The 288,358-nt window shown below is 41.2% G+C and overlaps 11 protein-coding genes across 11 annotated transcripts; 5 read left to right on the forward strand and 6 right to left on the reverse strand.

Annotated features, from left to right (window-relative positions):
* Positions 1 to 9,257: 9,257 nt before the first annotated feature.
* LOC149273213 (coiled-coil domain-containing protein 174-like) lies at positions 9,258 to 26,932 on the reverse strand. Its single transcript, XM_089506576.1, has 11 exons — positions 26,891 to 26,932; positions 22,402 to 22,506; positions 13,518 to 13,618; positions 13,363 to 13,421; positions 12,349 to 12,508; positions 11,983 to 12,078; positions 11,587 to 11,723; positions 11,109 to 11,203; positions 10,549 to 10,681; positions 10,033 to 10,173; positions 9,258 to 9,535 (listed from the first exon to the last, which is right to left on the reverse strand). Exons 1-11 carry the CDS (start codon positions 26,930 to 26,932, stop codon positions 9,258 to 9,260), a joined length of 1,347 nt encoding a protein of 448 aa, XP_089362702.1.
* A 5,370-nt stretch (positions 26,933 to 32,302) lies between these two features.
* Positions 32,303 to 154,821, forward strand: LOC149273214 (glutamate receptor-interacting protein 2). Its single transcript, XM_089506577.1, has 26 exons — positions 32,303 to 32,351; positions 33,872 to 33,977; positions 83,249 to 83,499; positions 130,837 to 130,917; positions 134,746 to 134,881; positions 135,104 to 135,249; positions 135,567 to 135,653; positions 136,145 to 136,220; positions 138,536 to 138,681; positions 140,497 to 140,644; positions 141,417 to 141,586; positions 142,376 to 142,501; positions 142,659 to 142,814; positions 143,531 to 143,717; positions 145,312 to 145,457; positions 146,421 to 146,501; positions 148,205 to 148,268; positions 148,703 to 148,848; positions 149,315 to 149,459; positions 150,144 to 150,283; positions 150,816 to 150,995; positions 151,399 to 151,552; positions 152,733 to 152,853; positions 153,155 to 153,346; positions 153,836 to 153,982; positions 154,651 to 154,821. Exons 1-26 carry the CDS (start codon positions 32,303 to 32,305, stop codon positions 154,819 to 154,821), a joined length of 3,552 nt encoding a protein of 1,183 aa, XP_089362703.1.
* Positions 154,822 to 160,993: 6,172 nt separating this feature from the next.
* LOC149273215 (sodium- and chloride-dependent taurine transporter-like) lies at positions 160,994 to 170,400 on the reverse strand. The gene is made up of 13 exons (XM_089506588.1): positions 170,172 to 170,400; positions 169,904 to 170,038; positions 169,004 to 169,238; positions 168,319 to 168,451; positions 167,629 to 167,763; positions 166,795 to 166,898; positions 166,585 to 166,709; positions 164,700 to 164,812; positions 163,882 to 164,019; positions 163,433 to 163,535; positions 162,705 to 162,805; positions 161,871 to 162,041; positions 160,994 to 161,122 (listed from the first exon to the last, which is right to left on the reverse strand). The coding sequence occupies exons 1-13, from the start codon at positions 170,398 to 170,400 to the stop codon at positions 160,994 to 160,996; spliced, it is 1,851 nt and encodes a 616-aa protein (XP_089362714.1).
* A 28,686-nt stretch (positions 170,401 to 199,086) lies between these two features.
* On the reverse strand, positions 199,087 to 201,374 carry LOC149273216 (U6 snRNA-associated Sm-like protein LSm3). The gene is made up of 4 exons (XM_089506586.1): positions 201,354 to 201,374; positions 200,052 to 200,162; positions 199,869 to 199,964; positions 199,087 to 199,167 (listed from the first exon to the last, which is right to left on the reverse strand). The coding sequence occupies exons 1-4, from the start codon at positions 201,372 to 201,374 to the stop codon at positions 199,087 to 199,089; spliced, it is 309 nt and encodes a 102-aa protein (XP_089362712.1).
* A 1,596-nt stretch (positions 201,375 to 202,970) lies between these two features.
* LOC149273217 (DNA repair protein complementing XP-C cells homolog) lies at positions 202,971 to 209,897 on the forward strand. The gene is made up of 14 exons (XM_089506578.1): positions 202,971 to 203,013; positions 203,293 to 203,413; positions 203,665 to 203,749; positions 204,385 to 204,536; positions 204,767 to 204,887; positions 204,988 to 205,077; positions 205,316 to 206,203; positions 206,407 to 206,567; positions 207,007 to 207,088; positions 207,705 to 207,839; positions 208,104 to 208,273; positions 208,640 to 208,733; positions 209,231 to 209,320; positions 209,697 to 209,897. The coding sequence occupies exons 3-14, from the start codon at positions 203,705 to 203,707 to the stop codon at positions 209,895 to 209,897; spliced, it is 2,229 nt and encodes a 742-aa protein (XP_089362704.1). The 5' UTR covers positions 202,971 to 203,013; positions 203,293 to 203,413; positions 203,665 to 203,704.
* Positions 209,898 to 210,961: 1,064 nt separating this feature from the next.
* On the reverse strand, positions 210,962 to 217,423 carry LOC149273218 (transmembrane protein 43-like). Its single transcript, XM_089506579.1, has 12 exons — positions 217,196 to 217,423; positions 216,279 to 216,422; positions 215,308 to 215,442; positions 214,739 to 214,833; positions 213,719 to 213,768; positions 213,304 to 213,373; positions 212,751 to 212,821; positions 212,481 to 212,602; positions 212,321 to 212,395; positions 212,081 to 212,191; positions 211,288 to 211,405; positions 210,962 to 211,164 (listed from the first exon to the last, which is right to left on the reverse strand). The coding sequence occupies exons 1-12, from the start codon at positions 217,421 to 217,423 to the stop codon at positions 210,962 to 210,964; spliced, it is 1,422 nt and encodes a 473-aa protein (XP_089362705.1).
* A 288-nt stretch (positions 217,424 to 217,711) lies between these two features.
* On the forward strand, positions 217,712 to 221,236 carry LOC149273219 (mitochondrial intermembrane space import and assembly protein 40-B). Its single transcript, XM_089506587.1, has 3 exons — positions 217,712 to 217,733; positions 218,303 to 218,401; positions 220,944 to 221,236. The coding sequence occupies exons 1-3, from the start codon at positions 217,712 to 217,714 to the stop codon at positions 221,234 to 221,236; spliced, it is 414 nt and encodes a 137-aa protein (XP_089362713.1).
* A 1,282-nt stretch (positions 221,237 to 222,518) lies between these two features.
* Positions 222,519 to 240,274, reverse strand: LOC149273220 (netrin-4-like). Its single transcript, XM_089506580.1, has 11 exons — positions 240,208 to 240,274; positions 236,928 to 237,469; positions 236,323 to 236,583; positions 233,127 to 233,253; positions 232,660 to 232,848; positions 229,419 to 229,632; positions 228,662 to 228,795; positions 228,368 to 228,436; positions 225,856 to 226,026; positions 224,208 to 224,341; positions 222,519 to 222,602 (listed from the first exon to the last, which is right to left on the reverse strand). The coding sequence occupies exons 1-11, from the start codon at positions 240,272 to 240,274 to the stop codon at positions 222,519 to 222,521; spliced, it is 1,992 nt and encodes a 663-aa protein (XP_089362706.1).
* A 2,645-nt stretch (positions 240,275 to 242,919) lies between these two features.
* Positions 242,920 to 255,427, forward strand: LOC149273221 (urocanate hydratase-like). Its single transcript, XM_089506581.1, has 20 exons — positions 242,920 to 243,048; positions 244,592 to 244,722; positions 245,065 to 245,158; positions 246,702 to 246,761; positions 247,875 to 248,003; positions 248,245 to 248,306; positions 248,823 to 248,889; positions 249,214 to 249,357; positions 249,704 to 249,792; positions 250,151 to 250,213; positions 250,718 to 250,897; positions 251,491 to 251,588; positions 251,706 to 251,778; positions 252,013 to 252,137; positions 252,552 to 252,622; positions 252,967 to 253,065; positions 253,143 to 253,242; positions 253,672 to 253,753; positions 254,489 to 254,588; positions 255,275 to 255,427. The coding sequence occupies exons 1-20, from the start codon at positions 242,920 to 242,922 to the stop codon at positions 255,425 to 255,427; spliced, it is 2,049 nt and encodes a 682-aa protein (XP_089362707.1).
* Positions 255,428 to 258,106: 2,679 nt separating this feature from the next.
* Positions 258,107 to 264,814, forward strand: LOC149273222 (zinc finger protein ZXDC-like). The gene is made up of 10 exons (XM_089506582.1): positions 258,107 to 259,067; positions 259,458 to 259,610; positions 260,357 to 260,435; positions 261,412 to 261,542; positions 261,973 to 262,143; positions 262,750 to 263,426; positions 263,988 to 264,069; positions 264,220 to 264,362; positions 264,465 to 264,566; positions 264,728 to 264,814. The coding sequence occupies exons 1-10, from the start codon at positions 258,107 to 258,109 to the stop codon at positions 264,812 to 264,814; spliced, it is 2,586 nt and encodes an 861-aa protein (XP_089362708.1).
* A 1,517-nt stretch (positions 264,815 to 266,331) lies between these two features.
* LOC149273223 (cilia- and flagella-associated protein 100-like) lies at positions 266,332 to 273,284 on the reverse strand. Its single transcript, XM_089506583.1, has 14 exons — positions 273,218 to 273,284; positions 272,258 to 272,361; positions 271,717 to 271,900; positions 271,500 to 271,567; positions 270,574 to 270,737; positions 270,217 to 270,297; positions 269,675 to 269,868; positions 269,282 to 269,387; positions 268,987 to 269,053; positions 268,543 to 268,694; positions 267,945 to 268,080; positions 267,285 to 267,487; positions 266,887 to 266,980; positions 266,332 to 266,445 (listed from the first exon to the last, which is right to left on the reverse strand). The coding sequence occupies exons 1-14, from the start codon at positions 273,282 to 273,284 to the stop codon at positions 266,332 to 266,334; spliced, it is 1,734 nt and encodes a 577-aa protein (XP_089362709.1).
* Between the last annotated feature and the right edge of the window lie 15,074 nt (positions 273,285 to 288,358).

The following is a 288,358-nucleotide window of genomic DNA, read 5'->3' on the forward strand; positions in this document are numbered from 1 at the left end:
AGTATCCCTTGGTTAAATCAAGTGTGGTAAGGTAACGGGCTTTCCCCAGTCTTTCTACTAGCTCGTCAACTCTGGGCATGGGATATGAATCAAATTTTGAGATGGCATTCAATTTACGGTAATCATTACAAAATCTTATTGTACCATCCGGTTTTGGTACAAGTACAATAGGGCTACTCCAATCACTGCATGACTCTTCAATTACCCCAAGGTGTAGCATTTTTTTAACTTCTGCCCTAACTGCCTCCCTGCGAGCTTCAGGTATTCTATAAGGTTTGAGGTAGATCCTTTTACCTGGTTCTGTTATAATATCATGTTTTATAACATTTGTTCTGCCTGGGTTTAGAGAAAACACATCTTTATTTAATCGAATAAATTCCTTCACCTCACGTGTCTGGTGTACTGACAGGGTTACTGGTATGTTAACCTCTGGTTCAACATTATCCTCTAGGGGAAAGGTAGTGGCTTCCACTGCAACTAAGACTTCCCTGTCCTTCCATGGCTTAAGCAGATTTACGTGATATATTTGTTCAGGCCTTCTTCTGCCTGGCTGTCTCACCCTGTAGTTTACTTCTCCTACCCTTCCAATAATTTCATATGGTCCATGCCAGGTTGCTAGGAATTTATTTTCTACGGTGGGGACCAGGACTAGGACTCTATCACCAGGCTGAAACACCCGAACCCTGGCGTTCCTGTTATAACTATTCTTCTGATCCTGTTGGGCCTTTTCCATATGCTCTCGTACTATGGGCATAATAGCCTCCATACGTTCCTGCATTTGGCTTATGTGGGAAATGACGCTACGATATGCAGTACCTTCTTGTTCCCAAGTTTCCTTAGCTATGTCAAGTAGCCCCCGGGGATGCCTACCATACAATAATTCAAATGGTGAAAATCCCGTAGAGGCTTGGGGCACTTCCCTAATGGCAAACATTAAATAGGGTAACAGAAAATCCCAATTTTTCCCGTCTTTATCAATTACTCTCCTTAGCATTGCCTTTAAGGTTTTGTTAAACCGCTCTACAAGGCCATCTGTTTGTGGGTGATACACAGATGTTTTCAGGTGCTTTATGTTAAGGAGCTTGCATAACTCTTTAGTGACATTAGACATGAATGGTGTTCCCTGGTCTGTCAAAATTTCTTTTGGGATCCCAACCCTGCTAAACATCATCCACAACTCTTTGGCAATAGACTTTGCAGAGGTTGTACGCATAGGTATCGCCTCGGGATATCGGGTGGCGTAATCCAATATTACTAATATATATTGGTGTCCTCTCGCAGATTTCACCAACGGGCCAACAAAATCCATTGCAATACGTTCAAATGGGGTTTCAATGATGGGCAAGGGCACCAATGGACTACGGAATGCTTTAAATGGGGCGGTGCGCTGACAATCAGGACAGGATGCACAGTAATTTGTTATGTCTGCAATCACCCCTGGCCAATAAAATCTTCTGAGTATCCTTTCTCTTGTTTTGTCCACTCCTAGATGACCCCCTAAGACATGGCTATGTGCAAGATTTAACACTGTGCGCCTATAACTTCGTGGCACCAACAACTGTTTTGTTGCCTCTTTTTTACCAATTCTATATATTAAGTCATTATCAACTTCAAAATACGGATAGGTAAGTGGTTTTCCTGGGTCAGTAGGCGATCCGTTGCTTACTGCAATAGTGCTTCTAGCCACTGATAAAGTAGGATCTGACCACTGTGCACTATGGAAGTTACCTGGGCTAACTTCTAAATCAATTAACCCCATGTCTTGTTCCGGACTATTCAAGGTGTCAGTTTGTTCTGGATTGTCGCCAACTAGTGTTTTAATAGGACATAACAACTTAGCTTCAGGCTTCTCATCATTATTCAGCTCGTCTACCAGCATCTCTGCAAAAGGAAAATCATCCGACAACCTAGATGCATTATTCTCAGAGGAATTCCACAACCCTAAAAAATGTGGGAAATCTCTACCGATTATCATGTCGTGTGCTAATTTTGGTACCAGGCCAACTTGACAGTTTACTGTGCCACAATGTGTCTCAACTCGTACTATAGTAGTAGGATAATTGTGTATGTCCCCATGTATGCATGCGATATCTACCTTATTACAATTATCAATACAAATGTCGGGAACCAAAGACTTGTCAAGCAGAGTCACCATACTTCCAGAGTCCAGTAAGGCCTGTACTGTTTTCCCTTCCACAGTCACCGAACACCATGGATGATTTTTTTCACAACCACTTTTGTTTGCAGAACACACGGATCGGGAATATAATGAATAACCATCCCTATTATTACCCAAGTTACACTCCATTGGTTCAATATTATCAGGGCAGTCTTTTGCTATATGTCCAAATGCCCGACATTTAAAACATTTTATCATTCTAGTGTCCCTTGTAGGTTCTTCCTGCATGAAAAAACCTCTCTCTCTTGGCGTTATGTCCCTGGAATTATAAGAGCCTACTTGCTCTTCAAAAGTTCCCCTTTTCCCAGGAGCAGTCTTACCATATTTGCTGGGGCTTTTTAGGTTTCGAGGTCGCTCCGTTGCAGGATGTTGGATTACTTCTTCGGCTGCAATGTACCGCTCTACTAAAGCAACCAACTGGTCAGCTGTCTGGGGTTCGCTCTGACTGACCCACCGGCGGAGAGTAACTGGTAAACCTCTCAAAAATCGGTCCATCACTAGTTGCTCCACTATGTAGCTTGATGAGTTAACCTCCGGCTGTAACCACTTCCTGGCGAGATGTATCAAGTCAAACATCTGTGACCGAACGGCTTTTCCTGGGCTGTACATCCAGGCGTGAAATCTCTGTGCGCGGATAGCGGCTGTAACTCCCAAACGTGCCAGGATCTCCAATTTTAGCTTGTTATAATCCCTTGCTTGGTCTGGTTCCAGATCGTAGTATGCTTTTTGGGGTTCTCCACTTAGAAACGGTGCTATTAAGCTTGCCCATTCAGCCACAGGCCAGCCTTCTCTTTCCGCTGTTCGCTCAAATGCCATAAGGTAGGCCTCAACATCATCTGTAGGCACCATCTTTTGCAGATAGTTACTTGCTCTGATTACCTTGGGACCTTGCAGTCCTTCTGCGGTGTCCCTGGTAAGCCTTTCAGATAGGACCTGGATCTCTTGCTGCATGGCACGAGTGGCATTTTGCTGCTCCTCTCTGAGCATTTGATGAGCTTCAGCTTGAGCTAATGCGGCTTGCCTGATCATAGCTTCTGTGTTTTCTTTTTGGGCTAGCACCAGTTGCTGTAGTGCAGCGATATTCTCTTGCTGTATAGTATTAGTCTCAGCTGCCCTTTTGTTAGTTTCTTGCTGCACTGTGGTGCACTGGATAAGTGCTTTAATGACATCCTCCATTTTCTTTAGTCTCTTTTACACCTTACCGACTTGTTCGTGTGTTGCCTGCATTCTCCACCATATGTGACAGAATACCCCTTCACTTTGGTACTCTGTCCGGGAATCTTTGCTTACACACAGTCTTCCAGGCTGCAGAGACGGCTCAGACACGAGGAGGGTAAAATAAAAGGCTGGGCCTGTTTTTATTTTTCGCCACAGGCGTAACAGAAAATAAATAAATCAAAACAAAAAGCCTCGCTCTTGTGAGCACTAACTAATACAAATTTCTCCAACCTAACTGCAGTTGGACGGCTTATCCGTTCCAACAAAACAAAATAACACAATATATGCAATAATTGCAGCAGTCAGTGTTTTTTGGCAGCTCTCTCTCCCTCTCTCTCAGGGAGCCAAATGATCTCTCCTGCACTGAGACCAGGAGGCTACTTAACTGCCTCTCCCATTCATTAGTGGAACCAGGTGAGTAGTAGGAGAGTATCTGATAATCTCCGGACTGGATTCCCACCTGCTGGTCTTCGGCTGCTCATAAACTGTGGAGTGGAGCACTGGCCCGCCCTACTCTCCAAATGCTCCACCCCAGGGACCCAAAACACAGAAATAACAACAGACGTTAGTCATTCCAATATTGACAGTACATCTCCCTGGGGCTAGAAAACCTATTGTGGGTAACCACCCTGCAAAATATAAGGGGATATATACACTCCCTCCATTATCATCCCCTGCTTTCTGTCACAATATATATATATATATATATATATATACAAAAGTATCTTTGCAGCTATAACAGCTTCCACTCTTCTGGGACGGCTTTCCACAAGATGTTGGAGAGTTTCTGTGGGAATTTTTGCCCATTCATCTAGTAGAGCGTTTGTGAGGTCAGGCGCTGATGTTGGATGAGAAGGCCCGGCTCGCAATGTCTTGGTATGCTGAAGGGAACATACCAAGACATTTTGGACAATGCTCTGCTTCTAACTAGAAACAGTTTGGGGGAGACCCTTTTCTATTCCAGCATGACTGCCCCGGAGCACAAAGCAAGATCCATAAAGACACAGTTGGATGAGTTTGGTGTGGAAGAACTTGACCGGCCACACAGAGCCCTGACCTCAACCCCATCCAACACCTTTGGGATGAGCTGGAACAGAGATTGAGAGCTCAGCGTCTCTTCCAACATCAGAGCCCGACCTCACAAATCTTAATGTAAGCTAATGTGCGCTTACAAGCATTTATATTCAGATGTCAAAGGTCTAAGTTGGTGGTCAAAATGAGGACATTACAGTCCTCTGCTCCAAACGTTTTATCAAAAATTATATATATATATATATATAATTCTATCCTATATATAATATCAATATACTGTTTAATCCACGCAGCACTGAAAGGATAAAAAAGCAAAGTATCCAATCAATCCTCGATCAATTTACTGTAAGAAAATGGTCTTGGATCTCAGGAATGGTTTGCCGGTGCCCCCTACTGTTAAGACTACTACTTGACCCGTTGGGTGCGATGTAGGCAATGAGCTTCATGCAAACTGTATGATAAATAATTGTTAGAACAGCTTGCTGTCAAACCTGCTTCGTGTTGCAGTTTTTCTTTATGACAGTTTAGTGGTTCAACACCCAAAAGGAAACCAATTATGAAAGAAAGTTCTACTTTATTTTTGTCATTGTTCTATACTTTGAAAACGTTTTAAAGGGTTTTTTTTAAAGAAGTTACAACCAGAGAAGCAGGATGTATGCAATATATTTAGTGAAATGAAAAAGTATCTGTAAAAACAAAAGTGTGATCAGAAATAAGCGTGTTAATCGGGGATATAAACATACCTTAAAAATGTATGTTTAATATCATGGAAGTCATATTTAAAGGTAGTATGCAGTAAAATAAGTTGGCTGGTTGTTATTTATAAATACATGTGGCTCTGGCAAATACTTTGGCATTTAAAGCAAAAGAAAGTATTTTCTTTAATAATAATTACTAAATTATGGAGATTTTTTGGAACAATTCTGATGAGAAATACTCGGGGCTGGTGCAGGGATTTTTTCCACCCCTTTGTGCCCTGCCTTTGGAGACGGGTCAGGTAAGCAGATCATACAGATGACATGCCCCCCCCTGCATTGATGACACCCTTTGTATTTTCCTCCCCTGTGCTATACCACCCTCCCCCCATGTAGTTCAGGTACGGATCAAATAAACACATCATTGCAGCTATAGAGCAAATGAAACATCAAAAAGGAAACTCGGCACTGAAGGTATAGATCAATAATGTATGGAAACCCTAAACTTCAGGTGTAGATCACAGGTTGCATATCCCAGAGGCCAGCCCTGGCATCCATACTGCATTTATAGGACTTGCTTAGCACCCAGATTGCACACATAAGGACTCTCCCCAGCAATTAGTTTGCACCCACAGTTGCCTCCTCTTAAAGTTTCGGGTCTCCTCTCAGTCTGGCTCACATGCACCCTTTGTTCATTCTATACACTTTAGGCCCCAAAACAGGAACAGTAATGGATATACTGTCAGAATACACACATATACACTACCCTTACAAATACCTGCCCATAAACACACGCACACTTACTCTTGCACTTACACATAAACATCCTGCCTTATACTTGCCCTTGCATCCACACAATTGGTTGCCTTTAGACATACTTGCCCATCACATACAAACACTTTAAAAACACAAACACACTCTTTCTCTCCACTTTCTCATAATTCCCTTATCTCATTATCTATCCCCTTTCTGCCTATCTCTCCCATTTCTCATTACCCTCCGTTTCTCTTTATCTCTCCCCTTCTTTTTGTTCCTTTACTTTAGCTTTTCTCCAATTTATATGTATCTCCGCCTTTTTCCCTTTCTCTTTCCCTCATTCTCTCCTCCTCTTCTTTTCTCCCCACCCTTTTCCCTTTTTCTATATCTCATCTCTAATCCTATTTCACTTCATCTATCCTCTTTCTCTTCATTTTTTTTTCAACCCATCTCTCATTATCTCTCTCTTTTTTCTTTATCTTTTCTGTCCTTTTTTCTCAATATCACTCCCCTTTCTCCCTCTCTCCCCTTATTTATTTGCAATCCCTTTTTTATTGTTCCCTCTTTTTCTATATTTCCCCTTTCTCCTCTTCTACCTCCCCCTTTTTTCTCTATCTAGTCTATACAATCTCTCCCCATCAGTTACCTTTCTTCTTCTTGCAGGCTTCCATCATGGTGCATGTGACCTCACTGCAGAGCACTGGGATATGATGTCATGCGTTTCATTGCTCCCTGCGATGCTGTGAGCAAGCAACGAGGTTGGGCACACTGCTGGTGTAAGGGAGATCAGCGAGACCTGTTCCTCCAGCAGCAGGAGCACCAGCCCACCGCAGAGGAGCCGCTCCCAAACTATCTGCGCCCTATAAGTAGTGTCGACCCTGCCAAGTACGAATTAGGGATTGGAGTCTCACTTATGGCGCTGGCCCCTGAAAATGGAAACATTTTCTCATTCTTATACTCAAGAATAGAGGAGGCACATATCTGAAATGTACGTATACCACTGCGATAAAATCATAGGTCAACTCCAAGTAATGAAGGGACACCACTTCCCTGTGTCATCATATGACTATAACTATGGATCACAAGAGAGATCTTGTGCTCCCTTCACAAGAATCCAAGGAATTGAGTCTTGGGTTATGGAGTAGGTCCTCCTAAAATACCGCACAACTTCGCTCTCTACAGTTACAGGCATTGACATGGGCAATGTCATGTCATGTAGGAATCATTAGGAACAAAAGGGTTAATGCTTTTGCTTACAATATAAAATCTGTAAAAGCAGTGAGATGTGATATTGTTTTGGTTAAAAGGTGTCAGGTGGATGAAAAACGGACCAATTAGCACCCTGCGTTTAAGGAATTTGCAGCTTGGTTTGCTACCAAATAGGGTCTTCAGGGTAATAAAGTATTTTAATTGAGCCGTTCCCTGTTTGCTAAATGTGCATTTGTAGTATAAATATTTTGGGAGAGGCATAGACGATGAGCTGAATGCTGGCAGGGGATCAGTATGTTATTATACGGTTACTTTATTGAGGTTGCAGTGAAAAGGTCAATATGGCCTTTGGGAAGATCTGAAAGGTGAATGAGAAAAGGTAAGGCCTGGCAAAAATGAACAGGGGGCCCCCCTCTAAAGGTATATTATACACTATTTTCTTGCACATCAACAAATACAACCAACATATGTTGCTAAGATAAGACTTAACTATCTTTGGTTATCGCCCTCCACGCACTAACCCTCTATCCCAAACGTCCAGACTATTTCACTCCATACCCTCTCCCAATTTACCCTACTCTCTTGCATTCCCTCTGTCTGCCGTTGCCCCCATCAAACTTCATTTAACACAAATATTATTATTGATTTTTGAAGATACTGTAGATTACTAAGATATATTTTCTTAAAAACAGCAAATGAACAAGATGTTTTATTTGCGTTTGAGTTGGAAGATGTCTCAGAGATTCTTTTATTACTGATAACGGCTTCAATGAAACCCAGTTTTGCCGTAAACTTCAGTTACAGATTGTCCAATTGGCAATATCTGATTGGGATACCCCGGCCTTGGTGTTAAAATTTAACGTAATTCAGCTAGGCGAGTTACTCCAAGAGTGAGGCACTGAATTAGTGAGTTTTATTCTTCAATCTGATGGATGAATGGAGCCAAAATGTAATAATTTTTAGCGTTAATAAAATCTTCAGGAATTCATCAGTTCAAATTCACTTGAGCAATGTCTTGTACAGCGCTACGGAATTTGATGGCGCTATATAAAACAATAAATAATAATAATGTCTTGCTACAGCCCACTTGGGCAGTATCAACATCTGGCAGCTGAAGTTGGTTACTCGAAGTACCACCACCAAGATTAGCTCTTTACACGCTGTCTTAATCCGCTGTTTAAATTAGGATCTTAATCTGTAACTCTATGCAATTACTCTCTAGATCAAGAGATGTTCTGTTGAATCAAAGAGTAAATGTTGTAATAAGAATTAATTTCCTGTTTTTGTTATATGACATCACTGTGAGTTCATATGTAAAACCACCCAATCCAATAAATAGTGTCAAAGTTCATGATAAGTAATAAAGCAAACTATTTTCTTTTGCAAGGTTAGCTTACAGGAACTATTAAAATAGGAACGTTAGAAATGCTGCTTTTCTAGCCCATTATCAGTAGAGATTTGCTGCCATCTTCTGGACGAGATATTACATGCAAAGAGTCTGCCCTCCGTTTAGATTGTAAGCTCGACTGAGTGGGGCCCTTGTCCACCTTTTATTCACTACTTGTTAGGTCCTGTTTTCCCATTGTACATCACAAAAGAAAATGATGTCATTTAATTCAATAAAAAATAATAGTGATGGCTGCAAAAGTCAAAACGGCACTAAGTGATTCCTTGTGATGGGACATTCCAGGTGGAATAGACCAAGTTAAACTCCATTGAATTAAGTCAGAAGTAGGTAACACATAAAAAAGTAACTATTTATTATCACTTTATAGATACCCAGTTCACAAGTCAGTCTTTTTAATTTAATGAGCATTTGCGTAGTTCTGGGTCAGCTTGTCTTCTCCTGAAGGGTTGAGTTGACTTTCGTTACAGCACTTTGACTTCCCTACTGAGCCGTCACAAGATAGTTTGTAAATCTCGGAGTTTCTATGCTTTCCATCGCAACTCAGCAGGTTGAGTCAAACTCTGCAAGTTCCCGGCTCATTAAAAATGAATGATGAATAGAAAGAAATATAAAAATTTGATAACACAAACATATTACTTTGGGAAAAGTATTTCTTTTTTTTCCCTTTAATATTAAATGACAGAGACAAACTATACTAAATCGAATCGCAATTTGCGTTGTGAAAGCTCCTTGTTCATTGGTTGCGACCACGCTGGATCGGTCAGGTCACCCGCCTATAGTAAGACAGTAAGTCATCCAGACTCTTTTCATCTGAAGCTGCACCTCTGACTGCGTCGGGCTGCTGGGGAGGATACAGAGTTTCTGTGGAATCCGGGCCGACAAATCTTTCTTTGGAAGAAGCCGGAGGATTCCTTTTCTTGTTCTGGAAACTTTCTGATTTCTTCTGCTCTGAAGCATAAAATGTTGGTGGCGCAAACTCGGGATCCCGCTCGTCTCGAGGGTCAGACCGCGGTTTAGACCAATGCCCAAACGTGAACTCTGAGGATGACAGTGGTTGTGTTACATGTTAATGTTAGTACAATTTAACATGAAAAGTCTGCAAGAACACCTAAAAAAAGGTTTCAGGTAACGCTGTGGTACAATTTTCAGGATGTCATAACATACAAAAAGTCTTGTAGGTTATGCGTTCGTGAAATGTTAAAAGACGTGGCTTCCCGAGACATTGTCTCCTTAGCTGGCCCGGCTGAGCAGCGAGTGCTGAGCCCATCTGATTTGTGTGTAGATGGAGAACATGATTTACAGAGAGATTGTAAAGTAAACATAAGACAAGCTCCCTCCTTGTTTGTTTTCCAGGACTTTCTATCAGTTTCGTGCTATAGGCTTAGCAGAAACATTAAACGGATTAGTCTGTGGAAACCATACAAACCAGCAAGCCGTACACAATCACATGGTTCCAGTGGCAGTCACTGCATTGTCCAAATAAATATGTTTAATGGTTAAGAATCTGTTTAGGATTATAGAATTCCCACACCCACCTTTGCCTCTGTCCCACTCTCGGACATGGGGTGCGCCCGGCTTACTGTCCTTCCTCTCCTCAACAATAACCTCTACTTTAGGCTCCGGCACAGTCACCTTCTCCGGCTCCAAAGGTTCGGGTCCAATCAGGTCATTATCCTCTTCACCTAAAAACACAAATAGCATTAAAGACAAATCTAAAGAAACACAAGGTGATTTATTAAAATGTACCAAAAATATACTAGTACCCAGCAATATAGAGAATGGTAGGCACAAAAAGGCGACCAATAAACCGCCTCTAATAAACAGTATTTGGGGTGCGGTGTAAGACTAGCTGTCCAGAAAACAAAAACAGATCACCTACTATGAAGCTGTGGTTGTGGGTGCGTTAGTATGTGTGTGTGTGTGTGAGTGTGATAGTGTGAGTGTCTGCATGCTATAGAGAATGCCCTTCCTGAGATTAGTCTCTGGATCCGCCACCGAGCCCTCTGTCTCTTTGTCAATGTGTCTAGGAACCTTAGATGATGTACACTCACCCTCTACTGCTGCCTCTTCTGCCCCCTCTCCCTTCGCTCGCTTCTTTCTCTGCCGTAATTTGGAGAGCCGCGTCTGTAGCATGGCTTTCCTCTTTGCCTTCAGATGCTCGCGCTTCAGCCTCTGATCTTCAGTCTAGCAAAGAAAAGATGAGACGTGCATCTCAATCCACTGTGTAGGTCTCCTGAGCAGCGCTAATCAAAGGCCCAAAATTGAAAAAGCTCAATATAAACCTGTCAAAAGCGCACTTTTTTCAGGTAAGATTTTCTGCGATATGGTTTTGCTCTCTTATCTCAGCATCCACAATAATTTATATTGCTTCGGCAATGCCCTGTGTGATTTATACTAAAGATACACAGTTAGAAAAAAAAAAAGGTAAAAAAAATCACATCCAGTCACAAAAGGTTCAATTATTGTTGCGTTGCCCATTGCAAGCGTCCTGTACAGTTGATTCTTTAGTTGGTGATCAAGTTGAACATTCTGCTTGCTTGCCCTCAATCCTCTTTGCCTGGGCCTTCTTCTCCTGGCAGTGGATCACCAAGAATGTCAGAGGGTGACTTACCTGATCACGCAGCATATTTAGAGTGTCCATTTGCTTCCGACGAGCCTCTTCGTCACGAGCAAAAGCAAAATAACCAACGCCGAGCTGCCTGGCCTCTGCAAAAACACCCAAAATAAATTCAGAGACTTGTACAAGCTGATTGAGTCAACAACACAACACATTTCTGATATATATATATATATATATCTATATCTATATATATATACACATCAGCTTATGAGAATGCTTGATAAAGCTAAATTTTATGAGGCCATCTTATATAAGAACCATCTGTTTTGTTATAGTTTACTATCTTTATGGGGCCAAAAGCACAGAATTTAATGCCAAGACTACCAAATCTAACAAAGCTATTTTTTAAGATAAAAACAAAACAAAACAGTATTCAATTTATAAAAGAATGCCATTCCTAGATTTTTGCCAAAACAACAAAATATATAAAGTTTGACGGGGAATGAACGGATAATGTACCATAATGTACCATTTTCCTGAATATCTTGATAATGCATGGGGCCCATTGGCCTTTTCATGGCTTCCTCTTCTTCCTTTTCCCATTGCTTTCTCTGCATCTCTCGCCTCATGTCTTCCGACAAGAGAGTCTTCTCCTCTGCCGGTGGTCTACAAGAGGTACAAGATTTTGACGGCCATTCTAAAGAACCTGTAGGTTTCACCAACTGTTCGGCAAAATGTCCAGAGCTAAAAAGCCAATTAGATAGCTATACTGTGCCGAGGAGAAGACAGAATGTGCTGCATTACACATGAATCTGCATCAGAGGAGGACACTATCTGATTTTTGAATCCCTCCTTACTAAACATTAGTATCTGAAAATATTGTAAATGTGTAATTGTGTAAAAAACATTTCAGATGAGGTTTCACCTCTTCCCCTGCAGTTCCTTGTCCATTTTCAAAAGAGCAGGTAGATCTTTCTTCATGCAGCGTCTTGATCGGCCCAACAAATCAACGTAATCCACCCTAATAGCAAAATAGAAATTATTTTTTTTCCAAAAAATATTTTGCCATAACAAAAGGAAAGTGCTGAGGAATTTTATAAAAAAAAAATAATGGGTTTTTAAAAGAACAACAACAACCAAAAAAAACTATATGTGATTTTTTACAATAAATATGTAGCAGTTCTTTTTGGATATTGTTTTCCATTAAGTAGAATATATATATATATATATATATATATATATATATATATAATATTATATAGTTTTGGGACAATGCCATTTTTTGACAAACCATTCTTCGCTGGGATCCTGGGGAGCTGGGATCGGCAGATCAGAAACCGCATCCTCGTCTTTATTCTTCTTAGCCTCTACACACAAAGCTTGGACCTCCTTCCTCTTCTCTATAATCTTCTGAGCAAAATCCACCAGGTACAGCTCCTCTGTCTCCTCGTCTGTCAGGTGTTTATCGACGCGAGAGGAAGAAATGAAGAGATAGTAATGAGCTGCATTCCCACTTCAGTGATGGAAACAAATAAAGGGGCTGTGATTCGGGGCTTTGATGCTTTTGCTTCAAAACACAAGAAGGGAAAGTTAAAAGGACGATGCATGAAGTACGGCAAATGAGATGCCGTCTTCAGAAACATGAAAAGGGACAGCTGTGTCTAGAAGAAGCCGCAGCAATTTCTATCAACACGCTATAGTAGTTCTAGTAGGGCTCAGGCAACGGATGTAACAAAATGGCTAATTGAACTTCAGAGACTCTTACAAGAGAACGTAACAAAAATAAAAATGTTACCGAATGCCCCAATTTTAGTGGTGGTATTTTGATTATTAAGGATCAGAAAATATTAAATGCAAACAAGGTTTTTGTCATTTCAATAGCTTTCACCCTGGAAATACACGACTTAACGCCGACAGTAGTGCCAGGCTTCAATAAGGTATGAAGCTTTTTAAAGACATAATAAAGAGCTCTATTTCCTGGGCAACTTGTTGGCTTGTAAATATTTAGAACAACCAGACGGAGCTCATCTAACATGGCGGACCTGAAGAACGCACTAATTACCAAGCTGATCAAAGGCCGATAGAAGTCACATTAAACTCTACAGGATCCCTGCCGCTTACGACGGGTTCAGCTAAAATGTACCCTCAGCTACTTGATGGTTCACTTTAGAAAATACTTGAAAGGCATGGTTGTTGGGTTTTTCTGTGACTGGATAGGGGCCAGCACACATTTTATAAACAGACCTGTGAAAACCAGCATTCAATCATATTCCAAAACCATTGCTGGTAGATTTGATGGTCTTACCAGGAAAATCCCCCTTGGTCATTTTCTCATACAGCTGGGCTTTCTCCTCCAGCTTCTGCCTAGAAGAAGAGGGTATATTTAGGGTTTCGATGCATTTGCAAACACATAAGGTCAAAGATATATTAAAAATAGCAGCTCTTAAAATCTGCTCTCACTTGGATTTTTCCAAAGTGTTCTCCTCTTCGATCTTTTCTTCCACATCTTTCTCTGCTCGTCCAGTAACTCCCGCGTTTTGCTTGCTCCAAATATTAGGTTTCTGAAAGAGAAGGTCTTGTGTTTGAGTCACACCTTACAGCGGGCCAATCGCATTTCTCAAATCTTTGTTTTATATTTAATAGAACTTATAAAATATATAAGTTCTACAGCCATAAATGCATCTTTACTATGAGCAATGTATTGTAATGATCACATCTATCAGGAACGCTGAATGTACTTCCTGGACTCCACGTTATTAAAAGTCCATTCCAGACCAACTTTCAGGTTAAATCAGAGGCTGACAATTTTGGTTTGAATCTATGAGCCAGATTTTTTTCCCAATCAAATTTTTATTTTTATATATATATTTATATATATATACATACATACACATTTCTACCTAGAACCGAGCTCACTGGGCCTGTCGCTGGTGCATCTTTCGTGCTTGCACGAGTCACGTGATGCTTAATGACCCCGTGCACAAATCCATCAAATCCTGCTCCTCTTTTCTATCTCCTAAGTGCCACTAACACCAGATACTAACATTCATGCTTACATTATACCGTAACAGACACACACTAACATACGCTAATACCATAAGCTCATGTACATGCCATACCAATACATACACAACACCATACACACTAACACCACACTCATACACATGAATGCACTATCCAAGAACAAACACTCCCACACAATATACAGATATAAAATACACTCACTATACACACTGAACCTGGCACTACAATACAGTAGACATACTGTTTCTGGCACTATACATACACACAGACTGACAATCACTATACATATACACACATACACACTGACACTACAATACAGTAGACATACCAACTCTGGCACTACACACTTACACACACACACTGACTGACATTACAGTATACACAGCCTCCAGCACTATACATACATACTAAATCTGATACGACACATACAGACACATTAGACTTTAATTCTACACATTCAGTCCCTCGCCAGATCCTGCCGCTTGCACCTAAAAAACATCTCTCGTATCCGCCCATTCCTCACCCAAGAATCCACAAAAACCCTCGTTCATTCCCTTATCATTTCCCCGTCTTGACTACTGCAACACTCTTCTGGTTGGCACTTCACTGTCTCGACTCTGTCCTCTACAGTCTATCCTTAATGCGGCTGCTAGGCTCATCTTCCTTGCATGTCGCTCCTCTTCTGCTTCCCCCCTCTGTGAAACCCTCCACTGGCTCCCAATTACCTTTAGAATTAAATTTAAGATCCTGGTACTGACATATAAGGCCATCCATAATACTGTTCCTCCGTACATTTCTGACCTCATTAGCAAATACTCTCCTACTCGATCCCTACGTTCCTCCCATGGGCTAAGGCTCTCCTCCTCACTCATCACCTCTTCCTTTTCCCGTCTGCAAGATTTCACTCGAGCTGCCCCATATCTCTGGAATCTTCTCCCAAGGAACCTTCAGCATTCTCCCTCCCTCCCAACATTCAAGAAACATCTAAAAACCCACTTCTTCAGAGAAGCCGCACCATCTTAGCTGCTAGAACTTCCTTGTCATCGATACAACCCCCACAATACCTCTCACCCTTTCTCTGTGCCTTATGTTTGTCACCCCATTTCCCTCTAGATTGTAAGCTTGCGAGCAGGGCTCTCTCCACCAAATGTATCGGTTTGTCTTAGTCTGTCAATTCTTGTCTTGTCATATCCCTTGAATTTATGTATTGTATTAAGCGCTGCGTAAACTGTTGGCGCTATATAAATAAAGGATAATAATAATAATAATAATAATTCTACTGAAAGCCTTCATACGCTCACCGGCAACCACACTGCAAATCAGCGGAAATATCAGCAGCTAATCACAGGTATGGTAGATGAACACTGATGTTTTATGAGCATAAAGGCGATTGGTTGCTGCGTAGTCGCTTTCCCAATCTCCAATGAAGCCATTGGAGCAAGCACAGCTTAGCGGAGGAGGCCCTGACAGTGCTAGGAGGTGGGCCTTAGAGGTTTTGGTTTAATTTTATTGGTCAGTTAGGTTAGGGGTTGGGTGTTATAAATAGGTAGCATCCATTTTGTTATCGCACTTTTAATCTGCTTGTCAGACTGGATTGTTGTCTTTTGGCATTTTCTGGTCTGGGGAGCGTGTTTTTTCTTTTTCAGGGTCATGGATCGTGATGTGGAGGCGTTGCTGGAGGGAATCCGGGCTGCTGCGAGGGACCGAGGGGCTGCGTGGCTTCGGGACCAGTTGGGCCCGTTGCTGGAAGGTGCCGGGCCCGCGTCGCTGGAATCACGTCGTCCGGTGCGGAGGACGAGGCCGCCGCAACGCTTGAGTCCGGAGGAGACCGGGCGGCGGCGGCGGCGGGAGCGGAGCCCGTCTGCGGAGGCAGGGCGCGGTCGTCAGCGGGACATGGAGCGGTGTGTGAGCCCAGCGGCAGGACGTCCGGGACCGGAGGAGCGGGGACGGAGGCCCCGGGGCTTGTCGGTGCCTGCGGGAGGACGGCGGGGAGCCGGAGCGGTTCTGCGGGGATCCGGAGGTGCGGCTGATCTGCTTACCGGTGAGGAGCGGGCGGCAGGCCTCGGATGCGGGGGGGGCGCTGCTGGGACGGCGGGAAGCGACGGGGAAGGCCGCGGAGGACACGTGGTCGGCGATGTGTGTGGCGCAGCCGAGGAGGGTGAGGCGGCGGGGCCCTGCGGCGCTGGGGGTGCTGTTAGGAGTCCTAGGATCGGTCAGGCGAGTGGCAGCAGTGATTGCGGCGATCGCGGGATGGCTGAGCGTGATAGGGATGGGCGTGGCCGGCGCTTTGTACAAGGTGAATCTGCATCAGGCCCCAGGGAGGCACGGGGTGCTGTTTTCAGTGGCAGGAGGAGTGAGGATGGCTCTAGGGGGGAACGCACGGTCCCAGTTGGGGTTGGTGCGCAGCGGGGCAGGCACGCTAGTCGGGTTGGCGGTGTTTTTTCACGCAGGAGTCGGTCGCCTTCACGGCCTGTTCAGCGGACTGGCCACGGGCGCTGCTCACGGACCAGGGATCGGAGGTCGCCTAGTGTTACCGGGAGGGCCGGTGACGGTCGGTGGCGCAGGCGTGCAGCAGATGGCGGTGCTGAAAGAGGATGGCGTTCCCGTTCTGGCTCTAGGGGTTCGGTTCCCAGGGATGTTCGGCGGTCTAGTCGGGAGTCCACGTGTAGGGTATTGCCGCGGTCTTCTTCTCGTTCCAGGTCGGAGCAGCGCCAGGCGGATGTACTGGGCGTTCAGCGGTCGAGTGTGGAGTTGCTCGGGACGGCGACCAGACCAGCGGAGTCGTCTGTTGGTGGCGGTCAGGACGCAACCCCGAGGCTTTCAGCAGCCGGGGGTTCTGGTGGTGAGTCGGGCTTGGGTTTTCAGGAGGGTAAATTATTAGCAGGTCTGAAGGCGTTAGTGGAGTCTTTGGGTAGGTCCGGGTCCGGTGCGGATTGTAGCCAGGTTTGGGTTTCCAGGTCTGAACAACAGGTGCAGGCAGGGCCGATTTCTGGTGAGGCAGCAGTAGGTTTGGCGGTCGGTGAGGGTGGTCAGTCGGCTGAGGATGTTGTGCCTGTTGGTGAGCGGGCGGAGTTGGCGGGTGAAATTGCGGATTCAGCTAGGCAGAATGCTTATGTGTCCTTTTCTGGTCCGTTGGGAGTTCACTTGAAGCGCGAGGTTAAGGAGAAGCTGTGGAAAGGGGAATTTGTTGAGATTTTTTCGCTTCTTCCGCTGGAAGAGTTTGTGGAGGTTAAGGAGGAGGATAAAAAAGATGCCAAAAAGGAGGAAGAGGAGAAGCGGCGTCGGTATCGGAAGATACCTAAATCTTTTGGTAATTGGTTAAGGGCTTTTTGCATTTTGGCGAGTGTGTTAGGGGAGAAGTCACCTAATTTGTGTTCGTCTTTATTCTGCTACGTGGATGGGATATGGGAGGCTTATCGTACGTATGGGGGGTTGGCTTGGTGGAAGTATGATGAGCAGTTTAGGCAGCGTTTAGCAGCTAATCCGGGCATGCGGTGGGACCATATGGACCTACCGCTGTGGATGAAGTTGATGATGGCTCAGCGGGCTTCGCCCTTTCAGCAGGGGGCCGGCGCGGGAACCTCCGGTTCCTCGTCGGCCGTTAATAAAAAAGGTTTCTGTTGGCTCTTTAATGAGGGTCAGTGCAAGTGGGGCGCCAGCTGTAAATTTAAGCATGAGTGCTCTGGATGTGGGGGGCGCATGGTCTCAACCGGTGTTTCAAGAGGGGTAAGTCAGGGGCCGTCGGTGGCGGTGGGTCAACCCCTGCAGCGGCTCCCGCTGGGGCGGTCTCCAGTGAGGTTAAGCGCGATGTTACCGTGGCTAAGCCGCTACGGTAGGCGTGCGGATGCGGAGTTGTTAAAGGAGGGTTTCCTGCATGGGTTTTTCATTCCGTTTCAGCCTAGGGAGGCGGGGCGTGAGTGTAGGAATCTTAAGTCGGTTGCGGACTTTCCTGACGTGGTTAAGGATAAGTTGATGAAGGAAGTGCAGTTGGGTAGGATGGCGGGGCCGTTTTCGGCTCCTCCGTTGGAGAATTTGAGGATTTCGCCTTTGGGGGTAGTCCCGAAGAAGGAGCCGGGGAAGTATCGGCTGATACACCATTTGTCTTACCCCACAGGTTTGTCGGTTAATGATGACATCGATAGGGAGCTGTGTTCGGTCTCCTATGCATCATTCGACCAGGCGGTTGAGTTGGTCAGGAGGGCCGGGCCTAATGCCCTTATGGCTAAGGCTGATGTTGAGGCTGCTTTTCGTTTGTTGCCGATTCATCCGGGGTGTCATCATTTATTAGGTTGTGTTTTTGATCGTGAGTATTTTGTTGATTTGTGTTTGCCGATGGGCTGTTCCATTTCTTGTTCCTATTTTGAAAAGTTTAGTTCTTTTTTGGAGTGGGTGGTTAAAGAGGAGGCTGGGAGCCGGTCGGTGGTTCACTATCTGGACGATTTTTTGTGCGTAGGGGCGGCTGATTCGGCTGATTGTTTTTATTTGCTGCGGACGTTGGAATGGGTTACGGATTTGTTTGGGGTTCCCTTGGCCGCCGATAAGACGGAGGGCCCCACGACTTGTTTAAGTTTTTTGGGATTGGAGATTGATTCCAGTAAGGGGGAGTGCAGGCTCCCTCAGGATAAGCTGATGGCGTTGCGGCAGTGTGTTGGCGTGGTGAAGTCTGCTAGGAAAGTTACCCTTTGGCAGTTACAATCGTTGATCGGTCGCTTGAATTTTGCTTGCAGGGTTATCCCTATGGGCAGGATATTTAGTAGGAGTCTGTCTACAGCAACGTCAGGGGTGCGGTCTGCCCATCACTTTATCAGGGTGTCCGTGAATATGAGGGCGGATTTGGAGGTTTGGGGGACCTTTTTGGCCCATTTTAACGGTACGGTGATTTTTAGGAAGGAGTCTGCTACGGCAGAGGAGTTGGACCTGTTTACGGATGCGTCTGGTAGTGTTGGTTTTGGGGCCTATTTCGGGGGCCGCTGGTGTGCGGAAAGGTGGCCGGTTCAATGGTTGGAGAGTTCCTTGATTCGGAATTTGGCCTTTTTGGAATTGTTCCCTTTGGTTGTTTCTTTGGCTTTGTGGGGGGATCTGTTACGGGATCGGAAGGTTGTTTTCTTTTCCGACAATATGTCAGTGGTGCAGGCGGTGAATCATTTGTCGGCAGCTTCGGGTCCAGTTGTTAGGTTGTTGCGCAGGTTCGTGTTGCTGTGCATGTCATTGAATGTTGTTTTTCGTGCTCGGCATGTTCCTGGATTTCTGAATGTAGTTGCGGATTCTCTGTCTCGTTTCCAGTGGCAGCGGTTTCGGGACGCGGCACCGGGAGCGTGTGCGGAGGGTCAGGCGTGCCCGGAGGAGATCTGGCTGCTCGGGACCGAATGTTTGGAGGTTGCATAAGAGCTTCGTTGGCACCTAAGACGTGGGCGGCTTACAGTAGGGTGTGGGATGCTTGGGATCGGCAGGTGTCTGTGATTGGGGATTTGGGTTCCAGTTCGAATCAGTTGGATGCTTTGCTTTGGTTTATATTTCATTTGTTTTCCTCGGGGGTTTCGGCGTCTGTGATTGATAAGAATATGGCTGCACTGGCCTTTTTGTTTAAACTTCGTGGTTGGGTGGATCACACCAAAAATTTTGTGGTTCGGCAGGCTTTGAAGGGGTTCAGGAGGAATCGTAGGAGAGTGGATTCGAGGCGGCCTGTCTCGGTGCAGGTTCTATCTCGGTTGCTTGGAGTATTACCTGGCATTTGTTTTTCCTTTTATGAGGCCCGGTTGTTTCAAGTTGCGTTTTTGTTTGCGTTTTTTGGGGCGTTTCGGATTGGCGAGCTGGTGAGTGGCAATACGAAGGGTCAAGGCGGGTTGCGTTTTGAGGATGTGGTGGTGAGTAGGGACATGGTCTCGATATGGTTACGGAGATCGAAAACGGATGTTTTGGGGAAGGGTTGTGTGGTGGTTCTGTACCCGTTTGAGGGGTCTTTGTTGTGTCCGGTGAAGGGTGCGATGGAATTTTTGGACGGTCGCCCTCGGGTGTCTGGGGCTTTCTTTGTTCATGCTGATGGTACTGCGTTGTCCCGTTTTCAGTTTTTACAGGTTTTTCGCAAAGGGCTGCTGGGTCTTGGTTTGGACCCTCGGCATTTTGGAACCCATTCGTTCCGGATTGGGGCGGCTACGGAGGCGGCACGCTTAGGTTTGGGCGATGCCTTGGTTAAGAGGATCGGGAGATGGGAGTCCGATTGTTTTCGTACGTATGTGCGGCCTGGGGATGTGGTCTGAGGGTGCGATGTTCTTGTGTTCATTTGGTTTGTTTTTCTTTTCTTTGTAGGTTTGGTGGCTTGGATCGTGGGCCACTCGCATGTTTTCTGGGCCAGACGGAGAGCTGCAGTTCGGGTTAACGGTCAGCAACTGGGCTTTCCTGAGGACCGGATCAAGATTTGGTGGTTTGGTTTTCGGGGTTTCAGCTGGATGGATGTGTGTTCTGAGGTGTGGGGGAGGTTGCATTCTGGGTTGCGACCGGATTTTGTGCTATTTCATGCTGGGGGTAATGAGTTGGGTCTGGTGCCGCAGAAGGAATTGGTTCGGAGGATGAAGCAGGATTTGGATCGGTTGAGGGAGTTGGTGCCGGGGGTTATGGTGGTATGGTCAGAGATGGTGCCTCGCTTAAGTTGGAGGCATGCTCGTGATCCTGTGGCTGTTGCTAGATGCCGGGGTAAGGTCAATCGGTTGATGGCCAGTTTTGTTCGGCGGTTTGGGGGTGTGGTGGTGCGGCATTTGGAATTGGAATTGCTGCTCCCAGGTTATTTTCGGGCTGACGGGGTGCATTTGACTGATGTTGGTCTGGATTTGTTGAACTTAGGTTTTCAAGATGGTTTGGTTCGGGCCCTGTTTTTTCGGGGTGGCGTGGCTCAGACGGCTTGAGGGGTCAAGGTCTGGCTGGTGGCGGGGTGGAGTGGCAAGTTTTGGAATTCTTGTATGGGGTTTTTTCGTGGAGAAGGTGAATGAAAGGTTGATGGTGGTGGTTTTTGTAGGTTTCGAGCTGGTCTGTGGCTCAGAACCTGGGGGTGTAGGGGTATCTGGGTATACCCCTATTTTGGAGTTGGAAATGTAAATTGTTGGCACTTTATTGTTATGTTTTTGGTCACTGTTAATTTATTGGGGGTCATTGTCATGGTGTGGGTGGTGTCGGGCTATTTGTATTCTAATGTTTTGTATGACAATGATTTTGGTTTTATGTTCTTTTCAAGCTGTGGACTTATAAATAATTTTCCACTACATTTCTGGTGTCTGTGTTTTATTTGGGGAATGGTATTTGGGTGGGGTCTCTTTTTTCAGGTGGGGCCCACATCTCGACTATGCGCCTGTCATGAAGCCATTGGAGCAAGCACAGCTTAGCGGAGGAGGCCCTGACAGTGCTAGGAGGTGGGCCTTAGAGGTTTTGGTTTAATTTTATTGGTCAGTTAGGTTAGGGGTTGGGTGTTATAAATAGGTAGCATCCATTTTGTTATCGCACTTTTAATCTGCTTGTCAGACTGGATTGTTGTCCCTCCCTCCCTCCCTAATTTTGAGTTGGGGTGGGGGGTTTTTTTCCCGTTTTGTCACAGCGGCGGGGTGGAGTGGCAAGTTTTGGAATTCTTGTATGGGGTTTTTTCGTGGAGAAGGTGAATGAAAGGTTGATGGTGGTGGTTTTTGTAGGTTTCGAGCTGGTCTGTGGCTCAGAACCTGGGGGTGTAGGGGTATCTGGGTATACCCCTATTTTGGAGTTGGAAATGTAAATTGTTGGCACTTTATTGTTATGTTTTTGGTCACTGTTAATTTATTGGGGGTCATTGTCATGGTGTGGGTGGTGTCGGGCTATTTGTATTCTAATGTTTTGTATGACAATGATTTTGGTTTTATGTTCTTTTCAAGCTGTGGACTTATAAATAATTTTCCACTACATTTCTGGTGTCTGTGTTTTATTTGGGGAATGGTATTTGGGTGGGGTCTCTTTTTTCAGGTGGGGCCCACATCTCGACTATGCGCCTGTCATAAGTATGGACCGCTAACCAGTCCGCATACAGTAAAAATGCATTAATAATTAACAATAATGTGTGGACTATGCCGTTCCTTAATTATTGTTAATTATCATTTGGTAATGCATTCATATTAGGGCAACATTGTAACTATTTGTGTTGTCACTAAGAACACGTGAAACATTTTCTACGCTGTGAGCATTTAGCATCTAAAATGTGAAGGGATTTAAAGTATTACGGCCAAATCTGTTGAAGATCTATTTACGCTTCCCAGTGTTTATTGTCTTGGAAATCACCCAAGCTGGATTGTTATTTCATGGCACCTACCTTGGGAGCTGCTCTAGGTTTTGGGAGACCCCCAGCATCTTTGGAAATTTTCTCTTGCTTGAATTCTTCTTGTTTTCTAAAAAGCTCAGCCTTGAGGTCTACCAACTAAAATAAATAAATAAAAAAAGACTCTGTTAAATGACAAAAAGCACATGTTTCACGCTAGGGCTGCAACGAACAATTATTTTCAATTTATTCGGATAAAAAAATAAATAATTTAATAAAGTAACGTAGGATGTTAAAAACAAACGGAAGAATAAAAAAAAACTGATAAAAATGCATTTCTTGTTTTTATTTCCTAACCTGCCCCCCAGTTATGAACATTTGAGCCCACAATGTCTCCCAGACATGCCACTCCACCCTCCCCACATATGCCTTATATACCCTATATGCCTTATACCCCCAGATATGTCACTCCGTCCTCCCCAGGTATGCCGTACACCCCCCCCCGATATGCCATAGTGCCCTCATAGATTTGCAGACTCGTTCACAGACACAATACATTTATAAATAAATACAGGGTTGATCTTCACTGCCCCCAGGATTTAGATTCCCCTCAGTTTGCCCCCCTTTACCTCTAACTGCACCTTAAGTTAAACTTATTAAATTAAATGAACCCTCAGTCCTCAGCATTAAATTAACCCTGTAGAGAAGACCCCATCAACCACAACTGCCCCTAAACTAACCCTGAAGACCTCATCAACCACAACTGCCCCTATATTAAGCCTAAAGACCCCATCAACCACAACTGCCCCTAAATTAACCCTAAACACCCCATCAACAACTGCCCCTAAATTAGCCCTGAAGACCCCAACTGCCCCTAAATTAACCCTAAACAACCCTTTAACCACAACTGCCCCTAAATTAACCCTGAAGACCCCCATCAACCACAACTGCCCCTAACTTTCAGCAGCCCAAATATAAATTTTATGCTCACAGTTAGATGACTTCTTGAGCCATGTGGACGCTATAGGATATGGGTGGGGCCAACCGGAAGTCTGGCCCCGCCTCTTTCTTTCTCCCTGTCCCTCCCTGTAGTCACCGACTATTTGCCCCTGTCCCTCCATGCAGCAAATCGGCAGTGACTGCAGAGAGGGACTGGTAAGTAGGAACTGCTGTGAGTCACACTGATAAAAATCGATTCAACTGATTGATAATGAAATTCGTTGACAACGATTTTCATTATCGATTATTATTGATTTATCGATTAGTTGTTGCAGCCCTAAAATAAATTTTTACAGACATAAAAAAGATTTTACGTGTTTTGGAATTAAGCATGTTTCCAAATTTACTTTACAGAGAGAGCCATAGATAAGTGGAACAGCCTCCCAGCAGAAGTGGTAGAGGGTAATACAGTGAGGGGATTAAACATGCATGGGATAGACATACCGCTCCTGAATCTAACACAAGATCAACGACTGATTAAGGTTTGAGTCTTTATAGGTTAGACGGGGGCCGGATGGGGCCGATCTGCCGGTACATTACAGGAATATGGATTGAACGTTAGCAGTAGTAGTTGGTAGTAACAGCTGTTTGGGTGATGTCATTCCAGTTTATGAATATGATGGCGCTATATAAATCAATAATAATAACACACATTGTACAGCGCTGCGGAGTAGGATGGCGCTATATAAATCATTACAATAGTAGCCGATTCCAATAAGACAAATCTGAAAAAGAGACCGCTGAGGCTTTAAAAGCTTACGAAAGGCTGCATCTTTTACGACGTTTGCCTAATAAAAGGTTTCCCCTTCTGCTAAAGACCTGCAGCGCTTACAGGTTTCACACATTTAACCCCAGTTCTGATTTCAAACATCAGAAAACCTTGTGTTTCTCTTCTGGGTGGAAATGTTTGGTGGGGACATTATACCGATACGCCGTCACTTTAATTCGGCCAAGTGACATTTTGTGTTGTATGACATCATGATGCCATTGTGATGTCACTGGTGGCAGGCTGCAGACTGATGAGTCGGCGTCACCGAAAGCCATTTCTCAGCGATAGAGATGAGAATGAGGATCGTTTTGCTTGTTTTTCTTGCAAGTTTTTTCACTGTTTGTGGAGTAGATGTTCTGCAGGTGAGTAACGTTACCGCGCCAAGCTTCATCACAACAACAACATGGGATTTGGATCATCTGCAGATTGGGCGTCACCCCCTGGGGTAAAATAACCTGAGCTGGGGACTTGTAACCAATCGCAGCTCAATTAGCAGTTTTCACCCTGTTGTCTTGGTTGACTGCACCGGGTCAAATCGCTGTATCTGAAATCTGTATCCTCTTTTCTCTTACAGGAAGTCATAATCTGCATTGATCATCTTCCAGATGATAGCGGCGTCCCACCAGAAACCACCTACGAGTGCAATTATGAGGTAAGAAGAAAGAAACTGATGGCTTTGGGTAAAATTTGGGTTAGGTTTGGATTTTGGATCTTAATGATACCTTAATGTATGACCGCTGCCTCTGTGATGACCAAATAGCTTCGTTCACCACCTTATGTCTCCCTCTGTTTAGGAAGATCCCGGGACGGAGAATGACTGCTTCTGCCATCAAGCAGCCGCTCTCGCATTTCTGATCCCAGCTGTGATTGCGGTAATCTGTGCTGTTCTTTTGGTAAGAACTGGAGAGCGAGATGCGGCCCCCGTGACTTCTCCACCAGGACCGCAGCAGGAAGGTTTAGTTGGTCCAGACGGCAGCACATCTTTCAGATGTACTTTGGTTACTCTGATTATTCCATCGCATAGCTGCCAGCTGACCCAAAACCTGGACCTGCAGCTAATCGAGGAGACCCTTCTGGAAGCTTACCGGAAGATGAAAGAGTCATCAAAGGCTTCCACCCACCAGAGAAAGAGGAGCGAGTAAACCACCGCAGATCTCATTGGGAAACCAAGAACGTTCCCAGCCCCTGCCCTATAACAACGTGGCATCTGCTGCCGGCGACTTCCAAACCAGCCGTGCCCTCGATGACACCGAACAGGGCCAAGAGATCTGTCACCCTCCTACACCTCACCATAGTGGCCCCCTCTCTACACCATCTGGAGAGTGCAGTGAGGAGCCAGTCAGAGCCAAGCCAAGCCACGCACCACAACCACCACCCTCAGCGACGTGACCGTCCATCCTACACCAGTTCCTCGCAAAGACGGAGGGAAGAACCGCTGGCGTCTCGCTTCCCGGCTGAGAGCAGCTTTTAAAACAATTGTTGATCTCTTTCTGTGCCGTCACTTTCCCAAAGAGTAGGAACTGTGAGGGATGGATCCGGACGTGACCCGTCTCTCCATCGGATCGCAGTCACCCGGATAACGGACTTCACCCTCTGCCCCAAAACCTTCTGCTTCCCTGTTAGGACTTTCCCTATAGTGCAAATAAAAAATTATAAAAAAACACAATACGGCGTCGTTATTGAATAAGACTCCCCCGTCTGGTATTTACAATATTTTTCAGCGTATTAAACCCAAATCTGCAACGGGTTCTCGCTCACAAAGTTACAGGTCTCTGTGACACCAATTGTCAGAAATGTGCATTGATAAAAACACCAAATCCTTGCATTTTGTGCAGATTTTCGCTGTTGGAGCCAAATGTATTTTTCTTAAAATGAGTGAAAACATTTTATTTTTAAAATCTTTGAGAACACAGATATACAGGAATAAGGGCGCTTCACAGTGAGAGCCGCATAGAGGTGGTGATCGCAGGTTCTGGGGGGCTTTTAAGACGTCATTCGTTATATTTTTGGAAAGATGCAGCATCACGCTTCCTGGACTCTTTCGCTGTTATTCATACACTGATCATGGAACCAAACCCCTATAATAACGCCCTTATGTTTAAAGGGACACTCCAGCCACCAAATACATACGATAGCAATATGGTCCCTTTAAAATTTTTGTGGTGCCCCCTTGCAACAGCATTTGTCCCGTCAGCACCTATTCTCCATGTATGTGATATACCTCCAGCGGTGGCTCGGGGGACGCTGGACGCGGGGGGGCTGTTTGTATCCAAAGTGCATCCGCTAATTTCAATGGGGGAGCTTACAGACTAAGACACAATTCCTCCCCATTTAGGTGACTCTTTCAATCGGAAACGCAAAGTAATACCCCCTTAAAAATAATATCAACGGCTGAAGGAAATAGAACATTATAAATGTATAACAGGTTATAAACGTGGCGCGTGTGAAGCCCCACAACACGTATTTAGCTTATTTTGTAAATAATAATAATAAACATAACAAAATAAAAATAAAAAATAATAAATAACAGCTAATAAAACCCTGTTAAGCTGAAGATATCATGGCAAAAAGTAGGTGTCACTGTGCTACAACTCCCATCATGCTCAGCAGATGGATGAGAGACATGGGAGTGTGCAGTTCCCACATCTGGGCAGCTTCCTGTTGGCCACCCTGTGTAATTATTACATTATTATTTATTATTATCTATTATTTTCACCCTTACTTGTTCACTCTGAGAGAACACTGAGCGCTATAACCGGGGCCAGCTCTACTCACCGAGGCCGCCGTCACATCCAGCACCTTCTTCCTTTTATCCATCGCCCCGTTTAATTTAACACCATGTCCTGTGAACGGAAATAATCTACGCTGGACTCCCTCCGCATTACAACCAGGCCACCGTGTTTACACCGAGGACAGTGACTCAAAAACGTCGCGAGATCTCCGTAGTGCCGCAAACCGCGACTTTGTCCAGCTGAGGGCGCCATATTGTGAAGGTCACGCTGATCAAGGTTTAGCGGGCCGCCTGGGTAATGCCCAGTAATTATGCGGCGTGCGGGTACCAATACACAGCCCTAGCTTATCAATCCACCCAGCAAACAAACCTTCCTCAGGCTAGACAGCACAGTGACCGGTAAAAGCAGTGCTGTGTGCAGTAAAGCAAAATAAATATCGAAAACCCCAAATATATGCATTTGTCAGAAAAAAAAGTATAGTTCAATGGTGGTCAATTTATAGAAACTTGTTGGCAGACAAGACCTATTTTTTTTACCCTGCAGACCGTTCCCTATTTTAGTTGCCCTTCTCTAAACTCTCTGCAGAACGTCAACATCCATTCCGGAGACGGGGTATCCATAACGGGGGCTCAACACGACTGACGGGGGTGCACTTTCCCAGTCTAGAAACCAGCGCCCAATCAAATTCTAAAAAAATATTTCGATAAAGTGCGGGGTCGTCAGATAATCCTAATAATCTCAATAAACTCTCATTATTATATAAATGGCGGACGGTCGATAAAGCGAGGTTAGGGCCATTATATAGCCGTAGACGTTCCAGCAAGGGTTAATAGCCCGCACTTGTTTGCCATTTGAACCGCGCAAGTATAATTGCATCTGAAACGTTGGAGATATCTCGGTGCCCGTTTACTGCGCAAATAACTGTATTCCCAAGACGGCCCCCGGAGCCCAGAATTCTTGTCCAATATCCAATGTCATTAAGTGAATCATGTTATCTGATGTCCCCGGGCGCAGCAGACTCCCTGGCTATTGTTACGAGCCTCGGAGCCTTGCCGGGGCATTTATGATCGAAAAGACCGCACGATATTATATTTGTTTTTCATCCGTATTTCCGAACGGTGCGAAGCTCGCCCAGACCTTAAAGGAAAGGAAATTAAAAAATACGTCCCTGATAATGCGAGGGAACGCGGAGGGCTTTGAGTTTACTTAGCGCTTGTGCTTAACCCTTGCGTTCCCAGAAGGACCAGCAAAAATTGAGTCGCATTACGGGATTTCTGGCAGAAAAAAAATATGAATAAACTGGTGCGCTCTTTAAAGGCTGAGGTTTTGAATAAAAATGTCATTATCCTAACTTATCATTTTAGTATTCTTTGAATGGGTGCTGTAGACACAAGTCATATCTCTCTATATACCGTATATATTATACGCTAATGTTCAAATGTTTGGGGTGCCTTTATCACTCCCATCACACCTGTGTTCCAATGGCCCTTTATCACTCCCATCACTCCTGTGTTCCAATGGCCCTTTATCACTCCCATCACTCCTGTGTTCCAATGGCCCTTTATCACTCCCATCACTCCTGTGTTCCAATGGCCCTTTATCACTCCCATCACTCCTGAGTTCTAATCTCCCTTTATCACTTCCATCACTTCTGTGTTCCAATCACCCTTTATCACTCTCATCACTCCTGTGTTCCAACAGCACGTTGTGTTCGCTGATCCAAGATTACGTTTAAAAGGCTAACTGATCGTCAGAAAACCCTTTTGTAATTATGTTACAACCAGAAATGTCCTTGTTTTCCACAAAAACAGCTAAGTGACCCCAAACTTTTGAATGGTAGTGTATATATACTGATATATATATACACCCCTTGGCAGCCGATGGTCTGCATCTCCTCTGACACCTAACACGCATCGGCTGTCTCGGATAATGTGATTTATAGACCTAAATTACATGAGTAGCCATTCCCTTCTGCAGCGTATAGCAGGGCTGATCATGTATTAATGCCACCCATTCCACTCAGCTGCTAAACACAAGTAAATTTCTACTTTCTATACATACTGTTGCTGGCTGAGGGTGATGTGATAGCTGTCATCAAGCCTTGCCGTGTTGTAAGTCCTGCGTACCAAGGGTAGTGTCGGGCAAACAGGGCAGATGCTTAAGGCAACATGCTAAGAAATCAAATTGTGATTAATAGGGGTAACATGCCTTTATCGGGGTGTACAAATAGGCAATGGTACATTAGAAGGGGCCCCTGTGACTGTTTACAAGGGCCACCCCAGGGCCAAATGTGTTCTGCCCCTGAGTAATCACATAGCCAGCTCCACCAAGATTCCCAATGAGACAGAAGCTATTATATCAATGTACAATGGCTGGCTGAAGGTGATGAGAGTCGTACTGTAGGGTGCCAATTTGCGAGCCCCGTGGCACCAGCTCGTTCTGTATTATAAGATTCTACCCCATCCCAGGAAGCGGCCAAATTAGGATCCCTCCTTCTCTATGCACAGCAGCATATCGCCGGCTCTTTAGGCACGCAAAGCTTTGAAGTAGACGTTTGTTTTAATCTTTAATAGCGAGAGTTAATTATGTTACGCACTCGCTGTGGCAATGCACATGCCATCTGCTACGGATATGGTTAAAACTCTAATTTCCATCAAAAATGCATTCGATCGGGAGAATCCACCACCTCCCAGCTGTAACGTCTAGCAGCCGATGCATAACTAAGCGGCGGAGAATGTATGATAGTATCAGGGGTGTCTTAATAATAGTCATATAACGCCAGGCAAAATTTAGACTTTTTTTTGTGAAAACGCTGATATTTCAACCAAAAGGTAATGTATAACCTGCAATATTGAGGACGGTGAGCTGGCCACAGCGAAACGCGTAGAGAACTTTTACATTATTTTTTCCATCTGGATGGTGAGCTTTGTATGATTATACAGCACTTTTGCACAAGCATACGCTGTGCCTTCTTGATTAACCCCATTCATGACAAAGCCCGCACGGGCTCACAATGCATTGTTTTAATGGGTTTAAGGGCAACCCATTGTCCTTAAGGGGTTAAAGATTTTTGTGCATTGCATGCTCGTATATATTGCATCGCGTCATATTGGTATGACACTATACTTTTTTATATTTTTCTGTCCCTTTATATATAAGCCACGTTTTGGTGGTTGCTGCAGTTACATTTGTAACATTTCACTTGTGTTGGCATACTGTGTTCAGTATATATATATATATATATATGCATTTTAGTCTGAAAACATGGTTTTACTTTAATCTTTAATTAAAATTTGGGGGAAATAGCAGATATATGTTAAAAGCAAAAGCTTAGTCCGATTAATGCTTACTATGCTTTGCCAATGACTGGATCTGCCAGACAAATCTCTTTACTGATCGGCAGAGAGACCAAAATTCTTTCACACAATGGGACCTACGATTTCTGCTACACTCCCCCTACCCCCCTACCTCTCTCAATATGAGCCCACTCCAGCAAACACATATATTAGGGACCCTTCTACATGCTGCACAGGTAGACAAGGTATCTATTTTAAGTCTTTAAAAAGCCAATTTTATACCCATTGATTATTCTACCCAAACAAATGTGTTGGCAAAAATAGGCTGCCCCTCCACACAAAGCCTCTCTGACCAAAGATGACAGACAAACTGTTTGGGGACAAAGATAGCACCGTTAAGCTGTTTAGGGACAAAGATTGCAGAGACAAGCTGTTTGGGAATAAAGATGGTACTGTGAAGCTCTTTGGGGATAAATACGGCACTGTTAAACTCTTTGGAGACACAAATGCCAGAGACATGTATGTAAGAGGTGGGTCTTCAATAATGTGGCCTGGGCAGGAAGGGGTGTGGGAAATGAATATTAGGTGGGTGCGTGAGTTTAGTCAGGCCCAGGGTAGCACAAAACCTAAATACACCATGAAACCATTGTCTGTATAATGACGCAAAAACAGTTTTGGGGGAAAAAAACCCATAAACAGTATTTTTTTTAAAAAAGCAAAAGCTTAATGTTATTTTGGTTCATTTTGATGAGTGAAGTCAGAGTGAAAATGTGAGGTCCTGTGCGGGGACCCCTTGTGGATTGGCTCGCTTCCGTCTGTATGTCGACTCCGCGTGTAACATGTTAACAAAGAAATGAGCTATGGCTTAAATAAACAGACTTATTATCATAGCCGGGTATTGTTAGAAGTGAATCGAGTGGGGATAATTGATTCAGTTGTACGGGGTTCATTAGTATTCTGTTCATTATAGCAGAAAAGATTAAATCGCCTTTGCTTCCACTGAGCCGGAGAAACACAAGCACGCGTTCCTTTCATTTATGTTTTCTATTTTGTTTTTTTCATAATGGGAGTATGAGAACGAGGGTCTCAGGTGGATTTTTTTTTACAATAATACTCATACTGAACTACAGTGTTGTAGACACATAGCTTAATGTAAATCATATCTATAGGTTTATTAACGTTTTTTGCCGTAATCTCATGCCGAAGGGGCAGATTCTCAGGGTCACACAGTCTCAAACTTTATGCACTATTTTACACCGATGTGACCTTATCTAAGACTCCCGATGTTATGGTTTATATCCCAGCTTGGATGCAGGTGACTCAGCTAAGTGTATCAATGAATAATGAGAAGTCATGGTTTCCATGAGGATCGGTATTAGAGCCATTTGGGTAATACATTTGGTGAATCACTGCATAGAATCTCCATGACGGTTCATATTTTTAAGAGTCTCCGGGTCAGCTCATTTAGAAAGTTCCCAGATATGCTTATTAGTGATAATAATGAAATTCAGGCCCCTTACAGCTTCCTCTCTTCTGGGAAGGATTTCCACAAGATTTTGGGGAGTTCCTGTGGGAATTGTTCCCATTCATCCAGTAGAGTATTCGTGAGGTCAGCACATGTTGGACGAGACGCCCGGCTCACAATCTCCGTTCCAATACATCCCAAAGGTGTTCGATGAGGTTGAGGTCAGGGCTCTGTTGGGCCGGTCAAGTTCTTCCACACCAAACTCATCCAACCATGTCTTTCTGAACTTTGCTTTGTGCGCTGGGCGCAGTGATGCTGGAATAGAAAAGGGTTCTCCCCAAACTCTTCCCACAAAGTTGGAAGCAGAGCATTGTCCAAAATGTCTTGGTATGCTTAGCCTTCGTTGGAACTAAGGGGCACGATATATTCTGGTAGGTAGCGTTCTCCTGGCATCTGCCAAAACCCAGATCTATCCCTCAGACTTCAAGATGGTGAATGATGGTCCAGTGGCGTCGTTCTCTACACCATTCCAGCCGACACCTGGCATTGTGCACAGTGATCTTTGGCTTGTGTGCAGCTGCTCAGCCATGAAAACCCATTTCATGAAGCCCCCGACGTGCAGGGCTTGTGCTGATGTTGCTTCCAGAGGCACTTTGTAACTCTGTAGGGAGTGATGCTGCAGAGGACAGGGACTATGGGCCCGCACTATGGGCTGCAGCATTCGGCAACCCCGCTCTGTGAATGTGCGTGGTCACGAATGCTTCCAATGCGCTTCCAATGCGCTATCTAGCAGGGCAGAAATTTCATGAACCGACTTTTTACAAAGGTGGCATCCTATGACAGCGCCATGTTTACAGTCACTGGACTCTTCAGTATGACCCAAGGTGAATAAGTGGAATAGCCTTCCAGCAGAAGTGGTAAAGGTTAATACAATGAGGGAATTTAAACATGCATGCAGGGAACTTTTTCTTGGATCTTGTTTTTCTGCTAATTAACATTACCATTGGTTTCTACTCACTCACTTAAATCCAATTCCTTCCATCACCTGCTTGCAATTTATAACCCAAATGTTTGGCTCTCTTGAGAATTCCGTGTCTTAGTAACTATTCTCCTTGTTAAGCATAATTCCACTGGTTTGAATATATAAATATTTATAGATACAATATTTATTAAGAAGGAAGTTGCGATAGCGCAGTATCGAGTCGCTGTTTCTTCTGTAGAAAACTTGACAACGTTAAACCGGAGAGAAGGCATACCTCCCAAAAGTCCCTCTTTAAGAGTTGCAGTCCCTCTTCCTCAACTGTAATGTAATTTTTTTAAGCGTTCAGAAAATGTTTTATCAATTAAATTGTGGACATGATATAGAGCGAGCGTTCTACCACCTCTTACCCCCATACACTCCAGTCTCAACTACCCCAAAATGCAGCTGATACATAATTATAAATTAAAGAACGTATAGTATATTTTTTTTTTTTTTTTTTGCACATTTTGGCTGTGTGTTGACCATCCCAGTGTTTTAACTCTTTGTGTGCCAGTTTACAGAACTACTCTGGCCCCGAAGGAGTTAATTTAATATGCGCGAAATGTTTACATTGCAATTTGGTCTTTGATTCTTTTGCAACTCATATGTTTATTGTAAATCAAATTGTAATCATTGCTCAAAAGATATTCCACGAACTAAATAAAATTATGCATTTCACTTTGTTAATTTTGCGTGTCATTAATATATATAATTATATACATAAACATATATGTATATATCTTAGTCATTTACAATATATATATATATATATATATATATATAACATTTAGTAAGTTATATATATATTATACATTTTATTTAGTAAACAATGCTTTTTGTACAGGTTACTTTTGATGGGAAAATTACAGAAATGGGTATAGGTCATCAGAGGGGGTCGTACAGCTTTAAAGGTCTTGATTTAAAGGGACATAGCAGCACAGAAATGCATATTAAGATCATTTGCATCTCATATATCCGTGTTTTAGAGAACATAACCCAGAGCCTTGTCATGCAGCATTAAGTCAGTGCACACGCAGGCCTGAGCAGGGCCATCTGTGTGCTCTCCCCCATGTATGTTCACTGCAGGGGAACATGTGGGGAGGCAGCGTGCGGGGAGCTTGGGTTCAGATGTGAGCCCCGGCGCTGTGCGGCAGCGAGTCTGGGCAGCCTGAGCAGGCAGGAGATGGGCTGCCCTCTGAAAGCTTAGCATCATCCATCCTCCTCTGTCCTCCTGTCTTCTAGCTGCACATCAGCACGGCTCCTCCAAGAGTCTCCCCGTCTACCGTCACTGCCATGCCAAGCTGGTGGAGGCATTTGATGCTCTGTCTGCGCAGGATAGAAGAAGCAGGTATGCAAATGGGTTTAACCTTTTGGGTACCAGAGAGACACGCAATGGATTCAAACTCCTGCCTCCCTACTTAGCGTCGCACGCTTATTAACTGCCGCTGCTGCATTGTCTGGGATAGGATCTTACGTACCTATGAAACCCTTATGCTGTAGTAGATGTGGGGGGAGGGGGTTTTAGTAGATGCTGTGTAGCATGGGATTTTTGAAGTGGCAGATAAAAGGAGCTTGAAAGTGAATCCTATGACATTTTCCATCTTATGATCAATAGATTTCAAGAACTGGAATTCCTATTCTAACTGGGAACATTCATTTGTGAAGACAGACATAGCGATTCGTTCCATACGTCACCCCCCACAGCCGCTAGGTTTAGATTTGGTGTTATAGAACTGGGTTTCTATTGGCATTACTGAGTTGGCCCAAGAGAATTTGATAACTTGTGTTGTTTTGATGGCTACATCCAAAACCACCATTACATCCCTTATATTGGCCTAGGAGCTCTGGGAGTTGGTGTCTTATGTCCTTCGACAGGATACATAGATGTTTAGGTATTGCTGACCAGCACAGGTGAAGTGCTGTCCTGCAGGATCTATAACTGAATAACTGAATTTATACATCCCTCTTACTGTAGGGGGCAGCACTTTACCTGTTCTGGTCAGCAAGATTAGAAAACGATATGGGTCTTGGAAAACATGGCCGACGTAGTCATGCTAAGTGATCTAAAGGAATGTAGACGTCCTCTAACTGAGTGAGGCATCTAGACGCAATGTAGGTGCTAACGAGGGACTGTCCCTCCGAAACAGAGACACTTGGCGGGAAAGCTTAAGAAATATTATAGTCTAAGGACAAGTGCTAGAAAACTGAGTTTTGTTTGGGTTAAACTCCATCCAATTTTTTAAGACCATGGTTTCATGCTTTAGGTATAAGACGATGAAGGTGCTTGTTCTGTTGAACGCCCGCAGAAGAACACCAGGTCCCCAATCATCTTCTGGGTCCGCACTCACCAAAGGGATATATAGCCCCTTCCTTCTCTCCCTCATAGAAACAACTCCTTGGTCCCAGTCAAGTAGGAGATGCAGTGTGAGGGATAACAAAAAAAAACAAAAAGTGCCATGATGGCCCCCAACCCATGGCTGATATTTTAAAAATAAAACCATCACCAACCAGCCATAGGCCAGTTAGGAAAAAAAGGTGCAAGGAAAAGGCCCACAAGCTCTTACCTACTCGGCTGAACCTCACTGAGCATCCAGGTAGCCCTAACCTGGGGGCTCCATAAGGACACATCAGGCATCCTTGCATCTTCAGCCTTCAAGCCAGAGGACCAAGCTTTCCCACTCACGGGTACTCACTTGATCTTAGCCCAAAGGCCAAGAAGTGATTCCTGTGAGGTACAAACGTGTACAGATTTCTTCCCTACATAGCACTCTGTGTCTTAATGAGGAGCGTAATTAAAGAGATACGTTTTAAATACCAGTTAGTCTCCCTCTCGGGGGTTAAAGACACCGAACCCCTGAAGGACAACTTTCAGACATAAGACAGGCCCACTATTTTCTAGCAAAGATCTTGAGACTTCACTGTTTCTTGAAATCATTTTGTAGCCATTGTGATAAGTTGTAGAAAGAATTATTCTCTCCCCACATAACCCCAGTAAGAAAGGCTAGAACACTGTAAACCAATAACTTATTCCATGCGATCTGACTAATCACGGCACGTAGCGGCCTTTGATGTTACAATGAACCGGGATACCAGAGGAGTTTCATTTAGTGCGCCTGCCGCATATCTCTGTGATAGCTCGGCTTTTAGCTGCGTAGGGGGAATTGATTTTGTCAAAGAGGGAGAGAGAGAGAGAGAAAAAGAAAATAGTATCGGGAACAATGCATAGCGGGAGGTATATTGTCAGTGAAAAAACGAGGAAAAAAAGGCAGGAAAAAGATCAATTATGAGATGTGCGAAAATGATACAGATTATGCTTGACTGTCTGTCCAGAGTAACTTTTTTTGCAAAAGAAATGTATTATTTAGCCTTCTGACAGTGAAAGGTGACATTATACCCCCTCCCAAGGACTTTCCGATAAGATATTTTGTGCAAAATGGCACAAAGAGGAAAAGCCATTAATGTTGCAAGTTCAGAATCTATACAAATGTGGCTTTAAGGGGCAATGGAAGCGCTTGGGTAAAGAAATTTCACAACCGACCCAATTTGCCTGTTATTTGTATGGCTAATTAAGCAAAGTATGTAAAAATAGTTAACTGCAATAAAGTACATTTAATTAAGGCTACTTAAGGGGAAGCTTTCACCTTCGCAGAATTTACAGGGAAAAAAAGGATTGTGTTGTTTTTTCCATGAAAAAGAGCTGTGGAGAGGGCAAAAGGGCAAATGCACATGGGGGATTCTGCGTATGCATGGGGACGCCATGGGAAGTTAAAGGGACCTCTTAGATGTCCTATGCATTAAAATGCACATGATGGAGTGTGCCTCTTATCACAGAATGGTGACAGATCCAACTGCTAAAGTCAATTTTAGTAGGAAAAAAAATAGTTTTGGTGTTGATGACCCACACGGTGTCAGAGCCTTCAGGATTAGAACCAACAACCCAGAGCATGGTGAGCGTTCTCCTGACCACGTCGCTCTGTGGTGGCAGATATTTCTGTCTCCTCATGTCCCCATGTTATGCTAGTTCAGGTTACTGGCCCACCTTTGGCCAATCTCATCATCAGTGGCTTGCATTGCTGAAGCATTGACCACTGCCTTGCTTTGGGGGTTATTTCACTGGTTCTGCACTCCTTGGTACCTCGTTTTGATCAGAGGATCTCTTTGGTAGCTCATTTTGATCAGAGGATCTCTTTGGTACCTCGTTTTGATCGGAGGATCTCTTTGGTAGCTCGTTTTGATCAGAGGATCTCTTTGGTACCTCGTTTTGATCAGAGGATCTCTTTGGTACCTCATTTTGATCAGAGGATCTCTTTGGTACCTCGTTTTTGATCAGAGGATCTCTTTGGTACCTCGTTTTGATCGCCACCGCCAGCAAAAGCAGGATAGTGCTTAAAAATTGTGACTGTCCCATAAAAACCAGGACTGTTAGGGGGTTTATATCCTATATCTGCCTGTCCTTGTCTTGTTCTCTTTCTTCTTGCTTCCTATCCTCCCAAACTTAATTTTCTTTTCTGAACCCTGTTTATTTTTCATGTCATATTAGGTGTGGCTGCGTGCGATATAATTAATAGCACTAATTACCAACGTAAGTGCTGTGCTGCGTATTGATATACAAATATTTTGAATAATTACATTACAGATGTTTATGGTTCTGTCGGGTAGTACATAGAATGAAACGACACCCAACATTGCTCAGTTGTGATTAATTATTTGCCATAAATGTCTCATGGTATTTATAACAGAGGAAGGGTGTATCAGACACGTCTTATTTAATCTTATTTAGTTAAACCAGATTAAATGTGCTGGTTCACTTAGATAAGACATTAATTGGGCTCTTAATGTGTTAAGCAAATATACTTCAGCGGACGTCTAATTTAATAATTTCTTCTAAACATCTAATAGCAGGAAAAACACACACTTAACAAGCTTTTTTCCGCCTCTATGGCAACAACCAATCAAAGCCTGTGTTTGTGTTGTATGAAAACGAACCACTCCTTGATTGAAATGCAGAAACATTTTCCATGATAGTACTAAGAATTATGATTCTAACGCTGCTTTTTAGTTAGAAATGGTTCGGTTCTTCCGAGTAGGTGGAACAGCATCTTTAATGTTAATTTCGCTATCATTGTCTTGTTTTGTTATGAAGTTGTGTAATCCTCCGGTACAGACCGAATGTAATTCCATAACAAGCAGTGTAGATAAAATCAGACGGCAGATGATAATATATGAAACCACAGGGACAGAATGCCCCAGGGGGGCTGTAATAAATTAATACAGTCAAAGACCGGGTGCAGCTTGTGCTTTTCAATGAAGTAGACTCCAGAGATAACGTGATTTTAGATATTATGAGTTTCTTGCTCTATTTAGTTTATACCAAAAACAAAATCCTTCCACATTAGCGACTCCAGAAAGTTACGCAATCTACGAGATGCTGCATGGAATTTCAGACTGTGGTCCAAACAAATTTAAAGGGGAACTCCCACCATTTATATTACTAGTATCAGATACATTTCATAAAATAATGTGCTATTTTTTGTATAAATTAGTGTGGGCTACTACGTATTAGCCATTTGTGCGTATTCTAGCTCTGTTATTTTAGCCTAATATACTAGAAAAACACATTGACTCCTTATCAGACTGCTTGTGGCAAACAATAGAATGGCTCAGTCTTGATCACCAACCTGGGCACTCTGACCAATGAACGTCTATGGAGGAATGGACTTTATTAGCATTACTGTTGTCAATTAGCTCAGTGTGGTGTTTGAACAGGAAAACCTGTTTTTTGTCAATGCTGACCTACATTACTGTATATGCTCATGGTCCTTTCACTTAAAAAAGCAACAGTTTATTTGTTTATTATTGCAAATATTGTTTTCCACTATGTACAGGACGTTGGGATATTGCTAGGATACTTAAAATGAGGAGAAAGGAGAAACTAGGGACTGTCCCTAAAGTTCCAGGACATTTATAATGTACGTTTGCACATTCTATTGCTGTTACATACAAGATGAAGTTAGCCAAGTTGTCCACTAGGGGGCAGTGAGAGACTGTTGGGATATTAGCACATTACTTGTTCTGTATTAATATTATTTTAACTACTGACATTTTTATGCTTATCAAAAGTCAACTAACTTTTCACCAAAATAGTACAACTGTTTGTTAGGGAGACTCATTAGTAAACTTAATGCGTTATGCAGGGTATGACCGGATGAGCCAGGGTGTTCATTAGACCTTGGCTCAATCTGTAGATGCTGATCGGCATGGATGGAGAGAGCTGTAGTCCATCCGGCTTAATCTTTTTCTATCATTTTGGTACTCTGGTCTTCATAAGTGTCGGTACAGGCTAGTTGCCCACCCTTAGTGCAGAACCTGTGCATTCCAGTATAGACCCTTCGTAATGCATGGTTGATTGACTGGGATAAAATGTGTCATCTACTCTTAGCTTTACACTTAACTTTAGTCTCAGGGCTAATGAGTACATAGCAAGCTAGAGGCACAGAGACATTTCCCAGGTTATGCAGAAAAATCCCATTGTGGGACCCAAAAATCACCATATAATAATGGTTTTATGATCCAGCTTCTGTCGATTACAACACCCAAGACACCTCTACGTCTGCCAAAGCCCTAATGTACGGCAGCCGGCATGCAAGCGGTTGCTTTGCTCCACTTGACTGTAACTTTGTTAGACTATCCGTCTTCTACAAAAACCTTCTTTTTTGTGCAAACGCATTTTATGTTGAAATCCATAATTTTTGTGCATTTTTTTCCTGTAATCAAAAAAAGGAGATGGCTGGTGGAAGGATAAAAATCATTGATCATTGATTTTCACAGCTCCCCATGAATCTTGATGTGTTTCTCCAGCGGAAATCTTGCTTAATTATTCTCTTGATGCAATTGAACTCCGTTTCCTCTTCATCTCAGTGTTTTATAGCCCTGCCGTTTTTATTGTTAGATTTCCAGGCATAAGTCTGCATGTCTAACAAGAGAAACTATGGATTAATCATTACAAGATAGGCTTTCAAAATACTCAACTCAAATTCTCTGTATACTATATTAACTTTTTTTTTTTGCTTTCACACTTCCAAATGTATATATTTGGGGGCAACAGCCGGTTTCCGGGGTGCTTAGAACTAACAAATGTAAAATTCTACCTATAACAAAACAGATTTAGCTATACATTAATATCTGGTACCACATTGGGCACACTTGTTCCTATAGAAATGTAATACTTCAGTATATTTAATAATTATTGGAACTGTAGAAAAGTTGGGTTTGTCCAACCATGTATGCCTTGTACGTTGGTATTCTACAACACTTGCATGGTAAAATGGCAAAAAAAGAAACAAGGGGCTGATATAAAGTCGGAGACATAGAAAAGTACATTGTCATAGGTTAGGTATTCTACCTCCAGTTGTACAACTGGATCCACCAACCGTGGTAGCCACACTGGCACTTTAAGTCCAGCTGCCGCCATAGGTGTAGTCGATGGCTGGATTTGCTTGGCCATGCGTTAAGGTTTTATGGTTATGTAGTGTGCGGCTGGGCACATCCAGCTAGATGGCTAGTTCGGTGTGCCACTTGGCTAGTCTGGGCCGGCACCAAACCATCTAGGGTTGGTGCCCAACACAACCAGCAGGAGTGGAGAAGTAGTACCTGAAGATCTAGTGTTTTTAATCTGCATATTCATGTATTTCTGCTGAGCAGCAGACATTACCTGAAACGGTTATGGACGGGCAGTGTTGGGATCCACACGTGATATATCTCAGTTTAGGAATCCATCAATCAGCAGGTGACAGAGACCACAGGGTGGCGACAAGCAGATGGCCATTACTGCCTTGAGATATCTTTAATGCGGACATATGGTAAGAGGTTGACACCAATTTAATTTTGTAATAACTCCACTGATGTGAAGCCAAGAAAAGTCAGAAGTATTTGGTGCTGGTAACTCGTGTCATCGTATCCTAGTTTCAGATCAGTTTACTATATCTGAATTCTGAATGTGGGTGATAACCCGCTAGAGACGGAGACACCAGCTTTGGGCAGCCACACAACAAAATTATTTGACGGGGGACCAAGCCAAGAGAAGAGCCAGCCAAGAGAAGACATTTCTGTTTCCAGATGGTCAGTGCTGAGAGGTCAAGCTGTAGTTGTCGGACGCAAAGATCAAACAAACTTCGTGGGAACCCATTCCTACAGAGAACTTTACCGACATGCAGGCATCACTTATAAGGAAACTCTTTAACCTTGTCATTTACCGACATTAAACTTGTTTTCTTTCGAGAAAATAATGAAGCAAACCTTATGTATATAAAAGGTAAGGTTTGCAGGTATAGCGAAAAAACCCCGGTTTACTTACCCGTCGGTGCTCGTTTCCCTCCTACCACCTATCCATCCACGCTGCCAGATCGTCGCTGTCACTCACAGGAGTGTAACGATCGTGTTTTTTCTTGGTCATCAGTCCGTATTGGGTTTATGACATAAGAACGGCCAGACGAGGACATGTAGTGCATCCCACAGAGGCTGGTGTAGTATCGCTATCCACAGCCACAATGTCACAGCCATCCTCAACCCCTCAGGGGAGCTTTTAACGAGTTCAGGGCATGTGTTTTCCATGCAGAAGTCGGAATGAGACAGTTTTAGTCGTTGGGCCGTGTGTCACCGCATGCTGACACTACAATACCTTAAATAAATCGACTGCTTCGCCAGAGGAACCAGAACGGACCCCCAAAAAACCCAAACATCCCGTATGGTATCAGGGGGTTTAACGCGGTTGTGCATTTAAAGGAAAAAGCTGGTCACGGCATGATTTAGAAATCTGGTGAGAAACCTAAGCTGCAGTGGTGTTTTCTGGCCTGGGGCGGCGTAGATGGGGTAGATGTAGTTCCTCTAATGCAACAACGAGGGGCAGATCGCCCTACTGGGTGGGTCTGCTGCCCTGGGTCAGGCCTTGGGTTGCAAAATTGTGGACAAAGCAAAGTCAGAGAAACTCTAGTAAATATCAGTGTTTAACGTTTCCTTTTTTCGGGGCGAGAACCCTGTGTCAGCGGCTGCGGGAAGAAGCTTGGTTCTGCAGAATAGTCAGATGCAGATATACAAGAGTTAATGCATAGGTGCTATGGGTATAGGGCCCCAATGGTTCTGACTTAGTCTATACAGTCCAGCACTTATGCTCAGCTTTCATTACTGTAAGCATTGCAGTGCAAGTGTATTGTAATGTAACAATGTTTAACTTCACTGAGTGGGTGGTGGATAAATGGAACAGCCTCCAAGCAGTGGTGGAGACTCATAGAGTGAGGGAATTTAAACATGCATGGGATAGGCATATGGCTCCTGAATCTAAGACGAGACCAGGCGAGACCTTGATTAAGGGTTCAGTCTTTACAGCAGCAAAAACAGGCAGACTAGATTGACCGAATGTGGATATACTATATGAACAATAAGTCATCTTTAAACCTTATTCTTCATCTCTTTTTTTTTTATTTCTGAAATATCAAGCCAAAAAGTTCCAGTCGGGTTTAAAATGACAAAACAGAAAATAATACGACAAATTCTGAAACGAACGAAGCAAAAATTATGAATTATTATCCTGAACACGTTATGTTGAGAGCAGAAAAGTCAGTTTTGGAAATGTTTCAATGTCCAAATTCCTTGAGCTCGTTATACAGACCCGTGAGGTCACAGAGCAAAGAGTATCCGGATGAAATGGGGAGCTAAGCACCGGCCTCGCGCACTACGGCTGTCAAATAGCGCTGAAAACACTTAGAAAAAAGGAAAATGATCCATTAAAAAATCTTTAGCTAACATAACTGCATTGTAATTATGTTCATTACCAGAGATGAGTATTTGACTTCCGCTGCCCTTTTGCTTTCAATAAACTTATTTTCTGAGAGCCAACAAACTTCCCCCAATGCGCATTTTATTCCCCGTAACCCTATACAGTGTAATGCATTGTACTAATAGGGTTTTACATAATCAAATCAAAATAGATCTGAAATCAGATATATATCCTATGATAGAAGAAAAAATTCAATCCAAAATGTAAACATTATGTTACGATACATCCCAACAGTCCCTGTTTTCATGGGACAGTCCTGCTGTGGTGGGGCATAAGCTGGTATGGGAGATCCTCTGTTCTCCTCTGACTGGCCCAGGGAGTTGGCATGGCTATGGTCAGGGCTTTACTAGAACTTTTTTATATGGCTTTGTGGCCATTTACACTATTAACGTGGCTAAGACATTTCAAAACAAATAATATTACAAAGTTTAATTTATAAACAGAACTCCTGCTGTTTATAAACATGCTACACGGCTGAAGAACACGATGATGCACTCATACTCAGCAAATATTCTGAGCGCCTAGATAAGAGGGGGCTTCAGGGTAGGAAAAAAGGGCATCATGGGAGGAAAGAAGGGTTGATAACCTTTTAATCCCAAAGAGGAATTTTCCATTCTAAAGTGGGACACTCGGGTGGAATGACTGCGCTTGAGGCTTTAAATTGCCTAAATGTGGACCTATTGCCAGACTACAACTCCCATAAACCTCTGCCAGACCTTTTTTTATAGAGATTTCAGTCTACTAATAGCTGAAGGTCCCAGTATTGATGGGCAGTCCATGCGCTGCTCATGCTCAGTTGGTTCATCAGATAAGTTGGGAATTGGTGCAATTAGTAACTAATAGAATGTTCCTGCTTTGCTTAACAAATGCCACAGCCTGACAGCAAGCTTTACGGAGGACATGGCACTAAGAGGTTTGACTGCTAAACTTTCAATCTCACTTCAGAAAGGTTAAACTTCTGAGCATCTCCTTCAAGATCGTCTCCTGTTTGACCCTGAATGGCGGGGTTCAAGCAGTGACACTTCTTAAAAGTCACTTCAATTGAACTATGCATGATGTAACATAAGGATATAAGGCACTAGCTAGTCCCACAAATCTTGGAAGGATACTGTTGAGATTTAACCCCCCCCACACACCGGTTAAAAATGTACAATAAGTGTTGTGGGTGAGCATATCCCGGGTCTGATAACAGCATGCAGAAGATATACTGAAAAGAGGGGCGCACAATCAGAACTTTTAATAGAAAGGCTTTTAATACGTAACGTCAGGCATGCAAATCCTGCCGTATCGAGAATCCTGCCGTGACGTTACTCAGTCTCCATCAAGTAATTTGCGAGTACCGCGAAACCAGATATAGTCACTCCAATCCTGGGAAGCTTCCAGATGCAGCGGATACTTAGTGTCAGGGAACGTGAGTACGCGCTGCATCGGGCGTAAGATGTGAACGCTGATAGAGACAAGTAGAGAGGAAAAAAGCTAGAAAAGAATAGTGTATTTTTCACAATTTTCCAGTGATCACGCCAAGGGGTGAGTAGGGTTCGTCGAGAGGCCTCTCTATCAGTATGAATGCATTGCTAGATGGAAACCATCCCAAGGTGTTTCTTTACGCCCCAACTGGCATTAAAGGGGTTAATGGCATTCCATATGTCACATTCCACCCTGTGCAGTATGGAGTGGGAGAAGAGACTCTCGCCTACTTTGCCACCGTCTGTTTGCGACTACCGTAATCGTTATTGTATGGCTGGGATTGATGGGAGTTGCAATACATCCATTACTGGCATGCATATAGTCGACCGCTGTTTGATATGCAGATACCATTTGCTCTTCTACATACATTTGCTTCCTTATGAGGCCCATGCAGTGTTTGATTGTAAGCTCTGCGGCTGAGCAGGCTTTGCGGCAATGGGTGCAGTGCAGGGGCTGCTGTGTACTGTACACACCGCCTATTAGAAGGGTAATAATAACGAGACTTAAAGCCCCTGACACTCACTGTATAATAGCAGAAATTCTATCTGTTCCTGGGAGTCGGACTGTACTATTGCTCTCAGAGGGGTATAAAGCCCCCTTACTCCTAGAAATACTTGTCCCCTCTTCTCCCTCCTAGTGTTTGTGGAAATAGCAATAGGTGCTGAGCTCCAGAGGTTTCAGGGTAAGACATAATTACTCAGCCCTGGGGACAAAACATTGGATATTTGTGAGCTGCTCCTGCCAGGCTCCCCTTAGATCCCGGCCCATATAGTACATTCCACACTGTCTGGGATGTGCATTTCAGGTGGCTATTGAAGAAGGCAGGGGGAGGAAGCGCACAGAGCCCAAGGTCCAGTGGGATGGAGGGTCTGTAAGCCTCACACAGACACTGTGCACACACTACACAGGGGGCCACTGCCAGCCCTGGAGACTCAGCCACCCCAGTCCATTGTTGGAGTTGCCAGTAAAACCAGTAAGAAGGGGGCACTAGAAATTCTGCACAAAGAACCACTGGTGAGGGGAGCTGACTGCACTTCACAAAGAGGGAGATGATGCATTAGAAAGACAAGCAGGAAGGAATAAGGAGAAGATGCTACCAGCCATATGACAGTTCATACCCCGAGCAGGGCACTAAAGGTGCACCTTGCATCCCCATGTTAAGTCACCCCCTAACTCATTCCTTCTACCTTCTGCACCTGCACAGTCTTGCTCCTCGGTGACAGTGATCAGGTCTTGGGTGCCCACCTTCAGCACATGTGCCAAGCGGTGCCAAGATGCCAGGCTGGAGGAGAAACCTCTCACTGTGTCTGCAGAGGATGCAGGATGATGGTAAGGTCTGAGGGTAATTTATTGGCCATTGGGGCTCAGCTGGGTGCCAGGTCTATACGATCAAAGGGGTGGGAGGGCGATAAGGGATTTGGGTGGGTGAACCCTTTAAATGCTGGAGGAATCATGGCCTTTGAAACATTTTTTTTTATGCTTCGCTAACAATACATTCCTAGAAAGAAAAGGCAGGAACACCGCACTCTAGAACCTTAACCCTTTCCAATGTTCCTCGTGCTATTTGTTTCCTCATTTGCTACATACATGCAATTATACACAAATATTTATAGTGAAATAGACATATTGGTCTGTTTATAAAATCATAAGCATGAGATATGAAATCTATATTAGCTAGTCTTCCTGTCATGCACGTTCCATTTCTAATACTTACATATTGTATATGTAGTCTTTGAATCCAGTTTAGCACATTTTCCCATAATCTCTTTTAATTCCGGTCTTAACTTCACCTGGAACAAATTTAGGCATTTTACGCTAAGCTTAACTGTCTATTCTAAAGCTACCCTTATGAGCCAAGATATGTCAGCTAATTATGGAGCTCACCTAGTTTTCTCTAATCCACTCAACTAATCTTACCAAAGACTTCATCTAGTACTCATTTTTAAGTCTTTCTATCTTATACTTAGTACAAACTGTCTTTACCGGACACACCCAGTTACACTAGTATTTCCATCACTTTTATCAATGTTTTTGATCATCTTTCATCCTGTGAATAAAGTTGATTAATCTTCCAGCCAACTCGCCTCCCACTTAGCAGACCTGATAAACATCTTGTTTTCTCCACTTATGCCCCCATCTACCAAGCATTTCAACCTTCACCTCTTGCTTAAATCATTTTATTCCATTAACTTCTGTTTTTCGAATGCATAGCACCCCACTCAGTCTTCCTATCACTGATCTTAGTTAATATTCTAGGTAATCTGTCCATCTAATCATACTCAACTAATTTACCCTTCATTGCAAACTAGCCAGCCCATTCATCTTTATTGTTCACCTGATCAACCAGTCCAGTTGGCCAATATAGTCATGCAGTTGGCCCATCTACTGTCTTTCTCATCATACCTTTGTATTAGCCATATTGTGTAGTCCAGCCACCTCCTATGATGTTCACCTTTCACCATGATCATCATGAGTAGGCAGCAAGAGGCTTTGTCACCAACATTTACCAAACTTACCATGAGCCGCCAATGACTTGGAAAAGCCTTACCACAGACACAGGAGTCCTCATATGGACTCCTGATGATCACCATATTGACATCTTATAGTCCAACATCATTAGATACATTTCCTAACATTTCAAATAGTCTGTTTTCATGGATTTCTCCCTTCTTTGCTTTTCCTTCCTACCTTTCCATCTCAGACAGACTGCTAATTAGCGTGAAAAATATTTATATATATCCCTCCTTGCCATTGGTCTCTTTATCACTTTATTACCTTCTACCCACATTCCAATTCCCACTCTCAACTAACTGAAATAGTTTGCTAATGTTCTGCTATATATTATTACTATCTCATACCCTGACCGAGCGTCTAGCCAATATCTCAGACTTGTTCCAAAAACAAACCTTCTGCGCTTAATGGATAAAAAGCTATATAATGTTCACCAGCCGAGATACAGTATTATGAATAACGCAGCTTCTACTCCATTCCATCAATTCATGGCTCAGGACCAGAGAATCCCAACCATTAAGTAAGACATTTCTGTCTATTTAGCTGTAACTAAACTATATTTCCTCTTGTCCTCCTATACTCAGCAATGTCTTGTCTCTCGAATGGTCTTGATGCATTTTCAGGTCTAACTATGCAGAAAATTGTTACGCAGGCTTCTCATTCCTTCTAGAGACTTTTAACACTCTTTTATACAGGTGTAAATGAATATACATCAATGAGAATTTTACAGAAGATTGATTACTGATATTTATTATTGGAAATATATTAATCAGTTGTGGAAAAATTCAGCCACTGATACCACAGAGTATTTTGGTGCACTATGAGAATTACTATCGAGCAAATGGCCCTCCATAGTTGTTTGCGCTTTATTTGGCTCTTACCACTGGGAAGTAGGAAACTGCGTTAAGATTTCAAATGCTGGTCTTTGTAGGCTAGGGAGTTTTTGTGCTTTAAGGAAGTTCAACTTTTTATAGTGTACTTTAAGTGTCCAAATTTGTGCCTAAGGATGCACCAAGCTCATGTTGTATCTCCAACAATTCAAAGCTTCAAACCTACCTGCTTGATGAGTCCCATGGGTCACCATTGTTCATTTTAAAATTAGTTATGCGTACCCTTTCACCTTTAGATTGAAAGATGCCATGAGCCGGACCCTCTGGATCCTAGATGTCTCTTCAGATGGAATTCCATCTGAAGAACTTTCTTGTGAGATTCCAAAAGCTTATCTGACTTTCCATCTTTTTCTTCTCTTGGACCATTGGCATCTTGGCATTTCCATTTTTCATCTAACTACTACAGATATTTGTTAAGCTCTAATGCGTACTGGCTGTGTCTAGAAGATATGTCTCCAGCTGTTGGTTGAACTTATTTCTCGATGGTTCTATAGAAACAATCATCAGGCTCTTTCTTAATTTATGCAGCTTGCCAGGCTTCATGAACTGTAGTCCCACAGGATGGTGGCTACCAACCTGGTAAATTCCAACCTACTAATCCTTTATACTGTATATTTAGTGCTGTGTTCGTATTGTGTTAAATTACAGATTATGGAGGACGTACAATTATTTTTTTATCCTCAACTTCGTTGTGTTACCGTAGTGTCTAATTTTTTTGAAATATGGAATTGCATAAAATGTCATGGAACATTTTGTCCTGAAAGCATGGACTTCTTTTAAAATAATGTTTGCCATGTTTTCAGTATTATTCCGTTGATGGGACTAAAGCAGGTTTACACGGAAACTAAAGTCTAATCTAAAGCCTATGCAAAGAATTCAAGAACTTGAATTTGTATTTGAACGAGAGGCTGGTATTTCAATGTTTGTCAGTAGGTGTCATTGGCACATTAGAAGTGCTAGCCGTTCAACTCATACAGTACACATAACTGTGTTAAATGCCCCTCCAGCAAGAAATGGGTCAGTGCGCTCATGTCTTCCTTCCCTCCATATATTAAAATTTCCCCTTTTTTCAGTGATATTTTTGTTTACTGTTTTAAAATTCTCCAAGGAAGTTACAGATGCAGAATGTATTAAAAAGGCAGAACGTCTTTGATTTGACGGAATGTAGCTAAATGTCAGATTGGGTAAACCTGATGCGTCTTACCTGCCATCCTATACAATATTTCTGTGTCAGAGTTTCCTGCTGGGACTGAGGTTCACAACCTTGAGAGATCAGCCTATTACATATCACCCAACACTTGACCGAAGAGGGACTCTTATAAGATAAGAATAACACATTTAAATTTTATTTTAATGCACATTCTAAACACATTTATGGTTATGCTGGGCTGGAGAATATTGTGATACACTCATAATCCTCAAACCCTAGAAAAGAGGGCTATCAAGGGAGGAAAAAGGGACAGAGGGCTTTGAGAAGGACGGTCTCTCCAACAGGTACAACTAATGGCATTATCACTTTAAGAGTTGGTAATGATCAGCAATCACCTGCCAGCCAAATAAAATACTGTGCATTAATCAGTGCTACATAATATATTTATATATATATATATATATATATATATATATATATATATATATATATATACAAGAATACATTTTACCATGACTTTGTTCCTGTCTAAAATGATGGGACTAGGAACTCTTTAGGTTCGACCCAGAGCCTCCGGGTGAAACCCTGCTTCTCCTGCTCAGTTTCTTCATTCTCCAGGTGGTGGAGCAGCAATTAACCACACCCACTCCCACTCCCTTTTCCCTCCCACTCTCCACCCATCAAAGGCTGTCTGTGTCCTTTCAGAAAGGCATTCCCCCAGAGGAGGCAGAGTTCCTAGAAGCCTACCGAGGGATGTTCCCAGGTATGCCTATGGGCCATATTCCACCCTCCTGATTTTGTAAGGCCAAATGTGTCTGAAGAACTCATAGGATGTATTGTATGACATCATCACAACATGTGCTTCAAAACTCTATGTGGCCCTATACATTTTAAAAAAAGATAGAGATCTAGCCTTTTTGAACTTTTTAAAATATTTATAACGTGATATACTGTACAGAATGCCCATGAGTGTAGTATATATATATATAATGTAATGCTTTATGAATTAATGTGAAGTTACACATGAGCTTCGGGAAGGTAGGGGGGTGAGGGGAGCGAGATAGAGAGAGAATAGGGAGTGAGATGTTTGTAGTACGAGTGTGTATGTGTGTGTTAGTATGAGAGTGTGTACTATGTGTTCCAATCTGAATGTTAGTATGAGGGGGGACAGTAATGGGCTAATGTATCCACTACCTGCCCCCTGGATCAAAAGGTTCCAGTCATCCCCTGCCAAAACAGATGCTCATTTAAATGCTGCTGGAATTTCACTCAGTCATGGAATTACTTTGCTAAGCTCTATATGTTGATCGCAGATATACGTTGATATGATGATGAGATGAATACAGAATTAAAAAAAAAGCACTGGTTTTATGGAAGACAGCTTCTTTTCAATTAACAGATACCCTACAGTATAATATACATTACAGTTATTTTTATAGCGCCAGCAGATTCCGTAGCGCTGTAACACCATTTCAAAGCAGTTGGACCAGTTCCATTAAATGATCGGTCAGGTATCAGTATAGATTAATGTTGTATCCATGGGTTTGGATAATACAGTTCTTTCTCTAAGGACTTGGATGGGGGGGTATGTTTGATGTATAAGTGGTTATGTGGGTGGGTTGATAATGCTACTTAATGCAGTCTCACAGCACAGAGCTCTCGTTATCCTCACATGTCCTATCTCGGTAGCCAATCATCCAGTCTCGTTGCTGGCTGTCTCGGACATCATATGAGCCCCTTGGGTTGGCCTTGAATGCAGCTCTTTCACATGTCATTCTAGGACAGCCACGAACAAAGCTTGCGTTAATAAAGGCTTGTGTCTTTCTGATTGGTTGTGGTTGTTGTCATGGTTACAGAGCTAGCCCACTTACCTGCATAGGCAACCCTTAAAAGCAGGATGCAGTCCTTATTACTACAAAGGGTGCCAAATTACCCAAAACATGGATAACTGCATTCTTTATTAAAGAACACTCAATATCCTGTATGTATAGGGCTTTATTATGTATGATGTCATTTCTAACATCCCAGTCATTCCTAAAGAACCTGCTCTACTACATGTGACGGCTTCTATTGTCTTTTTTCCCCCCTTTTGAATGAAACAATAAATCCTGGTAGTAAGGGGTTAATTCTTTGAATGCAACCTCTGGAGGATTGCGAAATATGGAAGCCAATGAATGTGTCGGCTGTGCTGTGGCATCGAAATAGTTAAATCGATAAGAACTGATTAGTTTCAGATGGGTTTAGGAAGAGAATAGGAGCAGATGGGCACGTGGCAGTTAATACAGGGTCGTTCTCTTTGTTTGAGAGATGTGCTCTGACCCATATGTACTCGGTATGTAAGATCCATTTTTCATTCAAAGACGAGAAAGAGAAAGTGGTCCACAGGCTGCCTGATGAATATTCATGATGTAATTTGCATATTATTAGCATTGGCACAGTACGACTTGCCTTAAAATCATTACTGTAATTATTTAGCTTGCTACACACGAGGTACGTCACCGGAACAGAGCTCAGCCAGACAAAAGCTTTTTTGGGGTTATTTATAGAAATTATCGGATACCCTGTGTTTAGGGGCTTTTTAGGTCTGCAGTCCAATTTTCTAGGCAGAGAAATGTAATAAATGAAAATAAATCTATTGTCTCTTTTTTTTATTGAATACAATTTTCTCTCTGTCCATAATGTCTCAAATGCTATTTAGAAGATCCATATATACTTTGGTATCAGGTTATATTATGTTGTGAAAAGTTGTGAAAAGATGGCTTGGAAGAGCTTGAATATAAATTGTAGCGCACAGGATTTAAACCCAAGCATGGTATGACCAGGGTATCTCCATTGGGTTGGCTGACAGTGGTCTCCCTTTTCACCAGCCCCAAAGAGGGTGTTTTGTAGCAGAAGGGCTGCTGCTCCCCCCCCCCAGACCTGCCCCTAGGCCTGGTCAGCATAGGCCAGAATACACTACTGGCCCCATGTTACATGGCTAGTACTTTGCTATCTTTACTGCAGTTGGACTAATCAATATTAACAGGGATGCCAAACACCAACTAAAGATCAGCCAAGCTGGCTTCTGACCACGTTCACCATGGACTCCATGATGAAGCCAACCTGGTGTAAGTTCCTCCAACGTTCAGTTGCAGAGAGGAACATTCATTGGACTTTCATTTTCTTTTGAAATCCTTTGATTTTGCAGGTACATTAATGACAAAAAATGGAAAAACAAAGCATAATATAACTTAAGCATCAAGTATCAGTGAAATCAGATTCATGTTTGGTTAGTTAGACTGCAACTGAACAGCATATTACTTGAGTTGGTTGCCTACAGTAACCACTTAAAATAGAGAGTGTCGTGTTTATTGAGTAGACTCCTTCGTTAAGTGCAGCAGAGCTGTCTTTCACTGCTCTGAATAATATTTCTGTCTTGCCCTTTCATTACAAAATTCCCCATGTAGGGCTCAAGTTTTGGCCAACTCAAAACGAGCAGATATTAAAAAAAAAGCTAATCTAATGCTTCATCTTGATAAGCCAAATTCTTCAGTACAGGAGTTCATCTGCGGCAGCCGAGATACGATGAACACATTCTGTTAAAACCATCTTCAGTGGTCTCTGATTATCGGAGCGCTCCGTAGGCTTCCATGTGCTGGCTTTGAAGATATATACCCGGAGCAATCTCTTCTCTAAATCAGGATCCTGCAATAATTCAGTCACTTTCATTAAGCCTGCCGGATGCCGCCAGTGTCAAGAGAAGCAGGAGGCCTCGTGTGACACATAGTCCTGGCATTTTGATCACCTTTTTTGTCTGGAAAGTACAAAAACATAGCTAAAGCCAGCAGCACAAGCATTTAACCTTCAAGTCCTTCAGCTTTTGCCGTGAACAATGAAAGACCCAGTGGCAGATGCCTCTAGGGCTTTCATAATTCTGCCGGTTGGGGGTTTGTAGAGTGATGATGCTGTGTTCTGTGGTCTCCAGGGAGTGCTTGTTTTATACGTTAGGGGAGTTTAAATGATGTCGGCTACCCAAGGATAAGAGAAATATATAAATTTATCAACTTTCAGCACTAATAAAACCTCTCCCCGAGATACAATGCAACTTCTAGCTCTCAAGTTCCTGTGGACCCACCCAATGATTTAGGTTCTAAACCGAGGAATTCTGTTATTTCCCAACATATCAGTCATTTTACAGTCCACCTATAGACTCAACATGTTCTTGAGTTCATTAGTTTGTTAGAAGAGAAAATGCCCAAGTAGGGAAGTCTTGAGCCTCAATCATTTAATCAAGTTTCGGTAGAGACATAAAATCATAAATAAACGTTATATCACATCAGAAGAGTGTTATTATTAGGCGCAATTAATTTATTTTTGTATATAGAGAGCAGGTCACCCATCATTCTACCTTTATTACCTAGGGGCTCAACTTTGATGACTAAAAAACGACTTGCAACAGCTCTCGATAAAGCTGTAAAGTATGGAACCCTTGTGCAGAAACCCAGTGTCTTGAGGTTGCACTGAAAATGTCCAGTCTTGTAACACATGATTTTTGTACTCATGGTATAGCCCTGCCTTTTGTATATATTAGAGCACAAAACAGCTTTATGTTTAGACGGCTAGGGTGATCGTGATGCCATAAAATCCATCTATGACTTTCAACATCGTTATAATAATATCTTGTACCATAACCGGCACTTTTGTTGAATATCCTAAAATGGGAAGTCCCATGGAAAGATAGATTTATTTGAGCATTACGTACAACACTGTATAGAATAGTGGAGTTTAACATTGATAAATGTGGTTTTTATTTCATTATATTCCAATAACCTTCTTTCATCTGCTGACCTTTGGTTGCTGTTGTAGGCAGTTATTTTATATTGTGAAGGACTTCCCTGCTCAAACATCATACTGAGCTGATTCTTCGTGGCAACGCTAATGAGGTTCTGTTTATGTAATAAACTAATTTACTACATAGACCATAGGGAAGCGTACAACCTGAATAACATAAAAGGCACAATCATTCTGATTCCTGGGTTGCTGGCAGAATAATTTTTTTTAGCTTGCAGCTACAGTACATTTAGAACAGACCCCATTCTGAATTCTGCCATTGATAGCCATATTGTTTTTGCATGTATTCTGTCTGCGCAAATTAATGCATTATTTTCCTTAAAACAATAAGTAAAAAAATAACAGTAATTAAAAATAAACATAGAGTTGGTAAATAAGTAATATCCAAATTAAATGCGAAGGTTCTACAGTGTGTGTATTGAGTGCCAAGACTACTGAGATGCCTAATTTACATAATGTTTTTTATTGACTTTAAAAGAGCAGTTTGTATGAATGTAACTTTTTCTTCAGGGTTCTTAATTGCTTGATTTCATACACAGTAGTGTTTTCTCTTTTGTATTGTGTGATCTCCATACACTTCTAGAGCTTTTCCGATAGACGCCTTTTTAAAAGTTTCCCGCCTAGGGTGACCACGTGTCCCGTGTTAGGGGACTTGTCCCCGGCACTCAGAGACAATGAATTGAAATTTCAATCCTCGCCTGCATGTGTTTCCTGGAGCGGATGTCACTTATCCATATGTATCTGTCAAATATGTGACATGTGCGTACCAGGGAGCTCTCCGGGTTGACCTGGAGTCTCTGGATGAAGTACTGCTTCTCTGGGTCTCCTGGTCACTTCTGAGTAGTGTTTAGCCACGCCCACTCCCCGCCTACATTCACTCCTACTCAACAGTGTTTGCGGCCAGCCCCATCCATATGCGTGACTAGCCCCACCCACAAGGATGGCTAGCCCAGCCCCTTAGCGAAGCCAGTTACCCAGGAGAGCTCCAGGTAGCCTGCCCTGGGAAGTATTGGGGGGGTAGGAAAAAACAATGATACAAAAACAGGATAGGGCAAAGTCTAACAGGGGAAATGGTGGACACAAAAAAAGAAAAGGCCAACCAGAATACAAAATGGGAGAGAGAGAAAGGAGTATCGATAAATAAACAAAAGAGGTGGAATAACTTGATGGGGAGGAATAATCATTCAAATGCTGTGAACGGGAAGTTAAGATGGCTGATCCCAGCAAAGAATTGCATAGGTTTCTTTAGCGTACTGAACTAAAAATTGTAATATTTGAAAGACGTGATAAATCTGTTTTAAGGGAGATGTCCTGGTACCTTAATCTCCTCTCATCATGTGACAGTAAAGGGAGGAGAAGCTCAATCGCAGCCATTCTCATGAATATGTAAATGCATCCCAGTAGCATCCGCAGTGACTCATGCTGGGTACTTTCATTATCCTATAAATGCAATAAATGACACAGCTTACGGCAACTGAAACAATTAAGATAAGCGTTAAGAAATCCCGGATAGAGATGCGATGATTGTACTGTTGTTCATTACTAAAGGAAAAATAAGTAGATAGATATGTTTGTTTAATATAAAAATTCAACCCCCACAAGAGGCATATTTTAATTTCCCAATTTCTGTGTTCTTGTAGATAAAGAGGCACAAGGATTTATCAAAGAAAAGCATGATTTCTTTAATAAAAAAGTACATTAAAAAAAGTGTAGAAAACTGTCCCCTAAACTGTTAAGTATATAAACATTTAATATGGCCTTTTAATTCCTCATTAATTGTATTAAAGAATTTCTTACAAACAGCGACTGATCTGCTGGAGGGATTTTTGGGAAATTATTACTTTATAGAAGTTATTGAAAGATTAACACTTTGGTGACTGCAGCACAAGCACGATTAAAGAAGTGAAAACTTCATGTGAACGTCTAGTATGGATGCTTTACTTTGTATACACTTTTTACTCCTTTTTTTCGGTGACCCAAATCTTTCCTCTCCTGATGTCGCTCTTTTTTTAGGGAAAAAAAAAATATGATGTATGATCCTGGATACTCAGGGCCAAAGCTTAACGGCACCCAGGTATGGAAGACAGTAATGTATCTATGGGAATTAATAATGGAACAGAGAGAATAAGCAGATGGAATCAATGGACTACAAGACATCACAAAGATACAGCTGAACTTGTTTTAATTATTAACATTTTTAAAGACTAACTCATTCATTAAAGAGCGCCGAGACAATAGCATGATATAAGTTCCTGTGCCTCTACGGATGAGCCTCAGCTGTCCAGAGGATAATGTTACTTGTCTGAATCTTCAGGACCAACATCCCACCTCTATACACACATCTCGGCTAATTTCTTCTACATGTGGCATAATGCGGTGTTAGAGGTGTTAGTCTTACCCCACCAAATATAGAAGCCAAGTAAATACCCAATCAGAAAGGCTACAGTGGGGTAAAGAACAGCTTAAAAGAACGCAACCAACAAATGGAGGGTTTCCACAGCGTCCAGAGGAATTACATGAAGAACAGAAAACTTGCTGTAAGTCAGCATATTGGCCGTTTCTGCATGGGATCCGTGTCTAAAAATATGATCCAACTACATATACAGAGATCACAAGTAGGTCCAGTGAACCCAAAAATTTCGTGATGAGGCAGCTGATGAAATATCGGAAGTTCTGATCTTCAATCCACTTGTTCCGCCAGGGGTTGTGGTGATTGTTGGTTTTCAGAATGTCCTCCTCTTTGACAGTCCTTGATTTCATCTTATTTGCCACAGGAAAAATGCACACAACAACAAGGAGAACTGCAAAACTGCTGGAAATCAAAATGGCCAGACATATAAAGCCGGCTTCTCTTTAATACATAGGAAGAGCTGGGACAAGGAAGACGAATCCTGTGGTGCAACCAAAGAAGTACAGAATCCAGATCACAGACACCGAATGTTATAAATCCTTTCACGTGCTACTTCATCTCACAAAGGAACATTGTCCTGTCATCAATCGAGATAAATGTTTAAAGAGGAAATTCCATCAGGTATGACATGATGATATCACAGTAGTTGCTGGAGGCAGGCAGGCTACATTTGTTACAATATCTGACAGGACTAATGGGGGACATTTGGCTCATATGGTGGATGTGGCTTCACGGTGAAACTTAGCGACCTTTTCATAGAAATTTCTGCTGTTTCTATAGACATTATTGTGGCTTTTATGGTTGTAGAACCCTGTGATACCCCCATACCCAGCAAACACTCTGATCTCCCAGAAAAAGGGCATCAGGTAAGGAAAGAGGGGCATCAGGGAAGGAAAGAGGGGCATCAGGGAAGGAAAGAGGGGCATCAGTGAAGGAAAGAGGGGCAGAGGAATTTGGGTCCTACAATAGGGAATATTGCTTAAAGTGCACGCAAAGTCAATTGTTACTCTACCACTGATCTGAAAAAAGAGCTGAGAGGCTATAGAGATTTTGCATGGAAAATTTACGACCGTTCTGCGTGTCTCAGGTCTGTATCCATGCAAACAACAACTCCCCTTCGGTATCTAAAGCACAGAGTAAATCTCTGACAGCGGGAACAGAGAGAAATAAGAGCCATGTAAGAAAGGATTCCCGCAGTGAGAGAGAATCGATAGGCCGGTCTCCCCTGTGACCGCAGGTCGGACGGCAATGAATTTGCTTGCTCTGAGTGCTACCAATTGCAATTCAGCTACATTTGTCAATCAATAAAACAATAGTATTACATTTATTCCAACATATTCTAGTTGCATTCATTTTTTTGAATCCATTGGCTGTTACCTAAATCTTTGTTATTTTTATTTTTCTTAGCTCTTTATCTTTAACTGAATATTTGCCATTTTGGCTGTTATGTCTAGTGGAGGACTCCGTTCTCCATCGAGGGGTTGAGACGGGATCAAGAAACCATTTTGGCCCAAGTGTTGGCTGGGATCGATTTAAGGCCCAGAACTCTTCATTTTTGGTGCATTTGGAAAAAAACGATATGATCTATTGTTAGTAAAATGCCAGGGCCGTCTGGTAATTGCCAGCCTGACCCTGGCAAACAGGAGACTGACTTTATTTTGATGTTGATTTTAAAGATCAGAATTCAGCTTTTTATTTCAAACCATTTATTTTTTTCCCTCTACCCTCTCATCTGCTTTCTGTTGTGTTTTTACAAAAATAAATAGCATAAAAGTATTTTAACTTTTACGAGAAACTCTTGGTTTGTACTATTCTATATAAAAAAATGTATTTGTATAAATGTATTACTGTCCCAGTGGCTCAAACATTCATTCTTCTCTGCAACACAAATAAAACATAAGTGAGCTTTAAACACTGTTCACCCAAACCCACCTGTGATCTATTCTGTTTATTATACGATGAGCATTCAAGACGGGATTTTGTTCCTGGAGATGATTTCATTACGGCCGTTGGGGGAGCTGCCTTTTTTTTTTACACAGCATTTTCGAAGCATCCGAGCGATTCATGCCGTCACCTTCCACCTTTTGGGGAGAAGCCTGGGAGAATATTGTAATACTGTGTCTCTACGGAGCAGCGCAAGGAGCAGTCCGCTGTGCCGATACAGTCTGACAGGTGGAGGCAGCCCAACAAAGCTAATTTTTTATACCTACCTATGGGAACACAGAAAAGACTGAGAATGTTACAATAATTAACAATAACATTATTAGAGACGGATTTCCGAAGCTCTTAATCTTCTGTGTATCAAATGGAATCTCAGAATACTGTTTTATGGTGAATAGTTTGGAACTCTCTGGCCGGAGATTCCGGAACAATCTGGGCCACCTGAGTGGCGGTTTGGGCTTGTGTTGGGTGGTGTGGCTATTGGCAGGAGTAGGAGGGGCCAAAAATGGGAGGGAGTGTGGCCAGAACCAAAAGTGGGTGTGGTCAAAATCACACGCCCACCATACTTGAAGAGCCACCGAACGCTCGGCTGCTGAGAGTTGTGAGATGGCCACATCGTGATTTTAGAAGTCCGTGGCCCATCGTCCTCACTGTCCGTAAACACGGGACAGCGCCTTTAAATTGGGATTGCCCCGTGAATACCAGGACACTTGGGGGTTATGATAAGAGAGGCTGGAGAGAAAATGCTTAGGAGTGAAGAACCTGAAATGGATACAGAGTGTACAGATGTATCATTGGGCCCAGGTCTCATTGCCTTTTGGAAGCACACCTAGCATCATGGCGATAAAGGAAGGAAGCAAGCTACAAATTAATAACTTTACTGAAAACAATAGGCACAGATTACAGCTCTTTTGGGACAGATCAAGCTGCATAAAGTACAGCTTAATCTCTATAAGTTAGCGACACTAAACAGATACAGAACAAGACGACGGTACTTTATTAGACGTTTCACAATAAATTGTGTCACTTATATAAGTTGAGCCACAAACCATCCTCCAGGCTGCAGACAAATCTCATGCAGAATATATAATGTAATGAATACATTGACTAGGAGAGCATCCGTATCTCACTGCTGGCAGCTAACCACGGAAATAGTTCACATGAGAAATAACACAAACAAAAATGAATGGTGGGTCGTAGTAACCCCATGAGTGTGCAAGAATGAAGCGCATGCGCTTCTAATGCTGGCAGTAGCGCATGAACCGACTATTGGGATATAGAAAAGCTGACTGTTGTATTTAACACTTTTGCGGCTTGTTAGACCGACCTCATTGTAAATGCAATAGTGAACAGGTGAAAGGAGATCAATGATTAAACCCCACCATCCATTCCACCCCCCCGCCATCTTTATAAACCTAATTAGTCGGCAATATCTTAAATTCAACCAAAGAACAACCTGGGTTCAAATACAAACCTGTGCTATTAAGTTATCCCCCAACGTAAAATGTATGAATAAAAATGTAGGGTTTAATTATGGTTTTTATTGATTTCACGATGATCCCCTTTTTATTTCGTGGCGCCCAATAGTACGATTGGCTCCCTTGGCCTAGACCAGAATACGCGGCTGCCGGAGGAAGTTATTATATATTTCTTTCTGGAAGTGTTCTCTGATTTATGTCACCCAAGGTTCCTGATTAGTATGTATGTTTGCTAAATGCTCTGGAATACATTTTTTTCGGGATGTCTGTTAAAGTACACAAGGTCACAATGTTGCTGCATTTTAAAAATGTTGGCAAAAGGAGCAGTAAACCAGCGGTAGCCGAGACATCTCCCCGCTATTAATCTTTCCACACCTGAAGTTTTTTGGGCTCAGTGAAATGATAATCAAAATGCTCTCACTGGCAGATGGAAGCCGCAGGCATAGCAGAGAATATTTCATCGGAATCAAAAACTGATATGTCTTCCCGGTTAGAAATACTAACAAATAGTAGTGTTCATAGAGCAAGGAGAATAATAGAGAGTTTTCCCCTTTTTTTAATATGTCAATCGCAAAATTATCCAAAAAGCTGATAAGTTCCCTTTTAGTCCGCTGGCCCTGCATTCTGCAAATAAGTAATGTGCTACTTTGAGTTATATCGCCTGCGCTGAATCCTGAACACCCAACACTGTATCTACAACTCTGACATAATGAATAGACATGAATAGATACATATATATATATGATGATCTAGATACTAACCGCTCTCCTTGTCCTTATATACAGACGCCAGGGCACATGCCTCCTACGGATACAAAGACATCAGTACACAGATCTCACTCTATCTCCTAATACACAGACATTAGGGCACCTACACCTCAACTCCTCCTAATACACAGACATCAGGACACCTACCTCTCACCCCTCCTAATACACAGACATCAGGACATAGACCTCTCCCATCCTTCTAATACACAGACATCAGGACACCTACCTCTCCCCTCCTCCTAATACACAGACATCAGGACACCTACCTCTCCCATCCTTCTAATACACAGACATCAGGACACCTACCTCTCCCATCCTTCTAATACACAGACATCAGGACACTCACCTCTCCTCTCCTCCTAATACACAGACATCATGGCATCTACCTCTCCTTGTAATACAGCTCTTTCTTTGCATCCTGATCGATGTTGAAAGCAAGTACTCATTTATGCATAACCAGTCTATACGACACAATATTTTCTAGAATGGCACCATTGCCGCAAACAGAAGACATACGACTCCTTAATTTATTAAAGAAGGAAAATGAATGTTCCCTAATGTTATTGTTAACACATTCACTGCTAGAATGGGGGATGCGCAGCCATGAATCCCTTCATCATGGGGGAGCCCACGTAAAGACAGTTTGTTCTCCCGTAATGTTATTCTGTGTCTGCTCTTGTTGGCGCGAGCCGAACGCCTGCGCTGATTTATTTTATAATGTGAGGCTCATCATCTCTGATATATTGTCTTTGCTTTGTCACAATGGATAGTTTTGCTCCTTTCAAAGTGTCACAATGGATTGTTCGGATTCCATAGCTCGTTACAAATTGCGATGTCTTTTTTTGGGGGGGTTATTTTGCTTGGCCGGTTACACAATGGCTTCTCTGCGCTGCTCCGGCTAATCCTCAGCTTCCCCCTGTAATGTTTTATCTCTTGTATTTATTGATGTGCCTTTTTAGAATCGAGCTGAGCTTAACTCCGCAAAGCTATTTAACATGCCTTGAATTATTAACAGAATTCCTTGACAAATAGTACAACATGAATTCTAAGCATAAACGCCTTTCGGTTGATTGATGATCGAGTTTACTTCTAAATGTCTCTTTTCACTGTCAATCACTGAAACAAAAAGAAAAAACAGAGCATTCATGGGTCCATCGAGTTTGTTTTGTATGCTTGAATGATCCATGTTTTGAAGACTTTTATCACTTCTCCAGGGAAGCATATCACCGAACAGATTGACTCTCCTTCTTCCACCTACCTCTGTTTCACCTTTCCTACCCCCATTCCTGCTGTCGGGTGTCTCCTACCACACCCTCTTAATCTTGGGTCAGCATATACGTATGTCTTGGAATATCATTTAAAAAAGGTATAGACTGGGAGACAGTAGGGTGAGTGTGAGATATATATATATATATATATACATTCAATTGTTTTATTATGACCAAATGTTGGATTTTTTTTTAAAGAAAGACAGGGTTGGTGGGATTTACTGCAAATAGTTAAATGGTCTACAGTGTCCCTGATGTTCTTGATGTATATCACAACATCTATTTATCACTCTTGAGGGGGAGGGTTGGACTCAAAAGGTTGACCATTTACATAAAAGCATTTTGTTGGAGAAACATGGTCCTGAAGGAGGTATTTGCTATTTTTGCCCCAGGGCCCAAGTGCAATAATCCTCTCTCCTTTATTTGGCTCCTGAACAGCATGGTTCAGAAGCGGATGGAACACACGAGATGAGGCTAGCAGTTTGCGGAGGCCCCTGACGGAGCTCCGCAAGACTTCTGTATTAAATGATGAATTGCTGCCTAGTGACCCTTGGCCGTGGTAGGATCTGAGCGTTCCTAGTGCTGTCGTTTACCCGCACTGCTTTAATGCAAATTTTTTTTGAACATATTATCCATATGTAAGCTTAGCCAGTAAAATATTGGAATTTTGGCATTTTTTGGTTAAAAAAGGTAACTTTTATAAAATCAGCTGTTTAATAGTCTAGAAACCTGGAACAGGGAAGGTACGAAGACTTGGAAACTGGAGGTCAATAAACATATACAGTAACATGTAATGAAATAATGCATTTTCCTCTAGCAACACCTAATCATAAGCTTGACATGATGCCCGGGTAAAAGCAGGAAGTGTACCTGTGTATGCTTCCTGTGTGTGCCCTGAACTCAACAAGAGTAGCAGCAGCCAATCACGTGTATGCTTACTCAGTGTCAATGTTTAAATAAGATATATGCTCGAGCGCATATGCGTTTAATTCGTTTCTCCATAATATCAATATCGGATTTTTCTGTAATTACTTGTATCAGACAGGTCACTTAAACTGCTAATCAGGTTGATGGTAATTGGAGGGCTTTTTCGCTGACTATTAAAAACCAAAATGGTTACTGAACTGAATGTAGCATTCGCTGTAACGTATTAACAATTTATAAACTGTTAAACAGGCTCAGTTAAACAACCCAGAGCTAATTTACTCATTAGTAATTACGTCTCTTAGAGCGGATTTTCTAAAACAAATAGTACCTTACCGCTTATCGATGAGACGGTTAAGGGCCCCTACTTATTAATGCCCCACACTCACAGGCCCGAAGCATGTCTGGTCTCTAGCTAAGGTGCAAGGGAAAATATTGGTCTCGTTTGACTACCACCCTTGGCCGGCGGTCCAATAAAGGGGCCATATTGGGTAAAACCCTGATATTAATGATAATGATTTGCTTCACGCTTCCCTAATCACTGCTGGTTGTCTGCCTCTGTAACATTTCACTAAATGATACACAGATTGCCCAGCCCTTAAGTCGGTGGTTTCAACGTTTTTAGCATTTTTAACTCGTTGAAGAACCGTGTAAATGTGGTAATGAGTTCAGTTCAATCATTATCTGCCTCCGTAATCCAGCTTTCCAAAACTAGTGTTCTTCTGGATTTTATAAGACTGTCTTTCAACTAAATGGAAAGAACAAACATTCTTTGATGGCCTTCGTGTGCTGCAGGCGGTGAGAAAAAAATAATGAGTAGGAGATTTATGAAGAGCAGTAAAAAGATTGAATTCCATGTTAACAGAGCGGTCTAAATTGAAAGCACGTCAGTAGCACTTCTGCCATTAACTCCCTCAACCTGCAAAGGAGGTTTTGATTGTGCAGATAATTAGAATGTTTAGAGCTACGATCATGACCAGGTTCATTGTTTGCATTTCACTTATAAACAACATCATTCTTTTTTTTGTATCTCTACAAATGTTGGTTCAGCTCTTCTTGGCTGGACATCCATGGCATGAATGGAGAAGAAGCAAGGTGATGGACCTCACCTTAGCGACCAAAGTCTTCATATTACTTGTATTTTACTGAGGACCATTTTCCTAAAAAAGAAGTTCCGAGAAGGTTAACTATCTCTTTATGTGTCCACGGGAGGATTGTCCATTCATGGAAGAGCTAGACTCGCCTCACTTTATAATGTCCTAACAATTTATAGGAAATGTCTGCAGCTTTCTAGACATAGTGGAAGCATTTTTTAATCTATTATTGAAAGCCAAACATAGCACAAGTCTTTTTTTTTGTTGAGATTTTAAGATATTGCAAGACTTAAAAGTCAAGGACTATTTTATCTCTGAAGAGCTTGAGTTTTCCACAAGTGCAACAACGCTATATAACTAATCCTTCGGAGACCTTTAGATCCAACTAATACCTAGAGGTATGGGACAATTAATGGGATCTGATAAGAATGTACATTTTTATGGCACCTAGATGTGAATTTGTAATATATCTAGATATGCCATTGAATATGTCAACAGCATTACATAAGTGTATTAAATATGTCTGTAGAATTTTGGATTCAGAAATATGATCCATTTTAAAATGTAAATATTCACTTCATTAAGTAGCATTACATCCCCTTAGCCCAACCTGCTGGAAACAAGCATAATTAACTAAGGAGGAAAATCAAATCGTTATTCTACTCTTTCCTACTGCAGTATATAAATTCAGGTTTAATAAATGTCTGCAAAATGTGAATAAACGGGACAGTTTTTGTTTTACAATATATTAGCGCAAAATAACAGAAAATAACAATGTGTACAATAAAAAGTAGACTTGCTTTTTGTGTAGAATGCATTTAATATAGTATAGCATTTTGTTTAAAATATTTTAACAGAAAAGTGAGCAAAAAAGTTCCACGAGAATTTTGCATTCTGAAAAAAATATAAATTTAGAATATTGGCAACACATGATTTACATGGTAGCATTATTGTTGCAGTTTAAGGAGAATTTATAATTTTTTGATTTGAAGTATCTTGGTGTATAAATAGAGATGTAATATATCTGTAGAAATGTTTATGCAATCATACAGATTAAAATTAAGAATGAAGGGGTGATATTTATTTTTTAGATTGCAGTGTTGATTTTTATTGAAAATTGTATTTTCTTGGTTTTTTTTTTGTTTCACTTCTGACACATAGATATCAGAAATGATTTTGTAGACATTTGCACAAAATTCTGGCTTTTGGTGCCCAGCTGCACAGAGAATTGAACGGTGTAACAGTTTATGCGTACATTCTACAGAGAAGAAGGTTAATCAGCACCCGTAACACAAAGTGGTAACACGATGGCGAATAACATCGCAACGTTACAAAGGTGTTACTAATTCTATTTTTACTGTGCATGTAAATAATAAAAGGTTTGAACAAGTAAAAGGCTAAATTATTCAACGCACACAAAAGGCTACAGAATCCAGCACTCACACATTGAGTTCACTGATTTAAAAGTTAGTTCAAGGAATAAAGACCTTATATTTTATTTGGTGTTCTAATACTGGGCATGATTCAGTAACTTGTCAGCAATTGCCCCCCAGGTCCCACCAAAACACTCAAAAAAAGGCCAGAAGAAGTGAGAGTATGGATAAGGGAGCGAGTGATGTGTGAGTTAGAGAGGGAGTTAGTATGTATGGTATGTATGCATGCATGTATGTTATGACAAATGTGCATGTCTTAGCATGTGTGTATTCATTTGTTAGCATGAATGTGAGCATGACTATGTGTAAGTGTGTGTCAGAATGAGTATATGAGTTAGGATGAGTGTGTATGTATAAGTATGTGTTAGCATGAGTGTGTGTGTTAGCATGAGTGTGTATGTGTGTGCTAGTTCATGTGTCAAAGTGTGTACTAGTATGAATATATCTGTGTTAGTATGAGTTTGTGTGTTAGCATGAGTGTGTAAATGTCTGTTGGAGTGTGTGTTAGTGTACGTGTGTTTGTGGCATGAATGTGTATGTGTGTGTTAGTCTGAGAGTGTGTAAAATGTGTGCCCCTGGGCCAAAATGTGACAGCCCTCCCCTGGCGGTCTAGACCCTCCTTGGTGTTAATTGTGGTTAACATCTTTCATGGTTTGCAATTCAAGCCCCTGACTAAAGTTATCATAAAATCTATACTGCGACTGCTACGTTGAAATCGATAGCAAACAACACATCGTAAACAGATACATTTTACCACCAAAAAATTATAGAATCCTCAAGACATGTCCAGAAAGATTAATTAGGGGCCCTGCACGTGCACAGACAGGGAAAAACACATAATGTAACCCTTTCAGCGAAAACACATGGAACATAACATAAAAATAAAGCCATTATGCTAGGAATTAAGTTTTTGTTAACGCATTCACAGTTAACTCTATATCAGGGGCGTCCAATGTGCGGCCCTCCAGCTGCTGCAGGACTAAATCTCCCATAATGCTCTTTCAGCTAAAGGGATGGCTGAGGAGGATGGGAGATGTAGTCCTGCAGCAGCTGGAGGGCCACACGTTGGACACCCCTGCTGTATATGGATGACGTCTTAAAACACAATATCTTTCCGGTATTTGACAAATTTTTACTAGGCCCTTTTGGACATGGTCTTGCTTTATTTACGCATAGATTTAGGTGCGGAGCTTAAATGGTTAGTAAAAATTGAATTTTCGTGGTTTTTATGTCTGTTGCCACTTGGCTACATTATAGAAGACGTTGAGGATCTATGATCACAGTGCTGAGCCATTAACATCTTTCCAGACCTGTATCTGAGGCTATTGCTATAACTCAGCGGCCGTGACTTACAGCTTCAGCGCGTGATGCATCTCACGGACAGAAGCCAAAGGATCCCGTCTTTAATCAGAGGCCGTAAAGGAAGAGGTGATTTGCTTTGGCGCGAACACAGCAGGCGTTGATTCATTAATCTGAGCTGCAGCAACCTGGGCATTTTGGCTGCGATGACTATTCGTCATTAGACGGAGCAAAGCACTTGTGAAGTGCGCGGGGACGCTGGGAGCTGGATTGATAACCAAGCTTATGACGGGGTCATCAGGAAAGATGTTCAGCTGTTCAGGTTGGGGTGGGATAGGGACAGAATGCGGAAGACTCTTGACAGTGACAGCTGCTTACTGGCTAATGGAAGAATGAATGATCTGTGATCAGCCCACAAAATCTATAACCCTTCAACTGGAACCTTTAGATACAAAATGTATCAAGGCAGAACTTTCAAGCATTCCTGTGGAACTTAATACTTGGTGACATTATTTCTTATGGATGCGGTTTGGAGGGTAGGGGGTTGCGCTTCCTCTGATTTGGCCATTAACTGGATCAGCGGTCCTGAACCCAGTTATATAATAACTCAGTTGGCATTGGGTTTAAAACAACAACAAGATTTAGGAAGGACAGGATGCGAAGTGATGTTCGATCGGTGACTGTCAGGTCATATCTGTATTTGCAACGTCAAAAAGATACACAGTGGAAACGTAGCGTTCAGAGGCACTCTTTCAGCACCGTGGACAGCGCCAGGCTATGGTCTGGGGATTACAGATTAAAATAAGCAATATGTAGGTATTAAAACTCTGTAACGTGGTGAAAGGTGCCGTAATCTAATCAGGATCTGCATGATTATTCGTCCCTATGAAGTTATTCCGCCTTATATCTGTGTACTTATATTATATATAGAGGGCAGACATTATGTTTGAAGGGTTATAGATGTAGGATTAGATATTGTGTGCATGGAAGTAGTGTAGTCAGAAGTGGTTCTAGGTTTTTTTTTGCAGTCCCCAAGTGAAAAGATTTATCAGAAGTAATCAAAAATAATTCTGCATAATCTGAAAAATGCATTTTTCAGAACCCACAAAATTATTAAAAGAAAAAATATATTCTAATAATATAACCCTGGCATCTGCTACATTGTAGCAACAAAATGAGTTATAAGTGCACAACCTATATAACGGTTCATTCTATTAATGTATTTTACATTTTGAAAGTCAAGGTTGCTTGAACTGGTTCTACACAATTAAAATATCCTTCTGTAACCGGCAGTGATCATTGCCTGCTCGCAGAATTCTATTGTGTTTTTGGAAAACCTATCTTGGGTTAGATATTAGAATTACAGGCATAAAAATCGGGTTGACGGTAATGGATTTAGAAGCTGTAACATGGGGGCTGAAGACTTAGGGGCTGAAGATTTAGGGGCTGAAGATGTGATGGTTTCCATCACAATTTGGGTAGTAGTTATGGATCTTCAACTAGGATTTAATGACTGTGGCCGTAGGGCTGCTTCCTGGGTCTATTAGGCACCAAATAAATGAAACCATCAATTAATGCTAAGATTTCACTAACCCATATATTTCTATTACTGAAATGGTAGTAGAACTATTATTAAACACTCATCTACAGACACCAGACAAGCCAGAAGGCTTGTTTTTCCCTCAGAAATCTCATGATGCTTTGACAACCACAAGGGATTCTGGGTAGGCGCATGCAAATAAGGTTAACAATTATCACCTTTGCCTCTATATCCACTTTATACATGGATCCCCGGAACTCGGGAAGAGGTACAATAGCCAGATCACCACTCATGGACAGCTGAGGCTACCCCAAGCCTCAACTATTAAGCCAGTATCACAACCTCATGCTGACGAGTCCCATGAAGGACGAAACAGCTGTCCATGAGCGGTGATCTGGCTATTGTACCTCTTCCCGAGTTTTGTCTAAAGGCTGTCTTGTACAGCGGGCAATTACTTTCAAGGGATCCATGTATAAAGTGGATATAGAGGCAAAGGTGATAATTGTTAACCTTATTTGCATGCGCCTACCCAGAATCCCTTGTGATTGTCAAAGCATCATGAGATTTCTGAGGGAAAAACAAGCCTTCTGGCTTGTCTGGTGTCTGTAGATGAGTGTTTAATAATGCTTCTACTACCCCTTCAATTTAAGTGGAAGGGTTTCCATCACCTTTTACCCACCATAACTTATGTAATGGTATTACTGAAATGGACACATTCAAGGCGAAAAATATATATATTAACTTCCCAGTGAGTATAATAGCCCTAGAATAACAATCCAGCCAACCTCTGGTATTGTATATATGGATTTATAATATAAAGCCATAGTCCCCAGCTAGTCAAAAGACGCATGAGCCGTAGTCCCCAGCAGTCCAAGTTATTTGTTCTTGGCTGAAACATGATTCTATCTAACTAGCCTTGTATCTGATTTATGGGTGCTAAAAAAACCTACAGCTCACATGGTACTTTATGATCTTGCTTCTGCAGTCAATTTACACAAAGGTCGATGAGTCAGAAGATGACTCATTTAAACAATGTATCATGAACGAGTTTTCGTTGATAACGTTCTGCAATCTTATTGTTTGCAACCAATAAAACTTGGAACAGAACAGCGAGAAAGATATAGAATAACCTAAACCCCACTGGTAATAACATGACTTTCATTATGTTATATTTTATGTTGTTTAGAATCTATATTGGTCTAAAATATTTTACTATGATCCATAGTAAAATTTTATTGGATTGTAATATAAAAAAAATGTTCCTTTAAGAAATATCTTGGATATGTTGGCTTTTTAGGGTCTACATTGTAGTGAGTTTGGAAAGGACAGAGTTTGGCGTGAAAGGGCAGTAATGTTGCATGTTTTTGGTCCTGAGTGCCCAATTTACTGCATAAAACCAAGTTGCAGACCTCCAAGTGCCCTGGTCTGGTGCATACACATAACCCATGCTCAAGCATATACTCACACTCCCATTTCTCCCCATTTCTCTTCTTTGTCATTATCTCCCAATTCTTTCATGAAAATTAATATTATTTTAAGAACAATTCCGTAAAATAATTCTATAAAGTAACAGCTCTTGCATTGCATTGACGAGCCAGCTACGCCGTAACTGTTTTCTGCCTGAACCTACTAATTAATTGTTAATTGTATCTTAAAACAACGCTTGCAGTGTTATTAATGTGTACATATTTTTTTTAATCTGCAGCAATTTTGGGCAATAAATGTTTTTTATGGATTACATTTGCAGTTTTAGGTTTCTCTGGAGTCTCATTACTTCAAAGGACATTAGAACATATATTTTATTTTGCATAAGTAAATATTTAATTAGGCAAAATATATATATTTGAACATTTTTTTTTACTTGCTTACCTCTGAACATTTGAAATGGCCAAATAAGGAAATTTTTGTTATATGGGGTGTGGTTGGAGGCGTGTCTAGGGCGTGGGGTTTCACCAATACTTTTTGATGTCACATTGTGATCTAAGACATTTAGAACATGGATGCTAATACCTCATTGGTTAATTAGTTTACAGTATGTCTGGTAACAAGAGCATGCAAATAATGTTTGATCATTTTAGCTAGAATGTTTTTTTAGAAATGACGAAACATCCGAACTGTGCCTGAGTGACAGGTAGCTGGTCTCGGGAAATGCTGCCTGTATAATAGCAGGTGCTGTCACAAGGAAAATGACTACGTCACCGCCACAAAGGTCTCATTAGACTGTCAGGATGACAGAAGCCCCGGCGCACTAATGGCTAGCTGAGTCATTGATAATATGCCACTTGTCAGGGTTCGACTTGTTGTGTTTAGCATAACTGCGCATGCATAAATGCAGCCCCTGCCAACTTCAGCCGAACAGATTTCAGGCACTGGTCGTAAAATAGACCCCTCTGGTACTGAACTGGTTAACACGCAAAGTTATTACAGTTGTTATCAATGCTGAAATCGTAAGAACTGATTTAGAATCAGGTGTCACTCCAGATGCTGTCTGTTCAACATCTGTTTAAAAATATATATATATATTAGTGTAGAAACATAGAACTTGACGGCAGATAAGAACCATTTGGCCCATCTAGTCTGCCCATAAAAATGTTACGTTCGATCTGGGGGTCTCTTTGCTTTCGACAAAGGCATTTCAGTCCATTTGTTGCCCCCATTCTGCCGAATGTAACTCTTGAATAGCTAAATGCAGCATTAGAAACATCATTCCTCGTACCGTTGAATGCCCAAGCTCTTCCTTGAATTTTAACTAAATAAAGTATTATTCTCATACTATTGTCTAACTCTATTTTTATAATATTCAAATATGAATGGATATTTTCCCTTTCTCAGTCTTACTTGCCCGCCAGTTCCAGTTACTGTACATTCATTGTCGGTGAGGCTGCATGGGGCAGTAGGCCGTCCCTTTAAATGAAGAATGGTTCTTCAAAAAACAATATTTCATTTATTAAATTTTAACCTAATGATTTTAAGAAACGTTGCCCAGTGTTGGCGGTGTTTCTAGCGTGTCCCAATGAATATGTTCTGAGACAGAGAAGCAGAAACCGGTCCGGATAGAGAGACAGGGTGAGGGCGCCCACCTCATCAGCTGTTCCTTTTAAAGTTCATGCCTGCAGCTTCCAGTGATGTGAAGTGACTGCAGAGTAAAGCGGAGCTTGGCTGGTGAGCCCGTCCCAAATAGCAAAAACAACCCTTCAGGTAGAAGAAAATGTCAGGAGATGAGGGAAGGGAGTCCTGGGTGTAGCCGACATGTCACATCTATTATTCATGAGCTTCCCGCAGGCCACAGCAAAATATTTGCCTTCTTGCTCCACTGCGAATCTGAGGACAAGAACGTCATTAACCCATATACTGCTGGAACCATGTACCGTACATCGTATATCTGGGGTAGCCAATCTCTAGTTTCCCCAGAGGAGAACATCAAGGAAGTTGAACATCATGAAGAGAACATCAGGGAATATTATTTCTCGGCCGCCAATGTCCGAATTCTTGAATAATTTCTAGTTGTTAAAGGGACACTCCTTCTACCATATGCACTTTAATTTTCATGATGTCCCCTTTGGATACTCCCCAGCTCTTTGCCATGCAGAAGTTCTGCCATACACATGCCCTACCACGCGATGGGCTCCCCACCAGTCTGCTCCAGTTCTGGCTCGGTGAGCATTCTGTGGGGAGGGAGGACATCTAACAAGACCCCTGTGCACATGCATAGAATGTGCTCCCGTTGATTTCAGTTGGAGTGCTTAGGTGCCACTCATTGGCTGCTTGAAGCAGCCAATTAATAATGCCAAACTTCAGACCACAGATGAGGCACTGTATTGTCAGCTCTGGAGCTGCAGCTTCTCATGAAGGCAAGACATTTAATATTTGTTATGTTTAATAGATGGTAGACTGCTTGGAGTGTCCCTTTAAAGCATCCTGGTCAGAGCATACTGTGGTGGGCTGCATCAACTGGCAAGCAAGGACATCTGTTGCCCACCCGATGTTTTAACCTGCAACTTCCATTGGGCTTTCTAAAAGTTGCATATACTTTTTACCACGATGGTCCATTTACCGTGTTATGTACTGAATGTGGGATGGGCTATTTGGTTAGTTTTAACCATTTCTTTTTTTTCTGTAAAACGTCCTTTAATTAGTGACTTTTGGATAAGTGGATTCCAGCGCCTGCTGAAAATGCACATTAGTCTCAGCAGGTGCCCTCAGGGTCTTATGTCTGAGTCAACGTTCAATCCCTCCAAACTAGAGACATGCAATACATTCCCACCTCAGACATTGTGTTCGGAACATTTAATTGAACATTCTTTTCTTTCTGCTGTGCTTTGTTGGGCTGGTGAGGGAGGAGGACGAGGATGGAGGGGGGAATTGTTTCTACCACGGCTTTTTGGTTTAATGGCCTCCCATTTACTTAATGATCAGAAATTGTGGGAAGCCGCAATCAGGAAACGTCAAAGCTAAGTCAGTAGTGCTTCTCTGTGTGTGCAGCTGCCTGCTACATTTTACTAGATGGATGTGAGGTTACATGAAGAGAAACCATTGATGGCCACAAGAAGATACTTGCCTCTTACGCCATTTTGCTCTTACTTGGAGCCTCTCGTCATTGCCATATGGTTGTAACATGTTAGCTTTGGAATGATATATAACACTTCTGATGGGACACGGGCAATTACCATCCACTGTCTGAAACTTCTTTTACTGTTATGCCTAACCCAGTGTTCTACTGAAACATGTGAGGACCATTTCTAGGTGCTCGTAAGCTTGCATTGATAGTTAAAGTACCACTATACTTTAAAATAACTTTGCCTTCTTCTAAGAAAGCTAAACTTATTTGTACAATACCACCATTTTGATAAGAAAATTGATATAAGAGAAGATGAAGTATTTAAAGTTGATGGATAAAGTTTATCTCTTGGGTCCAAGGTAAAGATTCCATCTAATTACGTGTGTCTGTCCCACAAGTGCACATTCAGTGTTTCTAGGCAGGGGGTCCACCAGAGACCTCTGATGACCGGAAATAAAAGGTATCAACTTCAAGTATTCTAGAAGCTTCTTTTGCCAGCATTTTTAAGGTTATTTTTTAAATTCCATTTTATTTGATGTCAGCATTGCAAGGTTTATTTGTGAAGCCTTTTTACTGGTGGGGTGGGGGTCTTCACTCCTAAATGGGTTTCATGCCAACACAATTATGTCACTGTACATTATTGAAAACCATATTAACATAATTGTATTGAGTTCTGCTGGCATGCAGCCCAGGTATGTTAATCTACATAACCGGTGAAACAGTTTGTGCAACAACAATCACAGCAACATTGTAACAAGCTGAGCAATAAAATTACTTCATGCGATTTTTTACCTATAATGTAAAGGTATACAACTTATCTTATTTTTTGCATTATCAAGTTCATTCAATAGAAAAATTAGTAAGAGAAGTAATATATGATTATCAATGCTGGATTCAGTTGTACGATGTGATAATTACATCCATATTATTATTTATCTTGTGGGTGGCAGCCATCCACTCACACTGGGATCCACTTCTCCATTAAGGGCCCCTGTAAGCACACTATTCTGAGTTTATACAGCCCATGTTGTACCCTGGTCTATCACATCTCTTGTCAATGAACGGGTTAATCCAGTGCTGTATGGGCTGCTGTTTATGTGTGGTAGCTTAGAGCAGGTGCTGTTGAAAGACTCCATAATGATGAAAAGCTAATCAGACTGGTAATTTGTGCATTTTCGTTCTATTATATCATTTTGCCGCTTGCTGGTACCCACAACAAATGTTTTAGCAAGTTCCACACCAGGTGCAGGGCTCCATAGAACACACGTATGACACATGGTACAAAGGAATCCTAATGACGCAGCGATGTATCAAATGGTTCCATTGAGTTCCTTTAGTATAATGTCGTCCTCTGGCTGTGTCCTCTGAAGGTCCTCTTTTAACTTATCCTTACTCTATAAAAGTGATGGTTAATTGGTTTTCACACATTTCCAACATCTGATCTCATTTTTTTTGTGTTGTTTTTCTATATACGGTAACTTTCATTGGTGACCTGGAAAAAAAGGAAACACTTGAATTTGGGTTTGTTTCAGAAGAATCTGAAATTTGTTGTCCAAAAATCAATGGACCAAAACCAAAATGAAGTATCGGTCTGAATAGTTTTTGGTCCATGTGTTCAATGTTGCTCTTCTACGTACTCTGCTTAACACCTTTGTAACTAAATTCAGCGCTATTGCTGAATTGCCAAACCCTACCCAGAAATAATGATTTAATCAGGTAACATTTTTTGTATTCCTGATTTGTGAATTCATGATGTACGGGCTTTGTCATTAAGGGGTTAAAACTTCTGAGGCAATAATTTGCTAACATTTATTTATATGAAATACTGTCCTAAGGAAAAGCACCTTTAATTTGCCTCTGTGTTAATTTTATAGTTTTGTATTGGTTATTTAGGATGTATTACATTTTTTTTACTTTACTGGTTTTTTTTAAGTTCTTTCTACAAAAAAATGCATCACTACTATTTAATAAAAGAATTTCATCTGACGAAAGTCCCTTGCCCTGCTCTAAAAAATAAGTTTATATGGAATAATTTAACTTTGTCCCCAGACAAAGCTACCAACTCTGGCTCTCAGATCAGCCTTAATAGAAATCTTAAAGCTTTTTATCAAATCGAAGTTGAATTCTCCCCAATAAAACAGCAATTGAATGAGAATTCATTAAAAACTGTAATATTTTCAGCAGAGATGGGAAAAAAACTCATCTGCACTAGACTATGGAACTAAATCCTGCTCTATGAAATTGTATTCAAAGCCACATGTGTGAATGTGTGTAAAAATGTGTGGTGTTTCAGAATTTAAAATATTTATAATTCTATCTTATCAGTCCAGCCATAGGAAGAAGAATGTGTTGTCTTCACTTTTATTTAAAATAAAATACTAAAAATAAAATAATTTAACCGAGGACAATGGAAATATACTATTTTGTATATATATATTTAATTGGGGAACTTCATGGCACTAATGAAATGTGACAGTTTTGTCCACCCTTTATTTTTTTCCAAACAGATTTTAAGGAATAAAATATTATTTTTAAAGGAAAGGTTGAAACCAGGTTTGATGCCTGTTCTCTCAAACACAAGCTGACATACAATTTAAATGTTGAATAAAAATAAATTTGTTGATTGTGATTGAGTTAATGAGCTTTGCAAATGTGATTACCAACTCAGTGCCTTGACCTTTTTTATTTTCCATTAATTCTTTACTATATTGGTCAGTGTGTAAATGTATAGTGCTAGAGTCAGTATGTGTGTGTATGCTTTAGTGTCAGAGTCAGTGTGTATGTGTGTAAATGTATAGTGCTAGAGTCAGTATGTGTGTATAATGTACTGTCAGATTCAGTGGGTATGTGTATATGTGTATGGTGCAAAGGTCAGTATGTGTGTGTATACTTTTGTGTCAGAGTCAGTGTGTGTGTGTAAATGTATAGTGTCAGAGGTGGTGTGTCTACTGTATTGTATTGCCAGATTTAGTGTTTATAGTGTTTATAGTAAGTGTATATATTTTATATATGTATAATGTTAGCCAGTTTGTATGTGTATGTGAGTGCATGTTGGCAAAGTGTTAGTGTTTGTGAGCGTATGATGTTAGCATGTGTCTGTTACTGCATGGTGTTAGAGTGTGTACGTGTAGGTTTTTATATGGTGTTAGCATGAGTGGGTGCTAGTATTTGGTGTTAGCATGGATGCATGGGTATGTCAGCGTATAGTGTCATTATGTGTATGTCAGCGTATAGTGTCATTATGTGTATGTCACCGTATAGTGTCATTATGTGTATGTCACCGTATAGTGTCATTATGTGTATGTCAGCGTATAGTGTCATTATGTGTATGTCAGCGTATAGTGTCATTATGTGTATGTCAGAGGGGAGACTAGGGTTAGTGGCACCTGTGGGATGGAGAGGAGGAGCAGGAGCTGTGTATTCTTCTACACAGAATAGAAGTGACAGGCAACGTAAGCTCAATTTCAGGTAGATTCATATAGCTTCTTTATGGCTAATAATGTACTAATGCATTTATAAACTTTATTTAATGCACATTTAATAGATTTTTCTCCAATTATTTAATGTATTTATCATTTTATTTAGAAGTCTTATATTTACCAATTGTTAATTTGATTTACCAATAATTTAATGTATTAAGGGGCTTTTTACTAGACTTGTGCATTCGTCTTCGGGCGAACATGGAAACGAACACGAAGAGTGCGTTTTCGTGTTCGTTCCGAAGACACGCCGAAGAGAAGACGGCGGCGGTAAAACGTAGGTGAAGACGAAGACACACACCACGAAGATCCCCCCCCCTTCTAACTTACCTTGTCTTCGCGTCTTCGCGGCAGTTCCCGGAAGTGGAAATCCGCAGGTTCGCCGTCACGGGTTACAGGGCAGTGCGAATGAGCTTATTGGTCGCCTAATTGGTTAATGCCAGAGGAAGACCCTGCAGGTGACCAGTTGGCTCACTCGCATGGTCTTTGTAACCCCTGCCAGCGAACCTATGGATTTCCGCTCCCGTTAACCCCTTCGATGCTGCGTTATCTAACACAGCATCGAAGGGGTTAACGGGAGCGGAAATCCATAGGTTAAAGGGCCGTGCAAGCGACCAATAGGCTCACTTGCACGGCCCCTTAACCCTTTAAAAAATAAAGTTAACCCCTAACTAATTGAACAGGGAGAGAGACCAGTGGGATCTGCCGGGTAAGTTGCAGCATTGAGGTTTTAAAACCCCAATGCTGCAACTTACCCTGCCGATGCCACTGATCTCCCTCCCTGTTCAATTAGTTAAATGTCCGTACGAGCGACTTTATTGTTCGCTCGTACGGACATTTAATTAATTGAACAAGGAGGGAGACCAGTGGGATGTACCGGGTAAGTTGCAGCATTGGGGTTTTAAAACCCCAATGCTGCAACTTACCCTGCCGATGCCACTGGTCTCCCTCCCTGTTCAATTAGTTAAATGTCTGTACGAGCGACTCTATTGTTCGCTCGTACGGACATTTAATTAATTGAACAGGGAGGGAGACCAGTGGGATGTGCCGGGTAAGTTGCAGCATTGGGGTTTTAAAAGTCTGCACGAGCGACCAACAGAGTGACTCGTGCAGACTTTTAAAACCCCAATGCTGCAACTTACCCGGCACATCCCACTGGTCTCCCTGTTCTATCAGTTAATAAATGATAGAACAGGGAGACCAGCGGGATCTGCCGGACAATTACGGCACCAGGAGTTTAACAGTCTGAACGAGCGACCCTATTGGTAGCCAGCAGGGGGCTCGTCTGCCATCAACCAATGGCAGACGAGCCCCCTGCTGACGACCAATAGAGTTGCTCATACGGACATTTAAACTCCTGGCGCCAGAGCGGCTTTAACCCCATATTAACCCCTTAACCGGAGAAAACGAAGAAAACCCGAACACGAAGAATGTCCGCGAATATTCGCCCGAAGAGAAGACAGGAACAGGCGAATATTCGCGGAATACGAAGTTTTTTTTTTTGCCGAAGCCGAGCACGAAGACGAACACGAAGAGCCCCCTGGTGCCCAAGTCTACTTTTTACTTATTTATATATCAATTCTTTATTAATTTGATTATCATTGATATCATGGACATATGAACAAAACTTCAAATATATTAAAATAAATAAATGATTTGAAAAAAAATGGCGCCTACATTTTGTAGCTGGCTCCTAGATCCAAACCACATTTGTCGTCCCCTGGTGTAGGGTTGTTGTACTGGGTTTACACAATATCAGAAGTGTACTTCAAGTTTTGTAACCCTGTGGATAACGCTGCGGATAATTCTTTCCAGTTGAAGCTGCAGCTTGACTTCCTTGACCTAAAATACACGTATGTATTCCAACTTGGTCATCAAGAGTCATAGTTCTTCTGAGGTTAGTGGATTCTTCTATCGCTATGCATAATCTGAATGCAAGTAGAACTGGTTCCATGAGAACCTGGACCACCCAATATGTTTGCAACCCTGTAAGAACTTGAGTTGGACTTTCTTGTTAAGTTCACGTAGTCTATTAAACTACTATGTTCCATGTAACTTAAGACCAAGAGTTAAAGTGACTTCCACCAAAAAGTCAAAGATCTCCACTTCTTTCTCAGACAGGCACATCTCGGTTAGTGGGTCTTCACCTACCCACGCTGAAGCCGAATGTGTGTAGCCCTAGTTCTGTTGGAGGCTGTTTTGGCAGCATGGTGGTTAACTGATCTGTGTGTTCAAGCGGCTTAGCATTTTTCTTTCTTGCAAGAATCCAGAGGCAGAGAACTGGAAGCAGACTATACAGGAACATTAGAGAGCTGGTGATTGACAGTGGCCAACACCGCACTCTATGGTAATCAGGTGATAGTCATCAGGTCCCGAGTCTAGCACACAGACCTCGTGTTCCGCAATCCCTCAGAGGTGTAATTATCACACAGTTATCAGCCAAGGCAGCCTTCATTTCTTTAATATACCCGCCCAGTGCTCCATCCGGCCGTGAGAATACAATGTAGCACTGCTTGTATTTACAGGGCTTTATGGTGCAGTTATTGGAGCGGCTTCTCGGGAGCCTGTTATTATAGATTCTCGGGGTGGAGGCCGGGACGTGTTTAAGCCTATTGAGTTTGTGGAATAGAAATGAGGAATGCTGCCTGTGATAAGGACCCACTGACCGACCGCCGACTCATTCCCGAGCCAGGCGGTGAGATAAGATGGATTCTTGGAGTGTGTGTCCCCAACATGCTCTTATTAATCGGTACAAGAAAACTCAGCCACTGATTTATTAAATCTCTTTATCGGAGAGCCCCAGGAGCGTGAATAGCTGGGGCACGCATACAATTTCTGCTTTTAATTTAGTATATTACAACTAATGGAATTAACCAGTTCAATGCTACAAGTGTTTCTTTTTTTTTAGTTCCCATAATGTTGAAATATTAAATTGGGCAAATGTTAAGAGATACTTGCTTTTTTTATTGGGGCATTTATGTAAATGTGGAACCTGAAGGAGGCAATGGCAACTGCTCCTGAATCCTATGGGTTTTAGTAACCTATAGCTAGGTACATTTTCCACTTTAGTCCTGGTAGTCCAAGGAGCAGGAGTGCGCCAGCATCTGTAGAAGACGTCACAAAAACACCGAGGATCTCTTTGTCTGTCTCGCTAGACCTCCTGGGGCCAGGCATTCTAGTTCCTAAAACAGATTACATTTCTGTTGCTCTCTCCTGCGTCCAGTTAAGGAAAAATGATGGTAGCTAGTCCTATCAACTCATAGCCATAGCCAGCCACCACCTTTGCCTACATGGTAGCACCATTACAAGAGAAACATAATTTCCATCCTTTGAAATCTATAGCTTAGTCAGTAGATAATTACTTAAACTGGATTTGTATTAACACAAGGTCACTAACTACCAATATTTCTAATATTTCTAAAAATGCAGGCCGCCATTGTTGTTGGTCATGTGATATCTTGGGTGGCTTTCACTGCTCAAACACTACACTGAGCTGATGCTTTACGGCAATGCTAATGAAGTCCTTTCCTCCATAGACTTTCATTAGTCTGTTGTTTACAACATGCAGGGTGCTTGTCTGGTAGATTGGGCTAACATAAATTGTGTTAATCTAAATGAAATCATTCAGAACGGACAGGTTGATAAATGGACAATTTAAAATAAGAAACGTGATCTCTTTATTAAGAGAATTCACCCAAAAAGGACTTTTAGAATTCCTGTACCGTCTCTGCTCTAAAGGCTACCCTGTCAACGTAGAACCGTTCATATAATACTAATTCCTACTTACATGCATTATTTAAAGGATTTTTTATAATATGACTGGAAGAACACAAGGTATTTGTCAGCGCTTTCAGACAGCTGGCTGCATACTCAGGAAAAATGCTTCCCACAAAGCAGAGAGTCACAAGCCCCGATAAATCAGGTAATTTATAACTTTAATAAATGAGCTCAATTGCAAGCTTCCACACCGAGCCAAGTTTTACACGGCAGTAAGGGCGCCCTACGGCCATACTCAATACACAGAGCGCCGTCTACGACGCGGAAAACGCACTTTACCAAGCACTTCAATTCTCTCAGACACGGAGAGATTTAATTTGAGAGTCAGTTAGCCCGACCATAAGCAAAAACTTGGTTGTTTAATGGTTATCGAAATACCAACTCGGAAAAATCGACTCGCAATTCTTTTTTTTGCCTGGCAACTTGGCCAGCTGCAGCTCTTTTACACTTGCAATGATGGTTTGCAGCTCGGGTGAAGAGCAAGCCTTTTCACATATACCATAGTTATCATCGATAGGATAAAAGTATCTTTAGTGTTTCTTAAACTCTTTCCTTTACATGGAATGTATCAGACGGAGACGCAGGCAAAGTAATATCCCGTCTCCAAAAGGGATTGTGGTCATCCGAGAAATGGGTGAATTAGCTAAGCAAGGCTGACATTCTACCACCATGGATATCATGTCTCTTCGTGTCCCATGACGGTTGTCCTCAGTGTCCAAAACATAGATTTAGGTAAAGGTTCCTCACCAAATCCTGAAGACCTAGGTTGGGTTTACCACAAGTCAATTTTATAGAGCCACCCTTTCCTTCTCCTAAATACCCAACTTTTCACCACATCTACCTTTAGTTATCTTTAGTTATGCCCACGTCTTATCCATTCACGTTATAGCGTATATTTTTGGGGTATCTCTTTAAACATGGTAAAGTCCATTTAACTCCATATTGTTCCGAAGTTAATCACCAGTTGTTGGAATTATTTTAGCCAACGTAATACAAAATTCAATATTTTTTTTATTATTCTTCCTTAGAGATTACAACAAAAACAGAAGCTTATTCCAACAGCATTAGAAACTAGCACTTCCACCCTGTTAAACTAGAAAAATATTATTTCTAGAAAGGTTAAAACAAAGCTAGCCTTGAGTATGTACAATATGAATATTCAGCTTCATTTAGAAATCAGATTCTGGCGTCAGATTCACCCTCTGGTAGCATTAGTGTTAAACCTAAGCTATCGTGCATAATATTATTCAAGACAAGGATACATTTTAATGGTTTTAATACAGAACATTAAATGCTATATTAGCTCAGTTGCTATGCTACCCTTATTAAAAGGAGAAAAAAAGCATAATTAAACATATATATTTTTCTAGCTTTCCCTATGAGGTGAAACAATGGTATGTTTAATAGTGGAAGAGATGATTTAATATCGTTATTATTCTTTTTCTTCCTCTCCTGCCATCAAATCCATTGTTGTTGTTACTACCATTGGAAGGAGTTCTAAGTGGTATTCAGTAGTGGTTGATAGAGTTGACCAAGCAGAAGAAGACATTGCCGGCAGGTGGTGCTAAGACTTTTGGGGATTCTTGCCTAAGCCCCCAAAAAACTGTATAAAACTACAAGAGTGACAATAGTTGTCTTCATTTGTCTTCACCAGGTTGGTGTAAATTGGAATATATGAACAGGTAAAGAGATGACGATTAGGAGCTGGGTTCTCGTCTTGTATTCTAGTTGGTTGTTGATACCCTGCTCTGCTTGTACCAAGGAACAGTCCATAGGGTAGACATTATCCTAAGCGTGAGGTATGATCATAAATGAAGGCTTGTTCTTTTTCTGAGCCATGCACACTTAACCAGCCAGTTGGGTCCACCAAAATGAATGCTTCGATCCTTAACACATATTTTACACTTTCTTTATTACATACAGTTCCAAGGTTATTATAATGTTTTGTATGGTTACTGACACCATAGTAGGGACGTGGTCCGTGGGAGCTGCACTCAACGGCGGATGATGTCCACACAACATTGGAGAACCCAAGTTGAGTGTAGAAGTACATGTCTGCTTGTTTGCAGTGTCAACATTTTAAATGGATTTAAATTTATAAGCCAAAACTAAGCCAACTATGCCTTCTCTCTTTTAGTATTGGGGTATCTGATCGTCATGCCACTGTAGGGTCTTGTGGCTCGCCTCTATACGTACCTGCCTGATGACATGAGGATACAGAATGTGCCGGCGTTATGTTCTTAAGATATTCTTCCCCATTTTTAGCCACTGTGACGTTACAGACCCAAGTTGCAAGAACATTGATAGCATGATCACCAAGGCTGAAAATTAAAACTTGTATGCATTAAAATGACTCGCGTTACTGAGCACAGGGCTGTTAGCGATACATCTGAGTGTTGGGCTTTAATAAGTTATAAGGAAACTTTATTTTAGGCTTAAGTTTCTAGTAAAAAGCAGTGCTTCATTATGTTATAATTACAATTTTTCTTAACCCTGACCCTAATTATCGCATTAAACTATCTTATGACAAAGTCACAATTTTTTTTTTTTTACCCAATAATATTTCATAGAAAAATCAGAAATACCCGTTTTAAAGGTGTGTGGCCCTTATGACGGCATCGGTTTACATATATTTGTATAGGTTACCATTTTTCAATTATATTTCTTCTGCTACATCATTTAATTACAATATTACTAATAGCGTGTTTGGCTGAGCGATGAAACGCTAATGTGCTGCCAGTGGTTTCCCGGGTTGAGTTTGGCTCCGGCTCTCCCCCTCTCTTTCCACTAATATTCCATTAGCGCAGCAGTATTTCATATCTCGCCGCTTCTGATGTACTTTCCCCTGTTATATCAGTTCCGTGCTCTGAGCTGCGAAATCTGTTCTTTTGAAGTTTCAAACCTACAGCTAATTAAAGCATCAGGGGGATTAATGGGATACTTAGGGTATTTATACATTCTGATGACATGTACTTAATGTGTGTATAAATCAAATGCGTATGTTCGCTGACTTAAATAAAGGCTTTTTGGCTATTCTCGCTACGCCTATGGCACGGGCATGCTTGATAAATAGAGACAGATATTGGATATTGATAGACGGGCAGTTATAGCTGGCAAGAGGGAGATGCTTTGGAGAACCTTAAGAACCCATGACGGATAGATCTAGACAAACTGAAATAAATTGATTACTTAAAGCTCTACGCAGCCCAGGATACGGACCAACTAAGAAAGCGGAGAGGGGGAGATGTATGGATTATAGACACCATCTATCAATATGGGCCATTAAATATCGATGGGTAGGCTGATAATTATACATGCCTCCAATCCGGATCATTAGATACAGATGTGGAAACAGATCTAACAATTTTCTAAAAAAGACATATCGATCGTTAATGAGATTAATAGATAATTATAGATTGTGATAAACCATAATATATATATATATAATAATCGCAATTCTTTAAAAATGCAGCTTTATTCCTGAATACCTGGTTCATGATTTATTCGATAGACTGCAAGTTTATGGGTCTCGGGAGCAAAGTGTACTTAAGAGCTGACGCTCAAATTCTCGGCTCAATCAGAAGCTGCCTGCGTCCCTCTGCTCTGTCTCTCACACCCTCCTCATCTGTAGCTGTGAGGATGTGAATGCGGAGGGGACGTTAGCTTTGTGATATGTGATCTGTATATTGCACGTCTTTTAAACCGTTCCCTCTGACTGTATCAGAGGCTTGAAGGCTGTGATCGGCAGCTCGTTGCACAGTTTGCAGGAAGCTAATAACCGGCTGCCAAAGTGTGGAGTCGTTCCTTTATTTTCAAACACAAGTGCTTGAAGGCAACTGCCCTGCGGAGCTATTGTCTCTTTTTTTTGTAAGTCAGCAGAGACTAAGTACACCGGCGTCAGCCCACACAGCCCTCAGAAGGAGAAGAACTAGCTGGCTGTTCTCTGTAGAGAGAGCGTTCTCTACTCGCAGGCTTGAAAGCTTGGCTCTGCGTTACCCGGCCAAGCGAGGGACCCCTCTCTGGGACGTATTACAAAAGGACCGGCGAGTGCATCAGCCCATGAACAGGGTAAATAAAGTCCTGAGAAATGTCAGAAGACCTTCCAGGAGGAAGAGGAGGGAGAACACGAGAGCCGGCGAGGATGAAGAGGATGAAGGAGATAAGGAGAGCCAAGAGGAGTCTTGTGAAGAAGGCTTGTGTAGCTTGAGCTTGTGTGTGAGCGGTAAGGATAACAAAGCACTCTAAGGCCACTTAGTACCCTCAGCAGGGGTCTGTGATCGCATTCCTTTTTAACCCTCACCTTCTGTTAATGTGTGTGGTTAGTTCCATTTGATTTCAGTTGGTCTTTTAAATGTGTCACTTTATACTTTCCCGTTCCATATCCTGAATGTACATATATCTTACATACGTATGCATCACACCAACCCTTATGTAATCTTTCAGTCGCTGACGGATTGTGATTTTTTCTTAAAATATGCAGGACTGTGCAAATGTTTTAGGCAGGTGTGAAAAATCCTCTAAAGTAAGAATGCTTTAAACATAAATAGGCATATTGATTGTTTATTTGTATCATTTAACAAAATGCAAAGTGAGTGAACAGAAGAAAAATCTTAATCAAATCAATATTTATTTTGTGTGAACTAGCGACAGTTCTTCTGTGGATTAAGGCAGCCTCAGTTGCTTCTTTTTCTTTATGTTTTCCAAGCTGACTCAATGATGTTGAGATCAGGGCTGTGTGGGGCTATTCCATCACGTCCGCGTTCTTCTTTACGCTGAAGATAGTTTTTGGTGGCTTTGACTGTATGTTTGGGGTTATTGGCATGTTGTAGAATAAATTTGGGGCCAATTGGATGTCTCGCTGATGGTATTGCATGATGGATAAGTATCTGCCTGTACAATTTCAGGAATGCAGCCTCAAAGTTGCAAGGAACCTCCGCCATGCTTCATTGTTCCCTACAAACACTCATTCTTGTACGTTTCTCCAGCCCTTTGGTGAACAAACTGCCTTCTGAAAAAGGCAAATATTTCAAATTTAGACTGATCAGCCCAGAGCACTTGCTGACATTTTCTGTGCCCCAGTCTCCATGTTTTGGTGAATAGTTGAGTCGCTTGGCCTTGTCTTCATGTCATAGGAGTGGATTTGTGGTATTCCATGAAGACCACTTCCGACCAAACTTCTCTGAACAGTAGATAGGTGTTCCAGGGTTCTGCTGTTTTCTGCCAATGCTGAGCAGATGGCACTGCTGGACATCTTCCGATTGATGTGTCTTTCATCTGCTGCACTAAGTTTCCTTGGCCAACCACTGCATCTACAGACCTCAACATTGCCCGTTTGTTTGTGCTTCTTCAAAAGAGTTTGGACGATACATCTGAAAACCCATGTCTGCCTTGAAACTTCTGCCTGGAAAAGGCCTCCTAGATGCAGTATAACTACCCTGTGTCTTGTTGCTGTGTTCAGTCTTGCCCTGGTCTATAACTTTTGACATTAAACTGTCAGCGAGCAACCTCACCTTGTTAGCGAGTCTGCCTGTTGCTCGCCCTGTTTTATTCATCCTACACAGTTGTTTCTTTTTCATTTAATGATTGTTTTCCAACCTACATATTAAGTCGACGATCATTAGCACCTGTTTGATATAGTTGTTGAATCACCCACCTAACTCTATGCCTACAAAACCCCTCACTCGAAGAATTGATGCTGTTTTGAAGGCAGGGTGGTCACAACAAATATTGATTTGATTTAGATTGTTCTTCTGTTCACTTCTGCATTGTGTTAAATGATAGAAATAAACTATTAACGTGTCTATTTTTGAAAGCATTCTTATTTTACAGCATTTCTACCTAAAAGGCTTTCCCAGTACTGTGCATATTATATATATTTTATGTTCATAGAGATGCAGGATTAGTTTTTTTTTAGTTATTGAGTATGTTTTCAGCTTTCTTAATACGTATCTAATGTATAGTTATATTTGATTTATACTTGCAATACCCCAATTACTGGCATATAATATGCGTGCGTATGAATCTCAATGCATTTAAATATCAGCAGTTTTCCAAGCGTTAAAAATGGGAGTACGAGGAAATAATAGGACACTTGGGTACATTTTACTGTAATGTTATTGTGTGTGATAATTCATATAACCTAGCACTTGTCCTCTATCTTTTGAGTGCAAAGTGTACTCACCATTCTTGTTCTCAGAGGGTTAAAATACCCAGAAATCAATGGAATTAAAATATGCTTGATAGCTTGATGCAATATATATTTATTTATTTTAATCTTAAAAAGCGTATCACCTGGAACTGAAAATTGTAACAGTGTATCGCCGCAGATCATTAAGCCCGGAGAACAACATGTACGTTACAAATTGGAAATGAATGTACGAACTAGAAAATACTTTAAAAAGAAGCACCCCTTGGTGATCTAGATTACGAGATAAAGATTTTAATCATGTAGAATCTATGCAGCAGTCACTGGGGGTATAATTTATTTATCTAGAATAAAAAGTGGGGAGTTTGCAGCTGAAAAATATCTGTGCTTGAATCAGCTAATAAAACAGTCAATAAATAAGTATTAATTAAAGCCGAAGGTATACACAACGCTGACCCAGGGATAACACCAAACTGTTGTTGCAGGACAGAATCTATAAGGTACTCGGCTGACCAATTTAATTATTTTTGGTGTAAGAGAAACAGCAACATATGGTAACTCAACAGCTTTGGCCAGCAGGACCTCTGCAAGTCACAAGGAACATTTGGAAACCTTCTTAGCCACTTTTTCTGGTGGTCTTAAGGAATGCGACCACTAGAAATGTGCACTACGTTCGATCCGTTAATGGTGGAATAACTAGGGGGGCTAGCTTCCCCAGCAAGATCCCTCATCTCCCAAACATTGGGTGTAAGCGAAGAGACGTGGTGATTGCTAGGCTGTGATGCCATCAATGTGGCAATGTGTCTCTCCTGAGGAGCAACAAAATATGCACGGGGACGCTGCTGGGTCAATGTCTTGATGCTCTCCACCTCTCCCACATAGTCTAGACCTGTAAAACATGTGCAGAATTCAGAAATAATATCAAGAGAGCACTCCGAAAAATCTAATCTTTAATCCATATGGGAAAAATCTAACATGAGGACTGTGTATTTATTCACAAGTGAACACACTGTGAAAATAACACCATGGCCTGGAGTGGGTGGTACGATTTGCTATTTCATTGACGTTCCCACACAGTTGTGTGAAGTTCTGATGTGGCCGTTGCTGTGTAAGTGAATGACATATATTTCATGTTGTTATCACCCATTCTGTGGAAGCCCCTTTGTGCTCCCTTTTGGTTATTGTTTCCTGCGTGATCTCGTAACTGAATTTAAAATGCACAGAGGCACTTTGCTTACCCTGCATCACACAAACCTACAGAGAGAAAACCCTGAAATTACTTAATGTTCTTCTGAGTGGCTGTGAGTACCACAACAAGACATGGAATGACCCACAAGATCTGACCATCACTTAAAAGGAACAGTTTGTCTCATGCAGCCCCACCAATGAAGAATCCATATTAAAGTACTTTGTAACAGTAACAGTTATGATTAGGAGAAGCTGCAGCTCCCTCTTTGGTCCTGTATTTCGCACCATTGTTGGGTGCTTCAAACAGCCAATCAGTTTCAGGGCTGCACTCCTATTGAAGCCAACAGAACCAACAGATCTGCACATGAACGTGGGGGTCTTGTTAGACCCCATGAAGCCGTGTAGGAGTTTCCACTGGAGATGGTTGGTGGGAAGTAATACCTGCATGCATTGATACTTGAGAGCTGGGGATGCTTTTTTCTTGCTCCAATTTTGAAGTTTTTAGAATATTTTTTGTTTTGCAATATGATAACCCCCCCCAACGCTATGGACCTCAGGACAATTTCCCTGGTGTGCCCTACTCTAGGGATGGCCCTGTGTAAGTTTTATCGGTTTGCGTATTCGCTTAATGGGCCGTGTTTTAACTATGATCCGTAGCTACACGCTAGACCACGCTTTAACATTGAATAATATTTTCCTGTTTGCCGACCAAGGTCACGTTGCTGCCAATTCCAATTTCCCCTTCAAATTAAAGGAAGACTTTTGTTTTAAGGATCTAGTAAGAGGGCTAGCAATGGGTTGACTTTATATAACCTGTTAATAGCTATAGAAGTCATTAAGTAATTTAGGGGAACATTTGTGTGTATTTATACATTTTAGTTTATAAAGACACATTGTTGGGGCTTTTAGGGCTCTAGTCATATACTTATACCCAGTGGCGTATTTTGTAATAGGTTGACTAGGCTTAGGCCTAGGGTTGCAGGGCCAAAGGTTGGAAGCCCCTCTGCTGTATAACATGGAGCCAGTTGTATTAGGCCAGTAGTACCGCTACACACTGATCGCTAAATAAAAACTATAGAGGACAGTGCCGAGTCGACACATTCTTCGTAGTTCACTTCTGCCCAGCGCTGCACGCCCATATAAGGCAGAGCGCCGGGATATGATGTCATATCTCCGAGCTCATAAGAATCACGGTAGCATGGAGGCCCGGCTGACGGCACCGCTGTGGGTTCTGAGTACACCTGTGTTCATTGCCTCCAAATCAATTGGCAGACATAAAAATTTTGATATCTCGTGCCGTTTATAGATTGCAAAATTCTATCTCCATTATTTCAACACAGCTGTAATTTTCTCTGTCTCATAAATTTTAACGAGGGTCTTATACTCTATTGGGATTTTCCATTCCTTCCAAATCTTTCTGAATCCTGTGGGCTAAAATAAATAATAAAAAAAAAAGATAATTACCTCTGCCTTCCATATAAAAGCTGACGGAGCAATTTGTTTAAAATGAGAAAATTTGTGGAGGAGGCATCAAAGTACAGACCCTCAGCACCTGTCTGCATGCGCAGTAAGAATGGAGTTAACCCCTGCGATGCCAGGGGGTACAGCTCAGTAGAAAGCATCAGATTATACTTGGCACCCAAGTATTTTTTAGGCTGGGCAAACACTGGAAGTGGCAGAATAGGTGGGAATTAAAGGTCCTGTAATTAGCTGTGATTCCTGGAGTCTCCATTAATAGCATCTTGCAGATGATGTGCTCCTTATCAGAATGTAGCGTTCATAGAGTCTCAATAATGGGGGTTATAGTGGTCCAATAAGGAGCCCTACAGAGGGGCATTTGCCCCTGGGCTGCCCTGGTAGACAGAGTTCGGGGCACGTTTGTTTTGTGCATTTTACTAGCATTTTTTTCACATATGGCTAATGGAGTAGTAGTAAGGGCTTTGACATTTTTTTTACCCTGGCTGTATCCTTTCTGTGTTCCTTGCATTCAAGAACATATTCCAGCCTAGGCCAACTTGGCCTAGACAGTCCCTCTGCCGCAAAACCATCTTTGATGTCCTCAACTGGCCCATTGACACTATGCAGGTGCCGTGCGCCTTTAAGACACGGAGCGTCGGGATATGAGGTCATGTCCCGGCGCTCCGCGGTGAGGATGGTGCCCTCAGTCCTCGTAAAACGTCCATGGTATATGTACACTGCTTATATTTATTCATGTATTCTTATTTAAATTGCAGATGATAGAAAACGTCCTTTGTGGAAACACTAGTGCCTAACATCTGTAATGATATCATAGAAAGGCTCCAGCCAGATGGTTAATGCCGCCTTATATTGATATAGACTCAGAACAATGTGTGATCATATCAACATTAACTTAAATTGTGTATGTAATTAAATGCTTCATAGAAAAACATTCTTTCGACAAAATCACTTAATGCCGTGGTAGCTCATGGGTTAACAAATTTAGTTTTTTTTAATTGCGCTAACAAATGCGTAGAATTATTTTTATTTCAGTGCTATACCTGGTAAATTATGTATAATTACAGAAACTATTAAATTGCAATTCCATGTATACTTTTTAACTATATAACATTAAAACACTGTATCGGGGGTCTTTGTGCTTTAAAATCATAGGTTTTGATGGAGACGAAGAGTTAACTTAACTTCCCAGTACCTTTCTTATTTTTTGAAGCAGTGGGAATTCCTGTAAGTACAGCAGGCGGTGAGGATGATTGAGGAACAGCAGTCGTGTTGCAAAACCATAACAGTAATAAAACCCTCCTGTTTTTTTTCATTTAGAATTTTTCTCTCGGGAAGGACGCTTTAGCAGACTTTACTGCTCCATTTATAAGGGGAAAGGCTGGACTTGAGATAGAAGGCGTAAGGAGAGAGAACACGGGTGTCATTTATTTGGAATTATGTATAATTAAAGCAGTGACATGCAATTCTAAAGACCGGCCATATGGTCTTTTGGGGCAAAAGGAGCAGCTAAAAGTTCTGGAAAAAAAGTACATTCTGTCTAAAACTTAATTGGGAGATATTTTTCTATTTTTGTAATCAACACTTCTTTGTTGTTAATTATTCTCCATTGTACTAGGATTTGCATATAGTTCCAGATATAGGACACATTTAAGACTCATTTTCCGTTGATCTATACATTTGCTCTCTTTCTGTTAATCTAACGATCACCGTAGATGCTGTAGGCTCATCTCTTGGGTCTTTGTGTCCCTTCAAAGTTGTATAGTAAAGACTAATTATGCAGTATACAACTATATTGCCCACATATTGCCCATCTGTTAGCCTCAGTTGTAGCACCCATACACACGGTCACAAACAGAAATATTAGCAGAGGGCTTGAATCCTTATTGTCTTGGTTTGAAGTGAAGCCAGCAGAGGTCGCAACCCACCTCATTTTAATGAATTCATAAGCTAATAATGTTATTATTAATTAATATGAGAGCTGAAACCCCGTGAATAAAAGAACTGTGTGGACTGGAGCCCATTTATATCTCCTACTGAGATTGGACCATGTCCAAAAAAAGGCACCCTTTTTGTACTGGAAAGGTCAACTCTCATTGACTCGTTGAGCTATAGTGCATAGGTCCCCTTGACATAGTGTATTGATAACAAAGGGTTAAGGTAGCTCCTGAGATAAGTCCCAGTGGTGTACTTCTTGACAGCCGTATGTCTTTCTTCCTGTACAAAATCAGGGATGCGGAACATTTCCCTGTAGGACGCTTTCTTTTCAGTGTTAGACTATGTTACCGTGCGATGATTTGTCTTATTTTGTTATTGGAAGCTGTAGTGATACACAGATTAAACTACTATCTGACACATTTGGATTACCGTTCCATTGGGCCCTCGGCGCTGCATTGAATTTAGTAATTTGGTTCATAGGAATAAACTTTGTAAAGCATGGATATGCATTGAGTGAAATTGATTTAAGGGGAGAGTTGGTGGAAGTGGACCAAAGTGGACCTCTTGTTGTGTTATTCAATTTAAGAAGCTTCAGGAGTCAATAAGGTCTTTTGGGGGGCCAGATTTACCCCCCGAAAATGTACCAGCTAAACTCAATGGAGTTCCTTACCCAATGGTCAGTGGTAAATTCCAACTAGCTGGACTCTAGAAACCCTAGTTTAGCCTGGGTTTGGATCCTAATAGTGAGCTCAATAGAAGCAACACTCTCTGATTCTGTCACCAAGTGCACCCAAGTTGAAAGTGTATAATTAAATATGTGTTGTTAGATGACCTCGTGAGCAATGAGGACGTTCATTATTTACTGCCAGATCCATGTTTAGTGATGATGGAGATAGCAGCTAGCATTGATGAAAATAGCCACAACGTATCAAAGTGATTAGACAAGCAGAGCCACACTATTAGAATGTTTATTTTAAAAAGGTCCATGGAAGATTTAATCCTTAACGGAAATAAAACTAGTATTTCAGAGAAGTGGCTTTCACAAGAAAATGAAGGTCTTTGTAGATAACGTTGCACCTGAAGGGATTCTTTATGAGATATCAAACTTTGTCTAGATGCCGGACTAACAAAATAAGCTTTCGACAAACACAGAGGGATCTGGCTTTATCTTAGAATTTACTTTCAGATTTAGAAGCTTGCAAAGTACCCGACTCCAATATCAACAAATGTATTTAGCAGCGTCTCCTGATTTCTCCTAAAGCACAGGCAGCTTGGGCTTATTAGAAGATGTTTCCTTCAAACCTAAACATTTCAGGTGAATGTGTAGAATCCGGTGTAATGCAAATACAAGATATTTATAATCAACTCAGGCGAGCTGTGAAAAGATGACGTGGTGGACGTTTTCATTTTCTCCTCAAAAGGTCAAAGCCTGGCTACTATGTTCCACCTACGTGGTAATTATAGTCTACATAAAGACTATCATTGGTGTTATTGTCCTAGTAAGCGATCGCAAAAGCATCTGCTTTGGAATGGACTTTATGGAGTTTATTCAAAGTAACGATTCAGGAATGTCTAAGTTTATCACGGATCCATGTCCCATCACCCAATTATCCTAGCATTCATTCCACACACATATACATACACATACACACACACATACACATATACACACACATACACATATATACACCAATTTAGGTGTTACTGTTACAGTGAGGCTTGCGTGAAGTTGACAGCTTTTTGAAGATGCTTCCTAAGATTTGCAGATAAAAGGTCAGGACTTAACAGAAATTGTGACATATTCATCATTTGTACCTTAGGAGTACACGCTTATTATTTGCATTAAATTGTATCATTTTTGGTGTTGATGGGATAACCCAAAATCATCGCAAAGCTTTACATTTTTAGGGGTATGGTAGCTAAGTGCAATGTTAGCTTTTACCTTAGCCACCCAATAGTAATAAGCATGTGTGGCCAATCGTAATAAAATTGCAATTTTATATAATCTTCTCATATTTCACGTGAACATTAATATGCATTTCAGCAACATCAACAGCAACATATAAATACCCTTACAAATCTTTTATTAGCAGCTCAGGTTTTAGCTTGAGAAACAGAATTTACCGGACGTTTTGCAATTTCCAGCGAGGATTACACCACAGAAGTTCGCGTCGCTTCCGACGACGTGTTGTAATGTTAGTTCAGACTAACAGAAGGTTATGATGTCATATCTAAATGTCATCATCCAGCTATATTAAGGAGCAGGAAGTGGGATCTGAGCTTTTGGAGGAGGCAGAAACAGAGGCCTCTTCTTCTTCAGTACCAGCATCTCGCATGTGAGCTTGTGTTATTGTTGTTTTGTGTTTTCCCCACATTGTAGAAGCGTTACAGGACCCGCCGGTGGTCTACAAATTCAGTGCGATAATAATACGGACATATATATCTGTGTTGGATCCGCAGAAATATGGATTGAGTGCACATCGGAGGTCAGCCACGGTCATCAGACACACAGTTCTACTATATTACACATTTCTACTAATGGTCTGACAAACGGGAATCTTTAACCCCTTCGCGACCTTTGCCGGTTCAGGACCGTCATGACATGAAGGTCGCTAAATGACCTTTGACGGTCCTGAACCGTCATAAAATAAAATAAGCTTAGAAAGTGATCAACGATCACTTTCTTCGCTTAAACGGCGTTACTGTAATGCCTCGATGTCGAGGCATTCAGTAACGCCGAGATCGGCATCGGGGGCCATGTCTGGCCCCTCCCCGGGGCGTCAACAGCCGCCATACATTGTATGGCGGCGGACGCCCGTTTTAAAAGCGTTTAGGAGGCGATCGACGATCGCCTCCTAAACTTAAATGGTGTCGCTGGAATGCCTCAATCAGGAGGCATCCAGCGACACCAAACACTTACCTCTGCGGAGCGGTCACAGCCGCCGCTGCCGGTGATCTTCGCCATCAAGCAAGATGGCGGCGGTCCGGGAAAATAAACAATAAAGATGATAGAGTTAGCTAGACGGTCTCCAGACCCTCTAGAGAACTCTGGCTCCACTTGCAGGTTGAATACAGGTACTGCATTCAACCATGCAAGTCAATGGAGCCCAGCTTTCTAATCACTATGTGATTAGTAAAATATTAAAAAAAAAATAAAAAATGGAAAAAAAATAAAAAAAATGTGCTAACATTTAAAAATAATTATGCAGTGATGTCACTAGATGAACCATCCAGTACATTGCAAAATGTGTAAAAAAAATATAAAAAAGTATTAAAAAGATAAAATAAAATAAAAAAATAAAGTTTATTATTTTGAGCAAGTGCTAAAATTTCTCAAAAATCTCAACAAAGAGTTAAAATAAAAGCACTTCAAATACCCAAGGGGTGTCTAATATATAAAAAAATGGCTGATGGGGTAAATTGGAGTGGCCAAGCTCAAAGATAGGGCATAGGTCCAGACTGACCAAAACGGAGAAAAAAAGCGCACTTCCCAAATGTGGCATTTTAAATCTCAAACAACCCGACAAACCCATGCATGTCGGGTATCACTGCACTCAGGAGATGTTCCTGAACACATATTGGGGGGTTGTTTGACAGTGGCATATACCAGAACCTGTATATCTATAACTAAAGTACAATTTGTGTGGAAAAAAAATAAAAAAAAAATACTATTACAAAGTTTGACAAAGTGTAGTTCTATAATTGGTGCATGGAAAGGGTTAAAATAACAGCATTTGGAATACCCTGGGGTGTCTAGTTTTCAAAAATATATGGTTTAAATGGGTTAAATTGAGTTAACCCGCTTCAAAGATATTCCAAAGAGGAGATGGAGGCAGAATGACCAGATTTGTTAAAAAAGATTTGGAAATCATAAAACGCTGCTTGTACTTATTGCCCTATAACTTACAAAAAACAGCAAAAAAACATAAAAACATTGGGTATCTCTAAACTCAGGACAAGTAGTAGAATCTATTTAGCTAGTTTTTTTACTTGCTTTTTTAGGTGAGTAAAAGATTTTTCAAATAAAAGTCATAAAATGTGTTTTTTTTCAATTTTTCACCATGTTTTTTTTATTTTTTTTATAGTAAATAAGATGATACGATCAAAATAATGGTATCTGAAGAAAGCCCATCTTGTCCTGAAAAAAACAATATATAACTTATGTGGGTTCACTAAATGGGTGAGGAGAAAATTACAGCTGAACACAAGCACCACAAAAGTGTCAAAACAGCTGCGGTCCCACAGGGTACAAAACGAAAAATGAGCCTGGTCCTTAAGGGGTTAAGTACCAGCTCTGCACTGAGGAGCCAGATAAACAAATAAACATCTTATTAATATTAATGAGAATCTCATTATGCTCTGGACACAGAAGCAGAGAGCGCTGAGAGACGAGGATTTTTCTCCTCTCAGCCCACTCACCCTCCGTCTCTTCTCTCTCTCTTTATCCTGCCCTCCCGTTAGTCCCAGTTTCTCCTCTATTCTCTACATTCCTGTTATTCTCTATCCTTCAGCCGTCCCCCTTCGTTTCTTCTTCAGTTTGCTGGGAAATCGCGTACCAAGGAATATTTTTTCTTGAGGACCATAAACTTTCCTAGGTATGGAGAAGACACACCAGCATTCTGGCCAAAGCCGGGATGGTCTATCGTTACAAGTTGTCCTCCACTCTTAACTTTCTCACCTACTCTCTCTTTACATATAGGTCTGTCAATGCCCTCTGACACCATCTCTAAATAAATTCACTTTTTTTTTAATGGTTTCCTACACCCGACCCTGCCTTCCGCTGAACCCGTGTCTGGTCATCCGCACCTTTTACATCCACCTGTGAAGACAGAGGGACTTTGCATGATGTCCTCTGTGTCACTAAAGTGCCATTTTGGGATTATGAGAAGGCGAATGAAAGGTACTGTACTGTTATGATCAGTCAACAGGAACATTTCATTGGTTGCTATGGTGATTGCACTATATTTAACAGTATTTAACTGCTCCTCTTAGTTCGTTCGGAAGTTAACCCCTTTGCACCTCTTTAGCTATGGTTAACATTGTACATACCATGGCATGCTGGAGTGTTTTAGTTCACAACCAGGCCCGGACTGGCCATCGGGCAAACCGGGCGTTTGCCCGGTGGGCCGGGCCGGATTGACTTAGGGGCTGATGGAGCTGCAGCTCCAGGCCCCTACCTTAAAATAGGCCCAGTCAGGACCGAACTGACTGGGCCTATGCGGCCTCTACGGCCGCATTAACGCAGGGCATAAGGGGCACCTGCAACTGCGACCGAGTCCGCCACTCTAAGGGGTCGGGAAGCCCCCACCACGGCCGGCCTTAGGGGTCTGCGGCCGCACAGGGTTTAAATTAAAATATCGGGGGTTTTTTTTTTTACTTTATTTAACATCCTCCATGTTAAATAAAGTTTTTGTTAACTTTATTTAACATGGAGGATGTTAAATAAAGTTTAAAAAAAACCCCGATGTTTTAATGTAAGCCCTGTGCGGCCGCAGACCCCTAAGGCCGGCCCTGGTGGAGGCTTCCCGGCCCCTTAGAGTGGCGGACCCGGTCGCAGTTGCGGCGGGCTTAAGGGGCAGGTGCCCCTGATGCCCTGCATTAATGCGGCCGTAGAGGCCGCATAGGCCCAGTCAGTCCGGTCCTGCCGCGGGCCCGGCCGCAGTTGCTGCTTGCTCCGGCAACAAGGTAAGTAGGGTGAGGGAGGGGGGTGCAGTGAGAAGGGGCAGAGGGGGGTTAGATAGTGAGAAATGGGGAGAGGGGATAGATAGTGGGATGGGGTACATAGTGAAAAGGGGGAACAGTGAGAAGGGGCAGATAAGATGGGGAGAGGGGGTAGTGTGAATGCGTATGAGAATGAATGCATAAATGTGTGGATGAATTGTGTGAATGCGTATGACAATTAATTAATTCATGTGTGGATGAATTGCTTGAATGATTTGTGAGACTGCATTAATGAATGTGTTAATGATTTGTGTGAATGAGTAAATGCAAAGATGGTACATGAAGGGTGGGCTTTAACAATAAATAAATAAATAAATAAATAAATATGGGCTGCTCGGGCTTAAATGCCCGGGCCTATTTTTTGTCCCAGTCCAGGCCTGTTCACAACGTTCATGTTGCGTCTTGTTTGCCTGCAGGCCTGATAACATTTCTCCGGTATTAACCCTGTTCATGCCAGATCTTAAAACTTTACTGCAACTCTCATTATGGTCAGCCATCCTCAGGCTTACAGTAACGGAGGTTGTCACCAACAGCTATATGCGATTAACTGAGAGCTCCTGAGTTTGGGGAAGAACACAGATCTTTCGTGGTCAGGGGTCTGTATTATGGACAGGTGTACACAATACGATTTAGAGCTTTTTAGTTATAAATTCATCTGTTTTTAGTATATATATATATATTCATATTCAAGAGGGATCAGCGCCTTTTATTGACCTCTGGCCACTATTAAGCAAAATATTTTTCTTTTTTTGTCATTAATAATGGTTGTGGGGGGCAAAGTGGAGTGACTTAATAATTAAAAAAACACATTGCGTACTAAATACAGTTATTAAGTAAAATTTAATGGTAGATAAGAGCCAATAAAAAATTTCTTTTCACATTTACAAAAAAATATATATTTTTTCTGTTTAATTCGAGTGCCTCTGTCATTCCCAATATCCCGGTTTATGAAACACAACTATAAATGTTTTTTCTTTTTAAAAAGAGGGATGGTAATGTATTCGCAGGGAATGCTGGGGAGGAGGTGGGTAATTGCGTTCGGCCAAAGCAGAGTCAGCATTTTGTATATGGGGGATTAAGGAGACTTTGCTGATTCTTGGAGGGTCCCAGCTGAATTCCAGCTCCGAGCGTAAGCATTTTGGCCTTTAGCCAACAAAAGCGACTGTTCTTTTGTGAGGGAATATACACACCGTGATGTGAATTGTGTTTTATCTGCTAATTTACACTGAAAAGTATAATATATATGGTCATCTGGATTTTTATTTTATATTGATTGATTCATTTTTTATAGAACCAGCATATTTTACTTTACTGACTAAGTGGTAGATATGTAGAGCAGACTCCCAGTAGAAGCTGGCATAAGCCAAGCGAGGGAGGTCAACACGGGATTGCAGATCAACTTCTAAAGTGATCAGCCCCCTGACGTGTGAGTGCAAGATCTCTGACCCCCCCCCCAACCAGCACACTATTTACTAGACAAGCGACTACAGCTGCCCTTCATTGGTTGATGCCAGAGGAGCTCAGTGCCGCTCTTATAGACCTTTAACTCCTGACGCTAAAGCTTAGCCTTGGGAGGTTCCAGGAGTTAAAGGTCCGCATTAGCGACTCTGTTGGTTGCGGGGAGGAGGCTCCTCTGGCATCAACCAATGGAGGGCAGCTGCCATTCGTGTTCCTTTTCATGTTCTCTCGAATACGAAAGTCTACTATTTACCCAATCAGCACAGCCCACTTAGGCTGCTTTAAAAGACACTGTGAACCTTTAAGTCACGGAATGTTGGAATATGACATCATATCCCCATGCTCAGCAGTGAGAATGACGGCCGCGGTGGGGGGGGTGGATGAGGTGCTGGCCTGAAACACAGGTACGGAGACTGCTTTTGTAGCAGCGGTAAGTGACCTTGTATTCCCTATAATCGCTGTAAAGCAAAAACCTGAATTTCTAGCGCGTAGTTATGTATAAAATCAACTACAAACTCCCTACTAAGTAACTTCTACTTCTGTCTTATGAGAATGTTCTTCATGCTCCACTTAAATAACAAGAAATGTAAATGTGATGATTTTACTTAAGGCTATGTTTAAAAATAAGTAAAATGAACACAGAATATTCTGCACTTAAAAGGGAGCTGTCACCATCACAGCTTTCAGCTTCATTAAATTAATTTGGTAAATTCACAATACATATAATTTGTCTGTCTTGTCCTTCAACCAGTGCAGATGTGGTATTTAAAAGTAAGCGGTGACAAAATAAACTAGTATTTTATGCCAAAGAATGTCCGGCAAAAAGGAGGAATAACTCAACGGGGAGGAGTAATCATAAATATCCTTAGAAGAAGAAGTTAGGAATGTTGCTCCTATGGTATACGCGTAAGGTGTATTTGTTATAAAAGGACAGTAAATCGGACCCTCTGTGAGTAGCTCGGACCCTCTGTGAGTATTTCAGCATGCATTCTTCAAATGAGAAAAAAATATAAAATAAAAATCTTAACTGACTTAGAAGCTGCACTCCTGCTGCTGCAGCTCCCCTACTCTTCCTTGGTATGATGTTCCTTGCCACCGATTGGCTGCTTGAAGCAGCCAGTCAGTGGTAGGAAACTGTTCCTATTGAAATCCTTGGGAGTGCTTGCTGCGCATGTGCACAGGGATCTGAATAGTTCATCCAGGTAGATATGTTTGGGGGATATCTATATACTATAAAGCAGCGCTTGTGGGGGACATGTGCATACGCTGTCGTCACCCCTCTTTGTCTGTGCCCAGGAAGCTGTTAGATACGCTATGTTTTTAGGTATCTCCGAGTAAACCATTTAATTTTTGAAACCCATGTATTAAGCCAGATGGCTTTAAGCCGTCACGTTGGAGCCGGGATGGCCAACGTCAGCCTGGAAGCTGACATTCACTCTGTTCTTCAGCCAAGAGCTAGAGATAGAATCTGCGAGCGATCCAAAGCTGCTGCTGCTGGCAGATCCAGAATGTGGCTATTAGCCAGGGCTAATATATTTGTCAACCTGCTGAAAATGAAGCATTGGAATTATGTGATGGCAGACTCTATCTGTATGTTTCGGATATATAGTGTAAAGGCATATTGCTTCACATACAGTGGCTCCGTATGCGCATTCGGATACTATGTATCGGTATAGAATCCAGCTGATTAATGTCATTGTGTTTGTATACTCCGTTTTGTCTCAAAATCAACAATTACGGAACATTCAGAACCTTTTAATGTGCCATTAAATTGCAGGTCACTTTATAATAAAATCAGTCTAAATTACATCTATTCCCCTTTTATAAATGTCTTTATTTAGAATGTATTTGTCTACATCTATAATGTGCTTGATACATTCTGTACTCTTAGACGGTATTCCCAATACATTTATTCTACTTCTAAAACTGCAACATTTGATAATGATTAGACTTGGGCACCAGGGGGCTCTTCGTGTTCGTCTTCGTGCTCGTCTTCGGGGAAAAAAAAATCTTCGTATTCCGCGAATATTCGCCCGTTCCTGTCTTCTCTTCGGGCGAATATTCGCGGACATTCTTCGTGCTCGTTTAATCTTCGTTTTCCTCCTGGTTGCCTAGCAGGGGTTAATACGGGGTTAATAACACATCACAGCAGCAGCAGCTGCCGTGAAGGTACGTGTGTGCAGCTCTATTGGTCGTTTCGGCAGGGGGCTGGTCTGGCATCAACGAGTGAATTGCAGAACTGCAGAATGCACTTCATTCGTTGATGGCAGGCGAGCCCCCTGCCGAAACGACCAATAGAGTTGCACACACATACCGAGGTGTACTGTCCATAGATGTTTAATAAAAGAATAGGGAATATTTTACATTTTTAAATTGATTTTGGACCACTTTACATGCCTAACATTTGCTACCTATTTACAATGGCATACTTTGCAACAACCCAACTTACTTATTGGACAGGACTGGAAAATAGCAGGACTGTCCACCAAAATCTTGGGTGTGTTGGCAGGTATGCTGATGGAAAAATGTTGGACAAGAACTAAAAAATAGCTTAGGGTTAATGTACGGTTATGTTTAAGATTAGTAGCAGTGCACTGGTTTGGTTAAAGATGGATTATGTCTAAATAATAATAATTAAATTTTAATGTTTTTTTTTAAAAAAAAATAGGGGTTTATTTAAATGTATTTTAAAGTTAGATTTATTATTTAGTACTTGATTATATTTATTAAATGTTTATAGTAGCGTTACCTACCGAGCTATAACTACCTATGTGTATTTGCATTTTGCATACCTAGTTTAGCTAAATTAGATGGGACAGGACTGGAAAAAAGCAGGACTGTCCCTGAAAAAGTTGGGTCTGTTGGCAGGTATGTGGATGGAAAAATGTTATAGGGTGAAGTGTGAGTTATAGTGTTAATGTAATGCTATTAGTGAGTGAAGGCCAGGGCAAATAACAAGGAAAAGGTCCTTGTGTTTTGTGCATTGTAAGTGTGTGTGTATGTGTGTTATGTGTGATGTCACTGTGTGTTATATGTGTTATATGTGTTATTGTGTGTGTTATGTTTGGTTGGTTGTGTATCAGAAGGAAAATAATGAAATGGAAAAGGAAATGGGAAAGGCAAATGAGTGGGCAATTGGCGACCCGCTCACCTGTTTCACCCCAGGGCAAAGCACCCAAACACTGTCAGTCTTAGACGTTTGGCAGCAGACTTCCAGAGCTCAGACACAAGGCCCTAGCGTAAGCTGGCCACTCCGGCGGAGGTAGCAGGCGTTGCCACACCGCAGACAGAGGCAGCCAGGGGGGAGAAACTGCCCTTACAATTAGGGACATTTGAGGCATGACACTAGCCAGGAAGCGAACTGGCAGAGAAGAGATGCTGGCACCACCACCAGCAGCAGCATTGAAAAGGCGAATGAGTGGGCAATTGGCGACCCACTCACCTGTTTCACCCCAGGGCAAAGCACCCAAACACTGTCAGTCTTAGACGTTTGGCAGCAGACTTCCAGAGCTCAGACACAAGGCCCTAGCGTAAGCTGGCCACTCCGGCGGAGGTAGCAGGCGTTGCCACACCGCAGACAGAGGCAGCCAGGGGGGAGAAACTGCCCTTACAATTAGGGACATTTTGGGCATGACTCTAGCCAGGAAGCGAACTGGCAGAGAAGAGATGCTGGCACCACCACCACCACCACCACCACCAGCAGCATTGAAAAATTGGAAAGGCGAATGAGAGGGCAATTGGCGACCCGCTCACCTGTTTCACCCCAGGGCAAAGCACCCAAACACTGTCAGTCTTAGACGTTTGGCAGCAGACTTCCAGAGCTCAGACACAAGGCCCTAGCGTAAGCTGGCCACTCCGGCGGAGGTAGCAGGCGTTGCCACACCGCAGACAGAGGCAGCCAGGGGGGAGAAACTGCCCTTACAATTAGGGACATTTGAGGCATGACACTAGCCAGGAAGCGAACTGGCAGAGAAGAGATGCTGGCACCACCACCAGCAGCAGCATTGAAAAGGCGAATGAGTGGGCAATTGGCGACCCACTCACCTGTTTCACCCCAGGGCAAAGCACCCAAACACTGTCAGTCTTAGACGTTTGGCAGCAGACTTCCAGAGCTCAGACACAAGGCCCTAGCGTAAGCTGGCCACTCCGGCGGAGGTAGCAGGCGTTGCCACACCGCAGACAGAGGCAGCCAGGGGGGAGAAACTGCCCTTACAATTAGGGACATTTTGGGCATGACTCTAGCCAGGAAGCGAACTGGCAGAGAAGAGATGCTGGCACCACCACCACCACCACCACCACCAGCAGCATTGAAAAATTGGAAAGGCGAATGAGAGGGCAATTGGCGACCCGCTCACCTGTTTCACCCCAGGGCAAAGCACCCAAACACTGTCAGTCTTAGACGTTTGGCAGCAGACTTCCAGAGCTCAGACACAAGGCCCTAGCGTAAGCTGGCCACTCCGGCGGAGGTAGCAGGCGTTGCCACACCGCAGACAGAGGCAGCCAGGGGGGAGAAACTGCCCTTACAATTAGGGACATTTGAGGCATGACACTAGCCAGGAAGCGAACTGGCAGAGAAGAGATGCTGGCACCACCACCAGCAGCAGCATTGAAAAGGCGAATGAGTGGGCAATTGGCGACCCACTCACCTGTTTCACCCCAGGGCAAAGCACCCAAACACTGTCAGTCTTAGACGTTTGGCAGCAGACTTCCAGAGCTCAGACACAAGGCCCTAGCGTAAGCTGGCCACTCCGGCGGAGGTAGCAGGCGTTGCCACACCGCAAACAGAGGCAGCCAGGGGGGAGAAACTGCCCTTACCATTAGGGACATTTTGGGCATGACTCTAGCCAGGAAGCGAACTGGCAGAGAAGAGATGCTGGCACCACCACCAGCAGCAGCATTGAAAAGGCGAATGAGTGGGCAATTGGCGACCCACTCACCTGTTTCACCCCAGGGCAAAGCACCCAAACACTGTCAGTCTTAGACGTTTGGCAGCAGACTTCCAGAGCTCAGACACAAGGCCCTAGCGTAAGCTGGCCACTCCGGCGGAGGTAGCAGGCGTTGCCACACCGCAGACAGAGGCAGCCAGGGGGGAGAAACTGCCCTTACAATTAGGGACATTTTGGGCATGACTCTAGCCAGGAAGCGAACTGGCAGAGAAGAGATGCTGGCACCACCACCACCACCACCACCACCACCAGCAGCATTGAAAAATTGGAAAGGCGAATGAGAGGGCAATTGGCGACCCGCTCACCTGTTTCACCCCAGGGCAAAGCACCCAAACACTGTCAGTCTTAGACGTTTGGCAGCAGACTTCCAGAGCTCAGACACAAGGCCCTAGCGTAAGCTGGCCACTCCGGCGGAGGTAGCAGGCGTTGCCACACCGCAGACAGAGGCAGCCAGGGAGGAGAAACTGCCCTTACAATTAGGGACATTTTGGGCATGACTCTAGCCAGGAAGCGAACTGGCAGAGAAGAGATGCTGGCACCACCACCACCACCACCACCACCACCACCAGCAGCATTGAAAAATTGGAAAGGCGAATGAGAGGGCAATTGGCGACCCGCTCACCTGTTTCACCCCAGGGCAAAGCACCCAAACACTGTCAGTCTTAGACGTTTGGCAGCAGACTTCCAGAGCTCAGACACAAGGCCCTAGCGTAAGCTGGCCACTCCGGCGGAGGTAGCAGGCGTTGCCACACCGCAAACAGACGCAGCCAGAGGGGAGAAACTGCCCTTACCACTAGGGACATTTTGGGCATGACTCTAGCCAGGAAGCGAACTGGCAGAGAAGAGATGCTGGCACCACCACCACCACCAGCAGCAGCATTGAAAAATGGGAAAGGCGAATGAGTGGGCAATTGGCGACCCACTCACCTGTTTCACCCCAGGGCAAAGCACCCAAACACTGTCAGTCTTAAACGTTTGGCAGCAGACTTCCAGAGCTCAGACACAAGGCCCTAGCGTAAGCTGGCCACTCCGGCGGAGGTAGCAGGCGTTGCCACACCGCAGACAGAGGCAGCCAGGGGGGAGAAACTGCCCTTACCATTAGGGACATTTGATTCATGACACTAGCCAGGAAGCGAACTGGCATCGAAGAGACACTGGCACCACCACCAGCAGCAGCAGCAGCAGAATTGGGAAAGGCGAATGAGTGGGCAATTGGCGACCCACTCACCTGTTTCACCCCAGAGCAAAGCATCCAAACACTGTCAGTCCTTGGCGTTTGGGAGCGGACTTCCAGAGCTCAGACACAAGGCCCTAGCGTAAGCTGGCTACATTGGCGGAGGTAGCAGGCGTTGCCACACCGCAGCAAGTGCAACCAGGGGGGAGAAACTGCCCTTACCATAAGGGACATTTGAGGCATGACACTAGCCAGGAAGCGAACTGGCAGAGAAGAGACACTGGCACCACCACCAGCAGCAGCAGCAGCAGCATTGGAAAAGGCGAATGAGTGGGCAATTGACGACCCGCTCACCTGTTTCACCCCAGGGCAAAGCATCCAAAAACTGTCAGTCCTTGGCGTTTGGGAGCGGACTTCCAGAGCTCAGACACAAGGCCCTAGCGTAAGCTGGCTACACCGGCGGAGGTAGCAGGCGTTGCCACACCGCAACAAGTGCAACCAGGGGGGAGAAACTACCCTTACCATCAGGGACATTCGAGGCATGACACTAGCCAGGAAGCGAACTGGCATTGAAGAGAGACACTGGCACCACCACCAGCAGCAGCAGAATTGGGAAAGGCGAATGAGTGGGCAATTGACGACCCGCTCACCTGTTTCACCCCAGGGCAAAGCATCCAAGCACTGTCAGTCCTTGGCGTTTGGGAGCAGACCTACAGAACTCAGACACAAGGCCCTAGCATAAGCTAGCTACACCGGCGGAGGTAGCAGGCGTTGCCACACCGCAGCAAGTGCAACCAGGGGGGAGAAACTACCCTTTCCATTAGGGACATCTGAGGCATGATTTCAGCCAGGAAGCGAACTGGCAAAAGATACTGGCACCACCACCAGCAGCAGCGTTGGAAACGGAAAAAGGTGAATGAGTGGGCAATTGACGACCCACTCACCTGTTTCACCCCAGGGCAAAGCATCCAAAGACTGTCAGTCCTAGGCGTTTGGGAGCGGACTTACAGAGCTCAGACACTAGGCCCTAGCGTAAATTGGCTACACCAGCGGAGGTAGCAGGCATTGCCACACCGCAGCAAGTGCAACCAGGGGGAGAAACTACCTTAAACATTAGAGAGAAAAAATTTAACTTTCCAAGCTAAGAGCTGGGTAACCCAATTTGGGCAGATTGAATTTAAGAAAGGCAATCTGCTCCATCAGATGAGGTGCCATGCGTGAGCGCTGTGGACTCAGTATGTTTCCAGTCATAGAAAACACGCGCTCACTTTGAACAGTGGTTGGCGGACATGATAGAAGCTGCTGCGCAACCCATGAGAGTGCAGGCCACACACTCTTCTTTTCATCCCAGTAGCTAAGAGGATCAACATTAGGAGCAGAAGGAACTTCACAGAGGTAAAGTTTGACCATTTCAGCAGCACTACTCTCCTTTCTGCTGCTAGCTCTGTCAGATGGTCCAACTATACTGCCAAGTGCCTCTTCCCAAAACGCAGCTGCTCCACTCAGCTGTGTTGTGCTGCTTGTGGCACTGCTGCTGATGCTGCTGCTAGGGGTAGCAGACCACATCATCTCTTCCTCCTCCTGCACCTCACCCTCCTCGGACAGCATTCCCATTTTACGCTGCCAGTCACGCACCTTGTTGACCAATTGCTCCCGGTAGCTACTGAGAACATTGAATTTCAAAGCTAGCTTTCCCTTAATTCTTGGATCACAAAGGCACGCTAGCATCATTTCGGGACTCTCTTCCATTCGCTTGCGAAGGTGTACTTTTAGCAGATCCTTCAGCTTCCTGACTATGGCTGCTACGTCAGGATGTAGAGTGCCACCTTGAACAGCCTCACGGTTTCCAAGGAACACATCCATCTTGCTGCCTAGATGGGAGAACACTGGGATTACCTGGGCCAGACTGGCAGTGTTTGAGCTTAAATTTTCTGTGGCATCCCTGAATGGTTTAAGGACTGCCACTAGCTGGGCGATCACTGTCCAATCCTCCCTATTCAATGGAGAGGTAATCCCAATATTGTGCTCTGAGGCAAGATTATGGATTGCCCTCTGCTGCTCCAAAATCCTCTCTAGCATGTCTAACGTGGAGTTCCACCGTGTACTGACATCCTGACGTAGGCAGTGTACGGGAAGACCTGACCTCTCTTGCTCTTCCCTCAAAAGTTGGCTAGCCTTAACACTATGGTGAAAGTGCCCAGCGATCTTTCTGCAGCGGGACAGAACTACTGCTGCCACATTAGTTCCTTCTGACATTGCTGCCTTCACTACAAGATGGATGATGTGGGCTGCACAGCGCACACCAACAATATGACCATCTCGCAGCGCTTTCACCATATTGGCACCTCCGTCAGTTACCACAAAACCAACTTCAACATTGGTGCCCGCCTCTGCTCCCACCCAAAGGCTAAACATTTTCCTAATCGCATGCAGAATATTTTGGGAAGTGTGCTTTTCATCCATCACTTCTGCATGGAGAAGGAATGATCGGTAGCCTGCTGCAGCAACTTCCTTAGACACACCGGGCTGCCACCAGTGTGCTGTCAAAGAAAGAAAGGCATGCTGGGCGCTAGGTGCACTCCACAAATCTGTAGTGAAATGAACACACTGACCAGCAGCCTTGGAAAGCTCCTCTTTCACTGCTGCAACACAGGACCGATACAGCGAGGGGACAATGTTCCTGCTGAAAGTGGAACGTGACGGAACTGTGTATTGTGGAGCCACAGCCGCCATCAATTGTTTGAAAGGCTCCCCTTCAATCATGGAGAAGGATGCCCCTCCAACAGCAATGAACTGACCAATAAGTCGCGTTACTTTATTGGCCTGCTGTTTGGGCATCGTTCTCTTGGAGTGGAATGCCCCAAATTCTTCCAGGGTGGGCTGGGCATGCAGTGCTCCAACCTGCCTTGGTCTCTGGCTGCCAGCACTAGTTGCTGCTGCTGCTGCTGCTGCTATTGGCTCAGAAGAAGAAGCTGTTGGGGTTTTTCCACGGCCACCAGCTATGCTGCCTGCACTAAGTTTTACCTCTGCATCTTTCCCCAATAGCACAGCGTTGTGTTGAGTGCTGAGGTGATGCTTCATGCTAGCACTGGTAAAATGGCCAGACACTTTCCCTCTGCTTATTAGCTTCCCACAATGTTTGCACTTTCCATAGCGCCCTTCTTCAACATTTTCAAAGTGCTCCCAAATTGGGGCGCGCATAGCCTTGGAGTGTGCCTTGGGTGCTGCTCTTACTGCTCGGGGTGGATGAACAGAGGCAGAACTAGTGGTGGTGGGACTGGTGGTAACAGTACTGGCCATAGTGGGACTGCTAATTGCTTTAGATTTGCTAGGTTTTGCTGCTGCTGCTGGTGGTGGTGATGGTGATGATCGTAGCGGAGAAGGTGGAGGCTCAGGGGAAAATTGTGCACTAGTCATTTGGACACTGCTCCCTGAGGAATCTGATTCCTGACCACTCATCTCCTCTACTTCCTCTGGCTCATAGTCTAGCTCTTCATTAGCCAGATCGAATGGAATTCCTGCTAGGCTGGAGCTAAGACTGATATCGTCGTGAGACTCGTGACTAGTAGTAGTGCGAGCAGGAAGAATAGACTCTGCACTTGGCCTCTCAGTCTCAGGCTCCTCTGCTACCTCGCTAGGTGGAGTTCCACTATGTGTAGCCCTCTCTCTAACTGTCTTTACAAAAATTTTGTAAGGACTTGGTGGCTTGCTAGAGGTACTAGGAGGACATGGCGTGGCGGTACCAGTGGGAACAGTAGGCGCAGCACTAGTGGTGGTAGAGGCGGGGGTGGTGGTGGTGGTGGTTTTCCCTACAAAGGAATGAGATCGCTTTGGTTTGGGACCCCTCTGAGTCTTGCTGCTAATTTGGCTCTGCTTGGTACCTTGCATGCTGCTGGTGGATGGGGAAGATGCTGCTTGGGGCAAAAGGCACTTCTTTTTAGTCACTGGGCTGGTACTACTTGTGCTACCCTTTAACTTTGAACGTGCTTCTGGTGCTTTAGGCTTTCCGTAAAAAACCATAGAGCTTGTGGGCCTAGCCGCACTACTACTGCCTGCTTTTGGTGCCTTTCCTTTACTTGATGATCCTTCAAGCAATGCTTCCCCAAATGATAAGCGAGAGCTTGGCCTACTTGGCCGACTAGACTGACGCAAAGGCTGCATCTTAGAGCTGGTGGTGGTGCTGGTGGTGGTGCTGGTGGTGGTGGTGGTGGTGGTAGATGGAGCTTGTCCCTCCTTAGTCCCAAAAGGAGGATCCATTTCAAATTTTGTGTTGTGTGTGTAGTGTAGTGTAGTGTAGTGTAGTGTAGTGTTTAAAAAACTATAAAAAAAAAAATAAAAAAATAAAAATAAAAAAAAGGAAAAACGAATTAAAGACAAAAAAATTAGAGGAAGTTCTCTTCAGTGCTACTGCTTAAAAAGTAAAACTATGCACTACTGCACTGTGCTGTGTGCAATCTGCCAAAATCCTAAAGTTATTGAAATTATTAACTCAAGATTAACTATTTAATAACTAGCAGTATTTTATTTTTAATTTGAATTTACACGGGCCTAAGAGCTTAGCCTACCACTATGCTAGCCTAAAGCTATATTTCCTTACTATAAGTCTACCTCTAGGCAGACGCTCTCAAACCCACTAAGCTAAAGTGAGGTTAAATCAGATTCAGTATATGATTTATTAATTAATATTAAGTTATATAATATTAATAGATTAGAACTAATTTACTTATATATTATGTATTATAGATAGAAGAATATAGATTATGAATTAGAATTTAGAATTAGAATTACTTATATTATAGATTATGAATTAGAATATTATTATTTATAATATATTATAGATTAAGATTAAAGAAGATTAGAATTATTTTAGTACTACAGCTAGTAGCTTGAAGCTTTGCTTAGTACAGCTCGTCACAGTCAATTTTTCTTGAAAAGAATTAGAAATAAAATAAAATGTCACAGCAAAACAGTTATCTTCACTGCTTGCTGCACTCACTAGCCCAACAAGTTCACTTCACTGATGGACTGAGGTGAGCAAAACACTAAGGGTACTTTTAATAAAATTGAAATAAAATGTAAAATAAATGAGAAAATCTTTGCAAAACAGTTAACGTCACTGCTTGCTGATCAAAAAAAAACACAGCACTTATGCGGCTGCACTCACTAGCCCAACAAGTTCACTTCACTGATGGACTGAGGTGAGCAAAACAAATGAAATAAAATGAAAGATTAATTAAGAAAAATTGACTTGGTCTCTTACTGTTGCTAAAACAAAGCACAAACTATAGAGCTGCAGCACCAGTACTAATAAGATTAGCTGAACTATACGCTAGTAGTAATTAATTAATATTATTACTTTTATTTATAGCTAATTTAATTAACTATTAAGATAAGAAAGAATTAGAGAATTATTGATATTACTGATTTTAGATTAGACACTAGTAGATGTTCTGAATGTCTACAGTACACTCTACACTAGTATACTATTACTAACTATAACTGACAAATATATATATAATTTTATAATGAATTCAATTATTAATTATATTAATTAATATTACTGATTTTAAATTAGACACTAGTAGATGAATGTCTACAGTACACTCTACACTAGTATACTATAGTATATATATATATGACTGACAAATATATATATATATATAATATTATAATGAACTATTAAATTATAGATTCTATTAAATTGTAATTTATAAATTCTATTTAATTTATTTAAGCAGGACAGGCAATAGGCACTAGTGCCAGCCCAGGGCAAGGGCACCCCAGTGCCACTGAGGCACTGGGTGCACTGTCAACTCAACAGCACTTACACTAAAGTTGATGACAAATTAATTTTAAAAAAATTAAATTAATCAAATTATTATTATTAAATATATTAATTAAGTAGCACTGAAGTGAGGATGAAGTACACAGTGAGAAATGGCAGGCTAAGGCTTACCAGTCTCACACAGAACAGAACAATCTCTCTCTGTAACGCTCGGATGCAGCACAGCAGTGTTGCCAAAGCAGTCACAGCGAAAAATGAATGGATCTCTCAGGCAAGCTCTGGTCTTATAAAGGCGCCTTCAGAATTCAAAAAACAGCAGCACAGGCATTGGACGAGACCCTTAGCGTTACGTCACAAGAGTGAGCTGATTGGACAGACGAGGATCAGCTCACTCCTGTTTGAAATTTTGGCGGTTGCGCGGCAAAAACGAAGACGATCACGAAGAATCTTCGAATCTTCGTGATTGTGAGTCTTCGTCTTCGCCTACGGTTTGCCGGCACTGTATTCTGTTCTACGTTCCTTCGGAACGAACAAAAAAACGGCCTCTTCGTGCTCGTTTTCATGTTCGCCCGAAGACGAATGCACAAGTCTAATAATGATACAAAATACCCCAAGAAAACTGTGACATTATTAAAAAGTTAGTTTAGAGGCGGATTCTGGCATTCAACATTACTCCGAATGATGATTATACTGATGCATTGTTATAAAAATTCCGCAGGGTAAGTGGAACGGCACCTTCACCTTGCCATTGGCTGGGTATTGGTCATATGACACGTGTGTTCTGATAGAGTCATTGATGGTATCTCAGCTATTATTATGAATGGGTTCCGCTGAGTTTATATCTTGGCAGGAATGAAGTCAGGAGCAGACGTATTTGAAGCTGATGAGAATTTTGGAAGATGGAATCAGTCCAAAGGTTTGATTAAAGTCATCAGAAATTCCCGCTGGAGGCAAACTGGAGGGAAAAGCCTTTAGACGTGATTATGACGGACACAGCTTATGGGGTTTCTGACACGCAGGTAGATGTCAGGTTAAGCATCAGAGCTTTAACAAGGAGCTGGAATGCAAAGACCTGGCATTGGGCAGAAAAGGAATGCCAAACAAGGGGCTCTGACCCCAGGCTGCAATTATTCAGGAACTATGACATCATAAGATCATTAAAAAAAAAAGCTGGCCCAATTAGCCTAAACCCAGTGAAATTCACACCTACAGTACTTTGTTGGCCAAATCTCAAGTTAAGTGAATTACCCCACCCTAAAAATCAAGGGGTTTATTCACTAAAAGGAGAGTTGTCAGAACCATTTGTAATTTCAACCCCCTCATTCACTATTCATTATAAAAGGCAAATAGGTGGGCTTGCCCTGGATAATGCATAAGTCAAAAGGTGAAGAAAGCTCACTGATTTAATTATACATTATACAGGGCCAGCCACACACTTTCTGCAGCAGAAGCTCACTGGGGGTTGGCTCTTCATTATATATATATAGATATATATATATCTTTATTACATTCAAGGAGCTGGACCACTACTCTCATGCAAACTAATTTGCATATGCGGCCACGTGGTGACCTCACAAAGGGGACAAAGCCAGTTTATGTAATAACTTACCGTCTCCTGGATAATCTATTCGCTTGCAATTCTGCTTACGCAACGTATACGTCATTTTTAATCTCTACTTACACGTCCTTAGCTCCAGGCATCAATTTCTTTTTACTTTTTCATGCAAAAGAATTTTGGCGCATTCACAGGAATTCATTCAGCCCGACCTTATCCGCGTACCGCGCGCAATGCGTAGCTGCTTCAAAGGAGCAACTTAATTAGCAAAGAAATATACAAATATTTTATATCAGTAATCATAATTTTATGAAAAAAAACACAACTTGGGGCCCTTTGCATGTTTTAATTGCGCCTCGCGAGGTCCTCTGTGGATTACGGCACGTCTTGAAAGGAAAGCTTTGAATTAGCTGTTTCATTACGGAGCGGAGTTGTCTCGGCCCCTAGAGATTTCTCAAAGCACTCTAGAAGAAGGTAGTTTAAAGTGTTAAACGGCCCTTCCGGCAATGCTCCATGTAATTAGAGCAGCTGGGTATGGAAATAGTTAAACTGTTAACGTTAACAGTTTAATTGCTAAGCTGATCACCTTAGAGGGAACATTTGGAAGTTTCGGATAAATCGTCATCCCGGTGCAAAGTGGAGCAGTTTGCCGATATATGCCATCGGTTGCTATAGCGATTTCACCACATTTACCACTGTGCATAGCATTGCCGCTCAGACCACTTATCGACTTCAGTACCATTAAGCCTTAATAGAAAGGAACGTATTGACCAACAAGTCAACGCATTACCCCCCTGGGCTCGTTTGATTTAAAGATTTTGGGCCATTATCAGAACCTTTTCGGAGTGCTTTATAGTCATTTCTCACGCAGCCACCAGGGTATCTACAATAAGAGTGATTTTCAGCGGCATTTCTACGATGACTTGATTATTTTAGGTTTTTATGGCGCGTTACTGATCTTAGAAATGTCTTGTCGAGTCTAAATGAAGCTTGTGATGGCCGGCTATGTGCATGCAAAATGAATCTGTTTAAGTATAAGTGCAACGTATAGATCTTTAAGGCTATTTCATTGGAAGTGGTGAGGGTCTCCTGCTATACTGGTCCTATAAGTCTATTCATACTCTAGGTCAGAGGTCTCCACAATCACCATAAAGGGCCAAATGTCTAATTACCTACAAACCCAATCCGAAGCAGTAATATGGTCTTTATGGATACAATTGCCCCATGGATATTGTATTAGTGAATCACAGGAACGGATGTAGACCGGTCAGAATCTGCATTTTTTTCCGTGTTGACTGGATATGGACCACCAAAGTTGCTTTCGGAGTCTGGATACTTCTTTGCTGTCCATTATTTAAAATGTAGCATCGTTAGAATATTCTACTAAACCTTCTGGCTGCACCGGTAACGGCATATATGCCGAGGACCTTAAAGGAGTAAATAAATAGATGTTATTTTAATGGCAGAACACCTTTTGTCATAATAATTTTCTTTAAAACAACACATAGCGAATTTCAATGCAACCCAGCAATACACGTGCCTATTCATTAAAGGGAGACATTTAATAATACATATTTTAACTGAGAACATATATAAAACATAATTATAACATGTCTCTCGGTATGATTTATTTATTTATTTTTTTACTAATAACCATTTAGAAGAGGCAATCTCATCACCCTAAACTAAATTACTTAAAATAAATGTGAATATGCTAAAAAAAAGTACCGGTAATTGACATGTGGCATTTAAGGCAATTGAACCCGTTCCTATTCATAATGTCTTAATTGCAGGCATTTTATTGTTCAAAAAAACACAATTAATTTGCCAATCAAACTAGAATAAATTGTTATAATAAGTAGTTATATTGTTCTAATAGTAGATATGCAGGTATGAATAAAAATTATAAATTATTAATATTAAAAAAAAACAAAAACATAAAAAATGCCCAGTTTTTAAAAGATATTTTAGTAATACATTTAACATATCCACATTTGGAAGCTATTATGCTTGGGGTAAACATTTTTTGCCTCTTTGTGGATTCCTGCAACAGTTCAAAATTTTTACAACAAAAAAAAAAAAAAAAAAAAAAAATGAGCAGCCTATGAATGAAGGAAGGGCTGGTGCATTATGGCAAATACGTCCCTAAAAATTAATCGTATAATTATCACAATACATTCTGAGCCAATTTAAAAAGGACCTTTTCCCCCCGTGAATTAAATGTAAATATTTGACTGGTCCACTTTAAGTGGTTAAAGGGCTCAGCAGACTCGGTCGCAGGTGATAAAGCGGCGTGTTCGTTTATTAGTATGTTGGATATGGGCGCCGGTGGTTTTTATTGTATGGGTTGGAAGTAGAGAGGTGGCTGCCGGTACCAAGGATCTGCAGTAAGGATTGGGGTGCCGAGCCGGTCCCCCGCGCGGGAAGAATATAATGCATTTCCTGCAGACCTTCCTGAGATGGAGAGCTATTAAAGGTCAGGTCTGTTATACGCGCATGGGCATTCATCTGTCTCGTCGTAATTCTTTTTCCTCTCCTTTATCACAGATTCCCAGCGCGATTAATCACATGATGGGAGTTATATATAATTAATATATTTTTTATATATAAAATATATATGTAATCTGAGAATTGTTAATATTCGGCCCCCAGCAGGGGCAGGTAGAATGTCTACAGCTAATGGTGCGGTGGTAATCCCACGACATAAAAAAAAAAAAAGTTCTCTCTGTTCTATTGGACAACTGTTTTAAAATCCTTAGAAATCAAATGATTCAGGAAATACATGATTCTTCCCTAATTTCTTTCTCACTGCTAGTAATGTGTGGGAAGGTCATGGCGATAATTTGGTAGGAAATCACCGGTGTCTACCATGATAAACTATGATGGCTGAGCAGTGTGGGAGTTGTAGACGGCGAGAATGCCCAGTGTTTCGGATTAGGCGATGTTTATCAGTTGGCCCTTAAAATATTATGATTCTTTTATTTGTATAACAAACTATATACTTTGTATCCATGCTATATGTTGGCCACGTACCTTTTGGGAAGTAAATAGGAGAGCGGACACCAATAAATGAATGGAAAAATGTTCCTCAGGCTTTGAGCTTTCAAAACTCCTGATGGGGTTGGGGGCCATTATTAGACCCCCAATATACAAGGAACAGAAAAGTACAATTCCATTCTTTGTAAGTACTTTCTCTATTTGCAGATTTCTTGTTGTAGGAAGCTTCATCAGGACTCTGATGGCTAAAATTATAATAGATATCTTGTTAAAGGAACATGATATACCACAGAACCTCCCAAGTGTCCTTATTTAGTAGAGACAGTCCCACTGGGACCCACATCCCTCTTTCCTCCCCCGATGTCCCTATTTTCTAGGAGCTCAGATAAATTCCCCACTTTGGTCATTTAAGATGTTGGAAGGTATGGATCACCATACAACACGCACCCCATCTGTACAATGTAAGCCTAAAAGCCTGCCCCCCCCCATGCCTCTGCTCCCCTATTTTCTCTATTCTCTCATCACCAATATGTTTTGCAGTCTGATGATGTATCCCGCGCTCGCTAGGTCTGTGATGTAATAATTCTATTTTTGAAAATCTCCTTCAAGTCATCTCTGCTTGGGGAAAAAAAAAACAAAAACAAATATTACTTATGCCATATTTCTCCTGCTCTGACAAACTTCATTAAACAAAGAGGAGCGCTTGCTGGCTTCTGACAGCCCACTGCCTGCTAATTCATGCTGATTTTTTTTTTTCTGCTGTTAAGAGTTGAGGCAACAAACAAAAAGATAGGTTAAGGACGCAAATAAAAGTGTCTTTTTATGTTGATGGAGGGTTTAAAAAAAATAAATATATATATATTATATATAATCCGTTCCATTCTGTAGGACGAACAGGTACAGCGTTTAAGGGTTGTACTCTTACATTGTAGCTTACAATTTAATGTGAGCACGGAGAAAAAAAATAGGTTTACTGAAATGCCAGCAGGTCCCCATTAAGGCTTCCAGGTTTTGTGGGCTGTGTCACGGTGTGGATATGGTTAAAGATTATGGTATAATGTAAGGAATTTATTCTATTGACTTATAGTTTTATGTAGTTTTGTTTAGCAAAGGAAACACATTATATGACATCATCTTTAGGTTAAATACGCGGTCATACACTAAATATCATAAAGCGTATTTACTAAACATAAGCTGATATGATATTTAAGCTTACTTTACATAAGCTGATATGATATTTAAATATTTTATGAATGAATTAAGGGCTGGCCCTACATAATGCATAGTTGCATACATGTGAAAATATTTACAACCAGCAAATGAACCATACACGGTGGGGGGGGCATTCATAGGTGTTTCATCTTAACCTTCTTGACTGTGGAAGCAAAGATCTTCCTGCTCTATTGCTAGACCACCAGGATTATTAGACCCTCAGATACCCCCCCCCCTTGATCTTTACGTCCTATGGGAACACGCTTGTTGAAAGCTACGGCCGTCTGAGGATGATGGGAGTTGCAGTTCAACAGCTGGTGAGGTTATTTTATTCATTTTTTTTTCTCTCCCTTTCCCTAGCGAGAAATAGAAATATGAATTCCTGGGTACATTTGTAGAAACAGACGTACATATTTATCTAAAAATTACAGCTGATGCGGTCGCGTCATCCGCCGTGTTGGAAGACTGCTTGAATGGCGTTTATGACGATATATGATCAGCGTGATAACTGATAAACTTATATACTGAGGATTTCAATGCCCACACTGCCCCCTGCTGCGTTAATTCTATGGAAAATGGTTAAATAGACTACATTTCATATTGTGTATATAACCCAGGAGTGTCGCTCACTGCGGAGAACCTATTCCTATGATTAGCATCTGGTCACTTAGTAAATAAGGTCGGTGGGAAAACCTGGTGAGATTGTGGCCCTTTTCGTGAAACTGCCTATTCTTCAGACGAACGCCATTAACTGCCCCGGTTACTACGGGAGCTTGAAATGTAGTACACGGAATGGGTTAATTGGCACTTGTCTTTCTCTTCTGTATTATGCCTCCGCAACATGTGACGAGGATGTGTCAGTGCTGTACATGTGTAATTAAGAAATCCTTTCTGATTAACGTGACAGGGCTGTTATTTAAACTGTCTTATTTAATAGAAGATGTATTAAGCAAGCAGCTTCTAAAATCGAAGCCGCGTCCTACTTTCTACTCTTCACGCGCGTTGATTTTTGCCCAAAATTTCATGTATTCGCCGCCTTCTCTCTCTTGCGTAATCCATCAAACCCCGTACACCCCCAATTCACCTCGTTGCAGTATCTCCTCTGAATGCATGCACCAAATTCTTCTCCGCGATTTCCCTCCATCCTACGCAGGTTTGCTTATGGAAGCCTCGTTTACATTTCTTTATGCTGTTCATACTCCAATTTTTTTTTTCTGTGTTTTGGTATTTGTAAATCTTATTTTTAGCTACTTGGAAACCTACGGGCTTGAGTAGAGAACGGAGGATAAGCAGCCTATTCACTAAAGGGAGAATTGGCAGGGGATTTGTTTTTCAGCCCCTTAATTTCTCTTTAACTTATTAATGTGAGTTTCTGCTGCATGGAGAACTTGGCTGGCCCTGTATAATGTATAGTCCAGTCTGCAAGATGTCTTTTCATGCGTTGGATTATATATTATACAGGGCTAGCTCAGCCCTTCCAGCTGCAGAAAATGAAGCAAGGGAGTTGACACTACAACTCTACTGCTTACACAGTACTTTTGTGTGTGTGAGCATGGATGTGTACGTGTGTGAGAATGGGAATGCATGTGCACGTGTGTGTGTGTGAGCATGGATGTGCACCTGTGTGTGTGAGCATGGATGTGCACCTGTGTGTGTGAGCATGGATGTGCACGTGTGTGTGTGTGTGTGTGTGTGTGTGTGTGTGTGTGTGAGAGCATGGATGTGCACCTGTGTGTGTGTGTGTGTGTGTGTGTGTGAGCATGGATGTGCACCTGTGTGTGTGTGTGTGTGTGAGCATGGATGTGCACCTGTATGTGTGAGCATGGATGTGCACCATGTGTGAGCATGGATAGGCCCATGGTTTCTAGTTACACCCCTGAGAACCACCGACCTGGTCCAGTGCCCCCAACTTTCTGCCACGTTTAGTCACTTATTCATTGTGGCAAGTTGTTTACAGGCTATATAGGAGGTGTGAGAATTTTTCCTGCTTTCTTTCTATAGACCACTAGGATTGGGTTTGAAACCCCTGTTTCCGCTGAAGCTCCTTTAGTTAAGGGATGCATTGAATAATATGTTTTGGCATTGTTACTTATTATTTGTAGCCTTTTAACCGCTGTAGTCCATAGATCCTACAAGGCTTATTCATTTGTTTTATACAAACCTCCTCATCTCACACAAACGTCTCCAGACTTCTCGTTCTTGGAATAAGCTTCTCACGTAATATCTCCTCTGATCCGTGTCAACCGTCTGTACAGAACGTTCTCGATTAAACCCCAGACTCAGCCGCTCCAGACCCAAGATCTCTTTCATTCGGTGAAGTCTCTGGAGTTGTGTATATAATGGGCAGCGCTACAAATACAACGTGTTCTCTGATCACTCCAAATTCTATTTCTCGCTTAACAGCCATATCTTGTCATTTTTCTTTCACAAAGGGAACTCTGGCTCCTGTGTATCCGAGTTATTTTTCCCAGTGGGATAGCATCCTTTCTTTGGGGAAAAATAAATCTAAGAAATATCAATGTGTGAGACTTCTTTTTTTTAATATATATTTATATATTTAAGCTGCAGTGAACTGAAGTATGAAAAACAGAGGTATAACGTGTAGGTGGGATACCTCTTGCTGGTTTAGAGGTGGGCTTTGCAGCGCGTGTTTGAGGGGGGCAAATGGGACGCTGGCAGATTGTTTTCATGAAAGAGCGTCGAAATTAGGAGGCGACAAAAGATCTATCCAGTAGGGAGAGCTGTCCAGAGTTTGAAGGAGAGTTGTAGTTCCAGCTCCTCCCTCATTAGATATCATTAAGGTCAGCTTCTGCAGCAGAAAGAACTTGGCTGGCCCTGTGTAATGTATAATTCAATCAGCAAGCTTTCCCCATAGTCTCCTCACCCATTGAATTATATATTACCGGCTCACACCTTCACCCAGAAGAATCCTGCCAGTGTTGGTCTTCATGATGTATTGTGAAATGAAAGAGTTAAATATACAGCTCTCTGTTTAGTGGGTAAACTTCAATGCCTTTATAATGGTTGGTGAGACACGCAGCAGGGTGTCGCTCCTGGGAGATCTGTGGCATAGAAATGTATAGTTTTCTGAAATGATCATATGATGTCTCCTCCTGTCACATAACGTAAAATCTTGCTGCTGGGTTGGAGAAAACGGTAGCCTGTGGCTTGACTAAAAGTCCCATCAAACCGCAGTCTTATCACATTGAGGGGTCTGCGGATTAGAGTCCTAACCTGATTGTTGATTAGCGGGTTAACGCACCTCATTTTATATATATATATATATATATATATATATATATATATATATATATAAATATAATAATTTATTTTATCCTACAAAGTTGTCAACAAATATGAGCGTGATAGTAATATGTAAAACATATCTTAAACCATAAAATACACAGTAATATAAAGTGTTTAATATAGTATTTGTTTCTGATTATAACAGGGTTTCCATCTCGCTCATGCCTATAAAGCGATTTCTTGGGGTTTTGTTTGTTTTAGTCTATGTATGTAAATTTGTACTTCCTTTGTGTTTAAATAACTTATTAAAGATATATTAAAAAATATATATGTTATAGATTATAATAGATATAATCTGGATATGCTGTTGCGGTCATTTAAGGGATTACATGCCATTTTAAGGGATTACGTTTATAGAAGCTTTACGTGAAAGTGTAAATACGCTCTACAACTCTCTACGGAAAGGGTTCAGGAGTTTAATTTAAATAATATCAGGCTTTTGATTCTTTAGCTCCCCCTGCTGAGCAAAATAAAACATCATTTTGGAAATGCATCTGTGAGAAGGATTTCTCAAATTTAAAACCAAATCTCTTTTTAAATTTAAAACATCTGTGTCCAATCGAGTTAAATGAAGGTTCGTATTGTAAGATGCGAATATCATTATAAAATTGACCCGACCACCAACCTTTAAAGGTGGGCAATGGGTAATTATTACATTCTTTGTTTCTTCTAAGTAAAGTGAACCCCTTGTATACAAGAGGCATGAACGGGCACAGACAGTTCTTGTAAGTAGGATACCAACTTGTGTTCCCACCTTGGAAGAAGGCTGTCCAGCTCATGACCACCATGATGGTCTAGAAGAACACAGACAAGTGTTCTACAACAATTGTTACACTGACTTGTTGTCTGACCCTTTAGAGACTTTAGAGGTATAATATCGGTAAGGTTTTACTTAATGATAACATTTATATTTGAGAAACCTTATTTTCCTGCACCAGTCATATATCTATATCATAACCAGGGCCGGCCCGACAATGGAGCCGAGTGGGGCTCCATTAAAGCGGAAGAGAGAGAGAGGGGCGCCGACAACTTGGTTTTATCTTACCAAGTTGTCAGTACCCGCTCGGCGCCCCTTTCTCTCTCCTCTGCGGGCCCTCTAGCTCGGTCTCGGTGCCGGCTTGTAATGTTGAGCGCCGGAAGATGACGTCATTTCCTGCGCTCAGCATTACAAGCCGGCACTGAGACCGAGCAGGGAGACTCACCGCAGGACTGCTGAAAGGTAAGTACAGGGGGGGGGGTAGATAATGGGGGGGGGAGGAAGGGTAGATAATGGGGGGGGGCAGCAGGGAGAGGAAGGGTAGATAATGGGGGGGGGGCGGCACTTTTTACTTCGCCCCAGGCGGCATTTTGTCCTGGGCCGGCCCTGATCATAACCATTAGAAGAACCCCTGCAGGTTTACAATGGGGAGGGGTGGGTCGTCTCCATTTCTGAAGACACTTACTGATGGTACTGATTGTAAGTTCTGCTCTTTTATATCCTGGAAAAAAATCAAAATAATCTCACCAGAAACATGACTTTTTGAGGCATTGATTTCATGTCCGGGCTGTTTGACTTGATGAAACACCGCTGCCTTTCCACAGCCTTGTGTTTGATGTACGAGTATAATTGTTTAGTGAGTCATGGGTCGAGAAAGCGCCGCAAAATAACCAGTAATCCGGCCTTCGTCTAACAGATTGTGACGTTACGTATTGGACTTTTTAGCCCTTGCATATTAAAGATATTTAAGTGACCCCTCTTAAAAAAAATATATATATATAATTATAATATATACACGAAAAGTTGAATGGTGGACTCCTTAATCGATAAATATTATATCAAAGCTCTGATCCTCGATGTGACCGTGGAAACATTGTGTTCACTGTCACCATATACAAGTGACATAATGTGCTTTACTTCTAATTCAGCCCAAGAAGTTCTCCATCCTATTTCTGGTCCGTGAATGTATATTTTATAATAATGGAATAATAACTCTTGCCTCCTTATACAAAGAGAATGGGGGGGAAAAGACGCAGCTTATAAAAACCTTGGGAGTTTATTGATCGCAAAATACAAACTTTGGAAAGTCCCAGTTTTGACCCCTTTCGAGCGACGGGTGCTAAACTGAAATGTTAATCGCTCTGCGGTGATTCTGATGGAACTGCCATGGGAGTCAGAATGTGATGTCTGTGAAGGTCTGACGTCCAGTCATGGTTCATCTTCATCACCTACGTTAGACGTTGGCCTGCTAACCTTTTGACAGCCGTTTAGTTGACTTTAGTTGAGTGCACTTTATGTACCGTGTTTATCGTTCCAATGGGTTCTTTCCCCTGAATTTTCCTCCGGTGTCCCAGTCAACTTCCTGAAAAATGAATGCATATTAAAGTACTTTTAAGTTACACTTTAAACCTACCATGAAAAAAAATATAAAATGAATAACTTGCCTTAGGGAGAAGCTGCAGCAGAAGTCTCCTCCGTGGTCCGTCATTTCGCTCTACTGATCAATAGCAGTGCCTTCTGCGCGTGCACGTGGTGGTTTCCCATTAGATCCCTCATTTTTAAAATATTTTTGAGTGCTTCTCCTGCTTGCATGCAAATAAGGTGGACTTCCAGCACATCTATCCTGGTGTTTTAATCTATAAACACCACTCGGTTCATTAAATATACGGAGCTGTGAAATTTTAAGTGTATTCACTATTCCGGTTGATGTATGAGGCTGAATGTTCTTATAATATATCACCATATTTCCAAAGTAAAGCTCAAAGAGGGAGTAATTGGTAATTTGTATTCCCCTTCCTAAATAAATGACCGTGTTATTTTATGTGAGAGTTCTCACTGCTACAGTTTGGGAAGTGAAAACCAATCTGGAGTTTAAATAATCTATTATTTAAGTCCCTAAATTGGGACGGGTATAAACCAAAACCAACTAAAGAGCTCCATTATGAGATGTTTTTCGTTGGAGTTGGGGTTAGTGAGTAGTGACTCCGACTCGAACCCAAAAACAAGCATGTTGGCCCTTGACTCCGAGACTGAATATGAATATACAGCTCTGTAAAAAAAATATTTACCCCCTTAATTTTAATATTCGACAAAGATAACCCGAGTAAATACAAAATACCGTTTTTTTTCATTGATTTCATGTATTAAAGGAAAAAAAGCTATCCAACCCTACCTGGCGCTATGTGAAAATGTAATTGCCTCCTAAGTTACTAAATCAACCAATTAACCAAATTTAATTGGGTTCAATTTCACTAGACTCACCGAGGCATGACTACTGCCAGCGCTGTTGGATATAAACATAAATTAAATAGAACCTGACTTGCAAAGCGAAGTTGGCTAAAAGGCCTCAAAAAGCAGCGGATGAAGCCGCGATCTACAGAAATTCAAGAACAGATGAGAAACGGTCATTGACGTCTATCAGTCTGGGAAGGGTTACAAAGACTCCAGCGTGCCCCGGTGAGAGCCATCATCTACAAACTTGGAACGATGGTGAACCTTCTCAGGAGTGCCCGACCTACCAAAATTCGCAAGAGAACCCAGACGACCCTGTAAAGAACTGCAGGCGTCGATTAAGGTCGTTGTTCACAATCCCACAAGAGACTGCAAATATGGCGAAAACCACTGCGGACCGAAAAGAACACGCGGGTTCATCTCACATGTGCCCAAACATCGTGATGACCCCCAAGAGCCCAGCGATAATATTCTGTGGACCGATGAGTTAAAAGTGGAACTTTTTTGTTCCACATGGGGAGTTCTAGATATACAGAAGGGATCTTGTTTCTTCTGGGTGATTTTATAATCTATTCTAGACCCATAAATGTTGCCATGCATGTTTTGGGTGAACAGCTTGTGTATGTGTTTGTATCCAAGTCCGTGCAGACCTCCTCACCAGATTATTTAGCCTAATCCATGCCCAAAACCAATTATTACTTTTATTTATTTCACAATATATATAAAGAGAAGAACCCCTTACAGCCTAATTAATTTTCACTTCATTTTAATGACTCTCCAAAATTCCCATTGTTGGGTGGATACATAGAAATATAACGCTACAGAATAATGGTAGTCTGCGTTAAGGATACTTTAGACCCAATTTGCTTTTTGTTTGAAAGAAATAAGCTCAGGAATAGAAACCAAAGACTTTTCTTGGCGACCCAGGAGGTAACAAACCTGTGAATTCCGACTTCGTAAGCCAGCGTCTTCTGAATTTCTAAACCGTCCCGGACTTAATTGAACGGGTTGTTGATGGCAAACCTCTCAGCTTATTGGTTTTTCTTTTCATCTTTCTGCATTAGGCATTATAATTCTATATGCTATAAAAATGTTCTATATGAACCTAAAAGTACCGTAAGAAGCGCTGCATACGTGGTTGGTGCTATATAAATAAAAACCCCGATCTGTAAAATAAAATGTGTAGATTGCCATACAGATATAATAGACACGATGCTTAAAATGTTTTCGCTTTATATTGATGTAATGCGAGAAATCACGCTTGCATACCATCTAATGACTATCCTTTTATTGGGGGCTTTATTGACCACCTGGGGTACCCCACACAGCTGTTTAATTTGTTCTCCTTGATTGCAAAATTTCTGCTTTCAAAGCCATCTTCCATCTGTTATGATCTGATTAAGGTTCCAAATTGTTGATCTGCCCTCCAGTGAGTTGGAAGCTGGTAAAGGGTCTCCGTAGTAGGGGGGTATCTGGATAGGAGAAGACTTACGCCTTTGTTATTGCTTGTAGCGGGTGAAGTGGATGTATCGGGCTGTTCCTTTATACCAAGCAGCTGTTTCTACCATTCACATCTCTGCTGACTTGCACACAACCGCAACAGCTGCTCCGATCCTGCATGTGACCGGAGGAATCTGACATCCACCCGGCCACCGGTCTCCGCCGTCACCGTCCCTGATACCAGGACCAAGCCTACAAACGTAATGTTTTATTTATGCATTCTTGAACCTGGTAGATCCCATCTGGCCAGCTGTCATCGTGGATAGCGAAGGTTTGTGTTGGGTTTCCTATCCCTGTGGCTGTCGCAGTTAAACCCGGGTATCTTCTTTATCTTTATTATTTATTTTAAGAAAAAAAGTGTTTTGTGTTTTTCTACATTGCATATGAAGCAACAGAAAAAAAAATTAGCTGCGTGATATAGGAGCCTGTGGCTTCCATCGGCTTATTTTATACACCTCCCTAAAAGAATAAGGGGGAGGGGAAAAAAAAACTTTTGTTATGGTGTGCGACCCAATCGGCGTCGCGTGGAGTCTGCCTCCTGGATTATGAGGGAGAAACCTCTGTAGGCTGAGCTGAGAGACGAAGGGGCACCACTGCCAACTGCCTCGTCCAGCTCTCCAGCAGTCATGCTTTGTGGACTGAAGAAGGATTTGCAGTCAGATTTTGGTAGGAGAATTCTTAACTTTAATTTTGAACGTGACCCGTATATCCATATACTGCTAGTTCCTATGCTGGCGGTCTTTTCTTCCCATTTCTTATTGCCGTATTTATTTTAATACATATATTTTAATTGTTGTCATGAAGTTGCTATGTTAACTAAGTTGCAGAGAACAAGCAGAGCTATGAGAGATGTATTATACAGGTTTCCAATGATCTCAGTTGTAAAACCTGTTATTTTTGCGAGATATAATGTTTTCTTAGGGTTTTATCTTTTTTTTTTTTCTTTATATCGTCAAGGTAACGTTTTTTTGTTGTTGTTTGTCATTTGTTGCCTTTTTTTTCTATTAATATTTTAAACCATAATTTTTATAGCATTGGAATAATAATCTCTGCAGAAGTGGGGTGGGGGAGTTCCTTTTTGTTCTGAAATTAACACAAAATGTTTCTAACTGTAATATTGTTACAGTAACAAACCTTTTGGATTAACAGTTTCAGTGCCAGAGGGGCTGCTTGCCCTTCTGGAATTTGGTTAGTTTTTATTGGCTTTAATACTCTGCCCAACAAGGTTTATTGAATATTTTTGCGGCATTAATTACTAAACTTGATCACAAAATATGGCCATAGAGAATATGCACACAAAAAAAGTGTAGATGGTGTTTTTTTTTTTTGTTTTTTTTTTTTATTTGCTTTGTGTTTAGCGCCTTGTCTGCTTCAGGAACGTGCAAAACATATGAGGCAGCTTGATGTCTTTTTAATGCTTTTATTTCTCAGACAGATGACATTGTTAAAAAATGTAACATATTCAGTAAAACTCATTAAAAGTTTAGTGGGGAAAAAATACAGCAATATACCAATATGTAACAATTTATTATATATTGTTGTTTTTTTACTGATGCCTACACAAAAACATATCTAGGATTTGCATCCTCTCTCCAATAACATAAAGCATGGTATATGTTAATTATTACATATATTGACCATATAAAATTCTAAAAAATTACTTGCGCACAACCTTAAGCACCCAGCGGTTAAACTGCAACTTCAATTATCCTTGGAAAAAGAACGGTGTGAGTTATAGTCCTTTTAGATATAGTAACGGTGTTTGGCTCGGTGTATATGGGTCTATGTTTAAAAAAAAGTGTATGCATTCCTAACCTCTGACCCACAGTCTCTGCCTAAATGTTTAATACCCTCCCCATCGCTCTCCTGTATACATTGCATTTATATACAGTATGTTTGCATTATCCTTCCCTTTCTTACAGTCCACCCCACATTCCTGGCGTGGCAGAACGTTTGTGTTCAGATACCTGCAAATTGGGACTGTTGTCAAGGAACACCGGTAACAATGAAACCTATGGAATGGTTTATGGCTTTTACTCCTGAGATCTTTCTTAATGTGGTGGCATTAGAAGAAATTAACTGTTTAAAATCCCTGTGCTTGGCCAAGAATCTGGTAACTCATAACTACTTAACTGGAGAAACTTTAATTGTTGCTAGAAGAAAAGGTGTTTAAAACCTAATTGCTAGCTTTTTTGGTTGTTTGAAGGAAATGTATTTTTCTTAAATGACGTTAACTGTAATGTCATAAACATTTGTTGCAAGATTTGTCTTTGTGGCCCCATCTAATGCCCCGACGAACCGATTTTCGCTGACTGTTTGTCATAGTGGACCCCTGCCAGATCCACATGAGCCTCTGAGGTTCCCCGATACTGCCCATGTAGCAAAATAATGTTGAACGGTTCTCCGGAGCCTTCTAATCAATGACACTGGCTAGAATTGCAAACGCTTGTTGCCAGTGGGGGTAAAAAAATGCAATCGGCATCATGCAATACTACTTCTTCTCTTTCTTCTTCTCTTTCGCCTTTGCAGTTCTCTCCAGGTTGAACTTTTAAATCTTTTTCCCCACTTCCCCTTTTCAAATAGGAACCCAAACACCCCTCAAAACAAACGTAAAGCTCCCCCTTTGCCCGATCAGTCACCTGTTCTGTTCTTTATCTTTATCATTTTGGGCCTCATTAACTGGTGATGTTGCCATAGCCCCACACCTCTGACACTCAGATGAACAGAACTTCCTGCTTGTTCGGTTGCTGTCTGGTGTGTGACCCTCTGGGACACCCTATCCCCCCTAATTTGGAATAGGTCCCCACTGGGTCCTCAGTAAGAAACTGCCTGCTGATCCATTCTCTGAAGACAACCACTGGGCACCCGACGAGACACTGTTTCCTTGTATAGAGGGCACTCGACGATGGGACTTCCAGTTAGGTAGACTTCCGCCCAGACAGATGTTTCCAAGAGGTGCCAGCTGGTCCGAGTGGAGCTTAGACGACAGCAAAGTCGGAGAAGAAGTGGGAGGTAGGCCACCAAGGAGGACATGCGGGATGGAGAGCGACTGGGCCTGGAACCGTACCAACTCTAGCTGGGAAGGGACAGATGACCCACTGAAAATCAGCTTCTGAAGCCAATTGGGACCCTGAGACACCACTACTGCTTGGAACTCCATCAGCATGGACTCCAGTGCTACATGAGCCATGGTCTTCTTCTTTCGTCCTTCTCTAACCACTTCTCTTCAAGTCCACCTCTCCTTTATCTTCTATCACTAGATAAAGCTGATATTAATCAAGAAGAAGTGCCAGACGATTAAGAAAATATTGTCTATGTGGGATTACCAATATGTAATCCCTATAATGGAAAGAGAAGTAGCTCCTCCAATATGGCCCTATACAGCTACCTGTTGGAAAGGGGGTCGATGGAGCCAGATTAGAGGTGGATATGCTAATAATCTTGAAGTAACCACATGGAAAAGTACTCACAGCCAGTAGAGGGTCAGACCCCTGGTAAAATCCAGAGCCAGCAAGGCACCAGATGTTTTGTAATCCAACAGAAGAGCCATGGTTTGGGTAAGCAGAATGAGCAAGGTACAAATAGACGGCAGAGAGATGAGGCTACTCCAGTAAGGCAGCCAGGGTTCAGTACATAGGCAAGTAGAATGAGCATTCTGGTAGGTGAGGCAGCATGCTGAATGTATATTGCGAGGATCAGGGACTGAAACTACCCCAGCCTAGTCTGCCCCTTTTAGGTCTTGCCACAACTTTCTTTGAACTCTGATTTCACCTCTGATGCCCCCTTCTGTATATGTTCTCCAGGGGCTCCCTTTTTATGCTGGGTCATCCAGTACCGTCCAGTAGCCTTGCCCTATTCTGGATATAATCCTTATCTTTATAAGATGCGATGGACTGCTGGTTATTTAGGTCTAGTGCTTTAGAAATTAAGAACACAAGGGTTAAAATGTAACAACCGATTAACATAATGGCGATGAATGCCGTATTTGTGCAAATGGCTCTTCCGTGCGCGTGAAGCTTCTTCATAACAATGTAGATGATGCAGATAAAATGGCCTGGTTTCGACGTCCCTCTGGGTGAATCGTAAACCTGTTCAATTTTCATTTCAGACTAATTACAAAACGAAACAGCAGGGCGAAGACGCCTTTATCGGTTACAATGCCAAATGCCACATAAACCACTCTCCAAATCAAAAGGAAGCGGGAAATGATTACTAACCGTTACAGAGACAAATGGAGAGTTGGAATACGTGAGGCAATAGGTGCTTAAGGTTTGAGAAGTCAATCTATGGTCAGAGACAGCATGGTCAGTTTAGTGCATACGTTCCAAAGTATAATACAGAAAATATGGAGCGATTTCCTATTAAAAAAGCTAGAATTCTTGTGGAAATGGCCTCTACTCAGCATGTGAATATGCGTGACGCGTTGAAAGTGGTGTTCCATCCACACAACGGATTGTTGTGTTACCCTACGAGAGATCCCAAAAACCAGCTAGCATGGGATACAAAGACAGTCCAAGATGGCGGGTTTGCAGTCCCATACCAGGCCATCTCCGGGCATCGTCATGTAATCACACCAGGGTTGATTCTGCATTTTCTTCCTTTATGATGTTAATTTGTCCCCTTCTCTGGAAATTTTGCAGGTGGTGATATAAAGTTAATCTTTTGAGAAGAATTTTAAGATTAGCATAAATTCATAGAAGATTGACATTGTGGCCTAGTTATAGCAAAGCAAAAAAATATAATGCAGATTTAATGCCGTTTTTATGGGCCATTGCCAATTTTATATTTTTTTTAAAGGACAACATCTTTCTAGACACTTGGACATTTGATTGAAATAAAATTGTAAACACGGTGGCCTCCTGGAATTTTTGTTTGTCTGTTTCTTGTTTAGCTCCGTAGCTTATAACGTTGCATTTGTGGTTAATTATATGTATGTATATATTTGTGTGTGTGTGTATGTATGTATGTGTGTGTGTGTATATATATTATATGTGTATGTATATATGTGCGTGTGTGTATATATATATATATATATATATATATATATATATATATATAATGTGTGTGTGTATGTATATATTTGTGTGTGTGTGTGTGTGTGTGTATGTATGTATGTGTGTATATATGTGTGTGTATATGTATATATATATATATATCATATAATTTATGTTCTTTCAGGATGAGTTACAAGTCAGAGCTTTCTTCTTCTGGATTCTGAACATGCTAGTCCTTGTTTTGCTATTATTCACGGTAGAAGGTTTAGGGGTTTTTTTTGTTGATAAATGTGACAAAGTTGAGTGCGGCCATGAAAGCAGAATTGTTGCGGTTTTCTATTGCTGTATGTCCATTTATATATATATTTATTTCACTCTAGATTATAACTACAATACACAATGTTCATTTAAAATTCCATTCAATAATCATCACTTTTTTAAAACAAAAAATATGCTGTTTTTAGATAAATAAAAGTGAAAGTAACTTTATTATTTTAAGTATATATAATATTGGTTGCTTGCTATGATCTATGATCTGGGCATAGAACGTTTATGGCGAAGTTCGGATCTTTGAACGGTTTGAGGAATTGTCAACGAGCGTGATGATAAGTTCCAGCGCTTTAATGGTGCGACGTGCTGTAATGAAAGATTGTATCTCACAAAGTTATTTAAGGTTGCTCTGTGGGGTTTATGGTTGGGCGGCTGGAATAAAATGTAAGCAGGACCTGCATAGTTTGCATTGCAGAAGAAACGCGTTCCACTCCAAGCCAGCTAGGAATTCCGCGTAGCTCTCCCGGTCGTCGGCAAATAATAGTAAGAGCTGTTTATATACCAAGTTTCAAAGGGGTTTATTTACAGACCAGTGAATTGGGGATGACCTCGTCTTGCCAACTTAACCAAGAATTTTAAAGGTCCTAACAGGCTGAGTTTCTCATTCAAGGGCCATACTGACGCTGCATAATGCATGCTGCAAGTCATGTTTTTTTATCGAAATATTTAATTGTACATTATACAGTGCCAGCCTGGGTAACTCATTTGGGTTGGACTGTCTATGTATCATTTTAACATTACGTTTATTTATGGAGCGCCAGCAGATTCCTTCACTCTCTATGCCTATAGGGGGACAGTGAGAATGAACAATAACATTAACGTTGATTAAAGATGAGATTGACGCACATTAAGTCATACTGGTACAGAAAGAAAAGAGTTCTTCCTGCTCTTGCTGTTCATCAAAATTCAGAAAGGATGTCTAAAACCGTATAACTGCAATAAACACAGGATCTTTTTTTTATTGGGAATAACAAATAGGTTGCTCTCCGGCTGTTGCATCGACTCTCGGGGTTATCTGCCAACATGGGCCCAGCCAACAGCTGGCAGAAGAATGTCATGGAAATGGTCGGCAATCGGCATGTTGGCCATTCATTAAAAGCATGCAGGCGCTACTCATCTGAGCGTAGAAATCTATCTACAGCGCTATCGTACCAAGCTAGGAGTCTATTCTTAGAACATGATTTCTGCCAGCATGCACCCGCCACAAAATGAATAGTGACTTTCGTTCGGCTCCTGGTTGGCTGTAAAACTGGTGTCTTAATATACACTATATGATGATATACCTTCCAAGATGACCAAAAAAAAGGTCTCTTTTTTTTTTTAGCGGAGTTTGTGGTTAGGGACATGGCAGGACTTTATTTAGATTTTGTGACCTGTCGATCCGTATTTAGGTAACTGATTGAGGCAGGTACGTTTTTCTTTTATTTTACATACACGTTTTAGTTTATAAAGACCGTTTTATGTTTTATACACATTTATTGTGTAGGCTGTAGATCCCTGCGATAACCTCATACCCAGCAAACATTCCAAGCTCCTAGAAAAGAGGGGTATCAGGGGAGGAAAGATGGACAAAGGGGTTCGACTCTCTCAGTGGGACACTTTGGATGTATGATAAAACGATTATTTAAATTGTCATGAAACCAACCTGCGATGTGTGACCCATTCAATCTGACATCGTTCAATGTGTCGTAAGACTTGATAAGTTGATCACTGCATGTACTACATCTCATCAAAAGACTAAATGGAATCCACTGCAGTAGCATGTAGCGTGTTATAGATACCGCACTGTTCCTAGATACATGAATGTGGGGTTATTCCTGTGTTAAGGTTTGAAGCATCTATACCCTTTGATCCGTCCGTTGTTGAACTATATCGTGATGATGTGACTCTGGATCTGATGCTCCACCTGTGCTCCCTGCTATAGGGCAGTATCCCATAACACGCAGAGCAGCAGGTGGACTGACTTGTAAGATGACAAAAATGTTAATATAATAGACATTTCATGGACTACTTTTTTGTTTTGCCATTAATTATATCTACTGTTATTTTTGTTAACGGTTTTGGCTTTCTTTTGTGTACTATGGAATATTAAATACATTTTTTAACCCCCATAATGACAAAGCCCGTACATGTACGGGCTCAAAATACATTGTCTTCAATGGGTTTAGGGACTGCCCATTGTCCTTAAGGGGTGAATGTTTCACTTTTCCGTTGTCCACCATGGCTATGATCTTAAGAATTAGCGGGGAGTGCTGACGATACCCTCATTTGGGGATACGTAGGTGACTGATGCCCCTGGCTCAATTGAGTTTGTTTGCCCTTTGTATAACACAATGCAGTATTGCTTTTATAAGGAAGATGCAGATAGCAGCTTTGGTTCAAAAATAGTCCAGTTTTGTCACAATTCAGGACATAATTACCTCGAAACGAAAGTGTATCATATAGCGCTGTGGCTACATTGTACCAAATTTAAGAGACTTTTCTATGGCAACTTGCACATCTTTGCTCGGGTTATTTAGATGTATAACAGTAATTTATGGCTACATATGTTTTCATCTTTGTCTCTCTGTCATATATTGTAATGTGCCCTATATTTCTAAAGTGAGTTTGTCCCGTTTTCTTCTAGATGATGGGCCTTATTTGAAGGGAAGAAAAGACTCTGCAGGCAATGATCTGGCTCTTGTCTCCAGACGGCAAAGTATTCCAGGTGGGTTAATATGAGGTTTGACTCAGAATGTCTAAACGATAAGGAAAACCGGCCATACATCAAGGTTCTGATAAATACCAAAACGCGTACCGTCTATTAGACAGGTTTTTTCTGAACTATCTAACATCTCTGAATGACGTTCTGGTGTTCTTAGCGATATTCTATAATGGCAGGGGTCATGGGCTCCAGCTCTAGAGCAAAACATAAAGTTAGGTGCTGAACTTCTGTGTCCAGTCTGTTGGTGGAAATATCGGTATGCAGTTGCATTGTCAAGCAGTAAGCTTTTGATAAAACACAAAGATGGCTTGTGCTCTTCTGCCTCCATACTTGTTGGCTCCAAGGCCCACCGTGGGACTGTTGACGCTCTCTGTGAACCCCAACATAGCATAGTCTTGGGGGGGGGGTTCCAGCAGCTTGATGCCCCGGCTTTGTTATGGACAAACAGGCCTTGGTTAGGTTGGCCACTGTATCTACAGAACTTTATAAATGATCTGAGAGGAAAATAGATGCTTAAATAGTCAGTCATAACACATGTTGTGGTGCAACTTGAGATCTCTACCACGCTTTTGAATGTGAAAGAGTTCCTGCTAGGCTTTGTGACCCGGAGTATCCCTGCATCAACGCTTAGACTGGGCTATAATCTATGCTGCTGCAGGACTACATCTCCCATAATGCTCTTTCAGCTAAGGGGCTGGCTGAGGAAGATGGGAGATGTAGTCCTGCAGCAGCTGGAGGGCCGCAGTTTGGACGCCCCTGATCAATGAGAATCTGTATCTGGGTTTACGTGCTAACAATCTGCACCCTTATTTAAAAAAGTACTATAGGCTATCCTTTCTGCTTACCTCCATCGATTGAAGGCGCTGAGGCACTTGCTTGAGAGGTTGATAATGGCTCTTATCTCGCAGGAGCCCGGCGCCTGGCGCTGATTACTTGTTTAAAGAGCAGTTCTGATTACGTGTAAATAGCTCTTGTATAAAGGATACTAAAGAATAGAGCAAAGAGAGTGCAGGAGGAAGGACGCAAACTGACATGAATTAAATGTATGTTCTTACTAAAGTTAGCGCAGAATTTTTTGTGCCACAGGAAAAATTATGAATGAGGGTTGAGGAGAATGAGGGTCCGAGAAGCGGTTTTGTGTTTATCAGTAATAGTAATATTTATTCTTGTGCTGCATTTCGTTACGGGCCTTTAGTAAAGCAGAGTAAGTGGAACAGCACCTTTAAAACCAATCTCTGTACCTTCCAAAATGCAGTCCTTGCGCATGCAATGAAAATCATTTATCCAGAAATATTATTTACTGTACATGTTTGACGTTTTAAGTAACAGCAAGCTGTTTAGGCAATAGAACCCCTTAAAACTCTGGCCTTCCCAGGTTTAAAACAAATATCCCTGAATATTAAAAAGATAAAACACTGATTTGATTTTTCATTTTATCAGAGAATACTTTAAATCTGGATCAAACTGAACCAAAAAAATGAATATTAGCCCAGGAGGCGCTGCGTGGAGAGATTTTGTATGAAAGACAAGGTTAAAAATTAAGAACGCTGGTTATGCTCAAAAGATTGGAGGATTAAAGATTTCACACCGCAGGAGAGGTGCAAGAATGGCTATTATAGGAAAGAGATTAAAATAGTCTGAGATAGACTTAAACAGAACCTGCCACACACCATTATTTTTCCGGACTGATAAAATAGCCTTTATAGAGAAAGTGTTACCCAGCGCCGATGCGTTCCCAACAACCGAAAAAGCAAAATAGTTTCTTTTATCTGCCGTTGATCGCGTGTAGAACTTTCATCTCTCCGGTTCTAACAATCTCCAGTGAACAATGAAAAGCTAAACTGTCCTAACGGCAGAATGGGGTAAATAAATTGTCTTTGATACCAATTTGTTGAAACGAGCACCAAGCCCTCTCTTTCCTCTGCATTCAGAGCATGGCACGTTCACCGTACTCCTGGGCATCATCCAGAAGCCACGAGGGTTCCCTCCAAGCCGCAGGCACTATAACCACAATGTAAATTATTGTCAGGACGCAAATTAAGCGACCGCCGGGGAGCATTAATATCCCGGCAGGTGCCATCTGCAGTCATATCTGGAAGTTTGCTTGGGATGATGCGAAAAACCCAGCCAGGGCAGCTGATAATTTGAGCAGAAGCAAGGCAGGTTGACACGAAAAGGAGTCACGCGGTGCGGCAAGCCGTCCATAAGGGATCGGGACTGAAAGCCTCATTAACCATTTCATTATATAGCATTACTGTAGGCAGATTGGACATGTCCAAAATGAATTGGAGGGAATTACAGTATATAGGTTTGAAGGGCAGAGATTGTGTTGACTCGTACCTCTTCAGTGTCCCAATTTAAGTATGACAGTTTCTATTTTTAAGTTAGGGGTTGGTTAGAGGGGTCAGAAGAGCCGCACAGCTCCCACGTGGCCACCTTGATACAAATTATCACATTATATATGCAGGCCACCAGTGTCCCATACTTACCTGATCTGGTGTGTAGCCAAGGGCTGTAAATGACCAACCGCAAGCTCCATGAGCATTAAAATGGAACGTGCAACTGGTTATATATACCCAACCGTCACACGCACTTACACCACCATTACATCGGTGCCAGGGCCATCTTGTCATTGCCGACCCTGAATGATGCTGTAGGTCAAGTGGATGAATAGGAATATTTGTCTGTGCTCAAGAGCTTGCTTTCTTCAAAGACGTATGCATACACTAGAAAAGGGATGTTGTCATAATTAAATCATCATATAGCCAACAGATTAATTGGAGCGCTACAAGGAACTACTTGGGAGACCTTCATCTTTTCCCATAATGGAGAGTAATTCCGTATATGAAATGTGATGAAAGCATAAAATACATCATGCAAAGGCAAGCATGGGATGTGGATTTTATTGGTTGCTTTTGGCCACATTGAACTGAAAACGATAAAAGAAATTTATGTTCAGCTTGTCAGAGTGGAGGGATAAAGCCCAGGACAGGGATTAACTGGGTAAAATCGGCAAAGTGGCAGAACAGTCAATAGCCGAGGAAGGAATGGAATTGTAAGATTCGACAAGAATGTCGGGGTCAATAATAGATGAGAGGTTAGTGCTCGGAGAAGAAATAATGACACAGGAGATCAATAGAACGTTGTTTGTTGGCGTGGTTAATGTATGGCGTCATTTTGTGCTAAAGTTGTAGAGAATAAAAACATGAGATAGATAGAAAGTAAAAAAAATGACCAAACTGTAAAGTCTGAGGAAAGACCTAGGTAGATAGTTACATCAATGTCAAGAAGCCCAGGGATTTTCAATGTCAAGAAGCCATTTTTAAGTGCATCAGCTGGAAGGGAGAGTTACAACTTACATTAGAGTTCCAAGTGCGTAAAGCTTGTGGTCAACAATAATCATGTTAGAGGTCATCTGTGTGCCTTACTTATATTTTACGATGATCATTTGTAACATTTTTTTCCTTTTTGTATTTAAATGTTAAATCTTGTCCTTGATTTCAAAAACAGTCAAATATTTGTGTGCATCAGCCTGTCGTATAAAATGTGCCATTAAAGTTGGATTTGCCAATTTTCTATATCTATTTTAATAATGGTCAAATTTTACAAGGTGAAGGGAATTGAAAAGTTACAAAATCCAGGGGTACGTAGAGCACAGAGAGCCACGGGGCAGAAAACATTTAAAGTTTAAAACCAAAAAAAAAAAAAAATTAAAACCTGGATACTCCTGTATATAGTAAAGTTCTTACAGATTATTGTTTCCTGTATAAACCAGTTCATCGTGGCTTGTGTCTTGATCCGTCTTTTTGCAAATATTTTCAATCTTCGCAGAGGAGTTCCGTGGCGTTACCATAGTGGAACTGATTAAGAAGGAAGGAAGCACTTTGGGCCTGACCATTTCCGGAGGAACCGACAAAGATGGGAAACCCAGAGTGTCCAATCTCAGGCCTGGAGGTCTGGCCACCAGGTGAGTCGTTATTATATACCATGTAGATGTTCTATACCGTGTAGATGCTCTATTTCATCCTTTTAATACCCATGAAGAGATGTTCTGGAGATGTTCTTCTGTCTTGCAGGGTTTACAGTTTAGACTGTAAGCTCTTTTCACTTTTGTGCTTCATTTTTGGTCTATGTTCCTCATCTGACCAATGTCGGACACGTTCATTATTATTCTCTATTGCTTTTCCAGGAGTGACCAGCTGAATATTGGTGATTATATTAAGTCTGTGAATGGTATCAATTTGACAAAATTACGCCATGAAGAGATTATCAGCCTCCTAAAGAATGTGGGTGAGAGGGTGGTCCTGGAGGTCGAGTATGAACTACCTCCTGCCAGTAAGTACCATATTAACGATGCCACGCTCGTATAGTTGACAAAACCTATCTGTTAAAAGAAAGCCAAAGCCTCATACCAATAGTTAGAGAAAGTATGACCGTTTATTGGTTTTTGAATCATATCAGTCCAAGCTGCATGCCGTCATAACCTGGCTTGTACTGACATGGGGCAACGGAAGAGGGTATTTGTAGTAGATTCCCTTTAGAATGTGGTGGCGTCCATTTTTATTCCGCTGCTAGTTTAGGAGGTAGAAACAATGATATATCTCTGGTTTTTATACATGCAAAGTTCTAACTATGACTTGTTCTCTATACAGCTCCGGACACCAGCTCAGCCATCATCCCAAAGACTATCGAAATCACCTTGTGCAAAGAGGGCAACAGCTTTGGGTTTGTGATGAGAGGTAAGCATTGATCATGTTTTAAAAATGCATGTGCCCTTAGTGGAACATGGGGGCTGGCATCATTTCTCAGATACTTTCATGGTGGCCATCCATTTTTATTCCATAAACTGACAAAGCTTAGCCTTGCGCAATCTCTCAAATAGGGAGACTTGAAATATGAAATCCCTACTAGACCATCTTTATCTTTCTATAGTTTTACTTTAGAATATGTAAAATCAGTAACATTCTAGCATTATGGTCTTCTGTAGATCCAGGGTCAATCTTTTCCACTTGAAACAAGTTATCACGTTTCTTTCACCCCATGGCCCTAAATCCAGATGGTTAAATGGATAATTTTTATGATATTTTGCATTCAGGGGTCCGTTAAGTTCTTTGTGATAAGTATAATGACAATTAGTTTATGGTACAAGGCTTGCGTAGGAAGTACAAAGTTAAATTATCAACGGTAGAGGTTGAGGATAATCTACGCATTCATGTTCCTTTCTCCGCAGGAGGGGCCCATGAAGACTGGCATAAATCCAGACCACTAGTTATAACTTACGTGAGGCCCGGAGGACCAGCAGATAGGTATATGATATGATGTATGATAACGCCGTTATCTTTCTGTTATGAGAAGCCTGTGACTTATTTCATGAAGACAAGCGGAATATATTCCTTAAACCAGCTCGGTTTGGGTTAACGGATGCGTGCGTAACGGTGACAGCTGGTTGCTCAGTCTGGCACTCCAATAAATTCATCCCCAATATTACTTAATGTGCGCAGCGAATGTGAGACATATTGCAAATGACTTAATGTCAGTTTAATTCCAGAGCAGACAGTTTGGGAAATTGGATCCAAATTAGAGATTAGAGTGTTTCACTTGTTCAGTGAATATATATTTTGCTTTTCTAGAGGAATCCTAGGCAGTCTAAGTGATGGATTGGAAGAGGGGTTTCTCGTATTTTAACATTTAATTTCACAAGCCATGGTGGAATTACAAGGAACCAAAGGGGGAAACTGGTCCAATCTACAGTATTTGAATCTCTCGCTCTTAATATTATGTTATTTGTGAATAAAGAGCAGCTCTCTTCATATGTGGAGCTGATGTTCCATTTGCGGCATCGGTATGCCAGGTCGAAGCGGCCATTTTGACTTTGGGACTTTGAGTCTGCGGGGCATCCTGGAATATATAAGGATAAAACTGGCGGTTGTAAGAAAACTTAAGAAATTAAACAGTCAGAAGTGAATGAGGATTAAATTTAAATGGAGAGAAACAGTTGAAATATAGGAGAAAGCGGGAGATTGGTGGAGCGCTGGGGTTTCAGCTCACACACCTTGCTATGTTTAATGAGGGGTCAACCCTGTCAAGGTTATCCTGGAAGAAGATCTTGGATAGCCCTGCAATAATATTTTGCTCATTTAATAAGGTCTTAACATCCTGAGGTCCTGATGAATTAGTGACTACGTTGTTCTTGAGGACACTGGTGTTGGTCTTCTAAAATACACAGTGAAGTCAACAAGTTAATCTTTTACATCTTTTGATGTATATTCTGGGTTTAAAGCTATTTTTGGTTGATCTATGACTTGAATAAGAGATTATAACCAAAGCCATAGTAAGTACACCCAGAATTTAAAAGCGAAATTCTTTCCCAGACATTGTCAAAGATCCTTGACCAAGACTGTTATCTTCTCTAATGGAATCATGATGTCATCTCATTCAGAACATATTATATTTTACTTTGCATTTTATTCATGGAGACAGAAGATTCCTTAGCGCTGTTACATCCTTGAAGAGCAAACCAACCACAACGTTGACATCTACACAAGATAGACTTATATTGACACATTTTAAAACTTTCTGATACATAGAAAGCCCTGTCCTTGTAAGCTTACAATCTATTAGGAAGTTGCGGGGGGGTATGAGACGGAAGGAGAAGGGCTGCTCGGGTGATAAATGGATTGTAGCGAGGGAGATCTAGATATCTCGAAAACAGAAGGTTTCTTTCAGAACGCAGGTGGACGGATTGCATGCCTGTCTGGGTATGTGGGTCATATAGAACTCTCTCCGTAAGACATTAACTACTCACTTATTCCCACCTTACTCTATTTTTGCACCCCCACCTACCCGGTTGCCCCTTGATACTGCCCGTACTAATAGCTCAATTATCCAACTCGCCTATCTCCGAACAGAAGAAAACCCGAAATCCTGAGGGATTTAAAGCGATCTGTAATATTCCAGTTTCCCTACCATAAGCCGAAAAGCAGAATTTAAATGAAAACTCGTAGCGTCCTTGACAGTGATTGATCCAAGCAAATTATTCTGATCAAAGCGAGAAGCTGTCAGGTATTTGGGATGGTTTAAGGCATTTGTCATATTAATGCCCTCAATTTTAAACTCTGACATTTTATTCTAAATGGGAAAAATGCCACATTTACTTTAACCCCCAGAGGCGGCTTCTTGCCTTGGAAAGCGATTAGCTTACTTCTCAGGAAATGGTTAAATTAGATCAAAGCTAGGACTCGTTAGATGTAATGCTTTAGGGGATAGCTGCTGGCGCGTGGCAACTAATAATAATTCTCAAACCATAGCTTGACAACGCTCTACTTTCCTGCAGAGATCTTTATTGATTTATATAGCACCATCATAGTCCATAGCATTGTGCAATGGATAAACCAGACATAACTCGTGCAACTGGGACTTGCAGATACAAATGGTAAGGAGAATCCTGTTCAAAGGAGCTTACAATCCAGAAGTCTAACCTACTGAGTTGTAATGTCTGAAAGGGGTGGCAGGGGAGCATTTAGTGGAAATTGACTAGAATTCCGAGTTTAACTAAAAAAAAAAAGGTTCTTGGACACTTAATTTACTTCTCATTAATTGAGGCTCTTTTTTTTTTTTGCAGGGAAGGGACTTTAAAAGTTGGAGACCGTCTGCTGTGCGTTGACGGCATCTCCCTTCACAACGTTTCCCATGCAGATGCAATCGCCATTCTCCGCCAATGCAGTCAGGAGGCCGTCTTCCAGATTGAATACGACGTTGCGCTTATGGGTGAGCAGAACCCGCTGAGAGACGTAGTCCTTGGAAGCTTGCGTCCCCCGCAATAGCAAATATTGAACAAATAATACCAAACAATAATCAAGCTACTGCTTAAAAATACACTATACAAAATCTGAAAATATCTACTCTTAAAGGGGTGATTTGTGGAAATTTATTAGGAACCGCCATTTAAAAGCCCAACTATTTTTTGTTTTATTTTTCACTAGAGCTTTCGCATCAAAGCACGCCGTATTCTCAACTGAAGCTACTGACTAACGAGGGCTTGCACCTTTCTCGGATAATACTTGTGATTTTCTGTGTGCTCTCGGTTGTGTTACGCATTGTAACTCCCTCCTGTAAAAAGTAATTTCAAGTAAACCACTTGATCCCAAAACACCAGTTTAACTAGGAAATTAGATGTGTACAGATAATTTATTCTAGCCTTGATGTTGCTTTTAGCCTAACGGGATAAGCCCAAGTAAGTTTAGGTTGCTGTAGCACTTTCACCAATAAGTTTATCGCAAACAAGCTCAAAGCACACTGGCCAGTCCTCCGCGCTAAATGCTGGTCAAAGGTATCTCAAAATGGTGCGAATGACCCCCAATGACCTGTTATCATTGGGGACACCTGTTATCATCATCATCATAGGGGACCATGCTGTTTTAGATGTCCTGATGTTTGAATTGGAAGACCCTTCATGGTAGCTCTCAGCCTGTATGTCCTTTTCACTGTGCAATGGCATATTGTCATGAGTTGGACCATAGCTAGTAAAAATATTTGTTGGGTTCAACAAGGTCAAGGCTAGGAAAAGTGTGTTAATTCATTACAGAACGTATTGGATACTTACATGAGATGCATGGTCGTGACGTTTTCTCTAATTCCTTAGGTCTAAGGTGAACATACCAGGGGCTTAGTCTCATGCTCTTGCTTGTGGATGGTGGGGGTTGTGTTGTGGTTGTCTGCCTGTGTTCTAGAAGGAAAGTTGTTTGTTTGTTTTTTTTGTGTATTTTCTATGCGTTGGTTTAATTGCTCACTGTGGAGGGACAGGAAGGCACTGTTCTGATGGATGTCGATAGAAGTCCTTTAACAAACGGCAGCGCTCGAAGGCACAGTCACTCTCCACTTCATCCGATGCAGGAAATTAATTGATTGGACCAGATTCAGCGTTCTCTCTGCGGGTTTATCTGTAGTACGCGTAACTCCTTCAGGGCTGCGCGGTGTGAATCGGACATCGTTATTCGCGGAAGGCTCATTAATAAATTGCAGTGTTTGGCTTTGGATGTTAAAATAGTGGAGAGACATGAGGCCGAGGTATTTAGTTAACAGGCGATTATTCACCGGCTGGTTGCTGGTTGAGTATCTAACATCACGCCTGGTAAGAAGAATGGGGTGATTACTGGCAAGTCCTAAATACAGCACTTTTCACATAGAAATCCCCATAGCAACAATGCAAATTATTAAAAATATGATGAAATCAGACCAAACATTTTATTGGTTTGCTCAAGTTCTCCTGCAGCTGGCAGAGACATACCCAAGACCACCCTAATTCTCAAGTGAAGGTGGCCCACCAGCTGCTGGTTTACCACTTCCATGATCTTCAACACACGGTTGGATGGTTGTGGCTACAATGTGATGCTAATTGGTCATTCCTGTTCTGTAACCATTTCAGTACTCTTTCACACTGTTCTAAAGTTAAGTATTACCATGTACAAAAAGTCCAATGTATTGCGACATAGAAAGAAAAATATCTCTTATTCTACAAATCTCCCGTTTGTCAGAATCCAATTTTCTTACACGGATTACATTGACTTTCTCCGCTTCCCGCAGACACTGTGACAAACGCCTCTGGACCTCTGCTTGTTGAAATTGCCAAAACGCCAGGCTCCACACTAGGTATCTCTCTGAGCACCGGCACTCTCCGGAATAAGCAGGTCGTAGTTATCGACAAAGTTAAACCCGGCAGTGTGGTGGACAGGTGAGTCTGTGGGCAGTGCCCGAGGCATTGTGTTTCACCATCTGTATGTTTGAGAATTTTATTCCAACACACTGTGGGCAGCTTCCTCCTCAAAGGTCATGTTTTTGTAGCCAGAAGTGTTTTCTGCTGATCAACTTTGGTTTAAATCCAGTTGAACATAAACATTTCTGAATAGGCTGATGATTGTTTTCTGAAAGTTATCTTTGGCGTGTTGATTATCCCTGGACTTCAATTCCCATCATTCATGCACCTTCATGTTTGCCACCTGTTGCGGTGAAATCTTCCTGACACCCTCTTCATAGAGCAATAATTGTTAATCCAGGTCTTGGCACACATATCTCAGATTAATATGCACTGATCAGTTTTGGTTCTTGGGTCCCCAAAATGCAAAGTCTGAAATGTCTCAATGTAGGTCCTTCGATACTTCACCATGAAGACGTGCCCCTACATGCAGAGTAAGCCCGCAGTGGTTTATATTTTATGGTGTCATCCATTTACAAAGCTGTGGAAAAATAGATATAGATATGTCTTCCAATTCTCCTTTTGCTATCTTACTCTTTTCACGTTCATTATCATTTGCCCTTCCATACCCTAACCCTTTATCTTCAGTATACAAACAAATGCAAATATATTGAGTCCAGCTACATCCATTCTCTTTTCTCTTTGACCTGAACTAGACCTTATCTCTCCTTCGGACATATTTCTTGTAAAATTGGACACTTTATAAGGTTGACCGCTTGACCCTAGTATTACCTTTTCCTGTACCTTTCAGGTGTGGCGCTCTTCATCCTGGTGACCACATCCTTTCTATTGATGGTACAAGTACGGAGCATTGCTCCTTGATGGAAGCCACACAACTTCTTGCAAGCACCACAGAGAATGTAAAGTTGGAAATCCTACCAGCCCACCACAGCCGACTCTCTCTGAGACCCCCAGAGACTGGTCAGTGAACTAGTGCAACTAGTGTATTACTTGAAGACTTGTTTGCCTGCTTCTGCTCTGGGATCTGTAACAGGGAGCTTGGGCTTAGGTGAAGGTCAAGCCCAGCTGCCCGCAGTCAGTCTGCAGAGGAAAATGCTCTTTCATTCAGAGTTTTTCAGCCGTGAAGGGTTATTATATGACAAGGCAAGGTTGGAGCAGTGTAACATAGTAACTCAGCCTGTTGGGGGGGGGGGATTCATCCCGTCAAGCTGATCCCAGTGAAGGACATTGAAATAGCCTGTAACCCTTTCAGAGAAAAGCAGCACGCATCGGATTTCACAATGTTTCACTGGACAATTTTTGCCCATAGTAAATTGTATGAACCGGACCTAGCCGTAGCTATAGGCATTTCAGCTCTGAATATATGCTAGGAACCAGCACGGCATTGTGTTCTTGTGTTGGAGAGGAAGCTTCTGATGGTACAGACCTCCCCACCCCCATACCATGTTCTTTCGCTGATATGTGTTGGTACATATATATATATAAAGGCACATTTTAACCAATGTTAATTGAGGCACAGAACTCCCCTTAGACCTCCATGCAATGTGACCAATAAACAAACAAACTTATGGTATGACAAAGGATTGAAAGGCCCGGCAATGCTCTCCTTAAATGAACACTAAGAGGAAATCAATTGGTTGTAGTTCCTTAGTTCCCTTATGTTCCCTACATCCGGGGATCATAGGCTACAGGTATACCCCTGGTCACTGTATCGTTGAACTCATTGTAGTCTTCACCCCTTTGTATCAGTTAAAGTGCAGAAGAGTGATCATCATCACTGCTGGGACCCCTGTGTCAGCTACTGCCACTCCCATCACCCAGGACACTGCAAAACCCCCACATGGAACCCAAGTTCTAACCAAGATTACTGCAAATGTACGTAATGCAAACATTCTGTAATAACCGGGGGTCTTCATAACGTCAGTGTCTAGGTGCATCGCTCTTCAGGTTCAGATGGTTGGATATTCTTGTATGGCCGTGCTTAAAGGGCTTTCTAAAAATTGCCTTTTTTGTTGTCCCCGTTTATTTTCAGCTTTGGTCGCTACCAATTTTTCCTCCTCCTCTTCAGCGGGAACTCCGGGATTCAGTAGTCAGAATTCAAACACACTCCCCCGAACTGCATATCCGATGAGCCCAAGGACTACCATGTCCAGGAGGCGACAGCGCAGAAAGGACCACAAGAGCTCATGTAAGAGGGGAGCATAATTATGACCTCTTTATTAAGTGCTGTTTGTTCCACAAAACAGGCATTTAAGTGTTTTTAAATAAATAAATATATTTATATATATTTAAAATGGATATAACTGAATTGGTCTAAGAGAAGATGGAGTCTCTTGTTGACTTTGATACCGTTTGTTGAGCCGATATAGAAGAAGTTGTGCAGTTGTGTAAGCTTTCGAGACCTCATATCAGAGGAAGAGTTCCTGGAAGCTTATGTGACTATAAATTTATTTTTTTAGTTAGGCAAATACACCTGTAAAAGTATTTATATATAACAAGAGGGACAATTTTACCTAATTGAGGTTCCATAAGTGGCACCGAGTAGGAGTGCTTACGGGACGTCATAGCTTGTAAACCGTAGGTATTTTAATTTTCTTGCTGTAGTGGTTGGCGTAGCGAGGATACAAGGCACTCGTACAAACTAACTGTTTAACAGATCTGCTTTAAAGATTCCGTCTCCCACCTGTCTTTGATCTAATTAAATGTTGTCGTTCTATGGATTGCTTGAGAAAAAGTTGTGTGGTTGCAGAAAATATTGGAGACCTACAGTAATGATCCGGGAAGAATCTGGCCGCAGCTTGTATTAAACATGCAAACAATGCTTCCCCTCTCCCTTCGCCAAGCCCTCCATTGAGTTACAGATGTAGAGTATGCTTTGCTGATGAACCTTCCTTTCTGTTCCAGTGTCCTTGGCTTCTAGTACAGTTGGTCCTGGTGGGCAGATCATACACACTGAGACCACCGAGATTGTCCTTCGTGGAGACCCCCTAAATGGTTTTGGGATTCAGCTTCAGGGGGGTATTTTTGCCACAGAGACCCTTTCGTCCCCTCCTCTTATACGGTTCATTGAGCCGGATAGCCCTGCAGAGAGGTAAGGGTCAAGCGCCTGTACAGGAATATGATTGCGGAACATAGAACGTTAACATCGAATTAATACGGTCTGTAAAGCAAGCTTGATGATGACTAATTATAGAACACTTGGTAATCAAATCGTGTTCTCACTACAGCGCCTAATAGACATGGTTTCTTAACGAGGATTGACGTAGCGTTAATTGGCTTGTTCTATACTTTCTAGACTCTGTACACATTTTGGGAAACCTTGGCACCCAGAGTGTCCGGAGCCGCTCTTTGTGATTTGAGGACCGTTCTGGAAGCAGTAGGGTCGCAGGGGACACATCCATTTGTCCCACAAGGGCAGTGGATTTGTCTGCGTTGACAAACGAGGCTTCGTTCGGGGAATTAATTGACTGCAGATTTTAATTAGCAACAGCATCGACACCCGTTAACTTTTGATTTCTGAGAGTGATTTCCCCGTCCTGCTTGTGCCTGTGTTGACTTGTGCATCTAATCGAACAGCTTCCGGAGGAATAAATCACACAGCTTGTTGTTCTGGGTAATGGGGTCAGAGCGGAGCCCCTGGGCAGAAGCCTCCATTCCTCTAGAGGCTTTTTAAAATGTATTTATTATTTAACCCCTACATTTGCAGAATTCCCATCTGTTCCTTTCTTGACATTTTTAGTTTTCCAAATCTTTCATTTTTTCCCAAGGTTTTTAAAAATGCAAATCTTATATTTCAAATATTTTCAAATATTATATTTTCCCATTTTTCTTGTGTTTTCTATTTTATTAGCATTGCGTGACTTTTAACGTTACTTCCTATGGCTAATGTATAATAGTATGTTCTGCGTTGTCATGTCAATCATGTTTCATTTTTAATTTGTATTTCCCTGTGAGCGATCAGATTGCTTTTTTATACTCCGGATTAATTCCTATATTCCATAAAAGCAACAGCAGGTGGGATCCGGGTGAGAGGTGTCCCATAACACTGGGGTCTTCTCTTTTCTTACTGATTTATGCAGGGTATCAGACATTCCATCACATTCTGGTTATTTAGTTTTATGGACGTTGTACGGTCATTTAGAATAAGCGGTGCTGCCAAGGGCCGTATAGAGAGTCTAAATCGTGATCCAACGGGTAGTTCAGACGGCACAAATCAACAGCGCGATAAGGGTGTTATCGCTGCCGTGCACCTAGCCTTATCAGAACATCTGTGCCGCGGCAAGCAGGGAGACAAAGCTTGAAGGACGCAGGTGGGGAAGAAGAAGTGTCAGAATGGGGAATAACAGAAGTAAAACAAACTGGGTAGAACGGGAGGGGAATTTAGAGCAAGGTTAAAAGAACAGGGTAGGTACACTAGCCACTAATCCAAGGCTGTCGGGTCTGATGCTCAAGGGACGCGGTCGCACCGAGATTTCTGGATCATACTTAAACGGATTGCGTACTAAAAGCACCGCATCTGCTCTTATATTCATTAATGACTGTTGTAAAAGGAAACCGAAGACAAATCTAGACTTTAAACGCTCATTTGAAGCTGTAAAAAATGCTCTTCTGCATTTCTGGGGGAAGTTTTAGTTGGAATTGTGTAAAATGTGTGGCTGAGCCATGCTGCTACTCATTATTTGTAGGTGCGGACTTCTGCAGGTCGGTGACCGACTTCTGTCAATCAACGGAATCCTCACAGAGGACGGGACGCTGGAAGAAGCCAACCAACTTCTGCGAGATGCAGCGCTCACCAATAAAGTGGTTCTAGAGATAGAGTATGACGTGGCTGGTGAGTTTTAAGTGTATCAAATGTAAACTTTCCCCTTTAACTCTATAACAAAGCAAGTTGGTACTGCTTGGTGTCATCCACATGAGAATGACTTTCTAGTCTTGTACCAGCGGTTACACTCCTTCTTGCTCTCTCTTCATCGTAATGCAGGTAAAAGGAATCTAGTGGTCTAGTAGGTGTATAAGGTGTATCTGTACCTCCATGACTTGGTTTGCTCTTCATTCTTCCTCATGGGGTTCTTTGGGATTAAACTGGAGTGTGATTTTCACTGCCCCCCCCCCCCATTGCAATAACACTTTGGCCTCAAAGGACCTTCTCAAGACTCGGTACTCGGGGTTCACGGACTGTTAATGGAATGTGTAGCTGCTCCACCATCATGGAGGAAAGGCTTCTGTTATTCAGATGGTTAAGTCTACGACTATCACTGATGAGGAGTGTGGTTACGTAGAAACCATATCAATGTCTCCTGGAGGATGACAGACTGTTCGTGGGTTTGTGTGTACACACTTTCCTTGCCACGCTTTCTGTTTTAACAGCCTGTGTTTTTCTTTTAACTTAACACCCTTAAATGAAATACACATGTATTGGCTACACAGCATTTGCTGCAAGCCTCATAAAGGAAATATTATACCAAGGATCTTAAATATTTCTTCTATACACTGGATCTGAACACCAACTTTTATTCAGTGTTTTATTTTTTTTAATTTACATAAGTAAATGATTTGTGTTTTTAAAAGAAAATCTGTCCTAGTATTTTTTTTTTTACCCTGTCCACCTGTGCCAATGAACTTTCCTCGTGTGCTTTAACCAGTTGGAGACTGCTTAGGTGTGCTCATCTTGGATTCCTTAGCGATAATTTGATCCCAAATGTCTTACATGTGTTGTACATTTAAACCTCCTGCCTTGGAGCAAGATCTTTGCCATACACATTAATTCTCCCCATTCTTTTATTTTTATTCCAAGAGTCTGTGGTTCCGAGCAGTGGAACGTTTCACGTCAAACTACCAAAGAAGAGAGGAGTTGAGTTGGGGATAACAATCAGCTGTGAGTAGCTCCTGAAATGAAGACCTTCAATAGCATGGAGTGCAAACTCCCTATGTCTTCCTCATTGTTGTCATCCAATTTGGTTGATAAGAAAAACGTCGCCGATTTGAAATGTTCCCTGGAAACAAACGCAGGAATTCATGTTCTAGAGAGTGTGCATAATGGGGGTAGCTTTTGGGTAGTTATAGAAGATGTAGAGACTGCATCTACATTGAAGGGTCCAGTCATTTCATATCCACTAGACATCTGTAACTGGTGGTCTAGTTGGATTAATAGATATCCCAATGCCTTAGGCATTCATATTGATCCAGACGAGCTACACAAGGGGCATGAAAAGAGTGGTCTCCCTCATCGTAGACCCTGCAGACGGTTTGGAGACACCTGGTAGACAATCAATGCACATAGGCATGAACATCATGGATGGACTGGACCAGCAGAGATGAGAGGAAACCTTACATCGCATTTGTAACTATAGTTAAAACTACATAACAGGCTAAATGATAAAGTTTCACGCAATTATCCCTGCTTATGGTGCGTTCGCCTCTGTTTTTGCCATTATACCAAGCAGCAGATGTGTTTTTATGTATGATCTATTTTAATACCATACAAGTAAGAAAAGTAATTTATCTGCACCGAAGCCTGGATTCAGACTCCTCGTAACTACTGCTAATGGATTTTTGAGGCTTTACATTTGTGTCCTTTATTGATTAGCGCGTGCAAGGTATGCCTGGATATACATACTCTTGAAATTATTAATGAGAAGCCCCGCCGGCAATATGTTGCGTTATTACTGAAATTAATGTTTGTTGAAACATGCCTTATTACGCCGGTCTTTGACCAAAGCCTGTATGTATTGGAAATCATTAGCAAAGCACTGCGTGGTTACCTTCACTTATGCCCATGAGAAACCACTTTACGCTGTCATTTGCGTGGCAGCAATCGGTGTCCATGTCCATGTCTGTAGTCACGTTTTACAAACCTCCGTCATCATCATCATCATCATCATCATATCCGCTAAGAGAGCTCTGTATCTTCATACAGTCATTGATCATCCGCCAACTTGAAGTCCCAGCAGGGATGACGTATTAAATTAGCTATATATTATCAGTATAAATGGCACCATCGATCTGCTGTTGTATATTTTTCTTCTGTGTTGCTCTCCTGTCCCTGTTGAAGGATACATTGTGATTTCGGTGATTTATAATCGCTGTTTCTCGTAGCTGGTGTCCTGGGGCATTGAAAGCGTGCCTGGCATACCAGTATCCAGACGCACAAAACCATTACTGACTTTCTTACCATGTTTTACGGAGTGGTTGGAACTTCACTTAACCAAAACCTATTCCACGGTCATAAATATTTTGCCTACGTTTTTTAAAAGTTTTCCTTGAGCACAGGTGAGCTAGTCAATCTGTTCCTGAATCAGCCCAGCGCAGTAATGCTGGAGACTTGTGATTACAGCTTCACTAATATTTGTGGCACGTAGTGACCTTTAATAGCGTGTAAGCAAAGTTTGGAACAGACAATGCACCTTGATTATTGTCTCTGCCGGTTAGTCTCTATGGCCACATGGGATCATTTGGGATGACTAGGGACCGATACCGGCATTTAGCCAAAAAGGACAATCCAGGACAATCTAGCCTTTTTAGGTTTTAGGTTTTTTTATACCTTCTATTTTTTGATATATGATCCCTTGCTTCCAGCAGCAAGCAGAAAACCAGGGGAGCCGTTAATTATATCGGACATCAAGAAGGGCAGTGTTGCACACAGGTGGGTTACCCCAGCGGCTCGGCAGGTAATGCAGCCTGTTTCATTTTTTTTATGTTTCAATGACACTGTTGTCAATCCGCAACAATCCGAAAACAGTAGAATGTGCTTGTTTCCACCGTACGTAATCCAGCTAATAATGGCACGTTTCATATTTATATTAATAAGCCATCTTTTTCTGTCAAAAGCAGGGAGACAGAGGCAGACGAGTACAGCTCTGGCAATCTGTCTGTACAGCAGACCTTTTTCACATCGTCCTTTTTCATCCCCGTCTCTCATGCCATCTCTGTAGCCGTATCTCCAAATCAATCACCAATCACAATGATAACTTGCAAATTTAGCCCGATTATCGGGACATGGACGCATTATTATCTGTGACACTCTACGTGCCGTCTAAACCTGATTCCTAACCTGCAAACAAATAATTGTCTCTCCAGAACCGGCACTCTAGAACCAGGTGACAAACTATTAGCTATTGACAACATCCGTCTAGACAACTGTTCCATGGAGGACGCCGTGCAGATCCTACGGCAGTGTGAAGAACTGGTCAAGCTGAAGATTCGTAAGGATGAGGATAATTCTGGTATGATAGCCTTTGATGTTCAGCCGAATAAAGCATTTTACTTAGAGATTTATATGTTGCCTGCAACTTTTTGTGTATATATATATATATATATATATATGTGTGTGTGTGTGTCTACTATCTATATCATATATATATATAGTTAAATCAGGCTCAACAACTGAACCTGTACATTATGCAGCCTTTCTTCTAGGCTTCTTCTTCTCTCTGCATCTTTAAATAACCCAGCAATCTTAAATGAAATATATATATAAAACACATTCATATATTTAAAGATCTTATATGCCAAAAGTTTGTGTTACTTAGTCTTTACTAATCAGGATTTACGTTAACACCAATGTCACATAGTAACATCATTTAGGTTTAGAAAAAGTGACAAGCCCGTCAAATTTAACCATGCTGTTGACCCAGAAGATCAACGTATGTCCCTTTTGGGAGCGACCACGTTAATCCTCCTGTTTTGCAGATGAGCAGGAGACCACCGGTGCCATTATATACACGGTGGAGCTCAAGAGGTATGGGGGCCCCCTTGGTATCACGATATCAGGAACCGAGGAACCATTTGATCCTATTGTGATATCTGGGCTCACAAAGAGAGGTCTGGCTGAAAGGTGAGTCCTGTTATACATTCCTCTGCAGACAAGCTTGCTTTCCACTATGGAAGCTTTTTCAGATTCTAGACTATTGGCTTCTGTAAATGAGCGCATTGCTTTAATGTTAAAGGATACTTGAAAGATTTTCATTTGTACTGACTGTATTATTTCAGCAACAAAACGCAACATTAGAAACCTCGTTCTTAGTACTATTGAATGCCCGGCTCCTTCCCGTTAATTCTTTTCTAGAATATTTATCTTTTTTTGTAATTTATGCCAGGAACCCTCTCTCATGTGCCACAAAAACACCTTTTAAGGTTCCATCGGGTTCTAGAGGCCAGTCCAGTTGTGATCTGTTGTGCTACAGTGACACCTAGTGGTGCCTGGAAATGTCCACAATTAAATTCTTTTTGAGTGGGATGCTTTCTTTCGTTACATTCCAAACCACTAAAAATACTTTTCTTGTTGTGGATGAAAGCATTGTTCCAGTCTTGGATTTTAAAGGCGAAAGCTTTTATCATAAATGAATCTATTAAAACTACCTATAGCTTGTAATGTTTTTGTTTTGTGTGCCCATGTATGAAGGCTCTTTAACTTCTGGTTGGCCACTGGTCTTCCAGGACTGCAGCTATGGAGCCATACTTAAAATTCTGCTTTTCCATTGTATTTTTGCCCACTGTCACTGTTTTTGTTCAATTATAGGACTGGAGCCATTCACATTGGGGATCGTATTCTTGCGATTAATAATGTGAGCTTGAAGGGAAAGCCGTTGAGCGAAGCCATCCACCTGCTGCAGATGGCGGGAGAAACCGTGACCCTCAAAATAAAGAAACAGGCAGAGCGTGAGTAGGACAGATCATGGAGGGATTATTACTATTGGTGCCTGTAGGACCTTAAATCATTACGTTGGCTTAACAAAAAGGTTCCGGGTCATTTGTCTCTGGCTAGTGGTGAGAAGCCTATGGTTATGGATAGAGGTGGAACATTACTGTCTCCTCAAAGGGACACAACAGCCATCGTATGCACTTGATTTCAATGGGAGCGCTTTTCTTCTACTCATTGGGCTAAAACTAAATCTTACCCTAGAAGCTCAAAATGTTCTTAACAATTAAGGCCGACTAACTTTATTTTTGGAAATGTAACTGTTTAAAAAGATAGAAATCAGAACGTGTTTCACGCCACTCAGAAAAAAAATATCCCAAAAACAGTGGCTTCAGTAGCAATATAATGTCTTTATGAAGCTGTTTCTTGTAGAAACCAAAGCATGAAGCGATCAACACATTGAGCAGATTTATCATTTAATTCTCCTTGTAATTGTTTTAAAGAGAGAACATTTTTCCTGTGGCTTGTGTAATGGCTGGACCTGTCTTCCAGGCACAAACTCCCAGAAGATGTCTGATGGTTTGAATGAAGGGAGCGACCCAGAAGATGACCTTACCGACTCTCAAAAGACCAGCAAACTGTCTGAGATCTACTCGACTACCATCCCTAGCGTGGACAGTGCGCTGGAGTCCTGGGATGGATCTGGTATTGATGCAGGTTATGGAAGCCAAGGTGAGAGACCTGGTCTTTGATATATAGAAAAGCTGTGGGCCATGTCTGAGAAACTGAGTGGTCCTCTTCCCCCTCTATGGCTCAGATAGTAGGAATATTCCATTCACCGTTATGGAGCCAAGACCTCTTTCGCACCAGAATCACATTTTATTTACAACCCCATAACGAAGGGTAGACAGGACATAACAATTCGTATATAACATAACAAGATGACATACAGAAGCAGTCGGTGAGGAGGGCATTTTTTTAAACCTTAATTTCAATTAATTACTTAAATCAGAATATAATTGTAAAAATAAACTGCACTTATTTTAAAGAAGTTGGAAGCTTTTAGAGACTTCGAGGGGGGGGGGCAAATTAATTTTGCATAATGTTTTTAACCTAGGATTTTGTCCCTCTGCAGGTAACTATGTTCACCAGGCTGTCGGTATCTCCCTACATCCTCACGAATGGAGGACAGCCCGTCAGAAAATTGGAACCCCTCCTGTGGAGCACAGAAAGAGTTACCCCTTTCTGGATGGAAGTTATAATGAGGAGGAGTGGGAAAAGCCTGCGCGGTATGTAACAGGATTATTTTAACCAAGTTGTTGAAGAACTGTGTACATCGTGCTATAAGATGCATTCCATTAATGAAAATGTCATCACATCCCTTATAAAATTAATGAGCGAATCTAGAGTATCCAAAAACAATGGCGCTGCCTGTGTGCTTTTTTAGCGGCTATGCACTTTTGATCATTCTTTGCTTGTTCTGCATATTCCCTGCCTTCTATTTTACTTTTGGTTTTCTTTATGACCAATGGAGGTTATCTGTATCATTTGTCTGCGAAATAGAACGTTCCTCACCCTCAATGGTTCAGTGCCCCATCTCCAGAGACTGTGGCATCTTCTCTCAGCATCAAAGAGGCCAAATCAATCCATGGCCTACCCACTACTTCTTTTAAAGAATCAACCAATATGTGTCCAGTCCTTGTCTGTGACATAATCATTAAGAAAACCCTCAACCAATCAACTAAAGAGTTATGAGCTTTTCAACCATGGACACCGTAGGAGACTTTAATAATCTCCAATATCGGCCTAGAAATTAGGCTGTGATTTACTAGAAGTAGAGTAAATGTTGAGAGAAGGCTCCCACCTTGATGACCTTCATGATGAATGGCCACCATTCGTTGGCTATTTTGTCTGATGTTTTGTCTTCCACCCTCTTCCCCAAACAACCCTTCAAAGATACTTACAACTCTTCTCTTTCCCATTGTTTTCTCACCTTGTCTGTTCTCCTCTCTCTCTGTGTTTTTCTCTCTTTCCCCAGGTGTTCTATGTCTCAGCTTTGAACCGTTTCCCATCACCCATCCTCCCGTACTAAAAAGCTTCTGGGGACCTTCTATTTTTGTAACTTCCTCCAACGTTCTTCCACTTTTTTTTTTTAGTTTTCCCCTTTCATTTCTCTCTGTCATCATTAGCACATCTTTTACCTTTTCAAATCCCTGATTTGTGAGCAATGCATTGCTCACCCCTCTGCCACTCAGGAGCTTGAATGTTGTCCTCTACACCTGTTTTGTAAAATCGCCAATGTGATTCCTTTGCCCCCTTTCTTGGAGATTGAATGCATAAACTTGTCATTAGGAGAGGGGCATCCCCTGGACGCTCATGGTGTTGTACTTTCGTGTAAGAAGACTCCATAAGAGTTTGGAGTGTTGGGCAGAAGATGGTCCTGAGGGCTCACCATGTTTGGTTTAACAGATTCCCAAGTCAACCAAACGGCTTAGACACAGACCATGATGACAGTTTCTGGCGTGTTTTTGGAGAGGCATTGGAAGACTTGGAGACCTGTGGGCAGTCCGAGCTTTTGAGGGAAATTGAGGTAAATTTCCAGGCCGGTCAAACTTCTGATGTTTCTCCCTAAATCTGTGCTTTAACAATAGTGATCCACTTGCCAGCTTTTCCATTGTTATAATTCTTAAATTCACAACACCTTCTAGCTCAACGTTGTACTATGGGAAAACACACGGAACTACGAGTCACAGTTATTATTATAGCACCATCATACTCTGCAGTGCTGTACAATGGCTAAACGGGACATAACGAGAAAAATATAAGAATTCAACTTACAGTAACAATTGTATATATCTATAATTTTGGTCCTGGTTACCGTTAATTTGCAGGCATCCATTATGACGGGGAACGTGCAGACTTTGGGCCTTGATAACAGCAAACTGCCTTTTGAAAACTCAAGCCATAGGAAGGGAGTCCCCCGCCGCTATAGTAATAGCCCCCCAACAAACAAGCTCAATCAAGACCTAAAAAGCCAAAAAAAAGAGATCCAGGAGGAGTCTTCCACTACCGAACTACTCAAAGTAAGGAACCTAAAGCTGCTACAATTCACGCCTCCAAAAACATATGGATCTGTACATGTGTATTTTATTCATGCTTAATTTGGATTCAGTATGTTGGCTTTGCGGGGGAATTGGTGTACCAGACATAAAAGTAGTGAAAAAACATTTTAATATTCTAAAGCACCATAACAAAAAAAAAAAAGACATTAACTGCGGATAGACTAATGACATACAGCTTCTGCACGGGACGCATTTCACACAAAGTATATACTATGTGAACAAGCAAACATGGTTTAAATGGTCGGCAATGGAGAAGGTGTTGGTTCTGCCAAAGATAATCCAAGTCGAGTATTAGGTACGGGAGCAGCCAGACCCCCAGGGTGGAGATATCAGACCCCCATGGCTGGTCAGTGTTTTTTTTCTGTTTAGAAGAACTACCTTTTAAATATATATAGAAATGGATATAGCCGTATTAATAAGATGAATATTGACTGGCTCTGTGTGTCGCAGGTAACTGTCATGAAAGACCTGGAGAATGATGACTTTGGCTTCAGTGTCTCAGATGGTCTTCTGGAGAAAGGAGTCTATGTGAATATGATTCGGCCCGGGGGTCCCGCCGACAGGAGTGGGCTGCAGCAATTTGATAGAATCTTGCAGGTAACCGCGTGTATATATCTGCCCTTTGGGTGTTAATGTACGATTTATCAAAATATACCAGGAAGTTTTAAGGATCTTGAAAATGGAAACTTCTAGGATGTGGTGTAATTAACCTCTGTGAGCCATGAAATCCTAACCGGTACCAGTTGAGACATTTATCCGCTCGATATACATCCCAGCCTCCCAAAGACCTAAATATTTGATTTGTACCTAATCTGTTAAAATAAGAACTCTGCATCAGGCATGGATTGGCCATCTGGCACACTGAGCAAGGTGGGCCACCAGCCGACAGACGCTCCAGATTGGGTGCTGTATCGTGTGGCCAGGGGCTGGGAATGCCGGCCGCATGCTAAGTGGCCATAAAAACGCAGCGCGTGGCCATGCATATCCAGCTGTCAGCAGCGCTTATATCATCAGGTGGCCGCTGGCCTTAAAGTGCCGGGGCCGCCTTCATATCCCTGTTACGGCCCTGCTCACTAACATTGTTGTTTTTGTGGGTTGGGCATAGGTGGGAATGGGGTGTTGCATATAAAACTGTACGTGGCATAGATGGAGCTGTTCAGTGCAGGGGTGAGGCTACTACTTAGCCACTCCCACTCATCATCTGCATTGTCTCAGTCGCCATTAGAGCCACGGGGATAACTCTGCACATGTCTGCTTGTCCACAGGTGAACCACGTACGTACCAGGGATTTTGACTGTTGCCTGGCAGTGCCTCTTCTCGCTGACGCAGGCGACCGGCTCGACCTCGTCATTAGCCGGACCCCTTTGGCCCTTCCGGAGGATGCAGTGATACAGCATGGAGGATTAGAGGCGAAGACGAGCACAAAAACCTTATGAGGAATCCTAAAAGAACCTTTTATGCACTCCATGATCTACATTTGTAACGTTTCCTATGGCCCCTGTAATTCTTTGTCCTGATAATGTAATTGTTCCAGGTGATCAGCTCACTTGTTGTTTTTAAAATTTATATATATATATATTTTAGGCACTTTTCGTAGTCCAGACCTATTGCATCTGTGACTCGTGGGACGCGACGGTCCCACCTCATTTCACTCAACGTAACGGGGCTGTTCAACTGACCAAAGCCTTAGAAGGGCCGTCCTGCTCTCTGGCTCCACAAATATTCCCTTTCTATAGAAGGTTATGAAATCCTTTTTTTTTTTTTTTTTAAATTATAAATTCATGGTGCTACTTTTTATTTTATTATCCATGTTTCTTTGGCCTCTTTGTCAACTTACGTCGCCCCCCACAATTTTCAGAGAATTGCACAAAAAACTTATTTTCTCCCAAACTTTTTTTTTTATCTTTGAATGAACCTCCATTAGTTGAGGATACTTTTTTCTTTCTTCTTCTTAAATAATCTTGAAATTTGCCCGTCACTCCATATTTTATTTTCCTGGGTGTATAGTACTGTTTAAACATACGCACTTTAGACTTGTGTCAAATTTAGTGTTTTTATTATTCCCACTTCCCCCCCCCCCCCAATTTCCAGTCCCCTGCTTGGACTAAACCTCTCGTGCACAGATACACCGATCCCTGTTCCCGCAGCACTTGTTAGGAATGCACGTATCACAATCACTGATCACCGATCACAATTCACAAATAGATTTTCATCCTTGGCCCTCTATAACAATCTAATGTTCTGTTCCTTGATACCAGACTTGGCACTGTGACCCTACGATGACATCCAGGAAACTTTCTCTTCTTATAAGCACATTATATTATATTATAAAAAAAAATTCCAATCCATGTCACCCAAGGTGTATCGGGGATACAGCACAATTATTACATGGATTCCACTTTTTTCCCCTCTGATACCTGCACATGTTAATTTTGTTTATCGGTCTCCCCAGACCTGCATGTGATAAAAATGTTCCTGCTTTGATGGATCTCATATTATTCCTCTTGCACTTTATAAATTGATTTAATTAACCCTATAGCAGCCAGATGTGCACATTCAGAAAATGCCTACTCATAGAAGTGTTTTTATTTTTTTTTTACACCAGCATATGTCACCATAAATTCACACGTAATTTCCCATGGAATTTTGGAGTTTTGGGGGGGGGGGGTTTGTGTTATTCCAGGTTTTTATTTTCTTTGTACCTTGAGACCCTACAGTTAAGGCCATTTTGTTACAGCAGGCTATGTGATGACTTTATTTTATTTACATTTTTGGTTGCCCAAGTGGTTAATTTTATTGATGATTCAGCCCTGTTATTGCATTACGTCCGTACGTCTGATTGAATCTAATTTTTACAATGTTGGAGCAGTTCTTTATTTTAAACGGCTGCCCTATCTGAGTAGCAACCACAGTTTGGAAGATGTATATAAATTGGTTGTTTTCAACCCATATTGCAAAGAGGTCTTAATAAAAGGGCAGCCCTGCTTCTACGCAGGTGACGCACCTTCCTTCAGGCATGGATTCCTTGAGAACCGTTGATATGCCCCGTTTCCAGATCCTTACCGAGCTGTACGTACACGAGATTTGCCGTTCGGTTTTGCCATGTTCAATATATGTGCCATAGCTACTGAAAGTATTTTTATATGCAATATCTGTGGGTACAGAGCTCCACTTTTTTTGGGTTTTTAATGAATTATTTTAACCGAAGGCTTTAATAATAACAACTATTCCTTGTACCCCTTCCTATGCATTTTCAATGATCTTTGCCTGTTACCCACATAACGGAAACAAAAATATTTTTATCCATATAATTAACTCAGCTTAACATGTAAAGTATTTTTATACAAACTTTGGTTTTTCTTTTCTAGTCTGGAAAGCACAATATGCTACGGTACATGTTTTGGAGAGTCTTATTTTAGTCCTGTTCTGGACAAGCTGTACATACTATATCAAATTGTATTTAAAAATGAGGGTGTTGTGCAAATTCTGTTTTTTATAATAAAATCTTGAATTTTATTTGCTTGATTCTTCTTTTTTTTTTTTTTTTTTACAGTTTAATTATTAATATTGTTTAATTATCTTCCACCGACCTGTTCTAACATTCAGAAATATTACTTCTATCGCAAGTGAACTACAAACGAGACACACAATTGTTTTTAAAATATTTTTTTTTTATGTTTTTATTGCTGAAGTTGATTACAAAAGCTTCTAAAATTACGAAGAAAAACAGCAAACTGCTAATTTACAATAAAATGCAAATAAAATCCTTTGAGTTAGGAGAGAGAGAGAGGATACGATAGCCTCTTGATAAAACATTATCGTCGTCCTCCTTTCCTTTTTGTACTAAAAGTTAAGTTTAATACCAGACCCAGAAGCTTGGTCCAAACGATTACTACTTCCACCAAGATAGAGTGCGGTCAGGAATTTTAATGAATATATTTAGAACATATTTGTCCAACCGATGAACCCTTTGTATATCAAAATACACCAAAAGCCACGTAATCGCTTTATAAATAGAATAACCCAAATCCATCAAGTTCATTGATAAAAAAATATATATATATCCATACCTATCAAATTTAGATGTAGAGAAGTTTTACTTTGCAGACAGGGTGGTAGATAAGTGGAACAGCCTCCCATCAGAAGTGGTAGAGCTTAATACAGTAAGGGGGTTTAAACATGCATGGGATAGGCATACGGCCCCTGAATATAAGACGACACGAGTTGATGGGGGCCGAACAGGTCTTATCTGTTGGGAAGTTTGATGCTTTTAAGCAAAAAGCCACGTTTCAGTGGTAACGAGAGAAAGCTATCTTACAAATGAGAATACAGATTTCATTGAAGTGGACCCTTAATACAATATTTCTTTGCTCATCAGCTGAAAAACCTATTAAATAGTTTAATAGGAATGGCGTCGAGGTATATACTGCATCCCTGCATAAAGCATTCTTAACCCCTTCACGACAAAGCCCGTACATGCACGGGCTCACAATACATGGTCCTTAATGGGTTTAAGGACAACCCGTTTTCCTTAAGGGGTTAATAACAATAACCTTGGTTAATTGGAAATCCTACCACCATATCCGAGACATTTTCAATATACAAACATTCTTTTTATCTTTGCAACATTTACAACATAATGCATAAGAGAGTTTGCCATCGGTAAAAAAAAAAATATTGTCTTCTGCAATAAGGATGCGAGTTAAAAGGATTTTTATTAAAAAGGATGTAAAATTTTGTGTACAAATGTGAACACAATTTAAAAATTAGTCTTATTGAATAAAACACTTGATATGGAACTCTTTGAAAAAGATATATATAGATGTCAATAGGTGATATGATTTGAACATATAAAAAAATAGCACCCCGGGTCATGCGTATTAATGTTAAAGGGAATCTGCCGCAGATGCATCTTTTTTTTTTTTTTTCTTTCTGCTCCCACCACTGCGTGAAAATAAACCTTGAAGGAAAGCGATTGTGTTTCTGACTTCATAACGTAACCAGAAATGACTATTACTGTGCTAGCAGATATCGAGCATATATATATATATATATATATATATATATATATATATATAGAAAAGAAATTATACTTTATCTCCCAATTCAGAGCAGAATAAATACCCCATAAGTAAGATACGCTACTGCCTAGGACCCTGCCATTGGATGATGGCATGTCAGTCCATTACCACTGGTAATTAGTTGGATGGCTTTAAGCCTACGGCCCATGGGAGTCTCAATCCAGTAATACGAGGGAACCGAAGCTAAGAAACTTCTATAGAAGACGCAACAAATTCGGGTCCTCACCAAATACACTGTTTATAGAATGAATCAATGCGCGAATGGTTAGGGACCCCTAGGGCGAGGGTTGGGTACTCTGCATTAACCCTTTAGGTTTATTTTTGACAATCAAAGGAGTTATATGATGGGGACACCATGGGCAGCTATGACCGGAGATTAAGCGAGGGAGAAGTGAACCCACCGGCTTATCGACATCAGTACCAAACACACCGAGCACATACAAAAGCAGCAGGAAAAAGCAGTACAGCGGTACCACAATATACTTTTTTGTTTTACCTTAATTCCTACAATTTAAGAAGGTCTGTTTGGATAATGGTTTAACATTTTTGTTTTGGCAAAAGGGACACTTGCGGAAAGACACAGCTGATTTTTATCACTGTAAATCAGATCCTGTATTCTCTCGAGTGCGCTGCGAAGCGGGCTTTGGTGGGGGGGGTGGTGTTGGATCGGAAGGCGCATTAAATGTGCGTCTACAAATGCAGACATTTAAAAATACACAGTCTATGACAGATTCCCTTCACTACAGTGTTACATGATATATATATATATATATATACATAAGGTTTCCCATGAACAGAAACTGACGCTAAGTTATTTTGAATATATTCTATATGATGGATGTCAAACTGCATTATTTGATTGTATATATATATATATATATATATATATATATATAAAATCTCAAAGGATTTTCCAACAATTAGGTTTTTAAAATTAAACTTGGATCAGCGAACACAACTTGCCACTGGAACACAGGAGTGATGAGGGTGAAGATATTCCATTAAAAATCAGTAATTTACATTAAACCCCTCTGCGCTGGATTTCTGATCTATTTTATCTTATTTTATGGACAAAACTTGCTTTTCTTTAAAAAAAACAAGAACATTTCTAAGTGACCCAAAATGTTAAGACGGTAGTATATATATATACTGATTTATAGGAAATGTGTGCTTTTTTAAAACTATCAGACCAAATCTTTTTCAGAACGATGCTTTGCCTTAGTATGTTGGAGAACAGATCACACAGATTGAAAATTTGTTAGAGATTTAATTAAAATGAATACAATTTAATTATTGTTTCTGAAAACTGGTATTTGAAGGGATGGTATCACATGGAAGTGCAGCATTCGGAGATCTATAGAGGGTTTTTTTGTAATACTGTCACTTTAAGGATGTCTCTGTACATTATTATATTAATATAACCTATACAGAAACAGACATACCTAAAGCTGTGGACCTCAATCATTTAGTTTTGAAGTATGAATAACAGCAACCAGGAATGGCACCAAATTAACTTTTCTTTGTGTTTTCTATTTAATGTTTACAAGTAACCATACGACCTAGACATTATTAAATGTCCATCATCATTATCAACATTGTGCATGTCGGCATCAGACTGGGGACCGCTACCCCAAAACCTGCACTGCCTTCTGCCCATTAAAATTCAGTTTGTCGCCCCTACTCTCTTATAAGTTATGACACACACACCTTGGTACTAATGATATGTTAAAATTCTCAATGATGTAAGCATTTTTTTGGAGAACGCAACATTGTTATGGTTTTGGGATCTGTTTTGGTATTAGAAAATATATTTTTGTTACTTGACTGAAGACAGAATTGTAACAAAGCCTGCAGTGCTCAGAGTCACCACAAGGTGTCAGAACGCTCCCAATGCAGCCACAGACACCATCGCTTATTGATAAAATTGTATATATTATGCGTTTTCATCTTAAAATTTATATTAAAGCTGGAATATAGCTGATACAAGTTGTTTAGATCTAAAAAAAGCAATGTATATTTTCGCAGCACAAAAGCGATGCAGATGATTTGTGCTTTAACAAAATGTATCAATTTGTGCATAACTCCTAACTTCTTTTTCTTTCAATTATAAATTGACCAAAACTGTCACAATGTTGCAAAGTTCTCCAAAACACAAGGCTTTATGCCAACTACAAAGTTATTATTTAGAGAAAACCCTGCTATCCTAAAAACTGGGACCTGACAGCACCTGGATCCAAGAGGTACAGAAGATTAATATATATATAGTGATATATATATATTTATAAATCCAACGGTTAAAATGTCAAGATATGAGAATCTGTGCAAAGACATTAGGAATTGTTACAAAATATTACAAAATACGCACTCGCGTACACAATTATTATACAGATTTCTCTACAAGAGCTGAACAGTTGAATTCTAGTGCAAATAGAGATCTCCATTAACCTGGATCTAAGGATGGTGTTAGTAAACAGTGTGTTATATGGGTCTCCTGTCTTCCTTGAAAGCAAGGAGACCGAGCGTATGGTCACATCATGGTCTCTACAATAACATGGGTTGGCTTCAGGTGGCCTCCGTTCGCACAGAAAGGTGTGGATCCTTCTGCGTCTGTGGCCCAGCGATTTATATCTTTCGGAGCTGTGACTGACTTGATTCTCTGTAAAAAAATGACGTGAAAATGGGTATTTTGGTTTCACAGTTTTTTTTAATCTGACTGGTTGGTATGTAGTTTAAGGGACTCTTTCACAAAGCAGCTAGGGCTTGTGGTAAAAGGGGGTGGAATTAACAGATCAATGAATGTCCTCTTCTGAAATTCTCACTCATCCTTACAATGGCTGCCTCATCCAAAATAAAGGGTGAGAAACTTCCAGAACCAAACAGTTTCCACCCAAGGTGAGGAGTCACTCAATGACAAGGATTGGCTGAAAACTAGTGGGTGTTGAACCCTGTCTGATAAATGTGTTCTGAGCGACGATATTCTGGGCCCTATATATTTATGCTCTCTTCCCCTCTACATATGGTGATGCTGTGTTCACGTATTCTGTTGTGTATACAGTTTATGTGTTATATACTGTTCTGCCAGTAGGTGGTGCTGTTTACATATTTCACTGTTCACTTTTGTTTGTGGTATCTTCCTGTTTGCCTTAATAAAAAAAACAAACTTTTTGTAGGCCGCAGCCTTGTTTTGAAAGGATAAGGCTGCGTACATTTTATTTCTGTAAAGCTTTAATTAATTTCTGGTGAAAGGAAGCTAGGCTAGGTAGGCAGGAAGTGGGGATGGAGCTGGACAGGAAGTTGGTGGAAGTGGGCAGGCAGTGGACAGGGCAAAGTCTCCAGAGGAATGAATCAGTTTGGATGTATTTAAACAAGTTCTAATCGGCCATAATGACATCACTTCCCCTTACCTCGATCAAGGAGCCCTCTGATTGCACAATCCGTAAGACAACAACCAATGGTATGCAGACCATGGATGACAGGGCCAGAACCCACCCCAGCCCAATGGCCCAGTCAGGGTACGTGTAGTACTTGTTGTAGGTGAGAGGGGTATATTTGGCTAAAGAAAATATAAAGCAGCCCTGAAAGTACAAAAAAAATATACGGTAAGTCCTGATACAAGGAAGTTACATAACATGAATATATTATCAATGTAAACATGAATAGTATAATTACTGTTTGAAGAGAAGATCGTGATCATAAAGAGAACTATAGATAGCGGGCCATCTGTATATAGGGTCGAGCTAGATCAGATATATTGTTTATATGTTTCATAATAGCTCTGCTGTGTTAACCCCTTCATAACAAGGACCGTACATGTATGGGCTCACAATGCATTGTTTTTAAAGGGTTTAAGGACAACCCATTATCCTTAAGGGGTTAATACAAAACTGACCAGCTTGCCTCTTCCCACAACACATCAAACCGCAAAGCTTTACATAAACATATAGAATAAATAGTGATGGCAGAAAAAAAACAATCGGTTCATCTAGTCTGCCCTTTTTAAATCACTTTTTACTTAGTTGTTCTTTAGAAGAGCTTTGCCCGCACCTTAAGCGTTCTTGAATTCGTTTGCCCTGTTTGCCTGCACTACCTGCGCCGGAAGCCTATTCCAGGTATCTACTACCTCTTCAGTAATGCAGAATTTTATCACATTAGTCCTCAGCTTTCCATGACCTCTAAAGTTAACTCATGCCCTCTAGTTCTGGAACTTTATATTGAAAATGCTTCTATGTTGGACTTACCACGCAGAGCAGTGGGGTGATCACACACCAGCTCCATTTCATCCATGGACCTGGTCTGTACCCGATCATGTCCTCAATGTTTTCATAAAATTTATCAGCGCCTGAAGACAAAGAAAAAAAAATCACCAACTGTTATCAGAGCTTAAAAATGCATCCTCAAAAACTTAAATAAAATAAATAAAAATCAATCCCCTGTGATGACATCATATAAACAAAAAATATGTAATAGTAATATTAAACACTAAAAAATCTTAGGGATATTGCTACTAGAATCTGTTTGCAAGAGTAGTGGGTGCAGGGAACTGCATGACATGAGTTTACAAAGAACAATTCTGGTGCAAAACACTAAACAAAGATCAGTTGAAACAGTTTGTCAGTTTCCATGGTGACTGCAATACAGTCAAAGCGCTACTTTAAATCAATGATTTTTAAATTGCTCTTTATAATTAAAGGCTTCTTTAACTCCTCATAAACTTTGAATGATTGTCATTAAAAAAATGAATATACATTTAAAATGCAAATATTAGGTGCTGAGAAACTATAATGCATTAGGTTGCATTTAACACTTTTGTAATCAAACGTATCATTAGAACCACCATTCCTAGCCCGTCCCGGAAATAACTTTATAATCATGTAAAAACGTTTCCTCATTCATCATTTTTACCAGGATCTGTTAATGGTCATGTGACGCAAGCAGACAATGATAGGCTGTTGCCATAGAAACTTACCATAAACCCAGGCTACGGCAATACATTCAAAGAATGCAACCCAAAGGAGGCAAACTCCGCTAGCTGCATAGTAGTCAAAGAGTTGAAACACGTACATGCCACCCTGTGTGGAGTGAGGAGAACAAGAGAATAAGGGCAGACTCCAGATATGGGGGGGGGGGGGGGGTAGCTTTTACTGGGCCAAAACAGAAAATATATAAAGAAATCACATTTGTAGATGAAACAGGACAGGAGCCAAGGAGAGGAGGCTTTAACCATGGGCTGAAGAACATAGACAATAGATTCTAGACATTGGTTAAAAATGGGGTAATATATGCATATATATTAGGTGATGGATTACAAAACCAGGATTTGGGGAATCTGGTGAGTGAAAAATGCTGTCCTGAAGGGGTTAAGATATAGAGTTCCTGATGGTTGGTGTGATGTTGTGATGGGATGATGACACTTACTTCAGTGACCATGGTTAGCCCCAGAAGATAGCTGAGGAAGCACACTATAGCGATGAAGACCTCTCGTCGATAACCCTTCCGTAGGAAGGATGGGTACAGATCAACTAAAGATGTGATCTGTCCTTCAACTTCAACAAACTGCGGACAGTAAATGAACAGTCAGGACCTAGATGTTACACCCATTATACGGACAACTCTATTTATATATATATATATGTGTGTGTATATATATATATATATATATATATATTATATATGTATATATATATATATTATATAATATATGCTGCCTAACTGACCTTTTTTGCGTGCTCTGACAGGGGCCACAATATTAAAACATCATTAAGGATTTGGTGGTAGATGCCAGCAACCACGTTTGATTTTAGTAATAAATAAAAATGCAAATACAAACAGTACACTAAAAAATATATTAGCTTTCAGTAAAATCTGCATTGAAATGATTGGACTTTTTAACCTCATTTATTTGTACCTGGAACATGCAAACAAAAATGCAAATGTTTGTGATGCTAATTTAATCTCTCATGTGAATAACAAACATTATAGTATATAGACTGATAGACAGCAATGGGATTTGCTTATCTGCTATTTTCTGCATGATGTTCTAATTTCATACACTAAAATTTATAGAGAGGAGGGTTCTTGAGTTTTATGATGGACTAGCTTGGGATCAAACACCAAGAGGAAATAGACCACCAAGAACACAAGGAACCAGCAGTTTTTCACAAAAAAGTTTTAGTTGTACTATGTCCTTCCCCTTTGTTCTTTGGTAAATGGGTTTTTGTTTTGGAGTCACTAACCTGGCTATCTAGTCCAAGCAGCAGAAGCATAATAAAGAACAGGATGGCCCAGAAGGTGGGGAGAGGCATCATCGACACGGCTTTTGGGTAGGCAATGAAAGCCAGGCCGGGACCTAGAGAGAAATCAAAAGGAGGGGTACAGTGGGGGGTACAGTAATTAGCACAGCTCTGTTCATGGTACTAGAGGCAATTCCCTGTCTGAGTGAGTGAACCCCGTAACGCTACTCAATGTATATATTACTTATGGCCAAGACCTTTCAGTACTTTTGACACACTAGGCTATGGCTTTTCAGAATCCACAGAGTCACTATACATCTCGCTTTTCTGGTCTAGAACTCTAGATTGCGATAAAATGGGTGGCTAAGAATTCCCATAAAAGTTACTTTAAGAGCGCTATACTATGTGAAAAGTAGCACAAATGTGCTTTATTCCTAGCTGGTAAGATGGCAGTAGATTTAATTAAAATTAAAATCCACTTAAGGCGATTCCCTGAACTAGCGAAAGGCACACAAACCCATTAAAACCCATTTAACAGGAAAGAGGTAGGTGTCCTGATGTCTGTATATTAGGAAGTAACAGGTAGCTGTCCTGATGTCTGTGTATTAGGAGGAGGTGAGAGGTAGATGTGCTGATGTCTGTGTATTAGGAGGAGGTGATTAGGAGATAAGTGCTCTGTGTATAAAGAAGAGTACAGGTGTATGCGTTCTGACATATGTTTTAGGGGGCAAGAGATAAAACAAACATGTATATGGATATCAGGAAGACAATTAAAAGAGCATTTATAAAAATATTTAAAGACTGATGGACTGCAGCTCCAGGGCCCTGGCTGGTGAAGTATTAAAGTGAATTGTAATAATCATTTTGTGAATGACTACTTAGTGAATATGGGCCTCCTTACATATTGAGCAATGAGGTCTGAATCAATTATCTGTTATGTTACCAGTGACTAAAATTAACAAAAATATGTCAAAGATGAACCCTGTGGACATATTAGAGAGATGTTTAGAGTAATACTCGAGTCACTCTGGAAATATGTTAAATACAACATGATCCTCAGGTGAAAGTCTCACGTTCCACAAATCTACCCCATCTCACTGCCTGAGGAGTACATAATCCATCTCAAATCCCGTAGGGGCCAAATCCTTGGGTCCCATCATTGCTAGAAGATCTTGTATATCTCCAAGGATCTCGGATATTCATTTTAGGCTCTATCACAGCCACCACAAAGCTTTCCCTGAGCTTACTTGGGTGTCACTTGTAAGCAAACTAACCTACAAAGTAAGTAACCTATCAATATCATCATCAAGCCTAATTTGGATCTATGTGACTTTAAGGCACAGCTAAAAAACCCAAAGGTCCACACACCCAGGAATGCGATAATTAGAGGGTCACTCATAAAAAATAAGAAACAGTGGCCACTGGTTAAGGTTCTGCACCTTCAAGAAGCAGAACCTGAAGAAATAACTCTTCTTTCGAAGATATTTTTCAACAGTTGAAATGCGACGTGGACTCAAAGTTGAGGGATGTAGGTTGTTCAAACCCTTGCTTTGTTGTGGGAAAAGCCACCCCAGGGCCTTCTTCTGCCATAACATTTCCCTTTATGATGAGGCCACAATTACGGTTTTCCACAACCTGTCACCTTTGACATCAAAAGGCTACACAGACTGAAAATTCTACAACCACTAAAACTCAATATAGAGCCCATCTGCTGTCAGGGGCAAGGGAAAGTGTTCCCCCGCAAGACATAAGTGGCCAAGAGAACCGTTGGGCTGCATGGTTTTTACTGTTTTTTTTCTGGTCTACCACGGCCTAGCACACAGAGGTCTGTCACTGGCCTTGCTGGCTTTCAGTGACAGTGCTCACCTGAGCATCATCCATACAGTACCTGACTCAGCCACATCTGCAATGTCCACCCCTTGCTCTTGTGCCATGAAGCCCAGGATGGAAAAAATTGCGAAGCCAGACACAAAACTGGTACCACTGTTGAGGCATCCCAGCAGCAAACAGTCCCTAAGTCACACACATGTCACGGAGCAGTGTTAATGAACAAAAACCAAACCCAGACCAGCCCATCTCCCTCTGACCGCCAACTTGCCTATAACAGTTGTATTTAAACTTGTTGTAGCTGCCCAAGGATGTCATGGCCCCAAGACAGATGGCATAGGAGAAGAAAATTTGAGTGCCGGCGTCAATCCATACCTTTCAAGAATAGAAGATAGCAGCTAGGTAGAGCAGGGATATGTTCTGTACTACTCAGTATTCCTACATAAACCTCTAGGTATGAATATCAATCGGAAGACACATGGGGCTTGGAATGACAAGGAAAAGGAAGATAACGGAAAAAGAGACAGCAGTCGAGGAGGGACAGGAAGACGCTATGAAAACAAGAGAACTCGACTTGAGAAGTCACCAGGATTGATTCACATTGAAGGATAAATTGCTATAAAATATATGATGATATTAGTTCATGTGCCACATTTTCAAAGGCTGGATTGGGGAAAAAAAGGGACTGAATGTATAAAGCTAAAATTAAGAAATGTAATTGTTATTAATAACGGATAAGACAAGAAGAACAACAAAAATTGCTTACTGTATCTCTTCCCCATAGTGTTTGTCTAGGATTCATTAACAATATTAATAATATCAAATGTACATTGGGCAAAAAGAAACTTGTGACTCAAAGGAACGGCTCATTCTGTTTCTCTCCAATAAAACTGGGTACGCAGAAACGTTTGCTTCATACAACATTACATAGTATCATTGCTCGTGGAAAGGAAAAAAAGCAACACAATTTACAAGCCTGACCTCAAGTGCCCTTCAATAAATGCTTCTCTAGGCTTATTCTCAGGGGAAATATGGCCAATTGTCAGCCACATGTCTGTGTTTTAACATGGAACGCTTCATTTGCAGACTCATCCTGCATCCTCACCTGAGGGTCCCCCAGACGAGTAATGTTTGGGTACAAGTAGAATTTGATTCCCTCTGCGGCTCCGGGCAGGGTGACCCCCCGAATCAGGAGGACAATCAGCATGATGAACGGAAACGTGGCAGTAAAATATACCACCTAAATTAAAAAAAGAATATGGTCAGAGAGAAACTAAACGTAATTATTAGTTATTTCAACATAGGCAATTATAAGCGTGAATGGATGAGGTCAAATGATACCCCGAACAGAGTCTGATGAGACTGTGGGGTTCAGTGGAATGTAGGTGAACTTTAATAGGTGTCTTAGACATTTTTTCCCCAAATTGCATAATATTGGACATAAGGTGGACTCCATGTGGACTCTTTAACGAGGGTGACAGATATAATTTATTCAGTGGTTTTAAGCTTATGTATATATCTAATGGTGTATATCTCTCATGGTATCTCAATCTGACAGAAAGAACTTTAATAAGGCTTAATTTCATTATATTGTGAACATTTGTGTACCAGAAGACCAGAAGTGTGGTTTTGAAGTAACTTTTAGCAGCCGTATATTACAACAACCAGCAGATAAAATATATATATTAAAAAAATCCAAAAACATTCATCTTCAAGGCTATTTTAATATACCCCATATGTGCCCATGAGATCCCCCCATCTATGCAGTGTGGACCTCCTGGACAAGACCTCTTACCTTCCCTGTGGATCGAACTCCTTTCCAGATACAGAAGAAGCAGATAACCCAGGTGAGAAGCAGACACAGAGCCAGATCCCATTTCACTATACCAACATCATCAATTCCCTTTGATAAGCTAAGAACTTTGTGCCTGATGGAGACAATAAACCGGTGTAAGCGAAAAAGGAATATGTGGTTTTAATAGTCAGCAGTTGCACGTTAAGTGTCAAAGTTGAATGTTTCACATAGGCTTTTCAGAGGGATAGAATCATTTGGCCGAGACCATGAGAGTCGATGAGTGGGGTTAGTTGGTGTAGATGAAACATTGTGACCGATTTCAAGGCATATTACTGATTCCTCCTATACGCCTCTCCAACCCTATAGACTTTAATGTCTCCTGGCCTGTGTGCCCAACACGTTTTGACAATATTTTTATATTATTGTAATTCATGCATGTTGCTTACATCGCTGATTTTTAAAAGTTACTTTAATTACAATATGATTCCCTCTCTAAACCCAGGTGACACAGTGAAAATGTTATGTTCTTCTATCATTTGACACCTGTCTTTACTCCACGTGGTATGAAAAAAACCAAAATTATAGTTAAATCTGTGTCTTTAAAAAAAATGGGCAGACTAGATGGGGCCGAATGGCTCTGATCTGCCGTCAAATTCTATGTTTCTATGTTAAGAACGGTCCTTACTCCCAGAATTCTGTCACAGGAGAGGTGAAGTTTGTGGAGTTCAGCGCCATCCACATGGTTTTGTTCTTCCTGTAAGTATCCTCCACGCAGGTCTCGGTGTTCCACAACTGGTGGCAGAGAGCCCACGGCAGTTGACTTTGGAATGACTGAAACAAGTAATACACTCCCCATGCCAGGATCACGATATAGTACACGTTCAGGAGAGACACAATAACGATGGAAGCATAGCCGATTCCTAGGAAAGAAATGAAACACACATACAATTGGAATATATATTTTTATAGACATGACAGTGTCTGTGGTTATCAAAGTATTAATTTTTTCCCTAAATTGTGATATTTTATCCTTTTTTTTCTAATGTGATCATTCATTTTCTTTTTAAAGAAAATTTTTTTAAAAACAAGGCTCAGATAAGAGTATTTTGTGGCTATGCTATTAGAAGCCGCTCCATTACAACAGAAAGGAAATGAGTCAGTTTTAGGTAATTGAGTTTCAAACATTTCTGATTCGGAACAAGTAAAATGATGGGAAAATGAACCCACGCGCTGAATGAGAAAATAAACACCTAATAATGAAACCCGATCTGAAGGTCTACTTAGGGTTATTTTTATATTTGTTCCTTTCTTTTTTTTCCATTCACTTTAAGACAACGCTGGCAATTTATTCAGTTTTTAAGTTTAATTAGTCATTATAAACAAGGAACTAACAAAAACGGAAGTTAGAATGGATCGTTTGTGGTAACAAATGTCACAATGTGTTCTAAGTAAGGCTGATTCTTCCTGCAAAGCTATTTTTCTACGCAAATGGGTTATCGTGACCTATGGACAGCTAACTCACACTTGTTTGGAGATGGTTTATAATGGTTCTTGAGGACACTGTTTTGTTAATTAGCGACCTTACCTGTAAAGATGGGGCAGATCTTTTCCCAACAAGTGATTCCTCCTTCAGATGTGAACTGACCTAAAGCAACCTCCAGGAAGAACACAGGCAAGCCACCCCCGAACAGAAAGATAAAGTATGGGATAAGGAACGCACCTTTAAATGGAAACAAAAAGAGATTGAAATGATAAGGCTCTTCCACATGATATTGTGTGAAGACGACTTAGTCTTCCTTGGAGAAAGAGGACCTACTTTGGTTGTTCTGGCTCAAGCAAGCACAGAAACTCACCTCCACCGTTCTTGTAGCAGAGATACGGAAATCTCCAAACATTCCCAAGACCAATGAAGCCTCCGGCCACGGACAGCAAAAAGTCAATCTTACTAGCCCATTTTTCCCGTTGAGGGGGTTTACCATCAGCTTCATCTTCTGGTCGAGTTCCAGGGCTCTTTCCTGGGGAAGGTTTCAAAATGTCCTTGTGAAAATCTTTCAGACACTGTAGCTTCTCTTTGTTGGACATTTCTGAGTCTGCAAAACATAATGTGACAAAAAACTGAAGTTCTTTCATCCATGAGGTTAACATTGCATTTGATGATGGGAATTGGACAAGGTCTGTTTTCAGACATGCACAAGCCCTCTCCTGCGATTCAAACAGGATACATCACACAGTGATTTAAGATGCAAGCATACTCATTACCCACTGGATGGTATAAGATGATGACAAACAGAATGCTGCTTGTATTCTGCCCTCATCAGATGACAACACATAAAAGTTAAAGGGATAGAACAGTTGAGGCCAAAAATTTCTCATGCTAATTACCAGTGCCCCGATCAGGGGTACAACCGTTACCTTTGTATGGGGCCTGGGCAAGTAATGGGGCATGGCCTTCCTTATCTGCCACAGGCACCCTTGTTGGCTCTCGCAGCCTGCTGCCTGGGACCTCACGACCTTCTACCTATGTCTGGGCCTTTCCAGGCTTTACAGTTCAAATGGCCCATTCTGAGGATAAGCTCCATGAGGTTGCATTGTGAGGAGTATGGTCTTTAGATACGTACAGGGTCCCGAGAGCCAGTATCTAAAGGGCTCAGTATGGCATGTCTATGCTGAAAGCAATCACGGGACGTTATAGAAAGCTGCATTCATGTTTTACTGTCTCTGGAGTGCAATACACTATGTATCATTATTAGGTATTAACTACTATGGTTTTATTCCAATAGTCCCCAGACTAAGGGTGATGACTGAAAACAGAAAACCCATTATAGTCCACAATATTATGCCATTTTTATATAACAGGGAAGGTTGAAACAACCTACAAATACATTCTACAACCGATCATGAGTGTCCGCAGCATCATTGCTACTCTAAAGGCACAAACGACTCCTATAGATTCCTATACTTTCAAACCAACTGCAGACAGTGCATAAGAATGAGAAGACAACATAAAAGACGACATTTTCATTCTAACTCCAAGAATGAGTCATCATCCATTATTATTACATCGTTTGCAGAAAGGAGGGGAGACATTCTGTCTGCCTCTGAAATACACAGGCTCAGCTGCAAGAATGACTCAGTTTCTGGGTATTCTTATTCTTGTGCTTAATGTGACAATAATGACTATTTTTACTTTTTTCATCCTGTGCATGCTTATCGTTGTCAATGGAAATTAACAGAAGAAACAGGTATCTTTGTTCATTATAAATATGGGTTCTAACCTTATAAAATATTTTTTTAATTCATAAAATAAAATCACTATAAATGTTACAATTGTGCAACATGTAATAGTTTCTTGGAAGCCACAAAAGTCACACAATGCTAAAAAAACCCCACAGAATTACATCCCAACTCAATCAAATTCACGTCTACTGTATAGTTAAAAAAGACACATACATTTTAAGTAAAGGATTAGATCAGGCAAAGAAACTACAAGTTGGAAGACACCTAGTAAATGCAGACCAGCAAGCCTGACACCGGAAGTAGGGAAATTAAACCCTTAAGGACAATGGGCGGTCCCTAAACCCATTAATAACATGTACGGGCTTTGTCATTACGGTGTTAATGGAGACGCTACTGGAGAAAAAATGTAAAACTACATGATTTAAAAGATCCTGTCTATACATGATTGAAAAGGAGACTAGCTCAAGATGTTTTAAAAAGAATATTATCTGATATTGTTGTTGTTGAATGTAGACTTTAATCCAGATTCCATTGCAATTCATTTGTTTATCACCAACCCTGAACTGAGCAAAGTAAAATTTCCATATTAGCGAGCAGCATCAAATGGAGCGGAGTTGTAAACAAAGAAAAGGATGGAGACCTGCAATTAGTATTAAGTTAAGCTCTCTCTGTACAAACAGACAGAGACCGCAAGTTTAGAAAGAGATTCCAGGGAATGGTGATTGTTTACAGGAGAAAAGTAAACATCTATTAAAATAAATACCGTGCAGATCTGCATCGTCGTCTTAAAGGTTTAATAAGACACCCGCTTGTTTAGGTGGAAGTCACCATGAAGCCTAGCAGACTGGCCCGGTGGGAGAGCAAGCATGCCAAAAAATAATTACAGCAAAACAACATACAGAAAGGGGAGCGCAAAGAGAATGTTATAATACCCCATGTTTGGGGAGCCCTGTCTCATTTTTCATGGCTTTTTGCTTACCAAGGAGCTCTATTAGTGGGACTGCACCGCATTTTATTTATTGCATGAGAGTCTGGTTGGGTTAAAATGCGGTGCAGTCCCACTGATTCGGCTCCTTGGTAAGCAATATAGCCAAGAAAAATAAGACAGAACTCGCCAAACTTGGGGTACTTTGACGTAGTGGCAGACTAAGCAATATATGGCCATTTAGTATGACGAAATACCCTATATTTATGCCTCAGATAGGTGTTTTTTTAATGGGATTCACTGGGTATGGGGGTCCACAGGAAGGGGAAAAACAAAAGGATTGTAGACTTAATTAACATTGGGCACCTCAAACATGCCTTCTTTTGGATCAAAAGCAGAATGGATGGGTAGAAGGGTTAAGCTTGTATATATACCTCATTAAATGATTATTTATACAAAAACTATCAGACGGGGGCAGACAAACAACATATATATATATATATATATATATACACCTAATAAAAGTTGATTTATTTATACTAGAATGAAAGACTCACAGGAGAGCTCATTAAAATAAAGATATCCAAGGTTAACATAATGACCTCTTGGGGATACTTTTAATTTCTTGGCGTGAATAACAAGAGGTCGTTAGATAAAGCGGATCTGTCTCTTTCCCCAAATCCCATGTTTTACATCACTATCCTTCAGTGTTTAGTTGAAGGAGGCGCATTTTATAGAGCCAACATAGAGAAGAGACCTCTGAGATCTCTACATTTTCAGACTTAATCTTCTCTTGGACCAATACTATTTACCAAATTCTCTTCTATTTGTGAAAATAGATCATGATTTTCTAAAAATTGCGGCATGCTTTACGCCACTGCAGCCGACACTTGGCATTGTGCACAGTGATCTCAGCCCTGAAAACCCATTTCATGAAGCTCCAGATGCACAGCGCTTCTCAACAGACCCACTTTGTGAGTGTGCACTTTGTGAGTCTAACACTTTGTGGCTGAGCTGCTGTTACTCCTAGACACTTCCAGTTCACAATAACGGGCAATTTCACTAAATTCAATCCGTTAATATCTAATTGAAGCCTTCGAAACATACGGCGTACATGAATATTACAAATGCTAAAATATCTTCATTTCACAGAAGTATGCAGAAAATCATTAAACATATTTGTGCAAAAACTCCAGAAATCTCCTGTCCCGTTTCCCACGGGGATAATTAAATATCAAATCACTGTCATTTCCAGGATGCTTTCTCCGCATGTAGAGCAACTATTGGCTGGCTAAGCATTATTAGAGTTTAAATCCCCTTAATCCGGTGTAATCCATGTAGTTTCTCCTTTGGGTCAAATCAGTCCTGTATAAATTATAGTGCAATTGGAGCTTCACAATGCGCATGTTTTATCTCACATGCAACCCTTAATTTAGAGAATTAAAGAAAGAAAAAATGATTGACAGGTGTCCTGAACCAAACGACATATAAAATCCACATATTAAGATGATCTAATTTATTAAAATTACATTAAAAGACATTTTTAAAAGCAAGGCGTATCCAATTCCAAAGGGGAAAGAAGTATACACTGTATCCAGTGGAATGACAAAGATATATATCCATAATAAAGGAAGTAAAAGGAAATAAACTTGCTTTATCTGAGATATAAAGCTAATAAAAGCAAACAATTTTATTACATTCAATATCAATGATACCCTTTAATGGATTTTTATTATTCAAGAAAATTAATTGGCTGGGATTTTTATGATGTCATCGACTACAGGAAGGGACTGTTCTCTGAAAACAAGGACATTTGGCCACCCAGACATAACTGCCACGATGAATTTATACAAGAGCTGCCAAATATTCTGCATGTTTATGGGGGTACAGAGTATAGCGTGCAAAATAGAACATACTAATGCCAATGTGTGCGTAGGAACAATTCTTTCTTATTTCTAGGCAGAGAGTGTAGGAAAGAACACAGGTGACTTTATAATTCCTTACCGATGGTCACATGGGCTCCCCCATCTACTCACCACCAGCCATCAGAACCTCACCACTGTTATCACAACACTTACTACTGGAACCCCATCACACAACTCAACAACAGAACTCCATCATTGCCATAACACAACGTACCACCAGAAGTTAATTACTAACATTACACAACTCACCACTAAAATTCTGCTACTGTTTTCTTACAGCGAGCCACTAGAACCTCGCCACTGTTATCAAACCACTCGCTACTGGAACCCCATCACTACCATCACAAAACTCAACAACAGAACTCCACCATTACCATAACACAACTCACCACCAGAACTTTGCAGCTTCTATCACCAGAACCATCCTACTGCTATCACACAACCCACTACTGGAAGTCCATGACTCCCACCATACAACTCAACGTCAGAACGCTGCTATTTGCAACAATTACAAAGAAATCATATTTAGATGTAGCAGTCGATGATCACCATAGATGAAAGCTAAATGTCCAAGCCTGGTATCGGTATATACCAATAATATTTTGTTGGATTTTGGAGGTAACCAAAATTACTATTTTATTTTATTTTAAAATTGTTAAGATTTGATGCAATCATTAGAAAAAGTTGTAAAGTTATTGGGAAAAGTAGGAACAGTGTCATATATATAAAAGTACATAGAACTCCTGCATTCTGCATAATGTTCTGCTACTTTTTATGTGCCATATTTTGTTACCTGTAATGCAAGTACCTCTGTATTGTGACAACAGGTTAGGGTTTAGAGAATCTGCTGCTCTTCAGTTCTTAGACCGCAGCAAGAATCACTCTCAGCCTATCGTTAGATACAAAAGTGTGATGGGAATTGTGGTGCTGCTACACGAAGAACCCTGATCTGGGTAGAGATTCCATTGAGTTTCTTTCTCTCTGTGAATTTGTAGAAAATAATGTATGGCCAAAGGATAAGGTTTGTTTAATGAAACCCTGCAAATATTAGATCGTTGTTGATGGTTCTTAAATCAGACATCTCCTCTTCCTTCAGGGGATCCTATAGAAAGCTATTAGGATACAAAAAATACTCCAGGAGCTGTGTTTAAGAATAGACAAAGAAATCAAATGGGATAGGAGTTCTTTGTTCCAAAGGGTTCCTCCAGATGAAGGAGTAGCAACACTCATGATGGTGAAACTGGAATCTTTTTCTTCGTTCTTATACCACTCGGTAAGTGTACCAAACTTCATATGTCCAATTATTCATAGTTGGTGCTACTGTGGTAAAGTATTTAATAGCTGCCTATGGCTGTGCTGACATTTGGAATCAAATGTTATAACAAGTGGGCAGAAGTCGTTAGACCAGCATGGATTTATTAAAGTCCATTTTAGTGTATCTAATTACTGCGTTCGTTAGACATAGACCCATTAAATATATTTTGATGAACACCATTAGAACTCTAGATCGGTTTCTGCCTTTATACACCCTGGTGCCTATAGAAAGCCAGTGAATCTACGGTATAGTTATCGATCAGGCACATTAACGAACCAGAGTCCATCTCTATATATCTGTAAATGCACCTCATATGACACAAGCAGAAGAACCCCCCCAAAAAACAGTAACAATAGAAGTATAGCTCCAGAATCTATATGTATTGGAACTAAAGTAGTATTTCAAGTCATAGCATACATTCTATATGACTGTTGAACCAGCAAAAGCTCATTAGCTAGAAGTAATATAATTCTATATATTCAGACAGAAGCATCTTTATATAATGTTTGCGAGATAACTCATACAGTATGTATATATATATATACCGTATATATATATATATATATATATATATATATATATATATATATATATATACACACACACGGTGAGTTTTAAATGTAGAAGTAAATGTATAGCATCATCAGGATCCCAATTATTATACAAACCAGCAACACATCTCTCGATAGTATAACGAAAGCGCACTTCTATAGCTGCAGATGAATTTATATATATGTAGATGTGGCATCGTAGTTCCAGATGAATTTCTACAGCTACAAGTTGCATTAAAGCCCTAGATGCAGTTCTATACATTGAGGTGACATTATAGATTAGATTCGAGATGCACTTCTATGTGTAGATCTAACAATATAACCATAGAGAGATGTGGCTGTATAACTCCAGGTGTATCCCAATAGGCAGAGCGTATGCATAGGACCAGCAGCATCTCTATAGGTGGAGCTGGCAGTATGGTATCGTCTCTATAGGTAGATGTACCAGGATAGGTGCCTATCTGTATAGTATCCATGTGTGATGGTCACATCGCATACCTTATGTTGCCCCGTTTGTGGCAGTCACAGCCCGTGTAGCTTCTCCTCGCAGCCAGTGTCTTGCCCTCCTCTATGCACCGAGTCTCTCTGTATGAAGCAACAGCATCGGGCAATAATGGAAAAACACCGGCTGTACCAGACAGCTGTCTCGGGCGGGGCCAACCAAGGGGCGGGGTCTCTTAATAGGGAGGGCTGGACTTTAGATGAGAAAGGTTCCTCAGCACGTGTTTTAGAACAACAAACTGCAGATAGACAGACAGTGCCAGCGCCATACAGTAACCTACAGGGTAAGGAGAGACAGTGCCAGCTCATCCAGTAACCTACAGGGTACAGGCAGACAGTGCCACCGCTATCCAGTAACCTGCAGGGTACAGACAGACAGTGCCACCGCTATCCAGTAACCTGCAGGGTACAGACAAACAGTGCCAGCGCTATCCAGTAACCTACAGGGTACAGACAGACAGTGCCAGCGCCATACAGTAACCTACAGGGTAAGGAGAGACAGTGCCACCGCTATCCAGTAACCTGCAGGGTACAGACAGACAGTGCCACCGCTATCCAGTAACCTGCAGGGTACAGGCAGACAGTGCCAGCTCATACAGTAACCTGCAGGGTACAGGCAGACAGTGCCAGCGCCATACAGTAACCTGCAGGGTACAGACAGACAGTGCCAGCTCATACAGTAACCTGCAGGGTACAGACAGACAGTGCCAGCGCCAAACAGTAACCTGCAGGGTACAGACAGACAGTGCCAGCGCCAAACAGTAACCTGCAGGGTACAGACAGACAGTGCCAGCGCCAAACAGTAACCTGCAGGGTACAGACAGACAGTGCCAGCTCATACAGTAACCTGCAGGGTACAGACAGACAGTGCCAGCGCCAAACAGTAACCTGCAGGGTACAGACAGACAGTGCCAGCTCATACAGTAACCTGCAGGGTACAGACAGACAGTGCCAGCGCCATACAGTAACCTGCAGGGTACAGACAGACAGTGCCAGCTCATACAGTAACCTGCAGGGTACAGACAGACAGTGCCAGCTCCAAACAGTAACCTGCAGGGTACAGACAGACAGTGCCAGCGCCAAACAGTAACCTGCAGGGTACAGACAGACAGTGCCAGCGCCATGCAGTAACCTGGACAGAAATGTCTTTAGTACATCTGACTTTTTCTTTCTGGATTTCAAGTGTGATCTCTGTTATTCATTCCTTACCCAGCATCCTGTTGCTTCATGTTTGCAACATTTCCTCCACTGGTTCTGTGAAGAGTTAATGGGTTTTTATTATTTACCATCGAACCAGACGGCATTTCCATGATATGAAGGTTCCGTTTTGCATTTCCAGATGGTCAAGGTGTCTTAGTACAGAGGACATCCTTATCATCTTCACTGATGGTGCTGATGATTCCACCTCCATAATGGTGCCTTTTCTCCTGAAAACTCCTCTGGAATTTCTACTTATTCTTTTAGAGCATCCTAATACTAGGCAAAGTAATGTTGGATTCTGCAACATTTTCAGTTCTTTTGACACCTGTATGAACATAATATATATATTTCTGAAAACAGAACTGGAAAGATTCTGTAGCAGAATGCTATATATAGAAAGGAAACTTTTCCATTCGGTTCCCTGGTAATTGTTCCAGGGGTTATTCTCTTAAACAGTAGCTGTCACTTTTAAGATAAAACCATGAAATATTGAGCACTGAAAACCATCCATTACTTTTGATCAAACATCATATCTGCCCCCTCAAGGGCATAACAAGGGCAATTCTTGCAACGTTTTCCTTATTTCCTATGATTCTTTAGGGAAGATTGCACTAGAATGCTCCTGTCGCCCCTAGACCTACTTGTCTCAGATGGTTTTGGCGCACGGCTCTCGAGGGCTAAAGATCGCTTACAGCCTCTTAGTTTCTCTCTAAAGCTATTAGTACCCCTGGGTCGAGAGTAGCCTTCTTCTTACTGGTGGCAAAGTGTCCCTGGAAATCACTCTCAAAATGTTTACATGTATGACAGTAGTTATGCCCTTTTATAATTAGATATTGCAGAGTAGAATAAATGTTTGTAGCATGAGAGTGTTTGTGTTTTGGAAGTGCTTGAATGTCTAAGGGTAAGTAAGTATGCTGCAAGGGCAAGCCAGGATGTTTGTGTGTATGGGCAGGTGCTTGTGTTCAAGCAGGCATTTGTATGTGTGAGTCTCATTATATTAGTGTGTGGGGGTTTTTGGTATGTTAGTTTGTTTGTGTGTCTGGGTACAATAGCTTAAGTGTCTGTGTTTGGGTATGTTCCTGTCAGTGGGTGTGTGTTAGCATGAGTGTCTTGGTGTGTGTGTTAGTGTTTGCGTGTGTGTTAGTGTCAGTGTGTGTGTGTTAGTGTGAATGTCTGGCTCAATGTCTTGGTGTGTGGATATGTTACTGTGTGCGTTAGTGTCTAGATATGTCAGTGTGAGTGAGTGTGTTCATATGAGTTTCTCTGTGTCAGTGGCCCTCCTAAGAACAGGCTGTTTGGAAGGGCAACTTGGGGGCTGTAGAGGAGGGTATTTAGTTTATTGCAAAATAGGAGGCAAAAGTGAGTGCATGTAAAGGAATGTTAGGGTATGAGTAAAGAGTGCGTGTGCATATGTATGGGTATACTATGAGTGTCGGCACCTAATGTTTTACAAAGAAGCACCACTTTAAAGTAATTGCCACCTAACTCTGCCATAAAAGTCATTCATATAAGATGACCTTCAGAAATTAAAAGCTATGGATCAACTCGTATCTTAAAACATAGGGACTATAATATTTACTGATGATGTAAATGGTGTCTAGTATTTAAAGGGACACTCCAGTCATCATTTGCCCTTTAATACATATGACAGCTTAGTGTGACCTGACAATTGCTGTTCATTTTGCATACAAATGCATTTCTTAGAATTCTTTACAATCCCCTGCTGAGCACTGCACGAGCGCAACATACTTACATCCAGCTTCAGCACTCAATAGAGACTTACAAAGAGCCGAGGGAGTGGTGGCTCTCCAGCTGCATTGTTTGATCTGTTTTCTTAACATTTTAAGGTACTCACTAAGTGCTATAATATGTATCCATGTTGGATGAATCTATGTGGGACAGTAGACCATTTAAACCTTGAACATCTTCTATTTGCTAGCTATGTGGACCACTTGCACTTGTCAGGTCGGTGGTCCATTGTGATCAGACTGTGCTGTATGTAGGAGCATTTTGTGATCCAAGCCCTCACTGTCTAATCTGTAAATTTGGCAGGGAGAAGAGGGTCAGATGTTTAAGCCTCACATGCAAGCTGAGTCCCTGCGTTATAGGATTAGTTTTTCAAATCACGTACAAGCAGAGAACAGTAATGAAAGCCTTTCCACTGTCCTCTAGTCCTACCTTGTAGAGGTGTCTACAGAATCTATCATCAATATCTATCTATCTATCTATCTATCTATCTATCTATCTATCTATCTAGCTAGCTAGCTATCTGTCTCAGACAAAAGTATAGGGTAAATTAGAATTTTGTGACACACAACCCAGCCAAACTCCTTGCTCGCAATCTAATTTATTTGCCGTGCAGCATGTAGCAGGTGCATCCAGTGGCACACAATGGAAAATCATTGCTTTGCCCTCAGTCTTTTCAAATGCATAACTGCAAGGGATACAAACCTAGAAAAAAGTGGAATGTCTCATAAGCTACATAAGTGAAATGCATTCTTTAAACATAATATAATGAATTACTATGTCCTATTCACCAATTGTCCAATTTCATCATGTGAAGAAAAATGTTAGAAGTCTACTAGTTGTTGTACTGCATGTCCTTATTGCCCCAATGCTTTGATACAAATGTATGGCTCACCAGCTTCCAGGCATCTTTCTGAATTTTATTGTTACTAGAATAACCTAGGTTGAAAAGGGATAATGCATCAAGTACTAGGTTCTTCCCAAATCAACCATACATAGAAGCCAGTATTTTTACCACCCCAATGTAATTAGCTAGAGAACATGCCTATTTATTGATTTGTCCCACCAATGCATGTCAATGTCTCAACCCTTCTAGGTATATTTTAGGTATGTTCTCTACTGGTCAGTAATGGAATTCTACACCCTCACAACTTCTTTTATAATCCAAGGGATGGGATCTTTTCGATCTAGTGGAAATGGTTAGTTTTCTGACATGATCTGCTCAAAAAAAAAGTGCTGCAGACTTTGAAGCCTACTGGCTGGTCAAACTTCTCACAATCCTTCAAAACACTGTAGAAATGTTCTATTTATAAATCAGAAGCTTAATCTGTGACTTTAAGTTTAAATGTAGCTTCACAGATGGCACAATTTAATTAATGATGCTTCTTTGAGTTATGTGGTTACTCATTCTAAAAATATGTTACATTTTGAATGATGTAAACAGATTTTTTAGCTCTTCAGTGGCTTCCAGATAATCCTTAAACAAACAGGGACAAAGGACAAAATCTGTTCAGGAAGAAATATCTAATCTTAGAAAGAAAACTCATAAGCGCCTCCCAGAACGAGAGTTTGTGTGTTTGCTTCTTACTATTGGATGTAAAGTTACATTTTTTATCTGCTGACCCGGAACTTACCATTGTAGGTAGTCATGTGGTCATCGGATGCGATGTCATGCTCACTAAGGACTATATGGTAATTGCTTGCCAAGTGTTGGCTGGAGTGCACACCGCCACCCCGCCACTTGACTCTGGAGTAGGGTGACCACCCACCATTTAGGGACACTTACTCTCACAAGTGCATAGCATTACAGTTATGCTTAAAACTAGTGAAAACTTTGCCAGTGCTCTTTTTAGTATTTGAAAAACTAAACTCCGCTGAAAAAAGTCTCTTAAGAAATAATGAAAACAAAACAAGTTGCATTAATGAAAATATTATTGTCTTCTCAATGAGCAGATACTTTTAAAAACATATATCAATTACAAACCATATATAATAAGCTGCAAAGAGTTTACATATATTTCTTAATGTATTAATTAAATAACAGATAACTTACTGTAAATATATTCTGGAAAATAAATATAATGCTGCTAAATTTTTTTGGAAGCAGTCCAAATATGATTTTGACCTGAAGTTCAGATTTTATAACCTCAATGCTACATCTGTTCCTCAAACCAGCACAATTCCATCATGCTGAAGGCTCTTTCAAATGCTGCATTTTAGCATAGAAAGCTGACAAATGGAACCACTTTCAGAAAGTTAGGCGGGTTTTTGGGTCCAGCTTTCATGAATATTGTTGACCATTTAACAATGGTGTTAAAGTCATCATCGGCTTCAGTACTTGAACTTGGAAACCATTAGAAGGTGTGAACAAACACAAGCCTATTTATTATAAAGGTCATCCATTGAATAATAGTCTAAATTCAGACTCAGTGTGGGTGGATCAGTGCAGCCCTGCAGCAGCCGGCAGCAAACATGTAAAGCCAACCAGAGGCTATGCTGTTACCTGCCAACCAGGGGCTGAGCTTCCACCTGCCAACCAGCCAACCAGAGGCTTAACTGTCATCCGGAAGGCTAAGCTGCCAAGCGCCAACCAGCCAACCATAGGCAGTACTGCTAGATTAGGTGTTGTGAGTGACACTTTCTAGACTTGTGCATTTGGATTCGTAGGAATTTGCAGATTTTGTCAATGCGTATGAATTTCCAAAAACCAGACCCCCCAAGAAATGGACAAAAATGAAGCCACTTTCACTCACACTCTCTGAATGTCTCTGCAGTGCATACCACTTAGGCTTCCTTGTCTCACATCTTCTTGTTCTTCATCTTCTGTTTGGGGCCAAAAATGACACAAGCAAGCTGACTGGGGGCAAAGATGGCAAAGGCATGCTGCTTAGGGGCACTGAAAAGCTGTTTGAGGGCACAGATGGCACAGATAAGCTGTGGCAGGGACAAGCTGTTTGGGGTCACTGACCAGTTTTGGACAAATACTGTTTGGGGCAAAGATGGCACAGGCAGTCTGTTGGCAAAGATGGCACAAGCAGGCTGTTTAGGGGCAAAGATGTAATAAGCAGGCTGGTTGGGGCAAAGATGGCAAAGGCAGGCTGCTTGGGGGCACTGATAAGCTGTTTGGAGAGAAAGAGGGCACAGGCAAGCTGTTTGAGGGCACATATGGCACAGATAAGCTGTTTGGGGGCATAGACAAGCTGTTTGGGGGCAACAGATCACACTGATAAACAATTTGGGGCAATGGTGGCCCTGCAGGACATGTTGCTTGGTGACATCGGAGAGCCCAATGTTTGCAAGGTCCTGTGGGTTCTAGTTATGCTCCTCTCTATAAAGACATGGTTTTATATGGAGGAGCTTGAGTGGCCTCCACAGAGACCTGACCTTAACCTCACTGAAATCCTATGGAATTAATTGGAATGCTGATTGCAAACCAGACCTTCTTGTCCAACATTGGTACCTGACCTCGTAAATGGTCTCTTACCTATTCCTTAGTTTATGCAACCTTGACTGATAGAATAAGTTATTTTTTCAGGTATAGGCAGTAGTGTATTTCCAACCTTCAACGTAGACCTGTCTCTACAAGAAATTGTTTAAGAACAGTCAAGATTATGCACTGTAAATGATTTCACTGTAAATGATTTATCTAAACCCTTTTTGAAGCTCTTGGGCTGCTCTTTTCTTGCAGCCCTGCTGCGTATAATAGTCAGGAATGAAAGGTTGAAGTTGATGAATGTAAGCAAATGAATCAAGCTGCGTGAATTGCATAACACCAAGGTAAATACTACTCGACCAGCAAAGAAACTGTGTTCAGAGACCATGAAACAGCAAGCTTTATCAAACTTTTACAAGCCAGTACAAGATAAAATATATTGCAGAACACATTGTCAGATTCAGTAACATTTAACAAACTGTTCTCATTTAATATTGGGTCAGCTGGTGTCACAAAATACATCATCTAGGAAAGAAATGTATCCCTGTAAGATTTTATATATATATATATATATATATATACTCAACTCAACTTGGAGTGCTGGGATTCTTTTCAGTGTTCTTATACATCAGTGGGTACTCCAGCGTTGTTCACTTGACCTATCAGTGCTCACTGCTCATAATGTTATGACTAAACGGTGTATGTATCTTGAAAGAAAGACAAGACAAACGACTGATTAAGGTCTTCAGGATAAACTGGCAGACTAGATGGGCCAAATAGGGTTTATATGCTTCATAAAAAATATCATGTGCTCTACACAGCTATGCCAGGGTTTTAAAGAAAATTCACTAAATACAAGAATGCATATCACATTATTTTTATAATAGGTACCTCAAAACAGTGTTAATTCTGGAAAATTATTGGGGTTAGATTGGCGACTAGATTATGGGTGGTAAGATTGGAGAAATCGCCATGGCAATCAATGGAACTGCTAACTCCTCTTCATAACCATGTGCATAAAATAAAACTGCTTATAGATTAAAATAAGCACTATACACCATGGGAGCAGCCATCTAAACTTCCTTTTCTTAGGTTCTAAATGATTATTACTCCCCGATATCTTATCTCTATCCTGTTGTTAAGTTGCTGATCAGTGCTGATAGACCCAAGCAGCCTTTGAAGTATGGAGTGAAGAGAAGGGAGAGAACCACAGGACATGAAATGGATTTGATAATGCTGGTCCTGCCACAAGCTGCCACCAATCTCAGCTTCCATGAGGTTAATGTTTAAATTCCATATTCTGGGTACCATACTAAAAGCACAAACTATAGGCAATTTTATATGATTCATTTGGTTATGCTAAATATGGTGACAATGGCAGTTATGAGTTTTAGCTCTGTTATCTTATCCCAACCTGTTAAATACACATACCAAGCCCTTTCTGATCACGCGGCCTTGTCCAAAACAACAGATGCCCTCAATTTACCTGCGTGAGCCATTCGACTAATAAAAGTCTACTAGGAAAGAACATAGTATTTGGTGCCATAAAGCAATTCCCACAGTGTGGTTTGGAAGTAGGGTGCAGCCACCCTCATAATAACCAGTAACAATGGCGGCCTCCATGTCTACGGAGATTAATCACTTCACTGTGTGTATACCAGGATTAATATGTAATTTGTTTTGGTTTTGTGTATAGTTGTGTAACTGGTTGACGAATAGCCTTGTCGGGACAGCTCCATTTCAATAAATTAACTCAGCAGTCTACCTTTATCAAACAAGTTGGGCGAGACCAATAACATTTCCAACTTGTTTTCTTATAATTCTTATATTAGTCTCTATGGATCTTTTTATTCTAGATCGAGGCCACAACATAGTTTGTCATGGAAATTTAAATAAATATTTAAAAAAATGCCCAAACTAGATGTTTAGTAACAAAAAGTACTACATTCATTAATAAAACTGCATAGTGAATCACAAGAGTTGAGGAACATCATGGTATACGATACTCTAATAAAGTGGTTCCTCTCTACATTGGACATAGGGTTAAAATCTGGGATCAATGCCAGGGTTAAAGGGTACTTGGACAGAGAGACAAAACTAACGACTATTCTTGGAAATTAAAGGCAGATGATAAGTGATATCATCGCCAGTAGCTTCTAAGAACAGCTCTTCAGGGACACTACTCGCTGTAACGTAATTGCAAACGGGTTTTCTGACAATCAATTAGCCTTTTAAACTTAAACTTGGATCAGCGAACACAACGTGCCATTGGAGCACAGAAGTGATGGGAGTGATAAAGGGCCATTGGAACACAGGAGTGATGGGAGTGATAAAGGGCCATTGGAACACAGGAGTGATGGGAGTGATAAAGGACCATTGGAGCACAGGAGTGATGGGAGTGATAAAGGACCATTGGAACACAGGAGTGATGGGAGTGATAAAGGGCCATTGGAACACAGGAGTGATGGGAGTGATAAAGGACCATTGGAACACAGGAGTGATGGGAGTGATAAAGGGCCATTGGAAGACAGGAGTGATGGGAGTGTACACCTCTGTACCGATTCGTTTCCAGATTCCAAAATGTTTTGCTATGCTGAAGAACCCATACCAAGACATTTTGGACAATGCTCTGCTTCCAACTTTGTGGGAACAATTTGGGGGGCACCTTTTCCTATTCCAGCATGACTGTCCCAGCGCACAAAGCAAGATCCATAAAGACACAGTTGGATGAGTTTGGTGTGTAGGAACTTGACCGGCCGCACAGAGCCCTGACCTCAACCCCATCGATTAACTGGAATGGAGATTGTGAGCCAGGCCTTCTCGTCCAACATCAGTGCTTGACCTCATAAATGCTCTACTAGATGAATGAGCAAAAATTTCCACAAAAAACCCTCCCAAATCTTGTAGAAATCCTTCCCAGAAGCTACACGGGGGGGGGGGGGGGACCAAGTTCATATTAATATCTATGTATTTAGATCACAATGTCATAAAAGTCACTGTTAGTGTAATGGTCAGGTGTCCCAATACTTTTGTATACATATATATATATAGTCTAATTTAACCTGTAAACACCTATACATAGACTTATTTATTGTATAGATGATTCTATTTATTGAATAGGTTCACTTTTAGGACTGGTTCAGTCATTTTTTACTCTTAGGAGTACCTATCCTTTTGCCAATTTGATCAGAAATACACCACTGGGTTAACAATGTAATCAAGATTGGCTCACTTTCAGTAACAGTAATGTAATAAATTATTCACCAAACTGTCAAGGTAGCATAGTTCAACAGATCCCCTTGTTTAATTATGTTACCGCAATAAAACAAGTATTCAGCCAGTACCGCCTGGTGATTTCCTAGGCTATAGTAGTATTCTGAATTACAAAAAAACAAAACGTACTCTCTTATCCTGTTAAGATTATATATTAAGTTATTATTGGATCCGCTGGTTTAAGTGAGAACCTCATGTTCCCAGAAATTGTATAATCGTGCAGATGTCCTGGGATAAAGTCGTTTTATGTGCATACAATGACAAAATATTTGCTCCTGATTGCTTTTATGTCTATACGAGTCTGCAAACCACCGAAAATACGTGACACATCTAAAAGAAGTGACTGGTGGAGGTGGGAGCGGAGCCAATCTACGGAGCGTGGGAGTTTCACTAAGGGCACACAGAGGTGAAATGTTATCACATAGCCCACTATTAACACAGGCACTTCAGAAGTCAGGGTGTACGCCCAAGTGGGTGAGGGCTGGTAATACTCATGGATATATTTTATTTGAAATGATCTCACTTTAATTACGAAAACTGTATTTGTTTAGATGTATTATGGTATATAACTATACAGAAGTTCAAGATTTAAAGGGCACCAGTCATCATCATGCAGAAGACGAGATGCCACTAGATGTCACATTGCTAACCAAGAGTTTTTCTGTTTGCGGGCACACGTAGAGAGATAAACGCTACAAATAGGGCCAGTTTGTAGAATGTAGATTATGGGCATCAATATTCCCTTGCTCCTGCTCTCACCTGTGCTGTCAGCCGCTCCTTGGAAACCATGTCTCCATCTTTTGTTATGATCGCATGGTTGAAAAGCATCCCATTTACACATAATCACAAGGCTCCATTGTGGAGAGCGAAAGGATGCCACTGATAAGTTTTTGAACAATTGGCAGTTTCTCTGTGTGTAAAAAAAGGCGTTGAATAAAGTGATGGCTGCCTTTGGACAGGGATCAGTGCATGGAACTCATAGCAAAGGATGACTGCTGCCATGGCAACCGACAACAGTGCATGCTGTCAGCTGATCACAGTAGACCAGCATTCAGGATTAAAATCCCGGTCCCCCCCTAACATATGTGCCTACCGTACAACATTTTGTGTACAGCCACATATATCAAAACATATAGAAATCATCACACCCTAGCTTTTTCCTTCTTGACCACTTTTCCCCAAGTTTCCATCCCGAAGTCTTAGCATTAAAACCTGCACCAAAATCCACACCGGGATAGTCAGCTTTCTTGCGTGCTCTATATATTCTACGGGAGGGAAATACTTTCCATTACAAATTCTATTTATAGATTGTCTGGCTCCAGACTCGGAACCCTGGAGAATTTCTGTTTGGTCGATCCTATGAGGACAGTCATGTTAGTACTAAATATTCACGATATGTAACACAGAAACAATTCAAGGGAAACCAACCATTTTTAAACAGAAGTTTAGAAATCTTGACTTGTAAAGTTATGGACCGACGGCAGCAGGAATAACTACCTTTGATTTTAACAATCACGTGCTGAAGCTTTCATAGTCAGAAGAGATAATGTTTCACGTTCCGCTCCATGGGCTGGCGCAACTTGGCTCTGGAGGCTGATGAAAGCTGAGTCTTTACTACGGACCGAAGACCCTTTAAGAGAATTCCTTACTGAGGAGGCACATTGACCTTGTGATCAGAAATAGACGTCATTTTTGTCCCCTGCAAATCTTTCTTGTCAGCAGGAGGCATTTTATTTCCAGGGCTTCATTAATATGCTTTCCACACCAGTATTCCAAGAAATAAAATATATACGGTATATATCTTATTTCTTGATTTTATAAATATATATTTCTTGCAGAGCCACCTTAACTGTAAATGGGTGTCGTCATCCTTCCAAAGCCTCTCTGCAAGGGTAGGGGGGCTTTAATTATGCCCCCATTTGCCAGTGACCCTATACAATAGCCTACTTCCCTTGTGGCGTATGCATTGTAGGATTTATTGTATATATATTGTCGCTAAGAAACGAAAAATTATTCATTCTTCAATGTCATTAGAATGTAAATTCACAATTATGAAGAACGACCTACTAAGTCATGATCACACCAGAAGATTGGAAACGTCACATTCTTAAATGGTGTTGTGATGCGGCTGTAGGCAAGTTAGTACAACGCTGATCTAATGTATTCCAAGATACATTACATTTATCACAGCAACAATGTTTGGACTGATTAATACTCAATGAGTAAACCAATTCAGTCCAACTCAAACAGAATAAAATCCAACATTGCTTTGCCAAACATCATTTAATTTAAATATACTGGCTGCGAGCGTCTGATGCCAGAATCCTTAGCTGTCTTGGTGTTCTTTGTGTTCTGTCTTGAATGCATTTTTAAATTTAAAGCCGTCATATGCAGTTTAATGATATGATAGCTGAGACCTTTTTTCCCCCTTCAAATACACGGAGGGATTCATGAAATCTCCCCATGTATTTCCCCTGTTTCTCTAACCCCAAGCGTCTTCCCTTCCACGTGATGTGTGGGGCACAATATCATATACTGTATCCCACTCCGTCCATCCCATTCTAAAAGGGTATGAGCATTGTGATCATAAGAAGAAACATTTGGGCCCCTGGAACCCATTCCATTTTGTGAAGACTCCTACCCATCACTGCAGATAAATGGACCGAAAACGTATTGAGAACCTTAAAGTCTCAACAAGACATTATCTCATATTTGAATGCAAAATCCTCAATTTGGCTTCCTTCTGCAATAAGTCTATGAAGTAGAAAGATCAAAGGTGATCTACCTATTTGCTGTACCCATGAGTTTAATCAAAACAGAGCTTCCACGTCACCGGCCAATTCATACTGTTTCTTCTGGCACAGGATTAATTGGTCTAGCGTTATCTGCCGGTGGGACATGACTACATGGTGCTTTTACATGCTCTATACGTGAATTCCATTAAGCTGACAGTTGCTTGTGAAACACGTGACATGCGATCAGCTACTGTGACAATCATAAAGTACTTTAGAGAGATGGAAACAGAAGGAGTGGGTGGCCTCGATGCCCTAACATCTCTAGAAGGAGCTGGCAGTGTGTAACCCGTGAGAACATGGTTAGATGTTAGAGGATAGCGTATATCTGAATATACATTATGTGTATGCTTTCAAAAATAGGCATTTTTATTTTCATCATATAACAAAATGCAAAGTGAGTGAACAGAAGAAAGATCTAAATCAAATCAATATTTGGTGTGACCCCCCCCCTTTCCGTCAATCAGTTCTTCTAGGTTCACTTAGGCACCTCAGATGCTTCTCTCTCTTCATGTAATCCAAGACAGACTCGATGCTGAGATCAGGGCTCTGGGGGGCCACACCATCACTTTTAATTTTACACTGAAGATTGGTTTTTGTTTTGTTGTATGATCTCTCTTGCATCCTGGCCTTCATTGTTTCCTGTGGTTGCATTTTCTAATACTTAATAAGCAGCACCTGTTAGATTTATTGGACTCATGAATGCTTAACAGGTACCCACTTTGAACCTTAACCACATTTTCTGGGAACACTGCCAAGATGCAAATCATAGCTTGTGTAAGCCTGTCTGACCCAACAAATGTAACATCTTTGTTTGCCAGAAAGTGACTGAGATGAGGGAGAGATGACTTAGCTGCAGCAGGCAAACAAATGAATGAATCCTAACAAAATTTTGGAGGTTTTGCCATTCATTGTCATATCCCATCACTCCACCTCTGAAGGACATGTGGCGCCAGATACTGAAGAGCAGACTACAGAGGTTAGATGTCTCTGGCTTAGTGGCGGAGGGCGTCCATCCTTCCAGACCAACACAGGCAGAAATACTCAGGTGTGTATAGTTTCAAGATTAGATTACTTTAAGAAAGTAATTCATTCTTTATTACCATAAAAACGTATTTATAGAACAGCAGCAGATTGTGTAGGGTATAAGATGCTTATATCTATTTGTATTATCAAACATAGACTAAGGGTTCCTGCCTTTTGTGGAAAAAGTCCAGGACTTTATTATTATTATTATATTATTATTATAAGTCATTGTAGCAAAAAGGGCAGCTGAGGAAAGATGATTGAATTTGAAGTAGCTCCATTTTTTGCCTATAGTAACATCAGGGTGGGGGTAGGGTCGAGAAATTTGGATCCTACAGAAGGATCATCCCTCCTATATGGAGTCATTTCGGCAGTATGGCTGTATTCTTTATAAGAATGTAAGATTACTATGTATGTGAGCCTCAACTATGTAAGTCTGTGGGGTCTATTTGCTAAATGCAGAGTTGTCGAGGAGTTAATACCACAACTCCCATGCAAACTCTCACCTTAGCGAATAAAGCCCTCTAAAAGCTTTGTGGCCAAACATGTCAAGTATGACATTCTGTTTTTATATCACATGATGTAGAAAAGTATTTTGAAAAGTAACACTAATCTGCTTGATAAGTTCATATTGTGTGTAAATACTGTAGGATACCAAAGGGGAGAGGAGTCACACTAGGTCAATGGAGAATTGGCAATCCAGGCATTTGTTCTCTCACATCTCCCCTGCTGATATTCTTAGAATGTAAGATCTTGTTGGATTTGCTAGAGAATTCGGTGGCTAATCTCCCTTAATTGTTCCCGTGTAAAATCTATTACGGTTCATTAACATAAATGTCAAGGAATGCGGACCAACTGAAAAACATGTTTATAACGGCGGACGTTTGAGCGTGATGTCTGAGCTTCAATACATTTTGGGTACATCTATATTAATATCTCCGGCAGAACATTGAAAGCTCTTTTTCTATTGAGTTTTAAATGATACGTTTTGATATTTTTATGAAATAGTGATATACTGTTGGTTTTCCTCTGCGTGGTAGCCACTAAATCGTGTGTCTCTGGCTCCTTGTAGAAAATGGCTAATGTTTTGGGAATAGCCAGCCCTATAGGGGACGTCTTTTATGAGACACACAATACTTTGAACTGAATGTGTGTATATCTGATGCCATGGAGTTATTTGTCACCTCTAATGAACGTATGGAATAATTATGAGTGAAGGTTAAAAAATACAACAGGGATTTTTTGGAAATACACCCCCCCCCCCTCTTTCCTCCTATTCTTGCCTAGACCCATGGGCGCAGTTCCAGGGGGGTGGCCAATCCCAATGTGCCACTTTGGCCAGTTATCCGTTGGGGAGATCAGAGATTTCCCTTGTAACCGACCCAAATGCAGCAGAGATTATTGTTCCTAATCGGCACAGTCCCTGTGGTGACCTTATTCCGCGGCTTACATGCATATGACATGCATATGACCTCATAACCCAGAGCTCAGCATGCTAGCGCCCAGCCAAGATACATCTCTGACAACAACCAATCAGTGCATGCCTTTCTCTCACATGACAATTAAGCATTTCCTGCCAAAATGATGAATGAAACAAAACTGCATATGATTATAGAGTATTATTTCTGGGAATTGTTTGGGGATTCAAAAGTCCTAAAAAACGATTCAGAACGCGTGGAAAAGCACTTTTAACATAGAATCGGCAAAGGATTCTTTCCATTTGTTGAGAAAATGTGAAACATGTCAGATGATCAACTGCCATTGTGGTTATGAATGAATAAATAGCTGTCAGTTTGCGAGACTATTAATAGGTAACGTGAGCTTCAGTTTATAGAACACCTGCCAAAAGAATTCCCCGGAGTCTTCTAAATTAGCAGAGTTAATAGCCGGTTAATGCATAGGCTTTAAAAAGATGCTTCCATATCCCTTTCTCATTAATTAGACACAAATTCACAGCTATCTAGGGCATTTGTTTGTGTTCTGGTAGAATTACTTTCTTTTTTATGGATGCATATATCTTTATAAAAAAAGCTATCTATATATACATATTATATATATACATATTATATGAATAAATATATATATATATTATATAAAAAAATATACATATTATATAAATAAATATATATATATTATATAAATAAATATGTATATATACATATTATATAAATAAATATATATTATATAAATAAATATATACATAGTATATAAATAAATATATATATATATATATATACATATATACATATTATATAAATATAATATGTATATATGTATACATATATACATATATGTATATGTGTATATATGTATACATATTATATTTATATAATATGTATATATGTATACATATATATGTATACATATATACATATATACATATATGTATATGTATATATGTATACATATTATATTTATATAATATGTATATATATATATACATATTATATAAATATAATCTGTATATGTATATATATTATATAAATATCCTAAACCTTTATATTACGTAATTTTTGTCTAAAGTATTTATACATATATTGTCTACAAAATAACAAAATTCTGCACAAGATTGTTTATTCAAAGACCTCAATTTTTTTTACCACAAAATGTTTTTGTTGGGTAAAAATCATTTTGTCGATTTTGAAGCTGCAATCCTTGGGATCTTAAAACCTGCCAAATTTAACTAATTACATAAATAGCTATCAATAAGTCGCAGATTAATAAAAAAAAAATCTGATCTCATCAGATTTTAAAATGTGGACTCTAAGGAACTCACTGCTTATTTCTGTGCCTATTACATAATAGTGATGTCATATTGTAAATATTAAGTCAATTCCATGAATCCCCTAAGGCATCCACAAGGACCCCCAAGAAGCTGTAATAATATGGTAGCGCCACCTGTGGGCAAAGCAACAGAGAATTCTGGCTGATTGACAAAAAGGTTTTATTTTATAACAATAAAGGGACATTATGTACAAGACACCAAACATCATTTGTGGTTCACAATTTGCAGTATTTGTAATTTTGCGGAACGTTCCCGATCTTAAAATTTTCAAAGTGTAACAATAATGATGAGTGTCATCGTCTGAGGCTACTAGAAAGACCTAGTATCCCAGTCAATTTGGGCTGTAACTGTCCCATTCATCAGCAACCGCTATGGCTAAGCATGATGGGAGTTGAAATCAGAGATTTCCTATCCAATGCGTGCACCCATTAGCTTTATGTTGTCCCGTACTTCATGCTTTTGAAAAGTTGCTCCCTACGCCAGGTAAGATGATTGGATTTTTTGCGGTTGACCGAAGTGACTTGTTTTGCGCTCTTGTTCTGTTCGCCCAGTGAAATGTCAAGGCGTTAAGCAGCAATTTGTTCCCAGACAGGAACAAAAACCCCTTCACAGTTTGAGATTTGCGTCCTAAATATAATTAACTACACTAATCTGATCTATTAGGAAAGGCAGCGCAGCTGACCGCGGCTTACTTGACACAATGCATTAGGATTAGACAGAGTTAGTGAGCGGTGACTGAGGTTGACTCCTGGATCAGGTAATTTACCTATTTTAAAGGGCAGATCCCAACAAACATTTTATTCTCCTCAAACGTTCTTTTGCTCTGTTATTTTACCCCAATCTGCTAGACAAACACTCAGACTATCGTACTGTCTGTAGTAAATAATAGAATGGCTCAGTCTTAATCGCCCAACCAGACACGCTGACTAATGAAAGTCTGTGGAGGAACAGACTTCATTAGCATTGCCATAAAGCATCAGCTCAGTGTGGTGTCAGAGCAGGGAACGTCACCCAAAATATCACATGACCGACAACAATGGTGGCTGCCAGGTCTGGAGCTAATGGGAGGTATTGGAATAAATGGAATAAAAACAGGGGTTTTTTTTTAATGGATTTTAAGCTATATTACTTTATACAGCACTGGGGTTTATGTTCATGAATTGATTAGACGAGTTGGGAAAATTGGGAATTTTGGTATTTTGTTTCTAGACTTCTATGTAAGTCATATATTATTTAAAGTTATATTCAATAACATTAAATGTATGGTGGGGTTTTTTTTTATAGTAGGATTAAAGTGTGTATGATGCCTGGAGTGTCCCTTTAAATATTCAGTCTAATCTGATTTTAGGATAAAAGGACAGTTGACAGTTTAAGGAGTTGGGGCACTAGTTTTCTGCATTCTGTTTGAGTCAGTAAACCCCTTTTAGGATTAAAAACATGATAGTTTTGCTCTCTTCTTCCATCTCTTTAACACTTTTAATTATTAACTTCAGGATAACATAGGCAATGCTTCCAAAGCCTAGTGAATGTATGCATTCATATACAGCAGCAGCCATTGGGATGGTATAAGCGTCGTGAGTGAGGTTCCTGATCACGACACTAAGGACGTTAAGAAGGTGAGTTGAAATCTGATATGATCACATGACCCTGTTCATCTATTGGGACAAGGCTTAGGATGGCAAATCCATCATAAATACGAATTAAATGATTAGTCCTAACCGCGAAAGGCAAATCATACCTGTCTTTAGGTGTTACGGATAACCAACCCAAGGACACAGTGTGCCAGCCTGCCAGATGTACAACGCAAAAGGTTTATTGGATAGGAACTCAAATATATATATATACGGAATATATATAGAAACCGAATTATACATTTTATCGTTTGATTGGGGGTAAACGTACTGGAATTCACAAATGTGCAAATGTTATCAATTGCTGACGTGTGGTGTGCGGCTTTTATATATGTTTGCACCCTCTTTTTTATTATATATTTGCTTTATTTGGGATATATTCACTGGATTGAATAAGTATTAAACGTCCTAGCAGATGCACCAGAAGCCCCAATAATTTCCTTAATTGAATTACATATATATTTTTTCTTTTTTTTTTTAGTTTCCCTGCCCCATCACCACACTGAGCTGATTCTTTATGGCAACGCTAATGAAGTCCGTTCCTTCATAGTCCTTCCAAGTCATCCCACAGGCAGTGGATTGGGGTAAGATAACAGGGCGAGAACTCATACAAATGGCTAATATGCAGCTGCCTGAAAAAAGTATATTCTGCAAAAACTAAAACTGGTTTAAAAATAATAACAATAATATATAATATAATAAAGCACAATATTTTTGAAAACGTAGTTTTAATCTGATACTGCATAGGGGTGCTGTCCCGCTTAGATAAAACATTTATCTACTCTCAAGCAGCTAAGCAAGTAACCCTTAGTCCATCTTTACCTTTTCTTTCCTTGTACTTTATCCTTCCTCTAAAGGTTTTATCGCATTAAAACAACACAAATGCTTTTAAAGATAATTTTCTATTAACCTATAAGTGCTTTCTTATGACTCTCATGACACGTGTTCCCAGCAAAAATATAAATAAGGCAACTTTTTACATGAGTGAATATTATTTATGTATTAATTATTATTTAGATTTTATAGAATTATTTTGGGTTTAAACCTTCAGCAGTAGAATTCTACTGATTTAGCTACTAAAGTGTTAAATTCAGCAGATTGTTTGAACAGCTCCATTAATCCATTGATTGAGTAGATTTAAGCATATAAAACTATAATAATGGTTATAATATTCAGCAATGCCTACTATATCTTGTTATTCTTTTTCATCACTTTTTTACAAATACTTAATAAATGCCTATTTACAGTGGGTTTTGTTAATGTAAAGACATACGACTGTCATCATAATGACTGTTTTTAAACAAATGTTAATTTCCTTGTGATAAAATAGTCCCTTATTTTTCAAATAAATATCTCCAAAAAAGTACAAAACATCACAAGCTATAGTTGGTGACAATTCCGCTTTAACATCAAATCCGCCTCTTTCAAGGTCCCTTGCAAAATAATAATTGCAGCTTTATGTAGCACTTCAAAGTGTTTTTATTACCATAGCAACCAACAGAACCAATCAGCAGGAACAGTCTATTGGTTGCTATGTGATAGGACCACTTTCCAAACTTTACACCAGAATCCCTTTTTTTTATCCTTAAATGCCTATATTGCTAAGTTTCTCTGATTACACGTCAAAATAAAAGTTATTGTTTATTAAATGTCAGCATTTTTTAATGTTTCAGAATATGGAATTTTCCGCTTCACAAATTTCAGTAATAGGAAAATACTGTACATTAACCCAGATTCTGAATTCCATATCGTGGTTTAACTATTAAAGGTGACGGAGGAGATCTGCTTTCTTTAATCGGTTACTCGGAATGCATTTAATTTTTGAAAGTCGTAGTCAGGCTTTGCAAATGTCAGGGAAAACAATTGCGAGAGTAAATATTTTGATGTCCGTGTTATCAGGGTAAAGGGTGAAATTTAGAGTTAATCATTGACTGAACTAATCTACTCAGTGAAAGGAACTGTACAGATAATAAAGAAGTCAAGAGGAATCCAAGTTTACAACATATAATAATAATAATCCTAGGAGAGCCCAAGAAAGACTGGGTCTGAGGCCTTTTTGGGTCTCAACGATGAGATGTAGGTGAGTTCAGGTGAGATAACATGGATCATTTCACCACATGAAAGCCAATCTGTCGCTTTTTAGAATTGGGAACCCTATGTATTGGTGGGCTGGTATCTTCTTGCCTGGTGGGGACCATGTGAAGCCAAGTGTTTGGAGAAGTTGGGGTGGATATCGTCTACGTGGCTCCAAGGCCAGCCTGTCGCTGGGAGAAGCCATCTAAGCGTCCTGTTCTCTGTATGATGATTATCTCTACTTATGTAGATATCTCCCCCACGTTGCTGTTTGATATTGATTGGTTTAGGTAGCATTTATAAGAAGGATGGATAGGCGTATAGGAGATTGGATCGGGTAATCTGGTTTGATCATCCGTTGTCACACATCTAAGCCAACTTGAAGTTAATGTGTAAACCATCTAACACGTTCTTGAAGCTGAAACATTTCTGATGTGATCATTGAGAACCAAGAGCTAATACAGCAGAAATATTTAAATCCCAACCTACTCCAGTGTAGGACCTTATTTGCCTTCTTATGTGTACACCCCTGATGAAGACGTTCTTCTTCTTATTATTATTATTAGTAGTAGTGTTATTATTATTGTTTAAAAACTTAAAATAAGCAAAAATATTATTATACGTGATATAATAATACCGTCTAGGAACAGAGATGTTCAGCTATCAACGTATACACATAGACTACTTCTCAGTTCTGGTTAAAACGTAATTGGAAATCGGTTCCTCACAAAATGCGGACATAAAGCAGGTATTCGTAATCTTAGCAGGCTGTGGAAAAATCGGGCATCCGCCTATTGTTATTGCAGTTATCTATTGCAAGTGTAAAGGCAGCAGGTTGGTTGCCATTCATGTACGGGAATCTCACGTACATTTACAGTAAATACTTTAACACATATCATAAAGCTTACTATTAATGGGGTAGCATATGATTTACACATAAATGAGAACAGTAGAGATAATGGGTTATAGGACACACAGATTATATATTAGCCCCAAATCATGCCCAGTGTATGTGAGCTAGACATAAAAAAGTAGTTTTAACAGAAAAAGCAGGTAAATGTAAGATTTCAGGTGTGCACTGCCAAGAATCTAATGCATCATGAGACTTCCTCCCTCCTGTAAGTGTACCTCTGTAATCGAGATTCAGAGAACACCCACTAGTGGCCAGAGGGGACAATCACATCTACACGATAAAAACACTAAAACAAAATTTGATGGCAGACAAAACCCATTTGGCACATCTATCTAGTCTCCCCATTTTTAACCAGTCTTTGGTCTTGTCTTAGATTCAGGAACCATACGCTAATCCCGTGCATGTTTACCAATGCGAGACTGATAAACCATACAGAACCTTAAGCGAACAAATGCCTGCAAACCTCAATGAACTGAAGCAACGTTGTAAAGAAGACTGGGCCAAAATTCCTCCTCAGCAATGTTAGACTGATAAAGCATACACAAAACAATTACTTCCAAGTTATTGCTGCTAAAGTTGGTTCTACAAGCTTCCCCCCCCCCCCACGGCTTCTCCATTTTGGCTTTATTTTCGTTGAATAAATCTTGACATGGTGTAATAGGTCATTTGTTGTTTATCTGAGGTTGTATTTACCTAATGTTAGATCTTTTAAGGAACAGATTTGCTAATGGATGTGATAATTTATCGCTGAATAAAATATGGACAATTGAATAAATGCCTCACAAAAGGTCAAACACCAGTGTAGAGAAAAAAAAGGGTACTATATAGATGGAGGCACAAGGTTTACCAATAGCACATCAGGTGCTGCTTTTTTTCCAACATTTGGCTAGTTATATATTTTTACTGCTTAAGATATGCGACGTTGAGATAAAAACACTGGTTATTTCAGTGGTTACTGTTACTAGACGTATGTTCCATAGGTTGATTTCGTGTCTATACAATATATCCTTACCAATTAGAGGTCGCTACCCTAGCTGGTTATTAGAAGGATATGTACCCCTCTGATTATTGTAGCAGATAAGGCTAGATCAGTGGAAAGCATATAACTTACTAGAAGAAAGAAAAAAAAAAAACCACAAACATTAAGAAATCAGCACTAATGCTTTTTTTTATTTTAATGGTAAATTGTAAATAAGACGTATACAGTAAAACCTGTATCATTCTTTTGACTATCCTGTCTACTGAAAAACAATGGGTTTTTTTTAACAAAAGATTAACAAAGTATAAATCACAATAAAAACAAATGCATTGGCATGTTTTGCCATAAAAAAAAAAAAAGAAAAAAAAAGGGACGATCCAAATTTAGACTTTAGTTCAAGGAGCTGGGAGGTGTTCTTGATCGAAGGCTTGTTGATCCAGTTCCTGTATTAGTTACCATAGCATCAACCAACTCGTAAAGGTGGTGCTACAAGAACAACGCCATCCCCTCTGACAAAAAGCATGGGTATGTTCCTCTTGGTGGACTGAAAAACAAGCAAGAAAAACATAATACAACATTGTGTATACATATTCCAAGCATCAGCCATAAAGTGAGCCAAAGGGAACTCCAGCCATATATCAGACTCTGGTTGAAGTGGCGCGAGCAGGAACAGAGCCTTCCATCCCCCTCCACCAGAAAGTTATTCTGCCAAGGAAGATTTGAGCCTCTCAACAAGAAAGGCTACTGCCTGCCTCTGTTCCGCATTCTGGAGGTTGCTAACCTCCAAGACCCAGCAGGCATATATACTCTTGTGAAAGTTTGCTGCAGAAACTTTTAAATTCCATGTCTTATCCCACTTAGTTACCGATACATATCAGGAGAAGGCTTACTGTTTCCAAACGTTACCAGACATTTCTTCATATTATTTCATAATTTCTTGCATTCTGGGCACTCATAAATATGTGGGGGGTTTTTTAACCAAGGCGAACCAGTCCATCAGACAGGTCCAGGGGAAAGCAAAGCAGTTGAATTCCAGAACATAATTGCAATGGAAAGAAAGCCATTAAAAGATGGTTGAATTAAGGTACTTTAGAATCTAAAACACCTAACAGACTAGTTAGTAACCAGAGGGGTAACTTACACCTGAATAGCTACCAGCTGGCTATTCCTGCTTTCAGAGATTGTTAGATTTGTATGTGTGTTGGAAGATTTTACTCTTTGATGTTTTGCTACATTGTCTATTACCTTGTAGATCTCTTCATAGGTTTCTTCGTCTATCTCTATTGTTGTCACCGTTTCCTCAACGTCTCCCAGTATCATGTTCAAGTGCTGATCGTACGCCTATATTGGAACGGACAAACTGTTAAACGTGAGCTTTCAATGATTTCAAATACAGGAAAAAGGTCTTTTGTGGTGTAAGCAACTTACATGCAACCGTCCACGAAGTTCTCTGTCATTTCTCATCTTTACGTAAATCCGTTCATCTAAGCTCAGTCTTATGAGATCAAGAGGCTCCTCCACAGTGTTTGTAGGTGGTTGCTAAAATTGAAAGTAATAAACATCTTGTTTGCGTGTAAATGGATGGCTGCTTACCATATCTGGACAGAAATGGAGGGGCATCTCAAGGGTCCTTTATACCCACCTTGATCAGAGGGCACAACTGAATTGCTACGCAAGTAGTAGACTTAAATCCCAACCGACATTAACCAGGACTCGGCTCTGGACCTCAACCGAGAGCGTGCTCACTATTAACAAGTGCTTTTAAATAACGTGGTTATGAAAGCCACCAATGGAATTCCTCCGCAGATTATCCCACTGTACATTTTATGACTGACCATCAGCCTTGTCACCCCATTAGATAATATGGCAGTGTAAAAGATTGGTTCTAACATATTTACTATGTAACTATGGTTGAAAAAAAGACCATCAGATTCCACCCTTCTATCTAACCTTCCTGCTCTTGATCCAGATACGTATAATACATTTGTATAAATATGAGCTTCATAAATATTAGCAGCTCAAGCGATCAGACGCCATAATTTCTGTCTAGCAGTAACGCTGTAAGTTTTCTTTTCTGGGGAACCGACTCACGCTCCAAAAAAACAAGCCAGAGCCAAAGGACGGCACTGTGCAAGTAGTGTGCGTATCTTACACCTGTAGAAAAAATATCCCGTACCCTTAGGAGATGTTGCAGAGGAACGCCTTCTCTGTGATCCAGCATTTCATGCCGCTGATTGGCTGCTTGGAATAGCCAATCTGTGGCAGGAAAGCACTAGCAGCACTTTTTATTTTTTTTTGACAGCTTCTGTTGTGAGTGCTTTCCCTAACACGTTAGGGGATTGAAATAAATGAACTAAGATCTAGTACTACTCCCATGACCAGCAGCCAGCCTAAAACCAAACAGAAGGCGCATAGGGATCATGGAAGTGTAAACCAACAGCTCCTGGACAGCTAGCCGTTTTAGCAGAACATTAGCCAGCTTAATGTTTGTTATTAACATGGTGGGCTTAGAGAGACCACCAACTGATCTGCTGCAAGCTAATCAATGGCTGCGCTCCATAGGGCCAGTGAGGGCCTTCAGCAGATATCGGGTTAACAATACAAATGCATAATACATTCAATGGGCTGGCATCTTACAAAATTGAGTAAGTTCCATCCAAGCAAATAAAGATCGTTAAATAACCCAATAAAAGGGGCAACTCTAGAATTATCGGCAACTCTCACACTGACCTGCTCACCGTCGTCCGCCATGTTGAAAACCCCGCGCACCGGAAGTCGATAGCTAAGCTGTGCCAGCGAGTTTCGCGGTGGAAAGAAGAGACAGCAGGTCGGCCAATCAGACTTATGGGGCGGAGCCATCTCGATAAGGCGCTGCTTCTTTCTTTTTGACAGCCGATGCTAAAACCGGAGATGACGTTGTACTGTTGATGTTTTATCACTTCCTGTGTGTTATGCAACGTGAAGCATGTGAAGTGGCACTGAAGCAGAGATGGGCAAGCGCCGGGGATCAGTGGATATCAAGACAGGGAGCAAAAAGCCCAGGAAGCAGCCTGTCAAGAGGAGAAAAGGAAGTCAGGCCAATGCTGCAGAGCAGGAGGGTGAGTGTGACGTAACAGCCTGCAGAAATTCGTCATGCTAATGTTAAGCTTTGCTTTATTTACACTGAAATATGCAAAAGAATATGTGTTGTAAAAAGATAATGCAATAAGCCTGTCTGTCGGCACCATTCTGTTTTGCACCAGCAGCCCTGCATCACTTTCCTCCATTGCAACATGTATCCTGTTATTACACCTATTATTATATTTCTTTTATATGGCGCTGACAAATACCCGAGTGTTGTACAAGGATGATATACTGAAGCAAAAGGTGTGGAGGATCCAGCCCTCCAAAGCTTATGCCTGTCATTAAAGGGACACTCCAGCCATCATAGTCTTGTTAATGCATATGATAGGTACATGGTCCCCATTTTCATGGGGGCGGCTTTGCACCCCCCCCCCCACACACACACATGCATTACCTCCCCCCTGCTTTATGCCGTGCAGGAGATATGTTAAGCTGATGTTGTGATGTCATGTTCTCTATGTTTTTACACATCGATGAGGAATTTCATTTAATGTAAATACTTGAACATTCCTTTTGAACCCCCAGATAGTAAGGAATCTGTGTTCGAAGATGGTAGGGTTCCAACTAAAAAGAGTAAACCTACAGCTTCTGGCGAGTCGTCCTTCGCAGCACGCCCAGGGAAAAAGATCCTCCGACAAAAAAAATCAGCAGACAAAGAACTGAAGCAAGAGGACACTGATCAAGAAATAAGGTGAGCCATTTAGGCTTTAACATTTAGGAACTAATCACAGAATCAGTTACATCATTCCTTCTCCTTTTCAGTGTTTAAAACCTTTTAAGAAATAATTCTTAAATCAAGTACATTTTGAATCATTCGTATTTATCGCTGGGGATGCTGTGATTTTTCTATGGTTGTTGCCATAGAAACTGAGAAGCTTTTTTGCAACTTTGTTGTTTCATGTGATTAAGCCTTTAGAGGAAAGAATAAACTTGCAGCTCTACTAAGATTTATTTGCTTAACATACCGGAGCATGTGCTAATGCTTTACCTAAGTGGAACTGCATGCTTAACCAACACAAGCTTGTATAAGAACATGGCTTATAGATTGAGCAGACCTGGTTTTGTTGTGGTGGTAGCTGAACTGAAGTGCCAGTAACTGAAGTGCCAGTTGCCTGTGATGGGGTCTTTATGTCTGTTTTTTTAACACTACCCCCACCCAGGGACCTACTTAAGTTGGAAGAGAAAGATGTTCCAAATGCAACTACTAAAGAAGAGAGCGCCTCGGAGGATGGAGACGACAGCGAGGATGAGTGGGAAGACGTGGAAGGTATTTCTTACCGGTTGTGTTTTATGTGTTTCTATGGCGTTTAACATTTTATGTTTTTAGAAGAGGGACACTTTTGGATTTTTGGATTATGTCACTGAGCTATTTATATGTTTAAAGTGAATTTTTAACAGCATTGTATTTAGTAAGGTATAAGCTCTTTATTACTTTTGTGATCTGGTACTCAAAGTTGCTGATGTCTTTTTTTTTTTTGGTACACCGGATTGCTAGAACCTCTGGTTCTTTTTTTGTTCTTTCTCATTGTGATTTATTTCTTTGTAGAACTCAACGGGCCTGTATTGGATGATGCCCAAGCCACAACATCCGTGGAACCTACTCTTCCCACCCAGCCTGTAGAGATTGAAATTGAAACAGCCGAGGCAGCCAGGAAAAGACAAAGGAGGTGAATTTCATTTGTCTGCATTTAGTACCAGACTTGTTGTGGGTCTTATGTTGTTGATGAACTGTCCTTTTCATGGTACACTTCAAGCATTTGATGAACTAGTTATTGAAACTGTGGTTTGTCAAGGGTTAGAAGTTGCTGTAGAGAACATTGTGTTTTTGTAAAATGTATTATATGATATGCTATATATGCAAGTCTGAAGGCTGCTACTGGTAGTGGACAGAAGGAGCTGTAATTCTTTATGTTTACAGAGAGAAAAAGAAGGCAGAGTTTGCAGCGTACCTTCGTAGGATGATGAACAAGTTCAGTAAGGAGCTTCGGGAAGATACACACAAGGTTCATAAATCACAGAGTTCCATTCTTTCAATGTAAACATCTTGAAAATAACCTCCATGGTCTTGCGAATGGACTTGGAGTATTTTTATGTTCTTATAATTTCAGCACAGCATCAAGATTTGATGTGTTCAGTGCCATTATTCCAAAGAAGACACTGTTTGATCTTTGCAAGGCCTTTCTCAAGACTCTGGATACTATTCAAGATACTATTGGTGTTAATTGTCTCAAAAAAGGATAACCCCACTTAAAATGTGGATATTTTGTTTTAAGATTTTCTGTAAAGATAATTGAGAATTTAGAAAGTGTTTTTGAAGAACCGATTGTTTTACATTTATGAAATGTATAATGTAATGAGATACTGATTTGCAGACACCGAGCTTCCAGTGCTCAGTTTCTTTTCTTGAGACTCGACCGAGATGTTCCTGTACATATTTACTTGCTGCTATGTTGAGAATTTGACCAGATCAGCTTTGAAAGGTCTTGCCATTTTCACCAATGGCAGATTCTAAAACTTCATTATGAACTTATATACAGAAAATTTACTGATACAAGCTTATGGGCCTGAAGAGCTTTTATTTGTCATAACAACAGCTGATCGTAATTCTAAATATATATGTGTCTTCCTTTTTCCAAAGGTCCATTTACTTTGCTTGCTGGGCAATGGGTTCTATCGCAATGACACGTGTAACCTCCCTGATCTCCAGGCTGTGGCCTTGTCTGTTGTGCCAGTTAGGTTTACCAATAATGTCCGTGTGGATCTGACTTATTTGACAAATCTAATAAAGTGGTAGGTCCTTTCACAGTGCCATCTTGATACAGAGACTATTAGAACAAATAGCTTTATTTGTGTTAATGCCAACTTTTGCAACTATAGCTGTGGAGCAGAACATTTGCAGATTTTCGCACATGAACTGGTTGTTTGAGGTTCTGCTCGATATCTCAGCGGGGTTTAGTTGTATATAATGTATATAATGGAACTGGTAAAACCATTATGCTGGGATATTTCTTTTTTCTTAGGTTTACTGAAACTTTCACCTTAAACCCAGAGATGTCTGCGGATGATGGAGGCTCCCTGTCGACCACATTGGAACGCAGATTTGGAGTCTATGGCGTAAGAGATGAAGTGGAGATGGTTCATGTAAGAAAATCTTCATTGGTCATGCTAGTGGGATGCATCAATATCTTGCTGTCCGTCCTAATAAATGTTTTGCTTACACTGGGTTTTTTTTCCCCTTCAGATTTTTCTCATCATCCTAAGAGCTTTGCAGCTTTTGAGCCGACTGGTTCTCTCCCTACAGCCCATCCCCTTAAAGGATCCACCAGCCAAGGTGAGGACCATATCGCTATTCTATTATATCCAAAGAATACTAGATATTTACAGACTTGTGTGTACTGCATAACTGTGCTAAGCATGTTAACATGGAAATAGTTTGCATATTTTCTTGTAGTGTTGCTATGTTAGAAATTGGGATGCTAGTGAGGCAACCTAGGTTCCTGGTTTTCATTGATCATTATCAGCTATAAATTTCTTATACTGGTGAATACATTTTTCCTTTTGCTTTTCAGAGCAAAAGCACTAACAAGTCTTCCAGTAGGGTCTCCAAAAAGACCCACCCATCTCCAAAAGGGAATAAAAAGAACCCCAAACAAAAAATAGAGAAAAATGTGAAACAGGAGGTGACTTTATCAGGAGAAAGTGGCGAGGAAGAGAAGCAGAAACTCACAGACAGCAGTGGGTCTAGGAAAAGAGCCCTTGGAAAGAAAGGCAAGAAAGCAGTGAAGGTTGAGAACGATGAGGAGACCAAACCAGGGAACACCCCGAAAAAACTACTCAGGAGGAAGGCAGCTTCCAAAGTGACCTACAAGGAAGAGAGCAAAAGTGGCCCCGGGAGTAGTGATTCTGACTTTTCTTGCTCTGACGATGATGACAGTGATTTCTCGGACTGGGAGGACTCATCATTTGAGCGAAAGGTGAAAAAGGTCTCAGGACTGATAAACGAAAAGCCAGAAAAAGGTGCTCAGTCCTCAAAAAGAAGTCCCGCAACCCCTGGGCGAACAAAATCAAAAGGCTCCCCTAAAAATAACAGCACTCAGCCCAACAGGAGAGGCAAAATTATATCTACAGATGACGAGGAAGAGGAAATAGTCCAATTAAGCAATGGCTCGGACCAGTGGGCAGAGGTGTATTTGGTGAGCGAGGAAAAGTGGGTGAGTGTGGATTGTGTACATGGGACTGTGGGGAAACCTAAGTTGTGCTTCAAGACTGCCTCAAAACCAGTGACGTACGTGGTTGGGATCGATAATGCTGGTCATGTGAAGGATGTAACAAGGAGGTACGATCCTGAGTGGATGACAAGCACCAGGAAGCGTCGCGTTGATGAAGACTGGTGGGAGGAAACGATGAGACCCTACAGCAACCCCAACACCGAGCAACAAGACAGAGAGGATGCAGAGGTATAAACGCGACATGTCCTTTCCACATCTTCCCTTTATCCTCCACGTTTGACGTTTGCAATGTTTTTTCTATATTGTGTGAAATTCTTTAGCTTTTCCCGGTCTATAAAAAAAAAAAACTTAAAAATTGTGTTTGTGCCCCAAGCAGCTTTAGGAATACAAATTGTTCCTAATTTATATTTTGTGTTCCTGATTATATTAAGTTTGAGGCTAAAATGCTGGACAAGCCGCTGCCGACATCCATCACAGAATTCAAAAATCACCCTTTGTATGCCTTGAAGAGGCACCTACTGAAGTACGAGGCCATCTACCCAGAGACATCAGCCATCCTGGGCTACTGCAGAGGGGAAGCTGTGTACTCCAGGTAACACCGCAGTGAATCGGGCACTGCTTCAGGTACTGGTACTTCCAGTGGGTCAGGATCTGGAGTATTATTACACTTCAAAGCCTAAAGACCTTAGGCCAGTTATTCCTGCATGGTGTCAGCTTGCAAATTAAAATATGCATTTCACTCCTACCTGTGTGGGAATGTTTCCAGGGTAAATAGGCACAATGGTCACTATATAGTTTCAAAATGATTTTATTGTTTGTACTTAGGTTATAATACCTATGCTGTATGCTGTACTAAGGGTCTAACCCTAGATCGTGACCAACAGAGGTCTGAATGACGCCTGGGAGCCTTTGTGATCGTTAGTACTTTTAAAAGATTAGTAAATAGACCTTTGGAACTTGAAATGGATGTGTGATTGGTGCCAAAATCGTGTTATATTAAACCTGGCACTGGAACGCCCTTTGCTCTGCAGGTCCTGTGTTCACATTCTGCACTCAAGAGACACTTGGTTGAAAGAAGCCCGTGTTGTGAGGCTCGGGGAGGTTCCATACAAGGTAGTACATGCGCCCCACGCCTCCCGCACGCCAGTGTAGGTGGTTGGACGATAACTTCTTACATGCCAAATAAACCGTCACATATACTGCTCTTATTTGCCCACAAATGTCCCCATTTTGACATTATTTACATCTGCTTGGGGTATGGAGCATAAAATAGCACAAATCCTGTAAAGAGAAGCCTTCTGTCCCTTTCCATTTTCACAAGTTAAACAAAGCAGTGCAGCAAGGTGGCTGCTCCAACTACTGTTGTTATGTTCTCTAGGGCACGTGCTAGATCCTGTACATAATGAAAGCTTAAAATAAAACAATATGGAGATGCGCCTACAAGTAATTAGTAGCTAATTATGCGACTGTCGCTGTGTCCAGCATCTAAATTAACATTGATTAAAATGTACTGATAGAAAATCTTTGTCATATCGGCACTGTCATAGCTTACTAAATGTTCTAATGTATCTTAAGACTCTGAAAATCATTTGTTTCAACTGTAACCTGATTCTAGGAGAGATTTATTGCATGCGGTTATATAGTGTGTTTGTTTGCTGTAAACCAGATTCAGATAGTAAATTGAGGGATGTAATAAGTGATGTGACCTTGCAAACGCTTGTTTTCAAAGATGGTGAAAGGACAGTCAAACCGTGCGAGGAAAGCCCGTCTGGCTGATCCTGAGAAAAGGGATAACCCGGACCTTGCTTTGTTTGGACTTTGGCAGACAGAGGATTACCAGCCTCCTGTTTCTGTAGATGGGAAGGTAAAACTCTCTAAAACACAAGTAATTTAATCAGTTCAAACCATTTTGATTGAAAGCCCGTGGTTATCATGGGCTATCCAGAAAATCCAGCTTGGCTCTGGCCCTTGAGGCACAAAGCAACACCCGCAGCAATTTGAAGCATGATACAAGAGCAAGGTGGCCGCTCTCATATTATTGGAGAAAAAATGTGTTTGCAAATTATGATTGGATCACCTACAACGTCTATCGTAACATTGTCATTCTGCACTCCTCTGTGATCCGCAGGTTCCACGTAATGAGTTCGGAAACGTGTATCTCTTTAAACCCAGCATGTTGCCTATTGGCTGTGCCCACCTGCGTGTACCAAACCTCCACCGTGTGGCTAGGAAGCTGAACATAGATTGTGTCCCAGCAATAACCGGCTTTGACTTTCACTGCGGCTTCTCACACCCTGTGTAAGTCTACAGAACCTAATATTGGGGGTTTGCTTCTCTTGTATATTTTTGGGAAAAGGACCCTTCCATATGTCAAGACAACATGGGGGACGCCAGGCAACCTTTCGCTTACATTTCTTGTCTGATCTGCCGAGATAATAATGTATCCAGCATGTAACTGAAATGTCCTCTCCTGATTGGTCTGCTTTTTACATTTTAATAAATTTTTTAATTGTTGCAAGGAATTCTCCAAGTGCCTAGAACATGATGAAATGGACAAGAAAAAAAAAATGCTTTTTTGTGTTCTATTGATTAAGAATTGTTTTAGTTTTTTACAAATATTTTGTGACGTTCCCAAAATATAATACTAGTCTGTCGTCTTTACAGAACTGATGGATATATAGTCTGTGAGGAGCATAAGGACATCCTTCTGGCTGCCTGGGACAACGATCAGGCAGAGATGGAGAGGAAGCAGAAAGAGGTCGGTGACACCAAAATGGTCTCTTTTTCCCAAGTCCTATATTTCTATACATTTAATAAACCTATTTAACCTTAACATCTGGTTCCCAGGATCTGTATGATTATCTGTCTCCATTAAGTTCCCTCTCTCTCTCTCTCTCTCTCTCTCTCATAGTTATTGATTTGGCTCAGGTAGCCTGTGTAAGGATGGACTGACATGTAATAGAACTTTAATATAACCCTATTATTAAAACGTTGTACAAGCCGCAGCATGGGCGAGTCCAAAGTTAACTTAATTTCTTTCTCTGAAGTGATCCGGGGGTGGGGGGGATGAATCCTAATTTAAATTTATCCTGTTCCAGTAGAGTAAATTTAATTGCCAACGTTGTGATGAGCTTGTATCGTAATGTACCGTTACTCCGTGTTTAGCCAACGGGTAGAATATTTTATAAAGACCTTTCAAATCTGCTAAGGTTCCGCTCCATTCTTTCAGTTTATTTTGTAACTTCTGTTTTGTAGAAGAGGGAAAAACGTGCCATGGGTAACTGGAAGCTGCTGATAAAGGGGCTTCTCATCAGAGAGCGTCTCAAAGCACGTTATGGGAAGAAGGTGAGACTGAGGGTGCCTCATGTTAATAACGCATGTTGAATTTTCCAGTTTCTACATGTATGTCATTGGTATATGTATAAGACCTACAGGTTAAAACTAATGAAGTACGCCTTATGTGATAATGTGATAGATCTGATTAAAGATCAATGTAACCTATCCCTGCCATACCTACAACCACCTCTTAAAGCAGCGAGTCCTATGTTTGTACACCAGGTGTGTGTCAGTACATGTCACTGCTGTTCTAGACACCACAACAATAAATAGATGTTAATGCGCAGTTTAACTCTTGTGGCTCTAGGTGTTGGTTAAACAATCACCTTGGACGGCAGGGTAGGCCTTACATTTTGCGTTAAAACGCTTCTGTTTTCGGCAGGAGACAGACCACTCTTGCGCAACTGCAGCGGATGGAGGATTTTCTTCCGATGAAGAAGAGGTTCCAACAGAGAGTCTGGCTGAGGATGTCTCGGTGTCCTGGCCCCAAAACCGCCAGACTGAAGAGGCAAAAACAGCAAAGCCGAAAAGCAAGAGAGAAAAGAAAGGCGAAGCCAAGAATTTGTTCCCCTTTGAAAAGAAGTGACATTTGTTTTTAAAACACAGACATATTTGCTGCCTTAACCATCCCAAAAGAACTGTGGAAGACCTTTCTCTTCCTACCATTGGTTAAAAGTGGAACCACTTTTCAATACGTTGCTGCTGCCGCCGCCATTGTGGGATTGTACTGGTTAGAAGTTTAGATAAGTTATAGTACATTAGAGAGAAACATTTTTTGTACTTTTCATTTCTAATAAAATGATATAAAAAGTATTCATAGACATGGCATATATACTAGTTTAATTTAACAAAAAGGAGAAATTGTGTAATAAAAAGTGTAACATGTTTTACAAGACCAACATTACGTACCTAGTATAGAAACAGAACAATTGCAAACCCAACCCTGTAAACCATTTTTTCCTGTGTACTGAATATGTGGAAACCAGTGGGGTATTTTATAGTATTGTAGCTATTACAGTATGGAATAGGGATAAATACAGTTATACGTAAAGGATTAGCATATTTTGAAGATATTCATGGTTTAGATGTAATATTGGGACAGCTTAATGTGTGTAAATCATGGAGATGCTTCTTAAACCCAGAGAGAGATTTGCAGGCAATGAATCAAACATCCCCTGACTAAAGGGTGGTCTAGGGCCAGTTAAGAGGTACAGGAGTCAAAAAGATTCTCCTGGGTACACAACACTAGGAAAAGAAGCAAGCGGTGTATATCAGAAAAAAGGTTAAAAGTGTGACAATGGCACTTCAAGCCCCCAGTTAGTGAAGGAGATTGTATTAGCAAAGGCTGCTCATCCACCATTCACTAGCTCATTGCTTCAGAATCTAACATGTAACAGTAAGGGATCTAGCTGACGCTTTACTATAGCTGCCCTGACATTCAGCTAACATTAAGAATAGCTGGCAGACCTACAAGTAGGTGAAAGGGAGTATCAGCTTTTCTCTTTAAATCTCGGTGGAAGTTTAAAATGTTAACAATGACCAACAGTAAGCAAAAGCTTTGTCCCAGGAATTTAACCCAAAACTCAAATCAACCTTACAATAAAGCTTTACAAGCACGACAATAGCCCCCAGAACATTAGAAAGATAGCACTATTGGTACTTCTTGTGTGGAACCTGTGACTTGGCCAGTACGAGGATTCCAACGGCAAAGACACTTAGAACCAGCGACGTGAGCGGCCGATAGAAAAACCATCCTGCTGCAATGGTCATTAAAGACAGAGATGCAGACACAGACAAAGCAAAGATCTTCAGGCCCAGACTGACCAGGTCCCGCAGAATAGGTAACCAGTCCACTACAGACAGAAAAGGGATGCATTACATGTTGTATCTGTGCAGATTTCATAGCTCAGTCATTAACATCTCACAGTAAAACCAACTTCATTGTAACATCTTAAAAAAAAGAAAAAAAAACTCACCCAGCGTGTACAAGATTCTGGTCATCAGGGAAACACCAATGAACATCAGTAGCCATCCAGCGCCCCGAAGAGCCCAAGTCTTAAAATTATTGCTCTGGTGTTCTTCTTGAAACATTTCCTGAATTAAAAAAAACCCAAAACATTAACGTCACACCATCCACTTTCTGTCAAGCATCTGTTTGAGGAGCCAGTATATTGTGTTCTATCATTGTTGCAAAAAAAAGTATTTTAGACAAAAAGTAGGTAAACCAAAGATGAATTCCCAGAGAGATCCCAAGAGTTAGGGTATTTCTTTGATGCAACCCCCCTCCACATCACACATACAAATGCTAACATGCAAACCTTCTCTAACGCTACACACTAACCCCCCCTCTCAGAGAAACCACTAACGCTAACACTAACACCATACACAAACACGCACTCTCTCCCTCTCCTGTTTTCAGTGCGGTTTCCATAGCACTCCCTATTACCGTGTGCAGACCACCATCTTCAAAGTAGCTTAGCCTGAAATCTGTGTGTGAGCTGCCGCTGCTACAACTCTGCACCCACCTTAGCGTGCCCCTTTCTCTCCCTATTAAGTTGCTGCTGCCCTTTAGCGCAACCTTGAAAGTGTGGAGTCAAGAGAGACGCAATTACACACACACATATATATATATATACACACACACACTCTCTGTTTATATCAAAGTTGAATGTAGATTACTTCATAAAGCCATGTTAGTAATACATGGCATTTTGTTTTCCCGGTGACCCGTCTCTGTGTGAATGTGTTCAGCTGTTAAACATCAAATACCAAGCGCACCTCTGCAGAGTGAGTCCCCATATACAGCAACTCCAAGGTGTCTCCGGACTTGGTTTTGTACGGCATGAGCACCTCTCCTCTTTGCCGTGCAATCACACTCACCTGAAATAAAAACAGAAATTCACCTACAATTCTGGTCCGACCCTGCACAGATCTATAAAATGCAACTAAAGGCATACAGACAGAATCTACAGTTTTTTTCATACAATTATAGTTAATAAAATCAGGTACCATGTCCGCAGCTCCGTACTCAGATGAACCCAAGGAAACGCCAGCATACCAGAAAGAGATGCGTAGGTCTCCTACCTGTAAGAAATAAGGTCTGCATTGAATGGCTGCTTGACACCGAGGAGTGGTGAACAGAGCTGGCTCTCGACTGAATGAGCAGTACCTCTGGATTCTTCGGGTTGGCACTTTGGTAGAAATAGTCCCCTTGAGCTGTGACATCAACATGAGGGTTGCCCATCTGCTCTAAGCTCATTTGCTTAAAGTTCTCAATTTTATCAATCAATCCTATGAGAGAGGAAACCAAAGGTTCTCAGCAATGGAAAGAGACAGGAGAGTTCTGTTTATAACAGCTTTCAGGGTTGGATCCACCCGTGCAACGTAGAGCTTAGATATGGAATAAGATATAGCCTTGGGAGAGGAGGTCAATGCTTACCTTTTCCCAAAGAAAACTCGCCAACCTCCACCTCAGAAGCAACCGCGGTGAAGGACTCCACAGCCATAGCACTGAAAGTCATAAAACCGGGCATGTTTTTGGATCAGGGACAAATGACACCAAACAAGCAAATTGTCTACTAAAAGGACTGCAATCAAAACACTAATCTTTACTCATTCCCTGAAAATCCGATTGCAGTTTGTGGAACATGCAGAAGATGTCACTTGAGTCCGCAGTATATTTTTCTGGGAACGCTACCTCGTTTCTCCACATGCACAAATTCACTTTTAAAGCTATTAACAATGTTAATTCACAGTTATGTGGGGTGATCCAAATTTGTAGTAACAAAGAATCCAACGGAAGAAGCAGTCTGCCCGTTTTTTCCCTGCGGTAAAATCCTCAAATCTTATTTGGCTTGTGTGTGTGTTTAAACTCCCTCACTGTATTAACCTCTGCCACTTCTGCTGGGAAGCTGTTTCAATTATCTAGCTGAAGTAAAGCTTCCTTAAATATGTGTTGGCATCCCATGAATCCATCTCCCACAGCAGCTCACCTGGGGTTGCGATGTGCAATTTCTCGGTCAAAATGCCTGCTGCTCACAACCTCGGATTTCCATTCTGTGTCTGGAAGAGGTGTTAAGAAATCATAGAAAGTAAAACGTAAGCATCTGCCGCAGACTCAGCAGAAAAAAAGAATGAAGATATACAGAAGCACAATCCTGTTGGATAATGACATTACTGCCCTGCTTCCTAAACTCCATGAAATCACATATCATATAGGACAGGCATACTACTGACTGAGAGACACAGCACACACATATAAATATATATAATGGGTATTTTCTCTCTGTGTCATTACCTGTGTTTTGGGGTCTATTCACTAACAAGTGAGTTTACAGGAAATATGAACATTTCAACTCCCTGATATAACTCCAAAGCTTACTGAAATATGGGCCAATGACAACTTACTATAGGTGTAGATTGTCTCTCTCTTTGTTTCCCCATTCTCTTCATACTCCCTGCAGACAAAATCATTTTTATACTCAGTCATGTAAGGAATTCTGACCTGAAGGTCACTTAAGCAAGTTACACTACACAGCCTGGATAGTTACTGAAAGAGCTGATGCGTATATGCTGTAAGTATGACGTTCACTAGTCTTTTTTGCACATTGTCACAGAATCTGTAGGTGCTATATCAAAAAAACGTAATAATACTGATCTGCATCAAGGACAGGTTTATATGTCAGACAAGGGCGACCACATCTCGTGCATGGAAAATAGCTGGGGAAATGCATATGGAGATACAGATCACAGGTACATTTAAAGGGACCCCTCCTGTATCATATGCATTAGAGAGCATGTGATGGCTGGAGTGTCCCTTTAATATGCTCAAAAAAAAAAAAGGTAGACACTGATTCATTTATGTGCTCATTTGGAAATAAGGCACTTCGTCGGGTATTTTAGGACCAAAATTGTAAAGTTTAGATATATACTGTTTTTACGTTTATTTGCCGTTTACAGTTTAAGGTAGAAATCTTTTAAAACAATATTATTGCATTGTGGGTGCAAATTCTGTTTTAATAGATATTAGATTAAACCACTTCCTGCCATATAGTTATAAAAGTCAGAAATGTAAAAGGCAGATTGACTTAGATATCTAAATATTATTAATAATAATAATTTAGATATCTAATAATAATAATAATAAACTCAATTGGCAAATCTCCTAGAATCTAATAAAACCTGACACTATGCTGGAATCATAATGTTAATATTTGCTCTGCACTTAATAATCCAGTTTGCAAAGTTCTTTCCAGTTTATCAGGTTTTCAGCACTGGATATGTGCCATTATACAGTACATCTTGGGCCTGTCTCAGCAATCAACACAAAATATCGTTCAGTGAAGCCACATCTCTTGTCTAATCATGAGCCCCACTTATCCACCTACGGAAGAAACAAAACCAAAACTAGGTGTTTAAGGAACTTACTTTGACTCTTCATATTCCACCCACTGGTACATCTCAACCTGACGTTTCAACTTCACGCAATGGATAGAAACACCATAGTTTGGATCATACAAAGGCTGTATTGAAACCAGAAGACAAATGCTATAAATGGATCATCAAGACAGTTTTTGAAAAGTTCTGCCTTAGGAATCCTGATGTACTTTCTAAGAATCAAGGAAATAACAATGGGAAAAAATCAAATCCTCCCAGAGGGTTTTATACACGTCAACTATTTATGTTTGAAAAGGAACATTATGAAACAAACCTTGTATTCTGTTTAAGTTTAAACAAAGTATTCAAACAAGGTTTCAGATGTCCCCAAATTATATCTTGTTCGATAATATTTTAAACCTGTAAAAAAAGATATCTAACTTAACTGTTGTATTCTTGATAATTTCATCAACTCACTAACCCTTAAAACAAAATGTGTAGCCTCAGGTAGCTGTCTAACTGTTGAAGAACCGCAGTGGCTGAGATTTCTACATGTGAGGCATTCACTCTATAGAATTGTGTATTAGATCTGCATGTTCTTATAAGGTGTTGAAACCAACCTTGGATGTCTTCAGTGCACCTGATATATGCACTAACTTGTCTTCATTTATAGGGTCTATTCTAAGAATATTACTTAAAGACGTCACAGTGGAAAGCCCCTCATCCAGTGAAGCTGTAGTCTGTACTGCTCTGCCCTGGAGAAAAGCAATACTGCACTGTTAAAAGGATTTACTGACACAAACACAGAATGCATGTTAGAGCACCTAATGAGTAATTGCAAAAGGATTTTCTGACGAGCAATTAGACTTTTAAACTTGGATCACTGAACAAAATGTGCCATTGGAACACAGGAGTGATAGGAGTGATAAAGGGCCATTGGAGCACAGGAGTGATGGGAGTGATAAAGGGCCATTGGAACACAGGAGTGATGGGAGTGATAAAGGGCCATTGGAACACAGGAGTGATGGGAGTGATAAAGGGCCATTGGAACACAGGCGTGATAGGAGTGATAAAGGGCCATTGGAACACAGGAGTGATGGGAGTGATAAAGGGCCATTGGAACACAGGCGTGATAGGAGTGATAAAGGGCCATTGGAACACAGGAGTGATGGGAGTGATAAAGGGCCATTGGAACACAGGCGTGATAGGAGTGATAAAGAGCCTCTGTGCACCTATGAAGATGTTCCATTAAAAATCATCCGTTTCCAGCTACAACAGTCAGTTACAACATTAACTCCGTCTGCGCTGGATTTTTGATCCATTTTATGTTATTTTTAATGGATAAAATGTGCTTTTCTTTCAAAAAAACAAGGACATTTCAAAGTGACCCCAAACTTTTAAATGTTAGTTTATCTTAATGAACAAGAACCCCACTTACCTATAAAAAAATGTGTTAATTAAAATGTAGCATTTGTTTGGGAATTCTCTTGTAGCAAGAAGTTAAAAGGTTTATGTTATAAATGCCTTTTTATCTTTTTGATTCTTGCAATCATCTAAGTGCATTTATACACTCATCAGTTCCAATACTCACCTCATTAGTAAACAAAACGTAGAAGGAAAATGAAAAGGCAAGGAAGCCGATCAGCATTCCCCCGGCAGTATCACTGAGACGCTCCAAGAATCCTGGCTTACGATCCGTGACGATGGTAGTGTGTTCTTTGACATTATCTGGGTACTTGTAAAATTAATATTTAATTAGAATATATATCATTTCAAATTTAATTGATGATGTGCAATAGATATATATATATATATATATAAAAAATATTTTTTTTAAGCGAGTTTGATTCTGTGCAGGCTATGCACTAAATAGAACTACATAAGGAATTCTGAAATGCCAAATGGCTTATAAAGTACAGTATATAGAAGCTAATTGTTAATTATTTTATTTTATATAAAAGCATTATGTTCCATTTACAGAAACAAAGGGAAAGGAGGCTCCTACTCATCGATCTAGCATATGGTACCAAAAGAGGAAAATACATCAATGCGGTTGACATTCAAAGGTAACATGAATCCTCTAGATTGTAAGCTCTTGTGTGCCAAGCCCTCTTTCCCTAATGTATCGGGTCATCTTAGTCTGTCGGTTCTAGTTTTGCCAGATCCTTTGAATGTATGGGCTGTAAGCTGCGGAACGTATTGGTGCTATATAAATAAAAGATAGTAATAGTATATATATATATATATATATATATATATATATATATATATAAAAATAAAATAGTAAGTGTATAAAAGAATACATATGGCGGATAAGTTATGTTTCCCAAGGGTTTTAAATACCGGCCCAGTTGATCATTTAAATGCTTTACATGCCAAGACTACAGTTTTACAAATTGATAAAATCAAATAAATGTCCAATTGACATTTTTTAAGTCATTCACACAAATTAACATAATTTAAGTGGTTACAAAGGTAGAAAAACTTTGACAGGAAATACATCCTTACATTTCTGGCCATGTTTCCTGCTCTAATCTCTTTAATGGACGGATCAGAACCGCTTATTCCCTCTTCTTTCTCCTCAGAAACTTTATGTGTATGACATGGAACTGGCAAGCAGACCAATTTCTTACGAAGTTGCCTCCCTGCTACGTCATCCCATTGCGCATGCGCACGACTGCGTCCGGGGAAATGTAGCTCACCCAGCCAAAGTCGTTTTCTAACTAAATGCTCCATCTCCGAGAAAAACGACTTCCTTAATATGCCTGTCTCGAAAATTATGCTTCTTGCTTTCTTGTCTAAAAATAAATAGATTTAAGGTCCGTTTTACGGATTATAATAATGATGAAATGCAGATATTTCACTTGTGTTGGCGTCTATTTTTGAGCTATTTGTGGGATTCTTGTCAGGCATTTTCTAGGACACCCTGAGATGCCGCCCTTTCCTTTACGCGGTCGCGTTGTGTGACGCAACCAGAGTGCGCGGCCTGAGCAGTGCCGGGTGCTGTGTGAAGGAGCTGCAGCCATGTCCTACTGCAGGCAGGAAGGTGAGGCGATGGGGTCCTGTTGAGCGATTTAAGGGTATATAAGAGGGTGTTCAAGAAGGTTTGATTTAAGAGGGTGATGGAGAGGTAACTTCAACATTGTGATAGAAGTGGTGTGGGGTTAACGGGGCAAGGCTGCTCAGTGACGCTAACAGAAACCTGCTATTCAGATCTCTGCAAGGAGACCCTCAATATATATATATATATCTATATATATATATATATATATTAGCATAGCCTTTTTAAGGCAAGACAATGCCAACCCCAAAGAAAGGGCTTTCCAAGGACATTCCAGACCTTTTAAAAAGATAAATTTTATTGTAGGTTATATTGAATAAAACATAAGGGGCTTCTGTGTGGGAAGGGCATACAGAGTTGTGTCCCCAAGCCATTTATAAAATGCTTTATTTGAAGAGTGATCGCTGGAATCTCTTTGCCGTATGATGTAAAGGGGGTATTTAGTGAGTAAGGGTATTAGGCAGCTGATTATGCCATATGATGTGTATTTAAAGGGTGACTGTGTGGCAAGTTGAAAAGCTTTTCAGTCTTTATTGTTTACCTCAACCTTCCAGGAAAGGACAAAATCATCTTTGTAACTAAAGAGGACCATGCTACTCCGAGCACTGCGGAGCTGATAGCTGATGACCCAAATGATCCTTATGAAGAGCAAGGTCAGTGCACCATTCCAGAATCCATATGGCTGTTCTGTAAAATGATGTTACAAGGAAACCATCTGTTGCTCATCCAGCTTGTGTTTTGCATATATTTTTTCCCTCACCTCTTTTTGTCAGATAAATGTTCTCCACATTCTGTGCTTTTAATTCATTTATAGGCAACTAAATTTGCGTCTTTAGTTAAGGGATCTTTTGAAATATTTATCTTTTGTGACATGCCATTCATCTCAACGGCTAGCCTTCCATTAGTTTGGTTGCAAAGCCTATATTAAGATAATATGATACTTTATTTGCAGTGAGCTCTATTGTGAAACAACTCCCACTCACATTTTTACTACTTACCATGTATGTTTAAATCTGATGAAAGCCGGTGACATTTTTTAGAGCACGTGCTTTGCAGTCCCCTCTGCTCTCTCTAGAGGGCAGCCTTAAGATAATTTTTACGTAATGTCATATTCTATCCAAGGTGGGGGTGTTTGAACACATTTTTTAGATTCTCCATTTAAACAATGTGCCCATCTGAAATCGTTCATTGTCCATGGCTGCTTTCATTACTTAGATGTTGACATGTTATGTTTAAATGCAGCAAAGAGTTAAGTGGGGAATGGCCGCCGGTCCAAAACCAGATTATCCCAGCATGCAGAGTCAGCAGATGTCTCTAAGCATGCCCTGGTATGGGAAGCACGTACCCTCGGATTATCTGTACGTGTTCATCAGAGGGGTGCAGTTATAAAGTCAATGAGATATATTCATGATTTTACTCTGGATTGCAGTTATATAAAATTTAAATATTGTTTGCACATAAAGTCGGTTCAAATCTTTACCGACAGCTGTCCATATATATATATATATATATATATATATATATTTTAACACTGTTTAATATGACTAAACCTTTCATGTTACCATGTAATGTTCTGCATGACAAATCATATTTGTGGTTTGTTTTATTGTATAATGTTTTCTGTACAAATATTTTAAAAAAGCGTAATTATGTACAAATAAAATAAATGTTGTTTTATTTGTATCTTTTACTATGGCATGCGGAAGACATTGTTGTTAATAGAGAGGATCGATTCCAAGGTGGTTGACTATTTGCTACAAGACTATACAGGGCAGCCAGCCAAGGATTGGTTAATTCCAGGCCCCATTGACTTGTCTGCCACTACTGACTGCTTCTGAAAAGCTCGGTGTCACAGCCGGACCGCAGCTGGCAGCGAGACATGAATACCCAGATTCATCCAGCCTGTCACTTGTGCAAAGGGGGGCGAGGGGTGGGAGACATTGTCTAAAGCTGTCACTGACCTCGAAAAGATTGAAAACATCCCTTGGCATTACAAAAAGCTTTGTGTGTAGGGAACTAAGCATTATGTCACCAACATCCCTACCCGCAGATCTGTGAGAATTGCAACAGGGCATTGGAGGGCATGTTTTGTACTGTATCAAAAGGGTGAATAGTATGTTGGGGGGGTGCAAGCGCATTGCGTTGACCTTTACAAATATTAGTAATGCGGTGATGCGTAATTTATCATTAGGTTATGAAGGCAATGGTTTGTCTTAGAAATGTCTTGCATATTGTTCCAAAATTCCGATTTCCTACTTAAAAAAACTGATGATTGGACATATTTTCCTAGCAATAGAATCTGAATGGACTGAAAATATTGTGGCTGAGATTAATTGGAAAGTGTGTGCATTTTTTAAGCATCTGTAGAATATTGGGGACCGAGCCAAAATACGAAAAAATTGTTCTCATTCAGTGGACTTTGTTTAAACCCACATAATTTTTGATATACGCAACCACCCGAGGTCAAGCAGCAACTCCCATTTACTTTATCCAGTATTTATCTATAGGATCCCCCCCCCCCCCCCTCGGCTGCTGCAGATCTGCATTTTGTGCAACTTTGGTCTGAAGTTGGAGTGCTTTTAGGAATGCATTGTTTAAAATCTCAACATTTTCTAGATATATATAAAAATCATGTTAATTAATTTGGCTTAAAGTGACGTTATTACTTTGAATTATTTAAAATAAAAGCATTAGTAACATTAACCATTGGTAACGGTTTAAACTTTTTTTTTTCCTGGTATAGGAGGTTAGAGGGAGGTGGAAGAAAAGTTTATGGAGTTCAAATAAACTTTTGCAAACCCAAGGTATAATAAATATACCTTTTGGTTTGGGCGCCCAAGGGCAAATCCCTTCACAATAGCCAGTGTGCCCTGCGAACAGTTTGAATAACTAAATATTCATATGGTTTCCTTTTTATGTGTCTATGTACCTTGCATTGCAAGCTTATTGTAACCAGATGCACTCTCAGCTTTGTGCCATATGGTTTTAATTAGGATTGTATGTAAATGTCGCCTTTTCATGCCATATGCCTGGTTTTTATATGAATCAGCTGAAATGCAAAGATATTTCTCAAATCAATGAAGTATGGCGCATGGCACTAATTTATGCCATCCAGTGATGTTAACCGCACTAAAATGTGCGCCTGTTTCTCATTACCATGGTACTTATACTTAATTGTCTTTTGTTTTATTTCAGGGCTGATCTTGCCGAATGGAGATATTAATTGGAATTGCCCCTGCTTAGGAGGGATGGCTAGCGGGCCCTGCGGAGAACAGTTCAAATCTGCCTTCTCCTGTTTCCATTACAGCCAGGAAGAAATCAAAGGCTCGGATTGCCTGGAACAATTTCGAGCAATGCAAGAGTGCATGCAGAAATACCCCGACCTCTACCCACAGGAGGATGATGAGGATGAGAAGGATAAGCAAGTAGATAAAGAGGAGGCTGCCCCCACAGAGCCTACCGTTGTTGAAGAGGAAGGATCCAGCTAATAGAGAACTGGGGGCATTTGCCTCCTTGTCTCTCCCAACCCCACAATTGAATGGACCACAATATGCAAAGTATATTACCACTAACCCATGATGCGTACACGGTAATATATTCAGTACGGGTGAGGGACCTATAACAGTTTATTGCATAGATCTACGCAAATCCTAAAATGGCATTAGCATAATACCCAGGACATCCCCCGGAGGTAACTCACAACCATTCATATTTGTTTCCATTGGTTCACTGATTTCCAGCGAGTGAGTTTGACTGTCCTACAATCTTTTCAAATAATATTTTTTTATATTGCTATAGAGTAAAAGCTTATGTCAACAGATCTGTTAAATGTGTGGCTGGAATTTGGGGAATGCAGCTTTAAAACTTGATTTATTCTTTTTTTTTTTTCCTCTTATGCGTTTTCTGTCTAAGGGAGCAGCTGTAAATTTGTGTGCATCAGATGAGAGAGTGCCCCGATTATTGGTGTATCAACGCAATTACATTCATGCACTCAATTAGAAGAAAGGTGCAGATCTGAGCACTTTGTGCCTGAAACTTTTTATCTTACTGTGCTGCCTCCAACCTGCACTGAGTATTTGAGAGTGTTCTTATCTGGTAACATATACAATGAACATGTGAGTGATTAAACCACATTAAATAACTTTTTACCTTGTAAGATACTTACTTTGGATGACCCTGGTCTTTTCTTTTTTGTGGATTAACCTTTTTACCATAATATAAAGGTGTCCCTTATGAATGAAAACGTGTGTAAATACGCAACATTTGTTGAGTGTGTTAAAGGTGACTGTTCAGGAAGACAGGTGATGTACACACACATCTACTACAAAGCGCTGCATTCGTATACATATACATATATTATTTGTAGTAGATCTGTATGTTCTGTAAATTTTACTAGTACAATGTATGGCCTAAATTATATATATATACACACTTCATGGGGATGGACTACCCATGAAAAAGTCCCTTTTAAGGGTGCTCTATCCCTAAATAATAAGGTGGTAGTGTGTGGCCCTTCAAGTTTACCTGCCTATTGTCTATATCAATCAGATATATTTTATATTTAGCATCAATATTTTGATATAATACAAACGTATAATTGTCTTATGACTTTACCATATTTTCCATGTACAACGCTGGTCAAACACAGTAAATATTAAAAAGGTCAAATTAGAGGTTTTTAGTTAATCTTAGCAAAATGGTTTTTGGTTCCACATTATTGCTGCCAATACAGCAGGTTAAACACATGGCTATATGTGGTATGAAGCATGTTTAACCCTCTCCATAGCGTGGTGTGTGGCGCACATGTGGGCTGGAGCCCGATGACCGTGTTGGGGTGGAGGCCACAAGTCGTACCTAAAAACACCACATATGCTTATTTTTTCATGCACACTCCAGACTGGGACCAAGATAGTCTCTTACATTTAAAACACACAGACCTCAAACCTACAAATTATTACATGCTTTCTGCATTAGACAAAATCTGATCCCCATGATTACCAGTAAATGTGGAAACCTATACAAGAGGGTGCTATACTGATCTGCACTCGGGTTGTAATCCACTTTTAAACATGGAGAGTGAGAGGGGAGAAAATAAAATAACTTTACAGATATTCTTTATTGAAAAAAAAATTCACAGGCCAAGTTATTTAAATAGTTTTAATTTAAATTTAGGTACAAAAAAAGGTTTTGTAGGATGTCCTAGAGATATGACCGCAGCATGGGCCAAGGACAAAATAAGCGTCTGAGAACCACAGTATAAGCATATATACAGAACAAATACAACCCTGTTCATCAGCGGTTTTCTAATATATTTTGCCTCCGAATAAATGGTGGCACCAATGAACTATCTTTTCCTTTCCTTCAGAACGCACATATTGCACACCCCCCAGGTCCTAAAACATGATCCTTATGATTAGTAGGTCATGAAAGCCATACGTAACATTTTCCCGTGGTTGGGGGACCCGAAATATACATTTTCCCCAACGAGCCAATAATTAAATCTCTTCTTCAGAAGCACAACGAGAATCTATTACGCCATTGCATGCAGCGCCACTAAATAGTGTTAATAGAGTTGTAAAGGAAATTTGCATGAAAATGTAACTTGTCTTGTTCCGGTGGGTAGCAGGCAGTCCCCAGATTTGGTAAGGAATATATCATTTGTGACATTTTACAAGAAGTATATGATCATCAGCCATAAGATAATAAATGCAGTGTCTCAAATCCCTATTTTACAAAAGCTGAATTAAATAATGAATGTAGAATTTCTTCAAAACTGTTGTATTTTGTCAACGAGCAAATACCTTGACTGCTCGTCACTATAATACCGCACATAAAGGACCCCCACTGACACCCTCCAACCTAACCATGCTGTCCGCAAATCTTAATCTGGTTTTAACCTCGTTGAATTTCAAAGTAATATATAAAACAATGCCTTTATATTCCTCAGATACACACTATCCGCAAAGGGATGAGCACTTTATTTTCCAAATAATATGTAAAAAGTAAGTTTCCCATCTGCACCGGATAACCTATTAAATGATCCGTAGTACAGAGACGGTCTTCTATCCGCTACCAGGATTCCTTCTAGAAATGTGATAACGTGCCCTCAATCCGTAGCACTGTTCCGTAAAATGCACTAAAATAAACCTTTAAAATATTGAATTTAGTTAATGGCCCATCGTAATTATTCGTCACAGCCTTCCCTATCCTTTCAATGGTTTTTAAAGAGGTTTTTACGTTTGGTTTGCCAAGAAATGTCTGCATCCGTATCTGACGGTTAAATGCTTCGCTACTTGCGGCAGCTGGTTGTAACGTACTATATTCTGGAAATACTGGCTACACCGTGTGTTTGTATGTGAAAGGTCCTTCTCTTTGGGAAAGGGCAGAGACCACCTAATCTCCGTTCTACTGCCCCCGATACTTGTGCCGCGCGGTAATCGCCGCTCTGCAGATTCAAACCCTACAGCCGACTCGTATTATATCCGTGACGTGTTTTGCCCAAACAGCCTTCCAAGGCTTAACCAAGCTGTTCATATTAACCAGCAGTTTGTTGGTTCGAGTGTCTTCTGGCCCAGCGATTAAATAATCTGTACCTTGAAAATAAAAAATAAAAAGGGAAAAGATTACTTATGGCGTCCTACAAATATTTACGTCCCAAGTAGCAAAATAACAACAAAACATTTTTAATATGTTGCAAAAAAAAAAAATCTGGATGTGATCCACGCAGAATCTTGAGCTTTGAGATCGCCCTGAAGGAAGCTGCTGAATGGGATTCAAAGTATCAAATTATTTAAAGTCAAATTTATTAAATGCAGACAAGACAATTGCCCAAGTATGTAAATTTTTTCTGGCATAAATATGTCTGCTGTGTTTTCTCCCAACTAAATCTGTCCACTGCTACCAATAAACCAGACCGGATCCAGAATTCAGTCGCTTATCTGCAGTTTCATGACCCGCAGACCAGATGCAACATGTTTAACCCTTATATATCCTTATCACTAATTTTCTACCTGTATTATAATTTTATGCTTTAAATCTCCTGTGGTGTAGATTATTACAACGTTCAGGATTATAGCGCACATACGGGGAAGCGCTGGCACCTGTAATAAAACTTTCATGAAATGTTTTATCTATTTAAAACACGTTATGTTTGTATCCCTCTGTAGTCATGGATGTGAAGCCCTACGGGTGGGCATCTTGATCGCAAGACAAGATGATGAGGAGAATTAGTGAATACAATGGCGATCTTTGGGAGAGGGGAAAGGACTAGACTGCCAGCTAACTTCACATGAACAGATTGATTCATTCAACTCAACTTCTGGAATGAGACTTTTGGACAAGAGACAGAAGCAAGTGATCTTGTGTCCCAACCAGCCCAGACCTGCGGAAACAGAAAGGGCGCTGTGTCTGTCAGCGATTTCTGGGACAGAATGCAAAAAAAAGTTGGCATTCGTGGCAAAATTCCACTTTTTACCCTTGTGTTGCTGAATTTGATCTGCGATGCAGTTTAGAGCCTGCTCTGCTGGCTTTCAAAAGGCCGGCTCCTCCTTTTGCCAAAAGTACAATAATGTGATGATTTATCAATTCACTTTGTTATGCCGAGAGGTTAATCAACTACTCGGAGCTGTCCGGTAAGTAGAAAATGATTCAGCTGTTTCTAATCTCGAACTTCACCAGACTGGAGGAATAAATTCATTTTCGATTGTTTTCTCGTGGATGCAAGAATAAAAAAAAAATCTCTGGTTCTCAAAGATCAAACCTGAGTCCTCCACTGCCCCCCCCCCCCCATGAACTTCACAAGCATTTTTGGGAAAAATATAAAAGATGTGTTTTGATTGGAAACAATAACTGTATATACCGATTTCTTATGGGAAAAAAATGACCCTTTGGATCCAGTGTCCTCCATTAATGGCACGCATTCAAACATGAGGACCACTGCTTGAGAACATTTAAACACTTATAAATAAAAGAAAAACATAACCGGCATCTAGAAGAACCCAAAACAACATTTTATATCGTGAAAATCTTCAAAATATTATATATATATATATCGTAAAGAGATTATCTGAGCCTAATGAGGCTTTAATGTTATGACCAAAGGACTTACCCGGATTTAGAATGGGGCAGGTGCAGCCGCGATTTGTCCAGGATTCGGGGTACAGGCTCCTGTTGTTCCGACTGATTTTAACTTTACTGGACTTCAGCACTTTCCTCACCTTCACCACAACTTCGGCATGGGTGCCCTTGTCATGCGCAGAGAGGATCCTTGCCTTTATCACTAGTAGAAAAAGTAATACAAAAACATATGTTTAACGGTTGAAGTGGAGCCATCGCTTTTGAGATATTTGCTTATGAAATAAGCTGAGAACATGTCTTGTCCCATCTTTGAGAAGATAGTAGGACCATCTTAACGGAACAAACCATGCAGAACACTGATACATTCGATGCAGCAACTAAAGAAAATGAATGTTAACAAAGCTCCGGGGTCTGACGGTTTTCACCCACGAGTACTTAAGGAGCTGAGTCAGGAAATAAGTGAACCTCTGTTTCTAATCTTCCGGGATTCTTTTCTTTCAGGAATTGTACCGGAGGATTGGAGGAGGGCGAATGTGGTTCCTATTTTCAAAAACGGTTCAAACTCTGTGGCCGGAAATTATAGACCTGTGAGCTTAACTTCCGTGGCTGGGAAAGTATGTGAAGGGCTGTTTAGGGATAATATTCAGGAATTCATTGGGAAGAACAGTATTATTAGCAAAAATCAGCATGGTTTTATGAAACATAGGTCCTGTCAAACTAACTTAATTGCATTCTATGAAGAAGTAAGTAGAAGTGTCGATCAGGGGGTTGCAGTGGATGGAATCTACTTGGATTTTGCCAAGGTGTTTGACTCGGTTCCAAACAATAGGTTAGAATTCAAACTGAAGGAAATTGGTCTAGATGCAAATTCTTGTTCTTGGGTAGAACGTTGGCTTAGAGATAGAGAACAGAGAGTTGTTATAAATGGTAAATTTTCAAGCTGGTCAAAAGTGGTAAGTGCTGTCCCTCAGGGTTCTGTTCTGGGACCAATTTTATTCAACATATTTATAAATGACCTGGCAGTAGGCGTTGAAAGTCATGTTTCTGTGTTTGCCGATGACACTAAACTCGGTAAAGTAATACAGTGCGAGCGGGATATTACAGTGCTGCAGAGGGATCTAGATAGACTGGGGGACTGGGCACACAAATGGCAGATGAAATTCAATGTAGATAAATGTAAAGTTATGCACTTCAGGGTACAGAACGCACAAGCAACCTACACCCTAAACGGTAGTGAATTAGTGATAACAACAAATGAGAAGGATTTGGGAATTGTTATAGACAACAAACTAGGCAACAATGTGCAATGTCAGTCTGCGGTTGCTAAGGCCAGTAAGGTATTGTCGTGTATAAAAAGGGGCATCAAGTCGCGGGATAAAGATATAATTTTGCCTCTGTATAAATCAATGGTAAGACCGCACCTTGAATATGCTGTGCAATTTTGGGCACCTATTCTAAAGAAGGATATCATAGCACTAGAAAGGGTGCAGAGGTGGCTACAAAATGAATAAAAGGAATGGAGCACTATAGTTATGAAGAAAGGTTAAGAAATTTAAATCTGTTTAGTTTAGAAAAATATATATTAGTTTAGAATATATATAAATATATTCGGGGCCAATACAAACCATTGTGTGGAAATCTGTTCATAAACAGGACTATGCATAGGACACGTGGTCATGCGTTCAGACTGGAAGAAAGGAGATTTAGACTAAAGCAGAGGAAAGGGGTTTTTTTTACAGTAAGGACAGTAAGGATGTGGAATTCTCTGCCTGCAGAGGTAGTTTTATCGGAGTCTGTACAGACGTTTAAACTGCAACTGGATGGATACCTGGAAAAACATCATATTCGGGGATATAATCTTTAATTATGGGGAAACGGCTTATTGATCCAAGGAGAAATCTGATCTGAAATAGTGCAAAATTGGAAAGAGCGAAACCGGGGGGGGGGGGGTTGCCTTCTTTTGGATCAACAGCAACAATTTAATTAATGTCTTTTTTCAGCCTATATAACTATGTAACTATGTATTCTTCCATTACTGGAGTGGAAAAGATGAGACTTCCTGACTTCCTCTACTGACTGCAGGAAGCATACTTAAGTACACTTAATGAGACACTTCTAATAAGTAAATTAAGGTTTAATGGTATTTTCTAATATTTAAAAAATAAACAACGTTTTTATATGGATCGGATACTGCCTGTCCTGTGATATTTAGGGAGAATATGTAGCTCCCGTTGCCATCTAATGATCTCTGTATTCCTATTGGCTGGTGGACGACTCTAATACCACCTTGACCAATAGCAAACCGAGGCCACTGGTTGAAACGTTCACATTAAAGCATATATTAGTACAACTTCAAAAAACAGCTCTGGATTTCTTCGGAGATACAATAAGCAGCATTTGGGGAAAAAACACTCTTTAATGAAAACATAAACCTAAAAGATGTATTTTAAGCATTGCTATTCCTTTAAACAGAAATATCATTTATTTATCTACTAAAATGAGTAAATGCTGCTATTGTTTTTATTTTTAAATGGTATACTCACCATATGCATATTTCATCTGGCAGAAATCTGCAACACTGCCAAGTATCTTCTCCTTACAAACGCACTTTTCTGGAGGAAAAAAAGAAAGAGGCTATGAGGCAAATAATCCTTCTCTAGACCTGAAGAGCTTACAATCTAAAACTGCTATGCTGTGGCTAAACATACTGCAGATTTTAGTTTCCCATTTCACACATAAGTGGCCCTAATATTTTTTTTCCAGCCAACCAATTAATTATTAAAAGTATATTAATTATAAATTAATTCACTATTAAAGTATGCTATTAAGTACAGTACCTGGGTGTCTCAAAGCTGAGAAGCCTTGTTCGCTGTTCCAGTTCCAGTCATCGTCGCTCTCATTGGCTGGCATTTCTATGACCTCAGGGATCTTTCCACCAATCGGAATGTTTAGTAAGTGCTCGGACTCGTGGCTGATGGAACATTAGATTAAAACGATTAACCTCCTGGTGGCTTGGTGCCACATGTCAACTGCAAATTAAATTCTGGCAAATGGTCAACAGGATGCCTCTTTGAACTTTTTTTTTCAACATACCTCCCAACTGTCTTGGTTTCTCAGGACAGTCTTGACTTTTGTCAAAGTGGAAAGATCCTCTGATCTTCCCTGACCAGCTGTAAAATCAATGAAGGTCTGGGCCCCATTGTGGCTCCCACTTGGCCACCTCTGGATACCACAAAGTGGCCTCTGCACCTGATTCCGCCCACTTCAGCATGCAACCCTCCCCCTCCCCGCCTCTAGCCACACCCCCAAAGCAGGTGTCCTGATTTGGATGCCTGAAATGTTGGGCAGGTATGGTCTCTTATGGTCTATAGCAGGGGTGTCCAACCTGCGGCCCTCCAGCTGCTGCAGGACTACATCTCCCATAATGCCCTTTCAGCTAAGGGGCTAGCTGCGGAGTATGGGAGATGTAGTCCTGCAGCAGCTGGAGGGCCGCAGGTTGGACACCCTTGGTCTATAGCATGCAGTATTATGCCCATTCAAACATGTTCAGTATCCATATGCATTATTCCCAGATTTTGTAAAATGGTTGTTTACCTGTTTCGACATTCTCCGGTGTCGGGATCGCAGTTCCGAGCGCATTCACAGGGGCTGCAGCCATTCTCGCCAAAACCCCAGTATCCCATCATGCAGCGGTCGCAGCGTGGGCCAGCCACACCGGGTTTGCAGTAGCAGAATCCTGTCCTGGGGTGGCATCTCCAGCTTCGATAGGAGGTTTCACCGGCTGATCCGATTGGATGACACTGGCATTCTGTTACAAAAAAAGATCATCAAAACATATTCTACACATACAATAAAATAAATAGATTGACTTGAAATTCATTGTGCCAATAATCATCATAATCAGTATAAATATTTATTGGCGCAGAAATCGTACATAGATGTTACGTGATGTATTTTAGAAGGATCAGGAGAATTATAAGCTTATCCATAATTTATGACAACCAGGACCCGAGAATGGAACAGGATCCAGGCACCGAGGATAAGATGCATCGTACTAAAATAAAGACAGATGTGATGTAACAGAGTAGCTGATCCGGACGATACAACCCTGGACAGACCTCTAATCACCTATTGTAAGGGGAGCAAATATTGATACGATAGGGCATTTTCCCATTAAAGGGGGTCTCCCACCTAAAGCAGGACTACCCCTATTTGGGACCCAAATCCACCTACATACACCCAATATCCATTCTTTTCCCCCAGAACTGGTCTTTATAATTTTAATAACGGATTAATAAATGGATAATTATATCAAATACATTTCCACAAGTACCTATAAGATTCCATACTTCCCACCACTCCCAATAATAATAATAATTATATATATATATATATATCCTTAGTTTCCTGATAGCTTTCTGTTAATCTGGGTGTTTTTGTAACTTGGGATAAAATGATACTGATAAAACACACAGATAATGCAAATATACAGCTTTCAAAAGTATGTATTTTATGAAAACATACTGTATTATGAAAACTACACGGGGGGAGGGCTGGCACCTTCTTGCCCAGGGGGCATGTAAATTCAAGTGGCCACATCGGCCCTTTGCCCTGTGGTAGCTAACATATGCACTGGCACACATCTTAACATACACTATCACGCTAACATGCATACGCACACTTTGGACCGGCCCAGGGGGGTAATTGCCACCCAGGGGGGTAATTGCCACCCTGCCCCCACCCCCCCAGCAGCCCGCCCTTGGTACCACTATAGGTTTTTAAAGTGGTGTAGATAAAAAAACATCTATCACGCTGGCACAGTGTGCCTCTCCGGCAGCATGCAGGTTAAACACGGTGCAAAAACAAAAGAAGATCTGCTATTAAAATAGATCAGGCTTCTCCCCGGCAGCTGCGTTCCGCACACACAGGCACGCTGGATTACAGGGCAGAAAATAGCCAAGATTTAATTGAATGAACATTCCTAATGCCCCAGATGTAGCACAGAAGGAGACAGAGGCTTAAGGGAACAAAGCGCTGGCATTACAGAGCCCGTGACTAGTAATGCACTGTTCTTTGTGAAAAGCCTAGTTCTACATGAATCATATCACACTATATCAAAACCCAGGAATCCGCTGTTGTGATGTGGCTGTAGGGCAGGTGTGTGTCCGGCTGCGGACCCTCCTTTTATCTCTGTCTGCTTTGTGCCTGAATGCTCGGATGAACGGCAGAGACGGTATTTTTCTTAAATCCAACATTTTACGGTTCTGTGCGCTAAATAACGCCACGGAATGGTCTTCACAGATTAAAATATGTAATGTATATGTATTAAAATCTAGCCTTATGGGTATATCATGAGAGCAGCCTTCTTAACATTCAGGATTTGCTTGACTAGCCCCCTATGAAGTTATCGCTCCTTTTTCATTAAGTTGCTGATTGTTGCTGGTTGGGTGGTTCTAGCAGCCGTTACAAGGGTGGCATGACGGGAAGGGGGGGGGGGGGGGCAGAATATTAAACAGATAATCCTGGCTCTGCCACATGTAGCCATATTAAGGTAACCTTTGAAACTAAGTATCTCCAGAAATCATAAGTTATATGTAGTTTTAATAAGTACACAGTTCAGCTAAAAAGTTTTAATGGCAACTGTTTCTCTTTAATAGCTTTCCTGGCCCACAGACCTGTCTTTCATACATAGAAACATTAGCTGTGGCCCCGTACCAACATCAGGGGCAATTAATTCCATACTCTCCCTCCCCAACGTTTCAGGTGCGTGAAGCAGGACACCTTCATTGGGGGTCATGGTTAAACGATGGGCTGGGGCAGGACCATCATCATGTTGAGGCATCTTGAGATGTATTGAAGCAGAACCCCAGGTTATGATGACATATCATGGTGGCCTACTTTAAAACATTGCGAGGTGGACACTCTGGGGGCCGAGATTGAGGTTTTAGCTCTTTAGAAAGAAAGCATTCAGCATATTTCAACTATTTCAAGTGATGGTATTTAGAAGAATAATGCATTTTGTGCCGCACCTGTGCACATGATTGGGATTTTCAGGGCAGTAGAACCCTGTGATACCCTCATAACCAACAAACATTCTGAGCATCGGGGGAGGAAAGAGGGGCATCAGGGGAGGAAAGAGGGGCAGAGGGAATTGGGTCTCAAAGAGGGACTGTCCTGTGTGGTATAATACTGTATGTTGGGTGGCTCTTGGTATCAATATACATGTATGAAAAACAGGACTATCATGGGTGTTTGAGGTGGCCAACAAAGATTGAATTCATGTCAAAACCTGATTGAGGTTTGATTGAGGTTTCTACCTCCACTACCTTAACAAACTGGATAAACAGCTGGTGCAACGCAAGGACGTGGTGGGATAACACCGTGTCATTTAAAAGAATCCTCATTTGATTTGATTGCAGCTGGCATCCAATTTTTTTTTTGCGTGAAAAAAGTGAGAAAAACCAGTATAGGGAATAAGATAGTGAATGGTAGGAATAATCAACCTTAATGACTTCCTGGTGTATCTGGAACCACAGCTGCAACCCTTAAGCAACACTCTCCGGGTGTTGAAGCAATACAGAAAAAAGTCCACTAGGGGGCGCTCGTGTGTTCCATTCAAATGCAAAATAAAACAAAGAGAAAATATATATAGTGTAGGAGTAAAACAGTATGTTTTGCCCTGCGTGTCGCAGATTTCCCACTCACAGTGTATTGATGGAGTTCAGTGCGTCATAGAAAGGGCCTTGAGGTCCATATGCCAGGATATAAACCGAGAAGACAAACCAGAAAAGGATCCAATAGTGTGTAAAGTATAATTTTTTTTCACAGCTCTTACCTTTGCAGGCGGTTGGGGAGCTGAGAGGCTCCGAGTGGTCTCTGTAGTACCCCGTTTTACACCTCTGGCAGCGGTACCCCTCCGTGTTGTGCTGGCAGTTTTCGCAGATCCCTCCGCTTCTCTTTCCCGAGGACAGCCAGAGGCCAAGGTCAAAGCGGCAGCTGTGCGCGTGGTTGTGACAGCGACAGCCTAACCAACAAACACATGCGCAAAAATACATATCAAAAGGAGCAGAGCTACGGAAAAATACTAAGTCTTCCACTGTCTATGGACAAATCTGTATCACCAACCAATAAGAGTTAAGCAAGACTGAGATTCTGTCTCCCATTGGATGGCGCCAGACATTCTAGCAGTTTTGTAATAATTCTTTAAACCTGATATTTAGTTATTTTGAATGTAATTTGAGTCCCTGGCGGCCACTAAGAGAGGCGGGAAGAATGTCTTCTGAATCATAGGTCCACACTTACGTTGGCATTCATTTGGAGCCCCTGCCTTTCCATCTGCTGGCCTCCAGGGCTGGTCGTTGTATAAGGGAGCGCACTTTTCGCAATGATCTCCCGCTGTGTTGTGTTGACACACGCATTTGCCGTGCACCTGATCACAGACATAAGAGTAAAACGTTACATGACATCGATTTATAAAGAGCCAGCAGATCCCATAGTGCTGTTACAGTAAGGGCCAATGTCAGACATACCATTACAGAAGGACCCTGCTCTTGTGAGCTTACAATCCATTAGTTGGTTGAGGGGGAAGTGAGATCATAGGACAGGACTGCTTGGGTTAGTGGATTGTGACAGTGATAGGTGGCCACGGTGGATGTCTTCTTGAGGATACTGGTGGAAGGTGTCAGGAGGGAAGGTTGTACACTTATAATATAGAATAGGTGAGTCTTTTAAATTAGAATAAGTAGGAGACAGTCTGACGGAACAAGGTAGGAAGTTCCAGAGAAATGCTTTAGCATCGGTGAAATCCTGAACACGCGAGTGGGAAGAGCTAATAACAGTAGAAGAGAGACGCAAGTCATGGGAAGAGCGAAGAGGGTGGTCAGTCATTAAGGGTGAATTTTATTTAGGGAGCCAAAGCAATGGTATGGCTGCAGATGAAGGAAATTAACGTGATGGGATACAAAAACATGTTAACCATTAATATACATATATATACAGGGCCGGCCTTAGGGGTGTGCGACCTGTGCAGCTGCACAGGGCACCATGGCAGCAGGGGCGCCTGCCCGGGACTTAAATTAAAACATTGGGTTTTTTTTTAAACTTTATTTAACATCCTTCATGTTAAATAAAATTAAACAAAAAACGACGCTTTAATTTAAGTCCCCGGCAGGGGCTCGTGAGGTTTTAAGCAACCACTCGGCGCCCCTTATTCTCCGTGACTCTGTCGCGTTGCCGGCATTTCATGTTGAGCGTCTGAATATGACATCATATTCCGGCGCTCAACATGAAATGCCGGCAGAGCGGGAAGACGGATGCCTCCCGCTCCCACCGCAGGACTCCGGAAACAAGGTAAGTGAGGGTATTGAGAAGTAGGGAGAGGAAGTAGATAGTGAGAAGGGGCAGAGGGGGGGGGGGTAGTGAGAAGGAGCAAATGGGGGGGTAGTGAGAAGGGGCAGATGGGGGGAGATAGTGAGAAGGGGGCGCCAGAACACTTAAGGCCGGCTCTGTATATATATATATATATATATATATATATATATACACACACACCGGTATATACATACAGAGACATAATATACTATAAAAATCATTCTTCAGTATATAGCATTCTTGTTTATATATACAGACCATTAATGAATATTAGAAACGAGTGATGCTGGTTTCTAAAATGAATTCTACCCGACTCTAGAATGAAGGAGCCTTGCCTGGTTTGTATCCTAATCAGTTCCAAATTCCGTTTAGCCTTTTCCTTTTTAAACCTGCCCGGAGTTAGTGCAGAAACAGCCCTTTGGTGCCGGCCTCCCCCGGGGCTGAGCCTACGCCGCTGCCTCCGCCTGGGATGTTTTCATCTAGTTAGAAGTTGTGATTTTATTATTTTTTTTTCCCTTCCTCCAGCTGTTCTTTGAATCGCCGACCCAACTGCAGAGCGGCATCGTGCCTGGAGGTCACCAAGCCTGGCACAGCTTAGATCAGATAGTTTGGATACCCTGCTAGGGGGGATTATCAAGGGAAAGGCACAAGATGTTTGAACAAGAGATAACTTTTGGAAATGGAAGGGGGGTTACGGAAGGAATGTGAGCTACAGCCACCAAGAAACGCTTAGTATAAAAACAAGCTTTACCTTGGGTGACCTGGGGACAGGACACCGAGTGTAAAATATTCCACAGAGGCAACAACGCAAAGTGGGGCGCTCGTTTATTAGGAACCCCAATAAAGTATTAAAAACGGATCCGTCGCTTTTCACTTATCTGACGTCTATGAACTAAAAAAAACCTAAATAGCTCTGCAGATTCAAATGAATAACATATCTTTAATTAAAACCCACTTGAAAGATATGCCTATTCCTCCTCGTTAAGTTATCTCTCTCCCGTTAAGTGGCTGATTGTTGCTGATTGGTTCAAACAGCCTTTGAAATAAGGAGAAGGGAGAGAACTTCAGGACTGATAAGTGATCAAATAACGCTGGCTCTGTCATTCTAAGCCACAGAGCTCCTATGAGTTAAATTACTCTTTTTTTACTAATTGCCAAAAAGAACAAGTTTAAAGGTAGTTTTAATGAATTCATTTAGTTATGCTAAAAGCTGTCCCTCTTCAACAATCATAAGCTATCACAGCTATGGTTATTGTTAATGTGTTGGTGTTGTGTTAGCTGTAGGGAAGAAACATTGACAAAATGATACAAATATATCCAAAATGATACAAATATATCCAAAATGATACAAATATGTCCTTTATTGGCTACTGTTTCTTTTTATCATGGAGAAGATTCCTTGTGTTTTCTATCAGGCTTTTCATACAGAATTGTTTTGCAGAAACCAATTTCGTATGGAGTGGAATATTATATATTTGCACAATAAGCACAATATTTAATGTTGTAAACATCTGTGTAGATAATCAGTTTGCATTAAATCAAAACTTCTTGTTATATTTCTTATAGACTGGGTTGGATTTATAAAGAAGACATATTTAGGTCATTTCTTGCTGTTCTATCTTAAGCGCTTTTGCCTCTTTTTGGGAACATACTAAATGCTGCATATTGTGAGTCTATCGACTATTGGAAGAAGCTGGAGCTGATGCATGGGTTGGTCAGAATTTATTGGAACATTTTGGGAAAGCCACTTGAGCTTTTCTTTATATGTCTAATTTGCGATGCCCCCCATAGCCCAACCTATGGACTATAGTGGTGGACTATAGTGTTGTGCCCATCTCCTGGCTGGTAGGTAAATGTGACATCAGTTAGAAAGTCCTTTGGGTTCCATTACTGGGGCCACTCCAATCTATCTTTCCCAACATCTCATTTAAATTCTTCTGTGGTTTGTGTCGCTTTCCACGTATTCTGTGTAGATTACCTCCCAGGAACCTAAAATTGATCTCTAAAATGTAGGAGTAACTGGTTTTCTCTTATACCAGATAGAAAGAGACTGGTCACAGCTCAGTTTGCCCGTGCATCTAATTTCTTCCGCAAATGAGTGTGCCATGGAGATGCAGACATTACTCACCATGATCTCTGTTCCTTGGGTGCGTTCTGTCTGCTCGCACTCCTCGGCGTGCCCATTGCAGAAGCAGCTCCCTCTTACTATTAGGTCGTAGATGGCATAGTGAGCAAATCTCTGTGGTTTTTCCTGGTGCACAGCCTGGCACGGACATTCCTGTCTCTTTAAAAGAAGCAGCCTCAGGTTGGTCATTTTTAGCAGGTCCTGAGCCTGAAGGCTGTATGGATCCTCAATCCGATTCGCTGGGGTTAAAGCTCGAAATATGACCTGAAGAGATGGCAGAGGACATTTTATTGTCAGTAGGGCATCAGAGATTCACATTCATCAATTACTGCGACATTCTGTGAAACTTAATAAATAGAAATTGTTTATGAAATAACTACTGAACAAATAGACAATTGTCCTATGGCAGCAAATGGGGATTTGCCATGAGACAAATAGAAGTTCTTCCCCAGCGCCATACTGGATTCTAACCTAATTTTCCTACACATCTTTTGGGATGTCTAAAGTCCTTGATTCCTGTTCTGGGATTCAAGGATCAACACAGCTTCCCAATGCTGAAATACAGTAACTTTGGACATTCAACTACTGTTTTTAATTCTGTCATTTACCTCTCCCCTGGAGCAAGGCCAGGCACTGGAATATCTAGAGGTACACAATGAACCCTCTTCCAAGAGGTCATCTTGAAGACCAAATGTGGCTGTGCAGTTGGTAGCAAAATATTTATAAGGCCTCCAAGTCTTGCCATGGTCATTTGACCGCTCCAGGACCATAGCAGCCGGACGGGGAGACTTGAAGACCATAATAACATGTGTCAAGTAAAATTCCGTCTCGAAATCCAGTCTTATCTCCTCCCTAAGTATGCCTTGGGCAGACTGCCACCAGGTTGCGGGACTTGAGAAGACATCATCTGTCATATGAGAAGGTGGGTGTGAATTCTCTGGCTGGTTGACACTGCACTTGGTGCATCTTGGTAGACCACAAGAAGACTGTAACCTCTGGTATGGGTGGTGTTGAGGGTAGAAACAGTACAGTTCACTGACATTCTTCCCACAGGTTGTGAAGGTGGTGGGTGTTCGACCTGTGGCAAGGTTCCCAACAGGTGGGTTGCAAGAATGGCCATCACATCTGAGGCTGTGCACCTTACCAGTATCTGTGAACGACCAGAAGAACAACATTACAATAGATTTCCTTTCCACTAGTGGAGAACCAGACGTTGGTAGAACTTGAAGACGCTCAACTTGGCCTTTGCCCACTTTGACCCCACAGTGTTAGTAAACTGCGAACATCGTTATCTGTTTTAAAACATTTTTATCAAAAATATCTTATTTCTGAAAGAAAAAAAATATATAAATGATCTGCAAATAAATATGTAGCTATCAGCTTCATATGTCACAACATGCCTGCCTCCTACGATTACCATAGTATTGCTACTGTAGGGTTATTACTATTGTACCAGACCGTAGGTTAAATACTGGTTACGGACCCAAAACCATTTATCGTGCATAATTCTTTTTTGTCGTTTTTCCTTATATATAGGATTATTGTATACTAACATTATTATTGTTTTCAACGGATATTCCAATAACAAAAAAACACTCAAGAAGCTGACAATATAAGGTGAATCATAAATAGTGATTGTTTGCAGGACGCGTGCCGGTGTCATATCAGCGAAGTGCGGATACACGGTCATTCATAGCCTGGTATGGAAAAAAGGCGGGCGTCAGACGGCTCCGAGTACAGGGAGAGATTTTCAATAATTCATAAAATGCTGATCACTGGAAATGGAGCCTTATCTCTTTGGGAGCTGCTGTTGCATACACTGATTCCCTGACCGCGGCAGCTGAAACCAACCATTCTCCAGTAATTAGCGAGCATCCTGTCTCGTAACCCCCGGGATCAGCCAGGGTACCGCTCTATCTCATTAACCCCTACGCCGCCGGATAGATAGAGATACCTTGCAAACAAAAGAGGCGTGCCCTTAATGGAGCCGTCTGTGAAACGATGGTTTTTAGCTTTAAACGCACGGTACTTTAGTCATGTTTTATACAGAAAATAATAAAATTCAACGATCACAGTTTTTAAGGGCATCATCAGAATGTTCCGTATATAGGGGGTTACGGAAAAGCATCCCACCCCATCTGACCCTTTCTTGGTCCTTTTAGTCAATGGATAAAGATGATTGTTGGTTTTGATGTCATATGCGATATTTCATTATATTGCAGTTTAATGTCAATGTTGTGCCAATAATAACACAGTTAAAGGGCTATTAAAGGATGTGTCTTTTTGACAACATTTTTTTTTTTTAGAATGTACCGTAGTTTTGATGCATTTATTGGTTCATACACTTTTTTGCAACATTTTAAAATGTTTTCAATGAATATAAACCACCATCTTTTATCCTACTAATATTGTATCTTATAAAGGCCGAATATATTGCCATAAAATACTTCCATAAGACTAACTAAATCAGCTGTTCCAGCTTCTTTGCCAATATTCGTCTTTTCCACTGGCGTTCTGTGGAATCTGGGAAATCCTGTGTTGGTCTTTGTGTTCCTCGGTCTCCTTCCTAATAAAACTGCCATTGAGCGTCACTTGGGGCAAGTTAATGCTCTCTGTAAATGTATTGTTGATCTGCCGGGTTCCCTGGGGTTCGAAGTTGGGTCGGAATCTGCCCTAATCGATAAAAAGTAGTAGAAGTGCTATTTTCTGATTTCATTTGTTTGGTTAGTTAATTAGTTCATTTAGTCACTAAAATATTGGATGGAGAGAGCTGCCATCTTGAATTGCTCAATACACAACGGGATACGTAATCTATGATGCAATCATCAAATGGTTAAAATGTATAAAAAAGTTTTATTATGAAAGCGATTAAATGATTTATCATCTCAAAGACAAAATCAGCGATAAAAGTTCACTACCAGCTATGATCTCACTTGCCTTCAATTATTATAGATTTAATTTCTTGCCTCCCAAATTAAGATTTACACTAATTAAAAAAAGGCTAAAACGATGTCTAAATGTTATTGGGTTTTTTTAAAGGCATATATTTTTTAAACTCTGTTTCCACTTCCATTATCTGTCTCTTGTGCTTAGAACATGACTTACGCCAGCATGCACCGGACCTCCTCGTCCTGATTGGATAATCATTTTTTTATGTTTTTTGTAACACAGCATACATTTTTTCTTTTTTCAATTAATTGAATTTAATTAATTTAATGAATTACCTAATTTTAATTAGGTAGTTGATCCAGTTCAAAAGCAGTAGTTTTGGAATAAAAGGTAGATGGTATACATATCTTAGAATAAATACCGAATACAGACTTTTTTCTAGCAAATGAATCCAAGTATTTTTTTTTTATTTAAATAATATTTTTTTTTATTAAATAGAAGAATATATGTTAAGACAATATAATGGTGTCTAATCGGTATCTCTAGGGTATAACAAAGCTAAAACCCAGCAAGAAGCACGTTATCCCAATGCAGAACATATAAAAAAAAATTGAACTTTATTATTAATATCATTTATTGTTTTTATATAGCTCCATCATATTCTGCCGCGCTGTACAATGGGTAAACCGGGCATAATAACAATTTGGACTTACAAAAACACAATGTAAGGGGGGGGGGCTGCTCAAATGGGCTTACAATTAATTTTTAACAGTCACGGAATATTTCACTTGGACAATTAACATACACAGAAAAAATGCCCCCAAAAATAATAAAAATAAAAAATAAGAAATAAAAAAAAAAGCAGTAGAATCATGGATATGGGAATTTGCAGTGCATATACCTCTAGTAGGAACAAAGATCTGGAATATAAAAAAAAATCATTTTAATTATGACAGCTTAATAGATCTGTAAATCCGTTAAAATTTGATATTTCCCTACCTTCTTCAGTCTGCACAAGGATAATCCACTCCAGGAGGACAATGAAGACAAGTCCCTTGTTCTGCATGTCAAGAAATGTTCCTCAAACCCTGGGGAATATCAGGACTGATGAAGGTTGATGTGAAGAGTCCTTAGAGCTGCATACCCCTTGAGACTTGTCACCCAAGGAGTGAGTGTCTTCTGGTTGGCACTGTTAGTATTATTGGCCAAGAGTCACCTTCATAAGAAGTCACACTTTGAGCTTCATCTTCTTTTTTTATTTTGCTCCTGTGATCCAATTTGTTTCTGAAGTTATCCTCCCCTTTCTTCACATGTTTCTCATGATTCTTGCAGCCTTGATCCCCCTCTAAACTCCTCCCCACTCACTCCCTGTACATCAGCCAATATATACAGAGAGTAAATTAATTTGGGTTATATTAGGATTAAAGTTTTTTTGAAAACAAACAAAAAAATTGATTTTCTTGTGATATCTCCTCTTCTCTTATATACAGCACCCCAAAGTATACATGTAGACAAACAAATCCTGCCTAGACTATTTTTATTTAGTAATATTTATCTATGTGATGTTATCTTGAAACCTTACTCATTATGAGTCCTGGTCCTGAGAAATAATGACAGTCTCTTGGTGATCCTCTATTCTCTCTCCTTGAGATGCTGTATGGTTTCCTTATCTCCGCTGCAAGCAGGGCTGTCAGTTACACTTCTCTTCTGGATGCTGTTGTCTCTTTAAATTAAATGCCCGACACGTGGGTGCAGGCTCCGCCCACTCTGTGGAATGTGACTCAACGTCGCACCCTGCTGGATATCTTGTATACTGCTAGCACCTGCAATATTCACAAGAGGCTTGTTACAGAATCTGTATAATCCTTTTCATGTTATAAAAATATTAAACCTCAAAATATTGTTATAAAAATATTAAACATCAAAATATTGTGTAACATTTAGTTACATTAAAGCCTTTTATTTAACCATTAATTGCTGAAGTATTGGTAGTAACAATGCAGTAAGTAAGGCAGCAAGGGGTCTTGGGGTTATCTACAAAGGTATACCAATCTCACAAATGCTAATTCAGTTGGGTTTTTGGCCAAGAAACCCCCCCCAACAAATACTTATACATAATGTGTGGTGTGCATCCTACCTTGTGTACTTGTGTACAAGGATCCTTGTGTCTGTCACCAGGGAAAGGCTTCCGGCCCAGGGGGCATGTAAAGACAAGTGGCCCAATCAGCCTCTTGCCCTTCACCCAGGTAACTAACATACACTGGCACACATATTTGCATACACTAGCACACTTATATACTCATGTTAACACGCATACACACTCACAAACACACAAATACACACTCACACATACTCTGTCTCAAACTAACACTCCAACACTCACTTGTGCTAACACAACCCCTCTCACACACACTTGCACATACCCACTCATTCTTACACACATACACTTGCACATAAACGTTCATGCTAACACACACACTTGCACATACACTCTCACTCTAACATACATACACACATAAATATTCACTAATCACTAATAACTCAATAATCAGCCCTTATTTCTTGAGCCACAGGGCAAAATCTCAGGTGTAGTCATTGATACATAAGAAAGGTATACGAAAATGCCCATAACGAAGCATTTTGCTCCCTATTCCTGATTTGATTGACAATTCGAAGTCCACTTTATTTTAGGGGTTAAATTAGATTGGACATCTCATAGCCATTAGAGTATTGGGCATTGGGTGTCGAGTAACAGGTTGGATATCCATTCACGCATTCTTAAAAATATTGGCTCCTTTTTTAGGCAAGTCGAGCAGAAAACAGGCACGGCAGGTCCAGGAAATGGGTTAGAATACTATTATCCCAAAGGGGGTCTTGGGCTGCAGCTGGGGAACGTCTACCCCTGCCCAAAACCTGACACCTGCCATTGTACATAGACTGACTACAACATATAGTATTCATAGGGGTCAGGATTTAACCCATTATGCTAAACTTAATTACTTTTTAAGAAGCTGGTTATAGTGAAATTCTAGTTTGATGTTCACTATCACTATTGATGTCACTATTTAAAGGAACAGTCACCCATATGTTAGTCTTTCTGTCTCAGACTAAGCCAGTCTCCTTTGGCATGGCTATGTGTACAATAGACAGGACTGCGCATTCACATGTAGAAACAGAACATGCGCAGACACCCAGCGCTCCTATGAATAAACCCATGGCTTTTATTGGAATGCTTCTTGTGAATATCATTCCATAAATTCACGTTAGAAAATATGAAACTACCGTATATAAGAGCCAACTCTTTCTTTTAAACTTTTGGATTACGGTGTAAAGTTTGCAAAGTGGTGCTATTAGAAGCCATTCTAAGTCATTGGTCACTATGGCGATAAGATCACTTTTCAAACTTTGCACAAGAGTCACTTTTAATAAATACTCCCGACATATGAACAGCCGTAACAAAGTACTTTATCCCTTTAAATGTAATCATGGCGATGGGAATGGCTGTAGCATAAACGTCGGTAATCAAACAGAAGTTAAGCAATTTTCTGTGTGTCCAGGACATGATAGGACCAGGTAAAATATTAATTTGGCAAATCTTATTAGCCAATAGGATTTCAGCTAAACAGTGGGCGGGTCACAGTGTTTTTTTGGTTAATACCTAACACCTTGCCCTTCTGCGTCTCCAGTCTTTTGAGCTGTTTGGGTTCATTAATGATGAGCAGCCTACAGGAGCTCTGTGCTGGCCTTCCCCTAAATCCACTACCCCCTAAGAAGGCGAGAGTAAGCGGCTGCCCCCATGCACCCAAAAGGACCCCGGGGCTTTCTGCGGAGGATGAAAAGGTAGGACAAATAATGAGTTTATCTGCTGGTGTCCTCATTTGCACGGCAGTTTTATTAAAACGTTATATGGTCGGCATGGATTGGGGAAACACATTGGGATTTGTAATGTAAATGCTGGGAGATGAAATCTCTGTTTAGTAAATAAACGCCACTGATTGATATATTAGGCTGGCAACACATGGGTTAATTTTTTGTTGATTTAAATGACCCAAGCGAGTAGAGCCACCTGTGGTCTATATGCAGTAACTTTAAATAATAGAAGCCTTTACATTTTAATTTGAAGCCGGACATTAAAATCAGGTTTATCTCTATTGGCGATAATCACAGTAATGAAAAGATCTGTTTTTATGGAAGCAGGACTGGATTGCGCTTCACTCTTCAGCTTTCATTATGAGGATTCTGGTTAAACAGATCTGAAACAAATCAGGCATCACATGTATTAATTTAACATGCGTATTCACAAACCAGTATATATATAATAAATATTTGACCCTTTTATTTTGCCCACTTTCTAGCTGGTAAAAGCGTATTTAGTCTTTGGGTTATATTCTGGAACGCTATAAGCCTAGCCCATGAATGTTTAAATTCCTTCACTGTATTTACTTCTACCACTGCTGGAAAGCTGTTCCACTTATCTACCTCCCTCTCAGTGAATTAATGCCTTCTAACATTACAACCGGCCCTAAAACCCTGCAGTTTTACTAAATTAAAGACTGTGATTTTGAACCACAGATTGATCACTTTTTCAGTAAACAACTCATTTTTACATGTTGCTGACCCCGAGTATATAGGTACAAAAGTAGCATTTTCTCCCTGCAGCCATATGCATCACGCCGTCCTGCTCCCAACTGTCCTGCTTTGTATGGGACAGTCCTGATTTTTTTGCCACTCTATCCCAGTGTCCCACCATTCTCACTCCTCACACAGCTCCAGGATTCCTATATTTTAAGACTCCCTGCTCTATTTCCACTGTGGGTACAAACCGCTTGTCTACACCCCAGACATATCTTTTGTGCATTGAGTCTCACATTTTCCCCTCTATCCTCCTCCTTTAACCTTTGTCTGGGCTTCTCTTTTTTAAATTGTGGGGCATTCTGCTGACTGTGGGGTTTGTAAGAGTGTCCGTGCGCTTATGGCTGCTGAGTACGTATTTGGGTTTCCTGGAACAGCCAAGATATCTTTAAGGTAAAAACCTAACGCTGCAGAAGGTTATCTTCACAACCCGTAGGTTAATCATTCCTTCTTATTGTGTAACTGGCTGTTTATCTGTTTTTTGCTCCCATGACCCACAGACGGAGCAGTGAATGGCTCCCCTACCCCCTGAATCTAAGACAAGACCAAGTACTTACTGATTAACGTTTGAGTCTTTAAAGCAGGAGAAATGTCCGACTAGATGGGCTGAATGGGTCTTATCTGCTATGACCCAACTAGTGCTTCGCTAAAACCCCATGACCCCTGACCATGTGACACCCTACTGACCAAAGTAGTTTGTTGGGTAGAAGTCTTCACACGGTGTGACCATTCTCACTCCTTCTCTCCCCAGCTCGCTCTAGAAAACTCTTTGCGCTACTTCCCGCCTGAGCTTCATGAGACGCTGGCCCCGGAATTTGCCGAGGAGCTGCGATGTTTTGGTCACATCTATATGTATAGGTTTCACCCCAACATTAGGATGAAGTAAGTCTTCTTCTGGAAAACGTTACTGGGCAAAATAAAGAACGACGTTCTCAATAGGACATGTTGGATACAGAAAATTTCCTTCCTGCTACCATTTGTGAATATCTCACACTGAATGTTATTTAAAGGACAAAGTTCCCTATGAAATGTTTACCTAAAACTGTCTTACATGCGAGATCTTTTACCCCATGGTTGGGTCCTTTCTGTGGTAGTATTATGAACTTTCCACGAAGGCCATGAGGTGGACTGTTGCCGGCCCTTACGGCCTCTGACTTAATTATCGTTACAAATACACGACCCTTTGATATTTAAGGAAACTATTTCTCACCGGTTCTCTTCTAGAGCGTACCCCATCACGGAGTATCCCTGCCGGACCAAGCAAGCTGCGGCTGTTATGCACATGATCATGAATAATCTGGATCCAGATGTAGCTCAGGTACTTTATCTATGGTGAGGAGGAGTGTAAAGCCCCGTATCTTTGTCTTTCAAAGAATGGTATGAAGGAAGGGGGGAAATTGACCCCTCGGTTGCCATATGATATATTTTTGACTGTGATGTTTCAAAAAGCCAAATGTTTTCAGGCAATGGGAACCATGTTGCCAACATCCATGTTGGTGTGGATTCCAGAAAGCCCCAGGCGAGAGCATGGAGCAAGAAGGGCGCATGACTGAGGGGACGACAGGCAGCCCTCTCCCCCTCCCGTTTTCCTGTTTTTTAGTAAATTTGCTGAGTCAGCTAGGGGGGCTGGTGGGCAATGTTGATTGACGGCCCTGAGCTGACGATTGATAGGTGTGCATCACCTTACTGTGCTTAGGGGTGGGGGTCACTATATATATATATGGGAGCCCACCCCGTTTAGGTCACTTTTTCGATTGACCTGGAAAGCTTTCCCTCCCTCCCACCACTCTTTTTCTGTTTCTTGGCGGTTGGTTATCAAGCTGGCATAGCGCAAGGGTTAACCACCTTAGGTGTGGTTTGACCCGTGGTGCACAGGCCCTCGGCCTAAGTGCAGGACACTCCTTGGGCTTGTGCCTTGGTGAATCCTAGCCGTGACAATGGCTGCCGTGCAGGGGACGCCGGTGGTCTCTACGTTTTTACAGTTTTACGCCTGTGCCAGCCGGTTCGGTTGTTTACAATTTAGGGTTACGATTTGTAGCCTTTATATTTGGTTTACAATTGTTAGTTTTAAGGCTTGCACGTGTCATAAGTAAGTCGGGTGGTGCAGCACGTGCATTGCTATATTATATACTATGTTATATGTGTTTACAAATAAAGTTCATTTTACTATGAATAAAGTTATTTATATCTGTGTCACGGTGTGGAAGGCGTAAAGCGGACTGCACCGTGGCCTTATTTTTCCATAGTTGACTATAATAAAGCATTATATTATTTACTTTGTGTTTGTGTATTTATTGTGGGAAGGGGGGTAAAGAGGGCGTCGCATTGGCGCTACCTCAGTCATGTAGCTGACTGGCGGTATGTATGTAATGTGCTGGGAGATGTTTGGCCATTGTAAGATGTTGGAAGATATGAAATAACTAGCTATCCAAATTTCAGATGAATGTCAAACAAAAAAATAACTGCGGCGTTACTATGTACTCGTATACGTCAGATTAAATTTAACACAGAACAGATGTTCAGCTGGGCAGATGTGCGGAATTATAAATAACATTGTACATCGTGATCTGTGAAATGTTACTGATCTCTTCCTAAATGCAGTATCTGCTGAATACGAAGGGCCTTGTAAAAATGATAGGAATGTTAGATTAGCTTTAAGTCTCCTAAAGTTGCATTTATTTCTTTCAAAATGGGTCAAAGTGACCATCCATGATGAAGTCCAGATGGGAATGGGGACATTTTGCCACATGGCGGTGTGAGTTGTTTGCTATAGCGGGCACAGTAATGGATTGAGTGGGTTAGATGTGGGTTACGATCATCACATGTGCGCTGACGGGTGTTTAATTGTTTTCTCTACCCAGTTTCCCCAGGAGCTGGTGACCTATGGAGGCAACGGACAGGTGTTTAGTAACTGGGCTCAGGTATGTGCGGTAGCCATTGACCGGATCTGTATATAGAAAAATGTAGTCAATACAAGCCTCGGATGACAAACTGTCCCTTGACAACCAGGTTACCCAACTTGAAACGCGATGCTATGTGAAGTATATACATTAGTGCACTGTTGCCTTCATCAATGCCCAAGGTCCGTTGGAGATTATTCCTTTCCTGCTATAGTCTATGAAACTAAACAGAATGACGCTTGGATTCTTCACATAACTCCGTGTTTTACCTGGCAGTGGATGAAATAATCCTTAAACCTGGAGTGACTGGTGGGAGATTTCCATATGGGCAAGATAATTAATTGTGCAAACAGCTATGCATGTTCATTAGTAATGCGAGGTTCAACAACCTTGCAGAGCATTGATGTCTAGATGGTGGGTACGGGTAGCATTATTACCCAGCTGGTAGAAACCGGTCTCAGGGGAATGTATAAAGGGCACTGGCTTAAAAGCTATGTAAGAAATCAAGAAAACTGAAATCTTAACAATTATAAGTTATTCCAATGTATGGCTTATGATGGTGGGGGGGGGGGGTGAATGTTCTGAGCGTTGACCAAGCTTCATTACGCTCAATCAAACATAGAGTCTTGTGTCTGGTCAGATGGAATTAAACTACATCTATTCTTGGAGCCTTCTTGCTAACTTTTAAATGGTTTTAAGAGTGAAAAAAGGATCCATGCTTGACATTGTCATTCCATGGTGGATGCTCTCAGCTGCTGAACACATGCACCACTTTGTTTGAGTATGGCGGACAATGTTCGCCTTTTTAAATTGACTTTAGTTACAGCCAGGTGTGTAGACCCAATCCAGAAAACCATTGGCATCCGGTATATGGAGTCAGGCAAACTGAATGTTCCTGGGATACGGATATCCCACGTCTAGGGCTCCGCATTATACAGCATAACATTTTAACTTTATTATATATTTACTAGCAATATAACCCTTGATCATGTTTTGTTTTTGGCTAGTATGTGACCGGTAATGACTTTGGGTCACAGACTGCTCTCTAAGCGCTTCTTCTTTATTCAGAGCTAGTTGGTGGTACAAGGAGCGTCGACAGCATCACATATTATTTTTTATTCTTTCTCTCTGCAGTTCTGGATCGTTATGCACTATTTATCTGAGATGACAGACAATCAAACTTTGGTGATGTACAGCGGTCATCCTTTAGGTCTTTTCCCCAGCCACCCGTCGGCCCCTCGCGTTGTGATCACCAATGGAATGGTGGGTCTGCTTAATGGTTATTTTAAGTGCAATGTTTCAGTTACTTTGTGATCAATAACTCAGACCGTAAGAGAACAAATGAGATCAAATATCGATCACTTACTTCCTCCGACATTATAATCTTCTCAAAACACGTCCTACTGGTTCTTTCGTTCTGCTGTTCTTTTCATAAAGATCGGGGAACCTTAAGTTCTAGGCTCACAAATGTATGCAATTAACATGTCTTCCCTCTCATTTTTAGGTTATTCCCAATTATTCGTCCAAGGAAGAATATGAAAAGATGTTTGCAATGGGCGTCACCATGTAAGAAAACTCATTTGACAACATAAGGAATTTTTTTCCACTAATTTCTTTAATATTTTTAATTTAACACTGTGAAATAGATTGGTAAAGTTGATGAAAAAGGGATAGGCTGGCAGGTGGGGCCGAGCTGCCCTGATGTAAACGTTTTGGGGTACTTTCTTTAGGAAGCATTTACATCGTAACGGAGTCATTTCTAGGCTCCTTTGACTTTCTGTGCATCCTCTCTCTGTGAATGTCTTTTTGGACTTGACAATATAGTATATATTTGAACATGTTATCTGACGGGCTAGTTTTGGGCTCCCCGTTGAAGATCTAGCGTTTCACCAGTAATGAAATCACTGAACAAAGGGCTTCCGCTGTACAACCGGCGAAGAACATTAGCAAACGGGGCAGTTTGATCTGCTGCTCCTCCATGCCTTATTTTTTTCTGCAGGGCAATATATATGCAAAAAGTTCTAAAACAAACAAAAAAAAAAGTTGGTGGCCGCGAACCATTTCTGCTTTTATTTTTTCCAGGTACGGACAGATGACTGCCGGAAGCTACTGTTACATAGGGCCACAGGGTATTGTGCATGGCACTGTGGTAAGTGGCGTGGTGGTGAACGACCTAGCGGTATGCCTTAACAATCTAATGATGTAATTGTTCTAGAAATACTATGATGCCCGGTGGTGTTAGTTTTTGGATTGTTCTCTTCACCTTAACTCTGGTGACTTAAGTAAGAAACAATGGGCTTATGAGACATCTAGAATCATACTGTTGGGAATGCTGAAACCTATTGATCCTTCATAAGAATATAACTGAGTTATACATCTTAAATAAGAACTATAAGGTGAGAAATTGGGGGCCCCCCCCCCATACAATGACGTTGGTCGTTTATTGTTAAGTTACATTTCTTGTGTCTTCCAGTTGACCGTATTGAATGCCGGGCGTCTGTACCTGGGGTTAGATGACCTCGCGGGGAAGGTGTTTGTAACATCAGGTCTTGGAGGAATGAGCGGAGCCCAGGCGAAGGCAGCGGTGATAGTCGGCTGTGTGGGGGTCATCGCTGAGGTCAGTGGAAATTCGATTTCGTTAAATATATTGAATATGGCAAAATATACATATTTTATCTTTTTTTTTGGCCCCTTTATAAAGCCCTTGTGCAGCTTGTATGCCCTGGTGAGCAGCACCTAATAAAGCGGTACTAGTCCTAGCGTCCAAGTATTTCCATAAGAACTATATTGACCCCCAGTTAACCCTATGTGTATAGTGATGGATTTACCCTCTGGAATGGCAGGGCTTATGCCATGTGCCTTGTCTATGGAAGGCTTGCTCACCTTGTTTTGGTACTAATGGTATTGTATAAATAGGAGGCCTCCATTCTCCTCGCCATCAACTTTCTAATGAATTATGTTAGGTGGATAGAGTGGTTTTGGAGAAGAGGTACCACCAAGGATGGCTGATGGAAATTACTAATTCTCTGGATGATTGCATGGCAAGGATCAGGTGAGAAACTATGCCATCGGCTGCAGTGGGCTTCTGCGTAGTAATGGAATCCCCCATCACCAAAGTTCCTGTTTCACAATTTCAGCCTATATTGTGACGCAAAAGACTATGGGGTACTCCATGGGAAATTATGAACGAGGCAGAATTGTACATGTTTGAATAATTATTTTCGGGAGAGTTGGGGCATTTAACAGTACTAGTGATGGTGTGTTTAGCTATGAAAGTGTAATATTTAGTAGAGTAGGTGGAACAGCACCTTTAATCCTCCATAAAATTACTAAAAAGGAAAATGTGTGGTTAATGTGGGATTGTTAGATATGCATATTTTGTGGCTTGAGGTTTGGCTGTATATTTGCAGAAAGGCAAGGAAAGGCAAAGAAGCTTTAAGCCTGGGATACAATGGAAATATCGTGGACCTTTGGTAAGTCTTGCACCCCTTACTTGGTTCTTTTAAGTGACTGCTGCAAAGTTACATCCCTTTGGGAAAAATGTTTTGTGTGGAAAAGGTGTGTTTTCGGGGCCCCACTCATTTGAATTTATCAATGAACTGTAACATGACATTGAAAGCAACATCTTGATGCAAATGACACAAAATTAAAAGGTGATTAAATAAATAAAAAAATCGCATGTCTCTGCAGAGTGGACACTAAAATGGCAGACATGTTTCCACGTAGGAAAATCTAAAGTTATGCATTTGGGTAAATAATTTTCAATGGGAAATTGGTTTATTACTACCTTCCAAACAATGGGGAGAGAAGCTCATCTTTACATGTAGCCTTGCCATCTGTCACCAGCTGGGTGATAAACCTACCAACATTTTAACTCTGCTAAGGTGGCAAAGCCAAGGAGAATATAAATTCAAATTCAAGTATATCTCTGTCCTATACGCATCGTATGTACTAACATGATGGCTCTTCATGCACAGGGAGAGGCTGGTAGAGGAGTATAATAAGACTGGGGAGCTGCTCGTTGACCTGGGATCTGACCAAACGTCCTTACACAACCCCTTCAATGGAGGATATTACCCTGTGCAGCTCCAATTCGATGAAGCCATTTCCAGCTTGCGCACTGACCCAGACCACTTCCGCCCGCTTGTGCAGGAGAGGTGAGTGAGAGAACGAACCATGCAGGGTCACGCTGGGAAAACGGATTTGTGGGTATTTTTTTACTTGTTTTGCAAAAAAAATCATTTTGGGGGGGCAACCTTATATTATAATCAAGGTTGCCTTTTATTCAGACCTCAGATCCTTCTCACAGCCAACTAAGCCTAGGGGCTTGTTCGTCAAGCTCTCTCATTCACTCTGTCAGCTTCTGGGTGAAGCCACGGGAACAGCCTCTCCCCACTTCCACCAACTGGGGGAGAATGTGTTTGCGCGGAAACGCTTCCCTTTGGTGGACGTACTTGGAGTTGATGGTGAGACGAGAGAAGCAGAGCTGCAGAGATTGGTTGGCGTGAAGATAGGGAGTCTTTGACAAAGTGTGAATGATAGGGAGAGAGCAATGAGAACAAAAACTTTAATTTTTTTATTATTAAATATTTTTCCAATAGGGTCATCTTCTATTAAAATCCAAGGGGGTATTTCCTAAAAACAAATCCACCTGCTGTATCCTGCGTTCCTCCAGGTCTGTGCGCCTTTACAGAGGCCAAGTATATTGTGCATACGAGTTTTTAGATATTTTTATATTTTCTCCTAACAGTTTAAGGAGGCAGATAGCAGCCATCAATAAACTGTCCGCTGCGGGCATGTTTTTCTGGGATTATGGAAATGCTTTCCTGCTAGAGGCACAGAGAGCCGGTAAGGACTATTTCACCGCATTCAGAAAAAAGCAAACCGGTTAGGGTGCTGGAGCCAATTTGAGATAATTTCAACAATTTTTTTATTTTATTTAATCTCATTCCTAATATCACTCAGGAGCTGATGTTGGAAAGCCTGGTGGAAAAAGCACGGAATTTCGATATCCATCCTACGTCCAACATATTATGGGGTAAGGCCATCGCCGGAAATAATCTCTCCTTAAGTGATTGTCGTATAGAAGGATTCTATTAAAATATTATTTTAAGGGTTAAGCTGTGTTTTGGTTGTTCTATTTAAAGAGGGGAATGTGACTTGCTTAGAATTTCTCTCCCCCAAGTTAATAAAAGGAAAGCAAATCTCCACCAGCTTAAAAAAAACTCAAAGAATCCAAAACATCTGCTAATTACATTGTATTTTTGAACAGTGACATCTTTTCGCTGGGATTTGGACCGTTCCGATGGGTTTGCACTTCCGCAGATCCGGGCGACCTTGAGGTGACAGACGAGATTGCGGCTTCTGTTCTTGAAGATCTTATTTCACAGGCAGGAGGTATGAAGGTTCAGCTAACATTAGACCTGCAACCCAACTCTTTTCATCATTTAACAACTGTGTCGATTACTTACCGGTTTTCTGGTTTGGGCTCCCTTTCCCACGTTCCTGATAAGGCTGGCAGAGTAAACGGTCGTCCTCCAAACATAAAGTACTTGGCTTAATATGGAGGAGTAATAAGGAAAGAGCTGGAAACATTTGGCTCAGAAGAACACGCTTGGTCAATGTGTTACGCTGCTCTTTAAAGGATCCATATGCTTATTCTAGATGCAGATGACCGCATGCATCATTACATTTAAAACAAAGTTCTCTAGTTTTTTCTACTTGGTTTGGCCCCTGACCTGTGATCTGTGGGTCTAGGTTGCTCTTCTTTATTTGCGTAAAAACCTGTGGGTCTGCCTTTCCTCTCCGCAGTTGGGGAAGCGGTGAAGAAACAATACCGCGATAACCTAAAATGGATCAGAGAAGCTGGAAAACACAAACTGGTAAATAATACAGAATTCTACAACACTTGACAAAGTTGACGGTTCAACACTTCATTAGACTTTTAGCTGATTCGGGCAGCATGTTCCCTTTTCTCTTCTTTGTACCATTTTGGTGATCTCTGGATTCTTGATATCAATACCTGGCTCTTTGTGCAGCAGAAACTCACCTGGTTTGACCCTTCATGATGCGTAGTTTGGCCTATGAGTTGTTTTATCCTGCCCCAATGTGTGAGATTTTGCTGATGACCCTATTATACTGTTATGGCTCTTGTTGTAGCCTTCCCTGCCAGGAGACTGAATGTGAGCGCTCATGAATAACTTCATATTTTGCGTCTTTCTATCAGGTTGTTGGTTCCCAGGCTAGAATCCTGTACTCTGACCAGACAGGACGTGTAGCCATTGCTGTGGCCATCAACAAAGCTGTAGCTACAGGCCAGGTTAAGGTACGACATGTTGCCCACTGGTCCTTCCGATGTGGTATTGAGCACCGTGTCCAGTAACGCGTTGCTTTCTTCCGTAGGCTCCTGTAGTGATTAGTCGGGATCATCATGACGTCAGTGGGACAGACAGCCCGTTCAGAGAAACTTCCAATATATACGACGGCTCTGCCTTCTGTGCAGGTGGGCAACACTTAATGAGTTTATATCGTCGTCTTTTCCGATCACCAGTACTCCGCCACAAATGGAACCGATTTATAATAGATTAGAGGTTTCATTGAAATGGAATAATTTTACCAAGTCGAATGTTGCTTTCTCACCGCAACAAGTCGTAATGACGTAAGATGTAGAACCATCGATTGAATTGTCCTCTGCTACAGCGGGTACATATCTTATATTAGAACCATAGTAATAACGACAGTTATAAAACGTAACTATATCTATATTTATACACTATTTATTATACTGGACAATCCCCAAGGTCCACCAGGCTACCACAACACTAAGCAGATGCCAACTCATGCTAGACAATCCATTGATACAATAAATCTGGTGGAAGATTGGTAGGCTTCTCATTACTCTTTTTAATGGGTTGCGTTATATGTCTGGTAGATATGGCTGTGCAGAACTTTGTGGGAGATGCGTTCAGAGGAGCCACGTGGGTATCCCTGCATAACGGAGGAGGTATTGGCTGGTAAGTGGATTTGACTTTGCTCTAGTAAGTCCTATAGGAAAGATTCCAAAAAAATGCAATTCTATCTTTTAAATGTAAAACGTGCAACAATTACGGCTTCTCAGAGCCTGTGACATAGACATGTACTGTGTAAGGCTGCATGGCCATAATTCAACTGATCAAGATTCCTTATCATTAACTTTCCATTCCCATGTATGGTTTGGGGCGAGAAGAAAGGAGAGGGCTTGATGGCATGGCATTAATATGCCAACCATGCCACCTTCTGCCTGGGTTGCAGCTATAAGGCTCATTTGTTTGAAACCAAATTTCTCCCAAACACGTACACTGAAAGACAGAGCAACCTGTAATAAATGCATATCTTTGCTAAAAGCTGTGACCGTTCCCCTTTAAAACAGGGAGATTATATAGCGGAACAAACCCAAAATAGCGTTATTTAGAGCATTAATAGCGTTAGGTAAAGGAGGGCGATCGCTTCACATAGAGGCTGTATTCGAGGAGTCCGTAAACTTTGTTGTCTCTGCCGTATTACAAATAATGTGACGTTGGAACAAACATAAATATCGTCTGTATGGGAACGATTAAAAATAACTTAATTTAGGGTTTACAAGAAGGACTAAAAAATCCGCCTTCAATGCCAAACATGCAGAGCAATCATCCAAGTATGTTAAAGTCTCACACTGTTCCCAAAGGTGCTCTTTTTAAGGTCAAGATTAACTCTGCCTCTCATTTTTGTAGGGGTGAAGTCATAAACGGAGGCTTCGGTTTGGTTCTCGATGGCTCCCAGGAGGCTGAAGCTCGGGCTCAAAGTATGCTAAGCTGGGACGTGTCCAACGGGGTAGGCTTATATTAAATCTTTGCTTTCCAGATAAGAGATGAATCCTTGGGCAATGGAAAGGCAATAAAGGCCATTGATGTATAATTTTTAACAATTACCAATATTCTATGATTTGTTTAATAACCCTTTGTGTGCCAGAATGGCCATGAACAACGCTTTACCTGACCAGTTGAACCAAATACCATGGTTAAAAGGCTTGGCTTTGGTCACATGGCGCGACTTGAAAACCTGCATTTTGGTTGAATTGATGGACTTTGAGAAAACATAATTCATAATCCGTTTCTATCTGAAGAAGGGACTTCTGATGTCCTGGAAGCTTACTTTACATATTTTTCTATGTTTGCCCAATACAGGGTATTTTTCTTCTCTAGATCTCTGCCGAATTTCCATTTAAAAGCTACAGCCAGAGGCAGAGTAGTCAAACCGCAGACACATTTAGGAGGGTCGGTAAAGGACAGGTTTATTGGTGTTTAACTATAACAATTGCATATTACCTGTTTCAGTTGTAATGTAACTGAACAGATTGGTAGACAATTGTTTGGCCATTCCTCTGTGTCTTTACATTAAACAGATTATTATGAGCTTTTTTTATTCTTGGGTTTTCTTATGGCTTTTGTATTATTTAAGGTTCTAATAGCTCTGCCAACCCGCTGCGTAGCTTCACGTTTGTTGTTCATCTCTTGCAGGTGGCCAGGCGCTGTTGGGCGGGTAATAAAAATGCTTATGATACTATTGTTCAGACCATGGAGGACAACTGTGGTCTCAGAGTGACCCTTCCCCATGCGGTGAAGGACAAGGGTGTCCTGGAGAAGGCTCTATCCCAAGCGAACCATGAGTGATTCCTGGAGTTGTCTTTCAAATGCACTGTGAATTACTATTCCATGTTGACCTTCATTCTGGGAAACTGGCATGTTTGCATTAACCCCTCTCCTTCCAAACAGAACAGTAAATGCCCGGTGTCCTGGCAGAGAGAGGGGTAAGTGCGCAACATCTGCGCACCAAAGTTTTCTTAACTCACCAGACCGCACCTTCACTCACAGTGTAAACTATTACAAGAATATATTGTCTGATCTACTTGTGTTGTTCATTATATAAAAAAAAAAAACTCTCTAAGGGATAACAAATGTTGCATTTTAAAACCAATGATATCTCAGATGGGAAGAAAAAAACAAAAAAAGAATGTTTCAATTATCAAAAAGAAACAATGGAATACAGTGAAAATGAATGAAACGCTGCTGGAAAAATGGTATGAAATGTCTTGTGCTGTTTTGCTCATCTGCTTTTTTTTCTGTGTATTGAGACATCTCTCTGGAGTGACCTCGCTGTAAGATTCCGCTACAGTCTGTGATTAAACCGGCATTTCCATCTTCTGTAAGGATTTTTCCTCTCTCCACATCCTATGTTTTATGGATTTGTGTACTTAAAAAAACTACATAATGCTAGGAGAACACAAGCTGTATGACTATATGGAACTACGTCAGCTCACAATTTCTATTATCTTTCTCTCTTGATTGAAGTTTGGCCCAATAGAAGGGAGAGGAAGGTGAGATGGGAAGCTCCCGAGTGTGCAATTTCCTAAGTTTGCTTTATGTAGGGGCAGGGTTAGTCATGTGACGCGTTGGAGCGATCCCCAGACAGCCTTTAGTGGATGGGTGGGAGGTGGATTTGACCGGCATCTGCTCCTCTGCCCACTGAAAGAAGAAACTGACCGGGAGACCCAGGGAAGCCAAGCTCCACGCAGAGACTCCTGGGTATACCAAGCCGTTGCGGTAACAATTTGAGTTTTAAAGCAGATGATAGAAGTGGTAACGTGTAAAACCGGTTCATATCACGTTTTATTTACAGTCCATACATACAAAAGGTCTTCCAATACTAGAATAAGATGAACTGATACATTATGGAAAGCGGGTCCTGCTTACACAAGAGTATAGCTAAGCGCCCTGTTGTAAGGTACATTAGGTTCTGTAACTGTGGACTAAACTACATATTTTTTCTTATTATGGGAGTGCCTTTCTTTTATGAACTGATTTTGGGGAATATTCCATCATTTGAGCAATTTGCAGTCCATTCCCTCCCTATCCCTAAAGTCTCCTACGTCATATTGGATGGTCTTCCTATAACTAAACTATACTCTTCATCATTTTATGTATCTCTACCACCCTCTGCTGTCTCTGTCACGACGGTAACAAAATATCCAAGTCTCAAAGATTATAAAAGACTGCAGTCTTAGAACAGAAGTGTTAAATCCTAATGGGGCTACATTTTAATGGACAAAGGTGGACCTCAGGGGAGTAATTAATGCTGTGGGAAGGGTAAGGTCTTACCAAGACTTCTTTTAATGTGACTTTATGACCCCTTAATAACAAGTTACCAAATGAGGCATTTTGAAGAAAAATAATAATTTTATTTACTGTATACTTTTAATGTTCGCCAGTCGGGGTTACAAGACCTTCTGTCTGACGACGCGCGTGTTTTTCCAGTCCAGATGATACCGAGCTAATTTTACACGTATGTGCAACGGATTAACATGTTACATGACAGAATATTGGTTAATAAAGGTTATTTAGACACTGGTGGGATTACCACGAAAGGTAGTTGGGTTATTGGGCATGCACATGGTGGCGCAGGGGTCAGGTATGTTAACGACAATACACTGCGCCATTAATAAGTTTGAGGAGAATAGAGATGGCGCACGTGCAGGGTGGAAGGAAGGAGGCAGCGTGTAGGAGTGTGACATTGTGTCATACCACCACCATGCAACGGGAGAGGTGCTGCACATAACATCGCGATGCCACCATACAGCTAAAGGTGGCAGATGGAGTCATGATTGCAGCATGGCTGACCCAAGGATTTCGTGCATGTAGTTCCTACACCCTCTCTGCGGTGTCCCAGGGAGCCCCTAAACAACAACTTCGTCCTGACATTTCATGGCACTGATTGGCTACTTGAAGCAGCCAATCAACCGCAGTAAAGTGCTTCCTTTTAACTCAACAGAAGCGTTTCCACGCATGTCTCATCAGACACCCGGAGCGGCCTGGCAAACAGCACATTACGCGCAGAGATACGCAGCAAATACGTTGGGGGGGGGGGCTAATGCATTTGCCATGGGGACATCACATAAATTTGAAGGGATCGCTTAGCTGTCCTATGCATTAAAGTGCATATGATGGCTGCAGTGTCCCTTTAAAAAATAGGCTTTTAAAGCCCTGAGCCAAAATATTCAGTAGAGCTCCATCTTAAACATAAATAAAAAGCCCATTTATGTAACATGTAACCCGGCAGAAAACCGGAACGGTGCATTATGCGTTCTTGTTCTGGAACGCACGTTAACATTTATTCGGAAGGATGTGCATCCGCTCCCTGCCCAGCAAGCAATGCTGATGTAGTTCCGGCTACATGTTATTAAACAGCTTGTCTGCTCGCGGATGAGTACACAAGGAACTGTGAGGGAAGCGTTAGTTTGTTGTTGCGATTGGAAATGTCCTTCCGCAGGCTCTACATGCTACAGGGACACCAAGATGGAAATCCAGGGGCCGGCGGTGCAGCGGCAGCAAGATGGCGGCTCCGCACTCCCTGTGCAGGCGGAGGTGGGAGAAGCGCCGGCCGAAGGCTCCGAGGATGAGGCGAAGCCCGTCTTTATTAAACAGGAGGGTGGCGGGCCTCCAGTTTACATGGTCCTCAACCTGGCCGAGGAAGAAACCGCAGTGGAGGCTCGAGGCCCCGAGGCTCCCAGGCCCAGCCCGACCTCCGAGCTGCTGTCCGGGTACGTGACTGTGCGTCTGGAGAATGGAGTGCTGACACTTGGAGGGAGAGGACCAGCTGCGGCTCCAGAGAACTGCGAGGCTCAGGAAAGCAGGCCTCAGAGCCAGAAGGGTAACCCGGCTCCATATACCCCTCACGGGGGCTGGGAGTCAGACTTGTCCCCTCAGGATGAGCCTAGTAACAGCAGTGCTGTTCCCCATAGGTTCCCCGAGGGGCTGGAGGACGTGGACATGGTTCTGAGGGACACTGTGGATGAGCAGGTGACCGGCTTCCTGGTGGGGGAGATCGGGGAACTGCAGGTCAACCTAGGAGAGGCCCTGGACCTGGCCAGGAAGGGGGTGCTGCTGGTCTTCAGGTGCCCAGAACCAGGCTGTGCCAAGGCTTTTGACCGCAAGCAACAGCTGAAGGTCCACTTGCTGAGCCACACCGAGTCCCAGCGGCCCTTTAAATGCACCGTCGATAACTGTGGCTGGTCTTTCACCACTTTGTACAAACTGAAAAGACACCTCCAGTCCCACGACAAGCAGAGGCCTTTCTCCTGCGAGGTAGAAGGCTGTGGAAAAAGCTTCACCACTGTCTACAACCTCAAGGCCCACCACAAAGCCCACGAGGAAAAGAACCGCTGCGACGGAGAGTCCTTTCCTGCCGACGCCAAGCGCGCTTCCCGCAGGAGGACCCACTTTGAGCCGGAGAGACCCTACAAATGCGAGTTTCCTGGTATGTTTGATCGGGGTAGAGGTTGGGTCCGGTTTTGCAATTTGGAACATAATTATGGACATTTATTATATAGCGCCATCATATTCCGCAGCGCTGTACAATGGGTGTAAAGCTCACACTCCAATGATGGGAGGGGTACCTTATAACATTTCTGGGTTACATCAACAAGAACGTAAATCTAGAACCGTCAGAATTCTCAAATATTTACGTCACAGCCATTAGTTTGCCGTCCATTGTAAGTTATTGTTAAGATGTCGAGGACCCCCCCTTAAGTCTTAAAAATTTGTTTTAATATATATTTGTATTTTTCAAAGCCGTGTTTGCGTTTTCTAATAATGCAAGGTTTTGTTGTCTTGATTATTATTATTTTTACTGCTTTTTCGTCTTTAGGTTGCGGCAAAACATTTATCACAGTGACTGCGTTATTCTCTCATCATAGAGCCCACGTGAGGGAGCAGGATCCGTTCGTCTGCTCTTTTCCCGGCTGTAACAAGCAGTACGATAAGGCGTGTAGGCTGAAAATTCACTTGCGCAGTCATACAGGTCAGTACCGACAGATCGAAGTAGACGTTGCCATCCATTTTTTTTTTTCTTGTTCCCGGCAACGTTTGCTTCACTGAGCAAGTACCGAAAAAGTCTTCCACGAGAAGTATCTGCTCCGTTACGTCCTGTCTGGCTGCCTCCTGGCACTGTGGGTTCATTTGCGTGTGTGCATCAAGTGCTTCTTCTGGATGAACCCAGCAGTGCCATCGATGCCATTGGCATGAAAGCCTGTCATGTAGCTAGGCTGTCAACATGAGCAGCATAGTTGCCAACAGTCCCCCAACTTGCCAGAACAGTCCAAGTTTATGGGTCCTGTGCTGGCCTTAAAAATACTGTAAATGCGCAGTGCATGGTGTTTAAACTGAGAGACATACGGTCTAAACACTGGTAAATGAGCATTAGGATTTGGTCCCCAAACCTTGTTCTTTTGGGAACTGAAGCACAAGAGTTTCTGTTGCTAGACTCCCGGGCAGACAGCAGCAGCAGCAGTGCCTCTAAAAACCCCACCATAACGTGGTGATCGCAAACTATGATGTACCAGGTACGTCACTGGTCCTATTAGGACTCTTTGGCATGAGGTAGCTGGTGTTTCTAAGGTCATGAAGGGCTTAAGTGTTAATGCTCAAACAGTAAATCGTGGCATATTTTCAAGCAAAATAAGTGGATTAATCATTTGGTAAATTATATAACATCACTTTGGCAACTGTACACCTGAGATCCTCAAGACTTTTATTTTTGTCTTCTAGGTGAAAGACCTTTTATCTGTGACTTTGAAAACTGTGGTTGGTCCTTCACGAGCATGTCAAAGTTGTTAAGACACAAAAGGTATCCTTTATATATGGATAATTGAAGTGTGTTTAACAGTAATACCACGTAGTTGAATGTTAAATGTGGATATCTGGGACATACTTGTTGAGAATTGAATTTGACATTATTTCGCCACAACTTCGATATTGCACAAGTGCAGGAGATTTGTTCTAAAGCAGGCAGGGACAACAGACAGTGTGAGGTCATCTTAGGCTACGTATTACTTAAAATGTACCATACATTTATTTATATAGCGCTGTTACTATCAGTGGGATAATTTTAAGTCTCGTACAATAACAAACTGCTACAAAAGGAGAACAGGGCCCTGCTCTTGTGAGTTTACAATCTAGGGTTGAGGGGGAAGTGAAACAGAAGGAGAGGACGGCTTGGATGGGGATGAGTTGGTTGAGTCTGGATGAGATGTTGCAGTTGTTGATCGTTCAGATGGCTTGGTTAGGATGATGGCTGAGGATGTTAGGAGGAAAGATTGTACCGGGGGGCCGCTGGATCTTTAGAGAGCTTTTGAAAGTTGCATACACGGTGTGACAGGAAAGGGTGCAGCATGGGTGAAATCCTGAATAAGGGACTGAGAATAGGTAATGATGATATAGTTGTTAAGTGCTCTGTAAGTCAGGGTAAGAAGTTTAAATTTGATTCTGAAGGGTATGTGGAGACGGTTGGGTCTGTAGTGACTGAGAAAGAATTAAAATTAGAACCTCGAGTGTTACTCCCCTATGAAGAATGCCTTTAACTGTGACTGGCGAGAGTGTGAATGTTAGCTGAGAGCACAGTGTAGAGACCAGGGGGCAAATGCTTAGCATTTCGTTGATTGCTATAATAAGACCACGATTCACAAGGCCAAGTATTAAATATTACCAGTTTTAAAGACACTTCAGTTGTTTCTCTTGCAAACTAAGGGAAACTCTTATGAAGGTTATATCTGGTTGTTGTAAAGTTTCTGACGTATTAACAAGTTTTGCCTTTGTGCCACCAGGAAGCACGAGGATGACCGGAGGTACCCCTGTCCTGTTGAAGGTTGTGGAAAATCATTCACAAGGGCAGAGCATTTGAAAGGCCACAGCATCACGCATCTGGGCACAAAACCATTTGAGTGTCCTGTGGATGGTAAACTTTCTTTTAATTGATTTTCAAACTAATTAGATTTCCCTACATACAGCCGGCTCGGTTTTTGAGGCATATTTACTGGTGGTGAGATCCCGAGGCAAATCTGCTGAGCCCCTGCTTGGATGGGTCCCCCACCATACTTTTACATCCTTTTATTTAGAGAATGTGTATGTAGTATTTGTCACAAAAGATTGCATATATACGATCATTATAATTTATTTCTGTTTTTGCGTGAGTACTCTCCTACCCACAATCCTGTGCCATTTGAGAAGACGGTTCGGAGGAATGGGAAGCTGGTTGGCGATTAGCATACACGTTACATGGCGTGTCACAGCATTGCATAAATACGCCACATACATTTTAAAGCAAAGAGTTCCCCTTTTATCATCTGATGAAAGTTGTTGACGCTGTACTTTTTCTCTCTTCTCAGGATGTGGGGCCAAGTTCTCTGCTCGGAGCAGCTTGTACATCCACTCCAAGAAGCACCTGCAAGATGTAGATGCGTCAAAGACCCGTTGCCTTGTATCTAGCTGCAGCAAAACATTCACTTCCAAGCAGAGCTTGAAATCCCACATGGTAAAACAGCACAACTTCAGCCCAGGTAAATTATCCTTCAATATCGCAGAAGGGATATTACTTCCCACTGGGGGTGCTGGAACTATACATAGGGGGTGGCTGTAGTAGCCTCAGGTGCATTTGGGGGGCATTGGAAGTGGATAAGAAAATTTTGAAAGGAAGTTTGTACGTGTTTCATTTGATGTGTAGCATAGCGCTAGTCGTAGTGATTACTTTATTTTTCAAATAAACACACAAAATGCAACTTGTAACTATAACCCAGTGCTTCCCAAAGTGGGTGATACCATCTCCGGGATCTAGGTAGATTTCCAGGGGGGTACTCTGTCATTTTTTTTTTTTCTCTGAAAAGGGGTAGTAAGTTAAATAAGTTTGGGAACCTCTCGACTAAAGCATTGATTTAATAATCGGATGGCTACGGAATTTCAGACCACCTATTTACTAATTTTATATAGTGTCATATTCACAACAATATGTGTGTGTGTGTGTGTGATTTTTTTTATTTATTTTTTTCTCATATGGTAACATTTCTTAAATATTTGTTTTCAACATCAGCATTTTATTTTTGTTTAGATTGTAATGTTAGGAAAACACAAATGCACTTGCACACTCCTGATGACTATCCTTGTTTTAGTCTTTCTGACCCAGCTGGAAACGACTAATTCCCTCACCCCCAGCAGTGAACTCACAAGCTCAGGGCAGAATGACCTTAGTAACCTGGACCTCTCCTCCCTCTTCTCCAACGTGTCCACCAATGGATCTGACCTTACGTTGGTCAACTCTGGAATATTGACTATTGATGTGTCCTCCGTGGGATCTACACTTGGTGGGAATGTGCCAGCTGGTAGCAACTCTTTGGTTCATACTGTCGACCCGTTGGTGTTGGTGTCCAACAATGAAAATCCCAACAGTTTGGAAAGCTCCCTGCTGCTGGGAGCCACCACCTCAATCCTTCAGCAGAGCACTTTACACTTAGATGATGTACAGACTGTAAACGCAGAGGCTTTAGGCTCCCTGGCATCTTTATCCATGAGAGGTTCCAACCAGGACATCCACGGACTTGCATCGAGTAACAATCTTACGATAGATTCAACCAGCCTTACGTCATCTGTCAGCCTTGGAACCAGTGCCTCCATTCCAGAGCTACTGTCTCAGATTAAAGGGGAAAGAAGCCTGCTGCCCGTTTCAGAGGTTGAAAGCCAACAAGAAGGAAGTAAAGTGGTAACACAATTTGTATTCCCAAACCCTACAGGAACATACAGTTCCCAGAAAGAAATGGATTACGGCTCGCCATCTGGAAGCTCTTTATTGGTATTGATTTTTTATTTTATTTTTTAGCCTTGAATAAGATTAATTACTTTTTATAACATTTTTATTCATTTATTAAAAGATGATTGTACTGGATGTAAATTGGAGCTAATTTAGTTACTGGAGTTAGAAAATGAGGCTTCTGTGTCATTTAACTCCTTCCTTAAATCTAGGAAACTTCTTACACGTGTTCAGTAGCGCACCCACTGAAGTCACTAAATCATATAGCATACATATGATTCACTGCTGCTACATATGTTGACTAGTATGAGTTCTGATAAGCACTCGTTTATCTTCTGCACTGATGTAGACTCCAGTATGTATTCAACATGTAACTGGGGCTGAAACTGTTAAGTTAGGTCCTGGCGATCAGGAGAGAATATTTTATTCTTGTCTTGTAAAATTAATTGTATAATACATGGTGCACAATAAGATTCGACCTATAATGCTTAGGACATAACAGAAGTGCCTAAACATCTGAGAATTTTTGGAACTTTTATTTCATAGGGGTTTAGCCAGCTTGTTTTGTGCTAAATTCAACAAAATCTCTGTTTCGTTAATCAGGATAGTGGTGGCTCTGCGCGGACAGATTATAGAGCCATCCAGTTGGCTAAGAGCAAAAAGAAAGGAGGAACAAACAGCCCAGGTAAGATTATCGCTAAACCATAATGGGGATTTTAGTTCACCCTCTCTCTGCCTGTATCTAGACTGTATTCTACCTGACCGCTGTCTGTCCTTACAATGTGTTGTATAAAACCCATAATTTGTGTATTTGTTTCAAAATGTTATTTTGTAGGAACTTCGCCAACGCAGAGGAAAGGCAAAAGTATGACGCTGAGCTCAGCAGCGCCTTCTGCTGGCAGCAATGGCCTCAATGGAGGGTTGACACTGCGAGATCCAGCTACAGGAGCGCAGTATGTGCAGATCCAGCTGCTGCAGGTGTGTTTATAAGGGTTGGGGGAGTTTATAGCGTTATAATAGCATAACAGGTACTGTCTATTGTGCCCTTGGGTGCTTTCTTACAATGATGTTTGTTATTAGGATGATCCTGCAGGAGATGGGGACTTGTCTTTCCAGCTGAGCAGTCAGTCTCCAGCAGCTCATGCGCAGCTCACTGTTGATCTGCCCGTGCACATTCTACAGGTATGATAATAGAGGCATTGATGGAACATTTGTGTGTACCAGTTTCAAACTCTTACACTTCCATACCTCCACCTATTCTGCTGAAATGGCATGACAGAAAAACATGCATTTATTTTGCACACTTGCACACCATTTTTACATATCTTTTTTACTTGAACCAGGAGCCTCACACATCAACTGAAGATGATGTGGCTTCTGACGGTTCACAGTTTACAGGAAGCACCATAAACTTGCAGGATTTGGAATAACTGAGACCTCAATACATACAAAAAGCCATGAACGGTTGGAGACTGGTGGAAAGGAGACTCGGTACACCTTGCCTTTTGTCAGAATGCAGCTAAACCGCTTTTGATGAGCCAGCAGCATCTCCGCCAATCTGTGGATTATAAGTAAGATGGCCTCTAATATCTGCACTATGTCTGTTTTTGAATTTTTTATTCTTTATTCGGATTGCTCCCAAACTGGACAATCTTTCCAAATGGAGAGCCGGCAGTCTGCTTGTTTTTATTCACTAAACCTGACTATTTGAACAACTTGTTCCCCCTTCACAAACTGGTATTTCAGAACAAATATTTTGATGCCTACAAATGTCATTGTGTTGGGCAATATGTGTCACCCGGTAATCAGTATTTTAAATGGGCTGGAAAACATGCGGATTGTAGAGGCCATGAAATATACTGTGCATCTACCTCCATAGACGCTGATCAGTGGAAAATACCCTGTCTGTGCATGCACCGATTTCTTGACTGGCTGTAACAACGTTGACTTAAAGAATCATGAGTTGCTGAAGTCTGTAAATTACAATTGCATATATTTATTTGAAATGTAACCTGCGAGGGGATTTTTTTTTGTCTGTGGGAATGGATATGTATAATCTTACATTCATAGGTTTCCACATTTCTAGTCTGTGACTAGTAAAATATGGTGGACCAGCAGGAAATTCCCATTCGAATGTCTGTTCTGTGAGTATGTATTGTGTGTTTGTATAGAGCTATACTATATAAAGGGTTGCGTGTTTTTATTTTATTTTATATTAAAGGGGTGCATTCTGGTAAATATGTATTAAACTATTTCCTTCATTGCTTCATTGGTTTCTGTTTAAAATAGTTTAATGCAATTTTCCTTTTAAGAAATCTAATCACAGCATCAATAAGACACGAGAAGCATTTTTCATCTTACGTTTTAATCCATTTAAGTGGAAATTTCAGTGATAATACCCTTTTTCCCCAACCCTTGTATTGAATAGACACACAATCACAAGCCTGCACCATTTAACATGGTAAAGGGAAGGTTGTGTGAAAATCTCGCTTGTAAAGTAAGTTAGGAACATATGACGTGTACCTGTAGGTCACACAAAATGCAGTGCAATTATATAATAAATACCACAGATGGATGCTGGATCAAAATCCAGAAATAAAAAGATGAAACGGTTTTGATGTTAAATGGACTATCTTTATTCACGTCTTTGGACAAAAATCAATAGAGTACAGAAGAAAACCTAGCAGGATGGGCTTAAGCACTTATCCTGGTCCTGCTATTTATCCTGGTCCAAGGACATGAATAAAGATAGTTTTGATTTTACACGGACTATGTTTCATCTAGTTCTTTCCAGATTTTGAGCTGGTGTTCCTCCGTGTGTTTCGTTACGGTGTGTGGGATTTTGAAGCAGACCCAGAAACGCTGCAGCCCATGGAATGAGATCACTCGATACTTGAGCCGATCCTTTTTCTGTATATTTATTCGTATATAATATCTCAAAATCTGGCTAACTGAAAAAAAGCAAAGCTTCTTCCTTCTCTTTGTCGATCGTATCCTGATCCTTGTCAACTTTTAGTTTCGTTGCTGGAGGATCGGAGCGAGCCATAAGTTTTCTGCCAGTCTTGTGGGGAAGAATGAAAACATTTGTTAACCAATTTGCAATTTTACTATATTCTAAAATGTTATTTTACAGTTAAGATTAAACACTACCCCAAATTAAACATCTCCAAAAAGTATGAGCTTCTCCTGCACAGTAATGAGATTTCTTGTAGGATACATTTAGTAGGGGTTGTAACAGATAGTATTAGCTTAAAACAAATTGAATTAATATAACAGATTCAGCCAGGCTACATTACTAATGCATAATACATCTTTAAATGGGTTTTATTTCTAAGGTAGAAAACATTTGCGTGTTAGGTTACCACCAAACGACTGGAGAACTTTATATGAGTGAACATTGTTTAAAACGTACTACGTAATAATTTTAGTAACTTTTAATGATTATCTACCATAAGCCTTGTATTGCAAGCTGTTTCTCCCGCTGAACCAGAGTCTTACTTACTGTTTTTTTGGGATCAGCTTGTGCTCTTTCCAGCGCCCTTCTTAGCCTTTCTTCTTGGTGAAGCTTCTGTTGTTTAATCTTCTCTTCTCTTAATCTGTGAAGGAAAAAGATCTTTCTAATGAGTTGTACAGCAGGCGTGCCTGAGAATCATGTGACATGGAGTTTGGTAACATGTAAACATACCAGGTCTTGGGGAAGATGGACAGAAAGGTCCTGTCACTAACCAACAGCTAGGGGCTGAAGAATGTGCTTTGACTACAAACATAATACTATATTAACTAGTCCTTCATAATAAAGGGTTTTTACCAGATTTCTAGTATTTTTCTACCTCTTTAACAAATAAGTGGCACTAATTCAACATGCTTTAAAGCAAGCTTTACCCTCAAACTATCCCATACCGCAGTCTCCTCTCCTTTTCTTTGGCTTTCTCAGCTACTTCAATCCTCTCCTTAGGGATCACTTCTATATTGTCCAGCAATTCCTCCAGCTGGTGCTCAATTATCATAAGCATCTGCAGGGCACTGAGGTTTGCCCGATTCTCCCCAATACAAGCCGTATATACTTCCTCAACCTTTTTGCTTAGGGATCCCAGCATCTTTTCCTGTAAAAAAAACAAAAAAAAAAAAAAAAGTCGTTGTGGTCTTTTCTGGAAGGGTTAAATACATGATCATGTGGATAACATTCATCTGTGTCCACTAATATGTTTAAAGGGCCCTCTTTGTCCACCCCATAGAATGGACTTTATATGTTATTATACAACATAATATTTCTGTAGAATATCTGCGAGTATTGTAGCCATTAAGTGGGGAAAAAAAACACTCAAACCTCCAAATCCCTTTTATTGTTCAGGTCATATTCAGTAATCAATTGGTAAAGGATTGCTTTATAAAGACTATTCTGCATGAATAGACAAACTATGTTTATATAAAGAGGATCTCAATCCTGGAGAAATCCAGGGAGGTGGTGAAGGAAGATGTAATCTGAAAATATATACCAGGAGAAATGGTCCTTGGCTATTGTATTAGTAAAATGAAAAGCAACGTGACTTTACAGCTCACCTGGTCCGCCGAGTTGTACTGCCCAAACGCGAACACCCTGGACTTCAGTTCCAGTTCAGAAGCTCTCTCTTCTTCTTGGGCAATGGCAGCTTTAAGCTGGTCAATGTGGTCTTTCAGCTGTTGTGTCTCCTTCTCCCTGGCCACAAAATCAGCAGGTAAAATAAATGTTATCCTCCAAGTCAATAGCTGAGCTGTCAGACTCCCAGCTAGCTCTGTCCATGCAGACAGTAAGTGCCTCTTGCCTAGTGATGGGCACTTGGCGGCCCTTCGCAGTATGTGTGCCTTCTTTCATTCTCCAATACAAAAAATACTAAACTTGGTCTGGGACTCACCCTCATGACCCCCAGGAGGCAATTACATCTTTGTGAAATTATGAATCTACAAATTTCCCCCAAAAATACAATGTATTGTAATCATCTCTTGCATACATAATTTGGTTGACTAGAAGGTGTTCAGTCTTTGTGCAAAGCAGTTAAAATATAGCAAAAATAATCAGAAAAACTGGAAATAAGATTTTTACGAACATCCTTAAAGATATGTAATTCATGATGTAGACCTTGCGGTAGTTGGATACCAAAGTGGACAGCGTCAGACTCACATTTTCTCCTCTGTGCTGGTGATGGTTTGTTTGATTTCCTCCAGCGCCTCCTCTGTTTCTTGAGAATTTTGGATGAGTGAAAGGTTCTGTTCCTCCAGTTCTGAGAAGATCTGCAGCAACTGTCGAGGGTCACTAAAGTATAGTTCGGGTTCCTGGGAAGATGAGAAAGTAGAATCGGTTATAACACAGCGATTAGCATCCTATTTGTCTTATATCATGGAGGACCACACTGGTTAATAACAAACCTTAACTGTCACAACTGTTAGAAATTATATATATTTATATATATCTCCTGCTCATTAGTTGTAACGTTGTTATTTTAAGTGTGGTATCGTTTGTACGGTCTGATTTACATCTTAAATGACCACTATGCAAGAACTCGTTAATATCCGTCTTTCCACCCTTACCACGAGAGATATATATATACCGCAAGATATCACCAACCTCATCACTGTCTGAAGACACCAGATTTTCGGAATTATCTTCCTCCGCTACCAAAGTTGCAATGCTCCTGAAAACCAGTAATAAAGTCTTTGTCATGCAAACTCGCCATATCAGCCCATTAGGTATAGAATTTAATGATATTTGTTGCTTTACATATGGAAACATTACTCAAACTTTTATGCTATTAACAAAAGTGTCCCCTCCCCACCAAAAAATTACAAAGTTACAAGAATTGGTGTGAAGGGCCCTGAATGTCACTGTAGGGAATCAGACTCTCGCAAGGCATAGCACTCACGTTTTTTTGGTGTTTGTTGTTTTTACGCTGTGTCTCGAAAGCTGACGGACGTCTCTTGTTGAGTCACGGCTTTGGACGACATGTCCTGAGTACTTGCTCTCTGGCTCTAAAGAATTATAATATTTGCATTTTTTTGGTAAGAGCATAGCAAAAAAAAAAAAAAGTTTCCAAAGTAGACCTTAATATATTAATCAGTAGAGACTATCTGGTACGTTAACAAGGCAAGACTGGAGGATGCAATTGGATCCTGGTGAGTTGGAAAACGGCAAACCTTGCCATGGACAATTCATCCTAAATACCATCTATTACTATAGTTTAATTTAATCTCACCGACGCATCTGCAGCAGGACATAAAATGTTTGCACTTTGCCATCATGGAAACCCTACACTTACTCTTTACAGGGACCGGAGACAGCGAAACATTCGATTCCAAGTCTTGTGTCTCTCTGGAGGCAGCGATCCGAGCCTTCTTCCTCTCTGCCTTCTTCCTTAATACTTCGTCTCTCCATTCTTTGGGAGACAGCCGAAAGAGGAACTCTTTGTACATCAGATACTCCTGGAGAATTTCTTCACATTTGGAGATGTCACTACGGTGGGGGAGAGGTGGAGCAGAAGAAGACAAGATGATTATTTGCAAAGAATACACAGAGATCTGTTTATTTCAATGGCAGATAAGAAACTATGCTCTTGGCAGTTTCCCTTTGCCATTTGGTATAGCCATGGGCGCACTCATACACTGGCACTCGCACACACATGCCTACATTTCGATTCCTTAGAACATCTGCTCCAGTTGGAAATACCACTTTCCATAAAACATGGTATTGGATCTACGATGTGACTGGAAGATCTGTCCATCGGTCAAAACCATAGACTGCCTTGCCTGCACAGGTAGTGCTGCCCGTTTGGGTGAATTTATGGTGTTTCATTAATTTTACCTTTTGATATTCATCATGAGTGCAGTCTGGCTCTTGATTTGTGCCACCCTGTCCATTTTCAGTTTTGTTTCCTTATCAGCCCTGGGTTAAAAAAAAGTCAAACAAAAAGGAGAAGCTCTGTGATTTAGTGATGCTGTATCACCTGCACCTGTCCCCATCACTGTTGAGTGGCTGAGCGCTTTCTGGATTCCATGAGCAGAGTTTTATCTCTGTTAATTTAGCCACTATGGACTAGATCACAATTAGCCAACAGGCACAGCTGCGACTATCCTCCGCCACACACATTACAGAATGAAATGACAATGCATGGAAACATTAACACCGGAATACACGACCGGACAATCACAGACCACTCACTGCTTTAGAGCCTCCACGGAATTCCTGTCATTCTGCTTTAGGAACTCGTCAAACCTCACTGCGTCCTCCTCCAGAAACTGCTCAGCCTTTTCCAGCTTCATCTCTTCTGCAGCAGCTAAAGCCTCCAGCTTCTGGATCTCATCTCTTTTCACTGTAAGCGAATACTAAAGCATAGGCTTTGAATTAATATTCTTTTCTTAATAATAATAATAATAATAACGCTTACTGAATATATTACAGCTGAATTTAAATTCTCTTTTGCAGTGGGTCTCATAAAAATGTCTGATTATAGGATATACGTTGCTTTTATGATCCATAAATCTAGGAGAAAAGAGAAAGCTTTAGTAGTTGGACCAATAACCTACTTTGAAATTATACTCCCAACACAAATGCACACACTGAAGTTTCTGATAGGAGATGAAGTTTGGTTTTTTTAGAACACCCAAAATTTAACCTAATTTGCCCTTCAGCCTCAGTGTTGGATGATGGGGTTGTGATGTCATACCATGCACGATTTCAGAAATAGCTCCAGGATGAAGATACATCGTGGAAGATGAGGCTGCAGAAGACTACTACCTGTCCTAAAAAGGTTTTTTTCTTAAGTTTCTTTGTAACATTGGGTTACATTGTTTCTTACTTGAAGCTGTGCTCTCATTTTTATTTTGTTTTTTACTGGGCCAATATTATCGCAGAACAAAAAATGAAAAACCCATCTCAAGCACTCTGTGTAGAAAGCATCTCTGATGTCTCCAAAGCTAAAGGAGGGAGTAAGAATGGAGGTCACATGAAACAACCAAAGCACCAAATATGTGGAAATATATAACTAAATGGCAATTATATATTTTTATATATAGATATATAGCTATTAAAAAGCACATAACATAAGTAGATGGAGTTGCCCCCAGGCAGCTGCCCATTTGGTTTACCTCCAGGAGGAACATCTCCCTCTTTTTGTTGATAAACTCATGTAGACTTTCTTTCTGAATCTGCTTATCTGAAAGGGAAAATATTGCAGGATGAAGCAGAATGGGGGTTTGTTTGTATTTTTAATCTTGCAGTAACTTGTTTGAATTACTGATGCATTCTATTAACATTAAGTAATGCTACTTTTGTGTCTTGTGTGCCCCCCCCCTCTTTTCGCACCTCCGGTGACTGCCAATTTCCATGAAGGATTTTCACGAATCGCTACCGCTTTCTCCGCATCCTCTCCATTTTCTTCCTTTTCCCCGTCTTCAATCTCCTTGCGTAGACCGGCCAGTTTGGCCTGCATTTGTGTTGTGTGTGTGGTCTTTTGGTGGACCTTCAGGTTCTTGTTGAGTTCCTTCTCCTATGTAAATGTGGGTGGGGAAGGACAATGTTAGACTTCATCCAGGGACTGGTTTAGCCATGCAATAGCATATGGATATTATAATGGAAGTGCTTGCAGGTCCAAGCGCCCAGTTCTAAGGGTAATTCAGACAGGAGCGCCATATAGGCTGAAACATCTGTCTGGGGTCCGTAGGACGTCTTGTACCAAACATTTTGCTTTTCCCTTTTGGATTTAAGATACACATATGAATTTCACCATAACTGTGATCTATGTTTTCAAAAATATTTAAGTGATTTTCCATGTTTCGATGTTAGTTCTGGAAAAAGAATTAAAAACAAAACAAAAAGCAAACTATACTATATATTCTCAACGTACCATCTTTTTTTTCTCTTTTTCCTGATCTCTAATGAGGAAGAAGTCCACATCTGGAGGGATTTGGAATGGATTTTGCTCCACATTGGCCTTTCCTTTTGCTCGACCTGTGAGATCAGAGAATATTCATAGCATGTACCCTGAACATGCGGCTTCATGCAACCCCAAGACACATTATATATGTATATACATATATACATACATACACACATATATACATACATACATACACACATATATACATACATACACACACATATTCACACAGTATATATATATATATATATATATATATATATATATATATATATATATATATATATATATATATATATATATATATATTCACACACATACAGAGGTCTAAAGAGAGAAGCTGTGAACCATACCTAGAAGGAAGTAGACCGGCATTATTCATCTAAACAGTTTGAATTACCTGAGTTTGCAGATTTTGTCTCAGGCGTTGACTTTGCAGAATTTCCAACGGACCGCCGGGCAGAGAGATGGGATACGGTGTGAGCCAACCCTGTAACAAACACACGATTGCCTCTGTATTATGGGGACGTCTCTGTATTAATACATGATGGACCAAATGATGGCTTTCCAACACGGTAGGATTACTGCCCACATTGCGGGACCCGTATATTATCCATAATTAAATTGCATCATAACACATACTTTCTGAAAGCGATTTGCCGGATACAATAATAGGGAGGCGAGGATGGTAGAAAAAAATCTAGCAGCGGTACCAGAAACACCTCGCACGTATTTACCATATAATCTGTATTTACGACACACAGCAGATATGATTAGTACCAGCATGAACGGGCCCCCTAGTGTGTCGAGAAGCCTTAGGGACCCCTAAGAGTCTGGGGCCCCCTTCGTGTTACAGATCTATCACAGACATAGAACGCAGCGCTGTTTGTATCACCTTATTAAGGCAGGCTGTAGGTGGACACTTACTGGATCCCAGGCCAGATGCTGTGGTTCCTTGTGATCCAATGGATCGCTCCGGTGATACGGACGACATTCTGACACACAGGAGTCCTGAAGGAGAAGTAACGAATCGTCAGAGTCTACAGGATCGTTTAATTTGGAGCTGAATATACTTACATACACGCGCATACAGACACATGCGTGCGCACACACATACACACGCGCACACGCTTACTTTGGGTTATGTTTCTTCTACACGGACCCCCGTCACACACAGCTGTTCCTTACAGTTGATACTTTTGAATTGTGTCAGTTAATGAAGTGCTTGTAATGAATAAGATCTGACGGCTCTGATATCAGCCAAACATCGATTTCTCGTTTGTGGCGTCAATGTTTTCTTCGACGTCTCGTTTTTAATGAAATAGTGAACCTGCCCGGTAAATGCCCTGCATTCTGCCCCATTCTGATACACATCTATCCGTAAGCTAAATAAATATCTACAAGTATCTTTATGAGCCCCTTAACCATTTAGGGCCTTATTCACTAAACTACGCGATGAGGCGGCTAGAACATATTTCATCTTGCTAAGTTAAAGTATGCATTATGTAGGATCATATATTTGACTATGCATTATGCAGGGCTGACTCCTTCTTCCATGGGGCACACTTTGGGGTTAACTCTTGATAATGCATGGTAAATCTCATGAGATGTTTCATTTCATCACAACGCACCTAGAAATCACTGCACAGCTTAGTTGATAAATTCCAAGGTGATGCATTACGTGCCCCTAGGTATGTATATTTTATATATAGTAACGTATATATGAGTTTATATCATTAAAAGGGCACCTAAACATTTCACAGCTGCTTGCATTATCCCAACATTTTGTGCAACAGGTTAAATGCCATTGGTTTCCATGGTGATTACTCCACATTTATCACCGTGCCCAGAGCTGCGTTTTATCGTTGGTGTTGCACACCTCCAAATCTATGTGCATTAGAGAGTTAATGAGCGATTACGAGAACAATACAAGCAACGTAACATAAAACATGCGATTAAAGGGTTTGAGTATACATTGCCAGCAGATCAGCCCCATTCGGCCCTCATCTAGTTGCTCGTTTCTCCTGTAAAGACTTAATCAGTTGTTGGTCTCGTTTTAGATTCCGGAGCCATATTACTAATCCCACGCATGTTTAAATTCCCTCACTGTATTAACCTCTACCACTTCTACCGGGAGGCTGTTCAATTTATCTACCACCCTTTTCTGTAAAGTTTTTAATTGTATTTCTTTATTTAGCGTTAGAGAATATCCTGTAGCTCATGGAGCTACTTCTCTGTTCTAGTTTATATACCATAACAAATACTCAGCACTGATATAGATTTCGACCGCTATATATATATTGTACTGAAAACAAAATCACCTTATCGCAGTATCATTCACTAATACACAATGCGCTGACCGCCATAAATAGCCCCGACTTACCTCTCGTTACAGTATATTCCCTGTATAAATTCAATATCTCCCTATTTTCGGTTCCAGTGTGTCTGCCGGGGCCATGTGGGATAAGTTTTCAATGTTTACGTCTCCAAGGAGACGTGTCCCAGTTTCCATAGAAACATTACATACAGCTGTCCATACTAACCCTTAAACCAACCAGCAGGGGGCGCTGAGAGTTCAGCGGAGTGTTTGTGCGATCTATTTAATGAATGAACGGTGGTGTTTAATGTGGGGGATAGATCCGGACCGTTTAACTCTTTCAAAAACTTGCTTAGATGTAGCACCCCCCACCCCCCGCGAGTTGCCCAGGATGGGGATAATCTTTCTAGTTTCCTCTAGATCGTAAGCTTGTGAGCCGGGTCCTCTTTAGTGAACGTATCGATCACTTCGTCTTACATTTGTCAGACCCTTTGAATGCATGAACTGCAACAAGCGCTGCGTAGCTTGTTGGCGCTATATAAATAAAAGATATTACTAATAATAATAATTGAGAGATTGTAGTGTACCCTCCAAAGGGATTTAACAAATGGAGGCATTGGACCCTAAAAAAACATTAAACAACGAAAAAAATATATATATAAAAAAACACGCGGATTACATACTCTTCAGATTATCATCCATCCATATTATCATCGTTATTTATTGATTTATATAGCGCCGTCATATTGCACAGTGCAGTACAATGGAAACAAGTAGTGTATCGCATAACAATTTTTGACTTACAGAAACAAAAGTTGGGCTGAGAAGCTTACAATCTAGAAACAGAAAAGAACTCTCAGTACGAGAAGCGGAATTTGATACAATACTTATCCTATGTCACCCAGGGCGGCCGTGGCATTTCAGAGCCGGCAGCCGGATTCGATTTCCCAGCAGGGGACAGAATTCCCAGTAGACAATGTAAAGACGGATCATAAAGTCATAGGGTGCTGGGGCATTAACATATAGATCTGCCACAAAGCCAACCCCCGGATCAAAGGAGAATCCCAGGGTTCACTTCTTTTATATTCTTCGCTGATTTCTTAATGAAGCCCGATAGCCGCTGCATTTCTTATTGTTGGGTCTGAAAAGTAATTCCGGTAGAAAAAAAGTGTTATCACTATAACAACCAATGGAATGTTACAAGTAGTGACGTTCCGTTGGTTGCCATGGTGATAACATCACTTTTAATACTTTCCAACCGTCACTTTTTATACAATAGCCCCTTATGTTTGTTATATTTGATAAATCAAGGATTCCATGTCAAACGATATCAGGACTATGGGGCGACCATAACTACGAACACGCTACACAGAGTCACCGTGATGGACGATGGGAGGTTTAATAGTTTGAAGGGTCTCGGAGTCAGCCCATCGCGTCCTCGTCCCTCCATTGTGTTTGCTTAGGCATGCAGTGCTTCGGCAGACCCCTCGGTGCCGTACGAGCCGTGTTTCTCTTCATACAATGTTCTGCAGGCCACATGTCCTTGAGACTTTGTTTGTAGAAGTTACATTAACCAGCGTGATAACCTTCTGGAATGGGGGAAAAAGGAGAGCAGACGGACTGTATGAAATCTATTCTGCTTAGCCACGCAGGATACGCATCTGAGCAAATACTAAAGTCTCCGCTGCTCCATTAAATGGAACGCGCTGCCCAATACACTGATGTTGAAAGGGTTAATGCAAAAAGGGGGGGGGGGTTACCCTTCATTGATAAATATAAATTTGCTAAATGTGTATATGAATAGGCTGTCTACTCGTCGAAATAATAATAATGAATAATAATAACAAACCTACAGCTTGGTCTATGCGGCCAAATCTTTTTAAGCTGAAATATCCTATTTTGCACCCCCCCCCCACTCCACTTGTTAAATACCTGAGTGATTATATCCCGTTTCAGATAAAGAGTGAAACTAGTCAAACATTGAGATTAAAAAAAAAAAAAAATAACCAAAAAGGACAGCATTTTATGAAATTGTATTTGGCGGGTGGGGGAGTGGAGTCTATTCAGCAGATAGGAAACATTAGGCCCATCTGGTTGGCCCATTTTTTTCTGCTGTAAAGACTCTAAATCAGTCGTTGGTCTCATCTTAGATTCAGGAGCCATATGCTGATCCCATGCGTGTTTACCTTTCCCTCGCTGTATTGGGATCCACCACTTCTGCCAGGAGACTGTTCCATTTATCTACCACCCTCTCAACGTCTTTGCATTACATCTAGGCCTCTGAACCTCTGATTTTAGAATATGAACGCTAAAATAATATTCACAAAGGTTCAGTTTGTGCCCGGGTGACAGTCAATTGAAGCTTCATAAGCCGACTCAAAGGATTTGGTGTAAAAGTCGACTTCCAACCCATCATAAATTGGTTTGGAAACCATAGCAACTAATCAAGTAGGCATACTCAAGTGTACTCCTTAGGAGGACTTGACCTGGATCTCCATTAAGCGCAACAGGGTCACCAAACATGAAGACAACTCAACTGATACTGATATCTAGATGAGAATACAATGTGATATTTTAGTTATTGCAGAGTTACAATGTAATGCTTCTATATAAAATACAATATATATATTATTATTGATTTAATGAAGTAGTTAATATAAGCGTCCCCCAGATGTTCTGTATCCGTCTGTACCGTGGGTATCATCGTAATGAGCAACTCTTCCAATTACACAAAGTGTACAAACCCTGCCGAAGAGCTGTAATGATTCACTAAGCTCTTAACCTTAATACTCTTGCTTCACACCACGCATGATAATGGGAAATTAATTAACAAATAACGGCCACTGGACTCCGAGCTTCACATTATACGCTATTATATTGCAAATGGTAAGACAGAGAGGGGCTGTTTATATAAAAAATAGGGCGTACGTATTAAACGCCCCAATGACTCATGTCTTGTATAGCCTATTTTTCAATATATCTTATATAGTGAGAAATCAGTAGGAGCCGAGGATTCTTAGACCAAGTGGGGAAAAAAGGAACGAAGGCTGTTCTGGTTTTTCAAGAAGTATTTTATAGAAACATAGAACTTAACGATAGATAAAACCCATTCGGCCGATCTAGTCTATAAAGACTCAAACCTCAATCAGTCCCCGTTCTCATCTCGGGTTCTTGATAGCTTTACCTATCCCATGTATGTTTAGATTAACCTCAACCACTTCTGCTTGGAGGTTGTTGCACCCTCTCAGTAATAAGAACACATTTCTGTTTTGCTACACTTCTGCCCAAGCCAATGACGAGACGGTCCCGGCGCTTTAAGGCCCACGGCTGTGGGATGATGTTTTTACGCTCACGTAGCCTGTGGCCAGGCATAGTAGGCGAGTATGGGGAGCCCATGGACAGCGGCCCATCTGGGATTTGCCCAATGTGCCAGGTGGCCAGTCCAAGCTTGCTTATGTCGATTACACTATCCCATGTCTTATCTCTGTTTTTACATTGAAGTCCATGTATAGATGTTGTATACTAGTTTATCTATCTGTCTGTCTTTTAAGTTCTTCCTTACCATATGGTTAGAAATAAAAATGTGTTGGGTTTTTCGCAAATTAAGGGTTATATTGGAGCAATTTAATGTTCAAGCGTCCTTGTTTAGGAGGACCAGGCATTGAATGTAAAAAAGGACCTGGCTGGTGGGACAGTAACCGTATATCTGCATCCCGCAGCCACTACTTCTACATTAATCCCTCAGATAATGAGGACAAAAATTGGAAGAAGCAGAATGAATTTCTTTAGAATTTACTACAGGCAGCCATGATATGAAATATGTTGCCAGTTTAGAATGGCCAATTGCTTTAGGAACGTATGGATCCCTTTCATCAACATCAAGCCGACAAGTTTAAACAAATTGGGCACACATACAGAAGTGAAAAACATTTAAATATGATCTGTTCACACATTGGATTCCTCCAACCCCTCCCCCCCCCGGATACTCTGAAAATCATTTGCAGTATTAATGTGAAATGTCGACGAGCAGAGACAAGCAGGGTGTATTTAAGGTGCGTTTTAATTCAGACTCGCATAATTTAAAATATGCATCACTAGCCCTCTGGCCACAAACATCTCTTATTATTACATGTATTATTGCCTAGAAAATTACATTTAAAAAAAAAGGAGTCAAGGATCTGAAATAGAACTAGAAACTATATTCTCCTGTAAAATATTGGTCGGATTAGCTAATTCGGCTTGGTTTGCTCCAAAGTTAAAGTTAATCATCAGACCTGAACTGGAATTAGCAAATCCCTTAAACCTCTGTGGGCAACTCACAAAATCCAGAACTCTGAGCAAAGCCTTCCATCTATACATTGTGCTCACAAACTGGCTAGCATTAGGTGGACAGGTAGAGCGTACTGGCTTGAGATAGGCTTTAGCTAAGCTTAAGAGTAATTGCCTGGCTTGGGGCAGCTTGTCAGGAGGGAAGAACTAGACTTGTGCATTCGCATTCGAGAGAACATGAAAACAAACACAAATGTTGCTGAATACCGAATAAACTAATATGGCGGCAGATAAACATACACACATACGAAGAAGCACAACATGAAGAGTCTGAGACAACTGCTCTGAGCAACTAGGCCTGGGAGGAACGGGGATTTGAGTTCCCCGGCAAAGGGCAGGGCAAGGTACACTTCGGAGCAGCTTGGCCTGGGGAGACCAATGGTTTTGGCACCAGGACTTTACGGTCTTACTCTATTAGTCGCCGGCAGGGGGCTCCAATGGCATCAACCAATGAAGGGCAGCTGCTCTTCATTGGTTGATGCCAGACCAGCCCCCTGCTGGCGACCAGTAGAGTCACTCTTACAGACTTAACTGCTTGATCCTACAGATTCCTGTTAACCCCTGCTATACCATGAAGACTAGGACTTAAGGTAGGCTAAAGGGAATTAATTGTATGGGGGAAGGGACCAGGGAGATTAGCTAAGACAGGGGTGTCCTACCTGCGGCCCTCCAGCTGCTGCAGAACTACATTTCCCGTAGTCCTCAGCCAGCCCCTTAGCTGAAAGAGCATTATGGGAGATGTAGTCCTGCAGCAGCTGGAGGGCCGTAGGTTGGACATCCCTGAGCTAGGAGATATTTACTAAGACGAACACAAAGAAACAAAGATTCTGCGTGTTGTGCTTCTTCGTCTTTGTGTACGTTTATCCGCCACCAAATTAGTTTATTCGATATTCGGTTTGAACAACGAAAAAGCAACATTCGTGTTCGTGTTCATGTTCTGAATATGAATGCACGATTCTACAGAAAACCAGAGTCAACCCTACTGGGAACCAAAGCTTTGATCTGTTGTGACCCTTTTTTTTTTTTTTTTAAATTAACAACATGCGCAGTTTCTACATCTAGGGGACAATATGGGTTTATTTATTTTTTTTGTGGTAGGTATTTTACAGTTTTTTTTGTTGTTTTTTTTTAACATTCTCTAATAGCTAACATATATAACCTCCTTAGGAAAATACAGGATCTGGTGTTAACTTATCCAGAACGTCAGTAAATTATTATTCTGTGAAAACTGAATAAAAAAAATATAGAATATAAAAAAGGGATATGTCATATATACAGGTTAAGACCTAATAGAGTACTCCGGAGCAGCTAAATCAACCGTCTCTGCTTGTGGTCTCAGGCCCCATGGAACTTTCTTTCATTGTGTAACAAGTAAACATAGTCAGGTGTATAAATAATACATTGCGCCACGTGACGGCCTTTCACTGGTAAAACGATACCGTCTCCGTCAAACCGAACGGCTCCTCAACTTCCTTTTAAATGAGCCGCATCGTGATGTTCTTTCTCTGCAGTGATGCCTAAAACAGCGGGTTTCCATGCTTTGAGGGGCTTTCAACTTACACTTTAGATGAGCGAGGGGGGGGGGGTTGGAGCAATAGAGCTCCTGATAGATCATTTTGATGTTCAGGACCCCCAGTAAGGGGCCACTTGCAGTATAATGGATGGATTTTGCTGAACACGGATTGTTGCATTATATGTACACATGCTACTTTATTGTAGGAATTATTCTGTTTCCCCTGGAGTCATGGGGGGGGGGGGGGGTTATTTTCTCTTCTGGGCTGAATGACCTTATGCTTTAAAGGGTCTTCTGCCTTCATCTGGATAAACACAGCTTCCCTATGTACATAAGCTGGATCATTTACCCCCTACCCCATATAACCAAGTCTCCAGGCTTTTCCACTAATCAGGAGCTCATGAGAGATTTAGTTAAAGTGCCCGTAACAAGGATTTCTGTATTTTTCAAGTTATGCTGAAATCGAAGTCCTGCTCCCGGCGTCTGCTCTGTCACTACTACCTCTGCAACGGACCCCAACATTTACATCAGCCTCTCATTGGTTTGCATCAGATTTGGGATCTCTGACCTTCTGACCCATGGCGTCAGGATGCTGATGTAAGATATTCTAACGGCACCATTACATCTAAGAAAAACTAGCTTTACTGGCATGAGCTCCTACACGCAATACAAGTCATCACCATGTTTACTCAAAAAGGCATTCGCATGCTGAACAAACTAACAGAAACCGGTCTGATAAGGAAAAAAAACTGAACAACAAGGGTAATAAACTAAAACAAGACTACCTTACTGCTATAAAACAGGGGGGACAAAACAAACATGGCTTTAGGGAAGTAGTGTCGCAGGCCCTTCCATTAACTCGGCATGTAAAAGGTCCCCCAGGCCCCCCCCCCATTTTAAAAACGTAGATGTTGGTGGTCTGCGAACCGAACGGCCGAGGATCAGGGTTTGGGATTAGCAGCTATTACCACATGCTGGATTTAGCAGCTCTCAGTAGACATCATTATTCAAAGTAGGGGCAAGGCAGGCCCCATCATTTGGGGGATCACTTTTTGGGGTGATCATCACCAGGCTGTCTCCTATGTTAGCAAGCAGAATCCACGCAGAAGGCTGGAATTTTAAACTAGTAACCCTAAAGCCGGCCTCAGGACCCAACTGGCGATGACGAGGGGGCACTGGCACTTTAAGGCCAGCAGCCACCTGATGTGGCCCACGGGTGGATATGCACAGCGGCACGCTGCATTTTTATGCCTATATAGCTGGGCATTGCTGGCCACACGCTGTGGAACCCGATCAACAGCTGGAATGAAAGTTTGGGCAAGCGTGTGTTGATGTTGGCCAGCGGCTTCCTGTGCATTTGCCTGGTGGGCCAGTCCGTCCCTGAATTAAGGTGTGGATGCCCCTATGGAAGCCAGATACATAACCCCATGATGGGCTGAATCAGACATTACGCATAAACTGTGTTGCAGTATTTAAAGCAAATGCAAGAACCCATTTGACAGACCGATCACGCGGGTACCAGCAGCGGGATTCCTATATAAACCTTCGGCTTCGCCGACCCCCTGAGGCATAGTGTTATCTCTTTAAGCCACCCGAAGCTGAAATGTTTAAGCAGCCCATCCCCAGAAATGGTTTCAGTTACACAAACAATAAAAAGACATACATGTGTTACTACATGTAACAAATAGATTGTAAGCTCCAAGTTCCATCTGTATCAATATGCCTGGTGATTGTTCATGTTACTCTGTATAGCGTTCATTTGTATCCTGCTTTTGTAATAATACTACAGAATCAGGTCTGTACCGGCCATCTGGCACATTGGCAAATGCCCAGTGGGCCGCCAGCTGATAGCACCCCGTATTTATCTGATCTGCCCCCGGAGCGGCAGATCGAGTGCATACTGAGCTAGTATTAAAACATAAAGCGCAGCCACATGTACCATCATTTGGTGGCAGCTGGCCTTAAAGTGCCAGGGCTACTTAGTCCCTTACAGAATCTGATGTGGCTCTATAAATAAAATATAATAAACAATAATAATGATAAAGAAAAGAAATACAAAGAAATGGTTAATACTGAGACTTGCATATATATATTTTTGTTAATATTTATATATTTATCTTCTGCCATATTATTATAGCATCATCAATGTGGGTAAAAAGCAGTGAAAAAAATAACCGATGATTATAATAAATTATTTCGTTCAACAATAAGAGACAACAAATTCTGGATCTGAACCTCCGGGTTCGCAAAGCAAAAGCCCCGACTATAATATGGCATTTGTTTTTAGACCAAAACGGCATAAAAAGGGGTTTATTCACTAAAGATAGTTGACAGGGGAGCTGTGAGTTCAACTAATCACTATGAAGGACCAACACTGGCAGGTTTCTCCAGCATGAAGGGCTGAGCTGGCCCTGTATAATTTGTAATTCAATGGGACAGGAAGAATTGACTATACATTATACAGGGCCGGCCAATCACTTCCTACAGGAGAAGTTCACTGGGGATGTATAGTGAAGTAGTGGAGATTTTTTAAAATGGGTTTATTGTTTTATATAGCGCCATCACATTCCATAGCGCTGTAGGAAACTCAACTACCTTTAGTGAACAGACCCCAAAAGGTTTCAAATGAAGACGTTAACGCAATATTGTTAGTATCCCGGCCCCTCGAAATGCATCAATTTGAGGACAGGCCCCCCGACTCCCGAGGATGGAGTAACCTGTACAACTTCGAACCAACATTTCATTTTCAAAGGAAAAACGTGATCTGCATTCCTCACCCGGCCAACAATCTCGTTTGCTTATGCTGCACAAATACCTCAGCAGTTTTTATGTCCTTGTAAAATACTCAGGGAAGTTATTAAGGTTACCATCATCCTGAGCGTCAGTCATGCCATAACAATTAACCCTTTGAATAACTCCCGGGGGGGGGTGACAATTATGTGTAATCCTACCCAAGTTTGACGTTTCTACTTGGAAACTTAATTTGAGGCATGACTCAACAAGTTAACAGAGAATTTAATATCTGTGACATTCAACCTGAAAGCGATATCGCAACTCACTGGTCTTACTGACACTCCCTTAGCCCTTAGGAGAGATTAAACGGGGTCCATCACGGTTGCAAGTCATAGTAGAGGGGGGGTGCATTCTGTATACAGCCTCCATTTATTGCCAAAATTATACCCTGCATGAAAAAAGTACAAAAAATGATTCTCCTAAACAATATTTAGAATGTGGAAGAAGAGATGTCTTTAATGGGAAGAATGTACGTCCTTTTTTATTAACCAATTATTTCCCACCTTGACATACATGTTGGTAGGAAACTTTCTTTAATGCATTTTAATGTCCAATTAAGGTTTATTCCTATTAGGAAATTTTATATATATATACATACATATATACATATACATACATATACATACATATACATACATACATATATATACATACATACATACGCATATATATACATACACACACACACACACACACACACACAGTGACAGACGTATACATATATTTAAATCCAGGTATACTGTATACCTGCTGTATATGAATTCTTACAGCTATATGCCTGCTATTCTGTGTTCTGCCTAAATATTAACTATATGATGCTATATGATATAACTATATAATCCTGCCCGGTATGAATCCCATCCCATGCCTGCTCTACAGCTCCTACATGCATTGACGGCATGCAGCAATTACTCATTTACTGCTAAGTAAATTGAAATGTGGTTTGCCATTATTTGCTGAAGCCCTATTAGATTTTGAAATCTAAGCTCTGTACTGTTGCCTAAAATAACAGATCAGCAACTATGCAACTCAGACATTGTAAGGAGGTAGATGCAGAAGTGCAGCATGTACACTATATACATACAATATATATATACACACACATATACACATGCACACACCCACTATACATAATAAGTTTAGTTCGAAAGAACGAAAAGAGACAGGGGTATGATAGAAAACATTTAAATACTTAAAAGTTTAGATGGAGGTTTAGATGGAATGCAAGGAAGGTGGATAAATGGAACAGCCTTCCAACAGAGGTGGTAGAGGTTAATACAGGGACAGTATTTAAACATCCATGATGTAGGCTGTAGCTCACCTGGCACACACACACACACATATATATATATATATATATATACACACACACACATAGTGCAAGTATGTAGGTCTAATAATTTGCATATTACTCCACTTTCTGTAAGTCCTAATTAAAAGTAATTAAGAGTAAACTAATAATGTAATAGTGGCAAAAGAAAAGGTGAATGTGTCAGATGTTATATTTATAAATATTTTTTGCAACACTTTACAAACAACAACACTGTTTCCATAATTTACTTTAGAAGAGATACATTTTATGAATGGACAGGACAAACACTGCCAGATCTATAAACAGATTAAAATACATGGAAATGAATGCATCGCAGAATACTTCATGAGCAAATACCCTGAAAAAAAAAAGCTTTTTTGCTAGTTTTCTGCTAGCCACCTATACTGTCTTATCGTGCGCTGCCGCTGTCTGTCTGTCGGTCGGTCGGTCGGTCTGCTGCTTGGGCTACGAAATAAGGAAACATTCCCAAGAATGTTTTTGGCCAGCAGATACATATGTTACTGCCATTGACGACAGAGGAGTAGGGCACACCCCCCCATCACATGAGCCAATGAGCTGGCGAGTAGTGGTCGAGCCTTCTCCAAGCCTTCCCCTGCCTCACTCACAGTCATATGATGTTCTCTAGTAGCGGACAGTTGGTGTAAGAGCTCCTCCAGATACCAACCCAAGGGGAACAGGGGGCAACTTCTAAAACGTCCTCAAATTCCTTGGGATCTGCTGCATTCCTGGAGTGGCAGGTAGGGATCAGCAGGGGCTCATCACACTGCAGCTTGGGTGCTTTCTGCACTGGTCCCTGGCATATGGTGCGCATGTTTACATCCCTTGTACTTCTCCCTTTATTGTATAGCAGGTTATGCATGTGATAGCACTAACAGAGAGGGCACATAATACAGGTGCTTGTTGCAGTAATAGCATTAAGGGTCCTATATGATGTTTAAGGCTTTAAGTATGTCCTCAAACATGTTATGGAGTGAGCACACGTGCTCCTCTCCACTAGTTTGTATGTGGAGGTTATGGTTGGTTTTCTGGACCTGTATTTTCTATACTGTACTTGGGTGATATATAAATATATATATATATATATATATATATATACACCCACATACATATACATTATTGGTGTATATTTCCATATATGTGTATACTGACAAGCAGATCTGATATAGACTACAGACCCTGCTGTGAAGTGGCAGTCTGTGGCTTGTTATGGGGTCTGTTTGGGCTGGAGGCATTAATAATGGATTGGCACCTTGGGCACTTAACCCTTTGTGTCACCCAGCTGCAGGGATCTGGTTGTAAGAGTATGACTGGTGGGTGTAATGTGCTGTATGGAGGGGAGGGGGCTGCTATTTTTGCATGTGCCTGCTCGGTGCTGTTATGGTGAGAATGTTGACAGTAGGAGCCGTGCTGGGGAGGGAGGAGGGTTACTAGCGGTCATGTTCAGCATTGGGGCCAAGGAAAGGGGAGTGGAGGATAGAAGCAGGACTCAATAACAGGCTGTACAATGAACCATTCACAAACAGGAGCCAGGCTTAGGGGCATTAACCCTTTCTGCAGCGATGTAGTGCAGTATGCCCCCAGTGCCACAGCAGAGACCCTCTGTAAAGGGGGTTAAAGAACCCATCGATGCCTGATTGCTACATTCAGTTAACTTTTGTTGGTGGAAAATGGTTAAATGTGTGGATATTTTTTGTATGAATAATAATACTTTGATTTATTGCGAAAAATTAATAATAATTCCCATCAATAATAATAATTGTATTAATAAAAAAAAAACATCCAAGCAGCTCTTTTGGCTAATAATTATTATTACAATATTATTAATAACATTTTTTGAACACAAAAAAGCACTTTCCAGGATGAAAGTCTATCATCATGCCTCCAGAGTCAGTATTTGGCCCCTGGGAGCCAGTTCCATGTCATGTATGGGTCTGACACAGAGATTCTCATAGTTTTCCTATCCTCTAAAGGCAATGTCAAAGCCAGTGTTTGTAGCAACTAAAATTCCATTATGCAATTGGCAGCATCAAATTACCTAGAAACCAAACATATACCTCTTACAGGCAGAGGACAGCAAGGTCCACATCTTCATCACCTGAGTGCTACAAATCCCATCTCCCTCAGGCAGTCACAACTGAGCATAATGTGAGTTGTAATCTACAGCAGATTTCGCCTAACACTGCTTACAAGGTAAACAAGCAGGCAGAATAAACCGCTGTAACAGCGCCACCATAACACCAAGAGGACAACTGCAGTATTGCAATGAAATATAATAAATGGTACAGCATCTGGGAGGTTAACTCTAATGATGTTCAGACAGATTAATAGTAGGACAAATCTCTGATTTTCTTTATCATAACCTGAGCTAATTACATACACACACACACACACACATATATATATATATATATATATATATATATATATATATAACATTAAGTACATTACTTTTGCTCTGCTTATCATCTGTATTTCTATAGTGAAAAGCTGGGGCAATTGTAGCATATTTTCACAATACTGGTGAAAGCACTGTTTTCATGTGGCAGCTTCTTTCTGTATGAATTGAAAACCCTGGCATTTAAGATGAAAGTATTTGCAATGTGAGACTAGCTTCCGCAAAACAATAAGTATGTTAATTGCATCCAGAAATCAGGAAACATTTGGGCCGATTTATAACAGAGAAAAAAACCAAACATGTTTACATATGCGTATCTAATGACCTATAATGCCTTGGGTCGTATTATTTTTCACATACCTGCCTTTTATCCGATATACAAATCTTACAAAATAAACAAATATCACATGGAATGGTAATCCTCAGCGTGACTGTCATCTGATCCCAAACTTCAATATTTTCTGATTTAGGAAAACAAACATCGTCCATTCACTTACTTATCCTCTAAACATAACTTTTTTTTTTTAGTTAACATTCAAATAAAGTATCTTGTTTTTTTTACTATTAGTGAATTATACTAATTATAATTTTTATTAATTTTATTGTTTTCTGGATGAAGTGGCTTTTAACGAGATGGCTCCTTTAACTGTGGACACTTACATTCGCTTCCTACAGGGCAACATATATAACTAACGCGACCCAACAGGAAACGTTTTCAGATGTTTCCCCCACTTAGATGGGACATTTCATCCCCTTAGGTTAACCAGACATTGAATGAAAGGTCCTTACTAGCCCATTGTCCTTAAAATGAGAGAGGAGCCAAGTCACCAACATAGAAATGTGGTATATTCATTCCTCCAACTGTTAATACACTTCCACTCCCATTAATCTGCATCTAATCGGAGTTGTAGTCCAATACCTAGTGATGTTCAGTTGAGCAATTCATGAATAAGAAGGAGGTTCTGCTGAGGAATGAGATTGTTGGCATAAGCCAACAAGGATAATGGAGTGTTTTTTCACCCTAATCTATACATTAGTAACGGATACATTAGAAGTTCTGATCTTCTCGGATAACATGGGAAGTCCTTCAGACTATAAGCCATGGTATAAACCAATACCAAGACAAAGCCCACTAATAATGATTTGGATGAGATGGTCGGAGATGTCTGCATGGTCAATGTTCCATAGCACAGACTTTCTAAACCGACACCGATAACCAACACTTAAACTAGTTAAAAGGCTACTCGCGGCCTATTATCTAGGCCAGTAAGAATGTGCCCCGTGTCGTAAAGCAAGCAGTCTGCCTCTGGTCTTACTTGTCTTGTTTGTCAGATGATATCCTTGAGCAACATTTTTGTTGGGAAAGTCACTGTCACCATATGTTCCCA

The sequence above is a fragment of the Sceloporus occidentalis genome, unplaced genomic scaffold (genome assembly GCF_023333645.1).
Source record: "Sceloporus occidentalis isolate IW3139 unplaced genomic scaffold, rSceOcc1.0.p SCAF_395, whole genome shotgun sequence".
Taxonomy (NCBI): Eukaryota; Metazoa; Chordata; class Lepidosauria; order Squamata; family Phrynosomatidae; genus Sceloporus; species Sceloporus occidentalis.

Coding starts and splice junctions, on each gene's coding strand:
- LOC149273213 (XM_089506576.1), bottom strand. CDS start 26,932: ATGGATAAAAGGAAGAAGGTGCTGGATGTGACGGCGGCCTCG. Junction 12,509..13,362: donor GACCAAGGGGGATTTTCCTG/GTAAGACCATCA, acceptor AACACCTGACAG/ACGAGGAGACAGAGGAGCTG. Junction 11,204..11,586: donor TCAAGATATTCAGGAAAATG/GTACATTATGGT, acceptor GTGTTTTTGCAG/AGGCCAGGCAGCTCGGCGTT.
- LOC149273214 (XM_089506577.1), top strand. CDS start 32,303: ATGGGCCCGCACTATGGGCTGCAGCATTCGGCAACCCCGCTCTGTGAA. Junction 143,718..145,311: donor CCGGATAGCCCTGCAGAGAG/GTAAGGGTCAAG, acceptor CATTATTTGTAG/GTGCGGACTTCTGCAGGTCG. Junction 145,458..146,420: donor GATAGAGTATGACGTGGCTG/GTGAGTTTTAAG, acceptor TTTTATTCCAAG/AGTCTGTGGTTCCGAGCAGT.
- LOC149273215 (XM_089506588.1), bottom strand. CDS start 170,400: ATGTCCAACAAAGAGAAGCTACAGTGTCTGAAAGATTTTCACAAGGAC. Junction 170,039..170,171: donor CTGCTACAAGAACGGTGGAG/GTGAGTTTCTGT, acceptor TTCCATTTAAAG/GTGCGTTCCTTATCCCATAC. Junction 166,899..167,628: donor CTCGTCTGGGGGACCCTCAG/GTGAGGATGCAG, acceptor TATTCTTGAAAG/GTATGGATTGACGCCGGCAC.
- LOC149273216 (XM_089506586.1), bottom strand. CDS start 201,374: ATGGCGGACGACGGTGAGCAG. Junction 200,163..201,353: donor TGGCGGACGACGGTGAGCAG/GTCAGTGTGAGA, acceptor TTTCAATTTTAG/CAACCACCTACAAACACTGT. Junction 199,965..200,051: donor AACTTCGTGGACGGTTGCAT/GTAAGTTGCTTA, acceptor GTTCCAATATAG/GCGTACGATCAGCACTTGAA.
- LOC149273217 (XM_089506578.1), top strand. CDS start 203,705: ATGATGAACAAGTTCAGTAAGGAGCTTCGGGAAGATACACACAAG. Junction 206,204..206,406: donor AAGACAGAGAGGATGCAGAG/GTATAAACGCGA, acceptor GATTATATTAAG/TTTGAGGCTAAAATGCTGGA. Junction 207,840..208,103: donor CTGTTTCTGTAGATGGGAAG/GTAAAACTCTCT, acceptor TGTGATCCGCAG/GTTCCACGTAATGAGTTCGG.
- LOC149273218 (XM_089506579.1), bottom strand. CDS start 217,423: ATGGAGCATTTAGTTAGAAAACGACTTTGGCTGGGTGAGCTACATTTC. Junction 216,423..217,195: donor CAGGAAACATGGCCAGAAAT/GTAAGGATGTAT, acceptor TAATTTTACAAG/TACCCAGATAATGTCAAAGA. Junction 212,192..212,320: donor AGTACGGAGCTGCGGACATG/GTACCTGATTTT, acceptor TTTTTATTTCAG/GTGAGTGTGATTGCACGGCA.
- LOC149273219 (XM_089506587.1), top strand. CDS start 217,712: ATGTCCTACTGCAGGCAGGAAG. Junction 217,734..218,302: donor GTCCTACTGCAGGCAGGAAG/GTGAGGCGATGG, acceptor TCAACCTTCCAG/GAAAGGACAAAATCATCTTT. Junction 218,402..220,943: donor TGATCCTTATGAAGAGCAAG/GTCAGTGCACCA, acceptor GTTTTATTTCAG/GGCTGATCTTGCCGAATGGA.
- LOC149273220 (XM_089506580.1), bottom strand. CDS start 240,274: ATGCAGAACAAGGGACTTGTCTTCATTGTCCTCCTGGAGTGGATTATC. Junction 237,470..240,207: donor CCTTGTGCAGACTGAAGAAG/GTAGGGAAATAT, acceptor GGTCGTTCACAG/ATACTGGTAAGGTGCACAGC. Junction 226,027..228,367: donor CCAGATGAAATATGCATATG/GTGAGTATACCA, acceptor TTTTTCTACTAG/TGATAAAGGCAAGGATCCTC.
- LOC149273221 (XM_089506581.1), top strand. CDS start 242,920: ATGATGAGCAGCCTACAGGAGCTCTGTGCTGGCCTTCCCCTAAATCCA. Junction 249,358..249,703: donor GTGTGGGGGTCATCGCTGAG/GTCAGTGGAAAT, acceptor GAATTATGTTAG/GTGGATAGAGTGGTTTTGGA. Junction 252,138..252,551: donor TCTTATTTCACAGGCAGGAG/GTATGAAGGTTC, acceptor TCCTCTCCGCAG/TTGGGGAAGCGGTGAAGAAA.
- LOC149273222 (XM_089506582.1), top strand. CDS start 258,107: ATGGAAATCCAGGGGCCGGCGGTGCAGCGGCAGCAAGATGGCGGCTCC. Junction 259,611..260,356: donor TCACTTGCGCAGTCATACAG/GTCAGTACCGAC, acceptor TTTGTCTTCTAG/GTGAAAGACCTTTTATCTGT. Junction 262,144..262,749: donor ACAGCACAACTTCAGCCCAG/GTAAATTATCCT, acceptor TCCTTGTTTTAG/TCTTTCTGACCCAGCTGGAA.
- LOC149273223 (XM_089506583.1), bottom strand. CDS start 273,284: ATGTCGTCCGTATCACCGGAGCGATCCATTGGATCACAAGGAACCACA. Junction 271,568..271,716: donor GAAATTGGCAGTCACCGGAG/GTGCGAAAAGAG, acceptor TTTCCCTTTCAG/ATAAGCAGATTCAGAAAGAA. Junction 269,388..269,674: donor GTCTCCGGTCCCTGTAAAGA/GTAAGTGTAGGG, acceptor ATAATTCTTTAG/AGCCAGAGAGCAAGTACTCA.